At 51.0% G+C, this 285,313-nt stretch overlaps 5 protein-coding genes and 1 long non-coding RNA gene across 14 annotated transcripts; 4 read left to right on the top strand and 2 right to left on the bottom strand.

Annotated features, from left to right (window-relative positions):
* The first annotated feature begins 9,415 nt into the window (after positions 1 to 9,415).
* Positions 9,416 to 10,369, top strand: LOC149875594 (olfactory receptor 52M1-like). The gene has a single exon (XM_090056940.1). The coding sequence runs from the start codon at positions 9,416 to 9,418 to the stop codon at positions 10,367 to 10,369; it is 954 nt and encodes a 317-aa protein (XP_089913066.1).
* A 12,191-nt stretch (positions 10,370 to 22,560) lies between these two features.
* Positions 22,561 to 49,330, top strand: LOC149875593 (olfactory receptor 52K1-like). The gene is made up of 5 exons (XM_090056813.1): positions 22,561 to 22,712; positions 28,535 to 28,638; positions 41,589 to 41,756; positions 45,268 to 45,430; positions 48,298 to 49,330. Exons 1-5 carry the CDS (start codon positions 22,561 to 22,563, stop codon positions 49,328 to 49,330), a joined length of 1,620 nt encoding a protein of 539 aa, XP_089912939.1.
* Positions 49,331 to 62,784: 13,454 nt separating this feature from the next.
* RRM1 (ribonucleotide reductase catalytic subunit M1) lies at positions 62,785 to 86,852 on the bottom strand. The gene is made up of 19 exons (XM_090030995.1): positions 86,698 to 86,852; positions 85,671 to 85,759; positions 83,449 to 83,626; positions 82,406 to 82,506; positions 81,591 to 81,650; positions 79,990 to 80,029; positions 78,993 to 79,155; positions 77,871 to 78,012; positions 77,154 to 77,237; positions 76,283 to 76,444; positions 75,774 to 75,853; positions 75,067 to 75,268; positions 73,839 to 73,988; positions 72,611 to 72,832; positions 71,922 to 71,998; positions 66,941 to 67,076; positions 66,224 to 66,319; positions 65,314 to 65,502; positions 62,785 to 63,905 (listed from the first exon to the last, which is right to left on the bottom strand). The coding sequence occupies exons 1-19, from the start codon at positions 86,840 to 86,842 to the stop codon at positions 63,717 to 63,719; spliced, it is 2,505 nt and encodes an 834-aa protein (XP_089887121.1). The 5' UTR covers positions 86,843 to 86,852; the 3' UTR covers positions 62,785 to 63,716.
* Positions 86,853 to 87,602: 750 nt separating this feature from the next.
* On the top strand, positions 87,603 to 98,111 carry LOC149875591 (uncharacterized). 4 transcript variants are annotated; one of them, XR_016439707.1, is made up of 4 exons: positions 87,603 to 87,916; positions 88,003 to 90,795; positions 92,900 to 93,034; positions 93,266 to 98,111. It is a non-coding gene; the product is annotated as an uncharacterized LOC149875591 (long non-coding RNA). The 4 variants fall into 4 exon arrangements; XR_016439706.1 differs by having other exon boundaries at positions 92,897 to 93,034; positions 93,154 to 98,111; XR_016439705.1 differs by having other exon boundaries at positions 88,006 to 90,795; positions 92,897 to 93,034; positions 93,266 to 98,110.
* Positions 98,112 to 98,824: 713 nt separating this feature from the next.
* STIM1 (stromal interaction molecule 1) lies at positions 98,825 to 240,630 on the bottom strand. 6 transcript variants are annotated; one of them, XM_090030989.1, is made up of 14 exons: positions 240,513 to 240,630; positions 239,977 to 240,265; positions 172,300 to 172,430; positions 157,845 to 157,959; positions 151,945 to 152,056; positions 150,133 to 150,248; positions 128,335 to 128,512; positions 122,226 to 122,403; positions 117,664 to 117,831; positions 116,233 to 116,333; positions 115,401 to 115,636; positions 114,633 to 114,713; positions 110,816 to 111,215; positions 98,825 to 100,580 (listed from the first exon to the last, which is right to left on the bottom strand). In XM_090030989.1, exons 2-14 carry the CDS (start codon positions 240,083 to 240,085, stop codon positions 100,052 to 100,054), a joined length of 2,454 nt encoding a protein of 817 aa, XP_089887115.1. In that variant the 5' UTR covers positions 240,086 to 240,265; positions 240,513 to 240,630; the 3' UTR covers positions 98,825 to 100,051. The 6 variants fall into 6 exon arrangements, with proteins under 6 accessions (XP_089887115.1, XP_089887114.1, XP_089887119.1 ...); XM_090030988.1 differs by lacking the exon at positions 240,513 to 240,630 and having other exon boundaries at positions 239,977 to 240,506; XM_090030993.1 differs by lacking the exon at positions 240,513 to 240,630 and having other exon boundaries at positions 111,149 to 111,215; positions 239,977 to 240,506.
* Positions 240,631 to 257,354: 16,724 nt separating this feature from the next.
* Positions 257,355 to 284,524, top strand: RHOG (ras homolog family member G). Its single transcript, XM_090030987.1, has 2 exons — positions 257,355 to 257,520; positions 282,645 to 284,524. The coding sequence occupies exon 2, from the start codon at positions 282,683 to 282,685 to the stop codon at positions 283,256 to 283,258; it is 576 nt and encodes a 191-aa protein (XP_089887113.1). The 5' UTR covers positions 257,355 to 257,520; positions 282,645 to 282,682; the 3' UTR covers positions 283,259 to 284,524.
* The last annotated feature ends 789 nt before the right edge of the window (positions 284,525 to 285,313 follow it).

The following is a 285,313-nucleotide window of genomic DNA, read 5'->3' as shown; positions in this document are numbered from 1 at the left end:
AGGGGTCCAACATTGCCTTGCTTTTCCTCCGGTTCCCCACATAGCTGAAAAAGGACTTTTTGTTGTCCTTGATGCCTGAAGCTACTTGGAGTTCAGCTGCAGCCTTGGCTTTCCTGGTTTGGTCCCTGCAGGACCAGACCAGCGCGGAGTAATCCTCCTTGGAGGTGAATCCCGTCCTCCATCCTTTGTAGGCTTTCCTTTTTAGCCACAGTAGGTCCGCTAGGTCTCTGGAGAGCCAGGGGGCCTGCTGTGCCTTCTTGCTGCCTTTCCTCCGTGTTGGAATATATTTACTTGTGCACTGAGGATCGCTTCCTTGAGAAGCAACCACTCTTCTTGAACTCCCAACTCCCTGGGGTCATGGTCCCTGAGGGCCTGACCAACTACCCTCTTGAGCTTATCAAAGTTGGCTTTTCTGAAGTCAAGGACTTCTGTGTTGCTGCCTGACTTGCCAGCTTTACGGCGGATGGTGAAGGTGATCAGCTCGTGGTCGCTGTCACCCAACTTCCCATCAATCACTAGGTCGCCGATTAGGTCGTCCCCCGTAGCCAGTACCAGGTCGAGCAGCGCTTTGCCTCTCGTTGGCCCATAGACTTCTTGAGTCAGGTAAAGGTCATCCACGCATGAGAGAAAGCTTTGCGCCCGCTCAGATTTAGCTGAGTGATCTTCCCACGAGATGTCCGGGTAATTGAAGTCACCCATGACAACCAAGGTCCTGGAGCGAGCGGCCTCAGTCAGTTCCCGGGCGAACTCCTGGTCAAGCTCAGGACTTTGAGTGGGAGGTCTGTAGTAGACTCCCACCGTTGTGTCCCCTGTGCCGAATTCCCCATGAATTTTTACCCAGAGGGTCTCTACCCGTCCACGCCGGTCGCCAACATCAGCTTGCAGGGACATGTAGCTTTCCTTCACAGAGAGAGCTACACCCCCGCCCCTTTTGTCAACACGATCCCTCCTTTATAGGGTATAGCCCTCTATACCCGTGGTCCAGTCATGGGTGGAGTCCCACCAGGTCTCCGTTATCCCAATGACATCGTATTTCTTTGCACTGAGCAGGAGGACGAGCTCGTCCTGCTTGTTGCCCAGGCTCCTGGCATTAGCGTACAGGCAGGCAAGTGTGCCCTTGGGGGCTTTTGGCTTTGCCCACAGATTGTGCCAGGGCTGGGGCAGGGGTGGGGTCCCTTAAGTGCCCCCTTAAGTGCCTTGGTCCGCTGGCTTTGCAAGGGCCGTTCAGCGGGCCAGCAGGGGCAGTAGTCCCCCCATCCCCCAGCGGGCTTAGTTTAAAGCCCGGTGGAGCAGGTCAGCCAGCCTGGCTGAGAAGAGCCTCCTCCCCAGGGGGAGAGGTGGAGGCCATCTCTTCCCAGCAGCTCGCTGCCTCTCTCGCCAAAGAGTGGGCTGTGGTCATGGAAGCCAAAGCCTTCCCGGTAACACCAGCGCCGCAGTCTTTGGTTCACCGCGTGGATCCTCCTCTCCCTCCTCAGCCCATAGCCTGAGACTGGGAGGATCGACGAAAACACCACCTGAGCTCCCAGACCCCTAAGCCCCACTCCCAACTCCCTGTAGCGCCTCATGACCTGGCTGGGGGTGCTCCGAGCCGTGTCATTGGTGCCCACGTGAATAAGGAGCATGGGGTAGTGGCCTGTGGGCCAGAGGAGCTGCGGGATCCTCTCCGCAATGTCTTGGACGCGGGCCCCCAGGAAGCAGCAGACTTCCCGGGCTAAGGGGTCGGGGCGGCAGATTGCCCCCTCAGTGCCCGCAGTATGGAGTCTCCCACAACAAACACCTTACGCTTTGTCTTGGGGAGAGCGGGGCCAGTAGCTGCGGTCGAGCCTGGGTTGCCTGCGGGAGCCGGCAACTGCGTGGGCTCTGCTGGGGCTGCAAGAGGTGCGAACCTGTTGCTAAGCTCCGGCGGGGCAGGGGCCTTGGTGCGACGGGCCTTGGGGCCCTTGACCATGCCCATGACTGGGCAGAGCTGGAGGTCCCAGAGTCCTCCTTAGTCACGGAGGGGGACGGAGCTCTCCCGTGTGGCTCCCGGGGGAGAAGGGCCTGGCAGTAGGAGTCTATCTCCTGCTCACAGTCCCTGATGGCACGCAGTCCCTGGACTGTGGCCTGGAGCTCCTCCAGCTGGCACACCAGAGACCCCAGGAGGGAGCAGACCCCACAACGGGAGGTGGCCATGCTCCCAGGCCCCAGAGCCTGAAAAAGGGACAGGCAGCTTCTTCAGCCAAGAGCCAGGGGCTCCGTCTGCGTGGAGCCCGGGACCGTGGGCTCCGTCTGGGCGGCCGTCTCTGAGGTGCCCAATGGAGGGGGGCCGCAGAGCCCGAGGGGACCCTCGGGGTGTGGCGCGTGCCCATCCGTGTCATGCCTCTGGTAGGCTGGCTACGGCTGGGGCTGGCTATGGCTGTGGGGGTCGCAGGCAGGGTCTCGTGCCCTCCCGCGCCCTCCCCTGCGTGAACTCTGCGCTAACTCAAGCGCCTGTTTACGCAGTCTGTTCGCGCGGCTCCGGTCACGTGGCTCCCTGGGGGGCTGCGCCAGGTGGGGGCTTGACCCAGCCTGGCTCCATGTAGCCGCCTCCTTCCAGGGAGCGAGGCGTTGACCCCTTCCCACCACGAGCCCGCTTACCTCCGGCTGTGCTCAGGGTCGGCAGGGGGCTCGGCGTCTGCTGAGGGGGTGTCTTGGGGGCTTCAGGGCAGTGGGGGCGCAGGAGGCTTCACCCGCATGTCTCTCACCGCTCCAGAGCCTACCTGAGTGTGTTTTGGTTTTTTTTTTCCCCCCTGTTTGGTGGGCCCTTTTAAACTACGCGCATGCGCAGTGGGCCTGCCGTCGGGGAACGACGACACCAAACTTTGGGGCAAAGCATCCACGCCAGAAGACAGGTGGGTGATCCAGGCTGACCTGGACAAGCTCAGCAAATGTGCGGACGAGAACCTGATGGTGTTTAATACCGAAAAATGCAAGGTGCTCCACCTTGGGAGGAAAAACCTGCAGCATCCCAATAGACTCGGCAGTGCTACGCTGGCTAGCATTACAGAAGAATGAGACTTGGGGGTCATCATTGACCACAAGATGAACATGACCCTGCAATGCGATGCTGCAGCTAGTAAAGTGACCAAAACGCTGGCATGCATCCATAGATGCTTCTCGAGCAAATCCCCGGACGTCATTCTCCCCTTGTACTCGGCCTTGGTGAGGCCGCAGCTGGAGTACTGCGTCCAGTTTTGGGCTCCACAATTCCAAAAGGATGTGGAGAAGCTTGAGAGAGTCCAGAGGAGAGCCACGCGCATGATCAGAGGTCAGGAAAACAGACCTTATGACAACAGGCTGAGAGCCATGGGGCTCTTTAGCCTGGGAAAATGCAGGCTCAGGGGTGATGTGATGGCCACCTATAAGTTTATCAGGGGGGACCACCAGGATCTGGGGGAACGTTTGTTCACCAGAGCGTCCCAAGGGATGACGAGGTCAAACAGTCATAAGCTACTACAAGACCGGTTCAGGCTGGACATAAGGAAGAATTTCTTTACTGTCTGAGCCCCCAAGGTCTGGGACAGTCTTCCAGCGGAGGTGGTTCAAGCACCTACACTGAACACCTCCAAGAGCAAATTGGATGCTTATCTTGCTGGGAACCTATGACCCCAGCTGACTTTCTGCCCTTGGGTAGGGGCTGGACTCGATGATCTCCCGAGGTCCCTTCCAGCCCTAATGGCTATGAAATCTATGAAATCTTTTTCTGCCTCTGCACTGATGAGAAGGGAGTTCCCCAGCCTGTAGGTATGGTGCTGGTTCTTCCGCCCCAGGAGCAGCACCTTGCACTTGTATTGAAACCCATCCTATTCTTATCCACCCACCTTTGTAACCTGTCCAGATCTAGTTGTAGGACCCACTTCTCTCCACATCTTAGTGTCATCCGCAAACTTGAACAAGGTGCTTTTCACCCCCTCGTCCAAGTCGCTAATAAAGAAATTGAACAGTACAAGCTCAAGGACCGAACCCTGTGGGACCCTAGTGCCCACATCCATCCAGGTAAAAAATGACCCATCCACCACCACTCTCTGGGTATGGCCCTCCAGCCAATTTGCGACCCATCTGGCTGTGTAGGCACTGATGCCACAGTTGCCTAATTTTTTAATGAGAATGGGGTGAGAGAGTGTCGAAGGCCTTCCTGAAGTCCAGAAAGACTACATCCACCGCTATACCTGCGTCCAAGGCTTTTGTGACCTGGTCATAGAAGGCCACCAGGTTGGTCTGACAGGATCTTCCCCTGATGAACCTGTGTTGGTTGCTTCTAAACGTAATCTCCCCTGCTGGTCCCTTGCAGATGTGCTCCTGGATAATTTTCTCAAAGACCTTCCCCAGGACCAAGGTAAGACGAACGGGCCTGTAGTTTCCTGGGTCCTCCTTCCTCGCTTTTTTGAAAATGGGGACCACATTGGCTCTTTTCCTGTCATCAGGAACCTCACCAGAGCACCATGAGTGCTTGTAAAGCTGTGCCAGGGGTCCAGCAATGGCCTCTGCCAATTCCCTCAGCACCCTTGGGTAGAGATCATCTGGACCTGCTGATGTAAACATGTCCAGTCCACCAGAAGTTCCCTGACCAGGTCCTTTCTGATCCTGGGCCTGGCTGTGCCTCTCCTGAGTTCATCCGGGATCCCGGTGGGGGAGATGTCCTAGTCTTGCTCAGAAATATGGAGGCAAAGAATTTGTTAAAGAGGTCAGTGTTATCATCTGGTGCAACCATCAAATTGCCAAGCGTGTCCTACAGAGGCCCCATGTTACCCAGTGCCTTCTTTTTACTCCCTATGTATTTAAAAAAGGACTTCTTGTTGTCTTTGATCTGGGTCACTAGTCCTAGTTCTTTGTCCACCTTAGCCTTCCTTACAGCCTCCCTACAGTCTTGAGCAATGGAGGTATAGTCCTCCTTGGTGATGGCCCCTCCCTTCCATCAGGTGTATGCTCCCCTTTTTAGCTTTCAGACATTCCTGAATGCCTTTGGTGAGCCAGGGAAGCTTTTGAGCACTCTTGCCCCCTTTGATCTGCGTTTGAAGGGCTGTCACCCTTTGGGCTTGTAGGATCATCTCCTTAAGGAACGACCACTCTTCTTGGACACCTGGCTCCCCTCCCCTCGGGGCTGGACCTCAGTGCTTCCCCAACTATTCTCCTTAGATCATTGAAGTCCGCCCTCCCCTGAAGTCCAGGGCTGCTGCCTTGCTGTAGGCCTTTGCCACCTTGTGCTGGATGGTGAATCCCAGCAGGCGATGATCGCTGTCGCCCAGATGGTCGAGCACCCGCAGACCCCTTACCAGGTTGTTGCCTGTGACTAGGATCAGGTCCAGGAGGGCATTCCCCCTGGTGGGACTGTGCACCTCCTGGGTTAAGTGGAGGTCCTGTATCTCAGCTAAGAACCTACGTGAGCGGTCAGACCTGGCTGACTGCTCTTCCCAGCAGATGTCCAGGTAGTTTAGGTCACCCATGATGACCACGTCCCTTGACCTAATTGCCTCCACAAACTCACCTGAGAATTCCCGGTCTAGCTCTTCCCCTTGGTTGGATGGTTTGTAGTAGACCCCCACCATTAGGTCCCTTTCCCCCCAACCCCCTTGTATTCTGACCCAGAGCACTTCAGTCTGCCCCCCCTCTGACCCCGTGCTGTTTGCTGAGGACGTGTATTGCTCTTTGACGTAGAGCGCCACACCCCCGCCTTGCCTCCCCATTCTATCTTTTCCTAATATATAACTTCATCTTCCCTTGCTGCAAGTTGAGCCCATTGTTTCTTGTCCTGTCATCTGCCCCCACTGAGACCAGTCCAGCTTCATCCTCTTTGCAGCCCCCCTGCAGGGAGGTGAAAGCTGCTATCAAATCCCTCCTCCGTCTTCTCTTCTGCAGACTAAATCAGCCCAGCTCCCTCAGCCTCTCCACACCAGTCCTGTCCCCAGCCCCACAACCATTTTTATTGTCCTCCCCTGGACAGCAGCTATTTCAGGTATAAAAGTATTCAGCAGGAATTACACTGCATGAGCTCGCCCAATGTCGTTCTCCTCCCTGCATTTCTCTGATGCCAGGGGCTAATGTGCATTTGTGGACAGAGAACAGCGCAGCAGAAAGGAAAGCCTACAGAGTTAATTTTCAGTGTGGGATTTTCAACATTTTGAAGTTTCTCCTGGTGGGGAAAGGGAAAAGTGAGGTTTCTCCCAGCTGACTGAAGTGTCCCAGGAGACCAGGCATTAAAACAGCTATAAATACAGCTGTGCCCTGGCTTTTGTGGGAAGACAGAGTCCATGAAGCGACTGCTGAATCATGCTGACGATATGATTGAGTGCTCTGGTAGCTCCAGCCTCCCTACCCACATGGATACTACAGTCACGTCTGAAGAGTGAGTAGGACTTAAAGGAACAGCAACGGGTTTCCCATGGACTGGGGATGTTTGGTGTGACCTAGCTCAGCTGAGCTAAGCGGAGAAAGAGCATTATGTGTCTGTCTGCAGCTTCCAGCTGTGTCTGACTTGCCTCCTGATCTTTCACCTTCCTCTTGTGAGGGACAGCTGTGTTATTCACCCCACTATATGGATGGGAAACTGAGTCACAGAGAGACAGAGTTGCCCCTGATCACACAGTAAGCCTTATGAGTCTCAGATGAGTGTCCTAACCACTGCATCATCCTCTTTGATCCTTACTGCATATCTTAAAAAGCGGGGAGGTATGCAGCCAGCACCAGAGTCACAAATTATACCATCAGCCCAATGCAAACAGCCAGGCATCCGGTGCCTTGGTTTCACTGACCAGGAAGCAGGGAGAGCTGGGGATGTGTGGGGCTACCTCAAAGCAAGATGAGTAGGAGCTTCCTCTGCTCCTGGCAGTCACGGGGCCATGCTGCCCTCACATCCACTTACTTCAAGCCCTGGCAGAAAGGTTGGGGAGGGCCGAAACAGAGCAAAAGCTATGCTCCATCCCAGATGCTGAACCAAAAGGAGCATTCTTCCAATTCATTGTCATTTGTTCATTTAATTGGACTTAAAGTATGGTACTTTGATCATCCCCAGAGCATGTATCTGCGTCTAATGTCTGGTAGCCAACAAGACATTTTCCCCTATGGTCAATGGCCCAGGTTTTGCCTCCCCTTAGCGTGGGACATGGTCCTTTTCCAGCTTCTTCTGAGTATGTACTCTGTTACTTGTGCTATGGTATTAGCAGTGTATTAGCAGGTGGTATTAGCAGGTATGCTAATTAGCAGGTGTGCAGTGGTATTACCAGTGGTATTAGCTGTAGTATTATCAGGGCATTAGCAATGTCTCCTCCCTTTATCTATGTTATATTATAAATGTTATTTTGGGTGTTTCAGGTATTATGGCTGGTAGTTGTGGGAGGGTCTGAAGTGGCAATTTTGGCTTAAGTGATCATCTTGAGAGTACCTGGACCTGGACTGTTCTCAGCGGTAATAGATGATAGAACAAGGAGCAATGGGCTCAAGCTGCAGCAAGGGAAGTCAAGGTTGGATATTAGGAAAAGCTTTCTCACTAAGAGGGTGGTGAAGCACTGGGACAGGTTACCTAGAGAGGTGGTGGAGTCTCCATCCTTGGAGGCTTTTAAGACTCAGCTTGACAACTGGGTTACCAACCCTCTAGGATTGCCTTGGAGTCTCCAGGAATTAGATATAAATCCCCAGGAGACTGCTGAGAGTCACCTGGGAGAGAAATGATAGGTCATTCATTAAAATAAATATTAAATGTTGAAACCAATTTATACAGGAGTCCAGTGGGTTTTTAAAATGTAATCATAATGTGCATTTTCCTTCCCGATGTAAAGTCTATGCACCGTAATCAGTAATTGATATACGCAAGCACACAGGCACGTTATTGTCATTATGTCATGTGATGGAATAGATAAAATAGATAAAATGTCATTATGTCATGTCATGTCACGTCATTATATCATGTCATGTCATATGTTGTTATGTCACGTGATGACATAGATAGATAGAAGTGCATGGGCACATTAATGTCATTATGTCATGTGATGAAACTTCCCAGAATAGATTCAAATAGAGTTGGCAACCCTACTTGACAAAGCCTTAGCTGGGATGATGTAGTTGGAGCTAGTCCTGCCTTGAGCAGGGGGTTGGACTAGATGCGATATCCCAAGGTCCCTTCAACGCTCAGTTTCTATGCATCTTTGAATAGTTTGGAAAAGGGTCCTTCCAGTCCCACTTTCCTGTATCTGTATAGAGCATATACTGCTTCTATATATTAGACAAATAAAAAGATCCATATGGGAATAGATAGATCAGTGATTCTCAGCCTGGGTGCAGTGGCAATGTTAGCACTGCTAAATGTGCAAGCAACTCACAAGATAAACCCAGAGATGTCAACTAGGAAGCCAGTGTTTAAACCCATTCTGACATGCTATGGGCTTTCTAAGTTCTTTGCCAAAAAAAAGTTACTCCATTGTTTTCTGTAATAAAAAATAAAGTGAAAACTAAGAACTGGCCTTTTATGATGGATGTCTTGGGTCTAATGAGGACTGTCTTGAGCCTAAAAAGACTGAGAACCACTGAGATAGACAGATAGATAGATAGATAGATAGATAGATATCACACGTGGTTCAGTAATTTTACTGTCTTACCAAATCGAGATGTTTATGTTTGCTTTCTTAGAAAATCTAGCAACATTTTTCCCACTGTTTCTTTCACATTAGTTGATGAATTTCTGAGTTTGGGTATTCAATATCACCACTTTTCTCAGAGGCATTTGTGAAAGCATTGTCTCAATGCAGTTTAAAATTTAAGAGACTTGATGTTTTCTTTGCTTGGTACTAAGACACTGGAAAGCAGTAATAAGCATTGGGATGGGAGGGTAAATTTAGACCAAGAGATACAGCAATTAAATGAAAGGCTCCTCTATTAATGCCACACAAGCCATGATTTTTCCACCTGTAGACAATTCAATCTGTTCAAAGCTTAGGTACTGCCAAAGATCATAACTCAGCCATCCTCAGCATGTGATATGCAGATTGCACCCTCTATCATTTTTACTTAATCTCACATTCCTGCATGGGGTCATCTTATTCATAAAAATATCCAAAAGGAAAATACTATCCAAAAACTATAGTCCCAATCCAGATCCACTGCTATAAATGCACCCACCTCTTAGATCCCTGGAGGTACTGGAGCAGGGCTTAATTAAACCATAGTCTCAAAGACTTTAGGGCCAGAAGGAGCCAGTGTGACTGTCTCCTTTGACTTCCATCCAGAGAAACTCACTAATTAGTAAATGACCTGTTAAGCACACCCAGCATGGTCAGATTAGTAGGGCAGTTTCTACCCCATGTTGAGGCTCTTTGGAGAGCAATGCAGTCACTGGTAACCAGCAGACATTGCCTCTCGTTGCAGGGAAGGAAACACCTCCTGAAACACCTTCCAAAGATGAGCATACATGATGCCACCCTTCAATGGCTCCTGCTTCAGTCCCACAACGTTCCTCCTCATCGGCATCCCTGGACTTGAACCCTTGCACATGTGGATCTCTGTCACCTTCTGCTCCATGTATGTCATTGCCTTCCTGGGGAACTGCACCATCCTCTTCATCATCAAGACAGAACAGAGCCTGCATGAGCCCATGTACATTTTCCTCTCTATGTTGGCTGTCATTGACCTGATCCTCTCCGCCTCCACCATCCCCAAGTTGCTGAGCATCTTCTGGTTTAATACCCGGGAAATCAGCTTCAGCGCCTGCTTCCTCCAGATGTTTGTCATTCACTCCTTTTCCACCATAGAGTCTGGGATCTTCGTGGCTATGGCCTGTGACCGGTATATAGCCATCTGCAAGCCCTTGAGACACAAAACCATCCTAACCAATGCAATCATCATGGCTATTGGGCTGGCAGCCGTGACCCGGGGAGTACTGTACATCCTCCCTCTGCCCCTGCTCACCACACAATACACGTACTACCGGACCAATGTCATTGCCCACTCCTACTGCGAGCACATGGCTGTGGTGATGCTGGTTTGTGAAGACATCACCATCAGCAACCTCTATGGCTTGGCAATTGGCTTCCTAGTGCTGGTCATGGACTCACTCGTCATCCTCCTGTCCTACGTCATGATCCTGCGAGCCGTCCTCCGGCTTGCCTCCATGGATGCCCGCCTCAAGACTTTCAGCACTTGCATCTCCCACCTCTGTGCCATCTTGGCTTTCTACACACCCATTGTGGCATCATCCATGACGCACCGCTTTGGGCAGCATGTGTCTCCTCACATTCACATCCTGCTAGCCAACTTCTACCTCCTTGTGCCGCCCATGCTTAACCCCATTGTGTACGGTGCCAGGACCAAGAAGATACGGCATAGGGTGCTCAAGATGTTGTGTCCCAGGAAACACTTCCTCTGAACACCAGAAAGCAAGCACCTTCTTTGAGAAATTGCTTCAGCATGTCTTTATCTACTGCAGTCTCTGGAAAGACCAAGATCCACAGCTAAAACACAGTCATCATCTCTACTCTCCACTACGGATGTGAAACATGGGTGATCAACCATTGTCATCTCAAGAGTCTGGAGTGGTATCATCAATGATGCCTTCCAAAAATCCTCCACATCCAGTGGAGGAGATCTCTCCAGAAATGCAAGTGTCATTGTTGAAGCCAATGTTACCAGCATTGAGTTGGTGATCTTCAAGCACCAACTTTGCTGGACCAGCTATTGTATGCCTGTCTCTTGCCTCCCAAAACAAGAGCTCTACTCCCAACTTAGTAAGAGCAAGAGATCTCATGGAGGCCAGAGGAAATGCTACAAGGAGACAGTGAAGACACCTCTCAAGAAAAGGGATGCTGACATCAAGAATTGGGAAGAGCTTGTTGCTGACCAATTCCAGTGGTGCCACAACCTCAACCAAGCAACAGCCCATTTTGGGATAATGTGTCTTGCTGACAAAGCAGAGAAAAGAGAGTAGAGGAAGGAAAAGGAAAGGCATCGCATCCTGCAACCTACTCTCCCCTGTGGAAAGACCTGCAACTTCTGTGGACAGATCTGTGGCTCAAGGACTGGACTCTTCAGTCACCTCCAGACCCATCGGTAAGCCATGGTAGAGATCATCCTCAAATTGAGGGATTGCTGATGACAATGACCTGTGAATGCTGCTTCTGCCCAGTTCTGCACTGAAGGGCAGTGGACAAAGGGGCAGGTCTACGCACAAGAATGGTGGGTTGGTTGCATTGCTGGCATGCCACGGCATGGTGAACCCAGCAAGCACAGGGCACAATAGCTGTGGAGACACAGTGGCATGGACTTTATAACCACAATACCAAGTCCAAAGGACTTCTGTGTAGGTACTCCGGTAGCTAGCACCTGATGGAGTCTTCCTGGCTGCATCTTCACTGCTCTAGTGATCCATCCAGGCTCACACAGGGATGTTATACATCACAATCACACCTTCATCCTGCAATGTCAACATACCTGTGTCTCGTACACATGGGGTGTTTGATTAACCTTGGGGATTAAGTGCTGGTGAGGGAAAGAGGGGAGCCAGGTTCAGTTCCCAACTCTGCCACACTTCCCCAGTGTCCCTTGGTCAAGTCATTTCACCCAATTTGTGTCTATCACTGACATGTGAGTGACCAGACTCTCCTACTTGCTGGGGTGTGGTGCAGCTAAAGGATAGGGTCACTGGAAGTCAGTGAAATTTAAGCAGAAATCTCCTTTGTAAATTTGCATTTGCAAGGTGCTCCGATGCCATGGTGAGTGGCCTGATATAAGGACCTAGCACTTGGATGCTTATCTTGTTGGGGTGATCTGACCCCAGCTGACTTCCTGCCCCTTGTGCAGGGGGCTGGACCCGATGATTTCGCAAGGTCCCTTCCAGTCCTAATGTCTATGAATCTGTGAAAGCATGTTGAGTTTGTTGAGTTTAGGTGAAGATGGATGTGAAGAAATACGTGGTATATCTTGTACTTGCTTGGTGGCAGCAGCCTTCACAGAGAACCTGCGCCCATGACAGTCCCTCCGGGCAAGCGTATTTTTGTAATTAAGCACCCTGGGATGAAAAACCTTCTGTGGGACCGCCAGGAACTCGTGCTGTCTCTCAAGCCTCTTCATGTGGTTTTGGTTTGAGCAGAGATGAATTTTCTCTAATAAAGTCTCCAGTTGCCTTCACAATGTGCCTCTCTGATTATCTGATATTGCCCTCCCCCCCGCTCCAAAGGCAATGGGAACATCCTAGGGAAGAAGAAAGAGGCAGAGGAGGGTGCTATGAGGTGGTGCAACGTGGTGGCTTTGGGTCTAAAAATCAGGGGAGCGAGGCTGATGTCAGGGGAGGGCATGAGGCATGTGCAAAGGAGGGGAAAGGAGCAATGCACCAAATAGAGAAGCTGGCCTGCCCACAGGTACAGCTATCCCAGGGCCCAGGCTGATGCATGAAGCTGAAATACTCTAGATATGGCCTATTCCTTGAGCCCTAAAGCCATCCCTTTCTGCCCACAGTTTGGGACACAGACATGAAGCCTTGTAGAGAATTGATGTCCACCACCCACAACCACCATCCCTCAATGCAGGTGCTTCAGCTACCAAAAGGAGCCCCCATCACCCTTGACCCATCATTTCCTTTCCCCATCCATGCACTTTCCTAACCAAAACTACCACATCTGCCTTCTCACTCTCCTTCCCTCAACCCTCCAGAAACTGGTCTTCCAGCCCTCCAGCCTCTACACACCCAGCCCCTTTCTCCCTCCTGTCATAACTACTGGGCCTGGCCTGCCTGGGGCCCAGACAAGGGATGGGTTGGAGGCTTACAGACTGAGTGACTGTTGCCATGAAATTTAGCCCAAAATCAAGCTAATAAGAGCCAGGCACACACCGGGAGCTTTGTCTGGAGGAGCCCTTCTGACTTACTTTAAGACAGGCAGGGGTTTGGGCTCTTCACGAGATCATAAGAAAGTCAAGCTGGAAGAGACTTTACGAGGTTATATCCAGTCCATCCCCCTGCTCAAGGCAGGGTTAGCCCTGACTAAACCATCCCAGAAAAGTGTCTGTCTATCCTAGACTTGAAAATTTCCAGGGATGGAGAGTCCACAACTTTTCTAGGTGCTTGTTACAATGCCTGATGGCCCTCAGAGTTATAAAGTGCCGCCTCGTCTCCAACCTTTGCTGCATTTTGAGGCCATTGCTCCTAGTTCTGTCCCCGATGGCCACAGAAAAAAAAATTATCTCCATTATTTTTATAATTTCCCTTCAGGTATCTGAAGACTGTTATCAAACCCCGCTTCAGCCTTCTTTTCCCCAAACTAAACAACCCTCAATTCAATTCAATTTATTATTAAGGATTCTGGCTAAATGCTGTGCTCCCAAAGACACCATAACATATATACACCCATACTCAACAACCCTAGTTCATTCAGTCTTTTTTCCTGCATCTTGCCTCCATGTTTTCTGTGGATGAAAGAAGTCTAAAACCCTGCCGTGTAGGGAAGAATTGGTGGGGGGAAGTAATGTGTTGGCTTTTTTTGGTGGTGTTATTTTGTTTGCTCTTCCTTCCTTGCTTTGCATTCATTTCCACTCCCAGCTTTGGGCCTAATGGATGAACATCAGACCAGGGGGATACTTGGATTTAAGAGGGAGTTATGAATAGCTCTAGGCTGAATCTTCACCCAACATTGGTTCTTCTGCAGGAAACTCCATGCAGCAGCTGCATCTCAGCTCCCATCCAGCCATCCAACCTGATTTGGACAGGACAGACTACCAAGTAAGGAGATCCTTGCATAGGTGGGAAGCCAATTCATCTTTCCCATTGCCCTGTGAAAGGGATCCTATATAGGGATTGAGTCCTGCATTCATTTCTCCTCTTCATTCCTGTTGCCTTTTTGATCTGTACCTGTCTTGAAGAGGCTTTGGCAACACTTATAGCAAGGTGAGGAGACAGAGGAGGGTGTGTCGACACCCCCATTAGCTTTTCCAGGGTTTGAGGAAAAGCTGTTCTCAGTGGTGGCAGATGACAGAGCAAGGAGCAATGGGCTCAAGCTGCAGCAAGGGAAGTTGAGTTTGGATATTAGGAAACACTTTATCACTAGGAGGGTGGTGAAGCACTGGAACAGGCTCCCCAGAGAGGTGGTGGACTCTCCATCCTTGAAGGTGTTGAAGACCCGGGTAGACAAAGCCTTGACTGGGATGATGCAGTTGGGGCTGGTCCTGCTTGGAGCAGGGGGTTGGACTACATGTGGCCTCCTGAGGTCCCTCCCAACCCTCATTTTCTATGTGATCCTTAGGAAAGGGGACAGAAAGATGCAACTGCTTTTCTAACTCAGCATTGTTCCTGCCAGACCCGCCGCTGTTGTAAATCACTGTAGCTCTGTTGGCTTCACCACACCACCACTGATTTACCCCAGGTGCACAACTGGCCTCAGAGCTATTGACAATACAGAAGACCTCCTAGGTATTACACAGGGCATAGACACCTAATTAAACAGAGCACAGACACCTAATTAACCCATGGACCAGGACACTTCTTCCTTCCCCCATTCTGGCTATTTCCATTCACTTCGTTCCCCTCCTATCCATCTCCCACCATCTCTACTTCACTGCAGTGGCTCTCACTAAGGTCTCTGGTGACCACAGCCAGGGCTTGGGACAAAATTCAGTCCTCCGTGTAGTAAAAGCAGACAACCCACCTAAGGAAGCATTCCCAAAGGGTTTCTGGAGCTGGCCCAAGGCATGTTGGTGACAGCAGTGGTCATAGCATCGTATCATCATAGAAAATGAGGGTTGCAGGAACCTCAGGAGGTCACATCTAGTCGAATCCCCTACTCCAAGCAGGACCAGCCCCAACCACATCATCCCAGACAAGGCTTTGTCTATCCTGGTCTTCAAACCCTCCAAGGATGCAGATCCCACCACCTCTCTGGGTAACCTGTTTCAGTGTTTTACTACGCTCCTCATGAGAAAACTTTTTCTAACATCCAACCTCAACTTCCCTTGCTGCAGCTTGAGCCCATTGTTCCTTGTCCTGTCGTCTGCCCCCACTGAGACCAGCCCAGCTCCGTCCTCTTTGCAGCCCCACTGCGGGGAGGTGAAGGCTGCTATTCAACCCCCCTCAGTCTTCTCTTCACCAGACTCAATCAACCCATTCCCTTAGTTTCTCCTCACCAGTCATGTCCCCCAGCCCCAAAACATTTTCATTGCCCTCCTCCGGACTCTCTCTAATTTCTTCCACATCCTTTCTGTAGTGGGGGCCCACAACTGGACACAGGACTCCAGGTGTGGCCTCCCCAGTGCCGAATAGAGGGGAAGAGCTTGGGCTTGTGAGGAAAAGCTCGTTAGTTGCTCAGTAATATGGGCCCAAAGCACAAAGTTCAGACCTGGGTTCCCTGAAATTTCAGGGATGTTCTGAGAACCAGTGCCGGCCCATTGCTAGTAACTGGTATCAGAATAACCAAGTGGTTCAAGGTATCACAAGGGACCTTTCCACCTCCCCAGACAGCATTGTGGAATAACCCAGGTGTGTTTTTTTAAGTCCATAAGAAATACCAGACTGGGTCAGACCAATGGTCCATCGAGTTCAGTAGCCTGTCCAGGACAGTGGCCGAAGCGGATGCTATACAGAGAGAGCATTGAACTGGATTTCTCTAGAGAGATCTATCCCCAGTCCAATACCTGCCCTAGCATCCACCATGCATTGGATTAGAGATGCCAAAGGGAACCTCTCCAGCCATTCTGCACAATTGCCATGAACAGATCTATCATCCAGGAATTGATCCAGACCCTCGTTGAACCTGGCTCTGCTCTCTGCCTCCACCACCGCCTGCAGCAATGAGTCCCACGAGTGATGAATGCCTTTCTTTGAACCACCTTGCATTGGCCACTCTTGGGGGAAGGACCCAGAGGGAGCAAGGGTCGGGGAGTTGGTTCTCACAACACGTTTTCCACAACTCCTGACTTCTGTGGAGGGAAAGAGTGAAGATTTCCGTGCAGCCGTGTGCGAGGAATCGCCCACACTTTTTGCCGGGGTTGCTGTGAGCACGGAGATAGATACTCATCTAGCAGCCAGTGAACAGCAATCCATGCAGAGATGTGCATCTTGCATGCACGGGTGCGGGGGAGTCCCAGACACCCCTCACTTCACCCCTTTTCGCCATGCTGCGTGTTTCATGGCATGCCTCCTCTGGGATCCTCTGATCCCAGAAGCAGCTCAGTCTGAATCACAACGATGAGTGGATGAGAGCAGTGGAGGGTGAGGGACAGTTACGAGGGAGTTGAGATGCACAGGCCAGCGATCAGATCACAACCTGTGCTAATAAGAACAATGGTCGCAGGTCATGACCCGGTTTCCCTGCTCCCTACCCCTTATCTCAGAGAAACTGGCAGGGATACAGAAATTTGAACCTGAACTGTATCAAACTCCTCCACACAAAGGCTGGGAGTCTGGCACCTTCTGCCACCCCTGAGGACAGATACTGAAGGTAGTGTGTCTGCGTATCCTCCGCTGTACGGAGCAGCTCTTGGTCACGTTGCCTGATTGATGATATCCCAATAAACAGGGATATAGTTTGAAGGAACTTTCTTTGGCTTCTTTTGTACTTCTCCGGATAAAATAAGAGCCCCCCGAGTCATCATGGGCGTAAGGTTAGCTCATCATCACATCCAGTCCCCTACTATACCACAAACAGCCACACCATACAGTGCCTTTCATAAACTGATCAGGATACACCTTAAAACAAGCCAGGGTTTCAGCCCCAAATGCTCTGAGAAGCTGTATCAGAGGCTTATTCCTTTAACAGATGATTGAATCATAGAAAGTGAGGGTTGCAGGGACCTTGGGAGGTCACATCTAGTCCAACCCCCTGCTCCAAGCAGGACCAGCCCTAACTCCATCATCCCAGCCAAGGCTGTGTCTAACCGGGTCTTCAAAACCTTGAAGGATGGAGACTCCACCACCTCTCTGGTTCTCTCTTCTTCTGATTTCTATCCTAAATGTATTCATGGCCAGTTTAGACCCATTGGTTCTGTAATAACTGCCCCTGCTATATATCGATGGAAATGTTATCCCCTTCTAGCCTTTATTTTGCAAGCCACAGTCTTCTCTCTCTTCTCTTCCCCTTCTCAGCCCTTCTCGGTAGCTGGCCCAAGCTAAATTCCTCTTTCCTGAGCATGAATGACCCACCCTGCTCACAGCACTGCAGATGAGAGCTTTGGACCAGGACCTTAGCACTTCCTCTATGCACTGGATGAACCTCTTCTGATACATCTGAGATCACATGAGCCCTTCTTCACAACCACAGCGCCCTGCGATCAAGGGATATGCCCAAGCTTTGCTGTTTCCAGACAAGGATCTCCCAGCTTACAGCAGAAGCTCTTCTTGGGGGTCCTGCATTCATGACCCTGCACTTACTGCATCTCCCCCCATCTCTGTCACTGCAGTCCACAAAGCCACCCCATTCTTCTCCTAATCCGTATCTTCTCCATCCTAATCCCGTATGGTACCCCAACAAATGTTTAACTGAAGTCCAGGTAGCTGAGATTTAGCAATTTCCCTATGTCTAGACCAGTGGTCTCCAAAGTGGGGTGCATGCACCCCAGGGGGTGCGCAAGTCGATCCATTGGGGTGTGAGAAGAAAATATTAGAACTTCTATTTATATTTATATAAATATACATATATTGGGTGAGCATGCTCAAATTTTCTTTACTGATAGGGGCGCGCGATCAAAAAAGTTTAGAGACCACTAGTCTAGATAGTCAGATCTCTTACTGAAGAAAGCTACCTGATTCATCTGATATGATCCACCTAGGGTAAACCTAAATTGCATTTTATCTTCCTTTTCCTTTGTATCCACATCCTTAAATATTCTTTCCTCTCCCCCCCCCCCAAAAAAGCTCTGTACACTTTCTTTCCTTTCTTAAATAAAGGTCCTACATTTGCTATTCTTCCTACTTTTCTCCCCCACCCTTGCCTTGACTATACATTTCAGATCTCTTTAAGTCAAAGAGTTTTAATCTCTTTGACTTAAAAAATCCCAAACCTCCTCTCCAGTCAAGTCCCTCTGCCCCTGACCCCCCTCAGTCCAGTTGACTTATTTAAAGGGTTTCTTTCATTTAAGAACAGTTGCCCTTTTGACACCCAAAGCCCTTTAGCTCAGACCTCTCATTGACTCTGAAGCCTAATTCAAGCTGATTCTGAGCTTAATGCTCACTTGAGCCACGGCTGATTTCTGTGACCAGCTCTTCAGAGCTGTCCTCGTTGCTTAACAAAAGCACAGAAAAGCAGTACAGACGAACAAAAAGGATGTTTTGGTGAGGGGTTTTCTCTTCCCCCTTGCTCCTGTTACACCCCCAGGGTGGCACCAGGGAGCTCCTGTGCTAATGTTTTGTTTCTAGAGACTCGAGACTCCTTGAACTATCGAACGACCGCTGCTGTGCTAGAGGCTCTGCAGTGAAAGAGGCCTTTGCCCCAGGGCTGTCTACCTGAATATCCACAGCACTCATCTCTTACACTGGCATTTTCACCCTTAAAAATCAAAGCACTTTACAATGCAGAAGGATATAGGATTGCCATTAGATTCAGTCCTCTGCTATTGCAGGAAGCGTGCCATTGTTTCCATTTTACAGGTGGAAAAACTGAGACAGCAGGGCAGCTGGGGTCACACAGCAGGGTGGTGGCAGTGCTGGGAAGGAGCCCAGGTCTCCTGTGCAGTGGTCTCCCCACTAGACCACGCTGCCTCCAGTGAAATCAAAGGGAATGGACTAGCAAAGGGGCAGAAAGGTGGATCTCAGCCAAGCCAGCTTCAAAATAGATCTGGCATTCACACTGGGCCTGATACTGGTTCCTCCTGACATCCCATGACTCCAACCAAAACCGGGCTGGATCCTAAACAGGGAATATTTTATATCCCTGGTAGAGCAATGATTACAATGGCCTGAAGCACAGCACATGATTGTTATTCGACTGTTGTTGTTGGTGAATCATTGAGTCCCTGTGACTGGGAGGTGAAGTTTATAGGAATCTTTCCAAGAAGAAAAAAAGGCACACTAATAAGAATAATAATATTAATAATAAAGATAATAATAATAGTAGTAATAGTGATAGTGGAAGTGGTGTTAGCAATGCCCTAAAATTATCATTATTGTTATTATTGCAGTTGCTGTTAATGACAATTAATTATTATTAATTATAATAGTGTTTAGTGTGGGTTGTGTTAGTGTTAGTAGTATTTTTATTATCATTATCATTACTACTACTACTACTATTTTAGGGCATTGCTAACACCGCTACCAATAATAATAATAATGATGATGATGATGATGATACTGTTTGTTGTTGTTGTTATTTTAGGGCATTGCTAACACCACTACCCCTACCAATAATAACAATTATTATTATTACTACTACTACTACTATTTTAGGGCATTGCTAACACCACCACTAGTACTACTACTAATAATAACGATATTGGGTTTTTTGGTGTTAATAATGCTTTGAAACGATGACAATGATGACAATGCCTTGCATTTCATGCCTTTTCTCCCCAAATGATGGCCTGCACCATGTGGCTGGGTTCACATCAGGCCATGGGACAGCTCAGTGCCTGGTACTGCCTGCCTGGAAGGAGGGGTGAAAGCATGGGCTGGTGGTGGCTGGTGCTGGGAAAGGCTCCTGGGCTTCTCCTGCCTGTCCCTTCCTGGGCTTACAGCTCGGCCTGGGGAGAAGCCGGCAGCACAGCCCTGCGCTAGCTGCTGGAGCCTCTTGTGCTGACCAAAGGGTCCATCGTGTGGCCTGAGCCTCGCATTGCAGGAGACCAGCAACACAGCTTGAGTTAGAAAACAGAGACCAGAAAAGCTGAAAGTGTCTCCACTGACCACCATGCAATGAGTCTGCATTTACAGCGGTGCAATGAGACCCACTGGTCCGAATACCCACAGGACCCCCCCACCCCTGTCTTTGGCAGACTCAATCCAATACACCCCGTTCCACGGTGCCCCAAGCTAGGGTCACAAATGAGGCGGGGGTCGGTTCAGGGGGACATAGGATTGGACACATTTCTGCACAGGCACATTTAATAGGAAGCATTGATTCATTTCTGATTGATGGGTTATTTCTCAGGCTCCTATTCCAAGCCAGGGCTGCAGGCCCTTTCAGTTCCTTATTTGCTTGTTTTTGCATCTGTCGGTCCTGTGTACCTGCACATTTCTGGCACCGTCGCTGAGGCCAGGGTCACGGGGGACCCCAGAGTTTGGCCATCATTTAGTAAGTGGACCCCACGGAAAAAACACAGCTCTCCCTTGTTGACACGGCGGCCTGAATAGCACTGGGCCTCGTTAGCGCTAGGCAGCCGGTCACTGAGGAAAGCACTGCAGCCAGATAATGAACCCCCTGATGCCTCTTCTCATTAGCCAGCCTCTTGCTTTCTAATTTCTAATCTAGCCCTTGGGTCAAGTGTCCAAAGGCAAATAACAGCTTAACCCTGAGGCTGCCAGACAAGCTGACGGTGATGTTTTTGTTCATGTAAATGTGCATTGACATAAGACATCAGCCACATTTGACAGGCACTTACAGTGCTGGATCACAGGGAAAGCCTTCAGGAGATGTCATGAAGCAAGGGCAGACTCTGGCCTCAGTCCTGCCTTACCTCTGCCCTGCTTCTCTTGTGGCCTAATGGGGCAATGCTGATACCCCTCACATCTGGGCAGTGTCGCCACCACCTAATCCGAGAGGCACCTATGAGCTGGTGTGTACCTCTCCATGGGAGGGATGCCTGTTCATGTTAGCATAGGCCTGGAGTGTCCCTTAGCCAAGGAGCACAGATACTGCAGAGACTAGGGACAGAGAGATGGAGCAAAGGTTTTAGGAGACACCTAAGCTAGCTATGAGGCTGAGCTCACCCAAAAGTCATCTCACTTGTAGCCTAGCCCATACCAAAAGCCAAGAGAAAGGCCGCCATGTGCTAGCTACCTCCCCCACTACGCACCAGCCTATCCTTATGCTGGCTGAGATAAAGTTTCTAGCCTAACAAAGAGCAAAGCAGAAAACTTCCCAGGGATCCTTGGGGGAAGACACTTCCACGTCTGGATGCAGAGTCAAGCTTTGAAGGGACCTTCTGGCCTAGCCAATTAGGACTGATGATGTTATCGAAACAGGTCTCCCTCTGGTACCTCCAGGCTCTAGCCCCAGGGCTGCACAGGCCTCTGGGAAGCAAAAGCCAGCCCAGATTTCATGAACTTCATGGAAGTTTAGACATGGCTTTTCCTTTTGCCAGATGGGCCATGCTGCTGGCCCTGGGGAGAGAGCACTGGCCTGTAATGCTCGAAGCAGCGGGAACATCGGGGTGATGCAAAGTGCAGAGTAAATGATGCCATCCTTGCACATCAGCCGGGCGTATCCTGCTGTCCGCCAGACTGGTGTGAATCAGGAGTAATGCCTCTGCAGGATTGGGGCCGAGGTGAGGGTGGCACGAAGGCATCGCAAGTTGGATTGGGGTTATGATCTGCAATGGTCCCTCGAGGCTACAGTGAGCAACCCCCCTGCACGCACCAGGTCAGCTCCATGAGAAGCGTCTGCCCAGCAGCTGCGTGGCGCGTCAGGATCCCACAGTTCACAGCACACGCCGCGGCACAAGCATCGCATGACACCAACAACATGTCAGCCAGGCGGCAGGCTGCCCACAGCCCCTCAGACCCTGGCACGGATGGGAGCTCTGCTCTGCCCAGTTTCAAAACTTGGCTTTTGTTTCAAGTCAAAAAGACAGATAAAAATGTGGAAATTCCCCAAACAAGCTCAAAACTCTCCTTGGCCTGACAGACTCATCTAATTCTGACAAGGGCTATTTTTGTTTTTCATCTAAATTCTGCCTTGTACCATAAGACAGCGTTTTTAAGCCACAAACAAAATGTTGCATTTCAGACATTGCATTGCGTTATAATGCAACATTATAGTTGCAAAAGTATAACTGTATATAAAAGCACATAATGTTTGCAACATTATAGCTGCCACAGTAACTTCAGAACATTATAATGCAACATACATAATACACATTATAATAAATCTAGGGTCATGCAGTACACAAGGTACGGCATATTTTATATACATCAGTGGTTTTCAACATTTTTTCCTTTGCGGACCCCTACCCCAAAATGTCAAATGGAGGTGCATACTCCTTTGAAGGGAATACACGTGCTTTTGATTGATTGTAGCCATCTTTTGTGGACCCTTTAGGTATAGTCTGCAGCCCCCAGGTTGAAAACCACTGGCCCAGATCACACAGATCTAACGTGCTATCAGATGCACTGAAAAGAAAAGTGACCTCAGCAGGAAAAGGTGCCACACTGGGTTGTGAAAATGTCAAAGGAGGGGGTTTCTGCCTTGTCAGGGCTAATTCTGGGCGGGACTGACTCTCGTGACTTAATTTCTCCTACCGTTTCAGCATGGACAGGACCACGCGCTCCAACAGACCACGCTTCTGGCGCTATTCCTCAGCAGATGGACACGTCCGCCCTCCTAAGCCAGCAGGACACAGCTGTGACCCTGCAACCTCTCCAGCCCTGGCCACGTGACACGGGGACAAATGAGCCTCATGCCACAACATGTGATGCAGGAAGATGCCACGAGCATGAATGTGAGGCTGCGGCAGGGCCGCGCCGCAGCTCACAACCCTGGCACAAAGGTGTGGGCTGCAAATGGCACTGGGGACTCCGTGGCCGTGAGTGAGTGGGATGCTGGGATGGAGGCCGAGGTGCAGGCGGCCGTAGTGTGGGTGGTTTGGTATGACTGGCAATAGCCACACGGGATGCCTATGAAGTGCCAGACTGGGTCAGAGCTGTGGTCCGTCTAGCCCAGCAGTGGCAGAAGTGGATGCTACATGGAGAGAGCATCGAACTGGATAACTTGAGAGCGGTCCATCCCCCCCCGGCACCTGCTGTTTGTTGCATTGGAGACGCCAGAGGAAACATCTCCAGCCACTCTGTTCAATAGGCAGTAACAGATCTATCATCCAGGATTTATCCACTCCCTTGTTGAACGTGGCTCTGCTCTTGGCCTCCACCACCTCCTGCAGCAGTGAGTTCCACAAGTTAACAATGAGTTGCATTAAAAAAATCCTTTCTCTTGTTAGTTTTAAACCTGTTACCTATTCATTTCAGTGGGTACCCCTTTGTTCTAGTTGTCTGGGACTCGGGGAGCAACACTTCCCTGTTAGCTTGGTCCATGTTCTTCGTTGTTGTATAAACTTCTATCCTCTCCCCCTTCAGCTTTCTCCTTCCTGAACTGAAAAGTCCCTGCCTTTTTAGTCTCTCCGGGTCTGGCAACTTGTCCAGGCCCCTGATCACGTTGGTGTCTAATCTCTGGACCTTTTCTACTCCTACTGCATCCTTTTGGAGAGGCGGAGACCAGAACTGAACATAGTATTCGGGCTATGGGTGCCCCATGGATTTGACTAGTGGCAGGATGATGTGATTACAATTCCCTTCCTGTCGTGGCTTCAGGTCAGGGATGGATGATGGGTGTTTTGGGGCTGCTACAGTCAAGACAAGGGCTTCTGGGGCTTGCCTGCACATACCAATAGAAACAGAGATGCAAGGGACTGGCTGATTTTGGAGTCGGGAGGAACAGTTAACACAGACGGCATGACCAAGCCTGTTCAGACCAAGGTCCCAGCACAAGTTGCCAGCAGCTGCTAGACTTTTGGAGAGCCCCAAGCCAGTCCTGGCCCCATAACAAACCTCCCAGCATGGGCCTCTGCTCTGTGCTCACAGGCCTAGTCCTGCCTTGCCGAACAAAGCTACGTCAGCGGCATCTGCCCCCGGGAGCTCCCGGCTCTGAACTTGTTGTTGGTTTCTCCAAGTGGAAACTGATGCAAGTGCCCCCCACGGGGCTGACCACTGTTACAACAAGCCGCTAATTGGGCCACCTGCATCCAGCCAGGGGGACTGCCCTCGCCAGGGCTAATCAATCCTACTGTGGCCTGGTGCCATGATTACCGTCCAGCTCGTTAAAGCTAATTATCCTGAGCAGCACCCCAGGGAAGGGAGCTGGCTGGGAGAAGAAGAAAAAATACAATAATAGCCTTTGGTTGCTTTTAACTTTGTCTTGCTTATAGAGCCGGGAAAGCGGCCTGTGGTTGGGGTGCCCCAGGCCTTTCAGAGGAGGGGGGCAATAGCCGAATTTGGCCAGCCAGGGCGGGTAGGTCTGGCCCCCCAGTGAAATCTGCACATACCCAGAGACAGATCCAGGGTGCAGCTCCCATGCTCCAAATTCATCCCTGACCTCACCCCAGGGGCTGAACGGTCCATGGGCCCATTGCTAGCTGCCACCACCAAGGCCTGAACGGTGACTGGCCGCACGGCCTGGACAGGGTCAGAGCCCGCTGCTTGCTAAATTTCCCATGTCTGAGCGCCGGACAACCTCAGACATCTGTTGTGGACACGATTTTTGTGCCCGTGTGTCTGCTCTGGGCCCAGTCTTCTTTAGGGTTGAAATCAGGATGGTTTCCAGCGGCAGACAAGTGAAGCTGCTGGCTTCAATGGCCTTGATCTAGACCGGTGCTACCAGGATCAGAATCAGTGCCCGTGCATCAGGTCCCCCGTGGGAGCCCACGTTTACCCCAAAACAGGCCCTGAGGCCTGCAATGCACACAACACACAGGTCAAATCTCTGCAAGTATCAGATCAGGATTTGAGGAGCAGACGCAAGGCTGCGGGGATAACAACCCTGGCTCAGCTGGGCTGGTGGGCTTTGCTGGATGGGCAACTTCCCACCCGCTGCAAGAGAAACTCAGCCTGGGCACAGCCTCTGCAACCCCCGGAGCCTGCTCCAGCCATGAATTCAATTGCAGGGGGTCCCTGCACCGTCCTGCCATCTCCTGACTCAGGGGAAGGGTCAAGGACAGCCCCCACAGGCAACATGTCCAGGCTCACACAAATGTTCCTATCAGAGTTGGCAACCGAGCAAAAGTGGCAACCAGAGACTGTAATTCGAGGCTCAGACTCGTTGCCACCGAATGTGGTGGCAGCTGAGAGTTTATCCAGATTCACCGAGGGGTGGACGCATCCTCGGAGGAAAGGGGCATCGGGCGCTATTCAGACAAATCCTGGAGAAGCGGGGCTGGAAGGGAGCTGCAGAGGTCACCTCGAGTCCGAGCCCTGCCTGAGGCAGGATCAGCCCTGTGCAAACCAACCCAGACACAGCCATCATCTAAACACTTTGCAAAGCTACTGTCATGCCTGAAGCAGCACCAGACATCACGCCCAAGCCTGCCACAGCTAAAGCAGGGGCATTGAGGTATATTAAAAGGTTGTTAATATACAGTCAAGAGGCCATGCGCCCCAGCTACAAAGAAAGGCAAATCCCCTCCTCCCCCCAAGTCCATATCAATCTGACAATAGGGAAAAATTCCTTCCTGACCCCAAATCTGGTGTTGGGTTGACCCTAAGCAGAGGGGCGAGACCCTCCAGCCAGGACCCTCCAGGTTTGGTCGCAGCAGGAGCATCACACCTGAACCTGTCACAGGGAGACCACGCCATGGCATCCCACGTCCTGCTCTGTAAAGGTTGATAATATATGCTCAAGAGGTCACAGAATCAGAGAGAAGCAGGGCGGGAAGGGAGGTCACATCTAGACCAGCCCCGGGCCTCAGGCAGGATCAGCTCAGTCCAAACCATCCCAGACGCATCCAGACGCATCCTGCCTAGAGCAGGCGGGCTGGACCCGATGACCTGCAAGGTCCCTTCCAGCCCCTGACAATCGATGAATCTATGAATCATCTAAACTCGTCATAAAACTACTATCAACCCTAACACAGCACCAGGCATCGCCCCTGAACCTGCCACTGCGACAGCCAGGGGACCACGGCGGCCATAACAAATTGTTAATAGACGCTCAAGAGATCCCAGGTAGAGGTCGTGCCCCCAATACAGAGGACAGCAACCCCCCAGTCTGTACCAGTGTGACCAGGGGGGAAAGTCCCTTCCTGACCCCATTGCAATATCTGTCTGCCCCAGAGCAAGATCCTCTAGCCAAGACCCTCCTGGGTTTGGTCCCAGCAGGAGCATTGGCACTGCCCAGTCCCCATCTTGCACCCAAGCCCCAAGCGCCTCTGGGGGAGGCTTAAAACCGCACCAACACATGTAGATCTTACTACCCCACTCCTCAACCCGGAGGCACATAGCTCCGAACAAGTGACACACGCTCTTGCACTATTGTCTTTAAGGTTTTTTTTAATCAGAAAGCTTTTAAAAAGGCACGCACATCTTTTCACCTAGTAGCCAAAGCACTTGCCTAGGGAGTGGGGAAACCCAGATTCCCGGCTCCGAACCTGCATCTCAGCCAAGCCACAGGCTTTGTCTGGGACTGCAAAGCATTGCCAAAGAAAAGCCCCATTGCTGCTCTTACTCCAGTTACTGTGATTCATTGCTGGTTACTCCTGACGTTATGATTTATGGCTCGTTAAGTTCGGGGGGGGGGGGGGGAAGAAACACATTTGGGTTTCTCTGTTTGATTTTGTGCAACAGCCCCTGAAATGAGAAGAATCCCGGTGGGGGGAGGAAAAAGCAAGGTGAAGACATCACGTATTGCTCATGTGGCCTAAGGGTGCTGAGCTGAGCTGCATGCACAGAGATCAGCAGAGGGGGGTATCTTAGGGTGACATCTGTTATGGCACAGCTGGGATAGCGTGAGACCAGCTGTCAAATGCAAGGCTTTCCTTGCTAGGAAAAGCCATCTGCGCTGCAATGGCTAGTCCCGGCACAGAGCGCTGGGGTCATCTAGTGGGCACGGAGCAGAATTTCATCTTTATCCTAATACCCAGGCTTTTCCTGCAGTCTCAGCCTGGCAGCTGTGAGATTTTGGGGCCTAAAACCGCCGAAATCGCTGGCCTCCTCCACCCCAGGATGGTGCCACGACCCTGTGCAGAGAGGCACTGGTTATGAAGAGCCTCGTTCCAGCTCCCGGTATGGCCTGCTGCATTTTGCATTGAGTAAAACTCGTGGAAAGCGTTCGGATGAGAGGCCAGGGCCCAGCCCCGCTGCTCTCGCAGGGCTGGGCCTGCTCTGCTGAGCCACAGCATCTCCCACAGTCCCTGGGAAAGCAGGTGGAGGCTGCCGTATTGATTCACAGCGATGGGGAAGGGGGCTTGCACTTCGCTTGTCCACTTCAGACAACATGCAACGGGCACCATGAAGAAATGGAGACACAACACTGACTGCCGCTGCCCAGGGCAGGGAAGAGGCAGTGGGTTTGGGCTGCAGCAAGGCCAACTGAGATCAAATCTCAGGGAAAAAGCTTCCCGGTGGTGTAGGACAAGTGGTTGACTCTCCCTCCCAGGCGGGTCCAAGCAGAGGCTGGATACTCGGGTGCCTGGGATGCAAGACAGCATCTCCGGGTCTCCACAAAGGCCTAGACTAGATGGCCCTCGAGGTCCCTGGGAGGCTGAGATCCTACTTAGTGATGAGTCTGGTGTGTCAGGCCTCGGCTCTGTCTGGAAGAAAGAGAGTCCGGGTGTGGGACCGCTTTCTGCACTCACCGACATCGCGGTAAATATGGAGCAAGTCCGCTAGCTCCACTGAAGCTACTCTTCTTTGGACCTAGGAGCAACATCTAGCCTTGGCTACCCATTTGCAGGGGAATTCTGCACACTGGGGAGGCCCCTATAGACCCCAGCACCCGCTCCCTGAGCCCCTCTCCCAGCACCCCTCTGGGTGAAGGTAGGGCTAGGATCCCGTTAGAAAGGGGAAGAGTGAAACACAGAGGAACCAGGGTCCAGGTCAGGATGCTGAGCACTGCAGTGCCTGTCTTTTCAGGTGCCTGGGCCCAGTAGGGTAATCCTCTGCTGTGTGTCAGGTGTCTGGGCTTTTTGGTAGCAAGGAGACCTAAATCCACCCCCAAAATGGGATTCATAGGATCACATGGGGCTGCCAGGGACCTGCTGAGGTCACCTCTAGTCCAACCCTGTGCCCTGTCCAAACCACCCCAGTAGCCGACACCCAGAGCACCCGCAGCCCTCCCAGAGGGGATGCTGTAGACAAGGGTGTGCCCAACATTTCACCCGGATTGAGACCCTGTACTCCAGGCTGCAGCCACACAGCTACGGCCCACCAGAGCCCTCCTCTGTGGGGAGATGCTGCTATCACCCCTTCCAGAACAGGCAGCTGGGGTCACATCCCTTTGAGGGACAAGCTCAGAGGGACCAAAGCATCTCCCACCAGTCACCAGGCCATGACAATAGTCCCCAGGCCTGCTCAAAGGATAAGTAAAGGGATACACAGTAAACGTGGCCTTTGCTCCCCTGGTTCCAGGAGCAGCTGCTCATGCTTTGCAGGCAGCTCAAGATGCCCCGGGGCAGAGGGGAGCAGGAGTGAGCAGGGCACAGTGGTTAAACACTTGCTTGAAAAAGGGTGGGGAAGTCCAGCTTCTGGTCCCAGATAGGGCTCCCTATACCTTCCCCATTCAGCGCCTGCAGAAACAGCCCTGAAAGCTGTCCTAGCTTTAGCCTGGTGATTGCCCAAGTCCTGTTTCTTTACAATACGGCTGGCTGCTGCCACTGCCGCCTTGGACTCCGGTTAATCCTGGTTAACCTTGTCCCTGTCTCCCAGCCTCGATCACCTCCTTTGCTCTGAGCATGAGTTTGTCTTACCTCAGCTTAGGAGCTGGAAACCTGGACCCGGACATGGTTTTGGCCTGCGGTACTTGCACTCAGGTAAGCCCCTGCCCCTGGTCACAGCGTGAACCACTAGGTCTGACTGCCGATGCCTCTGTCAACCCTAACCCTGCAAGTCTGTCCTACTTAGGGGCACAGCTTTTTCAGTAGGCGGTGGGGAATGCTTCCTGCTCCAGGACGGCCTGTGGTCTGGGGCTAGGGCCTTCTCCACGGAGGCAGGCGACATGAGTTTGAACCCCTGCCAAGTGAGGAGGGGTTTGGACCTGGGTCTCCCCTTCCTGAGAGAGTGAGTGGCCTGCTAGGCTATTCTGTGACAGGCTCCCACCCCTCACTGAGGAATGGGTACAGGTCTGACCTTTGGAAAAGAAGTTGAGAGATATACAGAGAATGTGGCCCTTGCTCCCCCAGTTCCAGCAGCAGATGCTCATGCTTTTAGCTCTAGCCAGTCTAGGTTCAAACCAAACTGATTTGCCCCAGGTGGGATCATTTCCACTCCACCTCCTGCCTCTGAACTTGAACTTCAAGTGCTGTAAGATCCCAGGGGGCAGGGCCTGTGGGTTCCTTCATGTCTTTAGCATAGTGCAGGGCCCAAATTGTCTGGGGTTTCTGGGGATGGCTGCAATGGAAAAGCCACGAGTTTTCACTGGGGAGTTTCTCCCTGTCAATGACCATGAAGCCCCGGTGCATTTTTGATCCACCCTCCATACAAAATGCACGCAGAGGCTGCCCAGCATACAGCGTGTGATTTAACTCGGCAAGTATTTTGGCGCGGCGCTATGCCGCCATGCAGCAGAGTGACACACGGGGAGTAAATGGCACATGCTCAGCTTCCAAGCGAATGCAGAGACCTCCCGGAGTGAAACGCCTCTCCCAGAAAATGGAACTGCCTGTGTTAGCAATGCCAGGGATTTGGACCACGCCTGCAGTGCATCCTTCTGCAGACAAGTTCAAGTGTGCCCTGCCGTGGCTTTGAGAGGCTTTGGACCATGCCAGCAGTGCATCCCTGTACAGACAAGTTCAAGTGTGCCCTGCTGTGGCTTTGAGAGGCTTTGGACCATGCCAGCAGTGCATCCCTGTACAGACAAGTTCAAGTGTGCCCTGCCGTGGCTTTGAGAGGCTTTGGACCATGCCAGCAGTGCATCCCTGTGCAGAGAAGTTCAAGTGTGCCCTGCTGTGGCTTTGAGAGGCTTTGGACCATGCCAGCAGTGCATCCCTGTACAGACAAGTTCAAGTGTGCCCTGCCGTGGCTTTGAGAGGCTTTGGACCATGCCAGCAGTGCATCCCTGTGCAGAGAAGTTCAAGTGTGCCCTGCTGTGGCTTTGAGTGGGTTTGAACCATGCCAGCAGTGCATCCCTGTACAGACAAGTTCAAGTGTGCCCTGCCATGGCTTTGAATGGGTTGGACCACATCAATGGAGCATCCCTGTGCAGAGAAGTTCAAGTGTGTCCTGCCGTGGCTTTGAGAGGCTTTGGACCATGCCAGCAGTGCATCCCTGTACAGACAAGTTCAAGTGTGCCCTGCCATGGCTTTGAGTGGGTTTGAACCATGCCAGCAGTGCATCCCCAGGGTACAGGCATATTCAAGCGTACCCTGCCCATGTGCTTCACTTACACACCCATCCCAGGAACACACCAGCCAGGTGGCTCCATGGACATCCTCTGGAGCTGTTCTCAAGCTCACCAGAGACCCATGTCCTGAGGGCAGCTGAAGAAAGACACTCAGAGCAGCCTTTATGACATATTTCCAGATCAGAAGGATGCAACTGGGAGCGGGCAGGAGGGGTATTTTCAGATCCATCCATGCAGACTGCCACAGGGCAGCCGTAACCTTTATGGGCTTCTCCCACTGGGGAGACCCTGGTGACACAATGACCATCCTCATTCTTAGCATTTATGGAGCTTTTTTCATCACCCTCCTGCCATTGGTGATTCATCCCCTCTGTTCGGCACTGGGGAGGACACATCTGGAGTCCTGTGTCCAGTTGTGCCCCCTTCTCCCCCCCCACTACAGAAAGGATGTGGACAAATTGGAGACAGTCCAATGGAAGGCAATGGAAATGGTTTGGGATAACTTGTGTGGTGGCAACCATGAAATGATAGGGTTTGTGGAAGGAAGAAAAGAGAGTAGAAGAATAAAAACACTGGATTTCAGTAAACAACAAACTGAGGGAACTGGTGGGTAGGACCCCGTGGGAGGCACGTCTACAGGGAAAAGGAGACCAGGAGAGCTGGCTGTACCTTAAGGAGGCCTTATGAAAGGCCCAGAAGCAAGCCATCCCAATGTGAAGAAGGAATAGGATAATGCAGCGGGAGGTAGGACTGGCTAAACAGCGAACTCTGCAGTGCACTAAAACTTGGAAAGGCATACAACAAAAAGCAGAAACTTGGCTTTGTACTAGAGGACAGTATAAGAGTATTGCATGAGCATGCAGAGAGAAAAACAGGAAGGCCAAGGCATAATCTGTAGTAAGGGATGTAAAAAGCAATCTAAAAGGATTCTCCAAGTGCATCAGAAAAGGGGGACTCAGGAAAATATAGGTTCCTTCCCAAATGCGGGAGACAACCTAGTTACGAATGGTATGGAGAAGGGTGACATGGTTTAATGCCTTTTTTACTTCAATCTTGACAAGTAAGGTTGGCTACCAGCTGCAAATGTAATTGGCAATGAGGACAGGGGAAGAGATAAGCAGCCTGCAGTAATGGAAGAGCAGATTAGGGATTAATTAAAGATGCTGGATGTTTTCAAGTCATCAGGGCCCAGCAGGATGTACCTTCAAATACTGAAAGAACGGCTGGAAGTAATTTCAAAGCCATTGGCTCTCATCTTTGAGAAATTATAGAAGATGGCTGAGGTCCCAGATGACTAGAAAAAGCCAAATATAGTGCCCATCTTTAAAAAAAAAGGAAAGGAGGAGGATCTGGGGGATTACAGGCCCATCTATTGGACCTCAGTACCAGGAAAGAGCATGGATCCAGTCATCAAGAAATCTGTTTCTAAGTACCTGGAAGAGAAGAGGGTGATCAGAAACAGCCAGCTTGGATCCACCAAGAGCAAGGCCTGCCTCTTCAACGTAATTTCCTTCTATGACAAGGTCACAGGCTCCGTGAATGCAGGAACAGCCATGGATGTGATATACCTTGACTTTACTGAGACTTTGGACAGTGTTTCTCATAGCATTATCGTTCATAAAATAAGGAATTACAGATTAGGCGAAACTACTGTAGGAGTGGATGCACAATGGATGGGAACATCATTCTCAATGAAAAATCATCGATGGCTCGATGTCCAGTTTGGAAGAGGTAGCAAATGGAGTTCACCCAGGGGTCTGTTTTGGGTCTGGTGTTGTTTAACTTCTTCAGGGAAGATTTGGAGGATGGGGCTGAGTGCACAAGTGGAGGTTGTGCTTAGGATGCTTCCTCTTACCCTTCCATAGCCACTTAACAAACCGTCGGTACTGCAATGTTCCTGCTTACAATGTTGTGGATGTTATTATTCTATATTCGAATTTTTTGCTGTCGCTAGTTGGGAGGGTGGTTCTGTCAAAAATATATATATTTTTTTTGTTCATTCTTATTAGGTCTCTATTAGAGTTTCCTGGGCACTATGGGTAAGTTATCTTGCTCACTTCTCCGCGCTCAACAGTATAGATAATCACAGTCCGGTTTAAATTAAAACTTGTCTTTATTTTTAACTTCTGTTACTCTGTACAACCTTCCTTTACTTTCAGGCAGAAGCTGTCTCTCTTTCTTTTTTTTTTTAACAACATCAACTTGGTAATTCTACTCATCTAATACTTTTATGTTATAGCTATTCCCTTGTCTGAGTGGAACTTAGTATTAACAAACAAAGTCTCTTTCTTTTTTGTCTATCTGTGTTTCTATTCCTGTTACGGGGTTTTATCTTTGAAAACCGCTATATGCACTCTCTTTATCTTGTTGGCATATGAGTCTATCTTTTATCCTGTGTGAGACTGATGCCTAGGATCCTCTTGAGGTGATAATACTGTGTCTTATTTACTCTCTTCTTTTTTTGTTGTTGTTTTCGTTTTAGGTCGGTCGCGTAGGACGCATCCCATGGCATTAGTCTCTTCAGGGGTCTGCCCCTTGCCTGCTTCAGAGAAGTCAACCTGCAGCTCAGGAGTTGGCGTCATACTGCAGGATTTGGTTTCCTGGACCATGACCCACACTTCCTGGAAAGGGACTTCATGGGGCGCGGTGGACTTCACCTCTCAACGAAAGGTAAAAGTCCAACAGGTTGACTGATCTCCTATGTTGGGCTTTAAATTAGCTCAGACAGGGGATGGAGAGGCAGAAGAAGGAGATCATCAGGAACCTGCATGCCATGGGACGTCCAGCAGTACAGCACAGGTAAGGTTTCATAGATTTCATAGACATCAGGGCTGGAAGGGACCTCAGAAGATCACTGAGTCCAGCCCCCTGCCCAAAGGGCAGGAAGTCAGCTGGGGTCATAGGATCCCAGCAAGATAAGCATCCAATTTACTCTTGAAGGTGTTCAATGTAGGTGCTTGAACCACCTCTGCTGGCAGACTGTTCCAGACCTTGGGGGCTCGGACAGTAAAGAAATTCTTCCTTATGTGCAGCCTGAAATGGTCTTGCAGGAGTTTGTGACCGTTTGACCTCGTCATCCCTTGGGGTGCTCTGGTGAACAGACGTTCCCCCAGATCCTGGTGGTCACCCCTGAGAAACTTATAGGTGGCCACCAGATCACCCCAAGCCTGCGCTTTTCCAGGCTAAAGAGTCCCATGGCTCTCAGCCTGTCATCGTAAGGTCTGTTATCCTGACCTGTGATCATGCGCGTGGCTCTCCTCTGGACTCTCTCAAGCTTCTCCACATCCTTTTTGAATTGTGGAGCCCAAAACTGGACGCAGTACTCCAGCTGCGGCCTCACCAATGCCTAGTACAGGGGGAGAAGAACGCCCTGGGATTTGCTTGAGAAGTGTCTGTGGATGCAAGCCAGGGTTTTGGTCGCTTTACTAGCAGCTGCATCCAATTGCAGGCTCATGTTCATCTTGTGGTCAATGATGACCCCCAAGTCTCTTTCTTCCGTAGTGCTATCCAGCGTAGCACTGCCAAGCCTATAAGGGTGCTGCAGGTTTTTCCACCCAAGGTGGAGAACCTTGCATTTTTCAGTGTTAAACACCATCAGGTTCTCGTCTGCCCATTTGCTGAGCATGTCCAGGTCAGCCTGGATCATCCGCCTATCTTCTGGCGTGGATGCTTTGCCCCAAAGTTTGGTGTCACTTGGCCAGGCCGCTCCTGACTCCAATGTCCACACTTACAGGTTGGGGAACTCTCCTCTTGCCAGCACGGAGACGGAAAAGGATCTTGGAGTCGTCATTGACTCCACGATGAACATGGGCCGGCAGTGTGGGGAGGCAGTCAAGAAGGCCAATCGTACCCTATCATGCATCCACAGATGCATCTCGAGCAGGTCCAGGGAGGTGATCCTCCCCCTCTATGCGGCACTGGTCAGGCCGCAGCTGGAGTACTGCGTCCAGTTCTGGGCGCCACACTTCAAGAGGGACGTGGACAATATGGAAAGAGTTCAGAGGAGGGCCACTCGTATGATCAGGGGTCAGCAGGGCAGGCCTTATGAGGATAGGCTACGGGACCTGAACCTGTTTAGCCTCCACAAGAGAAGGCTAAGGGGGGACCTTGTGGCCTGCTACAAACTGGTCAGGGGGGATCAGCAGGTATTGGGGGAGTCCCTGTTCCCCCGTGCGCTGCCAGGAGTGACCAGGAATAACGGTCACAAACTGGCGGAGGGTAAGTTTAGATTAGATATTAGGAGGCGCTACTTCACAGTCAGGGTGGCTAGGGCCTGGAACCGGCTTCCAGGGGAAGTGGTGCAGGCTCCTAGCCTGGGGATTTTTAAAAGGAAGTTAGATGAGCACCTTGCTGGGGTCATCTGACCCCGGTGCTCTTTCCTGCTAAGGCAGGGGGTCGGACTAGATGATCTACCTAGGTCCCTTCCGACTCTAGCTACTATGAAACTATGAAACTATGAAACATTAATGAAGATGTTGAACAGGAGGGGTCCAAGGGCAGAGCCTTGGGGGACCCCACTGGTCACAGAACACCATGACAATTGACTTCCATCAATTACTACCCTCTGGGTCCGACCACGGAGCCAATTTCCCAGCCAGTGGATCGTGGTGGATCCAAGGCCACAACTGACCAGTTTGACCAAGAGGTGATCATGGGATAGCAGATTGAAGGCTTTTTTGAAGTCAAGATATATGACAACAATCTCTTCTCCCTTGTCCAGGTGATAGGTCACCTGGTCATAGAAGAAATGAGATTGGTCAAGCAAGACCTACACGCAACAAACCCATGCTGGCTGTCCCTTAGCATGTTGGCATTGGCCAGTCCATTAAGGATGGCCTCTTTAATAAACTTTTCTAAGATCTTCCCCAGGATAGAAGTCAGGCTGATGGGCCTGTAGTTAGCCGGATCCACTCTCCTCCCTTTCTTGAAGATCGGCACCACATTGGCCTTCTTCCAGTCTTCAGGCACTACACCAGAGCACCAGGAGCTCTCGAAGACCCGTGCCAGGGGCTGGGCTATGACGCTCGCCAGCTCCTTGAGTACCCTGGGGTGCAGATTGTCAGGGCCGGCTGACTTGAAGGTATCCAGCTTCTCAAGGTGTTCCTTCACGAGGTCAGCATTGATGGAGGGCAGGGGATCTCCCTCACCCGGACCTCCCTGTCCCATAGCAGGCATGGGCATCCCATGGGACTGATGAAAGACTGACGCAAAGTACCCATTTAATAGGTTGGCTTTTTCCTGGCATCAGTTGTCAGTTGCCCCATCTGGTTCAAAAGGGGTCCAATGTTGCCCTTGCTTTTCCTCCAGCTCCCCACATATCTGAAAAAGGACTTTTTATTGTCTTTGATGCTCAAAGCTAGTTGAAGTTCAGTCTCAGCCTTGGCTTTCCTGGTTTTCTCCCTGTAGGGCCCAACCAGTGCAGGATAATCCTCCTTGGAGGTGACTCCCATCATCCATCCTTTGTAGGCTTTTCTTTTCAGCCTCAGGAGGTCTGCTAGGTCCCTGGAGAGCCAGGGGGGCTGCTGTACCTTCTTGCTGCCTTTCCTCTGAGATGGAATAGACTTAGCTTGTGCATTGAGGATCGCTCTCTTGAGGAGCAACCACTCTTCTTGAATTCCCCTCTCCCTGGGGTCATGGTCCCTTAGGGACTCACTGACCAGCCTCCAAACTTGTCCAAGTTGGCTTTCGTGAAGTCAAGGACTGCCATGCTGCTGACTGACTTGCCAGCTTTCTGGAGGATGGTGAAGGTGATCAATTTGTGGTTGCTGTCACCCAGCTTCCCATCGATCACTAGGTCACCGATTAGGTCATCCCCAATAAGTAGGTAAATAGTAAGGGGCCCATTGGGCAACAGAGCTGGGGAACAACAAAGGCTCCAGTCACAGGGCTCAAGTGTCTATACAGTAATGGTAGGAGCATAGGGAGCAAGCAGGATGAACTGGCACTGCTGCTTGCAGAAAACACTTATGACTTAATGGGGTTAACAGAAACCTGGTGGGACTCTACCCGCAACTGGGCAGTACACATTGATGGCTATAAGCTATACAGAAAGGATAGGGTAGGGAAGAGAGGGGGAGGGGTTGAGCTCTATGTCAAGGAGCGTTATACATCGACCCTTATCAAAATGGAATCAGAGGAGGAGAAAGTAGAAGGATTATGGGTTAGGATACATGGAGGTCAAGGAGAAAGGGATTTGGTGGTAGGGGTCTGCTACAGACCCCCACACCAAGGGGAAGAACTAGATTTGGAAGTCCTGAGGCAGCTTTCAGAGACCATAAAGACTAGGGAGGCGGTAGTCATGGGGGACCTAAACTCCCCTGACATCTGCTAGAAGATGCAGACAGCAAACTTCCCACAGTTCACACAGGTTCCTATCCTGTGTCCAGGACCTCCACGTGACACAGGAGGTACATGGTCCCACTAGGGAGAAAGCCTTACTGGACCTGGTATTGATAATGGGGGAAGACATGGTAGGGGACCTACAGATCAGTGGTCACCTGGGGGACAGTGACCACCAAATAATAGAATTCATCATAAGGAGTCGAGTGGGTAAGGTAACTAGCAGGGTGGAAGTGCTAGACTTCAGGAAGGCCAACTTCAGCGAGCTCAGGCATTTAGTCAATGATGCACTGCAGAGTAGGAGATTTGGTGAGATGGGAGCCCAGGAAGGGTGCTGTGCCTCAAGGAAATGATCCTTCGGGCACAGAGGGAGACGATCCCAATGCAGGGGGAAAGGGGGAAAGGGGCCAAGAGGCTTCCTTGGCTGACCAGAGAAATCCAGAGCATCCTAAGGGCAAAAAGGGGGGCATCTAAACAGTGGAAATGGGAAGAGATTACTAAAGAGGTGTATGCCTCCTCAGCTTGCAGTGTAGGGAGGCAGTTAGAAAGGCCAAAGCTACCATGGAGCTAAGGATGGCATCCCAAGTTAAGGATAACAAAAAATTATTTTTCAGATATACAGGGAGTAAAAGGAAGGCCCAGGGTGGAATAGGACAACTACTGAATGGGCAAAAACAATTGGTGACAGACAGGGGGACAAGGCTGAACTCCTCAATGAGTTCTTTGCCTCAGTCTTCCTAAACGAGGGGCAAGACAAGTCTCACCCTGGGATTGGAGAGAGGCAACAGCGGGGTGCCAGACCACCAAGCATTGACCCTGTGATGTTGCAGAGTTGCTTGGAACGACTGGATGTGTTTAAGTCGGCAGGCCCGGACGAGCTCCATCCGAGGGTACTCAAGGCACTGGCCGATGTCATTGCACAGCCACTGGCAAGAATATTTGAGCACTTGTGGCGCATGGGCCAGGTCCTGGAGGACTGGAAAAGCGCCAGTGTGGTCCCTATTTTCAAGAAGGGGAGGAAGGAGGATCCAGGCAACTATAAGCCAGTCAGTCTCACCTCTATCCTTGATAAAATCTTTGAAAAGATTATTCAGGTTCATATATGTGAGAGCCCAGCAGGAAAAATTATGCTGAGGGGAAACCAGCACGGGTTCATAGCAGGTAGCTCATGCCTGACTAATCTAGTCTCTTTTTATGACCAGGTTACAAAACACCTGGACGCAGGAGTAGGGGTTGACATCATTTAGGTAGACTTCAGGAAGGCCTTCGATGCGGTATCCCACCCCATACTGGTGAACAAGTTAAGAGGCTGGGACTTGGATGATTACACAGTCCAGTGGGTGGCAAATTGGCTAGAAGGTCATACCGAGAGAGCGGTGGTGGATGGGTCGGTATCGACCTGGAAGGACGTGAGCAGTGGGGTCCCGCAGGGCTTGGTCCTTGGACCAATACTCTTCAAAGTCTTCATCAGTGACTTGGACGAGGGGGTGAAGTGTACTCTGTCCAAGTTTGCGGATGATACACAGCTGTGGGGAGAAGTGGACACACCGGAGGGCAGGGCACAACTACAGGCAGACTTGGACAGGTTGGACAAATGGGCAGAAAACAATAGGATGCGATTTAAGAAGGAGAAATGCAAAGTGCTGCACCCGGGGAGGAGAAATGTTCAGCACACCTACCGCCAGGAAACGACCTGCTCGGCAGCACGGAAGCGGAAGAGGATCTCGGCGTCGTAGTGGGCTCCAGGATGAGCGCGAGTCGTCAGTGTGACAAGTCATCGGCAAAGCTAACGGCACTTGATCGTGCATCAGCAGGTGCCCCACGAACAGAACCAAGGAGGTGATACTTCCCCTCTCTCGGGCGCTGGTCAGGCCGCAGTTGGAGTACTGCATCCAGTTTTGGGCACCACACTTCAAGAGGGACGTGGATAACCTGGAGAGGGCCCAGAGAAGGGCCACTCGTATGGTTAAGGGCTTGCAGGCCAAGCCCTACAAGAAGAAACTAGGGCACCTGGACCTCTTCAGCCTCCGCAAGAGAAGGGTGAGAGGCGACCTTGTGACTGCCTATAAATTCATCCTGGGGACGCAGAAGAGAACTGGTGAGGCTCTACTCACCAAGGCGCCCCTGGGGGTCACAAGAAATAATGGCCATAACCTAGCAGAGAGCAGGTTTAGACTGGACATTAGGAGGAACTTCCTCACAGTTAGTGGCCAAAATCTGGAATGGGCTCCCAAGGGAGGTGGTGCTCTCCCCTAGCCTGGGGGTCTTGAAGAGGAGGTTGCATGGGCATCTGGCTGGGGTCATCTGAACCCAGCACTTTCCTGCCCAGGGGAGGGGGTCAGACTCAACGGTCTATTGACATCCCTTCCAACCCTAACATCTATGAATCTCGGAGCTCCGTTTTTTCCCCAGCGCTGCAAGAAGTCTTCAGGTAAGTTTCTGCTCCCCCCAGAGATCCTCTTTCTTCCCCTTTTTCCCCTCTTTTTCTGCTTTTCCCCCCACTGGAGCTCCCACCTCACTGCCTTGCTCCCATCTTGGAGCTTGTATCTTAATATGGTGGCGGCTTCAGGAGCGGCATTCCCCAGGTCTCCTCGCTGCAGCCACGCTTACTCCCGCAGCTGCGCTCGCTCCTTCACAGTGCAAATCAATGGACATGACTCTTGCTATAGTCAGCACCTGTGAGGCCTTACCTGAAGTACTGTGGCCACGTTTGGGCCCTGCCCTTCCAGAAAGAAGTTAGGAAGAGTCCACTGGAGATTGATAAGAATAATTATGGGCCTGTGAGGAGAGGCTGAAAGAATTGGGATTATTAAATCTAGAGAAGGAAGTGTGTGGGGGGGGGAACTTGGTAACTGCTGTTGACATTCTCCCGATGCCATTGCTTACAGAAGACCCTAGCACCTGTTTGCAAACCCACCTGCCTGCCTGCCTTGGACTCAAGGTGGGTCATTTTGACCCATGGCCAGAAAAAGGTTACCTACTCCTGAGACAGACTATTCTCTGCAGCTGCAAGGTACAGGGTCAGGAGAAATGGTCTGAAATTGTAGCAAGGAAAAGTTAGATTGGAAATTCAAAACAACTCTCTCAGCGTGAAGAGGGTTAAGGACTGGAGACAAGTTGTGGGATCTCCATCCTTGGATAGTTTCAAGAGCAAGTGGGATAGATCCTTGGTCAGGGACAGCCCTACCTGAGCAGGATGTTGGACTTGATTTGGCATCCTGAGGACACTTCCAATCCTCTTGTTCAGTTATGGAGATTTGCCCCTGACTATAACTCACAAAGTACAGTCTTGTTTCCTGGAAAGGTGCAAGGCGCTGGAACAAACCATGTCATCTTTGTACTTGAGGACAATAGCTACAAGCAAGGACTGTGCCTCATGTATTTATAGAAGGCCCCACCTTAGGACATTCCCCACAAATCAGGGTTTGATGAGACTAATGCAAAAGCATCTGCATTAAGGTATGGAGCAGTGGCATGAAGGTCAAAGTGGTTCTACCCTAAGGCCTTTCTCCTCTGTCCCCTTCTCTTTAGCATGCAAAGGACTTATTACCAACATTAGAACTGGGTTCAGGTTCACAATCATTTGTGTTAGAGATCTGCAAATAAACTCTATTTGCAGCCAAAATGCGACTGTGTCAGGGATTGGTCAAATGCATCTTGTCTTGACATATTTATAACCTAACGAAAAGGGGAACGAGGACAAAGAGAGGTGAGGTGACTTTGCTTTGGCCACAGATGAGGTCAGATCTCCCATGTTCTGCCTTTACCCCCCTAGTCCACAACTTACCTGTCCCCGTCAAGCATGCACCAAAGGGATCAGCTCTGCTCTGCTCTGCTCTGCTCTGGGCAGTCCTGCGCGGTAGCCAAGCCACTCTCTGCAAGTACCGGAAATGTTATTCAAGGAACAAACACCAGTAGTGAGAGCTGGCTGAAGGAGGGGAGCAAGCCAGAGGGAAGGGGAGTCAGTGAGATGGGCACAGGCTTAGCAGGGTGGTGGGGCTGGGTCTCGGCCCTAGACCCTGCTGTCCCCTGCATGCTTAGAAGGTCAAAGTGAACCACACAGGAAGGAGGTCAAGGTGAACTGTGCAAGAAGGAAGTCACTGCCCACTGCACTGAGCACAAGGGCTTAAATAAGGAACCAGCTTTTTGGCTGTCAGCTGACCTGCTGGGACCAACCCTGGCACTGTACTTGGGCCTACTGGGGAATAGTGGGATCTACTGGGAGATACTGGGAGGCACAGGGGTAATAGGGGACCCTGGGAGGGTACTGGGAGCCACTGCTTGTTACTGGTATGCACTGGGGGGGCACCAGAGGTAATGGGGGATCCTGAGAGGGTAGTGGTATGCAGGGAGTACTGGGAGGTGCTCTAGGGAATACAGAATCCTACAAGGGTACGGGGATGTACCAAAAGATAGTGGGAGGCACGGGGAGGGGGAGCACTGGGGGTAATGGGAGATCCTGGGAGAGTTTGGGGCACTTATTGGGTAATACTGGGGGGCGCTGGGGAATACTGGGAGGGTACTGGGAGACACTGGAGTGGGGGAACTGGAGATAATGCAGGATCCTGGCATGGTACTGGGATGTCCTGAGGGATACCAGGAGGCACTGGGGGTAATGGGAGATCTTGGGAGGGTATTGGGAGATTTGGGGGATACTGGGAGGCACTGGGGTGGTCACTGGGGTAATGAGGAATCCTGGGAGGGTACTGGGGGGAGGGCACTGGGGGTAATAGAAGATCCTGGGAGGGTACTGGGAGATACTGGGGGATACTGGGAGGCACTGGGGGTAATGGGAGATCCTAGGAGGCTACTGGGAGACACTGGGGAATACTTGGAGGTACTGGAGGATACTGGGAGGCGCTGCAGTAGTGTAATGTGGTAATGGGGAATCCTAGGAGTGTGCTGGGAGGCACTGGGGGATACTGGGATAATAGTGGATCCTGGGAGGGTGCTGGGAGGTCTGGGTTCCCTGGGCGGCTGGTGGGTGCAAGAAGGGGGCTGGCAGCCTGGACGCCTGGGCTCTCTGGGCGTTGGGGTGTCCAGGTGCCCGGTCCCCATGACAGCCCTTCTCCCCGGGCGCAGCTGTCCCGCCGGGTGCTGCTGGCCGTCGTGCTGACTGCCCCAGTGCCCCCCGCCCCTTGGCCCCTGAGATGGACCCCGTGGTGGTGGCAGTTCTGGGGCACGAGCTGGGCCTGCGGCTGTCTCAGAGCCGGGAGAGCTGCGACCCCAGAAACACGGTACTGTTCCCCAGTAGCGCTGCCCTGCCCTGAGCCCTGCAGCCCACAGCCCAGGGGCACAGCCCTACCCCAGTCCTGGACTTGGCCCCTGCAGGAGGTGCCACCAGGACCCAGGATCATGGGTGGAGGCGGCACAGGGCAGGGCACAGCCTGGATCGGTGGGGGTGACATGCATAGCCAGGAGTGGGGCAGAGTCCAGACCTGCTCCTACCTGGCCCTGCTTTGGGTGTGCGGCGGGGGCGCCTAGGCAGGGGGTCGTGGGGGAACGGGGGGGCTGTGCCTTCCAGTAACCCCAGTGCCTCTCAGTATCATCCCCAACTACATCATCGCAGACAAGGCTTTGTCCAGCCGGGTCTTCAAAACCTCCAAGGATGGAGACTCCACCACCTCCCTGGGGAGCCTGCTCCAATGCTTCACCACCATCCTTGGGAGAGAGTTTTGCCTAATATTCAACCACAACTTACCTTGCTGCAGCTGGAGCCCATTGCTCCTTGTCCTGCCATCTGCCTCCACTGAGAACAGCCCAGCTCCATCCTCTTTGCAACCCCCCTGCAGGGAGGTGGAGGCTGCTATTCAATCCTCCTCCGTCTTTTCTTCTCCAGACTCAGTCAGCCCAGTTCATGAATGATGCATGCCCCCGGAGGCTGGAGTGGCACAGCAACTGCCTGCAGATGGTGGCAGTGATGGCAGTGGGGGTGTGGTGGCAGCAAGGGCTGAGCACCTCTTTCAGGGCGCACACTGCCAATCTGAGGGGGTGCACATGCACCGGTGTGTCCCCTCTCTGCATTGCCAATGGTCCAGCTCCCTCCGCCTCTTCTCACCGGTCCTGTCCCCCAGCCCCTCAACCATTTTCTTTGCCCTCCGCTGGACTCTCTCCAATGTGTCCACATCCTTTCTGTACTCGGGTGGGGGGCACAACTGGACACAGGACTCCAGATGTGGCCTCCCCAGAGCTGAACAGAGGGGAAGAATCACTGCCCTCCATCTGCCGGCGACGCTCCTACCAATGCAGCCATTAGCTTTTTTGGCAACAAGAGCATACTGCTCCCTCCCATTCAGCTTCTTGTCCACTGTTCCCAGAGGTCCTTTTCTGCAGGGCTGCTGCCCAGTCAGTCACCCCCCACCTGCACCAGTGCAGGGGATTGTCCTGTCCTCGGCGCAGGAGTTTGCACTTGCCCTTGTTGAACCTCATGAGATTACTTTTGACCCAATCTTCCGATGTCTCTCTGAATCCTAACCGAACCCTCCAGTGTATCCACTACTACCCCAGCTTGGTGTCATCTGTAAACTTCCTGACAGTGTGTTAGGAAATAGCAGGAGGGCACTGGGACATACTGGGAGATCTCAAGGGGCACTGGGAGATAGTGGGAGGGCTCTGAAAGATACTGAGGGCACTGGGAGATATTCATAGATTCATAGTAGGTAGGGTCAGAAGGGACCTTGTAGATCTTCTAGTCTGACCCTCTGCCCTGGGCAGGCAAGAAAACTGGACTCAGATGACCCCAGCAAGGTATTCATCCAGCCTCCTCTTAAAGACCCCCAGGGTAGAAGCCAGCATCACTTCTCTTGGAAGTTGGTCCCAGTTGCTCCCTAACTAGTGAGGAACTAGTTAGGGAACTTCTGGAGGGACTGGATGTATTCAAGTCAGCCGGTCCGAACGATCTCCACCCCCGAGTGCTGAGGGAATTGGCCGAGGTCATTGCAGGACCCCTGGCATGGCTTTATGAGCACTCGTGGTGCTCTGGTGTGGTGCCAGAGAACTGGAAGAGGGCCAACGTGGTTCCCATCTTCAAAAAGGGTAAGAAGGAGGACCCGGGAAACTATAGGCCGGTTAGTCTTACCTCAATCCTAGGCAAGCTGTTCGAGAAAATTATGCTGGCACACATCCAGGAGGGGCCAGCGGGGGACTGCATGCTTAGGGGCAACCAACACGGGTTCATCAGTGGCAGGTCCTGTCAGACCAACCTGGCGGCCTTTTACGATCAGATCACCAGATCATTAGACGCAGGGGGAGCAGTGGACATCGTCTTCCTGGACTTCCGGAAGGCATTCGACACTGTCTCTCACCCCATTCTCATTAAGAAACTGGGGGGCTGTGGTGTAGACACCCACACAGTCAGATGGGTCGCCGACTGGCTGGAGGGCCGCACCCAGAGAGTGGTGGGGGATGGGTCATTTTCGACCTGGAGGGACGTGGGCAGCAGGGTCCCCAGGGCTCGGTCCTCGGGCCCGCACTGCTCAGCATCTTCATCAGTGACTTGGACGAGGGGGTAGAAAGCACCTGTTCAAATTTCCTGATGACACTAAGATGTGGGGGGACGTGGGCACAATAGAAGGGAGGAATAGGCTGCAATTGGATCTAGACAGGTTACAGGGGTGGGTGGATGAGAACAGGATGGGATTCAACACCGACAAGTGCAAGGTGCTGCACCTGCGGAGGAACAACCGGCGCCATACCTACAGGCTGGGGAACTCCCTTCTCGTCAGTACAGAGGCAGAAAAGGATCTTGGGGTCATCATTGATGCCAAGATGAACACAGGCCGGCAGTGTGGGGACGCGGTCAGGAAGGCCAACCGTACCTTGTCCTGCATCCACAGATGCATCTCGAGCAGGTCCACGGAGGTGATCCTCCCCCTCTATGCAGCGCTGGTCAGGCCGCAGCTGGAGTACTGCGTCCAGCTCTGGGCACCGCACTTCAAGAGGGATGTGGACACCATGGAGAGGGTCCAGAGGAGGCCACTCGCATGGTCAGGGGACAGCAGGGCAGGCCCTACGAGGAGAGGCGACAGGACCTGACCCTGTTCAGCCTCCACAAGAGAAGGCTTAGGGGGATCTTGTGGCCTGTTACAAACTAGTCGGGGGGACCAGCAGGCACTGGGGGAGTCCCTGTTCCCCCGAGCACTGCCAGGAGTGACCAGGAATAACGGTCACAAGCTGGCAGAGGGGAGATTTAGGCTAGACATCAGGAGGCCCAGCCCTTGTCCCCCACGTTGGAGCCCCCAGGCGCATGCATGCAGGGAATCCCTGTGTGCCCCATGGTGGGGGGAAATGCTGTTCTCTGTCCTGCCATGGGTCTGCACACAGCTCCTCAGCCCTGGGGCTGTGACCCGGACCAGGGCCTGGATCTGCGTGTTTCAAGGTCTCACACGCTCCAGTTCATGTACGGCTCTGCGTCCAGGTCTTGCTGCCCCGTGGGGAAGCTGCCCAGCACCGCGCTGCTCCTGCACGGAGAAGCACCACTCTGCTTTCCAGGCTGGACTCATCCTGGCCGATTTCACCTGCCCCTTCCTCCCCTTCCAGGGGCTGTTTTCACCCTGCTCCCCAGCCCTGGGCTCCTGCATTCCCAGGGCGTGCGGGGGCCACACTTATGTCCTCTCAGCCTTGTTCTCTGTGACTGGAGCCCTTGAGCTGTCCTGTGCTGCCCCTCCCATGAGGTCAGCTCTGCCCCTGCCCAGGATGGCAGCCCTGGGTGGCACCTGCTCCCTGGGACTGTGTCCCGACCAGGGCTGGATCTGTGTTTCAGGGTCTCACATGCTCCAGCTCACGTATGGCTGTGAGCTGCACGAAGACGGCAGCACTGGAGGCCACATGCAGTTGGGATACAATGAGGGAGACTTCATCAGCTACGACCTGGGAACGCGCACCTGGGTAGCAGCCCCGACACAGGCCCGGGTCACCCAGCGCGGGTGCAGGGAGGATAAGGCCATTCTTTAGCATGCAGGAGCCGACCTGGAGGAGACCTGCGTGGCGTGGCTGCAGCGGTATCTGCAGCGTGGGGAGGCAGCGCTGAAAAGCAGTGAGTCACGGTGTCACCGCCCAGGGCAGCACTGATGCAGATCCCAGGCCAGCCCCCCGGCAGCTGGCACCTGGTCCCCGTGGCTGCAGGGCAGGGTCAGTGCCAAGGGCTCCTGGCCTCGCTGCCAGCAGCTCCTGTCTCCTTGGCTCTCCTGTGGTCCGGGGCGCCGAGGGGGCCAAGTGCCAGGAGAAGTGCATGGCTTGGTCTTATAACTGATAACTCAAGAACAGATGGTCCTGTCTCCTCCAAATGTCCAAAATCAGAGAATACCTCCTGACGGGATGATGTATTTGGGGCTGGTCCTGGGTTACACTAGATGTGACCTCCTGAGATCCCCTCCAACCCTCATTTTCAATGCATCTGTGACTCAGTTTGGTCCCTACCAGGTCCAGCGCTGGCTGTGGGGATAACAGTGGTTAGTTACTATTTGAAGAGGTTCAGAAGGGCCCTGGACTTCCAACCCAAGCAGGAGCATGCACCTTGGACCTGATTACTTTGCTACGGCAGGGTCCAATTCTGCACACAGCTGTCCATGGGATTCACCCCAGGCAGGCTCGAGTTCTCTGTGAATCATAGAATCACAGAAGTCGGGTCGAAGGGACCTTGTAGATCTTCAAGTCCGACCCCCGCCTGGGTGGGAGAAAAAGACTGGACTCAAATGAGTCCAGCCAGGTAGTCATCAAGCCTCTTCTTAAAGACCCCCAGGGCAGGAGCCAGCACCGCTTCCCTAGGAAGTTGGTTCCAGCTCCTAGCCGCCCTGACTGTGAAGTCGTTCTTGCAGATGTCTAAACTAAACCTCCTCTCCAAAAATTTGTGTCCATTGTTCCTTGTCATGCCAGGGGGCGCTCGGGGAAACAGTGTCTCCCCCAAACCCTTCTGGTCCCCCCCAGTGAGTTTATAGACAGTCACCAGGTCCCCCCTCAGCCTTCTCTTGTGAAGGCTGAACAGGTTCAGGTCCCGCAGTCTTTCAATGTAGGGCCTGCCCTGCTGTCCCCAGATCCTGCCAGTGGCCTCCTCTGGACCCTCTCCATGCTGTCCACATCCCTCCTGAAGTGCAGCACCCAGAACTGGACGCAGTCCTCCAGCTGTGGCCTGACCAGTAGAGGGGGAGGATCACCTCCTTGGACCTGCTCGAGATGCAGCTGTGGATGCACGACAAGGTGCGGTTAGCCCTGCCAACCGTGACCTCGCATTGTCAGCCCATGTTCATCTTGGAGTCAGTAATGACCCCATGATCCCTTTCCGCCTCCGTGCTCTCAAGAAGGAGTTTCCCATTCTATAAGTGTGCTGCTGGTTTCTACTGCCCACGTGCAGCACCCTACACTTGTCACTATTGAAACACATCCTGTTTATGTTATCCCACCCCTGTAACCTATCCAGGTCTTGCTGCAGTCTTTCCCTCCCTACTAGTGTGCTCACCTCACCCCAAATTTTGGTATCATCAGCGAATTTAAACAGGTTGCTTTTCACCCCATCATCCAAATTGTTGATGAAGAAATTGAACAACACGGGCCCAAGGACCAAGCCCTGGGGGACTCCGCTGCCCACTTCCCCACAGGTTGAATATGACCCATCCACCATGGGTGAGCTTCCTTGAAAAATCCTTTGGGCTTCCTCCTTCTGCTGTTGGGGGAAATACCCTAGAAAAATGAATTGGAATTGGTTCTAATATAATCCAGAGGGTCCTGGTCATGGACCAAGACCTCCCCCCCCCACCCAGCACAAGGTGCTGTATGACCATAGAAGCAAAAAGCCAGTCCTTGCCCCCGAGTCCCAAATTGAGACAGCTGGGTGGGAGAAACCCCAGAGAAGACTATTTCAGAGCCGATCACAGACTGAACGGAGGGGGGAGCTGACAGTGCTCCAGAGGGGCTGGATCTAGAGGAGCGCAGACAGTGAGGACCAGAGGCTGATATTGGAGGCCGTGTGGGGGGGAGAGCCAGGGAAGGAGGCTGGGAAAAGGCGGCGGCGAGCTGATCTATCCCTCCTCCTTTGCTGCACCATGGTCCCTGTGCCCAGAGCTGGACAAACACGCCTGGCCATGCTACTGCATGCCACGTGCACAAAGCTCCTGGCCCCACTCTTTGCTGGTCGCAGGAGCCCATTTAGGGCCCCCAGGCCGTGATCAAAACCCCCAGCACAGCAGACCCTTAGTCTCTTCGACCAGAGCTCCCAAAAGAGGCTGGATGAGCTCGCTCCCCCCATTGGATACCAAGAGACCTTGTGCAAACCTCACTTCTCTCTGCCCCAATTGCCCCAATCCTGAGCAGGGTCTGCTCAGCCCAAGCTCCTGGGAGCAAGAGAGGCCAGGGCAGAACAAGTGCAGCAATGTGCTGATTGCAGTGGGCACATCCATGGCATATGGCAATGAACCCGAAGCCCTGTGGGTGCTAGTGTAGTCACACTGACATGCACACATTATGGGTGCAAACGTCAACCCAAGTAGCTGCTGCACAAGTGGACTGGCAGGGAATCGGTGGGCTAGTCAGTCTACAAATGCACATGGGAAGCAGCTGCTGCTTCTACTCCAGGCCTGACATGAGCCAAGTGTCTGCCTTGTGAGCCAGGGCCAGGTATCCTTGCAGCCCACCAGTCATATTGCTTTGGCATGTAGCCCCACCTTTAGGCACAGGGCCCCCCAGAAATGATAGGTTGCATCCAGTGGGCCAGCCCAGCATGGCAAAGAGATCGCTCATGGCCGGGGAAGGTGCTGGCATGAACGGAGAAATAACCCCCACTTGTCTTTTTCACCTCCAGACCAGTCCAGCGCTTAGAGAGGCTGCCGGGCCCCAGGATGCCAGCAGGGGCCCACAATGACTTTGCCAATGTCTCCTATCAAGAGTTTCACCTCCTTGGCTTCCCCGGGCTCCAGGAATCCCGATTCCTGCTCTTCATCCCCTTCTTCTGCCTCTACGTGATGATCGTTGCAGCCAACTCCCTCCTCATCTACACGGTGAAGGTCGAGAGGAGCCTCCACTCCCCCATGTACCTGCTCATTGCTTTGCTCCTTGCCACCAACCTCTGTTGCACGACCACCGTCGTGCGTAGGATGCTCCTGAGCTTCCTGTTCCATGTCAGCCGCATCTCCCTGACGGGCTGCCTGGTGCAGATGTTCTTCCTCTACTTCTTCCTCCTACTGGACTGCACCATCCTGCTCATGATGGCTCTGGACCGGTACATGGCTGTGTGCAACCCCCTGCGCTATGCAGATATCATGACCAACAAACTGCTGATCCAGCTGACTGCTACTGCCCTGGTGAGGAGCATCTTGTTCATCAGCCCCGTGGTGATCCTGGCCTCCCGGGTGCGGTACTGCCGTTGCAACATCATCCGGCACTTTGTGTGTGAGCACATGGCCCTGATGAGCTTGTCGTGTGGGGACATCTCCAGGAACAAGATTGTGGGGTTGACAATGAGGTCCATCACCATCATCTTTGACCTGGGTTTCCTCCTGACGTCCTACAGCCACATAACCCATGCAGCTCTGAAGATGTCCTCTGGGAATATTCGACACAAAGCCTTCCACACCTGTGGCACCCACCTCATGGTCATCCTCATCTCCTATTTTTCCAGGCTCTCCTCCTCTGTCGTGTACCGAGTGGGGAAGTCTGTTTCCCAGGACACGCACAACCTGATAAGCGCGATCTACCTGCTGGTGCCATGTGCCGTGAACCCCGTCATCTACGGCCTGAGGACCAAGGAGGTCAGGCGACACCTCCTGAGGCTGTTCAAGAGAAGAGGGTCTGCCTTCATCCCCTTCAGAAAAGCAGCCCTGAACATGAAGGAGTAACTCCATGTTATTCTTGATCCATTCTCCATGCCCATCCCTAGCACGCCTGGGCTCCTCATTTCTGCTTCTCACTAGGCAAAAAAAGAAAAGCCAGGCCAATGAGAAAATGCGATGAGGCTGAACTGCAAGGGCAGGCCAGCTGCAAACAAAGAAAAGGAGCAAGGAGCGGACGTGGGAGTTAACTGCTCCTGGCTGTGATCGTGATAATACCTTGTATCCTGTCCCTGAATTCAATTCACCCCAGCCCTGGGATGGCTCTTGTTTAAAGGTGGAAAAGAGCAGGACTGATCTTGCCCTGATGGAGAAGATCCCTCCAAGTCAAGCATTGAGGTCAGTTTGAGCAGAGAGAGAGTTTTGTTGAGTCTGTTGGATACCTGGGAGTTGATTCAAATCCCAGCCGAGCTCCATAGGCAGGAGTAGGAAAGTCCCACTGGCCACAGGGAAGTATGAACAACTTCTTCCAAAAAGAGCTACCGGAGAGGACACAGTGTTAGCCTCCCTGTAGGTCACCGCGGGGCTCCCTTTCTGTCTGGGGGTCTCTGCTGCTGCCAATGCCTGGCTGCCTCTCTCTAGCTGGCGGCTCTGCACCGCGATCAGCTCCACTTTGTCTAGTTGCTCCATCTTCCGTAATCCGCTGCAAGCAGGGGCATGGAAATGCAAGCCACCAATGCTGGATATGGGAAGCTGAGCCATGAGCTGAGGTCGGTGCAGGTCTTCTTCTACAAAGTGTCGGGGAAAAAGGGTTGACCAGCTACTGCGTAGCACCCATACACCGAAGGGTGTGCTCATACACCAAAGAGCACTGGCCACATCCTGTCTTTGGGCTCGTTCCTAGCCGCAATCAATTCAGCACAGAACGAGGGAGTGTCAGCATGTGGATTTATTTCTCTGCAGAGGGGCCACCCAGTGTCACAAGGACAGAGAGTTCCCCCAAACTGAGTTTACAGCTTGGTATTTATACATTATGTGTTAACGTTGTTGCGCACGCAGTCGGGTTTTTTCCCTTGCCGTTACAAAGTTACAAAATACACAGAACAAGTTTGAGCTGCTTGAGACCGGTTTTGCAGTTTACACATTTCGCTTACTGTCAGCAAGAGGTGATCTTCAAGCTTAGGGGGAAAAGGTCATCTGCTTTTTTTATGATTGGGTTTTTTTCTCTTACAAAAGCTAGGATCGTAGTCACCTCGGGTGAAGGGCAGACATGTGCCAGAGCCTGCATGGCCAAGCAGGGTAGTGCAGTGAAGGCGTGTAGGTTTCTGGCACGACCAGGCTCCCCGGCCGTAACAACCCATTGCAAAGAAAAAATGGAGGAACTGGGATTACTGAGTCTGGAGAAGAAACAACAAAGATTTCAAAAACATTAGCACTGGAAATCTATGAAATCCTAGCTGTCTCTTCTCAAGGGATTTAATAGAGACAAGGGTCTTCCAGGGCTATCTTTTATTGGATTGACTGGGAGAGACGTTCAAACACAGGGGGTTTGATAACACCCTTCAAATACCTGAAGAGTGGCTATAGAGGGGAACATGGCTCACTATTCACAGGATCACAGAAAATGAGGGTTGGGAGGGACCTCAGGAGGTCACAACTAGTCTAATCCCCTGCTCAAAGCAGGACCTGCCCCAATTTCATCATCCCAGCCAAGGCTTTGTTGAACTGCATCTTAAACACCTCCAAGGATGAAGACTCTACCACGTCTCTGGGGAGCCTGCTCCAGTGCTTCACCACCCTCCTGGTGAGAGAGTCTTTCCTAAAATCCAACCTCAACTTTCCTTGCTGCAGCTTGAGCCCATTTTTCCTTGCTCTGTCATCTGCTCTCCCTGAGAACAGCACAGCTCCATCCTCTTTGCAACCCCCCTGCAGGGAGCTGAAGGCTGCTATTCAATCCCCCTTGGTCTTCTCTTCTGCAGACTAAATAAGACCAATTCCCTCAGCTGCTTCTCACCAGCCCTGTCCCCCAGCCTCCCAACCATTTTCATTACCCTCCACTGGTGTCCAATGTGTCCACATCCTTTCTGTAGTGGGGGCCCACAACTGGACACAAGACTCCAGATGTTGCCTCCCCAGCACCGAATACAGGGGAAGAATCACTGCCCTCCATCCGCTGGCAACGCTCCTGCCAATGCAGCCTGGGATGCCGGTGGCCTTCTTGGCAATTCTGTTCTCCATGGCTGCAGGGGAGAGGACAAGTAGTAATGGTCTTAAATCAAAACAAGGCAAATTTCAGTTGGAAATTAGGAAGAGCTTTGAAATGCTGAATCAGAACTTCCTTGACCTTAAATGCTGGAGACTGCAAGCGGGAGAGGAACAGAGAAGGGAAAAACCTGGTCAGACCCAGTCCACTCCCTTCCAGCCATGGTGACACGGGACTGGGCATGACAGGGCTAGGGTCTGACCCAGTCCATAACATATCAACTCTAGAGGCTGTAGCATCTCCAGCACTAGAAGTGTTTGTGGCTGGGATGGTTTAGGCAGGGCTGAACTTGCCTGGAGCCAGATGTGATCTCCTCATGGCCCTACTAGCCCTGCTTCGCTGTCATTTGGAGCTGGGGTGTCCATGGGGCAGCCCCCAGCACACACCCAGCTCATGCTACTGGATCTGTCGTGAGACGCTTTTGCTGCTCTGCCCTTTTCCATAGAGCAACATGCACCCAAATCCCAAAGTCATATTGCAGGATGGCCATCATGGCAAATAATGGGAGCTATCAACACTCAACGCCCAGGTTTAAGTCCCTAAATATGAACACCTAAATCCCAGTTCAATGTGGTGTCTAAATATTTTGGCCTCTCGGCAGGTGCACATCCATTTAGCCCCACTGCCGTCAGTGCAACTCTGCAGGTCCACTGCAGCTGGACCAATGCCTGTCACAGGATGCTACTTCTACACCAGCCCTGCCCAGTGTATTTCCAGCCTCTCCTTGAAACCCTCCAAAGAAGATCCCGCAGCTCCCCTAGGCAGTCTTCTCCACTGCTCTATGGTCCTAAGAGCCAGGAAGTTTGTCCTGAGCTCTAATCTAAATCTACTTTCCTGCCATTTCAAGCCATGGGCTTTCTGTCCGGTCCTCTGCAGCAAAGGAGAGCCGTTGCTGACCTTCTTCTTTATAGCCACCTTCCAGCTATTTGAAGATCTCTATCAAATCCCCCCCTTAATCACCTCTCCTCTAAACTAAACATACCCAGTGCTCTCAACATTTCCTCCTACAGCTTGCCTTTCTCACATTTGTGAAGATGAGACATGTTACATTAATGCTAAGTATTACGGCAATTAGGCTAACGCAGAATTGCATGGTCAGCAATGGGTCCAGGAAACACGGTGTTGCTAACAAGCACGATTGCACTCTCTGGAGGGCTGTGTTTCAGTTTGCCGGTGGGTTTACATGGGGTGTGTCTGTACATGCAATTAATGCTATTTGGCTTTACTGCACAGTAAATCTACCACCTGCCTATGCATACCACCTGCATATGCAGGTAGTAAATTTACTGTGCAGATTAATATACTGTGCAGTAAATGCTTGCACGTGAGGTGGGGACACTTTGCTGCACAGTAGATTAGTCTACTGCACAGTAAGGTGTCTCGTGTAGACACAGCCCCTGAGTTGGAAATCAAGGAGGCACCATTTGCTTTCCATAGCTCACTGCTCTGTACAGCAACTGCAGCAATGTGCCAAAGATGTGATATAGTTATATCACTCCGCGCAATTTGTCTCCTATGCTCCCTCCTGTGCAAAAATGCTATGTTGATTAAAAAAAACCCTAGTATCTGGTCCTTAGGCTCAGTGTCATGAAGAAAATGACTGCTTATCTGAATGTTTTTTCACTGCAATGCCCAGAGGTCGCAGACAAAGTCAGAGAAACCTAGAGCAGTGGGGCTGGTAAAGACACCCCAATGCAGTGTTGGTCTGACCCTGAGCAGAGGGGCAAGACCCTCTAGCCAGGACCCTGCAGGTTTGAGTCCCAGCAGGAGCACTGGCACAGCCCAGTCTCATCCCCTGCCTGGGCTACAGCCAACACTCTGGGAGATGCTCAAAACCCGCCTGATGCAGAGCAGAAATCCCTTCCTCTCCTGCCCAAACCGACTCTAAAAAATAACATATTAAAAATAGCAGCTCCACTTAGTTGTATCCCCAGCTATCAGCACCTGCCAAAAACATGCAAGGAGATCACAGAGCTGCGGAGCAACAACGGGTGTTTCTGAACAGACACATCAAAGCATTTTCGGGATACCTGAGGAACGGGGACCTGACCGGGTGACATGAGACTGAGAGCTTGGCTCACTTAACCTTGCACGGCAATGATTGCTATCCCAGCCTGGGAGGGAGGAGAGCCCTGTGAGCTGACAGCCAACTCTGGCAGGATGAGCGGGGATAAATACAGGATCATTTCAGGAAAGTTTCCTTCCCAGGTTTGGGCCAGGGATGAATTTAGGCTGGAAATTAGGAGCAGGGGCCCAGCTGGGTCCAAACCCACCTGGCTAAGCCCGAGCTGCGTCCCACTGTGGCAGGGGGGATGCAGGGCTGTCTGGGGGAGAAGGGGCCATGGATCTAATCACAGTCCCCCCGGATGGCCAGGGTCATCCAGTCCAGCTGCCAGCATGATGCCAGATGTGCTGCTCCCGACCTTCCCCAGGCAGATGCCCATCTGGCTACTCCTGTCAGAGCAATGCCACTGCTGGCCTAGGCAGCTTGTCCCATCGTCTGGCTGCTCTGAGCTGGGAAGCCTTCCTCAAAAACAGCCATGCTGCCTTTTCAACGCATCCTGCCCCTTGCAGCAAAGCAGAGCGGATGCTCCCCCTCTTCATGGCAACATTTCAAATCTTCGAATGCTCCCTTCATCTCCTGACTAAGCATGCCTCACATTCCTGCCACCTGCCCTCCTATGGCTGAGCACCCGTCACCTGCCTCGGGGCCCTCTCCAGCTCTTCTCCATCTTCCTGCAATGCAGAGCGCACACGTGCATGCTGGGCTTCAGCTGAGACTTTGGTGGTGCCGAGTGGTGGCACTGTGTCCCTCCTGTGTCTTGGGTACTAGACTCATGTTAATGCCACCCAACGTTGCATTTGCTTTCTTTTTTGGCATCGTGTTGATTCAGTGATCCACCGTGTTACCTGGACTATGGGTCACCTCGCAGCTCGGAGACCAATAAGAGGCAGAAACAGGCCCGCTGGCCAAGCTTTTAACCGCTTCCTTTTAAAGAACAAAAGCAAACACTTATCTCAAAGTCTATCTGGCTTCCCAGCACATTGCTTCTCCCCTACCCCAGCTGGGGAGACTCAAGATGAGTGAAGACTGGCAGCAGGTCTTCTTCAAACTGCTGAGTTCTCCAAATTTCCCTCTAGCCTATGCCCCATAGAAATACATGGCTATCTTTTTTATTGTCCTTATTATTGTATTAATAATATATGGTTATAATACTACTACTATTATATTAATAGTTGCTGGGCAGTCAGCATTAGGGGCTCTAGCCTTTACAGGTGGGATAGAGAAGGAAGGAAAGGTGGAGGCGTGGTGCTCTATGTCATCACCAAGAAGGACTATGTTACAGTCGCCCGAGGATGTAGGGGGGCAGTCAGGAGGGCCAAGGCAGAGTTGGAGATAGGACTAGCTTCCCGGATTAAGGACAATAAGAAGTCCTTCTTCAAATACATAGGGGGTAAAAAGAGGGTCCCGGGTAATGTGGGGCCCCTGCAGGACACGATGGGCAACTTAGTCATCACGCCAGATGACAAAGCTAACATATTTAACGATTTCTTTGCCTCTGTCTTCCTAAGTAGGGACCAGTTCAGCCACCTCCCTGCTGGGCCCCCCTCGGGCCCCGGGAGAGACACGCCTGGGCCAAGGGTTAGCGAGGAGTTAGTTAGGGTACTTCTGGAGAGGCTGGACGTGTTCAAGTCCGCTGGTCCGGACGATCTTCACCCTAGGGTTCTACAGGAACTGGCCGAGGTCATTGCGGGACCCCTGGCGCGGCTCTATGAGCACTCGTGGTGCTCTGGCGAGGTGCCGGAGGACTGGAAGAGGGCCAATGTGGTCCCTATCTTCAAAAAGGGAAAAAAAGAGGACCCGGGAAATTACAGGCCAGTTAGTCTTACCTCAATCCCAGGTAAGCTCTTTGAAAAAATTATCCTGGCACACATCCAGGAGGGCCTTGCGGGGGAATGCATGCTCAGGGGCAACCAACATGGGTTCATCAGTGGCAGGTCTTGTCAGACCAACCTGGTGGCCTTTTACGATCAGGTCACCAAATCATTAGACGCAGGGGTTGCTGTGGATGTAGTCTTTCTGGACTTCCGGAAGGCTTTCGACACTGTCTCTCACCCTGTCCTCATCAAAAAGCTGGGAGACTGTGGTGTCGATGCCCACACGGTCAAATGGGTCGCCAACTGGTTGGAGGGCCGCACCCAGAGGGTGGTGGTGGATGGGTTCTTCTCGACCTGGAAGGACGTGGGCAGTGGGGTCCCCCAGGGCTCGGTCCTCGGGCCCGCACTGTTCAACATCTTCATCAGTGACTTGGATGAGGGGGTAGAAAGCACCCTGTTCAAGTTTGCTGATGACACTAAGATGTGGGGGGATGTGGGTGCACTAGAAGGGTGCAATAGGCTACAAGCTGACCTTGACAGGTTGCAACGGTGGGCGGATGAGAATAGGATGGGGTTTAACACTGATAAGTGCAAGGTGTTGCACATGGGGAGGAAGAACCGGCACCACACTTACAGGTTGGGGAACTCCCCTCTTGCCAGCACGGAGACGGAAAAGGATCTTGGAGTCGTCATTGACTCCACGATGAACATGGGCCGGCAGTGTGGGGAGGCAGTCAAGAAGGCCAACCGTACCCTGTCATGCATCCACAAATGCATCTCGAGCAGGTCCAGGGAGGTGATCCTCCCCCTCTACGCGGCACTGGTCAGGCCGCAGCTGGAGTACTGCGTCCAGTTCTGGGCACCGCACTTCAAGAGGGACGTGGACGATATGGAAAGAGTCCAGAGGAGGGCCACTCGTATGATCAGGGGTCAGCAGGGCAGGCCTTATGAGGAGAGGCTACGGGACCTGAACCTGTTTAGCCTCCACAAGAGAAGGTTAAGGGGGGACCTTGTGGCCTGCTACAAACTGGTCAGGGGGGATCAGCAGGTATTGGGGGAGTCCCTGTTCCCCCGTGCGCTGCCAGGAGTGACCAGGAACAACGGTCACAAGCTGGCGGAGGGTAGGTTTAGATTAGATATTAGGAGGCGCTACTTCACAGTCAGGGCGGCTAGGGCCTGGAACCAGCTTCCAGGGGAAGTGGTGCAGGCTCCTAGCCTGGGGATTTTTAAAAGGAAGTTAGATGAGCACCTTGCCGGGGTCATCTGACCCCGGTGCTCTTTCCTGCTAAGGCAGGGGGTCGGACTAGATGATCTACCTAGGTCCCTTCCAACTCTAGCTACTATGAAACTATGTCAAGGAGCACTACACATCCTCTGCCAGCAAAATGGGGTCCAGAGGAGGGGCAAGCTGAAGTGCTCTGGGTCAAGATACAAGGGGGCCATGGGGAGAGGGATTTAATGGTGGGGGTCTACTACAGACCCCCCAGCCAAGGGGAGGAGCTGGACTGGGAATTTTCGGGCCAACTTGCAGAGGCACTTAAGGCAAGGGATGTAGTTGTCATGGGTGATATTAATTACCCGGAAATCTGCTGGGAGGAGCAGTCAGCCAGTACGGACCGTTCCAGGAGGTCCCTGGCCAAGATACAGGACCTCCACTTAGTTCAGGAGGTGCACGGTCCCACCAGAGGAAATGCCCTGTGGGACCTGGTCCTGGCCACAGACGACGACCTGGTGAGGGGCCTCCAGGTCCTCGACCACCCGGGCAACAGCGATCATCGCTTGCTGGAGTTCACCATCCAGCGCAGGGTGTCAAGGGCCTGCAGCAAGGCGGCAGCCCTGGACTTCACGGGGCCAACTTCAATGAGTTGAGGAGATTAGTGGGAGAGGTGCTGGGGTTCCCGAGAGCAGGGGAACTCAGTCTCCAGGATGAGTGGTTGTTCCTTAAGGAGATGATACTCAGGGCCCAAGGGGAGTCCATCCCAACAAGAAGCAAGGGGGGCAGGAGTGCCCGAAAGCCCCCCTGGCTCACCAAGGGTGTACAGAAATGCCTGATTGCCAAAAAGGCGGCGTACACCCGGTGGAAGGGGGGTGCTACCTCCAAAGAGGAGTATACCTCCTCTGCTCGGGCCTGTAGGGGGGCTGTCAGGAAAGCTAAGGCGGACATAGAGCTAGGACTAGCGTCCAAGATCAAAGATAATAAAAAGTCCTTTTTCAAATATATACGAAGGATGAAGAAAGCGCCGGGAAATGTGAGGCCCCTGTAAGATCCTCTGGGCAATCTGGTGGTTGCACCAGAGGAGAAAGCAGACCTCTTTAACCAATTCTTCACCTCTGTTTTCTTGTGCAGGGACTGGGACTTCCCCACCGTGATGCCAGACAGACTCAAGGGGAGCACCGCCAGACCTCAGGCTGGGGAGGACCGGGTTGGAGAGCTTCTGGAGGGGCTGGACGTGTTCAAGTCAGCGGGTCCAGATGCTCTCCACCCCAGGGTGTTGAGGGAGCTAGCAGGGGCTATTGCAGGGCCCTTGGCATGGCTTTACAAGTGCTCATGGTGCTCGGGCCAGGTGCCAGATGATTGGAAGGTAACCAACGTGGTCCCCATCTTTAAAAAAGGGAGGAGGGAGGACCCGGGCAACTATAGGCCCGTCAGTCTTACCTCAATCCTAGGGAAACTCTTTGAGAAGATCCTCAGCGAGCACATCTGTGATGGGCCGGCTTCAGGGATGATGCTCAAGGGCAATCAGTATGGTTTCATTAGGGGCAGGTCATGTCAGACCAACCTGATTGCCTTTTATGATCAGGTCACAAAAATATTGGATGCAGGTGTTGCCGTGAACATAGTCTTTCTGGACTTCAGCAAGGCCTTTGACACCGTCTCCCACCCCATCCTCATTAAAAAATTGGGCGACTGTGGCAGTGATGTCTACACAGTCAGATGGATTGCAGATTGGCTGCAGGGTCGTACTCAGAGGGTGGTGGTGGACGGGTCATATTCAACCTGGGGAGAAGTGGGCAGTAGAGTCCCCCAGGGCTCGGTCCTTGGGCCCGCACTGTTCAATTTCTTTATCAGTGATTTAGACGACAGGGTGAAAAGCAACCTGTTTAAATTCACTGATGATACCAAAATTTGGGGTGAGGTGAGCACACTAGTAGGGAGGGAAAGACTGCAGCAAGCTCTGGATAGGTTACAGGGGTGGGCTAGCAAAAACAGGATGCGCTTCAACACTGACAAGTGCAGGGTGCTGCACTTGGGCAGTACTAACCAGCAGCACACTTAAAAGATGGGAAACTCCCTTCTTGAGAGCACGGAGACAGAAAGGGATCTTGGAGTCATTACTGACTCCAAGATGAACATGGGCTGACAATACGAGGTCACGGTTGGCAGGGCCAACCGCACCTTGTCGTGCATCCACAGATGCATCGAGCAGGTCCAAGGAGGTGATCCTCCCCCTCTATGTGGCACTGGTCAGACCACAGCTGGAGAACTGCGTCCAGTTCTGGGCGCCGCACTTCAGGAGGGATGTGGACAGCGTGGAGAGGGTCCAGAGGAGGCCACCCGCATGATCCGGGGACAGCAGGGCAGACCCTACATTGAAAGACTGTGGGACCTGAACCTGTTCAGCCTTCCCAAGAGAAAGCTGAGGGGGGACCTGGTGACTGTCTATAAACTCACTGGGGGGGACCAGAAGGGTTTGGGAGAGAACTTGTTTCCCCTAGCGCCCCCCCCCCCCTCCCCAGCATAACAAGAAATAACGGCCACAAGTTGTTGGTGAGGAGGTTTAGATTAGACACCCGTAAGAACGACTTCACAGTCAGGGCGGCTAGGATCTGGATCCAACTTCCAAGGGAAGTGGTGCTGGCCCCTACCCTGGGGGGCTTTAAGAAGAGGCTTGATGCCTACCTGGCAGGAGTCATCTGAGCTGTTTTTCTCCCGCCCAGGCGGGGGATCGGACTCGAAGATCTACAAGGCCCCTTCCGACCCAACTTCTATGATTCTATGATTAATATACGGTTATACTACTATTGTTATATTAATAATGTATGGTTATAGTATTATTATATTAAAAATACATGGTTATATCATTATTATTGTTATTATTCTAAAAATGTATTCAGATATTCTAATACATGCCCTCTGGTTGGTTTTATTTAAATCCCTTTGTCTCACTGAAACTTTTGGAACCAGTCTGAACCAGTTTTCCTTAAACTGGGATCTATGGGCACATCTACATATGCACTTTAATATGCATTAGCCTATTTTAATGCACATTATAGCATCACTAAAAAAACCTGTGCTATTTAGTTAATGCGCATTAAAATAGGCTGATGCACAATTAAGTGTCACTTAAAAATTGACAAGGTTCTTTGGGTGAATCCGATATCTTTTATTAGACCAACTTAAATAGTTGGGAAAATTCTTCTTAGAAAGCTTTCAGGGACAAATACTCATCAGGCTGAAGAAGCATCTGCAGTTGGTGTGTGCTCTGCCTCGTGCTTTTTAATTAATGCACATGAAGACAGGATAACGCGCATTTTCTTAGTCCCTCACAATGGAGTTACTAGATTTAATGAACACTAACACACCTGTAGACACGGCCTATGTTTCTGTGGGAGTTACATTTTTAGAAGGAAGAAATGTTCATCTCCTTCCTTCCCCATGATAGGATACTGCTTGCCCTGCTCATTTTCTTCTTCCCTAAATAAGGCTGCTTTGTTTTTCCCACTTATCTAAGAATTTTAACAAAAAATATCTACTGTAGCAAAACAGCCTCTAACCCATTTGATTGCATCAATTACCATAAACTAAAACTATGATATAGTATCCTTGGATTAGTTAATGTATGGTCTGCCTTTATAGGGTCTCTTTTCAGGCCTCTTGCTCTGTTAATTCGGATCTCAATACTGGTTTACCTGGACATGTTGATGGCTTTCCTTTGCTGACCAAGCTGGTTGTCACGTCTGCAAAGATTCGCTCTGGTCTTCAGAAACAGATTTTGGGGCCTTCTGCTTAGCCACAGACCTAGTTTGGCCAAGGCCCCTTGCAACTGGCCAGGGCTGGCAACAGCCAGAGCCCCCCAGATCCTTCTCAGCGCGCTACAGCCTAGTTTTCCTCCACCCCAAGGCCTGATCCCCAATGGGGTCTAGTCCTACAGATTGCCTCTATTGCCAGCTCCACAGGAGAGGACTCTGGGGGCAGAGACCTTCACTCCATGTTTGCTGCCTGAGCTTGCTGTAGAGGGAAGGAGGGAACAAAAGCTGGGCACTTGGAAACGGGATTCAGAGCAGCTCACTAACCAGACGAGATATGAGGATGAAATCCACCTGGCTGCCTGAGTTCAGGGCTGGGGTGCAACAGGGCTCCTGGAGGCAGCTGCACAAGGCATCCCTTTGGGGCTGGAAGACTGGCACTTTTCCATGGAAGGAGGGTGGTCTATGCCCCTCCAGGTTGTGGGACTCGCCCAGGAAGCAGGAGGCCCAGATATAACTCATCAGCAGGGGTACTTGGGAGTCCACATCCTGGGAAGGCCCTCAGCACAGCCTGTCGTGGTGCTGGGAGGATAGCATGCTCCATCCCTCCCATCAGGTCTGCAATGCAGGAGGCAAAAGACTAGAAGAGACCTGGGCTATTCACTTGCTAACCAGGGATTAAGGTGCCCCTTTGCAGTGGGCTGGGGGCGCAGGAGGAGCAAGGGTTGGGGCTGGCAGCTCCTCACTTCTCTTCCGAAGTGTGATACACCAGCATCCTCCTCATCCCACAACATCCAGTGACCTCCCCCCAGCAAAGATGTTTCCATCTCCGTCCTCTCCCCAACACCTGGTCCGTGTGAGAGCAAGCAGGGTGAGTGTTCAGCCCCCACACAACCACTGTTGTGGTTCGGGCAAAGGCACCAGATAAACAGGACCTTTTGATTAAGTGTGGAGCAGAGACCATACCCGCCGCCTTCTGCTCCACCGAGAACAAGGGAGTCCAAGCAGAGGGACAGGCATGCACGGACTGCAGGCCTAGCACTGATTGACAAGCCTTGGAAGGGGTCCAGGACACGGAGGAGGCTTATCTGCCCCCAGGGCTACTGCAGCCCGAGAGCTGACCCAGACAATGTTTGAAGGAGATAAGGCTGGACTGCAGCCAAAGCCGAGCTGAGCACAAACAGAGGGCAGCCATCACCTGCAGCCACAAACCTCCACACTGTTCGCAACTCCGTCATGCCTGCCGTCGCTCCTCTGCTCTTGGCCTCCAGCCCGCATCCTCCTCTGTAGCCCAGCTCTGGCTCCCAGACCCCATTTCTCTTTGCAAACACCACGTTTTCCTGTTGCACCAAAGGCTCCAGCTAAGTACTGTGCCCATCTGGAGTCCTGTGTCCAGTTCTGGGCCCCCACTGCAGAAAGGATGTGGACACACTGGAGTCCAGTGGGGGGGGAAAGGAAAATGGTCTGGGGTCCTGGGGGGCAGGACTTGTGAGGAGAAACTGAGGGAACTGGGCTGATTTAGTCTCGAGAAGACCGAGGGGGGATTTGATAGCAGCCTTCAACTCCCTGCACGGGGGTTGCAAAGATGGAGCTGGACTGTTCTCAGTGGGGTCAGACAACAGGACAAGGAGCAATGGGCTCGAGTTGCAGCAAGGGAAGTTGAGGTTGGAGATTAGGAAAAATTCCTTCATTGGGAGCCTGGTGAAGCACTGGAACAGGCTCCCCAGAGAGGCGGTGGCATTTCCACCCTTGGAGGTTTTGAAGACCCGGGCAGACAAAGCCTCGGCGGGGATGGGGTGGTTGGGGCTGGTCCTGCTTGGAGCAGGAGGTTGGACCAGATATGACATCTGTTCCCACCCTCATTTTCTGTGATCCTGCATGAGCTGGCACGCTCTCTGCAGGGCAGGGAAGGAGGTCCTTGGCCAACTGCAGGACAGCACTTTGGAAATCCAGGTTCAGCTCCTACTTCACACATACGTGACCGCCGACTGTTCCCAGCTAGTGACACACACCTAAGTCCCATGTGAGCTTAGGCTGTTCCCATCACACTTGAACTTCCTATCCTCCTCCTCACCCCCAACTTCTCTCTCCTATTCAAGCCCACTCTTCAAAACGATGTCAAAATACAGCCCCCTGCTGAACTCAGCTGGGCTCTCTGCCTGCAAGCATCGGAGATTTGCCACTCAGCTCCACTGCCGGACATGGCTGCACAAGGCATCCCCCTTCAGGGCTGCAGAACTGGCTCTTTGAGACCAAAGCCCAGTCCTGTGCTTCATGTGCATCTCCCAGGCACCATAGGAAATGTCCAGAGCCACATCCTGCCATGCCACCACCATGTGAAGAGGGACCAGACAGATCATTCTTTTGCCTTCCCAACAGTGTATTTTATCCATTAGATGTTGCAGACATTGGGCACCATCCATTTACACTCTAGACTTTATTGTCATCGGCTGGTTGAAAGGGTTAATTGTGTGTGTGATACATGGAGTCAATAAATAGTTGAGAACTGGGAGTCCAGCTATATCAGCAAGAGGAGTTCAGGATACGAGAAGGTAAAAAGGGTTCACAAAAGATAGAGCCACTGTCCTAGGTAGACGGGTTCAGCTCTCGAAGCAGATGGAAGGTGTGGGCCAGAAAGGTTTGAGAGTCCAGAATGCATAAGCCAGTTTCAAGGAAACAGTCCAGTAAAGCTGGCTCTGGATACAGACCCAGACACAAAGTCACAGCTTTGCTGTTTCCTGGTGGGGTTGGGGGGTGACCTCTGCAAGTGCAGAGCTGTCAGGCTGAAAGGGGCTGGTGAAGTCTGCAGGCAGCTCATCCACCTCACCAGTCTGCACCCTGTCTCCCTCCTCCATCCTTCCACAGCCTGACAGAATAACCCTTTCACCAAGGCAGAGAGAGCACCAAGCAGGGAATACATCCAAGCTGGGCTATTTCCCTCGCTGTCCCTTTACAGTATGCAAAGGAAATTCACCCATCAGGATCTGTTCCCCTACCAAAAGCACAGTAATAAGAACTCCAGGCAAACCAGAACGACTGTCTAAAGTCCACAGCATTGACCTAGAAGGGAGTAGGCAGTTTTCTGTCTGCTGTGGACAATCCTAGCTAAAGCGGAAAAGGCGAGCCCATGTAAGAGCACTCGGTATCTGGGATACCCAGCTGCAAAACCAATAGACAAACTTCATAAGTACCCTGCAGGCAGAGGAAAGCAACAGCACACTCCTCCCTGACACCTCCAGCCACAGCTTCAGCAAGATGCTCCACCTCAGAGTAAAGCTAGACCTATCTATCCTAGGAGAAAGTAAGCCAAAGGGAGCAACTTGCTGGCCCCACAGGGCTGGCCTTTTAGGAGCCGCACATCATGCACTCGTCTCGGTTCTCCAGTGAGCACACCATGGCAGCTTTGTTCCTCTCCTTCTCCTCTTCTTCCCTGGAGGTCTTCTCTTTCTCTTTGAGCTTCTCCTTGTTGAGGGTGAACTGGATGGGGTTGGCAGCCGGCTTCGTTCTCAAGTAGTACATGCCGGTCTTCAGGCCCTGCAAAGCAAATGTGTGAGCTGGACCTTTAAAACCTGCTGTGGCCCAAGACATCAGGATGAGGGGTGCACTGATAAAAATGTTTTTGGCTGATACCGATGGACGATTATCAACCAGCCATATCGACCGATCCGATATGCAGCCTGGCAGCTTGGAGAGCAGCGTCTGGCTGGTAACCCCATGGGGGGAAGGGGAGTGGAGGTAGACTGAGGCCCCTGCAGTGAGGCAGGGGTAGGCACTACCCAGCCAAGGCAGTGAATGCAACCCCAGGATGGGGCGCAGGGCTGAGCCATGGGCAGCTCATCCAGGGGGCATGGGGGGCCGTGAAGGGGGGGACAGTGCCCCACTGTTGCGCAGACCACCAGGGGAGGCAAGGGGGCATGTACACCCCAGATGTGTGTGCGGGGCAAGGGTGGGCTATGCACTGTAAGCTCAGGGCCCGGGGCTGTGCTGGCCTGTTCCCAGCAGGGGGGCTGGGCCGGGGCAGGGCAGGCAGCGGTGGCGCTGGGAGAGGTGGCTACGGAGTGAGCTACAGGCACCCCAAAATTTCCTAGAGCCACCACTCCCAGCACTGCAGCCACCCACCCCACTCCCACCTGCCCCAAGCGCAGCCCTGGCCCAGCAGCTCCCCACCTCTGTACGTGGTCAGAAAGAGGCCAGCGCAGCCCCCTTGCCCGGCGCACAAATCTAGCGAGGCACATGCTGCCCATACTTTCTTCAGGGTTCTGTATAGCTCCCTCCTCACCCCATCAGACAAGCTACTTACAGCTCCACTCCGTGCCCCACCGAGGTCGCAGTCACCACCCTGGCTGGGCAGCACCTGCCCTTGCCCAAATCCCCCCACTCATCATGGGGGCCTCAATCTGCACCCCTCCGCCTTCCCTCCAATAGACGTACCAGCTGGACGCTGCTTTCCAAGCTGCCAGGCTGCATTCTTGACCACATGCATGCTGCGGCTGCGCGCATGCACATGGCATTTAAATCGGTGACATTAATGGCGACACCAAAAAACACCGATTGCCAATAATAATTCTCCTTCTATCGGTGCCAGTCCGATACGCAACTAATATATCAGTGCACCTCTAAACAGGATGGAACCAAATTCTGGCTGCAGAGCACTTCCGCTACACCAGGTAACTGTTCTGGTCCATGGGGGCCCAGCACTGCACCTACCCTCATCCCTGGGGGCCCAACACTCTGCACCCACCCCTCAGGACTGGAGAGGATCCACAGAAGGGAACAATGCTAGAAACACACCCAGCTTCTCCCTTCAGAAGCAAAGAGAATCTGTAAAGGAGGAGAAAGGGGTAAGAGACACCTGGTCTCTCTAAATCCAAAAAACCTAGGCGATCCCTGCACTAACCTAGCAAAACCCATGGGTTGGCAGCTGGCAGTGTGCTCCACATACCTGCTTCCAGCCATAGAAGTGCATGCTGGTGAGCTTGCCGTAGTTGGGCTCCGCAATGTGGATGTTGAGGGACTGGCTCTGGTCGATGAATGCTCCGCGGTCGGCTGCCATCTTAAGAATGGTTTTCTGGGAGATTTCCCACACAGTTTTATAGAGCTGCTTCAAGTCCACAGGGATCTCTGGGATATTCTGAAAGGGACAGAAATGTTTAGCAGGCTACAGCCCCTGTAACACCAAGGTACCCTCGCTAGAACCAGTCACAACCAACACTAGCCTAGGTAACCCTTAACAAAAGGCTCCCTTACCAGCTGAAACCAGATTGTTCCCTTTCTGAGCAACTTTTGAGAGAAGGCACTATTTAGCCAGGTCTCAAAGGCAAGAACCCCTGAACCAGTGAAAATAAGGAGGGTGGGCTAGGCAAGATCAGCCAAGCTCAGGGCAAAATGGGAAGATTTCCGTCAACCGTACTCTATAAAAGCAGGTTATGTACATAGAAAGACATTTCCAACAACACTCAGGCCCTGCAGTTCCCTCCACCAGAGGAGCAGGCTCTTGCTTGATAGCCGCTCGGGGCGCAGGTTTCCCCCTGCATACTCTGAGATCAGCAGAGCCCCAAGCATGCTCTGGCACTGCACAGGAGAGGAACGTCACCTTCTACCTCCCACCCCTCTTATTTGTAACTGGTGAAAACGTGTCTGATAGAAGTCTCCATTATACACGTTCACAAAACACACCAGCTGGCAGAGGCCAGAATCCTTTCATGTTCCTCACTGCAGCTCTTCCTTCTGCAGAGAAGCTGAGAAATGCACCCCAGGGCCAAGGATGGTCATGCTGTCCTCCCCCAGTTTATGCACAGGCTGCTGGGAGATGCCTGCCTTGCTGCTCACACAACTGAAGTCCTCTGGCCTACCTGAATGGAGCCGTTGTGAGCAATGATTTGGTTTTTCATCTCCTCGTTCCAGAGGCCCCTCTCTGTCAGGTCTTTTAGCAAGTGTGGATTCACAATCTGCAAGAGTCCAGGCCACAAGACTTAAATGGAAGGGCAGGACTAGGCCTTCATTTTGCCCACTCTCCCAAACAGCAGGCACCACTCCCCATGCAAGAGACAGACCCACCCATGCAGTCCCTGGCTCCAGACAGTGATGGTACCTTAACATGCCATGGAACTAGCCTATCCCGCTCCTTGCTTGGTCACTGTCCCACCTCTTCACCATGACACGTGTATGCTGATCACATCACCCTTTGCTATGTTTTGATCAACTCTGCACAGAAGGGAACCTCACTCATGGCACTTCCATTCTTCATACCAGCCCTGCAGCCACTAAACTGCCCCCCAAACTGGGGTGTTCTTCCTTCGTACTCTATTTAACCATCAACCCCACAGTGATACTGATTAGTCTTCTCCCACAGAACTGGCACTCCTTGTACTTGTAATTACTACAAATTCAGCCTAGTCCAGGACAGGCACAAGTTCCCAGCTACAGCTCTGTACAGACACTTCTTGGCCATGTATCTTCCATTTTGCAGGGCAAGAGGATATATAATACCTTTAACACCACAATGCAAAACCACCAGTCCTTTTGACCAAACACCAAATCATTTACCACCCCCATCCCAGCCTCCTCACCTGAAACTCTCCTGAGAGGACTCGGCGTGTGTAGATGTTACTGGTATAGGGCTCGATGGATTCATTATTGCCCAAAATCTGAGCCGTGGAAGCAGTTGGCATTGGAGAAAGGAGCAAGCTGTTCCTAACACCGTACCTGACAAAGACAGGGAAGAACAGTCAAGGGTCAGAGCCTAGCCATACCAGAGACAGTCACCAGGATCAGAGAGAGACATTCCCCTTGGAAAGGGGCACTGAGGGCTCAAAATCAGGAGCTGCAGGGAGTCTTTTAAACCGCCACCGAGTCATGCTGAAGTCTCACCTCCCTGAGTCCCCAACTGCCTGACCCGAAACATCTCATATTGCCTAGACAGAAAAGAGCTCAACAGACACAGAAGTGCTCTCTCCAGAGATGGCATAACATCATGTATTTAGAGTCATGCACTGCATGAAAAGATGGCTTCATAGATTCATAGACATTTGGGCTGGAAGGGACCCCAGAGGATCACTGAGTCCAGCCCCCTGCCCCATGGGCAGGAAGTCAGCTGGGGTCATAGGATCCCAGCAAGATAAGCATCCAAATGTGTCCTGAAGGAGTTCAAAGTGGGTGCTTGAACTGCCTCCAGCGGCAGTCCATTCCAAACCTTGGGGGCTCAGACAGTAAAGAAGTTCTTCCTTATGTCCAGCCTGAATCGGTTGCGGTGGAGTTTGTGACCATTCGATCTTGTCATCCCTTGGGGCGCTCTGGTGACCAAATGTTCCCCCAGATCCTGATGAGCACCCCAATAAACTTATAGGCGGCCACCAGATCACCCCTGAGCCTGCGCTTTTCTAGGCTGAAGAGCCCCATGGCTCTCAGCCTCTAATCATAAAGTCTGTTTTCCTGACCTCTGATCATGCGTGTGGCTCTTCTCTGCACCCTCTCAAGCTTCTCCACATCCCTGAATTGTGAAGCCCAAAACTGGACGCAGTACTCCAGCTGCAGCCGCATCAAGGCCAAGTACAACAGGAGAATGACGTCCCAGGATTCACTTGAGAAGCATCTATGGATGCAGGCCAGGTTTTTGCTCGCTTTACTAGCCACAGCATCACACTGAAGGCTCGTGTTCATCTTGTGGTCAATCATGACCACCAAGTCCCTTTCATCTCTAGTGCTAACCACCATAGCACTGCCAAGCCTATAAGCATGCTGCAGGTTTTTCCTCCCAAGGTGGAGATCCTTGTATTTTTTGGTGTTAAACACCATCACGTTCTCATCCACCCATTTCATGAGCCTGTCCAGATCTGCCTGGATCACCCTCCTGTCCTCAGGTGTGGACACTTTACCCCAGAGTTTGATATCACTGGTGAACTTAGCCAGTCAGCTTCTGACACCAATGTCCACATCACTGATGAAGATGTTAAATAGTATAGGCCCTAGGACAGAGCCTAGAGGGACCCCACTGGTGACTGTGCACCAAGACAATTGGCTTCCATCACCCACGACCCTCTGGGTCCTGCCACAGAGCCAATTCCCCAGCCAGCGGACCATGGTGAGGTTAACAACGCATTTAGCCAAGAGGTAATCATGGGATACCAGATCGAAGGCTTTTTTGAAGTCAAGATATATGACATCAATCTCTTCCCCCTTGTCCAGGTGATAAGTCACCTGGCTGTAAAAGGAACTGAGATTGGTCAAGCAAGACCTACCTGCAACAAACCCATGCTAGGTATCAGGATATTCCCATCAGCTAGTCTGTTAAGAATGACCTCTTTGACAATCTTTTCTAAGATCTTCCCCGGGATAGAGGTCAGGCTGATGGGCTTATAGTTTTCCAGATCCACTTTCCTCCCTTTCTTGAAGATAGGCACCACATTGGCCTTCTTCCAATCTTCGGGCACTTCACCAGAGGACCAGGAGTTCTCAAAGATCCGTGCCCGGGACTGAGCTATGATCCTAAAAAAGGGGCAAGACAAGTCTCACCCTGGGATTGGAGAGAGGCAACAGCGGGGTGCCAGACTACCAAGCATTGACCCTGCGATGTTGCAGAGTCACTTGGAAAGACTGGATGTGTTTAAGTCGGCAGGCCCGGATGAGCTCCATCCGAGGGTACTCAAGGCACTGGCTGATGTCATTGCACAGCCACTGGCAAGAATATTTGAGCACTCGTGGCGCACGGGCTAGGTCCCGGAGGACTGGAAAAGCGCCAGTGTAGTCCCTATTTTCAAGAAAGGGAGGAAGGAGGATCCAGGCAACTATAAGCCAGTCAGCCTCACCTCTATCCTTGGTAAAGTCTTTGAAAAGATTATTAAGGCTCATATATGTGAGAGCCTAGCAGGAAAAATTATGCTGAGGGGAAACCAGCATGGGTTCATAGCAGGTAGATCATGCCAGACTAATCTAGTCTCTTTTTATGACCAGGTTACAAAACACCTGGACGCAGGAGTAGGGGTTGACATCGTTTCCTTAGACTTCAGGAAGGCCTTCAATACGGTATCCCACCCCATACTGGTGAACAAGTTAAGAGGCTGGGACTTGGATGACTACACTGTCCAGTGGGTGGCAAATTGGCTACAGGGTCGTACCCAGAAAGTGGTGGTGGATGGGTCGGTGTCGACCTGGAAGGGCGTGGGCAGTGGGTTCCCGCAGGGCTCAGTCCTTGGACTGATGCTCTTCAATGTCTTCATCAGTGACTTGGACGAGGGAGTGAAGTGTACTCTGTCCAAGTTTGCGGATGACACAAAACTGCAGGGAGAAGTGGACACACCGGAGGGCAGAGAACAACTACAGGCAGACTTGGACACATTGGACAAATGGGCAGAAAACAATAGGATGCTATTTAACAAGGAGAAATGTGAAGTGCTGCACCTAGGGAGGAAAAATGTCTAGCACACTTATTGCCTAGGAAATGACCTGCTTGGTAGCACGGAAGCAGAAAGGGATCTTGGAGTCCTAGTGAACGCCAAGATGAACATAAGTCGTCAGTGTGACGAAGTCATCGGCAAAGCTAACGGCACTTTATCGTGCATCAGCAGATGCCTCATGAACAGAAACAAGGAGGTGATACTTCCCCTCTATTGGGCGCTGGTCAGACCGCAGTTGGAGTACTGCATCCAGTTTTGGGCACCACACTTCAAGAGGGACATGGATAACCTGGAGAGGGTCCAGAGAAGGGCCACTCATATGGTTAAGGGCTTGCAGGCCAAGCCCTACAAGGAGAGACTAGGGCACCTGGACCTCTTCAGCCTCCATGAGAGAAGGTTGAGAGGCAACCTTGTGACTGCCTATAAATTCATCATGGGGGTGCAGAAGGAAATTGGTGAGGTTCTGCTCACTAAGGCGCTCCTGGAGGTCACAAGAAATAATGGCCATAACCTAGTAGAGAGTAGGTTTAGACTGGACATTAGGAGGAACCTCTTTTACAGTTAGAGTGGCCAAAATCTGAAATGGGCTCCCAAGGGAGGTGGTGCTCTCCCCTAGCCTGGGGGTCTTCAAGAGGAGGTTAGATAGGCATCTGGCTGGGGTCATCTAAACCCAGCACTCTTTCCTGCCTATGCAGGGGGTCGGACTCGATGATCTACTGAGGTCCCTTCCAACACTAACATCTATGAATCTATGCTTGCCAGCTCCTTGAGAACCCTTGGGTGTAAACCATCAGGGCCAGCTGACTTGAAGGTCTGCAGCCTGTCAAGGTGTTCCTTCAGGAGGTCAGCTTCTATGGAGGGCAAGGATTCTCCCTCATCCTTCCTCATTGTCGGTGCACATGGAAAATTATTCCCATTGTTCACTGGCTCCGGGATAACTAGGACAGACACTGTCCAAAAATATGTAGCCCCCTGACAACCAATAAGTGCCTAGTGCAATGAAGTACTAAGTGGAAAGATTCACTGAGGACAAACCTAGATATTAAACCCCTTCTAATGGCATTTAAAAAAAACAGAAAGCATCACACTGCTTCTCTATGACATTGCTACTCACAATGCTCACAGCTTAGCTGTTAAAATCGTGGCGAATAAGAGTTGGAAGGGAGCTCAGGAGATCACATCTAGTTCAACCCTCTGCTCAAAGCAGAACCAGCCCCAACTACATCATCCCAGCCAAGGCTTTGTCTACCCAGGTCTTAAACACCTCCAAGGATGGAGATGCCACCACCTCTCTGGGGAGCCTGTTCCAGTGCTTCACCACCCTCCTTGTGAGAAAGTTTTTTCTAATATCCAACCTAAACCTCCCCTGCTGCAGCTGGAGCCCATTGCTCCTTGTTCATCTGCCACCACTGAGAACAGTCCAGCTCCATCCTCTCTGGAAAAACCCTGCAGGGAGTTGACGGCTGCTGTTCTTTCTGAATAATCAGCCCAGTGAACCCTGTCTCCACTCCTGCACTCAGCCTAGGCAACTTCTGCTGGGTGTGTTACCATGTATCCAGAAATGTAAGTGACTGAAACCTGAACAATTCAGCTGGTGACCCAGCATCAACATCCAGGTCACTTTGCTGCTTCTGACTCTGCATGGCAAGCAAGAGTAAAAGACAGCAAAAATGAGTCATTAAGCACAGATCTCTTAAGTTGGCTAAATTTTTATACAGCCATTTTCTTAAAGGGGGGGCACACTGGCACTATCAGATGTAGAATCATAGAGAAGTGGGGCTGGAGGGGACCTCTGGAGGCCATCCAGTCACTCCCCCTACCTGAAGCAAGATCAGTCCTGTCCAAACCATTCCAGACAAACCATAAACTAACCTTTTCATCAAATTACTGTCAACCTTGACACAGCACCTGAACCTGCCACAGGTGAAGCTGGGGAATGACAGCAGCCAATGTCCTGCTTCATTAATATTTGCTCAAGATCCCAGGTACGGGGCCATGGACCGCACTACAGAGGAAGGCAAACCGCCCCCTCAGTCCATACTAATCTGACCATGGGGTAAAATTCCTTCCTGACCCCAAAGCTGGTGGTCGGTCTGACCTCAAGTGGAGCGTCAACCAACAGAGCAATGTCCCCTGGGGATGGGGGCACTTGACTCACTTGGCAATCTTCTCCTTCAGGGACTTCCAGTCCCACAGGTCGGTAGGGATGACGTTCCACATGTCGTACTGTAGGATCTGAAGAACAGAGACATGACCCCATTTAGACTAAGGGTTATTTAGGGTAAAAGCAGCCTTTCCTTTGCCCTTTGGAGGCCTCAGTGCAAACAAGTAAACACAAAGTGATGCTTTTGCTTCACTGCTGCTCACCCGCAGGCAACTGATGAAACACTGAGCTATGTGAAGGCCAGTACACCCACTCTCAAATGAGGGACACTGGGCATGGACTTCTGACATACAGGCTCAGAGGGCCCAGCACGGCTTACATAAAAACACCTTAACTTTAAGATCTTGCACCCCTTACCTCCCAGTCCAAACACCCAGCCCCAGAGCTATCAAGCAAGTAGATAAAAATATCTGCCACGTGACCACTGCCACGAAGCGACCCATGCCCAGCCAGAAACAGCCATAGGCAACCTTGAACTCATGCCATCTGCCCTTGAACTCAGTCCTGTTTATGTTTGGCAACAGCAGAGCTGTAAAAAGAGCCAGATTGCTGGAAGAAACCAGCAAACTTTGTGAAGCTAGTAGGTTAGCTTGTTTTCGCTGCTCCCAGACCACAGGCAGTCACTGTCAGGGCCCTGACACCCATGCTGCTCTGGAGGGCAGGTACCTGGCCCTGGTACTTACTCCTTTGCTGACGGGACAGCCCTCATACGTCTCATACGGCCCTTGTTCTTTGGCGAGCTCGCAGCTGGCCTCCAAAGCGCCGTAGTAAATAGTCTCAAAGATCTGCTGGTTCAGGAGCTGGGCCTCAGGACTCTCAAAGGGGTATCTCATCAGAATGAAGGCGTCTGCCAGGCCTTGCACACCGATGCCGATGGGGCGGTGGCGCATATTGGAGCGCTCGGCCTGTGTGGCATTGGTGTGGGAAGGAAAGGGAAATCGGTCACTGGAGCAAAGGGGACCCTGAGAACACCGGCACCCCAGCCTCATGACATGCAGCTCCCCACCTTCACCTTTCTCACTGGTCCAACCAGGCACAGCAGCTCTTCTTTTAATCCTCCTCCCCTTTGCTTCCTGTCACCTGCTCTTACAGAGGGCCTCGAAGGCAAGCTCAAGGGCCAAGGTTTTCAAAAGCAGCAGGTGATTTTGCAAAAATGCTTTGCATTCATCTCACAGGTGCAGGTTTTGAAAAGGCAGGTGCTCAGCACTTCCTCTAAGTCAGGCCCTTCTGAAGGAGTCTGAAGACAGGCACTCAAAATCACCATTCCCTTTGAAAGCTTTGGCCTTTTGCCTTCAAATTCTGCCCCTTGGACACAACCTCCTTCAACCTCACCCCTTGAGGAGGCAGGGCCACAGGTTCTCCACCATCTCCCCGCCATCCTCATTCCTCTCTGCTAAGCTACACCCATCTCTACCTCCCACTTCCCTGAACTCTTCTATGATGCTGAAAGAAAGAGCTTCAGCAAAAAAGCAAATCACAACACCAAAGGCTTCATTTCTAAGTCCAATTCCTTCAGGCCTTTCCAACAGTCTGACTGGTCTGTGCCTGCCTTGCTCTCTGCCCTGCTGAATGTCACATGCACAAAACAGGACTCTACAGCAACTGCCACCGAAACCTGCTTCAAAGATCCCTTCAGAGCTCAGACTGACAAAGGTCCAGGACGTTATGTAAGTCTACTACTGAGTTAGGCCACAGGCCTGCTGGAGGACGGTACACACAGGGGTTTTGTTGATGATTGTGTCTGCAGAAACCAACAGTCAGATTCAAACCTCCACCTAGTTTTATAGTACTCGTGGTTGGAGGAATTCTGCTTCAGCCTTACCCTAGACAACTTAACTCAGCAGCTTCTTTGCTCCCAGACTCCTAACACACCCCGTCAGCCCCCCTGGCCTCTCAGTGCTCCCCACATACCTCCGGCACAGGGTAGTAGTTGAGGTCGATGATTTTGTTCAAGTTCCGGACAATGACTTTAGTGACCTCGGCCAGCTTCTTGAAGTCATAGGTATGCTCCGGGGTGACATACATGTTCAGGGCTATGGAGGCCAAGTTACAAACTGCAACCTGGAACAGCAAGGATAGAAATAGCCAGTGCTGGCAAGAACAAAATATGCAGGCAGCTCAGCTCTCGGAGCATGCTCACTGCCCTAAGGAGATGGGACACAGGTAAAATGTGCAGGACTGTGCAGGCCACAAGGATGAGAGCATGTTCGTCTCATCCAAGCTAATCTAGGTTGTGTCATGTGAGGACAAAGGTATCCAGGGACGGAGAATGCCCTGGATGAAGCACAGCCCTGACTCTTCTAGTCTCCAACAGGGATCAAAAGCAGGTGTCTGACTCTGACTGAGACCTGACTTCAGCAGGGCGCAAGGAAAACCTGACCCCATTACTGCTGGAACAGTTATATGGTCTGCCTTTCCTGCCTCGTTTGTCCATATTATCCCCTTTTCTAGCCCACGCTTGTCTTCCCTAGAGGCTGCAGCACACACATGCAGACTTATGAATGAGCTACCAAAGGCATCCTCCATAGCTTGGACAGAAGAGGCTCATGCTTTTTAGAGCTAGATATTACCAAACAGGATCCCCCTGCGACTAATTACACACCCCAGGGCATCATGTTCCACAATCAATAGCCAAAACCTGCTCATTACTTCTCTCCTCCCCTTCCCTCTGTGAGACCCTGTTCCAGCAGGGTACAAAGCAGGATGCCTATAGCACAGAAAGCACTTTTGGTTATAACACAGCCTGCTTCAGCCCCATGCGTTTTTCTCTAGGACTCGGGTGTTGATAATCGCTGCCTGTTGACTTTAAAGCAAACAGGACACATAGAAATGACTGAAATGCTGATGTGAGCCCTACCCTTCCTTACAGAGACCCCTCATAGGTAGGTGCAAACAAAGCAGGGCATTTCCCCACTAAGCTGGCAGGGATTTGCACCAGACTCTTGAATGGAGAAGATAAGCAAAGCTTCCCAAAGTCAACATGCCGTGAAAGTACCTTAGCCACCTGCCCTGAAGTGCCCTGGCTATATGATGCCCAGCCTCACCTGGCTCAGGGGCAGATCTACGTTCTGAACATCCATGCCAGGCACAAGCACAGCTTCCTACAGAGCATCTCCAATGAGCCCCAGGCCCCACCCACCTCATCTTTGCTGGTGTACTCCACTATTTCCGTGCACAGGTTGCTGCACTTGATGGTGCCCAGGTTCTGCTGGTTGCTCTTCCGGTTACAAGAGTCCTTGTACAGCATATAAGGGGTACCGGTCTCAGTCTGGGACTCAATGATGGCATACCAGAGCTGCTGGGCTTTCACCACCCTGCGCACGCGGTTCTCCTTCTCATAGCTGCAATACAAAGTAAGCGCACCTTGCTACATGCTCATGTCCCCTGGCTTAGCTTCTTACCCTAACCTAGTCAAATGTTTGCATGATGGTCAGATCTCTCCTGCTTGCAATCCAAGCCAAATTTGAAGAGGAGAGTCAGGCTGTTCAGTATTAGGATACTGGGCCCACCCCCGCCCTGCTGGAGGCAGGAAGCTGTTCAGTACATCCTTAATGTAACATCTGGCCTAGTGGTCCACAGACAAGTCTGAAACCACTGAGATGTCTATCTGCTTGTGTACAGTAAGCTGAGATCAGCACTCACACAGAATTTCACAAGCTGGGGCAAACGAGCAGACATCTCCTCTTTCTATCTGCACTAATGTCTGGAAAGTGATCAGACTATAAGTGACATGACATGGGACTGGGTTTCTGAGGTTTGGCCCCCAATTACCAGGCAGCAATGGTAACTTGATAAGGGGGAGGTATAAGGACCACCAGTGCCCACAGATCTGCCCACCCTGCATACCTCTCATACAGTTTCTCAAACTCCTCTCCCCAGACCTCGTCCAAGCCAGGGCACTCGTTGGGACACATCAGAGACCAATCCTGTGGAGAAGAGAAAAAACACGCCCCCCCACCGAGGCTTGTCATCTCCACCAAAAGAAATACCCCCCATTAGCTGACTTATCTCCCCTAGGTGCTCCCTGCCCCAGCAGGGGATATAGAAGGGTGAACAGACGGTTTTTTTTCACCCTGGAAAATATGGCACTATCAGTTGAGAGGAGAAAAGGGTTATGGCAAATAAGAAATATTTAGTAAGAAATTATTCATGTGAATTTAGACCTCATCTTACATTAATATAAAAGCTGAACATTCAGTCCTGAATGACTCCTCCAAATGCAACTTGCATTGGACATGTGCATGCCACACTGAGGGGATTGGTTTACTTGAGGAGTTCAACAGGTTCAATCCGTTTATCCTGGAATATTGTTATCATTTCATTAACAGACCATGTTGCACCAACCCAGCCCTTACCTGGTTGGTCTCAACCCGTTTCATGAAGAGATCAGGAATCCAGAGGGCAAAGAAGAGGTCCCTAGCTCGCTGCTCCTCCTTCCCGGTGTTCTTCTTCAAATCGAGAAACTCAAAGATATCCAAGTGCCACGGCTCCAGGTAAATGGCAAAAGCCCCGGGTCTCTGTCAGACACAACACAGCCAAGGTCAGAACAGAAAGGGCAGGTAAGTACAGGGGAATGCCATCAACGGCTGCACTGCTTGTGTAACACAAGTACCAACTGTGCACTATTAGACCAGGCACCGCTTGGGACACAACGATGTGAAGGAGCATCTCTCCTTGTAATCCCAAATTGGTACAGCATGGAGGGTCACTTGTTTTCCATTCCAGGGACCAAGCTGTCTGGAGCCAACAACTTGGCTTTGAAATTGAGGTAACAGATTCAAGGGGCTACCAAAAAACCAGAGGGAGAGGCTGCTATAAAATAAGTATCCCTGTAAGACCAAAAGATTTGCATCCTTTTGAAAGACAGTAAAAACATATTTATTTTGTTCCTGAAGTTTCTAAGAGTAGGTTAGTCGAAAGCTTGTCTGGGGTAGTTTAGACATGGATGATTCTGTCCTGAGCAAGGGGCTGGACTAGATGCGACTTCCTCAGGGTCCTGCCAGCCCTTTTTTCTAAGATTAGCACCACGGAGTTTGTGATGAAAGGAGGAAAGAAAAGTACTCATGAGAGGGAAACAGGATACTACTTTTTAGCACACGTCGCCTATGATCATCCCTCCAGTTCATGCATGCTAATAGTCCATCTTTAACCAACCACAGCTGGTTTATTCAGATCCAAGTTCTGGTTTCCCTCCTCAGCTTGCTCCCTTATGGGAAAGCAACATACCTTGTTACCACCTTGATCCACATAGCGGGCAGTGTTGTTGTAGACTCTCAGCATCGGGACCAGCCCATTGGAATTCCCATTGGTCTGCAAAGACATGGGACAGTCATCAGACTCTGGAAGCCAGCAAAAGAGGTACTGCAGCCAGCTTTCCTTTGGCCAGTTTTTCATGTTTTATGTACAAAATGCAATTACCAATGGCTGTCAGATAACAAGGGCTCTAGTTAGCATTCTACTTATTATAATCCACATTTTGCTTGTGCTGCACTAGAGGTTTGCCATCAAAGCACTGTGCAGAATTATCAAGTCTCTTTCAGGAGATCCTATTGCACAGGTTCAAATGGGTAAAAACTTGTTTCCTAATAAAACGAAACATGGAAACACAGCATAAGAAAGGGCAGCCTAACATGGGGAAGTCTCCATTTCTGAATCCTGAAGCATCTACTCTGAGCCATTGATTTGGGAAGGAAGACACCAGAATCATCAGATCACATACTAGAGAATCCTCTAGCCTTTCTTTTTGAAAGCATATCTGTTTGCAACGAAAACCAGGGGAAAGGTGACCGTCTGGCTTCATAACATAAAGAGGAGGCGAGTGACTGGGTTAGACCCTTTAATTCCTGTGCTGCTTTGCCCTGGATTTGGTGATTTAGTTTAAGTACAGAAATTCCCCAGGATAGGAAGGCTGACTTTGGCAGGATATGCCAGCTGCACACTTACCCCCGCAATGTAGCTGCCAGTGGCACGGATGCAGCTCACTGCCAGGCCAATTCCCCCTGCAGACTTGGAAATCAGCGCGCAATGCTTCAAGGTGTCATAGATTCCCTCAATACTGTCATCCTTCATGCACAGCAGAAAGCAGCTGAATGGAGACACCAGAAGATTAAAACACAGACTAAATAAGGCCCTATGCAGCAGACAGATGCTTTGCAATCTTTAATATTTCAATGACAGGGTAAGTGAGGCAAAGAACACTATGCAACTTGCATAGTAAAACAAAGCCCACACTTTAGGGAAGTTACACACTTCCAATAGGGTAACTATTTTTTTTCTTAAAGTAAAGCTGATTTTTTTTACCTGCACTCCTCATGACTTGGATTATTAAAATAAGACATTTTTTAAATCACACCTATTTCTCATCACGTGTGTTTGTCACTTGAGCGTCATAGCTTGGACAATGGATAGCTAAGAGCCAGAATGAATTTCATTTTTGTTTCAGGTCAGTTTCATTTTCAGGTTCTCATACATTGCAAAAATAGAGGTGCATAAACCACAGCTCTGGAATTAAGGGAATGAATTGCAAAAACACATCTATTGGCCTTAGGCTTTGATAGCAGCTAGCCTTTTTAAAAGGCTACATTTGGAACCCAATTAGACTAGACAGCGTGCTTTGAAAAATTCTTTACTGCACAAGTTACATATTAATTACGCACTGCCGAAATGCAGCTGCCCATATTAAAAACGATGACAGAACCTCACTTGAGCAGAACATGCTTCCCTGCACACACATTTCTCATTCTTCAGAATACTTTATAAGACAGGGAAGTCAAAGAGAGCCCATGGGCCATGGATATGGCCTGCAGAGCCCTATCATTTGGCCCACACAGCTCCAAAAGGGGCCAGAAATTTGGACACAGGGCCTGCTGCTCAATTCTGCTATACAAAGCATCACTGGGATCACATGTTGGCAGAAGGGTGAGCAATAGCTGTGTTAACCTCTATGACTCCTTGATGCTGCTCGCTTTGCTGCTGTCACTGCTCACTCACTCAGAGGCCAGTCCAGATCCAGCTCAAAGGGCTAATGGTATTTGACATCCCTAGTATAAGGCAAGTTGGAGGTACCTGGAGAGCTGAGGCCGGTTGGTGCCCGCGTTGAATAAAGTGGGAGAGGCATGGGTAAACCACTTTTCAGACAAGAGATTGTATGTTTCAATTGAAGCATCAATGTCATTTTTGTGGATGCCCACAGAGACCCTCATCAGCATGTGCTGGGGACGCTCTGCGACTAGAAAGTAGAAGGGGAGAAAAAGAGATATAACAGGGTGTCATTTAAAGCCACCTGGACATGCATGGGTTATGTCAAAGGAGTAAGTGACTTACACTACCAAGGCAAGGTTCCTTTGAGTAGATATGATATCTTATTAGACCAACTGAGTAGTTGGAAAAAGTTCTTGGCAAGCTGGATCACTAGCTGTATGTTTAAAAGTTTTTCGTAATCTATATTAGACGTGTCCAGACTCCAAGGCTAGGCACTATTCTAGATTCTACATATAATAAACTTCTCACTACTTTGATGCCAAAGGAATTTGCAGCATAAGATGGTGCAGTAGCCATGTCAATTAAAAAATTTCCCACATATCAAGTGGTGAGTCGCTATCAGCCCACTAGAACAGATCCTTGTGTACCCTAAGATCTCAAGCATGGCATGGCAATGGGGCCCAAATGCTGCATCAGTGACGTGTCCCTCACTGACACCCCATGGACATTACTTAAAACAAAATAAGCCAAACTCAAGTGGTTTTAGCGGCTGGTAACAGTGCTGCATTCTTAGTACAGTTGCAAGTATCATTACAGTTATGAAAAAAGAGATTCTACCTGATTTTACCAACAGATACTCAGGAAAGATATGTGCATGGGCAAAGCAAGGAGGGAAGGGCAAACCTTTATAATGCTGACAAGGTAACTATAAGGGTGCTGTCTGGGTGCCACCTTTAAAAGCCAACAAACATACAGCTGAGTATTCAGCAAGCAGCAAGAACGTAGCCTGACCCCACTGTTCACCACCTGCTCTGATCCCGCTCTCCACAGAGGGGAGATTGGAACCACAGGGGGTTCTTACCTTTTGAATTGATTTTCAGCAGATAGGAGCGCTCGAGAGTCTTTATAAAAAAGAAAAAAAAAGAGAAAAACCCTTCAGTAACCAATAGTTCAGGTCCCCATTTAGAAACCTGACTAATACTCATAGTTCTGGGACCAAGCAAACACCTGCAACTCAGCCTTCCTACCCCCAGACTTCAACACCTGCTAGCGCCTACTCTGCTCTTCCATCTTTTACCCAATTCAAAACCCAAGCATAGGAGGTACTTTAAGTGCGAGTCAGCAGATGCCTGCCTAGAGGAGTATCCCCAGCTGAATGCATGTAAAGGAGTGACTGAACAGTGAGCTTTATTGCCTACTTTCAGCCCACAGTTTTGCTACGGGGAAAAGAGTGCTTGGTTCTCCGCTCCACCCCTCCAAGTGATTTTCCCAATACTGTCATTATATTCATCACAGGAATGTTAGCAGTTGGCCAAGTGCTGGGCACTGTCTGAACATGTACAATGCAATGGTGGCACAAATCATGTTAATTGTATAATTAGGAAAGGGAGAAAAAGGCAAGTTCATAAGCTGGAAATAATATAAAATTGGGCCACTCTTAGAAGTGTTTTAGAGAGGTACTTGTTAAAAAAGCTGAAGACAAGGCAGAGTTGGGGTGGGATCCTCCCAGCAGCAGCATGGAAAAAGGCACCGGTGAGTGACAAGGCAGGCAGAGGAGGCTGTGTTGAGCAGTAGAGCATGCTAAGACCTGATCTATTTGGGTTTTGGTTATTTTCTGAGCATTAACATGTGCAAAGCTGTACACAGCCATCTGCTGCCACGATCCTACTGACCACGTCTTACTACCTGTGCCAGCCAGGAGCCAAAAGGGGCTGCAGTCCCAAGTTGGGATCAACTACAGTCACCCCAGCCAAGAGAATTTAATTTCATCATGAAGAACAACTGCATTTTTCCTGTTATAGGAGAGAAGCCATTTGGCAAGCAGGCTCTGGAGTCATCACAAATAGATGCTCAGGGGTGCAATTATCGTCAGCCTGCTGCTCGGTTACATATTCCCCACTAAACCCTCTTCCCCCACATTCCCTCACAGTAGCTTCAGGTTATGCTGGACCTGTCTCGTGCTCCCAATCCCCAGTTAACGCAAACAGAAGTGGTTAATTCACATGCAAGTGCAGCACTGCGGGACAGAAGCAGGACAGAGGGCAGCACACACAAAGAAATGCTGGAAAGCTGAGTTACTGCCCAGAACTCCATTTGACAGCTGCCCACAGCACAGGATAGCAACCACACTCTTGGGTGTACTATGGCAGATGGCTTGCTCCCTCCTGAAATGGTTCTGCTGTCAAACCCTTCTGTCCCCACACTAACTAATCATATACTCAAAGGACTGAGGGGCACCATATTGACTGCATTGAGACTGTAAAGCACAACCAGGAAAAGGGCACAAATCATTCATGTTGGCTACTGCCTTATACAGGACGTTGTCTCTACCATGGTCCCACTGTCTCATCTATCCCAGTGTTGGTGAAGTGATGGTTCTGCGGGGTCTTACTCTTCAGTGGTTATGTGGCTCCAAAACAAACAACAACTTAGCTTCACTCTTGCAAGAAACCTGCTCTTTACCTTAAAGCCAAAGTAGTTGTAGGAGAAATCTCTGTCGTAGATGATAGCAGAGTTCAGGCGCTGGGGAAGAGAGTTTGGAGACAGATTAATCATTTACTCAGGAGATCTGTACCACTCATCATGCCTGCAGTCTCACATTAACGACACCACAGTGCTCTCATTGTTCAGTGCCCCTGGTTTTCCTGCTTCAGGCCTCATGACTGAACAGATATAGGCACCAGGCAGAAAAAAAATTTAGAGAAGTCATTCTTAGCATAAAATCTCAATTTCTTCTGCCAGGCATTAATAACAGTTCTCTAAAGACAAACTACTACCTTCTGGCCCATCTCATCCATACACCTACATTCCAGTTAGATCTCAACTGGATAGTAGGAAATGCAGGGGGTGAGGGAACTGCACCCTAATTCTGACTTCATGGAGTTGGTTAGAGCTGTGCCAGAAGACAGACCAAATGCCATCTCTTTCTTTGAAAGTTCGTTGTATGAAAACATGGAATCTTATTTTATTAAGTTAAAAAGCCATTTTTTGTCCAACTAATTGTAGATCCCACATGCCCCAATCCCAGAGTGATAAGAGCCAAACCAAAGCCACAACAGATATCCTGCTTATAGCAACACTGGAAGCATCCTTCAAGGGCAACTCTAAAGTGGCCTCCCCTATAAACCCTTCAAAATACAGCAGTCATCATGTGTGCTAATTTCTATCAGCATAAAGGGATTTTTGTTCCAGAAATCAACCCAGTTTACTTTGTTTTAAGCCTTCTGAATTAGTTCACTGATTCTTCAGATCTTTAAATTCAATGAAGTGCAACATACATCTTTGTTGGCCAAGACTATATCTAGCGTTTCCTTGGAGATCATTGGGGAGTGCTTGCCATTGTGAGGGTTTATATAGTTGTATAGATCGTCCATCACATCTGCAACGGAAATACAAACAGAGGGTCAAAATAAAGCCAAAAATATGTACAGTCTACAACTAATTACAGGTATTTAATATACAAGGAATAATGGTCTCAAGTTACAGTAGGAAAATTAGGGTAGATATTAGGAAAAAATCTTCTCACTGGGAGAGTGGTGAAGCACTAGAACAGGTTACCCAGAGAGGTGGTGGAGCCTCCATCCTTGGAGGTTTTGAAGACCTGGGTAGACAAAGCCTTGGCTGGATGAAGTAGTTGGAGCTGATCCCGCTTTGAGCAGGGGGGGCTGCACTACATGTGACCTCCTGAGGTCCCTTCCAATCCTCATGGATTTTCTATGATTCTATTTAGCAATCTCCTACCCCCTCCATACACGCATGCATACCATCTAACAGACATCGATCTGGTTATGGTTCTCTGTCTAGTGGCAAGACTATCCAGTTATTCAGAACCTGCTGGTCCCAAAATAATTTACTTTTAATAAAGAAACTCTAGACAAACAAAGTATCCAGTAGTAGTTAGATAGCTCCCTGCTTATCTCAGCCATTACCAGAGAGGGCCAGTCTACAAGTAATATAAATGATTCAAATGTATTTTCTTCTCTCCATTATTTATTTTTGAAAGTGGGGGGAAAAGCCAAAGAAAGTGAAGGCATTCTGATTTTAACACAGGAATGCTTGAATATAATCTTTTCAAAGCAACCCTGCTAACAAGACAAGTACTCCTGACTCTAGGACACGCGCATCTCAGAAGCTGTGTCCTGCGGCTCTGATGCATCACGATCTTGGTTTTGTGGCTAGAAGGGGAGGAAGTCTGGCCATCCCAGGCCCAAACCACTTTAAGGGTTGGTTTGCCATATTTATACTCCCAGCCCATGTCTGACTCCCTCCTCATGAACAGAGAGCACAGGCTGTTTCCAAGCACCCTCGAACATGCACTCACCACTAAACACTTTCTTGGTTTCTTTGTGCAAGTTGGAGACTGCGATCCTTGCTGCCAGGATGGCATAGTCGGGGTGTTTGGTAGTCAGGGTCGCAGCCGTCTCTGCAGCCAGTGTATCCAGCTCTACTGTGGTGACACCGCTGTAAAGACCTTGGATCACTTTCATGGTGATCTGAGCCTGGGGAAAAGAGAAATCTGGAATGTTAACAACAGAAACAAAATCATCTTTACAAAATTGTGTTTTCTTCCAAGACAGCTGGTGGTAGATACTATTCAAGATCAGCATCCTAGACAGGGGGTATTAAGTACAATACTTAAACCTGCAACCCTTTCTCTGAATGCTGGGATCTGAAGGGGGAAGAGGCAGGGGAGAGATCAGTCTGGAAAGAATCAGCCTAAATACCCTTTCCCTTAGCATCCACTCTCAGCCACAGTGAGGCACAGGATAGTGAGCTAGGTGAACCCTGTGGTCTGACCCAGTATGGCACTTTGTCTGTTCTTACAAGACAGGACACAGAATCAGGTCGAATATGAGCGTGATCTAGTGCAGGAATTGTCCTCTGCAGGTCTGAAATGGTCACTTGCCCTGGGTAGGACAGGCTGGCATTTTCAAGCCCTGCATTAGACTGCAGGGTCTTTGAGGCACGGGTATTTTTCTACTGTAATTTGTCCAGAACACAACCTAACGGGATCATGGTTCAGGACAAAGAACTTCAGAGCTACCTCGGAATAAAAAAGTCACAGAAAATTAATCTCGGTATTAACAGTCATATAGATACCAGGCCAGAAGTCAGGAGACTTCGACTCCCTATTCCCAGCTTTGCCAACAAGTTGATGTACGACTGCAATCAAGTCAGCTCAGCTTGGCACACATCTGTTTCCTTGACTGTACAAAGGAGTCAATAAGACCCCATCCTCTTTGCAAAGCTCTTTGTTCAACTGAGCTGAAGAACATTATCCCCCTCACTGCTACTATGATTGGTGTTTTACAGATGCACATAAAGACAAGGCCTCTAAGACCCAAAAAGATTCTGATCTGGGGTCTCCTCATTCTGCAATTTGTTCCATGTGGGTGAGCTCGCATGGTCCCACAGATCTCACAGGTACAGGGCAGAGCACTTTGCCGAATCAGGTCAGTGTCTTTTCAGTGTCATAAACTACTCAGAACAGAGCAGATATCTTAATACAAGGGTGGTTCAGTTCAGGGGAAGAAAAAAGTGTGTGCCTTTTAATAACAAAATTCAAAGGCTTCTCTTCCACATAGTCATGGAGGCAAATGTGGCAGGAGTTTGAGTAACAGATTTGTAAAGATTAATGCACTTGTTACACCATTTTAACAAATGGAAATAAGACATTCGAAATAGAGTGGCAGGGAACTTGTTTTTCTGCTTTTTAGCACCAGAAATGCAGTAACTTCGAGCCACATCTGAGGGACCCACTAGAAGGAATTTATAGCAGACAAACACAGATGTCTCTGTCTCAGACTTTGTACCTATGGAGGAGAACAAGCCAAAATGCAAACATGTGGAAGGATGGGGCTACAAAAGAAAGAAAGGACAGGGTGGCTGCCTTAACCAGGTGACATCTGTCACTGGTACCCTCAGGATGGCATTTTCCAGACCCCTATTTCCATTAGAACAGTTGGCCTTCAACTTTTTCAGACTTGAGTCACCCCTCAGAAAATGGCAGATCTTTGTTTTCCTTTGTCTTTTTTGACTACAGACAAATAATAAGGGCAATTCGCCTGTTGCAAAGAGCTCAGCAAGCCCACAACAGAGCGGGATGTTTTTCACACTATGGATTCCTGCTTTAAATCTCTCGGTTGATTTTGGGAGTCATAGTTGCACATTGAACCATGCTAACCCTGAGTGGCACCCCTGTAAGGATCTCAAGGCACCCCAAGGTACCATGGCCTAGCATCCTGGTTGAGAATCACTGCTTTAGAGATAAATAGTTAGATGTGGCAGACAGGCAAAAGGCAGGGTAAGGTGGCACCACAACAAGCTAACCCAAATCAGGCACAACACCACTGTAGCTTACAAGGTGCCCCTTATGCTGCTTTCCACCCAGTTCCATGGAGGCTAAGCAAGGCAAAGCCAAGGGGCAAACTTCTAACAGCAAATTATGAAACTATAACTATGAAACTATTATCAGCTTGTCTACAGCAACCGTGGTGGAAAAGTGGTGGGGGTGGGAGGGAGGGGCAAGACCAACAGACTTACAGGATCAACAAACTCGGCGTTGAGCCCATAGCAGAGCTTCTGGATGCGGGATGTGATCTTGTCAAACATGACGCGCTCATGGCGGCCATCTGCGCAGCGCCGGGGGAAGAAACAGACACACACATGCAGACGGGCATTAGCACAGACCGCTCTGAATGCTTCACAGCCTGACACCCCCACAACCCCAGGACCCCACTGCCAACCCTGTGGGACCCACCAGTCCCCTGGGACCCACCCCACTGCCCCCCGCAAACCCCATCAGCTATCTGGAGCCAGTCCAATGCCCTGGGGCACCTGGGACCCCACAATTCCCCCCCCGCCCCACCCCAGACACTGCCCCAAATGCCCATCAGCCCCCTGACACCCCCCCCCGCAACCCCATCAGCTACCTGGAGCCAGTCCAATGCCCTGGGGCACCTGGGACCCCACAATTCCCCCCCCGCCCCACCCCAGACACTGCCCCAAATGCCCATCAGCCCCCTGACACCCCCCCCCCCCGCAACCCCATCAGCTACCTGGAACCAGTCCAATGCCCTGGGACGCCACATCTCCCCCCCCCCACCCCAGACATTGCCCCCAAAGCGCCACCAGCCCCCTGGCACACTCCCCCCCAACCCCCAGACCCCATCAGGACACCCCCCAACCCCCATCAGCCCCCTGGCACCAGTCCAATGCCCCGGGACGCCACAACTCCCCCCCCACACATTGCCCCCAGAGAGCCATCAGCCTCCTAGCACACCCCCCCAAGCCCCAGACCCCATCCCCAACCCCCGCCAGCCCCCACAAGACACCCCCCAGGACAACCCCCTGGGACACCCCCCACAGACCCAATCAGGACAACCCACCCCAACCCCCATTAACCCCCCTCAGCCCCCAAGACACCCCCCGACCCCCGTTAACTCCCTGGGACACCCCCCTCAACCCCCATTCACCCCCAGCCCCCCAGGCTGCCCCACTAGCCCCCTGAGGGCCCCCAGCCTCTACCTCCCCCCTCCCCCGAGGGCCCGGCGGGCGGCGGGGGGCGCACCTCGCTTGATGACGTGCATGGCGGTGATTCGGGCCGGGCCGGGGCTGTGGGTCTGAGCGGTTCCCGCTCCCGCCAAGCCGCGCTGACCCCGCCCCCCGCCGTAGCGCGCCCCGCCCCGCCCCTTCCCTGACGCGGCCGCCGCCATCTTGGAAGCGGGCAGCGCCCCCCCCCCCCCCCCTTGCCCCATCCAGCGCTTTCTCCCCGCCTTTCCGCACCCGCGGCCCGCACCTCCCGCAGCTCCCCCGCGTCGCCCCGCCCCGGGGGCAGCCCGGCAGGCCGCGGGGCAGCCGCGTGCCCGCTTCCAAGATGGCGGCCGCGAGCCCGCCTCTGAGGGGAGAGCGGGCCGCGCCTGGGGGCGGGGCCAAGAGGCGAGGAGGGGCCACAGCTGCTGGGGGCTCCATGGTGGGGGGAGGGGTGACGGGGGTGCTCATTTCGGGGGAGAGGGGAGGTTTGTCGGGGGAGGAGGATACTTTGTGGGGGGTGATGGGGGGCAGTTTCTGAGGGCAGGGGAGGCATGGGGGGGTCCCTATGGTGGTAGGAGGGGCAGAAACCTTGAGGGGGGAGGAGCGATGGGGTAGTTTGGGGGCGAGGGGGATTCCCTGAAGGGGGGGTCTTCATGGTGGGGGCAGGGGCAGTGACCTTGAGGGGGAGGGGTGAATGGGGGGGGCTATTTCTGAGGGGGGAGGGGAATGCCATGGGGTTGGGGGGGAGGGGAGGTATGTGGGGGCATTACCTGTAGCTGGGGGGGGGGGTCTCCATGGTGGGGGGAGGGGCAGAGACCCTGAGGGGAGAGGGGAGTGGTGAATGGGGGGGCAATTTCCAGGGGGAAGCAAGGGAGTGGGGGGGTTGTCCCAGTGGAGGAGGGGAGGGGTTCATGGTGGGGGAGGGAGACTCCCATGGCACCGGCCTCGCCCCGCTTTGTCCCCATGTGGGGAGCGCAAAGCTTGGCTCCGCCCCTTTGTTCTGCAAGACCCCCTGCTCGATAATCCCCTGTAATTTAGGTCTCACCCAGCAGCGACAGCAGAAGAGTTACTGGGGCTATCCTGCTGTGCAAACCCCCACCCCGGGGTGGACGAGGGCTCGGGTCACTTTCGAGTCCATCCGTAAAAACATTTGCGCTGAGCACAGCTGACGCAGGACGATGTTCACCCTCCTGGCCGGGACCCAGTCACCTTCCTTTTGCAAAGCGCCATAAACATGCACAGCCCTAAACACACAGGTAGAAAGTCGTAAAGAAGGATTTTTTCTTGCCAGGTGTGAATGAATCCATCGCTCATTTGATTTTTTTTCTTTCCATTTCCCCAGTAGATGGCACCCAAGTACTCGACAGCGTCCATTCAGCAATTTCCCTCCAAAAAAAGTAGCGTCATTATTATATAACTGTTGCTGGTAGCACACAGAGACCACAGAGACGCGTAGGGGCTGAGTGCAGGAAGCACCACACTCCTCTCAGGTGAGAAGTGGTCTTTCTTCTAAAGAGCTTGCTATCAAGACAAAAAGCAGGGGCGGATGCAGCAAACAGAGGCACATGCAACCAAGGAGGTAGCTAACATCGTGCAGTTAGCAGCAGTCGCTGCAATTCAGCTGCCGGAGCATGGTCAAGGCTTTTGTAGATACCGTCACATGGGTGGGTCTAAGAAGAGATTCTGCAGTTGCTCCCAGACAGCTCATAGGCAATGGGGACAATAGACATCTAGTGCAACCCCCTGTTCAAAACAGGACTAGCCCCAGCTACATCATCCCAGGCAATGTGTCAGGGTTTTTTGAGCTTTCCTCACAGGCATTGGGTATCATCTCCAACCCCCTGCTCAAAGTTGGACCACCGCTAAATACATCTTCCCAGCCAAGGCTTTGTCTACCCAGGTGTTAAAAACCTCGAAGGATGGAGATACCTAAGGATATCTACCTCTCTGGGGAGCCTGTTCCAGTACTTCACCACCTTCCTAATGAGAAAGTTTTTCTTCATATGTAAGCGAATCTTCCCTAGCTTAGGTAGCTTGGGAAAACAGTGCAAAGTGACTCGCTGGCAAATATGACAAATAGAGAGTCAGGGCCGAGGTGGATGATGAAGGGGAGGCAAGGATTGCCTCAATAGCTCTGGAGGATTAAGTCAGAGATGGGCCGTGAAAGGCCTTAAAATGGTGGACAAGCGGTTGGGACTGATCTCCGGGAGCCAGTGGTAGACAGGGAAGATGCAATGGAAGGAACCAGTCAGAAGCATGCTTTTTACAGCAGTGACTCTATCGCCATTTAAAACTCACAGCAAGCATGCTGTCTTTGGGGTGCAAAGTGGTATGCATGTCAATGCATCCTTTCGGACATCGGAAAGAGCCTGGTGACCAAAAGCCCTCGGTGTGCCTTCAGGTTTGGCAGTTAGGGAAGACCGATGTGGACGCAGCAAACTGCACGGTGGAAGCCAGCTCGGAAATAACTGTTGAAACATGTTTGTGCAGCCTGCCCTCCACCTCTGAGATGTGAGGTAACGCTGCAGCTCTACAGAGGAAGTTCTTGTCTTTGTTGCTTCATTTCTTTCCAAAATCATCGAGCTCTTTTTGATCTTGACTGTTCTGTTCCGAGCATGGTCGCACCTCAGGAGAGAGGCTAGGTTTCCTCTGCCACGGTTTAACCCGTGAGCTGTAAAATAAAACATCCTCATCTGTTACTGTAAAGACCTTCAAAGAAGACTCTGTGAAACACGGTGCAAAGGAGCTGGAAGGGGGAGATCTACCAGCAGAGTGTGGGCTTCAGCTGGCTGAATACTGTGTTCTTTCCTCTGCAAGCTTAGTGCTCACAGCATTGCAACTACCAGCACCTGAAACCCATTCTGGTTCTAAGAAATCCCCATATCATATTGTAAATTAGTGTGCTGTGAGGCCTACAGTCTCACACCAGGCTTCCTGTTAGTTCTCGCACACTAAACAGGAGTGAGTTGGGGACCTTCAAAGATGCTTGTGGTGCTAGTGAGCCAGGGCTTGGTGGTTTTCAGCTGAATCAGAAACCAACCAACACCCTAACAGGCTGCTAAGGGACATGCTGCTGCTAGTACTTTTCTTTTCCCACAAAGACAGGAACAGAGGACCCAACCACTGGTGCACACTAAGCAGCATACACCCCAGAATCCCAGCCAATGTATACCTAGATCTACTTGATCTAGTGTAGGGGGTTGGACTGGATAATCTCTTGAGGACCTTTCTAGCTCTGCATTTTTGTTGTTGTGTTCTGCTTCCTTGATGTCCCTGCTTTATGCTACCCTCCTTGCTTCCTATCTTATCCTGTTGTATATACTGCTTTTCCTGATCAGGCCGAGCTGCTTTGCAAAAAAGAAATTCCAGATTTCTTGGGCCAGAGAGGAGCAAGGTGGAGATGACTTAAGCCCTGGCACAGGGGAGACGTGGGTTCCCATCCCTGGGTTCTCATACAAACAGTGCTTAGAGGGGACTCAACCACACAGAGATCCCAGTAACGTCTGTGATGGCCAAGAGCTCCTGAACTGACAAAAACACCAAAGCGCATAAAGATAAAGATACGGACCCCATTTTTGTCATACAAAAAATGAAGTCCTTGGAGCAGGGACTGTCCCAGGCCTTTCCCTCTCCAGTGTGAGGGATGAAGAATGGAAGCTATAAGTAACCAGCACTTTGTGAGATCTGGGCAAGAAAGAAATAGAGATGTAGGGTCCAGTATTTTGCCACCTGGTTATTGAGGCCCCGATTCAAGGAAGATTGGGTTCATCTCCCTCCCTGTTCAGCGCAGTGCTTTAGCAGCGCAGTGGGTCTGTTCAGAATGACCTGGTCGCACTGCAGAAATCAGAGCACCTTATCCCTGTGGAAAGTGCATATAAGGCATTATACTCATCTTTGCATCGCTTTGCCCAAGCATAAATGACTTCTCAACGTGTGGGCTGGTACAGGACAATCAGACCCTGACTACTTTTAGGGGTCAGATCCTGCTTGCCTTGATTTTGATCTTGCCTTGATCACTTGAGCAGACCCATGAACCTCAGTGGCACCTACTAGGATTTGGGCCTTGGGTGACCGCAGAACTATCACCGTGCAACAGAAGATGCCATAAAATGGAAGTTACCAGAGTCACTAAAGGGTAAGGTCTCTTTCTACTTCCTTTTTCTCCCACAGAACAGGTTTGTGGGGCCAGCTTCCACTTTTCCCCTTGAGTAGGCAGCCTAGACAGCAGGCCCAGCCTAGTGGAGGAGGTTTATTTCTGCAAGAAAGATGGGGGACACGAAAGCAATTCAGATATGGATGGAGCCCTCTGCTTAGTGGGAGACTTTGTTATGGGAGGAATATGATCTCAGTCTCAAGCAAGACTTTTCAGAGAAGTCTGCCTGTATTAGTTTATGTGTTGATCTGTTTATTTTTCTATATCTTTCACCCTCCTAAGCGAAGCTGCTGAGACTAGACCTTGGTAAGATGGGTACTTTCTGCTTGTTGGGACTTAGATGGGTTGTATGAGGATCTAGATACGAACTCCCACAAAATACTTGCAGAGTTCCTGACATGCCAGAGAAATACACACATGCAAGGCAGAGTGGTTGCCTCAGCTAATTAAATGCATGAATTGCTCTGGATTTAGCCAAGCGCCAAGGGGTGGTGTATTTAAATGGCCGAGGGGTGGATTTAAATGGCCAAGGGGTGGTGTACAGCAGGGAGCCTGGAGCTAAAGAAAGTTCAGATATGGGTATTCCCTGTGAGATTTGCTGGGGAAGCAGAATAAAGCCAGGACAATGGAGATCTGGCCTCAGCAAGGATTGGGAAGGAGCATGGAGCTCACCAACTTGAATGATTAAATCCCTGTTCAAACCCCAACTTGGTTCCAGCAACAGTGGCTCTCTGATGGTTGTGCAGGGCCTTGTGGAAGATGGTAGTGGTCTCAATTAAGTCCCATCCCTGCCGGTTCTGCTCCCCTCAGTCTTTGCCCTAGGAAATGGAGATGCTTCTGGAACTGCTGTTTGCTGCTGCTTGCTTCCCTTCACTGGGGGACTTTGCAGCTTGGAGTGGACAGAGGGATAAATCATGGTTATTTTTCCCCCAAAACTTCTTTATGTTCTTCATTATCACAGTTTTCTGCCCCTCTCCTCCTCCCACCCCCTTTTTTCCCTTTGGGACATTGCCGCAAACATCCCACCTCATAATGTGTTAGCACAGGCTCCACACCCCATACTGGGGAAGGATGATTTGCAACGGATATTTTTTTAGGTTAATACACCAAATGCCCAGCCTGAGATACTTCTAGGATAAGAGAAGCAGCAGCAGAGTGGGGTCTAAAGACCAGGCGTTCAATGCTGGGAGGGATCACAGGTTGAGATCCTGGCACAGGGTTTCAGCCCTCCAACCAAAATGTGCTGCAGGGAGTTTGCTGTGCAAGGCTGCAGTAACTGAGGTCCCATCCTGCTCTGGGTGGAGTGGGCTTGTGTTTCAGAGACACTAGGTGCATCTCCATGTTCATTAATTTGCAGTAGTTACTGCTCATGTAGTTCAGTACTTGCTTAATGAGGTACTAACTAAATGCGCAGTAACTATAGTTACTGCACAGTAATGCTGGTGCAGTTTTTTCATGACACTTACTGCACAGTACCCTAATAACACTACAGTAGCTTATTAGCACAGGTTTTGACCGGCACACTATTGCACAGTGTTATTAGGTTACTGCACAGTAAGCGTCTCGTGTAGACGCACCTACCAAGCACCTGCAAACCTCATGAATATCAGCAGGATCAGCAGTTCTGAGGCTGCAGCCCTCTGCAATGTCCTCAGGAGATAATGTTCTTGTCATGGACCAGAGTGGGCAGGAGATGTCGCTGTTCAAAATAAAAGCAACCAGCAGGTTCATTTTGTGCTGCCTAGTGAGAGCACCAAATTATACCTCAACCAGGCGAACACAAGTCATTTCTGAAAGCTGACAGGATTGAATAGACATAATTTATCCCCCTGCCTCCTCCAAGCTGCAAAGTCCCCCAGTCCACATTGCAGCCCAGCTTGTTGGCTTGGATGAGGAAGCCCTGTCTGCCCCAGGGCAGTTTGCTCCAGCAGTTAATCCTCCACACTGTTGAGAGCACATTCCTTGTTTCTAATTTGTGCACGACAGACACTTGGGGCTGCCGCATCCGCCCAGAGAGACCAGGACCTCCCTGGCCCTGATTCGGAGAAGTATTATGCTGATGTTTCTTTCAATGTTATTGCAGCAGGAGAGAGGAGAGGCTCTGTGTGTGGGTGCGATCTGACCTATTTTGCAGCGGCCTCTTTTATTTTCCCATCCGCCTCCTAGATCAGAGCAGACCTGCCGCTACACAAGTCCAGCGTATGGACTGCAGGCAGACTGGGTAAGTGTGTACCCTACCATGCATACTTTAGACACAGGCACAATCCAGTGCTCCGCAGCTAGTAGGGTCCGGACTTATTTCATGGGGTAATTTAATATGCATGTTATTTTGACTAACAGAATCAGAAAAGCAGCTAAGCAGAAACATGCTTGGGTTAAAGCAAATTATTAACTAAGGTGCAAATGCAAATCTATGAGACTTGTCTGCTGTTATCCCTGCTTTATGGTTCAGAAACAGGGACCACGTACACTACGCATATATGAGGCCAAATGCTAGGTACATCAAGATACATGTGAGATGGATGTTAGGCACATCAAGAGACTGAACAGCTTCTACATGAGATGTCTGTGTAACATCCTGAAAGTAAAGTGGGAAGACAGAATACCAAACACAGAGGTACTGGAGTGCGCAGGACTGACACGCTTAGAAACTGCTATCAAGAAGAGTGGGTCGTGATGGATCAGCCGTATCAGGAGAATGGGAAGAAACCATATCCCCAAGACTATTTTGTGCAGCAAGATTCAAGAGAAAGTGGACTTGCCCTTTGTGGTTGTACCATGACGTACAAAAATGATACGAAGTCTTTCAACATCAACATAGAAAGCTGGGACGATTGTGCAGGATCCCATTTGGTATGGGGGGGAACTTGGGGCACTGGGGGCAGCTCGACAAGCAGCTTTGATCCAGAGGGGGGAAGCAAAGTTTCATAGTTGGTCGGGTTGGAGGGGACCTGAGCAGATCATCTAGTCCGACCCCCTGCCATGGGAGGAAAGAGTACTGGGGTCAAACGACTCCAGCAAAGTGTTCATCTAGCCTCCTCTTAAAGACCCCCAGGGTAGGAGCCAGCACCACTTCTCTCAGAAGTTGGGTCCAGATCCTAGCCGCCCTGACCGTGAAGTCACACCTCCTGATGTCTAGTCTGGATCTCCCCTCTGCCAGCTTGTGACCGTTATTTCTAGTCACTCCTGGTAGCACTCGGGGGAACAGGGACATCCCCAATGCCTGCTGGTCCCCCCTGACTAGTTTGTAACAGGACACTAGATCCCCCTCAGCCTTCTCCTGTGGAGGCCGAACGGGCTCAGGTCCCATAGCCTGTCCTCGTAGGGCCTGCCCTGCTGCCCCCTGATCATGTGGGTGGTCCTCCTCTGGCCCCTCTCCATGTTGTCCACAACCCTCCTGAAGTGCAGTGCCCAGAACAGGACAAAGTACTCCGGCTGCAGCTTGTCCAGCAAGGAAGTAAGGAAGAAGAAAGCAGCAAGCTGTAAACTTGGACTCCAAATCAGACAACACCTGGATCCATTAAACTTATGACAAGCTGTTTCTCTCACATTGGCCTTGCGAAACATCCACAAATGGATTCAGCAGGCCATGCACTTGTCACCAGGATCCACTGGTTTTTAAGTGTGGAGCCCTGCCTCATTCAGGCCACGCCACGTCTCATCCCATGGAGCACTTTCTGTCTTACATGTATAGACACCTCCTGGCCACCTGAATGGTTCGTTCCACTTTCAGTGTATTAGTAACGCTTCTAGTTTCTTTCGAACTGAAGAAAAATGGGTGCCTTCACATGTGATGATGCCCCTCACCATCTACACTCCTCTTCTTAAAATCCTAGATCCGCCCATGTATACAGAGGCTGTGTCAGGATTGTCTGAGCATTCCCTGGGGCAGACAGGAGGGTCTCCCTCCTCCGGACCTTGCGAGGGTGGCCGTGCACGATTTTTCTCCTTTTCTTAGCCACGCACAGGGACACGTGCACCACCCTGGACCATTGCTCTGTTTAACAAGATTTCACAGGCAAGCACTCAGAGGCGAGGCAATCCCAAAAGCCTGACCGACTCTGCCACCTACACACTAGGATACAAATTTCAATCTCATGAATATGTGGTGTTTCCCAGCATACAGTACATCCTGTTTTCTACAGCCTCGTGCAGCGCAGTGGATAGATCAATGTCCGTTTCCAACCACAGCCTCATGTGGGCCGTGAAGAGATGCCTTTGGTGGACTCGTGCAGGAAAACCCATAAGAGGTTCTCCAGTGCAATCACAATGTCCTGCCTCATATCACTTTCTCAAGGAAATTTCTATTTATGTTAAATACTGATGTAAAGGAGAAGTATGCTATGCAGTGGGCAAACTACAGCTCTGTGCCATAGCCTTACTGTGTCACTCTGAGTCACTTGTCTTCTCCCTGCCTTGGTTTTCCCACCTGTAATGTGGAATCTCTAATGGGCTTCAATAGTCAATATCATAGAATCATAGAAAATGACGGTTGAAGGGAGCTCAGGAGGTCACATCTAGTCCAACCCCCTGCTCAAAGCAGGACCAGCCCCAACTACATCATCCCAGCCAGGGCTTGGTCTAGCCAGGGCTTAAAAATTGCCAAGGATGGAGAGTCCACCACCTCTCTGGGTAACCTGTTCCAGTGCTTCACCACCCTCCTAGCGAGAAAGTTTTTCTTAATATCCAACCTCAACTTCCTTTGCTGCAACTTGAGCCCATTGCTCCAGAGGTAACATGTCTCTTTTGTTTCACAGCCCTGCAAGCCATCTTCAGCTCTACCTAAAACCTTCACTCAGGTGTGGTCATATTAACTTAGGTGTAAAAATGACTGGCAGCGAAGTATTAGAGGCACTGTCCAGATGCTCAAGAAGGTTAGATTTTGTTTATGAATCTAAATAAGAGACATGCATTTACTATAACGGCTACAGGACTCATGAGACAAAATCTTTGGACTATTCTGACCATTTTTTTGCCTAGTTTGTTATGGTTTTTAAAACTTGGTAGATCTAATCTGGCAAATCAGTGCACATACCAATAGTCAAATTTGTTTTTACTCTGATTAAATTGGGGGTCTTTAAGAGGAGGCTAGACATGCACCTTGCTGGGGGGGGGTGACCCCGGTGCTCTTTCCTGCCCAGGCCAGGGGATTGGACTCGATGATCTGCTATGGGCCCTTCCGACCCAAACATCTATGAATCTATGAATAATATGGCACTAACCCTCTAGCACTTTAGTAAAGCTTCTAGTTTCTCTTTCACTGGAGAATACATGCTGTGCCATATGTGGTGATGATGCACCACACCATCTAGACCCCCCTTTTTAAAATCCTAGATCCACTCATGGTCAGACAAAGCTAGCAGTGGGGAGAGCTTGAAGCTGTGTGAAGGCTTAAGGTTAAGGATCTCCTAGTAGCTGATATAACTCCATTATCAGAGCACCAGAGCAACACATGCTGCCCTTTATGTCTTTATCAGCACAGCCCCCCTGTCAGGGCAGGGACTTGCCAGTATCCCCACTGTAAACTCCCCCCTCTCTACCACACTTCAGCCCTGATCTCCCACCCTGAGCCAAGCACCTGTGAGAGATGGGGGCACTGCTGCCCCAATCTGGAGAATCCCAAAGGATTTAGACACCAAAATATTTGGTTTGCTGAGTGGGTTGGGGGGTTGCCCTGAGCTGCACAGCCCCAAGCATGTTTTCACTCGGGTGCTTCAGTGGGTTTTACTGCTGACTTGGATTTTGCACCTGATGTATAATGAGGGCACCTTGTTTCCCCCCCGCCCCCGCAGGGACTTGACCAAGGCAGCACAAGAAGTCCATGGTGGAGAAGTGCCTGGTGGACTATCCATCCTTTCCAGTAGGATTTGAACCTGCCCCCAGTGGCAAAGTGCAATACTCATCACCACCCTATCAATGAGGGGATGAAGCAGGAGAGAAGGAAGGGGCTGGTACGGGGTCAGAGACCCTCTATGGGCTCTGAGTTTCTTCCCCATGTTGAACCTGACTCTTTGCAACCCACCAACTCATGGGATGTGACTGGGGGGTAATTAACACCCTGAGAGCACTTGCCAAACTGTGGAAATACTCATCAATTAATGAATCCCACAGCTAATTAACCAGCTGGGCTCCTAGCACCTGCTGGAGATCAGAGCTGTTGACAAATCGGCATGCTTCGCAGAGCATGGACCCTGCCTGCAGCCCCCTGGCCTGTTTCAAGGGTTTGCAGATGTGAACCAGGGAAACAGCCTGAAGCTGAACCTCCCTCGCTGCTGCATGCTCAGAAATGGACAGTGTCTCCTTTATGCATTGGAAGCTGTGCCAGGGTGGATTGAAGGTGAGTCCCAGGTGACCAGCTGGGCTGGGTCCAGGCCTCACCTTGCATCCATGCGAGTGAAGGCCGGGCATCAGTCCTCTCCTGCCAGCCTCGCACCCTTCCCCAGCTTTGGGTGTTGTAAATTCCTCACAGGCAATTCCTTTCATTCACCCACGGTCTCCACAGGGCATGATGCCCCTACATGGTCCCTGGGCAGTGGAGGGGGCACTGATGGGTGACTCCCCCCAGCAGGAAATGCTGCAGGGGTTGCTATCCTGGTGGCTGCTGTCTGGCTTGGTTCCCCAGTGCCCTGAGTGGGTGGGACCATGCTAGTGCTCTGTGGGAGCCTGGGCAAGTACTGTCCACCTCAGCCTCTACTACCCAGTGGGCAGAAAGGAGCCATTCATGCTCTCTTCCTCCTGAGACTTTTCCACCTGGTGTAAGCTGGGATGAGAGGAGGGTTTCCCCCTCCAGCCAGGCAGCTCAGAGCTGCAAGGACAGGGGCACTTGAATCCTCTATCACATCCTGTGGTGCCAGGGGTGAGTGCAGCAGTCCTGCAATGTTGAATTCACTGGCTGGCTGGTGACAGGTGGCCCCAGGGCAGTGGCCCAGCATCCGAACGCAAGGGGCAGAGTGCGAGATGTCTCCACAAGCAGCCGCGATCAGAGACCGAGCTCCGTGCTGGGTTTGGGGAGGTCCCTGGAGGACCTGTGTGTGCCTGCCTCATCTTAAGCTCTGACCCCATGCACTGAATTCAGGATGCAGGGGTTCATCTGGATAGCTGCTAATTGGGGGTGTGCAGTGCTTAGTGATGGCGTTTCCTCCACTTCCTTGTATGCTCCTTGTTCTGTGTTAATCAGTGCAGAACTGATCGTGGTAATTTTCCTGTCCCATGACTAGGGCTGAGTAATAGCTCCGTGTTGTAAAGCACAGTGATGCCCGTGTGCTACTATGAGGATTTCCCAGGCTTCTGGGCTCTGCTGGTTGCTGCTGTCCCCTTGCTGCGACATGTCAGAGGGTTTTTAAGCCTCCCCCCCCAAGGTGCTGGCTACAGCCCAGGCTGGGCCACCCATGTAGGGCTGAGCCAGGGCCTGGGAGATGCTGTAGGCAGTGTCCCGAGCTGACAGCACCTCCTTGAAGAGCGCAGCACTAGGCCGGGGCAGCCAGCAGGGGCTGTTTGCCTCCCAAAGGGGCCGCAGTCTGGGGGGTCCCAGCCACTGCAATCAAGGTGCTTGGTACTTGCCAGCCTCTGCTCCTTCCTATCTCCACCAAGCTGCAGCACCCTGGCATACAGGCCTGGACCCTGGACACAGCTGGCCTCGGTCTCTCCCACTGCTGGGGGACATGGGGTCAAAAGGGCCACGTGGCTTTTCTTTCCCAATACCCGTTGCCCCCCAGGGTGTCCTGTGGGCATAATTAATGCCCCAGCCCAGCACCTGCTCCCCTGGGGTGTCTCTGCTCTGGAGCCTGGCCCAGCAGCAAGGCCCAAAGAACAAGCCGCAAAGCCTGATGCGGTGCTGGATAGTCCTCAGGATCGCTGCAGCAGCCAGATCTCAGCAGCACTGCAGGCTCCAAACTGGGACCTCAGGGCTGCTCCTTGCCCTGCCGGGCAGTGGTGTCCCCAGTTCAGGGCTGGGGGCAGGAGGGAGCTGTGTGCTGGCTGAGCCTGGTGGGAAGGAGCAAGGGCTAAGACAGCAGGTAAAATCCCCGACATGCTTTATTAGCTTAAAAGTCTCACGGCATGACAAACACCGCCGATGGGGAAGGGGCTGCCGCGGGCGCGCAGAGCTGCCTTGGGGCGAGTCTGCAGGCACGAGGCCGGCACTGGGTCCTGCATCACAAGGCAGGAGGCTCCCCCAGGCCCTGGGGCCCCCAGCTCCCTTGCTGACTGTGCCCATCCTGTGCCCTGGCATCTCTCTCCCTCCTGTGGGCATGGGCAGTGCAGGCACTTGGTCGAGGTGCCGGTTCCTGGCGCGCACAAAGCAGCGGCTGATGCCTCTTGCTCCGTCCTGCGCGCTGGCCCACGCGCCCCTTTGCAAGGTGCCTCGTGCCCTCACTGAGCGCGGCCCGGTGTGCTGGGAAGAGCGGGGAGGCCGCTGAAAGGCTTGGGACCAGGGGTGTGGGAGCTAGCGGCCCCCCAGGAATAGCAGCGGGTGCCTGAGCCCTAGAGCAAGGACGGGCTGTCCCCCTGCCTCACTGTTTCCTTCCCATCATTCTAGCAGGGCAGTGCAGCCCAGCTGCCCGGGTGCAAGGCCAGAGGCCCGGGCGGGTGGGAGGGGAAGTTGGCATCTTGCCCCCACGGCCAGCACTGCCACGGCCCCTTTCTCCGCCAGGCAGGCATGGGAGCAGCTGGGAACCAGAGGGGGCTGGCGTGGGCTGACACTCGCCCTGTGCCAGCAGGCTCCTGCTCCTTCCTCAGGCCACGTGGGTGGGGGGGCTCTGCAAGGCATCAAGCGTCAGAAGCAGCCACCGCGAGGGGGCTGAGAGCCCTGTACGCAGGACGCTCCCGCCTCACCACACAGGCCGTCTCGTCTCCCAAGGGAGGCAGGGGCTGGCACGAGTGGCGCGGGTCCCCAAGAGCCCCCTCCGTGCGCACCCGGGGTCTCATGCTGATGCAGAGTCCAGAAAAAGGCAGCTAGGGAAAAAAAAAAAAAAAAAAGAACCAAAAATATACCACCCCCACCCCCGCTGAGCTGAAGCCCCTGCACCACGAGGCTGCGTGAGGACGGAGCAGCCAGAAGCCATGCACAGAGAAGCGAAGGGCTGGGCCCGCGGAGGGGCTGGCTGGCTTCCCGGCGCCCGGGAAATAAATAGGGTGAAGCCGGTCCTCCCCGCGGGGGCAGCGAGCGGCAGGGCTGTCCCTTGGCGCGGCGCCGGGCCAGGCCATGGCGGGGGTCCACCTCCTCCTCTCCCTCGGCTTCCTACTTCTTGGGCTTCTTGAAGATCTTTAGAGGGAACTTCTTCTTGCCCTGGCTGGAGTCAGTCTCCTCGCCCGTAGAGCCGCTGTCATCCTCCCCGGGGCTCTTCTTGGCGGCCAGCTGCGGGATGCGGGTGGTCTTGGCATTGCCGGGCCGGGAGTCAGAGGTGGGGGACGGGGTGTCGGGCTCGGTGGAGCTGGGGCTGTGGGAGTGGGAAGAATCCGAGTGGCTGTGCTTGCTGCCTGCCGCCTGGCCCATCTCGCCCAGGCTGCAGGACTTCTCCAAGCCGTGGTTCACCGCCATCACCTTGTTCCTCACCCGGGGGCTCTCGGCCAGCCGCTCCGGGGCGAAGGCCTCGGCGTGCCGGCTGCCGCCGTTGGAGGTGGGGCCGCACAGGGCGGCAGCCGCCTCCTCCGCGCTCCGGCCCAGCAGGTTGGGCCTGGCCACCAGCAGCTTGGAGGCAGGGCTGCAGACACGCTGGTGGTCGCTCATGTGCGGGATAGAGGGGTCGGACTCGGAGCGAGTGAGGTCTCTGCAGCGGACGGGGGGAGAAGACGACAGCACGTTAGAACCGGGGCCTGGCACCCCCACACGCATGCACGCTCCCATGCACACGGATGCAGCGGCAAGGCCCGGGTGGGCGACGCAGCGGAACGCCCCTGGGGCCGGGGAGTCCGGCACAGCCCAGCTCTGCCATGGGGGTCCCGATGGGCAGCCCCCCAGGGCAGACGGCCTGGCCCCACCGGAGGCATTAGCTGCAACCAGGCCAGCTCCCGACGCAGGGACGCGAGCAAGGGGTGACTGGCAGCGTGCCACCCACCAAGGCCTGGAGCCACGAGCTTCTCCGGGAGCTCTTGTTGAGGCTGCACCCTCCTAGCATCAATTTCCCCCCCCGCCCCCACATGGCGCTCCCGGTGGCCGCGGGGAACTCGGAGCTGGGGGAGCAGGGCCGGGGGCCCGGACTCAGAGCAGAGTTCCACTGCGTTTCCCCGCCTTGCGTCTGCATGCCCGTCCCCCTCCGCCCACAACAGCCCCGTGGCGGATCCCCGCTCGGAGACGGACAGCGTCAGCCGGGCTGCTGCCCCCGGCCCCGCTTGAGGGGCCGGGGGGGACGGCTCCCACTCTGTTCCCCCAGCGTCGCAGTTAGAGGGGGGGCCTCCCCACACAAAGCCATGCCCAAAGGGGTACTCGACACACGGCTGCCCTGGGAGCTGCTTGCAAGCCATCTGCCGCTGCACAGGGGTTTGCGCCCTCCCCGATCCACCCGCCTATCGCCTGGTCTTGGCTGAGGGAGGCGGGAAGCACGGAGCAGTCCAGTCCTGCCACTATCCTAAGTCCTTCCAGGAGCCTGGAGAGCCAGATATGGCCTCAGCCCCCACCAGCCCTCGGGGTGGGGTAGGTCTGATTAAGATCGGTACAGCCACGAGGCCCAGCACCCATCCCGCCGCACTAGAAGCAGGGTAAGCAAGTCCTGCTAGACAGCTACCAGGACCCAAGCTGGCCACTTTAAGGCTAGCTCCAGCCCCTCCATACTACTACTGCTACTGTGGAGTTTGCTGCTACGTGCCCATCTTATTGGTACTTTGTAGTAGCTGGAGCCAACAGTTCAGAAGGAGGAAATGAGAGACATGGCGGAAGGAAGGGGAAGAGTGGAAGGATGAGGATGCAGGGGAAGCTGGGGAACTGGCAGCACCTGGAGCCCTTTGAGATGTGCTCTCCTCCTCGGGGACGTGCCGCGCAGGTTGTGCGTGCGCTCTGCGTGCCCGTGGTCCCAGGGTCTGCCCGATAATAATGCTGCTAAGGTGAGGAGGGTTAGAAAGGCCATAGCAGAGCTGGATGCACCCCAAGGTGCACTTTGAGTGAAAACTCCCATTCTCTCCGTGAAGGATAAAAATATCCCAGGGTGTTTCCTGAATAGTTTAATTTTGGGTAAGTCAAAAGGCCAAGGCCCTTCTCAGTCATAAGGGTCAAGGCTTCAAAAAGATTCTCAAGACTCTTGGAAGTACCAGGAGGGATGAAGAGCCAAGCTGAGTCAAGGCATCCCCCAATAAGCCTCCAATTCAGGGCGTTTCCGAAAGAAAACCCATTGTGTTTCTCCTTCACGCTGGTTGGGAATAAGCTACCCGATGGGTGATGCCTGCACTTAAATGCCCTGGGACGCAGCAGGCAAAGCACGACTGCGCTGGAGACCAAGGACTGCATTTCGGCTGGGGGGTCGTGGTGAGTGGGATCTGGGATCTCTTAGCTTTGACTCTTGCCAGTTCCCGAATCCCTTTGGTACGTCAGAGTGACCTGGGTCTGACCGGGGTCTTTTCCACGTTCCTCTCTGCCCCTGCAGCCTCCAGCACTGCAGGTGCAAGATGACCTCGGAGAACCCTCTGTGCTAGTGAAAGGCTGAAAGGGGGCACCTTGCGGCTGGCAATCACGCGGGCTCGTCAGGGACCTGCAGGTGCATGCTGGCAGCAAAAGGAGGCATCCTTCATGCGGAAAGAGCTGCAAACCAACTCTCCCGCTCTCGTGACGGGATCAAGGAATTGGCTGTTCTATAACCCAATATTGCGGATGACGGCGTTTTGCTTTCCGTGGTCCACAATGGGTCTTTATCCACCTGCCCTTGTGGGGCCCAGCAAGGACGAGGAATACAAACTATTCCTTTTAGTCTGGGAAAGCACAAGTTTGATCCACCCCAGCTGGAAGACAGCACCACTTCCTTCTCATGTAAGCCGTTGCGAGGTGGGGGGCGGCTCTGCAGGGAGGATGGGTCGCGGAACCAGACTGCGGAGCCCAGTAAATAGTTTTCAGCATCTCTGCCCCTCATCATGTTTTTAATGAAGCTATGAACTGGCAGGTGCTCTCGATATGGAGTAGAGGGATGGGGAGGGTGGGCGGATATAGCAATAAATGAAGAACTGACCTCAAAGGTCCCATCAAAGTGTGTGCTTAGCTGATGCTGGAGGCACCACGAAGCAGGCCCCTTCTCACCTGTCGACATTTTTGTGGTTGTTCACCTAAACATTAGTACCAAAATCACCCGGGAGTATATCTGCATTTAAGGTAAATCTGTAGTGGGCTGGCTTTGGTTATAGATACACATTCCCCAGGGATAAAAAGTGTGGTGTGCATCTTGCAACGTATGGGGGGATTCCTTTGCCTTCTTGCTAGATAATGTGTTGCCATAAAATGGAAGGTCTTCCACCATCACCCATGCCTCCTCTGCAGCGGCCAAATTCCTAAAATACCACTAACATCACGGTGATCACTCTGCAGCCTCCAGCATCATTGCTCGAGCAGCCCTTGTTGCAGACTTGCCTTCACTAATGCAGGCCACAAAGCGGCCCCCACACGCCGCTGGAAGTTTCTTAGCAAACTGTGCTCGTTTGTTACCGTTAACAAAATCAAAGCGCTGCCATTACTGGCTGGTGGCTCGTTAATCAAAAAGCAGTCACACAGAGGTACGTTCTCTCTCAAGTCGCTGACACATTTTGGCTGTATCCGTCCGCTTCTCTCAACTGCTGTGACCGCAAGGGAAGTCGGTGCAGAAGGAGCACTGCCTCACCAATGAGAAATGTTTTCTCTCTGCTTTTACCCATCTGCGGAGTAACAGCAGGAGCCTGCCATACGGTGTTGGCTGCCTGTAATGGAGACCTATGGATGGGGAGACGGCTCCAGTTGGCTTTGTGGTGGGAGGAGTGTCTGAGATTTTTTATGAACAGTTTCTCAAGGAATCTGAAGTCTTGGATGTGCCAAAGGTGCTTCCACTTGATCCACTTGTAAATGGGCACTTGGTATCAAAGACGGCCAGACGTGATGGCAATTGGCCGTAGACTGATGCAGGCACGTGCAGATTGGTGCATAAGGACGGTCACAGCAGACGGGTCAATCGCTGCTGAAATCCATTGTCTCTAGGGTCCAGAGCACATTGTTCCCTTCTGTGCTGGCTACAGGAAATGGTAGGTCTTAAGCACACTAGCCCCATGGGAAGCTATGACTTGATCTGACGGTTTTAAAGCACCACAGGAACAACAGGGAATCTAGCATCACCGTGTCACATGGTGATGAAGTAGAAATGCTCTTTCTGGTTGGTGCTGAAGACAAAGGGATGTGTGGTGCCACGCTGGTGCAAACTGCAGGCCTCACGGACCCAGGGGTGAGCTCACAGGGGCCTGGGGGATCCCTCTTGCCTCGGCTGCTGAAATATTGGGCTTGGTATGGACGCCCCTTGCCTCCTCCCAGACACTCGTCCTTTCCCTTCTGAACCTTCCTTCGAGACAAAGCCTTGCAGGAAGGATCTCCGAGAGCGCCTGAAGCTGTCACTGAGGGGCTTCTGGGCCCAGGTTGGCTTCATACCTCCCCAGACTTCTTGAGTTTGCAGAAGAGCATGAAAATACTGCCCCTGAGGGTGCCCATGTCTTCAAAATGAAGACTAAAAGAGTGGTAGGGAAGGAATTGGGAGAGGAAACTAAAGACAGATGTCTCCCTGGATGCCCCAAAGACACTTAATTATGCTAAATCAGGCTGGAAGAGATGCCAGACAAGCTCTCACCCCTCTGAGCTATGCGACTGGTCCAATTAAAGGGATCCCCAAATGAACCTTGCAACTTGCATGTTCTGTGGACCATCAGGGCTTCACCACAACAGCACGGCTAAATCACACGAGCACCATTAATGAACCCTGCTCACTCCAGCAGAGCTGAAGCAAGCTCTGCTAGCTGCCGGCGTTGGTGCTGCTCCTTAGATCGCGAGTGGTAGAGAAGGGACTGGAGCAAAGGCTGGCTTCGCACTGATTTATAGCCTCCAGCTGGGGCAGAAGGACAAACTGCTCCTTACAAAGCCCCCGTCTGGGGTTTGCTGAGCACGTGCACGTGCACAGCTGTAAGAGGACTTGACACTGGGCACTGCTGCGGTGTTCTAGTGCAGCTCCTTGACCAGCCAATTCGTGATGAAATTACCCCAATTAAAGTCAACACACCAATGCATTCAGAAATAAGCACTGACTAACTCCTTGTTTTGGCAACTGGGCTGGTGGCCCGATTTCAGAAAGGCCGAGCAGCCAGCAGTCCCTACTGAGTGACACACATAGGGCTGGGAGGGACCTGGAGAGGGTGTGTAGCTCAATCCCCCTTCACCAAGGCAGGGTGAAGACAGCTAGGCTATTCTCAGCTAGCCAGGCTTGCTTTGGCATGGCAATCCTGAATTTCAAAGGCCTGGAGCAACCAAGAAGCCCGTGGGATGTGTACTTAAGTCCCCCGGGGCTTTCAGAAAATCCCCACCACCAGGTCACAGGGAGCTGCCAGATGTTCAGCACTTTTGAAGAGCAGGAGACTATCCCAAGTGCCAGAGCAAGGACTCAGGACACTTAGCTCCAGGCACCTACTTTGGGAAACATCAGCCTCCCTGCTATAGTATCTGCTGGGTTTTCTTCAGGTGGCCAAACGTGTTCCCAGCCCGTGAAGGTAAGAGATCGATAGAAGGGGCCAAGCACCAGCTTCGTAGATCGCTGTGCAATCCTATCCAACCCTGCTCTTCCTATGTCACAACTGCGGGCGTCCAGGATGATCGAGGGGATGGACAAGGGGCGTAGGAATGGGTCGGCATGAATAGAGAGAAGCAAACGCCCAAAGAGAAAAGAATGGATAAGAAACCAGCATGGGGAAGGCAGAAGAACGGCAAAGGGGAGAAAAAAGGGGGTGGGTCCTTGTCTGCTGCTGTCTCATCTCCCACATCAGAAAGGACCTGCGCCGAGTCACTCCAGAGCTCTCTATGTTGGTGGAAGGAGCCGATGTGAGGCCACTTCCCTGCCTTTACAGCTAGCGGCTGTAACCATACGACTACGCCCCCGGCCCATGGTACCAGTGAGCTACAGGCTCCCTGACAGCGGAGGTATCCCGGCCATGCTGCTCAGCCATGCTGCTCTCCTCTGCACAGTGTAACGGGGTCCTGAAGAGAGGTAACCCCGTCGTTAATCCCCCAACCCACAAAAACAGCTGTGGGTAGGACCAGATCGGTCGTGGCTCCCTGCAGCTGCCTGCTCTATGGGCTCCTTCTCCACCTCCAGGCTGGCTGCCTCCCTCTCTCCACCTGGCTGAAATCACTGGTGCTATTTGAAAGCAGGCGCTGGGAAGCAGAAACCTCTGTGCACAGAGCATCCGCCCCTGCCCACCCTTCCCCCCAGCAGGCTGTCCAGCCCCGTCATCCACAACTGACACTGAACGACACACACCAGCCTTCGAAATCAGAACAACTCTGACCTTATTTGTGCTGGATCCTCTGAAGCCAATTGCAAAAGAGAAGCAAACAGTGAGGCGTTTATGCAAGTCTGATCTGCTGGCCAGGTGTGGGCCTGGTCTTTCAAGAAGATGCCTGTCAACTGTTCATTGCAAATAGGTTTTAACCCCATGAATGTATTTGGGCAGTGCGTGCAGGACACAGGAGGTGGGGGGTGAAAAAAAAAAAACACATCTCTAAGTACTTGCCAGTTCTCCAAAGTGACACAAACTTTTCCCCCCTGAGGTCCATCCTGAGGGGGACCGAGGGGGCAATCTGTCGCCCCGACCCCTTAGCCCGGGAAGTCTGCCGCTTACTGGGGGCCCGCATCCGCGACACTGCGGAGAAGATCCCTAAGCTCCTCCAGCCCACAGACCACTACCCCATGCTCCTTATTCACGTGGGCACCAATGACACGGCTCGGAGCCCCCCAGCCAGGTCATGAGGCGCTACAGGGATTTGGGAGTGGGGCTAAAGGGTCTGGGGGGCGCAGGTGGTGTTTTCGTCAATCCTCCCAGGCTCGGGCTATGGGCTGAGGAGGGAGAGGAGGATCCACGCGGTGAACCAAAGACTGCGGCGCTGGTGTCATCGGGAAGGCTTTGGATTCAATGACCACAGCCCGCTCTTTGGCGAGAGAGGCAGTGAGCTGCTGGGAAGAGATGGCCTCCACCTCTCCCCCCTGGGGAGGAGGCTCTTCTCAGCCAGGCTGGCTGACCTGCTCCACCGGGCTTTAAGCCCGCTGGGGAACAGGGGGACTATCGCCACTGCTGGCCCGCTGAGCAACCCTTGCAAAGCCAGCAGACCAAGGCACTTAAGGGAGCCCACCCCTGCCCCAGCCCTGGCACAATCTGTAGGCAAGGCAAGAGCCCCCAAGGGCACACTTGCCTGCGTGTACACTAATGCCAGGAGCCTGGGCAACAAGCAGGACGAGCTCGTCCTCCTGCTCAGTGCAAAGAAATATGACGTCATTGGGATGACGGAGACCTGGTGGGACTCCACCCATGACTGGACCACGGGGATAGAGGGCTATACCCTGTACAGGAGGGATCGTGTAGATAAAAGGGGTGGGGGTGTAGCTCTCTATGTGAAGGAAAGCTACATGTCCCTGCAAGCTGATCTTGGCGACCAGGGTGGACGACTGGAGACCCTCTGGGTTAAAATCCGTGGGGAACACAGCACAGGGGACAACAGTGGGAGTCTACTACAGACCTCCCACCCAAAGTCCTGAGCTTGACCAGGAGTTCACCCAGGACCTGGCTAGGGCCACATGCTCCAGGACCTTGGTTGTCATGGGTGACTTCAATTACCCGGACATCTCGTGGGAAGATCACTCAGCTAAATCTGAGCGGGCGCAAAGCTTTCTCTCGTGCGTGGATGACCTCTACCTGACTCAAGAAGTCTGTGGGCCGACGAGAGGCAAAGTGCTGCTCGACCTGGTACTGGCTACGGGGGATGACCTAATCAGCGACCTAGTGATCGATGGGAAGCTGGGTGACAGCAACCACGAGCTGATCACCTTCACCATCCGCCGTAAAGCTGGCAAGTCAGTCAGCAACACAGAAGTCCTTGACTTCAGAAAAGCCGACTTTGACAAGCTCAAGAGGCTAGTCGGTCAGGCCCTCGGGGACCATGACCCCAGGGAGAGGGGAGTTCAAGAAAAGTGGTTGCTCCTCAAGGAAGCGATCCTCAATGCACAAGCTAAGTCTATTCCATCTCGGAGGAAAGGCAGCAAGAGGGCACAGCAGCCCCCCTGGCTCTCCAGGGACCTAGCAGACCTCCTAAGGCTAAAAAGAAAGGCCTACAAAGGATGGAGGACGGGATTCACCTCCAAGGAGGATTACTCCGCGCTAGTCCGGTCCTGCAGGGAGCAAACCAGGAAAGCCAAGGCTGCAACTGAACTCCAACTATCTTCAAGCATCAAGGACAATGCTTCTCAAGCAAATCCCGGGACCTCATTCTCCCCTTGTACTCAGCCTTGGTGAGGCGGCAGCTGGAGTCCTGCGTCCAGTTTTGGGCTCCGCAATTCAAAAAGGATGTGGAGAAGCTTGAGAGAGTCCAGAGGAGAGCCACACACAAGATCAGAGGTCAGGAAAACAGATCTTACGGTGACAGGCTGAGAGCCACGGGACTCTTTAGCTTGGAAAAGCGCAGCTCAGGGGTTATCTGATGGCCACCTATAAGTTTATCGGGCTGACCACCAGGATCTGGGGGGGCGCTCTGGTGAACAGACGTTCCAAGGGATGACGAGGTCGAACGGTCACAAACTCCTGCAAGACCATTTCAGGCTGGACATAAGGAAGAATTTCTTTCCTGTCCAAGCCCCCAAGGTCTGGAACAGTCTGCCAGCGGAGGTGGTTCAAGCACCTACACTGAACACCTTCAAGAGCAAATTGGATGTGTATCTTGTTGGGATCCTATGACCCCAGATGACTTCCCGCCCTTTGGGTGGGGGGCTGGACTCAGTGATCTCCCGAGGTCCCTTCCAGCCCTGATGTCTATGAAATCTATGAATCCCCACAGTAGCACACAGGCATTGCTACGCCTAGATCATCCCCGACCAGTACCTGTCCAGCCTCTCCAACTCCTCCAGTGATGGAGAGTCCGCAACTCCCCTGGGTATCTATTCCACTGCTTCCCTGCTCTAACTGTGAAGGTTCTCCCCAAAATCCAATGCACATGGCCACCATGCAGGATTTGCTCCTGTTCATATACTTTGCAAGCGCTGATGCCCATAAGCCTGGCAGTTGCTTTGGTCCATCAGGAATTTCTTTAACCCACAGTACCTGCCTCAGGGCCCATGGTCAGTCAGGGAGTGAGTCTGCGTAGGGCCACTGCACTGAACATCTTGTGCGAGTATCTACAAACAGGGGGACTAATAATGGGCCATGTTGTGAAACAGATGTAGTGGTGGGGGGGGGAAGTAAATGCAACATGGAGGCTCTGCACTTCCTGGAAGGGCTCATTCCTACAAGAACCTGACCGCATGCTCCAGCTCGGGGAGAAAGATGTCCAATGCGACAAGGGAGGAATTGGAGGATCGGAGAACCGAGGGGCTTGCCCGGGGTCACCCAGTCTGTAGGAGGAAGAGAACCCACAGGCCCAGACTCCCAGTCCCAGGCTCTAGCACTGGACCATGGCTACATGCCTCAGCAGCAGTCACTCTGCCGTACCCCGCTGTGAACTCGGGTCCCCATCTAGCGCCTGCTGCTATTAAACCCAATTTGTAGGTTTTACACCCAACACCTTTAATCCTACAACCCAAAAGATGCTCTTCAGTGAGACCTGCCCATATGAGAGGCTGCCTGAGGGCACAGACAGACATACCAATCGTTTCGCTGTCAAATATTGTAACTACCAACTGCTGCAGTGTAACCTGTAGAGCCTATAACGATAGAAGTATAGCAAAACCACGTTAACTTTAAATCTTGTTTCAGGTAGAATTAAAGTTGCAACAGTTTTGCTCTGCTTGTATCATCAAAAGGAACATGCAGAGGTAACACTTGCACCGCAGCAGCTGGTATGCGCTATCCAGGGCAGCTCACCCTGCCCTTCGAAAGCAGGTGAAGGTTATGTCTGTTCATCTTCCAGGTGTAAATTGAACATTAGAGGGCAGCGCAAGCCTCAGTTTCATCTGCACAGTTACAAGTGTGAGCCATGGAGCACAGGCTTCCCTGCCCTGCCCTGTCCTGCCCTGCCGGGGGCTTCTGCTACCACAGAAAAGGGAATCCAGTTTCCAGGGGCCATTCAGTGCTCACCAGCCCTGCTGACTGCCCATAGCCATGCCAATCAGATACGGGGTGGTGGGTCTGTCATTTCAGACAGGCCTTCGAGTAGCCACCACAGGCCTTAAAGGAGCAGAGGGAGGCCTGTTGACTTAGCACCAAGAGGCTAACTGCTGTTGCTCAGACCCCCGTTTCCTCCTTCCCTTCCAACGGGGCTGTGCAAGGAGAATCCCTCTTCGCTCTAAACTTCCACAGACGCTGCTGGGTGCGCAGTACCCGAAGGCTGCAGGACGCTGTAATGTCACTATGACCATTAACGTGGTCCAGCGACTATACCCAGTAATTAACTATTTCCATTCCTTATATTTCCTTTGCAATTTTCTTGCGAAGACCCACAGGTAAGACAAGGCTTCAAATAAGGTCAGTGTTTGTTTGATTAGTTATGTTACCTTTGATCACGTAGGCACATCGCCCCAATAAAACTAATTTACATAGAGACAGATGTGCCGAGGCACTCCCACCTACAGCTAAGACCACAGTGCCACCTCGGTTTGTTGCCCTTGGGCTGGTAGATGCGACACCTGGGCCACACTCAGAACCAGTGGCAATCCTAAGAGGGTCCACATACATGGAAGAGAGGTTAAAGAAGCAAAAGCCTGAACAAACTACGACATGATTAAAGCCCAAAGGAACAAGGGATCTAGGAGGAAGAGTATCAGAGCAAGCACTGGTCCTGAGCCACAGCAGGCAGGTGTGGGCTAGAAAAGAAAGAGCGATATACCCAAAGCTCTCAGTGCGACAGCGGATCCCAGAGGTGACATCAGGAGGGGGCAGGTCGGGGATGGAGTCCATCTGGAGGAAATAAGAGGAGGTGGTGTGATGGTAATAGATAGGGTGAGCATGGCAAGCAGGAACAGATGCAGTGGTGGTGGAGGCAGAAGAGCAAGAGGAGGAAGAGGTGGTGGTGGCTGATGATGGGCTGGTTCCGTGCAGGTCGGAACTGAGAGACTGTCCACCGGTGAGGCTGTGCATTCGACGGAGAGACACGCGGCCTGCCAGGTAATGAATAGGCTGGCCCAAGTCATTCTGGCCTTGCACGTAACTCTCTACCAACCTCTGAGATCCAAGGGCGTGCTGGGGGTCCACGAGGCGCTGGCGGACACCGCTTGGCAAAACAGGGGCTGTAAGGAGAGAGAGAAGAAGGCTGAGTGCAGTGGGGGAAGCCCCTGCACACCAAATCAGCCAGGCGGCATGGGCCAGTAACACTGGTCGTGGCTATCAAACCATCTCAACGGGGCACAGCTCTCGCCCTTTTGGCCGCCGCATCAGCTGGGCTGTGTTAGACACTGTGAAAGCGTAAGTCTTGGCTCCGGTTTGATGTGCTAGATTAATGACCTTGCCCGTGGGGAGTGAGGCTTGATGTTCTTGCCAGAAGTCAACTGCTTCTGATTCTGCCCTGACTTAACACATACTCCTACCAGAGATGAGACTGGAGCGGGGACTCAGAATCGGACCTCACTCACAGGACTTTTACCCCTGCCCTGTTGGCTCCATGGGACCACACCAGGCGTATCCCACAACATACCCTGGAGTGCCTTGATGGTGAAGTACTTCCCCCTAGGACTCGAGCATGGGGAAAGCTTCAATTAAGATGCAGGCATTTGGTGATTTTGTTTGCCACGTACCTTTGTCTGCAGGACTGGAGGGTTGGGAAGACCAGTGCAGATGCATAAGTTGGTTCAGCCAAGGTTAGTAGGGACGGTTACCAGTTTTCACCATCTTATACATCTACAGTGTTCCGAGAAATGAACACATTTGCTGGTTTTCCAATAAACTGCCTGACCCAAAAGTGCTCAGCTTGTGGTGGTTAATTGCAAATTACTCCTGGGATCTGAGGGCCAAGCTCAGTTCTCTCGCTCTTGAGCATTGTCACTGGTGGGTTCACAGATCAGGCTAGAGAACTGCAATGAGTCTAGCAGGTCAAAGCACCTCAGCCAGCAACCTCTGCTTGACCCGAGCACATTCTTCAGAGAGGAGCCAGATGTGTTTTGCAGAGTCTAAAAGCATCTGCAAAGCTGCTCAGACCACATTCATCAGGATGTGCTGGGACCTGCGGGTTCCACCACCTGGGTCCCCACACTGCAGACAAAGGCGACCATGGCTACACTCAGGACCCAATCCAGTTTGGTCTCAAAGGCATCCCCTTGCCTATAGTCTAAGCACCTAGAGGGGATCCATTTGCCTGGGTCCTAGTGTCCCAGATCCCTATACAGTAGGCAGGGAGAGAGCGAGAGGCAGCATGCCTCTGCAGCCTCATGTTACCACCTGGGGCTGGATCAGGTGGCCCCTGAGGTCCCTCCTCTGTGAAGGAGGCCTGGGTTTGAGTCTATGCTGTGCAAGTTGCATGATATAGTCACTGGCTGGAAAACAGAAATAACCCAGGGAACAGGACCAGGAACCCAGGAGATCTCCCAGGGCAGTGCTGACACTGCAGGGCTGTACTCCCTTGCACCCAAGAGTAAGAGCCAGGGGAACTCTTCAGCCCAAGCGGCGGTGGCTGCATGGATGTTGGTGGTTTGTGGAGCAGGGTCGTTCTTTGAAATGGGGGCTCCTCAGTGCCACCCAGCTCCATTCAGACACCTCTGAGACCAAGCTGGGTTGGGGCCCCCTGTCCCGGAGCCACATTTTGGATGCAAGACACCAATTCAGGACAACCCCCCACCCCCCCCAGCAGTGGGTGCAGCTGCGGATACATACAAGTCATGTAACACGGTTAAAGAAGAGCAGAGAGAAAAGGTCAGAAATGGATTCCAGGGAGAGCTCTTTCGGGAAGTGAAGAACCAGAGCAGTATTGCTGTGAAAAACCCCTGCCCAGGGGAAAGGGCCTCACACAGCTAAGGGATGCATCACATGGCAGGAAAACGCAGGGCAGGAATAATCCAAGCAAGCTGCTGTCTTCACAGTGCCAGGGTCAACTACGCAGCATCCTCCAGGGGCTTCCCCTCGCTCCTCTCCCGCTGATCTCTGTCAGCAACAGCCCTTCTACGGGACCGCTTTATAGCATAAAGAATTTCTTCCCTGCTGAACCCTGAGTGGAAAGAAAAGCAACGCAGTGAAGTCGTGCGGAGCTGACATGAAGATAAATCTGCAACTCCTGTCAGGCCAGCGAGACTGCCAAAAGCTCCCCTGGACAGGGGCTGGAGAAGGGAGTCTGAATGCCAGAGCAAGGGCCCATTCGGGCCATCGGCCCCAAGCTTCTCCAAAGGGGGCTATGCTGACATTCAGCAATGGCCTCAAAGGCACTCGTCCCACAACCCGACGGGCAGTGGGACAAGAGGGCTGCGTGTATGGGGCAAGAGGGATGCCAGAGATCTCCAAAGGACCTGGGGGGACTGTGGGCCTTTCTCCGTGGAGGCATTTCCCAGCCTCCATGGGGCAACCACCCCCTTCATACGCCAGCTCGGTACCTGCACAATGCAATGTTTCAGGCACTGTTTACCAATCTCTTATTAGGAGCACAGGGCTTGGATGTTAACACCCCAGAGGTCAAGCCTCCCCCTCTTGTTGCTACATGGCCTTGGAGGAGTTGTAGCTCTGGTGCAACCTCATCGCCTTGCAAAAGCGTTTTGTAAATTCCAGCTGAACATCCCTACCACAGGCCTTGATGTGAAGCACCAACTCCTGCTGCATGAATCCCCCTGACTGCTGCATTAACCCCTTTTCACCCCCATAGTCCAGCACTGAAGCCATGGGAGTAAATCACTGTAACGGGCAAAGAAACGCAGTAGTCAACGAGGCCCCGGATGCTTTGCATCTTGCCTATTTTGCGGGCAGGCAGGAGCAGGTGGGCTATTTTGAGAGCTCTCCCTCTGCAATATTAGTCTGTACCCTTCCTGCCTCCCCTAGACGGGGTCTTGTATTGAAACCACGCTCTCGCTAAGGGAAACAGAGCCAGCGACAACTGGAGATGAGTGCTGCCCTTCGGAGCTGCCTGCACCATCTCCGCCGATGGAGTCTCAGGGACAAGGAGACTGTGTACCAGAGGCAGCAAAGCCATGCAGGAGTTCAATCCATGCCGACCACCGCCGGCCTGGCCCCTGGGAGGAACTGCCCCGAAAGAGGGGGTACTGCTGCTGCTGATGCCCTTCCTCAGCTTTCCTCCACAGTCAAGGAGACGGGGAGGATTATTTTCAAGGCAGAGGTCCACAGGAGCCAGGGGATGGGGGAGGGATGGGGACAGGCTAGCGAGGTGACCTGTGTGTTAGGAACTGAATGTGGAAGGAATTTCTCTTTGGCTGATCAAAGCCCCTGATTTCTGCCACGGGGATCCACAGAAGCTCTTGGCTGGGTGGAACGAGGGACTCGGACCTTAGCCTTGACCAAAACTTGGCATAAACCTCAGCGTGAGGTGTCCAAGGCCAACGGGTGATTCTTCTCTGTCCCAGCAGACTCTGCCCAGAGGTTAGTATGGATGATGCTGACTCAGAGGCAAGGAGCACGTGAATTAGTTTTGTGTGCCGGAAAGTTGGAAAACGTGGGCATGTGATTTTAGTTCGAAGGGTGGGACGAGGAGAGAAAGAAAACCAAGAGAACCAAACCAGGGTATTTCCAGAGGGACTGGTCCTCCAAGGAGAGAGACGAGCGGTCGCTGAACCTGCGCCCCAAGAGCCAGGCTGCGTCTGGGGTTAGCCAATCAGGGTCCAGAGGAAGAGAGAAAAGGTTGATTGACAAGGGGAATCATCACTGGCACCCGACAGCACTTTCATCATGAGCCGGAGAGGAAGCGATCTGCCAGTGCATGGTGCTCCCCTCTGGAGCAGGATCGTGCCCACAGAAAACGGAAGCCAGCTGAGGGGCCGTGGTAGGGATAAACCAGGGGTGGGCAAGGTCTGGTTCGTGGCAGACTGCATTTCCCAGCAGCCTCTTCACGGCAGCTCCTTCTGGCTGCCACTACCAGACTGCCCGGGCACCCTACAGCCATGGCCCCGCCACTCCTAGGGTTTCCATGGAGACAGGCAGGGGCTGCTGGGAAATGGAGTCCAGCCGCCAGCCAGATTGGCTGTTCTGCTCACCCCTGGGCTACAGGCATGCTGACTGAGGAGTCCAGCAGGAGTTCATAATTCACAGATGCTAGGGCTACCTGGGCAACGGGGCTGGGTACCTCTCTTGGCAATGTAAACCATCCAACCCGGGGGCAAGTGAGCTGAGCTACTCAGACCTACCCCAGCTTCCCTACGAGGTGCTGTTGAGCTAGACCGTTCCCCTCCAGCTGCCCCTGCCTGTCTCCCTACCACATCCCAGAGTGCCCAAGGCAGCAGTACACCAAAGGGTTTCCTGGTGACCATCGCCCGGCGAGGCATACATACACTGCATGGACATAGGAGAAACGATCTCTTCATCCAAATCATCCACGTCATCGGTCATGATGAAGTGTGTCTGGGCAGGCCGGGGCGTGCCCATCCAGCTGGGGTCGATGTTCAGGGCTGCACTCAGCGTATGGATGCCGGGGTTGCTGACGATCTGGAAGCCGCAGAGCACCTCGATCTGCTGCCAGCGATGCAGGCGCTCCCGCAGGGCGGCTGTCACCTCGCTCAAGGCCTGCCTGAAAGCAAGATTCAAAGAGGGGATAAAATGGAAAAAAAAAATACAAGGACCAGTAGAATTACAAGAGATAAGGGATGTCCAGGCTCTGAAACAGGGAGTCAGGAGGTTTGACCCACACTTTTCCCTGAGCTGCTTTCAGACCACTTGCAGGGATATGGCTGATGGTAACGAGCTGCAGCCATCTACAACTGATGCCTCACTGAATGCTTCAGTGTCCTCTTGAGAGCTTGAGCAGCTCCAAGTGGCTGGGACTGAAGCTCTGCACTGTGAGGACACAAGAGGTCACCAGCTAGCTTTTGTACGCACATCCCCCCCCAGTCTGTCAAAGGGGAAGTATAGAACTGTCTCAAATAAAGCATCACATTGCACCGAGGCCAGGAAAAGCCAGAGACCAAGGGCAGTTAGAGTGGAACATGTGCTACTTAATGATTTCTTTTGGGATCCAGGCTCTGTACAGCTACGTTCCCTCTCCGCCTCGCCTCCAAGAGCTGAGCAAAATGAAACTCACACTGGATACACGCATGTGTTGCACCTTCCCGCACGTGGGGGAAAGGAAAAGAGGAGCTGGCAGGAAGATACACAGCAGACACTCACTTCGCAGTTAAGATTTTGTGATCCACATCATCAAGGGACGAGCTGTGAGCCACGTGAAATGTGCCGAACAAAGTGTTCCGCTTCTTTTTGATTTTTTCAGCCTGGAAACATGAACAGAGAAAAGAGCGTTGGAAGAATCAGCCCGGGTGTTTCCTTCAGGGCAGCCGTATTCTGGACGGGGCGAGACAGAAATAGCCTTGCAGCTGTTTGCACATACGCACAGGGCTTGAACAGTCGCTTTCTTTTCTGCATGTTATGGCCGTGGTGCCAGCCAGCAGGATCTGGAGTGCCTCCTGGGTCCCACAGCCCTCCTTGGCCCCTTCATTGGGTCGCCAGAGTTCAACAGTCTGTGGTGCAAAGCAGCAGCCATGCCAGAAGGGATAATGACTCCCATCTCGGATATAAAGCCTTATTGGTATGAGTTTATCCAAGAGAAGGAGGCTGGGGGCCTACTGGAAACTAGTCTTTCCCTCAAAAAGGCGGCTGGGACCTTATTGGAAACTAGTCTCTCCATGCAAAACTTCCATCTGCCTGGTCTACCGCATTTGCCCACAAGGTCCATAATGCAAGCCAGAGCAGTGAACACGGCAGCTGACGCAGCACGGGGGAAAGTGCTAAAAGGCTGAAGTGCTCCTGACAAGAGCTGTTGTAAGACAGATAAATTCCTATTTATCCTGTCATCTAGCGGCTGTACCGCACCCCCTGAGCCTAGCACATTCGCTGCACCGCTGCACTTGTTCCCTGCAGCCGCCTGCTCTCACTTGGCTCAGGAGATTTCAAACAGCTGGAAACAGAGCAGTGACTCACGGCAGCAAAAGACGCAAGCCCTCCCCCGCCAAATGCTGTGCCCCTTACACCCGTGACACCCGGAGCAGGAAAGGCTTCCAAAACCAGAAAGAGCTTCTATCCCCAGTAGATTTACCCTGTAGCACGTGACAGCCCAAGTCTGGGTGCCAGCACGTCTGGCCCTGTCCAGTACAGAGCAAATGTAGCCTAGTCATGCATGCACGGGGCTTGCAGCCAGAAACCCTGCAGTACTAATCCCCGCTCTGGCCCAAGTTTGCTGCACTGGAAAAGTCCTGTCACCTCCTCGTGACTCACTGCCCCCATTTGCACAGAGCAAAAAACAACAGATCTGCTCTTCCTCGGTGCTGAAAACCTTAACTGGGGGCTGTGCTTTGACAGAGGGCTGTCGTCACAGGCTCCATCAAGATGTGATACGAGGTCTTGCCCAAACACAGCTCCACATCTGTAACATTAACATTATGCTACGGCCCACCAGGTGGAAGGCAGCAGGAAGAGGAGGACGCAGAGATGGCGAGGAGAGAACAGCAAAGACAGACCGGTTCCCAGTCCACGGGGCCATCAAGACCTGCGGACGTCCTCACCTGGCTCCTTCCCCAACTCTACAGAAAGAAGATCAGGGCTCACCCCTTCCTTGGCCACCAGCAGCTGCTTCTCTGCATTCTGCTTCTTGATGTTGTAGTACTGGACCTCCACCTCGTGTGTCAGCTGCAACCACTTCTGCAAGGCATCGGGGGCAGACCACCTGCTGTGCGACTCAAGCTCCTTCTCCGCGTTCCTCAGCGCCATCCGAACCTGGGAGGGTAGCAGTCACAGCGGCAGCATTACAGGAGGCAGCAGGAAGGGATCTCTCATTCCCACAATGGCTCTTTCAGGGGCCAGCTGATCATGGCCCCAGCATAGGTAAGGCATCAGAAAGGGAACCCTACGTGTCCAGCAAACCTAGCCTTAGAGTCACAGAAAATGAGGGCTGGAAGGGAGCTCAGGAGGTCACATCTAGTCCAACCCCCTGCCCAAGCAGGACCAGCCCCAACTACATCATCCCAGTCAAGGCTTTGTCTACCCAGGTCTTAAACACCTCCAAGAATGGTGATTGCACCACCTCTCTGGGTAACCTGTTCCAGTGCTTCACCACCCTCCTCATGAGAAAGATTTTCCTAATATCCAACTTCAACTTCCCTTGCTGCAACTTGAGCCCATTGCTCCTTGTTCTGTCACCTGCCCCAACTGAGAACAGTCTGTATCCTCTTTAAACCCCCCCTGCAGGGAGTTAGAGGCTGCTATTCAATCCCCACTCAGCCTTCTCCCTGACAACGGCTTGTGGGCAGTTTGGGAGGCAGCCCCCTGATATCCTGAGCCAAGGGGGACAACAGGGCTAACCAGGGGAGCAAGGCAGCACCATTTTCTTTTTCTTGCTAGATCATCTTGCCTAGGAAGAGCTGCCGTGCAAGCAGTGAGAGCGACCAGCCTCCCCCTCCTTCCAGAGGCTGTGGCCCTTTTGGTTTCTTTTCCCATCAGGAATTGGGAGGCTTTTGACTCTTATTGCTTCAGCTGCCACCCAATCAAGCAGAGTGTTTAAACAGAGCAGATCTCATCCATCTCGCCCAGTTTTGCTAAGATGTAAGAACACAAGACCTGCCATTGACTCAGTCAGACCATAGGTCCACCTCGCCTGGTCTCCTGTGCGACAAAGCAGCAGAGAGTAGATGCTGGAAGGGAGTGGACTGGGTCTGACCAAGGTTTTTTCCCCCCTCCCTGCTCCCCTCTCACTTGCAGCCTCCAGCATTTAAGCATCAGTAGCATCACAGGCTCTGTCTGCTGTCACAGCACACATCTCAGGGAGACTTTCTCCAGCCCAGACCACAACCTCATCTTGTGAGGATCCTGCAAGTCACTTTGGAATGAAAAAGGAGGAGAGGCTGAACCCGCTGAGGACATCAAACCTTCAAGATTTGCAAGCGGTGACTGAGGACTTGCAGTCACATCCAGAGAGTTTTCTCAGTGCTTAACGAATGTTATGATCTCTCCAAGGCATTAGGCCTTGCTTTACAAACAGTGAAACAGAGGCAGAGTGTGAAGTGACCGATTCAGCAGCATCCCCAGGAACATGACAGCAGAGACCTCATCCCAGCACGGGTCTGTCCCCCAGTGATGGCCCTGCATATTACGTGGGAAACGCACGTGGTTTTACCCTGAGTAAGAACCAGTTTGTGAGGACTAAAAGGTATGCTTCTTTTTAAACATCAGCCTCAGACACAGAAACCACTGAGAAGTCCGGCTGCAAGGGACCTCCAGAGGTCACATCTAGTTCAACCCCCCTGCCCGAGGCAGGATCAGCCCTGTCCAAACCAGCCCAGACATCCACTGTCCAACCTCTTAGCAAAATGACAGCCACCCCAATGCAGCATGGGACATTACACCCCACCCTGCCACAGGGAAGGTTGGGGGGCCGCAGTAGCCAATGTCCTGCTTCTGTAAAAGGTTGCTAACATACAGTGGAGAGACCCCAGGTAGAGGCCATGCCCCCGCTACCCGCTACAGAGGAAGACAAACCCCCCCAGGCTGTATCAGTCTCATCAGGGGGAAAATTTCTTCCCGACTCCAAATGCCAGTCTCACCCTGAACGGAGGCGCAAGACCCTCTCGCCAGGACCCTGTGGGCTGGTCCCAGCAGAAGTGCTGGCACAGCCCAGTCCCAATCCCTAGCCTGGGCTGCAGCCAGCACCTCCAAGGGAGGCTTAAAACCATGTCAGAGAAAGGGGGGAGGGTGCAGGGGCAACCAGGAAAGCCCGGCCTCCCGAGACCTCAACTCCCAGCCTCACCTGTGCTCCAGCTATGCTACAAATGTTCGCGAGAGAGAGGATCCCATTCCAGCATGCTGCCCCATTTGCACTATAACCACTCAAGTTTGCAGTATGAGCAGAACCTGCAACTGGCATGACATCTCCAATGTTAGCACACAAGAGGCCTTTCTGTTTTTTCAGTTCACTGTGACCTTGATGCAAAGCTGCAAGAGGTCAGTGGGAATCCTTCCAGTGACTTGCCTGGGTTTTGAATAAGCCCATGCTAACAAGATGTATGCCTGCTTCCTGCCAGCCAAGCACTAATAAGAAAGAAGCCTTTGTCCAGGATAGACAGCTGCACACGGGCCCAAGAATGTAAATGTTTAAAGGATCTCTCCACACGCCCAGATCCTTTTCCTTTTCCGTGTGAACTCACTCCATCGCATTTTAATTGCTTTTGGCTTGGGCTTTATTTCTCTTTCAAGTTATCATCAAGTTATGCTCAGGCCCTGGAAACTTCACTATTCCACCCCGAGCACATTTGCCTAACCTAGCCAGGAAGCTGTCACCAGCCATGTGCTGGATGCAACTTCCCACCATGCTTGGACTACCTGCACCCTGAATCATATTGTGTGTCATAATTGGTCTAGACTGTTCTCGTAAAACAAGACCAGAACTGTAATTCTGGTGAGGGACTAAATGCTCCTCAGAGACTTCAGCTCTACTGAATTGATCTCATGATGCACTGGGCTCTGTTTCCTCTCATCCCTCTGGGCTCTCCTATCACACCCACCACGGTAGTATCCGTGCTCCGGAGCTGTGAGGCTGGAGAAGGAGCACCCGAGCGGAGAGGGGTCGAGGTGTTCTCTGAGCGCTCATGGAATCAGAACTAGCTTGTCTGGGAAATGCAAGGGGAGGGTTGAAGTGTAAAACAACAGCCAGGGGACCGGGACACATGGGAGAAGTGTGCTCCTGGAAGACCAAAGTGTGTGCTGGGTGGGATTTCTCAGAAGAGTGGGTTAGCGGGAGAACACATGGACAGATGCCCCATCTCACCATGGCAGAGCTGCCTCTGATCCCCAGTGCTCCAGTACGCCTTTAAACCCTGCCTATGAAAACCAGGAAGCAAGAACTGGTGCGAAAGGGAGCTCCCATTTCAGGAGGTGCCGAGACACAAACGCATCTCAGGAATCTGGGTTGCACGCTCAGTGGGAGTGGCTGGTTAAATCATACCAGTGGTCTCTAGCTCATTGAACAGTGGTTGTGTTACAGCACACGGTGAGGCTAGTGGATAAAGCCATTACTCACGCTTTCAATGAATCCCCCAAGGAGGCCCCTATAACAGAGTGGGTAAGTCATCACCAGCTTCTTGGATTCCAGTGACAATGCAAAGGAGAGGGGAAGGGGGGAATATAGGAGCAACTCCACCTTTCTCTGGAAGCCAGCAGTAGGATCGGGTCATGGGGCACAAGAGGAGGAGAGAAAGGTTGCATATACTTCCGAGACCAGCCATAAGGCTGGTAGGGCAGCTGGCACTCATATGCCCAGAAATATCTGTGTGACTGTTTATGCTGCCTGGAGGTATATTTTCACATTGGCCTAAATGAAAAACTAGCATTTTGGAAATGCTGTGCGAGAGCCAAACTCTGGCTGAGGGACTGGAGACAGATAGCGGCTGGGTGACCCCTGAAAGGAGTATGGCACCAAAGCACCCATAATGCAGGAGAAGATCACTGTGTCTTTCCCGAAACGTGGATACATAAAACGCAATGTACAGAAGAAGAAAGGGGCAAGCCCTGCGGTGCAGCCCCAGCGCAAAATGCTTTCACAGAGATTATCAGAGCCGTGGATCCAGTTTAGCGTCTGCCCTTTGGAGACAGCAGGGGCTGGCAGAATCATGAGGGAAGCACATCCAGCCCTTCTGACCACCACGTAGATCAGCATGGAGGGACCCCAGGAAAGGGAACCGATATGGAAAGCATAACCGAGAGGATAGGGAGACACTGGATCTGCTCCGTCTCCAAGGCCGACTGGGAAAAGGAAGGTGTAAGAGTGTAGCTGGGCTTTGCCAGGAGAGGAAAGCAGTGACCACACAGCACAAGGCCATCCAACCCCCCCGCCCCAGCCCCTCCTGCTTATATACATGGGGCCAGATGCTACTCGGGCACCCGAGTGTGATCCTATCCACCCTCCTCGAGTCCTTCAAAGCCAGTTACTGCCAAAAGCATAAGACACGAAGGCCCCTTTGTGCACCTCTGTCTTAAGGCCAGCAGGAGGTTCACTGCAAGAGTAGGTGCATTAATGGCTTGTCAAGGGCTCGAGCAGGGCAGAGCAGGAGCACACTGGATCTGCGGGGTAGGATACAGCCGCAGCATGAAGGAGTGGCATGCCTGGCCAAGGCCCCTACCTGCTCCAGCTCCTGCTCCGCGTACTTCTGTCTGCTCAGCTCATTCTCAGTGCCCTCGCGCAGCTCCCGGAGCCGGTGGGCCTCCTGCTTGGCAATGCTGATCTCATCCTGCAGCTTCTGCTCCAGCGTCACTTTCTCCACCTCCACCGTGCGGTGTTCCTCCTGAGCCTTGTGCAGCCTAAGGCAAGGAGGAGACACAGGGAGTCAGGAGGGCCAGAAGAGCTGGCGTGTGCTTGGCTGAAGGAGACGACTCGCCCAGAGCAAATCGCTGCATTCCAGTATGCCTAGGTATGCGTGCGAGCATGTACAATGTGTGGTCAAAGCCAGCTCTGCTTCTGTTTATGCTGAAAGCAAGGGAATTACGCTGCCATAAATTCAGAGGGAGAGAAAATCCGACTACAGACCATGGCACTGAAACTCCCCTGTTAGGAGAAACTCTGGGGAAGCTTCACTGTGCATGGGAAGAAACTAAATAATCCACTTCTGTTTCTTGGCCGTGTTTACTTTCTGACATCCCAGAAGGGCACAAGCCACGGGCTCATTAAATAAGATGCAAATGTCTTTCATTCTTCTCCTTATTCACAGAAATCTAGAACAGCCTGTCATTAATCAGTGCTAATCTCCTTCAAGGCAGTAATGCCTTTGGTTTAACCAGTCTTGGAATATGCATGTGTGTATATGCAAGCGAGACATGCTTTCTTACTCCATTTCTCACTTTCTAACAACCAACTCGCTGTTAAGGAAAGCCGTGATTTTGAAACACGTGTTCAGTTGTTGCCTCTGTCCCAGGGATACATGTCATCATGAAGACTGTGAAAAACCATAGAGCCAAGATACTGCCAGGAAGAGACCATACCAAATGGAAAAGGCCTCTTGAATCAAGCAGAGATGAGCAGAAAAAGAACTAATGGCTGGACGGTGAAATAAGACTATTAGAAATGTTTCTTGCCTCCACAGCAGCAGGATTTACCGCTGGCGCTGTTACAAGGGCAATGGTGGACTCTGTCTCAGGGGGCCTTGAGCTCCGGATGAAATGCTTTCCTACAAGCCAGGCTTTAGCAAAAGGGGCAGCTCTCAGGCCTGGGTCCTGCCAGAAATGGACTAAATGATCCAGTGGTCCTTCTGGACCATAAATCGATGAGTTCCTTTCCAAAGCTGGAGGATCAACAGCTGCTGGGCCCAAGAGCAGTGTTTAAACAGCTAAGCGAGGCACCTCTGGGCAGTCCTGTGCCTTGATGGCGTAGGGCAGGTTCTGCTCCCAGCTTAAACAGCCCTTTCTATTCATCCCCTGTGTTCTGGCCAGGTAGTTTCCTCTTTCGATTTGGCAGGAGTGTTACGGTAACTCCAGGCATTACACTAACAGCTTTGTGAGGTTAGGTGTGCTAAGCTCAGCTGTTCAAACCCTTACTGGGCTGAAGCACAGAGATTCAAGTAAGCCACCCTGCACCCCCAGAGCATCCAGGGAGGGGTGCTCTCGACACACCCCATCCACCTGCCAATACTGCGGTGAAGCCTCTTTGGGGGTGTTGGTCTCGAGACCCATCTCTGGTGTGACAGAGTGACTACAAGGGACAGCCCCCTATAAGTGGCTTCACCGCTCTGTTTCCAGGTCCGGCACGTGGGTGCAGGCATTGACAGGAGAGGTGTGCTATGGGGTGGCCACCTCTGGACATGCTGGGGACACATTTTTGGCAGGAGCTAGGTGGGAAGATGCCACAGAAATGGACTGCAGCAGAACTTTTAAAAAACCCAACCACAATCAATCAGCCCAAAAGGAAACAGGAGCATTTCCAGGAACTGTCTCTGCTCATTCAGGGGAGCCAAGGCCAGTAGCCTAGTCCTGGCTTATGGCTATTTAACAGTGATTCCAAGGGGAGAAGTGATGGGGAGGTATCTGCGGCATCACATCTTTGAGATGGCTTGGGCTAAACTAAAATCAGAAGCAAGGGTATGTGCCCCAGCTCCTAGCAACCTTTCCTGGAAGGGGGTTCCAGTAAGTAATGGACTTCCAAGGGTGAGAGGAAGCAAAGCAGATGCTTATCACAGTATTTAGCACACGCACCTAACTATCCATCTCCACAGCTCTACCCAAGGGTAAAGTATTGTTTGCCTTGTGCCTGCTCCAGAGAGGAGATCTCACAAAAAGCCCACGTGAGGAACTGGGCCTAGAAACTATTAAAATCATTCTGAAATGTTACTATGAACAAACCAGCCCGTTCTTCAGACAGGTGTTGGAGGGCAGCAGTGCAATCAAGAGACACCCCTACGACAAAACTGGTTCCCGAGGGTTCAGCCATGGCCCTGCCACATGGATCTGGATGGGTCGGACTTTCTTCAACCCTTTTGCGGCTGTGTGGCTGGACAAGAGTCAATTTGCAATTTACAGTTCTGCCGAGACGCAGAAATGTTTTCATTCCTAATTAGGAAAGGATCCTGCCGAGACATTCCAAGTGTGGAGACAAACCCACGCTCTCTGCCCTCCGGGGCTCATCACTCCATGTCTTCTGCGCTGGGTTATCAATACCATATGTGTATCCGAATGCCCCACTTGAAGGGGACATTCCTCTGCAGAGGGGTGCTTGTGTCACTGGGGAAAGCGGGTGGGGGGCAAGCCTTAGTATCTCTCTGAGCCAGATCAGGTATCAAGCCTTAATATTTCTCTGAGCTAGGAGTCCTACAGCTTTCACCCCCCACCCCACCCTTTCATTACTCCTGGGTCTTTAAAATACAAGCATCATTTCCTCTGATGCCTATGGGGGTGCAAACAAACTCCCCCACATATTCGCATCAGCGAATTCAATGCCGTTTCACTCCAGGGTGTTTCCACTGAGTTCAGCAAAGTTTCTCTGGATCTGTCTTAGCACAAGTGCAGGGAACCCAAGCCTGGTATCTGCAGAGGTACCTCACGTGCTCTGGTAGGAGACTGCACTGTGATGTGCGCCTTTGTAAGCAAACATGTTGCCCTTTTTTTGTCTCTGCTAAGGGGTATGGACAACTGACTGGAAACAGTCCTTGTGAAAGGATCTCCCTTCAAAGGCCTTACAGGAGAACAGAGCTTGGCTTTCTTGCTTGCGTGATCGTAAAGGCCTTTACAGGGTTTTCAATTGTGTAAGTGTGGAATGAGGAAAGAGTCTTAAACATGAAAACAGGCACATGGAGAACGCGAGTCAGCCATGCTCTGGAGGGAGCCATGGGGGGGGCTGCTCCCACCAGCCGGTGAGAGAAAGCAGCGTTAACCCCTTTGAAAACTGGATCTACTCTGTGAGAAAGTGACGTGCCAAAAACAATACAAGCAAGACACTGGCCGAGCCAGGAGCCGAACCTTCATCTGTCAACTCCTAGGTTCAGCTCCTGGCTCGGCCAGAGCCTTGCTCATATAGTTAAGTCCCAGGAGCTGAACCTTCATCTGCTTCCCCACCAGACAGTCCTTCCTGCCCAAGTACTGCAGACACGTCACTGGCAGTGCTCTCAAGATCTCAGCTATGCCTGGCATGCATGACTTCCAGTTTCTTCCTGCCTGGCTTCAGGTAACAGAAGCGAGGGGGCCCAGGCACATCTGCTTATTTACGTCATCCAGTTCGCAGGGACAGATCCAAGGTCACCTTGGAGATGGTGTGAATGGGATGGTCTTCAGCTTACAGGATGGCTTACTTTTTTTTTGAAGTAAACAAGGGAAGTCAGCAGTTCCTCAAGTTCTGGATTCAGAGGGATTTTCTAGAGCAGGGCTATCACCCTCACTGAACCTTCATAAGTGGCATGGGTCCACAGACCAGCTCCGTGGACCAGATCTAGCACGTGGCCCTGGATGCCACATACAGCACGTGCTCCAGATCAACTGCAAACATCGGTCCAGGGCATGCAGTGTGCAGGTTCGGTCCAAGACACAGGCAGCACCACATGCCAGATGGCAGCTCCGCGAGCCAGCTGCATCTCCGGCACCCCTGCCCTTGAGCGACTGTTTCAGTAGGCAGCCAAGCTTTTACGCAGGAATCCCCATTGCCTTCTGGCTGGAGAGAAATCTCTTTCTGTTGGGAAATCGCCAACCTAGCGGTGGTAAAATTATACAGGGCTTTTGAGAGGTGATTTGCTGAGCTGAACTGGCGGCCTTTCAGACACATAGGAAACGTAGTTTTTCTTATCTATCTGTTTCAGGAACAAAGCCGGTCATATGTCTGCATCACCCGTAAGGGAACGTGAAGAGTTTTGCACCATCATCCCAATACCCTGTCAGCTCTTTCCTTCCCAGTGAGATCATTGTACTCAAAAACTACTTGACAAAAGAAGGCTCTCAGCACGACACCATGAGCAGGGTTATTCTTGGACGCCTGTCATGAGAAGATAGGCAAGAGAGCAGGCTCCAGGACTAAACATGTTTATGGCACTCTTTCCAAGGGCTGAAGTGTTTGCAAAAATCTTCACTGCAGGTTTACATTCCTGAGATGCTGGGACAAGTGCCGGCACCCCTCCACACCACTCCTCAGCAGCTAGCGCAGGCAACGGGGGCCTGACTGCCCACAATGAAGTGGTTGGGAATGTAGCCATCTGCTTCTGTGGCAGCTGGATTGGCTCTTTAGCTTTGGAAATGATATTCCAGACACAAGTGAAAACGATGAAAACTGCAGTCTGCAAGACTCTTTAAAGAAATGACAAAATGCGGTGTCAAAAAGTAAACAAGGAGATTGTCACTGGTAACACTCTGGATGACCTTACTCCCCAAAAAAAGCTGTGCCCATACAGACCCTGATCTGGCAAGCTTTTCTCACGTAACACTGCTGGAATCAACGTCTTTGCATTTTGCCAAAAAGAACAAATGAAACATTTCTGTGATGAACAAGAGACCGAGTTCAACTATTCCTGTTCAACAGTCCAGCACTGGGAGGGCTTCATATTTTTAACTCTTCCCAGGAAACCCTATCTGGGATTTGGTTATCGTTGTGCTGTCAGGGAAGGGGGAGCTACTTAGGAAGAGAGATGTCCAAATCTCATTTCTACCAGATTGATGCACTTCCTCCCACCAGCCAAGAGAGGTATGATATAACCCGAGTCCGTCCTTCCAAAAGAGGCTGATTATGTTTTATTCTTTTCTAAGCCTCTTCCTTTTTGTAGGAGCAGAGCTATTCAGTCATTTTGAAACAAAAGGAGAAGAACCTGCTTTCTCTCCTTTGTGCTGACAGAGGGAAGCCAGAGATGATCAGCAGCTTCGCTGCTGAAGCACAGGAAAGTGTGGTGCAACAGCAGCAAAATTCCCACTTAAAAATGGAGTTGCTTACATGCAGAGGTGATAACCGGTGATAAACAGGGAGCCCTCCATCATTCTAGCTATGATCTGGAGTGCTAGCAGTTGTTTTAATTCCCAAATCACCAAAGCTCCCATTGAGAATATTTTTAGGACTTATTTTTTATTGTTAGACACCCCAAAGCTTTTTGAGGAGCAACTAACCAACCAACCTACATAAATTAAATCTGGGAGTAACCAGAGGGCTTGGTGAGAGAAACAGGCTTTTTACAACTAAAAAGCTGAAAGGCATGGTAAGCCGACTGAAACATCCCCAAAATTAATTCCTTGGAGATGGGTGGGAAATTATACCACATCTGGAATTCAGAAAGCAACACAGACCTCAACATGATGAGTGGAAGATAAGGTGAGAGGCATCATCATTTAGGCTTAGTTACACCTGAGCGTAACTCTGCTGTTATAATACATCAGACACTTGCACCCAGTGTTTCCAGTTCAGCAAAGTAGCTTCACGTGACTCCATAATGTGAATGAGGCTGGATCCAGAAGCACATTTGGCACAGCCCCCGTATAAGTGACTAGTGCATTTCCTGCAGGAGCTGGGAAGGCTGGGATAAGCCCAAAGCTGACCTGATGAACGCGGTGCTAGGCTCACTCAGTGACTACGCAAGCATGCCAGCCGCCCTGACTGGCTAGCAGGTTTATCACGGTGACCCAAGAAGGCCATGGCTGATATCCAGCAGGGATCAAGTGATATATGTGAAGCACAAGAGCTGGAGAGAGCACGCATGCTTTGTTGAGGAAATATGGCTACAAACCCAAACTTCCAGAGGAGACCCACAGTTGGTGGCTGAGTGGACAGGGAAGACTCACCTCTCTTGCAGGTCATGGAGACTTTGCTCTGCTCTCTGAAGCCCCTCCAGGTCTTTCATCATCTTCTTCATGTGCTCCTTTGAGTAGCGATTCTGGATGAAGGCAAACCAGCATCCACCCACTCCAATGACGATGGAAATCACCAGCAAGAAATCCTTTAGGTGGTTATGACGAGTTACTGGTGGGGGAGAGGGAAAAAAAAAGTAACAGGATATTGTTTAATTCCAAGAGGGAAAGATGAAGATCTTCTTTTCAATCATTTCTTTGCACAATGGGAGAAAGGAGAGGTAATTAAAAACAGCGTAAGAAAGAACCGCGGCTCTAGAAACTTGGAAGTCAGGGAGGACTGAGATCAATCCACACCTATCGGCCTCTTGAAACTAGCAGACAACTGCTACCTGACCTAAACAGATGAGCCCAAAGCAATGCCGGATATAAAGGTGAAATCCCACCAGTTTCTCTGACTACATGTCCAGTGATCATGATGGCAGGATGCAAAAATCTTTAATTTAATGGAGGATGACCCAGCAACATGAAAGACTCTACATACATAGCCATATCCATATGCATATGCAAAGTCATCAAAACAGCTGTTCTCCTCTGAGGAAAAACAGATTGTAAATCAAGAGGAAGGCGGGGAGACAATATTCTCTGCTAAGATCTGGATACGAAACAAACTTCCGCAGGATTTTAGGAAATCCAGTTTCTGCCTTGAAATGCTCAAAGTACTCAGATACTATAGTGACAAGGAGTTATATGCAATTAAGATAGATAAAGAGGTCTTCATTAGATTGGACACTAATTCACCAACTCTTAGCTGGATCTCACAGCTTAAACCTTTGCTATGTGAGCACAGATCATCATCACAGTGCAGCATCCAGCCACACACAGGGTCAGGGGCTGTTTTCATACACATTTTAAAAAGATCCTAGAGAGATTCTTGTGAGGGTTTCCAGAGACAGAGATTTTAGACTTTGATCAAATGGGGTGGGGTGACCACCAAACATTATTTCAGTTTCCTGTTGTGCCTGTGCATGCACCACTTTTTGGACCTTCAGAGCAATTTGTACTGAGACATCTGAAAGGAAAGGGAAAGATTTGGGGAAGTTTGCTGCTGAACCATTGCTTTTCTTTCCTCACCACAACAACAGATCAGTCCTGTCCATACTGATCCAGTTTTGCTGTCTGAATGACAGAGTAGCATGAGCCAGATATCACATCACAGGGGAACTTGGGATCAGGGCTACCTGAACAGGACTCTCTTTCCCCTCTGTTGGCTCTGTTATTATGTGTATGAGTGATATGCAGTTCAATCCTAGTTATAAAGGCAGTGAGCGTTTTCTAGCAGCAAAACAAACCAAAGAGCCTGGGACCAGGACTTCTGCAAGAGACCAAGGAAGGACTTTAGTGCCCCAAACAGTGCAGGGGAGCAGCAGAAGTCCCTCATCTGAGGAATGCAGGCGCTGTTCCCTTTGTACCCCTGGGCTGTAAAATTGCCTCAAGGGCAAGAAAAGGCAGGAGGACCATGTCCCCGTCTCCTCAAAACAGGAATGAGCTGCGTCCAGTGGTTATGGTCGGCCAAGTTGTACGAGTAGAAAGTTACAATCTCTTTTTAAAAGCTTGCTTAGGAAGGAAGACATGGATAAAAGAAGAGGGGAGTCATTTGTATCAACACCATCACTCCCTGTTGTAGATTTATGGATAATTCAGAACTGCAGGATCTTGAATGACTACGGACAAACGTACTAACAAAGTGGAGGGGGAGAGGTATCAAAGACCACTGAACGCAACCAAAGTAGCAATCCATCCTGTTCCCGAAAGCATGTCTAATATAGAGAAGGATGTTTTCTTCTGTTGTGGGGGCCCCGACTTTGAGAGACATACAGTTTCTCAAAGGCTGTAAACACGTACAAGTCCCACGCACCCATTAGTAGCTAATGACGCCGAAACCTCTAAAACTTAGAGAAGGAAAATTATCCAACCCAAAGAGACTGCACCCAAGACAAGCCAACCCTATTCTGGACTGATCATGATGAATAAAGGTCAATTAATCACTACACAGAAAGCTGATGGTTGCTTAGAAACTAATGACCATGGGTGATGACTTTTCATATAGGCAAATAAAGGATGGTCTGAGCCAACAGCATAGATATAAACACTTTGTGTTTCTAAAAGATTAAATTTCCTCGAACCGAGAAAAACCATATGCAAACCCTGACCATGGAAAAAAAAATAAGACAGGAAAACATGAAGTACACCTGGAAGTTCTTTGTAAAGAGTTGGCGAAAACCAATCACTCCCCAATCCAGAAAAATGACAAGTTTGGTTACAACCCGCCCTGGTTCAACGGCAAACTGAAGGCAGGAATCCTACTTTAAAAAAAAAAGCAACATGCAACAAACACAAAAAAGGAAACTAAACACCAATTTCCCACAGCTCCTAACTTCTAAGTTATACCATTTTCTAAGAAAAGCTAAAGATATCATGGGAAAAACATCTGTGGTTGGCAGGGCTAAGGACAATCAAGAATTTGGGGGTTTTATTCATTCACTTATTTGATACATATTTGGGACAAAAAAGAAAGTCCTGGCAGTAGTGCAGGCCCATTACCAGACAGGGCTTGCAATTATATATGATCATTGTAATTGTATAGGAAAGGCAAAAGTATTCAGTAAATACATCTGTTCCTGCTTTTTTTTTTCCACATGCAGATAGATCATAGGGTTGTATCACATGAGGATAAGAAATATGTTCCAATCCATTATTAATCAGGGAGAACCGCTTCTTTTTCTCATTCTGGGCCACTGCAGTTAATAGATTTTCCAGCATCAGACACAACGTGGCCTGGGCCATAGTCCTAGAGAGGACTTCTGGGGTGCCCTGTTCCTATAGGAGCTGGCAGACCCACAAATGCGGGGGTCTAGTTGGGGCTGGTCCTGCTTGGAGCAGGGGGTTGGACAAGATGTGACCTCCTGCAGTCCCTTCCCACCCTCATTCTCTATGACATCTTTGCATCTCTGTGAAGCCTATTGACGGCACCAAGCAGAAAGCAAAAGAAACATCTCAGAAACAGGAATTCAGAGGAGCATCTCGCTTCACCTAAAGCAGTGAGATTCCTGTGAGAAATCTCTACAACTTCACCACCCTGGAGAGCATAATTACCTCTGAGAAGGCAGTTTCCAAAGTACTTGAAGCAATCAGACCAGTTCTGGATTCAGAGATTTACGGGGACAGGGATCCAAAGAGCCTTAAGTGGGCTGCACAGAAGGAAAGGTCTGTTCTTAGAGAGATTAGCAATCAGGTTCTGCAGTGCAGTCACACAGGTACCTTATGCAGAAGTAGTCAGAGCAGGGGTCACTTCTGGGTTAGATGATGCTCTCTGCTCTTCCTCCCCACTGAAAAAAATCCTCACCTCAGGTGCAAGAAAAGCGGAGACTCCCAAAGCAGTGCTTGCTTTCCCAGTACAAATAAATGTTGGACTATATACCCACTGGTCACTCAGTTAGGCTGGGAACAGGAGGAGGGGAGAAGGAGGAGGTGCGATTTCACTTGCTGTGGTCCATTACATCTAAATATTTATTGGAAATAGCTGCTTAAAACACACAGCAGGCCTTCTCAAGTAAGCATGCAACTCCTTGCAAGCACAGTACGTGGGAAAGAGCTTGTTGAGGTGAAGCTGGTATTTATGAGATGGGAGTTTAAATGTTATGGATCTGATTGCTAGGCCTATACATCAAGGTGCCTAGAAAAAAAAAGGAAACTTTCTAGTCTGGGGAAGAGAAGTTTAAGGAGGGATGTGATAACCATCTTCAAAGACAAAAAGGTTATTTATAGAGAGGAGGGAGATGGGCTTTTTCCTGTGGCTGCAGGGGGCAGGACTAGGAGCAAAAGCTTTAGACTGCAGCAGAGGAAATTTAGACTGGACACGAGGAGGAATTTTCCAACTCTCAGGGCAGTCAAGCATTGGAACAGGCTGCCTGGAGAGCTGGGGAATCTCCACCCCAGGAAACATTTCAAGGGTAAGTTGGACAGACACATGGCTGGGATGGTTTAGTTGGGGACTGCTCTGTCCTGAACAGGGGGCTGGACTAGACAACCTCTGGACGTCCCTTCCAACCCTATGATCCAACTAACGTAAATCATTTCTCAGAAACAACATCCAGCAGCTAAGGAACTTCAACCAAGTTTAGAGACATCAATCAAGCCTCATAACCCCCCGCTTCCTCCCAGGAGACAGGTCAATATTTGAGACCTTCTACAGACAGGTAAACTTCATTTGATCACATTCGATTTGATCTTCCAATTTGTGTGCACAGGTGATTTGGGCATCGCCATGTTGGCCAAGCTATAACCGGCCCTTTTGGATGGTCCTGCTAGGGCTCCAGGTCCGTTTCAGAGCACTTGATTACACATAAGCTCTTTCCATAACTTCAGTTGTGACCCGTCAGCCACCACATCCAATGGAGCAACACTGATCACAAAACCGTTGCATTTTAAGCCACTGAGTTACTTTTGTGCAACGCACAGAGTAGAAAGCCAAAAAGAAAGATCACAGCAGATGGAAGACCTCAGGCATCTACCTTTTTTCTGGTGTCAGGTGGTGCCATGCCAGCCAGTAAGTACAGGCTCTCTCCTTTGGTGTTGGCTTCACATCCTGTTACTATTTCACAGCCGCTGTCGTTTAGAACTAGGCCCATTTTCTTAGCACGAACTGATCGTTCCCATACTGGACGTACATACTTTGCAGTAGAGTAACACAAGGCAATAGCAGTGGTTCATAATGTAGCTGGGTTGACTCCCCGCTTTGAGGTAACCAACTTTCAAAAAGCATAAGCTGAAAGCTGGCATTTTCTGAGGGGTGCCTTGAGTGTATGGGGTTTAAACACCTCCAAGCATGGAGAATCCAGCACCACTCTGGGTAACCTGTTCCAGTGAGAAGGTTTTTTCCCCCAGTATCTAACCTCAACTTCCCTTGAGGCAACCTAAGCCCATTGCTCCTTGTTCCATCATCTGTCCCCACCGAGAACAGCCCAGCTCCATCCCCTTTGCAGCCCCCCTGCAGGGAGGTGAAGGCTGCTATTCAATCCCCCTCGGTCTTCTCTTCTTCAGACTAAATCAACCCAGTTCACTCAGCCTTTCCTCACCAGTCACCCCCAACTGGACGCTCTCCAGTTTGTCCACATCCTTTCTGTAGTGGGGGGCCCAAAACTGGACACAAGACTCCAGATCTGGCCTCCCCAGTGCCGAATAGAGGGGAAGGATTACTCCCCTACTCTCTCCTGTGTAAGGAGGGGAGAGCGCGTGGCTGGACCATCACACCTCCCTCTCAACTTCCTTTCTAAAGCTCCCTGTCACAATAAATCCCAATGGGGTCCCCATGAACATGACATCCAAGTTCAGCTTGGGCCCAAGTTGAAAGCACGTGAGACTGAAATGAACCTAGATCTTCTGCGATCCAGACCAGAGCTTTAATCCACACCACCAGCCTTGCTACCCTATTACAATAAGACCAGTGCGGTATCATCGGAGATGAAGGATCCAACAGCATGAAGGGGACCTGATGAATTGCAATCCAAGTTACAGCTTTGATGATTTCTTTTCAGTGCAACTGAAGAGATAGGAAACACAGCTTAAGATTTTTGCCAAAAAGCTACAGGATACAATATTTTTTCAGTCCTTAGGTTCTAGCATCAGGCTTTAACGGTGCCAAGTCAAAAACACAAGCAGTATAAATCCAAGCTGCCTTTTTCAACTGTTCACAATTTTTTCCATCAGACATTTGGTATCAGCTTATCACCTTAACAGTCAAGGCTGTAAAAAATGTGCTACAAGGTACAGTATATCTGGCAGGATATACAGGCAATGGAAGCAGAAAGAGTGGGGTACCCAACATGATGAACCCTCTGAATGAGAGGACCAACCATTGGACAAGAGGATCTAACAGGAGACTAGCACATTGCATTAGCAACCAAAACATGCCTCCCATATCCCCCCTGGAGACAGCACCCGTGCACTTGGTGGATTTTACATCTCTAGGTGCATCATGAACACAAAAGTTATACGGCAGAGACACTATCCTCCTTTCCCCATGAAACCCTCTGACCAGGGCAAGCCTGGGAGATTTTACACGGTGACACATATTGTCTTCAAGGTGGTTTTTGTGCTATTAAAATCAGCAGCGGCAAGACAAAAAGGAAGCGCTCGACCAAGCCCTTAAGAAAAAGAACCAGCAGTTGCTCTAATCAGCATTTGCACGAAATCAGGAGAGCAACGCCTGTACAACACAATGCTGGGCTTTGAAAGGGGTGAGGCAGAAACAATATTTGCTGTTTAACATGCCTTTGTAGTCTTACTGAAATCCAGTACCACCAATGGACTTTCACTTCTATTCATTTCGCAGGCACTCCCAACAAGGCTGTGATTTCTGGGCCCACATTATACAGAGGATGGAACCGAAAGTTCTGCAAAGCCACGGGCAGACTAGTTGTTGAACCAATACCTGAGCTGCTGCAGAGAGAAAGTGGAGGAAGAGCTCATCGATGAGTCCTAACACACAGAAAGACATTCCTGGTGCATTTCTCAATGTATTCCCAAGCGCACAGTTCCCTAGAAAGTCCCAGCTCAGTTCCTGAGGATTCAGCAACCATTAAAAGCCCCAGTAATCTCTGTGCTGGGCACTGACTTCCCCTCAGTTGCACAAGAAAGAGACATCAATGGTTTAAATTACAAAACTACAGCACTTCAGAGAGACCAAGGCCTCACTGCAAGGACAGACAGCAACGTACTAGGGTACCACAGACCACACTGAGCTCCAGTGCCAGCTGCTACGGAAATCCCGGCTCCACCTCACCCTGGGCCATCCGAGCCTGGGAAGCACAAAGCAGAGCACCCTGCAGCGAGGATGCAGCAGGGCTTGAGTGGCAGTCCCCAGCTGGGGGACTCATGGGATGTCCAAGATAGTGAAAGCTTGCAAGAGTCTGTGAATCAAGGGGAAAAGCTTCCCTGCGGGACAACCGCTATATCCTGGCAGAAATGGAGAAAGTAAAATGAAGGCGACTGGGGCATGGCGAGGCTCAGCAGACAAGGTGGGTGAAGCACTAGGTATCGCCGAATCTCTGCCAGCTGTAGAGGAAAGAACGGACAGTGGAGCAAAAAGGACCCATAAGGGAGAGGCATGGCCTTGCTAGCTGAAGTGTGAAGGAGAAGCATGGGACCGTGCCATGCAAGATGGAGAGGCAGAACAAGATGCACAGGACAAGAAGCAGTATTCAGCCTTTGAGCTATAAAATGTACCCATGTCCCCAAACAAGCACTGGGACTTTCATCTCACTTTCCTTTCTTGTTGAGCTGAAGAATTGCTGGTGTTCAGCCTAATGGGACAATTGGGGAAGAAGGGGATATAAAACACAGTGCCCTGGCCACCTGCTGTAGTTCTGCACACACTTTGCACTCTGGCTCAAAATCGCTCAGTCTTTTATATAGGATCATGGGATCCCAGGACAGTAGGGCTGGAAGCGACTTCCAAGGTCATTTAGTCCAGCCTCCTGCTCAAGGCAGGACCAGGCCCGACTAAACCATCCCAGCCAAGTGTCTGTCCAAGTTGCTTTTGAAAACTCGCAAGGATGGAGATGCCCCAGCTTCTCTAGGTGGCCTGACTGCCCTCAGAGTCAGAAAGTTCCTCCTCGTCGCCAGCCTCAAATTCCCCTGCTGAAGCTTGAGACCATTGCTTCAGCAGGGGGTTTAGTTTGGAGACGTGCTGTAACGTGGATGAGCTTTGGCTCCCAGTGGCCGTGACCAGATTCTCCTAAGGTGCAGGTGTTAGCAGTACTCCCCCTTTTTGGAAGCAGAGCCGCATTAACCTGTCAGGATTGTCCTTATTAGCAAGAGTGATGATTTCTGGAGCAACTCAAATGAGCTGCTGAAGTTCATGTTCAGCTGGATTCCACTGGAAAGAAATCAAAGGGGAAAATATATGCAAAATGGGACAAGAGGTAGGTGTAGAGAAAATGTCCTAGGCTTATACTTAGCAGCATGGGATGGAGCCACCCCACTGAGGTTACCTAGTGCTGGCTTGGTAGGACATTATCACGACCCCAACAACTGAAGATCGTAGTATCATAAAAAATTGAAGTGGGAAGGGACCTCAGGAGGTCACATCTAGTCCAACCCCCTGCTCCAAGCAGGACCAGCCCCAACTGCATCATCCCAGCCAAGGCTTTGTCTACCTAGGCCTCGAAGGATGGAGACTCCACCACCTCTCTGTGCAGCCTGTTTCAGTGCTTCACTACCCTCCTTGGGAGAATGTTTTTCATAATATCCAAACTCAACTTCCCTTGCTGCAACTTGAGCCCACCTCCTTGTCCTGTCATCTACCACTGAGAACAGTCCAGCTCCATCCTCTTTGCAATCCCCCTGCAGGGAGTTGAAGGCTGCTATCAAATCCCCCCTCAGTCTTCTCTTCTCCAGACTAAATCAACCCAGCCCCTCAGCTCCTGAACCATTTCTGTTGCCCTCCACTGGACCCTCTCCAGTGTGTCCACATCCCTTCTATAGAGGGGGAGGGAGGGAGGAATAAAACTATAAATGAATCCAACAGAGCCCATGGAAGTGCAGGAAAGATAAGCATCGCTCCCTTCTGCAAGCAAGAGGAAGGCTGAACCATCAAGGGTGGGTAGCCAGCTGTTTTCCATGAGATCTTTCCACACCCTTGGTACAGCAAACCTTGAAGAAGGCTCCTGTGGTTCTGTTTCTAGCATGGGGGAAGCTGGCGGGGAGACGACAGACATCCCAGGCATTTGTCACAAAGAAACAGAAACTGGTGAATCAGGATATAAACAGACTCCTTCCATTATATATGACTGATGGCTCCGGGTGAACCCGAGCTCAGAATGATGCGGCCGGCCCGTCTTCCGCATGCGAAATAGAGATTGCAGCTGCGAGGAGAGATGCCACTACGCAGTTATGAGCAGATCAACTCGACCCACTGTGTGACAGTTTTGGAGGTTTAGATGTTACTCCAGCACTTTGCAAATGTTTCTGGTCAGAGCGTCTCGCCAAGACAGCTTGGCTTATGGCACGTTCTACTAGGATGCTGCACAGTGCCTATACCGCCCTGGCTTTGCTGTAAGGCGTTTCCCGACTCTGTCTGGCTCTGCTCCGTCTCTTTTCACTCCTCTTTCTCTGTGCTAACTCTGGGGGAAGTGTGACTGGGCTGCGTGCCACGGGAGCAAAGAGAGGCTTGCACTGCAAGCCACTGGCTGAGCCTGCAGCTGTGAACACACGAGCTGTCCCTGCAGCCAGCTGTGCCAAAGGGCACTGCAGGAGGTGGGAGTGAAGACAGGCTACTTGCTGGATATTTTAACCACAGGAACAGAAATATGTTTAGCCATGGAGGGCTAGACAGGCACTCTCCAACCAATCCAGTGTCCGTGACACGGAAAAAGAATCGCCTATTGCTTTTCAGACTAGAATAAGATAACTGCAGCCTTCACAGAAAGCGAATAAGGGGGGAAAGAGTAACCCAAAACACCATGGAAACATCCAGACAAGGATACTAAAGCCAATTATTCACCTAGCAAAATTTCACCTAGCAAATTAAACAAAACCAGTTGTTTTATGCCAGAACCATTTCGCCGCTGCAATTTTAAACAATTAATGCTATTTGTTAACTAATGCTACTGGACAATAACCAACTCTATCTGCCACATGCTAAGCTTTTAAGGAATTTGTAGAACAGCAAATCCTAGCTATTGCTTCTCTCAGTCCATTCACTCACTCTCTTCATTAAATGCATCTGAAGCTAAGCTGTAAACAGGCTATGCAAGGCTGTTATCTAAATTCAGAGAGGAGGACAGGGTCTTCTGTAGAAGGGCCTGTATGTGATACGGATGGTTTTGGGCACTGCTGAAGCACAAATACTGCAGACATCGGTGCAAGGAGGATATTTTCACACCTATGGCAAGGAGAAAGATTCAGGCCATAAACATTCAAATGCCTTTCAAATGCTGGTCAGTGCTAATGGGAAAAATCAAGGTCCTCCAGCCAGCTAATGCAGATGGACACATTTCCGTATGGCACGGCAGTGACTTGTGACCACAACACAGGCCCTTCTCCTCTGAGGCAAGCATCTCACTGTATCAAGAGTCAGCCCAAAAGAAGGGTCCTCATTACACACCACCCCTCACTAGCTTCTCACTAGAGGATGAATGGCCTGCACAGCAGCAAACTAATTCTGACTGCAAGCCTCTTTCTGATTTCAGGCTCCTCTCAAGACAAGACCAGGGTGAAGCAGGCCCATAAACTCAGTTCAATCTACTGCATCCTCATCGCTCATCTCATGACTAATTCTATTTTAGCCATTGCAGTTTCCATCATTGCAGACTGAAGATTCCCTAGCAATACCTAACTGCAGCTTGATCCCTGCAAGTGGCTACAACCGATCAAGAGAACCAGCCACTTCCATCCTTTTCCAATAACATTTACTACAACAGTGTATTATAATTCTCCATGGAGGAGTGTAATCGGCCTCAAAGAGTTTATTCCTCCACTTTACACATTCAACTCCAAAGCTGGACACTCTGGAGGCAGGAAAAAAACCCAGATGAACTCTGATCAGATGAACTAGGATGTCCCTCCAGGACAGGTCATTACAACATCCTTTTCCCAAGAAGTACAATGTACTAGACTCGGGCAAATGTTGTGTCTAGTTTCTAATCCTTTTTGTTCAGTGTTCTTGAGAACTGCAAGCAGAATTGTATCACCCGCCATACCCAGCTATTCAGCCCTTCCTCTCCCCTCTGCAGTCCCCCTTCTCCATACCTACAAGCCTAGCAATTTTCCAACACGGTTTAGACTCTCCTTAGCTTAAGGCTGTACACCTTACACCTACAACGCATCTAACTCACCCACTCCACCCTGATGTAAAAGATATCCTAATTCTACCTGCCAAGAGCCCCAAACTAAACTATCCAGTGCCTACCTAGGACTACAGCACAGGTCCTGCTTTCTTAGTTGTACCTCTGCCAAAAGAAGCCACAAGGAAAATTCACAGGTAGCAAAAGTTTTTCTAATTTGGGGTTTCTTTACTCTCTTCTCTGTGCCTATAGTTGAGAGGCTGCCAATCTGATCTCCCTGCCTATTTCCTGAGAAGAAGCATGGATATGAGTCACTGCTTTCCATGGTAGTATCTCAAAGGAGCACAGATAACAGACTGCACCCAGTCGAAACCCATCAATTAATTTACCTGCCTGCCTGTGCTCGCACACAAAGCAGTGTCTGTGTTCATGTTTGTGCTTGCGTCCATGCCTGTGGGGAACCCCAGTAATACTGAGGTTAAGTCTTAACTCTGTGTGCAAGAGAGCCTGGGTGTAAGAGCAGCACGCTGGACTCCCCAGATGAAAAACTGCAGCTATCAAATACCAACATAACAAATGATCCTCAGTATTTAATGCGATTCTTTTGTAATTTACCCCAAATGGTAAATCATATTTGTCTGCCATTAATTTAATTAAATGCTCTCGAAAGCCATTTTAACATCCTCGTTCTTTTAGTGATACACAGCTTCACTCCCATCCCATCCTAGGAAAAATGTCCTTCAATCAGAAATGAAGAGCTCCTGAATTTTTCAGCTGTATTATCATTCAGATTCAGAACCACACATCTGGTCACAACCCATGCGGGTATTTTAGTGGCCATCACACAGCTGTTTCAAACTGTGGCTTGATGCAGCTTGGAAGAAACACTGCAAGAGCAGTAACAGGGTGCATCCGTCTTCCTTGTGTCTGTTATAATGAATCCAGGTTCAGAGCTGGGTGCAATTGGCCTCCTTCCATAGAATCACAGAAAATGAGGGCTGCAAGGGACTTCAGGTTACATCTAGTCCAAACCTCTGCTAAAACAGGACCAGCCACAACTACATCATTCCAACCATTTCTATACATAATATTTCAGACCTCTGTAGCAGTCTCCACACAAATTGCATAGGTTAATGAATTAAAAATCACCATTATTATAGTGATAGCCATGTAATGGATTGGGAAAGTGAGACACACAAAATAAGTAATATAAAATAGTCACACGCACACAAGGCTGCGGGCACAGTCAGGATTACAACTGCAATGAACAGAAGCCCTGGGCTACTACACCCCTATGTTAACAGAAGTCTATCTGTGCAGCGGCAGTATGCATGTGCAATAGGAGATGGGTGTGCGGGTGCTTCTCCAGACATGAGAATCAGTTCCCTGTTCCTGGGAACTCTATCAGCCCAGAGGTACATGCAGCACTTCCAAACGCCAGGATAGGCAATACACCCCCAAAATATTTATAATAAACAAATGAAGACAAAATATGCATATACTAATATGTCACTTCAGGTGTAAACAGATGTCACATTTCTCCCTGGGGTGTTGGTTGTAGCTATGTTGGTCTAAGAATATAATCAGACGAGGCTCTTGGGGAAGACCAACCAAATGGTTGCAAAAATTGTTCTTTGCAAGCTTTTGGACACAAACACCTGCTGTTGTGTGTTCTCCTGGATGGAACAGAAGCCAATATGCAAAATACAGGTCTATGAAAATGTCAGCGTGTGGCAGTGAGGTTGTCCCTGGACTTTTGTCCTGGGATCCTACAGATACAAGTCCACTGTCCCACTTTAAGGACCTGCAAAAGACATGAGGCAAAAATGCACTAACACTTCTTCCTGGACAATGCCGTATCTGTAAATGAATCGCAGGGCACTCAAGTTAACTGCCATTCACTCTGGGGACAAGCCTGTTAGGGGCAGTAATACAACTGGTGGAAGGGGCTGTCCTCTATTGTTCCAGGGTTTGACTTAAATGGATTAGGCCCATTTCAAATGAGGCATCTGTTTACAGCTTTAGAGTGAACCTGACAACAATAAGCTCTCTCAGAGTAGCTGTTCTGGGAGAAAAAAAAAAGTCATGCTGTTCCAGAATAATTATTTACCTTGCAAATGCACTAATTACTCTGGAATAAAGTGACTCAAATATGGAGCTAGCAAAGAACAGATTATACTATAATGACTTTTCTGGTCCTTTTAGACCAGACAGGCCCTAAGAAACATAGCGTGGGTGTGGGTACTAATAACCCCCCATAAAGCAGAGCAGCTTCCAGTGTCCCTGGTATTACCTGAAAAACTGTTAATGCAGCAGGCTGGGGAAGAGCTGCCCCGTCATGTCTGCAACTCCCTGCCAGTCTCAGTCTGGGCTAGGACATGATCAGATCACTCTCTCTCATGAGAACTGGCAGCTATCCACTGACTGCTAGCCAAGGCTTGTATTTACTCTCGCGCACTCCGACAAGCAGTGCTATTAAGGTGATTCCTTGGCGTGTTGTATGGCAGCACAGGGGCATAATCTTCCTAGTCTCAGTTTCCACACTTCTCCAGCTCCATGCACCACAACTCGAGCTAATCTGCACCTGTAAGAAGCAGGCAGACTCAGAAAGCTCCCTCTGCAGATTGTGCCTCTGGAGCTCAGCGCTTTGCTTTTTTCATCCCAGTTCACTGCAACTCAGCTCAGATTGGGTTTTGCCTTCCTTTCCAAGGCAAAGACCAACACAGTACGCCTTGTTCTGTGCTGCCATAGCGTGGCTCTTCTTCCTCTCTGCTTCTCTGCCCTCCAGGTCAGGAGAGCTACTGTTAAACCCCTCCAAAACCAATTCCAAAAGGAAGCAACTTCTGTTTGTTGAAACTAAACACGTGGCCTAAGTTTGAATGGTGTCAAGATGTGGTGGTGTCCAGCTACGAGGAATCGCGAAGTTCCCCCGCCTCTTTCTTCTGACAGTTCTGCTAAGGCATTGCACAGCTGATCAGAGAGACTTCTAGCTTCAGCTTTAATAGGTCAGCTCAGGAACTCTCTTCCAAATTTAAGGAAACAAACTAATGATTCCTTATTTCATACCTCATTGTGGTGCTCTCTACATCTGCACAAAAACATCTGCTGCTGGGGTAAAATCTGATGTGATCTGTTGTGAGAAGAGACATCGACACTTGGGTCAGTCTGGATACTAGCAGAAGATTAACAGGAGCCGTACGTCCCATGTGTGGCTTTCAAAATGCTGCTCCAAAACACCACAATGGCTTCATGTCCCAAACCTTGAATGTGAGAACCAGAGGACCAAGGAGGCAGATCCTCAATGGCACTAACTGGAGCTCTTGCCAGAGGCTGCAGCTGACAAACTTTACCCTCCAGATCCCTGGAGCTCTTCAGGACTCGTTAGTAGGGACCTACTTAAAATCACAGTTTTGCGATTTTCACAGAAACTGTGAAAACCAACGATCTCTGCAAAAAATGGTATTGGCTGTGATTTCCCATGGAATCAATCCCCCACAAAATGCTTACCAGAATACAAAGATAGATGTAGACTTAATACTTAGATTCATAATAATACGGTCATTTATACAGTATTTCCATAGAATTTGCTATTTAATTAGGTGGTTTTTGCCTCTCGGGAAATCAGCAGCGAGGGATGGGGCTGCTGGGACCTCACCCCCAATCAATGTCAAGGGGCAGAACCATCATTAAATGCCTGCAAAAATCAGCTCAGCAAAACCTTTGGTCTTGCCCTGATTTTCAGAGATTCACAGATGTAGGGTTAGAAGGGACCTAAGTAGATCATCAAGTCCGACCCCCAGTTTAAGTAGGTCCCTCCTTATTAGGCACCAATCACAATTCAGAGCAACCTGAAGACTGCTCTAATTCATGCTCACTTATGAACAGCTGTTTAGGTGCTGTGATCCTGGTGAAAGATTAGTGGACGGAGAGAGAATAGTACAGAGATGCTTAAGCTTCTTGCTGGCCCAAGGATTTCCTTATGCCAGATGAACCCTGAAATGCTCAATGGGGGAAGCTTTTTGGACACGTGGCTCCTAATGTTAATAGTCACCCACTTGATGTGCTCCTGCTAAACTGCAGCCACCTTTGGAATTAAGGTTTGAAGCAGGATGAGATGCTGAATTGAAATGCAAAACCACCTATGTTTTGCAGCAGGGAAATAAGGAGTTATTTAGCTCCCTATTCTGGTTTTCTAATCCAACTTCTGCTTTTTTTTGTGGTTAAAGCAGTAAGAATGCCTAGTACAAACGAAATCAAGTGTATGACATAATCAGAGGGTTCCAGCGATACAATGGACAAGTGCTGGCTCTGTTCGGAAATTGCATCAATCTGCAGACTGTGCAGATGCAATCCAAGGCTTCACAAAACAAATCACCTTTGCAGAACAGAAATGGGACTGGGATATTACACTCCTAAAATCAGCAGAACCTAATATAGGCAGTGATAACACCTCGAAGGTAAGAATAGCATGTGCTAAAAGTTATAGTGACTGCTGAATACAAAAGCGGAGTCATTTAGTAGCAGAACACAGCTCATGAGAGGAAAGAAATGAGATGAGATATAATGCACTTTCCTGAGAGCAGCGCTGGACATGTGCTGATAACTAAGCCACAGAGAGATCTGACTGGTACACGGCCAGCACTGGACTATGGCGGCCCCATGACGTCTGGTCTGTCCTGCTCGACAGCAGGGACTTCTGGTGTGGTCTGGGGACAGTGGAAGCACGCCCAGATCATACAGTTCTGAAACAGTCTATTCTCTTGGGGCCTGTCAGAGGCCCAGAGACACGAGGATTCATAACCCACTGTTTAAAAAAAGACAAAACCAAACCAAACCAAACAACCCTAACTTTTAACTATCTTTGGATGTAGGTGTAAACATTCTCACCGTCTTAGCAAATTCCCAGGCCTCTTGGGCATACACATCAGCTCTTGATGACACCTTCTGGCAGAGAGATCCAAAGGATAAGGAGTTGCTGTAAAGACATACTTCCTTCATTCGTGTCAGTGGTGCTTGCTTTTGATTTTAACAAACATCCTCTTGTCCTTGTGTTATGTGAACTGGGGTCAAGGCATTGTTGGCCAGGGAGATCTGGCTAAAGACCAGACTTCCAGAGGAGATCAGGCACATTCATGCCGTGTCCATCTGCACTCCTTTTCAATGTGGCCTTTCTACCACAAGCGGGACGCTGAAAACATCGACACGTTCCAATCTGGCCAGAAAAAAGTCCCAAGCAACCAACCCTTCCTCCAACAAAAACAGCCCCAAACAAAATTTGAAACAAATCAAGTAAAAGAAAAAAAAAAGAAGAAACCTGCAATAAAAAGCAAATTATTTTATTTTATAACATCCTACATCAAAAAATAGAGTTTATTCCAAAAAAGGAGCAATGTCAAAGACCCTTAAAGTCCACAAAGATCTTTGCTACTGCAATCGATATGATGTAGAAGACTATCAGTTACTACAGTGAGGGGCAGTAATACATGTCTCTAAGAGAGACACGATAGCCGGGTCCAGACGAATGCAGTAGTGTGGTATGTGGTACCGCAGACATGTCTGCAGCGCCACCCACTGCACGTGCAGCTGTTCTCCCTGCTGCAAGGGGGCAGTGCGGGGAGGTAGGCCGACCCCTGGATATCCATGGGTCACAAAAACCTGAAAAAAAAAAAGAGTGGTGCATGTAGGGTAAGCATGCCTCTCAAGACCAGAGCCTGGCCAGCCAGAGCCATGCTCCACTGCCGGCCAGGCTCCATGAAGAAGGATCACCGCTGCTGCAGCCCCGGGAGGCCCCCAGGTAAGGCTGCTGGGCCTCCCCTACCCCACCCAGGGTAACTTGCCATGCGCCAGAGCACATGTGGCATGGGCATTCCCCAGGGACAGCGGTGGCACAAGGTGCACCGCCACTACTTGTCCCCGGGGAGCCAAACATCCATTAATGTGTGGATGTGGCCTATGAAGTTAGGTGAACACGGGTACCGGATGCACCTTCTCTGCGCCACTCATTATTTCTTACCTCCAGAGCACCTCGCCTTTTCTTCTGAAGACCAAAAACACACTATATACTGATCCCTTTCTGCGAGAGGAGGGCACTGTAGTACTGATCACAATGCTCTCCTACTCCCTTCATCACCCTCCATTTGTAGTTGCTTCTCCTTGGAAATCATTTCATGTGACAGGTTATTTTAGCACAGTTGCTGTCATGGACAATGACAAAACTATACAATCAAGCTAACAGATCTCTAAGCAGCAAAGTCATTTATGAGACTCTCCACTGGGCCTCAGCTCAAAGCTGCTGTTCAGCGTGGTGCGGGTAATCTAAACACAACTCACTTGACTCTAAATATTTAAAGTGGATGGTAAATCTCAGAACGATAATGAATTTGATATTTAGTCACTAGGTTCTATTGGTTTAAGCAAACAGTAATCCAGCAGGCATCAGACAACTTGTCAAATGAGCTTTTAATTATTACAGGAAAAAAACAGCCACACTGGAATTCATACCAAAGGAAATCTGGATCATCCATCTCGACAGCATGACACTAACGGAATAAACATTTAATGAAAAGGAAGAAAATCCTGCCACTCTAACACTCCCAGGTGCCATATCCCATTTAGAAACCTTGTCCTTTTATGGGTAGACAGGACCTCTGATTAGCTTAGGCAAGCAGCGTTTGCATTTCTGTTGGTCTGAGCCTGAGGCTTTTTGTGGTTTGGTTTTGGTTTTTTTATTGGACCAACTGCATAGTTGGGGGAGATGTTAGACAAGTTCTCAGGCACAGAGAAGGGCATTTGATGCCTGAAAGCTTGTCTAATATCTCTCCTAGCTGTCCAGCTAGTTTAATAAAAAAAACTCAAAAAACCCCAAACCCTTGCATATTTCTTGCTTATTTGCAAGGCAGTCTTGCAAAATTCTTGCATATTTCCTGGACCATCGCAGCTATAACAGCACTCTAGCCCTCGTAACAGACTCATACAGCTGCCTGACTAAAGCAAAAAGATACTGTCCACCTTCGATTCCCAGAGAGGATAATTGGAGCTGAGAGCAGCACTGGAACAAGACGCCCGTCTTAATGCCACTCCCCCCAGATCTACTTTGGGTCCCAAAGCTAGACCTGGAACCAGAGCGTTTTGAGAAGCACTCGCTCTTCACGAGATCCACTCCTCCTAACAACTCCCCCAAGTCAGCGTGTGCATCGATGTGGTAGTGAAGAGGCCTGTGGGGCTTAGCTGACAGCCCGGCACACCTTACGTATTTTTGCAGTTGCTCGAACCGAATGACACGAGGTGCCCATCTGCCCTGGCAAAGGGAATCCGAGAGGCACCTATACCAATTACATCTCCAAAAATCCCAGGAGCTATGGGAGGTCGGCCTTGCTGATGCTGGATAGACCACCCTAAGACTGGTGAGTTGGGGGGCAGTCTTTCTCTGAGGTCACTGCTGGTCAACAGCACCCTGTGCTTCAAAGGCATCAAGGGAAGAGACAAATTCAATTTTTTAATTGCTGGTGGTGATTAAAACTCCTACAGCCCGTGTAACAAGAGCTGGGCTGCGGCCATTAGTGGCAAAGATAGCATTCTCACTTGGGTAATTACACACTGCTGCCCTAAATTCCCAGGCTGCATCACTTGAACACAGCATTTTTTTTATGCCCTATCAATCCCTGGGGCAAGGGCGATTTTCAGCCCTGATGATGATGATGATACACAGGTTAGCAAATTAAATGAGATCGTTGGCACCTGCTGTATTCCACTCCAGAGGCGGCTAAAGTGGCCCCAAGTGTTTTGTGGCCCTTTGGGATGAAGGGTGGGATGTAGGAAACGGAAGCTCGGGTGCCGGGTCTTCCTCTTACACGTCCAAACCACTGCATCTTTCTTCTTCTTAAGCTTTCAAGAAGTCTTCTGAAGCACCACTTTCAAAGGTCTCAAACTTGCTTTTCCAGTGCTCTAGTGAGTGTCCAGGTCTCGCAGCCATACAAAGTTGTTGAAATGACAACAGCATATAGTACGTGGAGTTCTGTTTTCAGTGTGATACTGCTGTTTTGGCTAGAGCATGATGCTAACAACGCCAAGGCTGCAGGTTTGATCCCTGTAAAGGACACTGAGGGAACTAAGCTGATTTAGTCTGGAGAAGAGGAGACTGAGTAGCAGCCTTCAACTCCCTGCAGGGGGGTTCGAAAGAGGATGGAGCTGGGCTGTTCTCAGTGGTGGCGGATGACAGAACAAGGAGCAGTGGGCTCAAGCTGCAGCAAGGGAAGTTGAGGTTGGATATTAGGGAAAACTCTCTCACGAGGAGGACAGTAAAGCACTGGAACGGGCTCCCAGAGAGGTGGTGGAGTCTCTACCCTTGGAGGCTTTAAGACCCCGCTAGACAAATTCTTGGCTGGGATGATGTAGTTGGGACTGGTCCTACTTTAAGCAGGGGGCTGGACTAGTTGTGACCTCCTGAGCTCCCTTCAAGCTTCATTTTCTATGACTGTAGAACACAAGACCTCTCTCAGGCAGGGGGTTGGACTTGATCCCCTGAGGTCCCTTCCAGCCCTACCTATGATTTTTTTATGTTTAAGGGTTTCCCTTTTCTCCCTTGTTTCTCAACCTGAAGTACAAGGCCTTTATTTACAGCAGCAGGAGGGCAAATTAGTTTTGAAAACCTGAGTCCTGTACTCAGGAGGGGGTTGGTTCATGGTTTGATGCACAGCTTGTCTGTGCCTTTAACAACAGAGTAGGCAAGCACGTGTCTAGGATGGCTTTCTATGATTCTCTGAAGAACTTCAGTCCCCACAAAATCCTAAAAGCTCTACCCAACATCCCGCATGTTAGACAAGAGATGTAGGTGACCACACGCCTACTGGAGCTATGCATCAGATCTCAGAGTTTCACTAGTGAACAAACATCTGGCTTCACATCCAGCCAAGGATGTCCTGTCTTGCGAGCAAGCAAAATATTCCCTCTGCATGTATGCTGTGATCTCTACTTGCAGGATCAGGATTTTATCTACCATTTCTGATGGCTTTGCCGTGGATGACTGGACAGTGTGCCTTTTACAGTCCATCTGTTTTGAAACCGTCCAAATCACCAGCTATCCTGGGCCTCAGCAAGTAAAAGCAAGAGTCTTGCACCTCTGGGCTGCAGTCTATCAGCCAACAGTTTAACGTACCCAATGGGATACACCTGTCAAGAGAGGACGCTTTCACTTGATCAAAATTCGTTTCAACTCTCTCTATCCAGAAGTAAGCAGCTTAAAAGGAGACCAAGGACTTCCTGAGTGTGGCTAAGAATGGCCAGCTGTTCAAGGCACCCTGCAGTTTTGTAATCCATTCCATCAGGATCTAATTCTGCATGAAGAGCTCTCTGACAATTCAAGAGTTAAATGAAGACAACCCCCTGAATCAGCTAATCAAGGCGCAAATATTAGGCTGAAGAACAGGGTTAGTCCTTTACAGCAATTATTAATAATTCATTGGGTGTTTACCCAGTGGCCATCCACCATCACAAGTTCTGTACCGCAGGCTTTCAGACCATATCCCATTCAGTTCCTAGTCTTGGCTGCGTTTCCACTTGTGCTGTCACAACAGAAAGAGCTCAGATTTAAAAGCTTTAAGAAAATGCTGCTACAGTCATCATAATGGGATGGGGTATCACTGCTGATGAAGACAAACTTTAATGCTTACAGGAAGAGCAGCTTTTCCTTTGTGCTTAAGGTTGTCTGATGAAAGCTGCGTTTTCTCCACTGGATGACGGAACCCTTTGGCACCCAGTACCTTTCTCTGAGATAGTAACATGCCCTGTATTCAACTTGCCTCTACAGCTTCTTTTCAATAAACAAAAAGGACTGAGTTCTTCAAGCCTTTCACTGTGAGGCATATTTTCAGCCTTCGATCAAGAGCCCCAGAATTATTCAGAGCTCCGCATCTCTTACAGTGGGGATGCCACAACGATCACATGGATGCAGCTAAACACCATCCCTCCCCCAGTACCGTCATACAGAGGTCAAACCACCTCCATAACCTTTCCATGTAGGCATCCAAGAATCACGAGTCTCTCTTGCTACAGCATTGCACAAGGGGCTGATGTGTTGCTTGGTGGCATCCACCAAAGCCTTTTTTGGAGTCCCTTGTTTCCAGGATGCAGTCCCTTATTTCGTAGGTGTGACCCTGAGCAAGATGCACCCAGAGATGTGCTGGTAGGGAGTAGAACAAAGATTAAAGAACTGTCCTCTATCCTACATTAGCCCACTGCCCAGGGAAGCAGCTGGCTAGGTGCTACTAGATGCATGAAAAAGAAAAGAAATACAAAAAAAGGGAAAACAAACTGGAAGGGAGAGACAAGAGAGAAAATGTGACAGCTACCACACAACCTCACCAGATTTACCTTCCTTCATTCAAAACACAGCTCCCAGAGCCCCACCAGCAGCGCTGAGGAGGTAGGACAAGGCAGGGGCCCCCACCCAGACCCCATTAGGCAGTGCTCTGCGAGGAGGACTCAGTTCCTGGTTTCCATTCAGTCTAACAGGTCTTCTCAACCAGCCTGCCCTGCTCTGTTCCTCATGGAAGATCAGTCTAATTTGCACCTGTCCCATAGACGAGAGAGCTGGGTCAACTAGAGAACATCTCCCCTGCCCAGTCACAGGACAGCTCCGTTCCACAAGGGAGAAAATAACCAATTTGCTTTGAGGCTACAGACTGACCTCAGTGTTGTGCCCTGTGGACTGTGCTGTTGTTCCAACTAGTAGAAAGGTGGGACTACACACCTGGACATGCCTTTGGGAGCTGCACCTACATATTCAACAGGATGGCATCTCTTAATGCCTGCCTGTTTTGTGCAACTTACCTCAGTGACCCTTGGTAGGGTCAGGTATGGGTTCACCTATGCACATCTCAGCTCTGCATCTGCACTGAGTGCATTTCCCCTCCCCCTTACAGGGCAGGGGATCTTCAGCATTACTCACAGAGAGGAGGCCCAAACAGCACCGTGTCCAGAGCCTTCAGCTGCAGCTTCTGCCTGTGGCTCCGGTCAGTCATCTTCAGTACTGTTCCCATCATGGTGGCGTTGTTGATTGCTAGCCTGCAGGGAAGAAAAGGCAAGCAGTTACATACTGGTTTGGAAAAGGTAACTCTAGAGCGAGAGCTCTGTGGGGAGAAACAGCAAACCAAGCCAGGGCACTGTCCCCTCAGATGTCACTGAACAGAAGGCCACTACAAGACTCGATGCCTTTGAGGCAGAACGGGTATTGAAAAATAGCTTTCTGGGCATCCAGGAGGACACTGATTCAAGCGGCAGAGAAATACAAATGAAGTTTTCATTCCATTTAACCTGGAAACCAAAGGTCACCTCCCCCGATGCACCCATCTCTCCCCATGGGGCTGCACTGTCCATCAGTTGCTTTCTCGGACCCACGTGGCTGTTCTTTGACCCCTGTCCAGTGCACTGCCCAGAAAGAGCACATCACCCAGAGGGGGGAAACCATCATCAGGCCAGGGCGCGCAGGCCTGGAGAGCAGTGGTTCCAGGTAAAACTTATCTTGCCACAAAAGCCTTGTTTTATTGCTGGTTACGCCTCCTCCTCCTCCAAGCCCCTTGTCAGAGAAAACAACAAATTCGGGCCAAAGGGCAGCACTGAGCTCCTGCCAAGCTGCTAGGGCCTCCCCAAATTAAAAGAGTAAGCCATCCTGTTATGCAAAGAGATTCAGCCACTCTTGCTTATTATTAGGGTTATCACAGAAATCGTAGAGCAGTTGGACTGGAAGGGACTTGCAGAGGTCATCTCTACTCCAATCCCTGCCTGAGGTAGGATCAGCCCTGTCCAAACCAGCCCAGATGCATCTACAGTTTAATCTCTTAGCAACACTACACAGTTCACCCTGACACTACACCAGACATCACATCTGAACCTGCTAAAAGGAAAGCAGGAGGACCACAGCAGATAATATCCCGCTTCTGTAAAGGGTTGGCAATAGGTGCTCAAAAGATCCCAGGTAGATCGTTACATAGAAACCCACAGCAGGATCAGGGTGTACTTCTGCAGATCACTGAAGATGCACATGATGGCAGATCATCCTTGCCTAGAAGAGCTTACACTTTAAAAGCAGTGGCGCTTAATCGTTTTAGACTTAAGGCCCCCCACCCCTCAGAAAATGCAAACTCTTAGTTTTCACTTGTTTTTTTTTGACTGCCAAAAAATAACAGCGATTCTTCTGCTGCAAAGATCTCAGAAAGACCACAACAGGGCAGAATGTTTTTCACACTATGAATTTCTATTTGAAATCTCTGAGTTTAACCTTTTGAATCACGTTTGCAAACCAAATGGAGCTAATGCTGCGTGACATGGAACAGCACCCTTCAAAGGATCTCAGTGCACCCCAGGGTGCTGCGGTACTGTGTGTGAGAATTGCTGCTCTAAAGGGACTGGGCCAGAGAACAGTTGGGGGAGGCTACGGGAGGATTATACACATGTGACAGCTGGGGAGCCAACAGACTCAGGGACTAGCCCATAGTCAAGGAGGTGGCAGGTCAGGAACTGGACCCAAGCCAGCTTGGTCCTAACCCAGGGCTGTATCCACAAGACTGCACTTTCGGCGTGCATAGAGATGCATCCCCTAAGCCCATGCAACAGGGTTCAAATGGTAGCTAAGCAAGGCAAGGCTTGTGTTGGCCCTCTGCAGAGAGGCAAACAACCAACCCCAGCATGAAATCCTGCGACGTCCATTGCTCCCATGCACATACAGCCAACAGGGAAGTAAGAAAACGGAGCTGGCACTGACCTGGGCATGGCGTGTCCACTAAGCTGCAGCTTCCTGAAGGTATCTTCGTACTGCGGTAGCTCTACATAAGTGATAAGCCATTGCACCACCTCGTCGACCGTCCAGTTATACACTGTAGGGAGGTCAAAGACAAGCTGCTTAATGCTTTTAGTGTACAACAGGCCTCCAATCTGCTGGAAGCCCTGGCGCATCAACTGGCATCACACCAGATGCACCCCTGCCTTCTGCCCTTAGTGAAGATAAAGTCTCTGCAGGGTTAAAACCCCCAGTGCTAAATGGCTGCACACATCAGGCCCCTCTGGGAAGATGCCAGCTCTGAGCTTTCACTTTTTTTTTTCCCCACTATGGAAAAATATTAGAGCAATTCTTCTGTTGCACAGCCCACAGCTGGGCTGAATATTTCCCTGTGGATTCCTTCTGGAAATCTCTGGGTGAATCACATGTAGGCATTTGTGCTAATATTGTGACTCCTGTGTCACCCTTAAAAGGATCTTGCAACACCCTGGTTGAGAATCACCACACAAAGCAGACCCGTTCTCTGGAAGACACGTGGCAAATCTGGTAGCTTTTCCAGGAGAGAGAAGTGACCAGATAAAAGCCGGGAGAATGTCATGTAGGGAGTCATCCTGACTAGGTGACTGCAGGTGTTTTCTTCAATCTCTAACTTCTTTGATGGTGTGAGAGCTGTGCATCGTCTGTCCGGCGTATATCACGAAGCACAAACAGGCAAGTAGCACCTTTCCCAAAAATTACCTCAGGCAAGACCTCTCTGGGACGGATGACTTTGCATGGCAATAGCACCATACAGGAAGACTACAATGCTGGCATCACAGAAGCTTGCAGAAAAAGCCTTGTGAGAATTCGCTCCCTGCCTCTCCGAAACCACATCCCTGCAATCCCTCACTTTCCAGCAAGACACAACTGCTCCTGCTATGTGCCTGAAACACAGACGGGTGTCACTCCATGAGACTCAGGGACCCCTCCAGGGCAGAAGAGCTCCAGAGACAGCGGCAATCCCTATATACCCTGCTGTCACCTCGGCGCAGCAATTCACTCATGCAGACTGGTGCACAAGCACAGTGGAGCACAGGGACAGAAACCGTTTTCTTCAGAAATGGCAAGAAAGTGACCCAGGAACAGATTTTCTGTAATGAAACAAAAGAGTGCTTTTCTCCATGCTGCCCTGGGATACCCTGCATGGGTTTGAGGGAATCCTTTGGGGCCCACATTTAAGAACATCTCCTACTTTCAGGCACCTAAAGAAGAAACGAGGTTTCCATCTTGCCCCTAATTTTCGCTTGACTGCAGCAATGTGGCTAAAATATCTAAAAAATTTCTTAAGCAATAAGGCCATTCATGGGAATGGGGGTTTTCTGTCATGCTCTGATGGCTACAAATAGATACCGCAATTGCCCATCTGTGTCCGCTGTCTCAGGATGAATCCTAAAAGGTTCACAGAATAAGAAGTGCTAACAGCTTATCCCAGGACACAGCAAAATGCATCTGCACAGGCATCTCAGGACCAGCAGCGTATTCAGCTGCTCACTAACCCTCAATTATAGAAGGGAGATGCGTGTACACACAAATCCCGGATCATTTTTTTCTGGGACAAACAGGCACAATGTGAACCAAGGACAAATGCAACACTGTTCCTAGCCAACATACCTGTCGTCACCTGTGCCAGATGTGTGGGGCATAACTCTACCTCTCCAAGCAGCATTCAAGAAAACCAGAGCACACTCTGTTGAAGTGCACAGCCTGGGGATGAAAAAGGGGCTTAACTAGAATATGCGCTTGTCCAAACTTGGTGCAAACAGTGCCAATTAACTACAGGAACAGCCTCTGCTGAGCTTGTGACTCAATAAAGCTGGTTTCTTTGTTTCTCAGACTATTTTATTTCTCTACTTGCAGTTTACAAATTGGGAGATGCCATTTTAGATCAAGACTGCTTTAAAACAGTGAAACGGGACAATTAGATTACTACACAAAATAGACAATGGGGCCTAAACATTCCTAGTGCTGCAGTGGTTTATGCCTCTAGTCTAACCAACACGCAGATAACCAGAGTCTCTTATGAGCAACAGGCAAAAATTAGGAGCAGTGGCATGTTATGCAGGTGGACAAGTTATGCATATACCCAATACACACTGTACAGATCATTTAAACAAGGCCTTCTATTTGATGTCCAGCCGTTTGCTTGGTTGCAACTACTGCACAATCCAGGACACCTCTCAGATGCGCACACTGTGCTTTTAGATATTCCTCTGGATGTCAAAATCAGTCATCACTGCTTTAAAAAAGGGAATTTGATAGATTTGCCCTTGCTAACATCAGCTATCAACTGCACCCCAGCTCCCCGATTTAGCATAGATGCATGAGAATATGAGAGCATCGTCCACGCTTTCTAGATGAATTCCCCTACGTGGGCAGAAGTTGTGGTGTGGTAGGAGCTGGTTGTCTGACAGAAGTTAGCAGAGGAGTGTTGGATATAAGGAGAGTGTAATCTCCTAGGCCAGAAAAAACACACTGGTCAGAGGTAACCCTTTCTGGCATTAAACTGGATGAAACTCCACATGACAGAAGCCAGGGCGTGGCCATAAAGCCTCCCCTTCACATCTGGCAAGCATCAAATGAGAACGTACCTATAGGACTTGGACATCACACTCGGCTCTTCCAAACCTAGGTGTTAAACACCAAAACGGCTTCTCACCCCTGCCAACAAACACTTCAAGGGCTGGGTGGAGGTGATAAAGTCCACTGAAACTTTCTTTGTAAAACACCTCGAGTTAAAGCCCACGAGGCTGAAGTGAGCTCTGTTCTCAAAGAGTTACAAGCAAAATCCATTCCAATTTCCAGCTCTTATTTGTGCACTACTTCAATGCGTGAGCCCGTCGGGAACAAGCATCTCTTGTCATCCAAGGAAAGGAACTGTGGCCCGGAGGACTTAAAGCCAGCCTTGCTTACAGAGGGCCTTACAACAGGTGCCCCTGCCAACTCCTGGGTCTATGCCCAGCTGAAAAGCCCTTGCTCTCAATCTGGAGATATCCAGGGAGTGTGGCAACTGCTCAAAGGCAAGGGCCAAGGACACGAAATGTGCCCCACAGACAGTGACCATCAATTTATCTAGCTGAGGAGGGCTTCCCTCTGCCTTCACGTCCCAGGCTGCTAACGGCTGCCTGTCCGGTGCATGTTTGCATGCGGGTTTCCTCAGAAGCAGCCTGCCTTTGTCTTTCCTCGTAGCATTAAGGACTGGGAAGTTTCTTTGATAAATAGCCTGACTGCCTCCAGAAATACTGGAGCGTGACAGGGAACTCACGCTGACCAGCTGCCCGGTATGTGCACGCTGCTTAGGGGAGAAGGCGGAGCAAGGGTTTGCACAGCAAGCCCAGGTCAGGTTTTCCTACTGGAGCGGTGGCAGCATAAAACTGCAGCTTTTACTCCAAAAGCCTGTTCTGTGATTCTTATTTTATTGACAGACACAGTCTTTCCTCTGGCCAGTTCTGCAGAGACGTAGTTAGCCACGGTTGCCTGAAGTCAAGTAGAAGGCAGGGCAGATCTGCACTTTACGGACTAACCAAGTAGTAGATACAGCGCGAGCTTTCCTGAGCTGAAACATCTGATGAAGGGAGCTTCAGCTGACGAAAGCTTGTTTTATATACACATCTATTTGGGTTAGTCTGTAAGGTGCAAATCTATCCTGGCTTCTAGTTCAAAACGGCCAACACCATTCTGGGATACTGAACAAGAGCCTGCCCATCAACACCAAGAACAAACATCCCAATGACAAGCCTTCATTTTCGGTGACAATCTGAGGAACAGAAAACACAGTAATTTCAGCCTCTGAGGCAGTAACTATGGGGATGGTAAACAGAAAAAATGTATTTCACTCACAAACCGAGCAGCCTGTCACTGACTGACACCTAAGGCAGGCTCCCACAGTGCCATTTCAAGTCCCTTTTTGGGTGACAACTGCAGCAGGAAAGCACCGCCTCCTCTCCGCCCCTAATTCTGCTAAGTCTTCCATGAATGCACCACTGAATTCAGCTGGAGTCCGTGCTCGGAGAGATTAGACTCTGTCTGCACGCTAATCATATAACATGTTATTAAGTAAGGCACTTGGAATGGAGAGGCAGAAAAAACAAAGCGCTTGCTAAGCGATGTGGAAACAACACATCAAGTGGAAAAATCCTGTAGCAGAAGCGTATGAAGAAATGTTCCTTAGATGTGCTCCAGGAACAGCAAGCAAGCAAAGCAACCAAGCAATTAATGGACCTCTAAATGTCTCGGGATGCCCATAATGGCTCTAGGGCTTATCTAATGGACATTAGATGGACTTTAGGCAATGCTGTTTGTAAACACTTGTACAACAGAATAAATATTTCCAACATCGGGCTTTCCTCGAATGCACACAAGACAAAACAGGACCCATCAGCGTCCTTCCAGCTTTAAAGTGGTTTGGAAAAGTTTAAGCCATGCAATTTTACGTGGTTGCAAGTCTAATCCTGGAAAAAAGGGATTGCAGAATCTGGCATGATATCACTTAATTTTTAAATAGACACATAGTCAGCTGCTCTCTTATTTAGTCCTGCTTTTTCTGTTTACTGGCACTGATCAGAAACTAGATTTTTCACTGACTTTTGAAAAAAATTTAAATGGCCTAAAACTTCCCACACAAGCAGGGATTCCTAAGTTTTGGGTAGAAGAATAAGCAAGGTGGCATTTAGCTTTAACCCCTTCTAAATGTCTGCAGCTCCCCAAGCTTCCTGGATGAAGTCTGGAAGCCACGGGCAGAGAAGCCAGGGAAACATCAGGAACCCACTCAGTTTCTGCTGAAAGTTCAATCAAATGCTTCAGGATCTGCTGATGGAGGCACCCTCCACCGGAAAATTCCCCAATACCACTGGTATTTTTGATTCACATCACTGCCTCGTAGCACTTCTCAGGGAAAACAAGAGTGTAGGGAATAGGTAAGGATTCTGGCCCCACTGAAGACACTGTGAGAGGCCATAACAAACGGTAACAAATCCCAGAGCTATGTCGGAACAGGAGTCAGAGGAACTTGCCGAGGGCAGTAGAGGCAGCGCTTGATCGTTTTCCAGCTGACACTATCAGGATTGTTTGCAAGCTGGAAGTGTTTTCAAAATCTCCGAGTTGAAGGAATATGAGCTGTTAGTGGCAAGCAAAAATGCCTTCTGCATTTATAGTATATCTGAAGATGGTGGCCAACCTTCTGCTGTGAACCTCACCACAGACATCCATCCGTGCCTTTGGGACCACTCAGCTGGACTGCTATAAAAGGAGCACCATACAGAAGTTTCACCTCCTGCAAAAGGAACTGTCTGCTTACTTAATGCCATCAGCCTGGGGAACATATAATGCATCCATATAGTCCAGAAGCAGTACTGGCTTCCTACTGGTGTATATGAAAGCATATTCTACAAGGAGATGGTATTATTTATGCAGTTCAATGTGAAGTGTTTCAGCAATGCGGTATTAACACTCCCCTTGAGAACCTACTCCACCACCTAATACTGTTCGTATTTAGATGATTTCTTTCGGGTTCCTCTCAAAGCTATAACTGTCATGTTATTTGTCCTCTGGGACAGTTACTACAGTGCTGAATGCAACTGTGCTGCTATTCTGTTTATCAACTTCATTTTCAACTTGACCATTTAATTAGCAAATGCTTTAAAGTAGAATAATTTAAACTGGAATATAAAATTTTCCTAGTCGACTATTCCAGACATTTTATGTACAGGTGGAACACAGTCCTCCTCCTATTACCCTTCTGGTAAAGAGCAAGTCCAAGTCCATGCAAAAAGTGGAACTGATGCTCATCTTTTCGGCTAAAATGGTAAAACAAGACAGAGACTTGTGTGTTTAGGTAAGGAAATATTTACCTTCAGATGTCTTCCAGGACTTCCAGAGATCTTCCACGCTAATGAGTTTGTCCTCTCCATGGAAGGTGCTGTGCTTAACTGTCGGGTCATGATAATTTAAGTCTTCCCTCAGGAACTATAAGAAGAACAGAGAAAGAGTTATTCACAGATCCATAGATATTAAGCAGAGAGAGGCAGATATTAAGGTAAGTGTGGATCATTTTAATCCTCTGGTTTGACCTCTTGCTTAACATGGGCCATAGATCAGCATCTGGGGCATCCCTATAGCTTCCAGTGTCGACTGAAAAAAACTTCAAGTGATGGAGACTCCACCACATCCTTATGCACGTTGTTCCAAAAGTTAATTCCCTTCAGTGTTAAAAATAAGATTTTTATTTCCAGTTTGAATTTGTCTAGCTTCAGGTTTACAATCACAGCATCATTTTTAGCTTTTCCTGAGACTTCTACCATTAAAAAAAACCTCTTCCTGATGTATGTACCTGTAGGCAGCGATGGAGTTCTCTCACGACCCTACGTCTCTCGCTAGACATAGTTTGCAGACTTCAAATCATTCTTGTAAGCTCTTTTCTGAATCCTCTCCCATTTGCAAGCCTTCCTTTTAAAAGGGTGGACATCAGAACTGGAACCAGCATCTAGCAAGTCTCCCCAACACTGAATAGAGTTAATATCTCCTCCTTGATCCTACTCAATATTTCCCTGCTTGTATACATTCAAGAAATGCATGAGGTCTCTAATTATAGCATGGCATGAGGAATTTCACATTCAACAAAGTATCCCATTTATTATCAACAAATCATAGGAAGTGAGGGTGGAAAGGGACCTCAGGAGGTCACATCTAGTCCAACCCCCTGCTGCAAGCAGGACCAGCCCCACCTACATCATCCCAGCCAAGGCTTTCTGTAGCTGGGTCTTAAATACCTCCAAGGATGGAGGTTCAGTTTATCTACGTTTTCAAAATAAACCCCCTCCTTTTCTAAATGTGCCCAACCTTGTTTGTGGGACCTTGCAGTTGGCTTTACTAAAATGTGTGTTACTCAAAAAAAAGCCCAACTCGTCCAGATTAGTCTAATTCCCCTCGCTGTTACTAGCAAGTGCTTTGTAACATGTAAATAATGAGCAATTAATTGCTCTACTCATGAACAACATTTAAAAATTGCCTGGTCAACAGAAGAAGCAAAGAAGATTTGATGCCTGTCTTTCCCTTGACATATTCTTTTCTGGTGACCATGGAAAACCTCATCCAGGGAGCAACAATCTGAGAATGAATGAAACCGAACCAAAAGGAGAACTGTGATCTCCAACTGAAAGGATGCCAGGGTGCGTGTTTTGAAGATACCGCTACAGTAGAGTCCTGCATCCAGGCCCACAACAGATTAGGCTACAGGGGCTAAATATGAATATCCTTTGTAATGCATCTGGGGACTTCTTTTTCTGTAAATCAGGAAGTATCTAATAAAACATTGAAGAAAGGATTACAAAACCCAAACAACAACAACCTAATTAGGGCTCTTCAAAATGCAGCCTGTTCTTTCCTTTGGATCATCTTCCCCTAGATAGTCAACTACATGTCACGGTAGGAGACAAACTACTTCACTGCAACAGGACAAAAATATAAAGCAATTGTGACCAGCTTTGACTAAAGTTCTGTGTCCCTTGACCCACGTTCCCTCAGATGCTGCAAAACAGCACTCCGGGATGCCAAGTGCTTCACTACTAAAGCTGGAGGATCAAGTTGCGAGCAGAATTGCAGTTTTCCTCCAGAATGGCTGGTCCCTGGAGCCTCTTCCTAGCTGCATTTAAGAGTTCACATGGAACAGCTGGAAAACTTCGTCAAAAATGTCTTTGACCGCATGGGTAAAACTGGAAACCGAGGGCCCAAGTGGGCACAGGCACAAGCATGTGCCCACGCACACTGTCAGCAGGCAGTGCTTGACTGCATGTGCTGTTGTGCCCCCAGCTAACAGCAGAAAAGTAAGCGGTGGGACCGATAGCAACCCATCAATCAAACACATACAAGAAATATTCATATATGTTATCAAGTACTTGCAGCTGGGCAACGTGACTGCTTAAAGCAGAAGCTAGAGCGTGTTTAAGAGGAGTTGGTAATTTTGTTCCTGATCTTCAGGAGTTTCATGTATAGAAAAACTCGCTTATTCTGAATTTAAATTCTGACCTTAACTTTGTTTCATTTTTCTTCAAATTTCCTTTGCATTTTAATTAAAGGAAACACTGGCACAATAAAAACCTGACAAAAATGCAAGGAAAATAAGTTAACAAGCAACAATACGTAGCTGTGACATAGCATGAACACAAATACAAAAGCAAAGATATATACACTAGACAGCAGTGGTTCAGACACTGTTTGGCCCAACTCATAATGCAGGCAACGTAGATTTGTACGGCACAGACTAACTAAATCAGAGATATATAGAAAGCACAAGCTTTCGCAAGCTGGAGCTTGCTTCATCGGATGCCGTGAAAGGACATGCGCAGAGCAGCATATAAAATAGTGCGGCTTGAATACAAACGGTAGGAAGGGAAAAGAAGTAGGGGAAGGGGGCTGTGCTGGGAGCAGCATATAAAGACCTATAGGAACGAAGGAGTCACAAAAGCCAACCTAGATGCAAACAAACCAAACTGAACATAACTAGCTTCATATTGTACTTTGGTCCAGGTTTCAAATACTGCACCTGTGCAGATAAGGTCTTTACAAGTCATCCCCAGATCTTTCTCCCCTCTGTCATCCAAAGGGGCTATATACCCTCTTCTTCATCACTGAAAACACAAGAACAAGGAGGGGAAGCAATCTCCTAATCCTTCAAGTCTGGTCCCTCCTACCATAATATTCACTCCCACTCAGGAACTAATTCAGGTCCACCTTGAAAGCAGTCCTGAACAGCCGACCAGCGGGTGGGAACAGGAGTCTTGGTGCTCCAGCCTTCATTCACTCGTGGCCATGTGATCCCCTTTTTTCTGCTTTAGCTTAAATAAGTTGTCTTCCACCCTGGATGAAGCATTTATACAGTGATCAAATGGGCAAAAAAGCTGATAGGAATGCAGAGTGCTGTGCTTTCTCATCAGCACTGCCAAAGGCAACCAGATGCAAAGTATGAGGAGGGCTGGAAGGCAGCGAAGAGCCATAAAGAGAGGAGAAATCCTGTAGAAACAGAAGGAACCAAAAGTCAGCAAAGAAAACCCTTACAAAATGGAAAGACTGCCTGGGGGAGAGACAGAGAAGACTGGGGCACTTGTTTAGACCACGAGGGGAGACGCGAGAGGTGTTCAAAATAACCAGTCCTACAGACGAGGCAGACAGGGCTCTCCTACTGACCGCCTTGCAACACGGGAGGGTAAATGTCAAGCCCCTGGTTATCATTTACATTTATTGAGGACACAGTTCATAATCATAAGACCATTTTAAAGCTGAGAGCTCAGCAGGGACCACAGAAGCAGCAGACATTTATACAAACAAGAAAATACTGTGTTTATATGAGATAAGGATTTTAAAAAAATCCCTGAAGAGATGTAAATCCTATTCATCATTTCCCAGCAACAAGGCAAACACTAACTGCTGGCTTAGGAAGAAGATCCTGGGGGGGGCAGGTTTGATGCAGGCATTCAGGCATCTTTGTCCTAAATGTCCGGGCCTGTTGCTGTTGGCAACAAGACTCTGGACCAGAGAAGCCAGGGGTTTGATCCAGTATGGTAATACCAGCAGTTATTCCCTACACACCTAAGCCTTCGCCCCAAGCCTACAGAGTCAGTGTGGCGAACAGCCTCATCCTGACGCTAGGAGGCAAAACTCATGCTGGCCTCAATAGACAGGTCAATACTTTAAGGACACCTCAATGCAGGATGCTCCTCAGTGGACCCACAACAACGGAGACACGCAGAAATAAGAGGGGACAATTGATCTTTCTGAACAACTTGCAGACAAAGCAGCCAACCCAGCCAAAACATGTCCAACAGCATGGTCTTCCTTTACCCCTGCTCCACCATACGTCACTCATCCTCAAATCTACACTTCGATTTCCTTTGCACTTCTGCATGAAGTTCAGGCTCCTCTTTTCGCCTTCCAAGCGGGCAACATCCACCGACATTTTTGTCGCGGCCTATTCCAAAACGCCATTTCTCCCTCTGACGCTCCAGAGGATGGCTTTTCAGCCACTCCATCTCCTCTGCCCATGTATATCTCTGAGCGTGTTTTCAGGTAGCTCCACATTGCCAGCAAACTCTTCCCACTCTAATATACCAGGTTTCCTCTTTTCCTCATAAAGAATCACAGTAAGAAAATAGTGGTTCCAAGCAATGACATGGATGGGATGGGAAAAGGCACAGGAGAGGAAGGATGGAGAGGCCTGTGGCTGTTCTTGTTCATTATTTTAATGACTCCTTCTTCCAGCAGTGTTAGGGTCTCTCAACGTGGTTGTGCTTAAGCCCAATTTTGTAAAGAAAAAAAAAAAAGAAAAAAAAAACCAGCTCCAGTTCATGGGCTTAAAGGGCACTGGGGCTCAGAAGGGCTAAGCACCAATGAAGAGCCTTGTTAATGAACACAGGAGCATTATTCAAGGTGTCGCAGCAGGCAGCTTGCATTTTGCACATGCACCTGGCATTTAAGCGTGTCCTTGGTCACACATTTTGGAAAGCAAAATCCCAAATCGCAAACTCCTCAAGGTGACTTAAGTTTCCCTATTTTCTAATGCATCAGGTGCTGATGCTGCAGCTGTAAAAGCAAGCCCGCATCCCCTCTACAACTGCTTAGCAGTACTGCAGGTCATGGCTCTGAAGCACCTCTCCAGCAGCTGCTCAGAAGAGACCAGACAGAGTTTGATCAAGCAGAAGCCGGAAAGTAATAAAAACTGAACACGACCACGTGACATCAGCCCCTTGCTCTCCCATTCTTTCCAGCAGTGCTCTTATGATTATCAATCTCACAGCACCCCAAGCTGCTGGTCTATCCCTGGAGAAATATATGAAGTGAATAAATGGAAAATTGTCCCAAACAAGGGAGCAAAGCAAATTAAAAAAAAATAAAATAAAACCAAAACCACACACACACAAAAACAGGCAAGCTTTGCTACTTCCCTCACCTTTGGCTTGTGACCTACATGGGGTATGGAGCAACGTCAGCTGGAGCTACCACAACCTGCTGCTAAGAGTGGCTGTAAACTCCCACAGCGACGCAGGGGATCAGCTGTTGCGTTGTATATTTAGCTCGGGGAGTATGGAAAGGAAAAGTGATCTTTCAGCTTTCCTTAAACAGTGCTATCCCAACAAACTTCCACTGTCCTCTCAGGAAAGGGCAGTGTTGTGTGGGATATGAACTTCTCCAAAGGAAGCAGAAAGCTGGATGCTTGGTGAGACTATTAGCTCCTCGGAGGAGCTCTCAGTCACCTACTTCCACCCTCCATGAAAAGAAGGGACAACATTCAGGACCGCTTGCAAACAAACCTGCTGTTTGGAGGAGATGAAGGGAAGTTACAGAAAAAGGCAAGTCAGAGTGAAGTTTGTCTTTCTGCAGAAAAAGCCACAGAGTGCAGAACGCATGCTGCAGGCACTGTGTTACAGCTTGCAACAGATTTCAGCTGTTCAATAATCACTCGTATGCCAAGAGCTCATACTTGTTGACACCACACACCATTAAAAAAAATAGCACAATTCCTGCAGCAATAAGCCCCACATGAGCATAGATGCCTGTTCTCCTGAACTAACAGAGTCCATTCCTATCTGTACCAGGATGCAGCATCATGCAGGAAACAGCATCTTTATTACCTATCACAGAATCTCAGAAAATGAGGGTGGAAAGAGACCACAGGAGGTCACATCTAGTCCAACTCCCTGCTCATAGTCCATTCATCCAACCCATATTTCCTCAGCTTGCTTTCAAGAATGCTATGGGACATAGTATCAAAAGCCTTACTATCGGCGCTACATTATTCCTATACGTACCAAGTTACACTCACTGCTGTGGTTCACTGGAAGAATCTGGTCTGCCATGCAAAAGACCTGGGTTCAATTCCTGGATGCCGACATAACTACAGCCAGCGAGACACCCAACACGTGGGCTCCGTCTGGTCTTTGGCCTCTGTCTCAATGACCTCAAGGGGGGATGAAAGGTCTGGGCAGCCTCCCCTCCCCCATACCCCTGCCTAGGCAAATGTGTCAAAGGTCTGGGTGATCTCTCACACATACACCGTGATCTGGAGGGGATCGACGGTTGCCTGCTACCAGGATACAGCATCTTTATTACAGCATACTGCTCAAAAGCACACATGTTTAATAGTAGCCCCTAACATAGGAAACAGATTCTAAATGTTATGACAGCTTTACACTTCTCTTCTTCCTTCACATCACACGTTAGGATTACAACAGGTCACAGATTAATATCTAAATATGAAAACCATTTGACTGCTTCAGGGGTAGCTGCATGGATCAATTTTAGATCACCATTAAATGATCTAATTGGGCAATGGTTCACAATGTGTTGCACCTTCTGAAAAAAATCACACCGCAATCGCAACCCAGACTCTCTTTGATTCTCCACCTATGGAGTAAGCATCCACAGTTTCCATGAAGTGTCCGGATGCGATTCAGGGAGAACCAAATCATTAAATCAGTAGGTCAAATCCTGGCTGGGGACTTGAGGTTTACATTAGTCATCAAAGCTTCAAAATAATCCTGCAGCCCAAGGTAAAAACTGAAAACAGACTGAAAGCAAGATTTCCCACTATAAGAAGTGACCAAGACAAGCAGAAGTGCATCTTGCTAGAAGGCTGTTAACTGTGTCTCTTAAAGATGGCTGGTGTCCAAACCTAGTTTGAAAGAGGACTGTGAGACACAAAGAGAGAGTTGTGGCAAACCATTCAAAACGCCAAACTTGCAACAGGACTTCTCCGTGTACAAGGTACATAGATCCCAGGGCCCAGAAGCAGCACATCTCCTTTTGGAAGCAAACAGGTCTCAGAATGAGCAACTGGAAGATTTTGGCAATTTTAGGGAAATACCCACATCTCTGGAAAACTGGGAGCTCTCTGAACAGCATGAGATTTCTGTAAGGGTTATAAACACAGTGGTCAATCTTATCCAAAAGCATCAAAAACACCCTAAGTCGTTAAGTGGAGGCAAGCAACCCATTTTCCCTGAACTACGGCCCATAGACATTGCTGCAACACTGACAAAAGGAGTTTCCTTTGCAACTGACAGTTTCAGAGACATTTTTTAAAAAGAGAGGCCTTCAGATATTGAAGCACACACAACTACATGGGGCTCTATGAAATATGCACAATGATGAAGCTATTTATAAAATTGCATAGCTTCATTAAACACAGAGCTCTATATTTTAAACAAGCGGGCCGCCAAATCCTATAACAAGCCCATCTACCTCTCCATGAGATCCTCAGCTATCCTGATAATCGAGAAATAATAGAGAAGGAGGGTTGGAAGGGACCTCAGGAGCTCACATCTAGTAAAACTCCCCAGCTCAAAACAGGACAAGCTCCGTCTACATCATCCCAGCCAAGGCTTTGTCTACCCATGTCTTCAAAACCTCCACGGATGCAGATCCCACCACCTCTCTGGGTAACCTGTTTCAGTGCTTCATCACCTGCCTAGTGAGAAAGTTTTTCCTAATATCCAACCTCAACTTTCCTTGCTGCAACTGGAGCCCATTGCTCCTTGTCCTGTCATTTGCCCCCACTGAGAACGGGCCAGCTCCATCCTCTTTGCAACCCCCCTGCAGGGAGTTGAAAGCTGCTATGAAATCCCTCCTCGGTCTTCTCTTTTGCAGACTAAATCATCCCATTTCCCTCAGCCTCTCCTCACAGGTCATGTCCTCCAGCACCCAAATAATTTTTGTTGCCCTCATCTGGACTCTCTCCAATGTGTCCACATCCTTTCTGTAGTGGGGGGCCCAAAACCGGACACAGGACTCCAGATGTGGCCTCCCCAGCACAGAATAGAGGGGAAGAAGTACTTAAGGGATGAAGAATCTTGGTTGGAGGTATTCTTTGGTGAGGACGGACCTGCAGCTGTTTTAGTGCATCGAGCTTGAACAGGAAATGCATCCCACAGGCTGAAACGTGTTCAGTTTAGTCACAAGACAAAGATGGCCTTAAACAAAGCTGGAATCACCTTTTGACTGAACATGAAGATCAGAAATAGGCTGGTAATCAGAGGGATTTTTCCCCGTAGGAAACAGGGTTCTCTCCTTGTAATTGCGGTCATAGATACCATCTTTTAACTTGATAAAAACTCACCTCCACACAAGAAAAGAGCAAAAGCATTCTTTAAAAAAAAAGAAATGGTTTAAGGCTGTCGATAAATGTTCATCCCTGTTAAGTAGATTTTATTTTTTTTATTTATTTATTAAGGATCGGCCCCTTTAATCCCAAACAAAGTGCCCATTACATCTCACAAAGAAGAGCTGCAATCTAAATAAACTCCCAAGGACTAATTCTCAGCCAAGCAAGAGGGCTGGGTTTCACTGGCACTCCCGAGAAAGTGCACGCAGCGGCTGCCTGCTCTTCGTGTGTACATCATTTCAACTCCAGCCTGCTCAGAAATGAAGGAAGCCGAGGAATGATTACACCTGCTGAGCAAAACACCCAGATGGACAAACTCAAGGCCTTAGTTTCATAGTAGCTGGGGTCAGGAGGCACCTGAACAGATCATCTAGCCTGACCCCCTGCCACAGGAAGGAATGAATGCTGGGTTCACAAGACTCTTGCAATACATCTGGTGACAGTATAAATGCTCCCTGAAAATCCAGATACCTGGCTGAGCTCACTTTCTTGGACAATAGAGGTCAAGGTCAGGACAATTGGGAAAGCTAAGGCAGAAAGGCAACCAACTCCCAACAGGGCCTTTCCAGCACCAGGGAAAGTCTGACAGCTGACCGGGAAGTCTCACCATGGCTGGGTAAGGAGTCCAAAAGCACTGACCCAGTCTACTACTCCAGTAACAAGCAGCCACAGCCCACACCTCTAATGGACTCATTCAGATTCACTTTCTAGCCAGCCTAAACAAAACGCAGAGTACACGAACATGACCGAGATAGAGGTTGCAAATAGAAGCTATTCCCAACATGCTCCTGCACGATCTTCAACTTGTTCCCTACAAATCCTACTGAGAGTTTCTGCATTCATCACTCGCGTCAGACACACCATTTCTTGGGTATGGGGAAGAAGCTGCAGAACAGGGTCCCAAGCTTGTGCGGCTGCTTTACTTCACCCATGCGACCACAAACATTACGTTCTCTTCCTGCCACACCGCACAGGACGACACGTCCCCGCAGAGTGTAGCAGACAACTGGACAGCAATTCCAGGCCCTGTTCTTAAGATGAAATGCATCTGGCTGCAGAACAAGGCCGCTTCCTTTAAGCCTCTCTTCAGCACACCCTGCCTTGGGGCAGCCACTCAATCTTTCCCTGGCCTCCACTATTACATTGGCTGTAGCACACGAGCTCCTGCTCCTGTTGCAGATGCTGGATGCTGTTTATGTAGATCACTGTGGCACCCCGGTTCCTTGAGGTGAGCTGCTGACAGTTTTCCAGTTGCCTTCCTGCCAAATGCCAACAGACAGGACTAGACTGGATGACCCAAGTTGTCTTTTCCAGTCCCCTGCATTCACAAACAACTATCTACTAGATATTTTACTGGTCTCAAGTTGCAGCAAGGGAAGATGAGTCACTTTGTCTCCAGCAGGGTAGTGAAGCACTGGAACAAGTTACCTAACGAGGTGGTGGAATCACCATCCTTGGAGGTTTTTAAGGCTCAGCTCGACATGGGGATGATCTTGTTGGGGCTGGTCCTGTTCTGAGCAGAGGGCTAGACTCTGTGCAACCTCCTGAGGTCCCTTCCACCCTCATCTTCTACGATGGTATGGTTCTGTGATTAATGCTCAAATAGTCATCACCACCACCCACACCAGCCCTTCCTACACACCACAAAGTGAGCCCCAGCATCCTATAACAAAGTAGGACGTGGAGTAAAAAGTCCAATGGCCTCTGTAAGGCTCACTGGAGTACTGATTAACATTAATACTGATTAATGCATATACAGCTCACATGAGGGCTTTGCTAGAGCACTGACTAAAGCAGGCCTCTCCAAAGGCTGACCTCACACCACCAGGACACCTGTGAGACTCAACTTGACAAGACAGCGGGGTGTTGAAGGCAGATTGATAAGGGTGATGCTACAGAATCGAGAACACACCTGCTAGTAGCAGGAGGTCTGAGGCTTAGGGTAGTTTGGAAGAGGTGCTGGGGTTTATTATGTAAACCCGCAGACTTGTTTGATCCGTGCGTAAAGGACTGAAATCTTTGCGATTTGTGTTAGGCTTATGGGACGCACGCAATTGTGAGTCGTACCTGTGCTTTACCACAAGCATTGGGGCTAACACCTTATAACCCTTTGGCCAGGTGCATGAGTTGGTGCTTTGTAGGTAATAAACCTGGCTGAGCCTTTGCCAGTGAAACAACCCGTGCCACCAGTGTGTGTAACATCTGAGGACTCTGAAACAACACACACCGGCTACAGCAGCAGCACAGGCAACACCTTGGACAGAGAACTACGCTGACCAGGGGAGGACACAGAGGAACAACAGCCTCAAAACCTACCACGTGCCACAGAGAACAGGAGAAACCAAGGGTATCTGTACCCTTGGAACAGATATCTGGATCCTACTTAGGATCGAACCACGGCCTTTACTCCTGCTGACACGATACAATGGTGGAGAGACACAGTTAGCTATGTCAGTTTGACGTGAAGTAGAAAGCAGCATAGATTTGTATTTTACAGGACTAACCACAGTAGATGTAGCTATATCTATGTGTGCTGTAGACATCTCACAAGCTTGTGAGTTAAAGCACTGGATGAAGTGAGCTTCATCTCATGAAAGCTTGTGCTATATCTCTACTTTGGTTAACCTATGATAAGGTGCATTGACATTGCTTTACTGGACTGTACCCACAATAATTTTTTATCACTTACAGAAACAAGGCATGCTTTGCTATTATGCTCATATTCTTAGAATAACCTCAAAGGCTGGAAGAACAACTGCTCTGTTACTGAGGCTTGAATTTGTAAATTCTTATGATTATTCAACAAACATCTTCAGCTACCAGTGATGAAAACATTACCTTTCATCAACTGTATAAAAAACTCAGAATGATCGTGTAGGCCTGAAAGATGCAGGATAAGTCAACAGGCAACTCTAGCTTTAAGCAGATTAGTAGCGATCACAGGGCTTGCAAGTTTTTCACATAAAAAAAGAGCTACTGACACTGACATTCCCTTGTAGTCTTCTCTGATGACAGTGATTTACGTCACCTACTTAGTTAGGTAAGGCCTGGCATACACTACTGAGTGATAGAGGTAAGTGCTGCAAACAGAGACAGCAGTGTTTTGGCAGAGGCACAGCCATTGTTTTCACAGACAAGTATTTGCATAGAACAACATTTGCGTATACATGCAAATAATGCAAGCTATTCTAAAAGGGCCCCCCAACAAGTTAAACAGACTCAAAACACTGGCTGCCAGAGCAGTTACAAATTCATAGCCTTGATCACAACGTGGGCCCCTGAGCAGATGCTCTGAAAAAGAAAAAGCAATGAATATCTTACTCTGCTTCTATCAGTTTCTGAACCAAAGACGTCAAGACCTAAACACTAACATGGTCTACTCCTTTTCAGAAACGACATCTGAGAGGAACAACCAGAACTAAATTCAGGGACTGACTTAAAAGGAAAGATTAAAAGGAGTTAAATGTACATAGCTTCAGTATGCAATGGACAGGAGTTCAAAACTCACCGTCACTGCCTGGCTCCCAGCTGCTTCTAACAATGCCGAGAGTGCCTCTCTTTCCGATCAGATGCAGAAGGCCGCCCATTACTCAATATCTGTCAGTCACAGATTAGATTCATTCTGCATGGGAAGACCTGCCCGAGAACTCAGCTGTTGCAAGATGCAGCTGTCTGACAACGTACTGGCGACTGACGCAAGAAGTGTCATATTTTTCTCAAATCTTCTTCGTGTTGCACAGAATCCCACTTTGTCTCCGGGTGCAATTTAAAGGGATTGTTTATATGCAACGAGCCTGATAGGGTTAAGCTGTGGATATGAGAGGCACTGCTCTCCATGCTTTACTTCATGTAAGGTCAGCTAGGAAGCCAGAGGTGAGATTTGTGGGTCTGGAAGAGGACCTTCTCAATGAAGGGTGCTAGGGACTCTTTCCCTAGCCCTGATTATGCCGACAAAACCTGTATGTGTACTTTAAGGCTCATCTTTTGCCCCTGGGCCCCATCAGATGACAAAGCTAAGTCTGCATTTGAGTGTGTGCTCTCCCACCTTTTAAAAATACATTGCCAAGTGCTTCCTACAAATGACTCTGGGAAGAGCAGAGTTAGTTACTTTTCTGCTGAAAAAAAAAAAAAAAATCAGCCTTCAGACATGATAACCAACTCATTGCCAGGGCTTCAGGATTTCTGGAGTTCATTAGCAAAGCTTCATCAGAGAAATCATCCCAAGAAGTAAACGAAAGAGACTGACTTATAAACCATCACATCCGAAATGCCTGCATCAGAGAAGAATGCCTGGAAAATACAATCCTTGTGTGGCTTCGGTGAGGAGCAAGGGACCTTTAAACACTATACAATGGTATGGCTCTGCATTGCAAAGACTGACTTTCCACTCTAAACAGCTGCTGAGCAGTCAGTCGCCTTCCTGACATACAAAAAGCCAATGGCCAGGCAATAGGCAGGGACACAGGACTGAAGGAGCCAGACAAACTAAACCAGCATCACTAACAGTCCTTGGCCCACAGAGTGTGAGGGAAGGATTTAGGCTCATATCCAACAGTTGTTGCAGCAGACAGGAATGTGCAACTGGGCCTCAAATTGAGAGCTCACTCAGTGTCTTTGCTGACTCCCGATATCCTCCCCTTTCATCCAGCCAGAGAAAACATGTGACAGCAAAGACAGATTCCTTATGGCAGAAGCTGCTGTGATTACCCAGGAGCTGGACAGTGGAACAGTCGGAGATCTAGAAGAAGAGAAGCCCATGGACTAGATAATGTTGTAGCTTGTCATTTTCTTTTAGCCGAGTTTTAACTCCCAGACAAATTATGGATGGGCATGCAGAAGAGTACCTCCTGACTAGTCAGAAAAGTAGCTCCTGACTAACTGAAGCCCAAAGCGTTTACTGCTTTTAAGTGCAAAATCAATGTTAGGTCAATAAGTAACAAAACCTAATTGTTTATGAGCGGTGTAATAACATGGAGAGACTTTCCTTAATAAGCTAGCAAGCACTATTTTTCAGTATAATCCTTTTCCAATAACCACAGATGTCCATTTCAAGAAGGCTGTCACAAGACTCTAATACAATTTAAGGGAAAATACCACTCAAGATGTGATTCCTGCCCTGAGGAGCTTACGAATTAATATTAGACAGGACAAAGGTAACTGTATGGTAGCTAGCTCAAGGAGGTACAGGGATTGGCTCATTTCTTGTAGGCATAGCCAAAGCAGCCTTTAAGGCAGGACCTCGGAGGAAGATGGCCTTGCAAACGCACTTTGCAAGGTCACTCTATACATAAGGCAGGACAAGGTCCATTGTGGCACTAAAAGACAAAGCCTCGAGACTGGTGTCACTGGAAGAGGAATGCAAAGCAACAAGGTCAGCTAAGCAGGAAGATTCACAGAAAGCCTCAGAAGGTGATAAGCAGCTTGAATTTGCTGCAGGGAAGAAGCAGGAGGTAGTAGAATAACCTGGAGGGAAAGTGTGAGGGGGGCAGGTTAACAAGAAAAGGAGTTTGGTCTTTGCAGCTGCATTCGGATGGACTAAATGGGTTGCAGCAAGGGCCTGTAGAGCAGAGAAGAAGGTTTTATTGATCAAGACGGGAGATGACGGGGACTGGCTGAGATATTTAGGCACCCACATGGAGAGAAAAGGCTGGATATTTGGAGCGTTTTCAAGCTAGATGAGAGCAGTTGTGGTAACTTCAATATCCAGAAGCTGGGAAGTCCTCTTGGAATGCAATATTAGTTGCATCACGGTACTACCTAAAATAGGGGCAAACAATTAGTTCGGCTGGAGGGCCACTCAATGAGTTCTGGTGAAGCATCCAGGCCCATGCAGTGTACAGCAGGGGCAGCCACCGGTGAGGCTGGATATAATTAATTGGTGGGTGCCTGCCTGCAGGCCGGATCCAATCAGCTGACCTAGAAGCTGGAGTGAAGTGATGACACCAATGCAAAAGACAAAAGTTCAGCAGGTTACTGTCACGGAGCATCTGGCCCACACTGGACTGCAGGTTCAGTGCTGCACATAGTCACTCACTGATGCACAACTCCGCTAGAAAGTGTCATTAGTAACCCTGCCTTGTAGCACTGTCCAAAAGAGAATAGCCCATCTCTAGAAGAGCATAAGGAAGAGGGAAAGGAAAAGAGTGGACACTAACCTCATCGCTCTCCTCTACATCTACATTGCCATTGGCGTCATCATCCATCTGCTTGTGGATGCTGCGGACGGCTTCAAAGCTGAGCTGCTCATCTTCATTGTGACACAAGGGCTTATCGATTCGACAGAACTCTGTTAGGAGAGAAAACATGGGCATTAGGCCACCTCAATCTCACTCTCATTAAACATTTATTTGAAGTGGCTGGGGGTAGAGTCCAACTAAGACAATGCTGGGGCACTTCAGTGTCTCATGCACAGAAACATGAAATACAACTGGCAGGTGGCTATGATTACAGCAAAACTTACAAAGTCCCGGGCCTTCACCTTGCAGACCGATGCCTGTACCCCATTCCAACACAGCAACTGAGATCAGAGCAGATGGAAATGCTCATCAGCTTGTGGGATGAGCGCTGGGCTTTCTGCTTCAAGAAGTGCAACTTTGCTCTCCCTAGTAATGTACTTGTCAGTATTCTCTGGCAAGGATGGGACCTCTGGGGTTGTTTCTGCTTATATGTTGGATTTATTTCCCCATGTGGGTTTCCTGTTTGGCATGGAGATCCTATTATTTGTACTACAGTAGCATCCAGGAATAGGATATTTGGGAGTGGGGATTCAGCTCATTTTGATTCATACAAACAATTCAACAGGGAACTGTGCTTTAGTCCATGCAGAACTGGTCACTTAGAACTTGATACTTCTGGTTCAAAACCAGCACCTAAAACTGCGCTGCACATTTACCAGGCAAACAGGGCTGATGCAAAAGCCCAGGTACCATGCTTATAGGAGGCTTTACAAGTTTTTAGAAACAAGCATCTGGGTAGCATAAAGATATTTTCACCTAACAAGTACCTGGACCAAAGTTTCATAGATTTCATAGACATCAGGGCTGGAAGGGACCTCGGGAGATCATTGAGTCCAGCCCCCTGCCCAAAGGGCAGGAAGTCAGCTGGGGTCATAGGATCCCAGCAAGATAAGCATCCAATTTACTCTTGAAGGTGTTCAATGTAGGTGCTTGAACCACCTCTGCTGGCAGGCTGTTCCAGACCTTGGGGGCTCGGACAGGAAAGAAATTCTTCCTTATGTCCAGCCTGAAATGGTCTTGCAGGAGTTTGTGACCATTCGACCTAGTCATCCCTTGGGGCGCTGTTACTCTAGACTGTTAAGGATGTGAAAGGTTTTATCATCTGATTGCTGTTCTGGGGCTTCTATGAAATGAGTCTGATAGGTCTTAGCTCCGTTGCCGATGGACAAGTGTGAACATCATTAAAAAACACCATCACAATTAGCCTCCCTGCTAAAAGTCTCAACAGGAAAGCCAAGGCTCCCCTCCGTCTCGAAGGCGGTTCTTCCAAAGGGAGACAAGAGTATTGACAGGACAGCAAGGGGCCTTTCCCTGCAGCCACCCATGCTGTGAAGTTTTGTGGATTCAAGGGCACAGATAATGCCATCATCACCCTGGTATCCAGAGACCCCGATGAAATGAAGGTATTCATCCCCTTAAAAGTGAAATATATGCTGAATTAAGCAATTAGCTGGATCAGGGCCCAAGTGTGGACACAACAAGGACACGTCACAGTTGTCTACTTAACAGCACTATATTCAACCCAATGCTTCCAACTATTTTGTTCACCCCAAACCCTGCTAGTAAGGTAGAAAAACCCTTGGAGAGGGACAGATCTATAGTCCATAGGGAAAGGCTGTCAGCATACATTTTACCTGGCCTGGGCAGGTTTCAGAAACAAACTGGCTGAGGCGATCTCCAAATTAGATTCACTTTACGGACCTGGCCTGCTACTAGCATGCACACCCAGGCACACACATGAGAGCACAGCAGATGCTATCAGTCTTCAAGAGACACTGTTTTCCAGCAAGTTTCTTGCCTGTGCCTAGTCTCCCTCTCCAGATGTCTGGGAAGCTCCCATGTCTCATTCACCCCAGACTCTCAAAAACATAAGGAAGAGAAAAATTGCAAGGAATTTTCTGAAACTGTGACTCCCCTGCTCAGAGAGTGCAGTGCCTGAACGACAGCTACCGCAGGTAAGTGCTTTAGTCCATCAGATGCCAAATGTCGCAGGCAAGAGGCAGAAATACAAGCATGTAAAACAGTAAAGGAGCACGTGGGATAAAACCTGGATGAATAAGACGAGTGTGACTGATGGTCACTTGCACTTTTCTCCGAACACAGGTGCCTGCGTCAGATAGAAATGGCTCCATGAGTCATGATAAAGCACTGCATGATCACTAAGCGTTTACTGGAAACATCTCTGCAGAAGCGAGAAACAGATGAATGGGTCAACCTGCATCGCCTCTTGTCATTTACAGTAATCTCAGCTGCCAACGTTTCTGAACTTAAGGTGGCTCCAGCCACAAGCCTCACCCATCCCAAAATATCAGCGAAAGCTCAGGGAGAAACTCCAGTGCAACAGCAGGAGAGCAGTGGTTCTCCTTGCGGATGTCCCTTCAACCTGAGATCTGTCAGTTTTGGTTTGTGTCTGCACACACCCGAAATAACAACATAAGACTTGTTCAATTCCTAAAGAAGATGCTGTATCCTTGAAGCTTACTAACCTGGAGGTGAAGAAACAAAAACATTTCAGAATCTGTTATTGGAACGAGTTTCATTTTTATTTACTCTAGTCAAGCAAATATTAAAATTATGCTCTCCAACTCCGGAGTTCACATTAGACAGTTTCCCACTCATGATCCCGTACAAAGAGCATCCACCTGCCAACTCAGTCTTTAGCTCGTGCTCATCTTTTCTAAAGTGAGCTTGACTTGTCTTTTTTTTTTTTTTTTTTAATACGAAACTCAAACGACCAGTGCATTCAAACTCCTGGCAACTACCAGCCCCGAGACAGGTCTTTTCAAACTGACATGGGATTTAAATTACAATATGCTAGTGTCTAATATAAATGCAGATTAGAAGATGGGACGCACCAGTTTCCCTCAGTGCTCCATCAAAGGAAGTCAGTCGTGTGTGCTATGTCTGGCAGATATTAAGAGATTATTCCTACTCAATGCTCCAGAAAAAGGTGAAAATCCCCAAGGCACCTGCTGGAACACCACTAGCAAATTTCTTCCCAAATTAGGAAAGCGGCTCAGCTCTTCATACAGGAGCTGAAATCACCACGATTAATATCCAGTCCTATTTGTGCTCTGAAATAACAGTGGTGCCCACGACAAAGGTAATAGCCAATTTCTCTTGAATTCCCATACACATCGGCCCTTCTGGGAAAGGGATTCTTATCCTCAAAGAAGAGCAAAACCATCTGGGAATTAAAAATATATAGATAGATCCAGATGTATCCTGAAATCCTGGCCTATGCTGAAGAAGCAGACGCCTCAGCAACCCTGCTACACCCTGTAATATCAATATGGGTGTGCAGAGTTAAACTGGCAAAATCCTCTTAGTACAGACAAGGCCTTTGTTAGCTGAACATTTGCCCTGGTCAGACTTGCTGAGAGATGCAAACTGGTGCTTGAAGAAGTTTGTATTCTTCAAGGAAGAAGGTCAGCAGATTTGTTACTATGGGTACTTTAGCCTGTTTGCAGCTTAGGAGTGGATCCAGACCTGTCAGTCCTTGGCAGAAAGAGAATACCCCTGTCCTGAGATGGCCTCCAGTTAAGACAACTGCCAGGGCATGTCCAGATGGGCACGCATGTACAGTCTGCAGCACTGCAGACCCGCCTGCAATGCTACAGACCACACACACCACACATGCATGCATTTGCTGTGCTGCTAGTTTGCAGCATGGCGGGTGTCAAAATAACCCTCAGCAGAAAAAAGTGGGCAGGGCATGTGGCAGCAGCGTGAACCACCCAAAACTGGAGCCTGGCAGGCCGAAGCCATGCCCCAGCTGTCAGCCAAGCGCTGCGTGCCCGGATCACCACTGTGCCTTGGGAGGCCCCTAGGACCCCAGGCACAGCTCGTCACACACCAGAGCGTGTGTGCACAGGTGTTTCCCGAGGACCAGCAGCAGCACCACAACTGTGTACCACTGCTCTCTGTCCCCAGGGAAGCACGTGGCATGCTCATCTGGATGCAGCCCCAGAGTCTCTTAAGTTCCGTATTGTGGGCACCATACATTAAAAGCAAAGCCATAAGTTCTGCTACTCTATAACATGAAGAGACAAATTCCCAGAACAAAACCGTCCTAAATTTTTTTAACGAATTTAGGATGAAACAAAGCTGAATAAAAATAAGCTGAATATGCACCAAGAATGTCCCCTTGTTGCAAAAAAGGCCAGTGGTATACCAGATTATATTATCAGGAGTGTCCCTTGCAGATCAAGGGAAGCGATTCTTCCACTCTATTTGGCACTGATGAGGCCTCATCTATATCTAGTTTTGGGCCCCACACTTCAAGAAGGATGTGGACAGGCTGGAAATGAGTCCAGCAGAGTGACACAAATGATTATAGACCTAGGAAGCAAGACTGATGAGGAAAGGCTGAAAGAACTAGGGTTATTTACTTTGGAGAAGAGAAGATTTGAGAATAATCTTCAAAATACTTGAAGCAGGATTACAGAGAGGCTGGAGATGGGCTTTGCTCCATGACATTAGGAGACAGGACTACAAACAATGGCCTCCAGCCACAGCAGCAGAAAATTAGGCTGGAGATTAGAAGGATCTTGCTGATGTGGAGGGTGGTCAAGCATCGGAACAGGAACCCAAGAGAAGGTGGGGAATCTCCATCCCTGGACACATTTAAGAGCAGGCTAGACAGACACTTGGGATGGTTTCCTTAAAGATGGTCCTGCCTTGAGTAGATGCAGGGGACAACCTCTTACTGCCCCACCAATAATACTGCCTTGAGCAGTTCACACGAGTGGGGGATGAATGCTACGACAGCTGAAGACTACGTCTCTGAAAAGAAGTGCAAGACTAAGCTGCAGCAGAGAAAGATCAAGAGGTTGTCAACCTCCCACCCCGAAGGGGAAACCGTGATGCTAAGAAATTCGGTGTTAGTAAATACAAAGTACAATGACAGCAACCATAAGAGTTATATTGGGATAGTGCTGTTCGGGAATGAGGAACGAGGCTCCAGGATAGACTCCTGGGAATGTAGTTGACCTAAGGGGTCAGTTTAAAAATCAGGGTTTCCACAAAAACTTCCTTTTCCTTGAAAATGCCAGGAATATCCAAGCTCAGAAACTTGATCTTTCAGCTCGGGCGTTTGTAAACCCATGCTAGTGCCCTCCGGAAGAAACACAGGTATATGTTTCACTTGTTTAATGTGATAATTGGATCTTGGGCTTTGCGTCAGCCAGCACAAGATGTTCTACTTGCTGACTTCTTACTAGGCCCCATGAGCAGCCACTGCTTCATCCAATAGCCATTTTGCAACTCCGATGCTAGATGCAGGGGCTGTGTTCATAGCAGGCCTCCTCGGTGAGCAAGATACAAGGCCTGTGAAGCATTAGCTTCTCCTGCTAGTATTATCAGCACACTCTCCTTTCTGCCTTTTCTATGATCCTGAGAAGCAGTGGAAATAATGGGATGGCATACAGCAGAGATCTTGCTCGGCTTTGTGAGGGATCACTTCTCGCCTGGCAACTAGCATCCCAACCCCTGCAGAGACTACAGGGGGGTTGTACTGCCATTTGCAGACACGAAAGACACAAATCACAAGCCCAAACTGAGCCAGGAATACCTTCCAGGTGCAAAGTCCACTGTGCTCAATCCCTCTTCTGCCATGTCACCCTGATGTTCGTCTTTCCTTTGAAAGGAAACACAGAAAGAAACACAGAACATTGCTCTGCTCAGGACAGCAGTCTTCTATGTCAGTTTTCCTACTTAAGAAAAAAAAAAAAAACAGACATGCAAACTGTTAGATCCAGAACACGCTCGTTACCCGTGCAAGGAAAAATGCTCTGAGCCTTCAATAAATCAGTGTGTTCCAACCAGCGGCTGCTCTGCTCTTACATGCATTGAAACGGGACCCGGAGAAGCCCTTTCTACTAATCTTCATCCAACATCTGCCTGCTCCGCTGATCTAAAAAGCGCCTCAAATCTGGTTCCCTGCATTTTACCAACTGGAAGAGCAAAGAATAGATTTTGGAGCCTGGACCTCCACATCTATATAGGGCGGCACACAGAAGGGATCAGAAGAACAGCTGGATGCAGCTTCAGTGAACTGGATCTGGCTCATAGGAAGCATGCCACAGTGAGTCATGTTCTTGAAACAATCACTCTCGTTAGACATCGCTAGGAACTGGATATTTATTCTGTAACACCCGTGCTACTTTCCTGGGCCAGATGTACGTGGAGGAAAGAAGCAAGCTTCCAAAATGGAGGACCAGAAGGTGAGTGAGTGCAAGGTGCCTCCCTCCCTTTCTCCTCCGACATCTCTCCAAAGCCAGCTTCTCCAGGCAGGCGTGATGATGGCAGCCTCTGGGAACAATCTGGAGGGCATGATGACCTGCAGCAGCAGCCAGTGACGACAATCCGGCAGTCAGGGTGTGGAGACCTACAGCAGCAAGCCGGGACACCAGGCCAATATTTCTCCAGCATGGCAGGACACCCCTGTTCCTTCCTTATACCTTCTCAGGGAGCGGACAGAAGCAAAAGTAGGGATGGTTTGCTCAGCGTTGCCTTATCCTTGGCACCATGCAAGAGAGGCATGCCTCAGCGGGTATTTTTACTTCCCTTCTAGCTAGCTCAGTTGGTGCTTGCTTTTAATACGCATTTAGCCCCCTAGCACCAATTTGGGCAGCCGGTCTCTCTCTCCCAGGAAGCAAGAACTCCCTTTCTCTCTACTGCACATGCACGCAGCCATCAGCAGAGATCTCTGGCTTGGCCTCCTCTGTGTCTTATCTGCCGTGCTGGGCTCGGCAAAGCTCTGCAGGAGAACAGGGTGTGCCTTTATTTATATCTCCTTTTGGAGCTTGTCCCTTGCAATCCCACTCCAGAAGGCAGTGAGATTTGGCTCCAATGTTGCTCCTGAGTATTTCCAGTGTCCTTCATGCATTCTCAAGATGGGCCCGGGTTACAGCCTTCTCTGCACACCAGGCACCCTCCAAGTCTTTCCAGAAAAAGGAAGGGGGTTTGAGAAGAGACTCCGAAAAGGCTTCACTGCTTTCAAGCACCTGGGACAGCACAGGCCAGATGGGTCTGCATCTCTCAAGACTCACCTGAGAGACATAGGAACCCCTACAAGGCTCGTTATCCAGGCAGCAGTAGGGAGAATGAACTGGGCCTGCAGGTCCCTTACAGGAAAGGGTCATGTTGGCACTCTGTCTGATATCTTTGGGGTCCAGATGGAGGCAAGGCAAGACAGGAACAGACGAAAAAACTTCACAGGCAGGCAGACAACTGCTGGTACAGACTCTTCAGGACTCGGGTGAGATCTTCCATCTGTCTTCCCAACCAAGGGTGGTGAAGGGAATCTACTTGCTAAAAATCCAGTTCTTCTCCAAAGCCACTAGCATCCTTCCCTGCCCAGGGCAGGAGAGGGAACTGCAGCCTGCCCAAAGAAAAAAACTAAGCTCCTCAATTGGCGCGTCTACATGAGATGTTTACTGCGCATGTCATGGCAAAAGCCGTGCTCATAGCTGACTGCGCAGTGTTATTAAGCTAACACGCAGTAAGTCTCGCTAAATAACTGTGCACCGGCACTACTGTGCAGTAACTCTAGGTACTGCATTTAGTTAGTACTTTATTAAGGAAGTACTAAACTAACTGTGCAGTATCTAAGGTGTATTAATGAAAGTAATAAGCCACTGAATGAGTACAAGGTGATGAAAGCAGAAAACTCTCCTCTCTTGCTTCCTTCTGCCACTGGCTCTCAGTCGAGCTTGCTTCCTGAAGCATGCAGAGAACCAGCTCCCAAATGCCTTAAAGGAAGGAGAAACAGAGCTAAGAGAATACCCCCGCAAAGGATGTGGCTGGGAGTCAGAAGCATTACTGTACCCACAGGTTATCTGCAGATCTGAATGGAAGCTCAAAACTTGTAGCCAACAGGCCAAGGCAAGCACCAGATAGGAGAGAGGCAGAAAACTTGGGGCAGGCTTCTCCTGACGGGGACAGGACTGGGTCTGCCCCCCCAGGGTGGGGAAGAAGGACCCACTGAAACAAGCCTGAGGACCTCACCTTGAGGAAGAAACCAGCTTAAGGGGTTTGGGCCATGAGCTGCAACTTGTAAAGCAGCCAGAAAAATCTACTAATTGCAGCTTCCTTCAACTGAGTGAACATACATGGTGGCTGTCTCCAATGCAGACAACATGCACCACAGACAAGGTGGCAAATGCCTTTACAGGCCCAGAAAGGGCTCAGAAGATACCACAGAGCAGGAAAAAACACTTAGACATGGACCCAGACTTAGGGAATGGGTGGAAGGCGCTCATGGCCTGGGGCCATGTGGCAGCACAGAATGACCTTGCAATCATGACTGAATTTACCTGTGCCCGCCGCCTTTGAGAGAAAGGAGGCATTAGCCCCAGTGAGTAGCTGGGGGACAGGGCAACAAGAAGATTAAGCGATTTGACAAAGGTCATATGGGGAGTTTGTATAGCAGTGCTGGAGGTTGAAACCAGGTGCACTGAATCTATATGGTCTTTCAGCACAAAGCCACCCTGGTCTGAGAGTTCAGCAGTACCCAAGCATCGGTGCTCAGGTGTGGGAGGGTGATGGTTACTGGTTACACGCACTCAACTTACAGTTCTGCAGTACATACTAAGGCCTGCTACACAAAGGAGGTGTGCCAACTATTAGCAGCATCAAAATATTGCAGTACAAATCTTACATAGCTTATCCCTTGGGGGAAAGGAGTGTCCAAGGGGGATTCTTGCCAGTGGCTATTCAACTGCAGGTTCTCACCAGATTTTCTTCCGTGAGTTCCCATCATCTCTAATGATGCTTGAAAAGCTCCCTTAATACCAGTAGAGTCAGTCATCCCCAGCCACACTTAATATTAGAATAAAAGCCTCCATTGGGATAGGATTAGATGGCAGCTTAGTTTACTTTTAGGAGTTGTGATTTATACAAAAAGCTTATTAAAAAAAACTGGAGCCACAGTCAGGAAAGAAACTGATCTTGGGGGGCGGGGGAGGGGGGAAAGACTTTCAGAAGCTGGCTGGGCCCAGCAAAAGGCACATCTCTTGGGTGGTCCCCCACCAACGTAGGGAGCGGACAGTTTTCAGCAGAGGATCTCCAAGCCATTCACACACATTATCAAAGCCTCCTACCAGGCCCGGAAGGATGGGAAGAGGGCATCATTATTCTTGCTGGAAGGATAAAGTGAGGTAGAGTGTTATCTATTAGCAAAGCAATGACAGAGGGAGCAAGAAGCACCCGAGTTTTAGCTATCGAAAAATACACCCTTGAAAGGTGGTGACGGTACAAATACTGCTCTCAGTCATTCTGACCTCTGTGAAATACTATTCGAGTTACAGCCTTGCATGCCACAGCTGGGCATAGCTTGTTGAAGAGGAGGCGACTAGCCTTTAAAGGTAACGCCCCTATGTGTAAGAGATGTCATAAAAGGGACTTGAAAACATATGATGCTATAGATCTAAGGGGTGAGGTCCCTGAATGGACAAGGGAAAGGGCATTTGAGCACATGGCTCATGCAAACACAGAGGAGGATATATCTGACGGGAAATTAAAGCAAGACCCACAACATTTTCACTCACAGGATGTGATGGTACATCCACCACAGCCCAACCCTGGGGCACACAGGCCTCCTTTTGTCTCTACAAAAGAGATCACTTTTCCCTATATTTGTTGAGGAGGAAAAAAGGGAAGTTTTCCATATTCTTATTTGACTGATCTTAATGGCAATGTACCCTGCATTAGGCATGGTGAAGGGGTCTGGGGTCCCACCAATTCTGTTGGGAGTGCAGACAGACCACATGTCCATTCAGCATGAGTGATATGGGTAGGTCAAGAAGAAAGTCCATAAAATTCGCTCCTAACACACAAAAACTAAGAGCAGCACAGCAAGGCTCCAAAATAAGCTACAACTATGAAACTCTCCGAGCCTGAACTATCTAATCTGCATATAAACCCAAATCCATTTCCTTCCACCACTTGAATGAAATGTTGGTGACAGAGTAAACTTATCTCCAAGATAACATGAATGACAACAGGGGACCACTTCAGAAAAAATAAACTCAGACTTTTAAAACTTTTATTTTCCAGCAGAAACTCACTCTGGGTCAAATGGCCTCTGGCGGAAAGCAACTTCCACAAAACCTCCAGCCAAGAATGCTCTTGGAAAGAAAACTACCCCTGGTTTGGTCTTCGGTGTCCCAAACCCCTCCATTGTTCTGTCATTTTCTACTTATATATAATTTCAAGGCAAAGATGTTTTAAAGCACAGTTGCTCAGCAGGGCACCTAAATGAAAGCTGAACGATGCAGCCTGCAAGCTGCTAAGTATCTTCAGGGCATGCAGACTACCAAACCAAACGATCCTAAAGACCTTGCAAAAATAGGTTCTCTTCTTAGGCGTAACTGCTAATATGCATTTCCTACAAACCTTGAGAAAAAACCCTCTCCTGACTCATTTTTCACTAGCATTTCTCTCTGCATTCATCTGTCTCTCTCATTCTTCAGGAAATGGAAAAAGAATTAAGATCGCGTTCTCGAAGTGCTGAAGATGACCAGGCTTAGGGTTGCTGCCAGGCAGACGAGAGAAATGCTCCTCCAGCCCCTGGCTCCTTGAGAAGTTGGTAACTGGAGTCCGACCTCGCACGGCAGGAACCAGGCTCGGGAAGCGTCACGCATAAGAACATTCTATAAAGCATTAGATCACAGCAGCTGGCAATGTGCTAAGATCGCTGCTCTATCGAGATGCATTTCAGCCAGACAGACCATGCCTTTTTTCTTCCTTCAAGAGACTGTCAGACTGTGGAAAAACACCAAATGAATCAGCTCCCAGTCTGAGACTCTAATTTGCTCAACAAAGAGCCAAGGAATGAGGCAAGGCAGTTTGCTCCCACATAGCCCTGTCAGTGGGCCATGAGGATCTACTAGATCCCACTCCAAGTTTGCTCCATCTCCACGCCCTGTGCAGCCCTGAGACAGTGGCACTCAACCTTTTAGTCCTGAGAGCCAAGTAAATGGCATGGGGTTGGTCCACAAGTCGGATCCAGTGTGGGGTTGGTGCTTGAGGTTGGTCCACAGGTGCAATCCAGTGCACCAGTCTGACGCCACATGCCAGATACGGCCTCAAGAGTGACCCTGCGGGCCAGTGCGGCAACCCTATACACCAGCCCAACCCAGGGCTTCAATTAACACTGCCACAACAATGGGCACCTCTGCTCTGGGACTCAACTCCCAGATCATTCTGCATGTCCCACTGGAAGCTAATCTAATCTAGGTCACTAGTGACCAGTGATCTAGAAATGAAAGGCTTGGCATTCCCCAAGCAATTACGGCCCCATGACTGATCTGTTTTTAAGTTCCTGCTGTGCCTTTAATCCTGCCAGTTCCTTCCTTTAAAGGTACTGTCACAGCCCTTGGTGGGGTGCAGCTATTCTGGCTCAGGAAGGTTCATTTCGAAAGCAAGGGCGCAACAGTTCAAATTTTGGCCCATGACGTTACACAGCCAAAGCCAAGCTTGCTGCGACAGTGAAACTACAGAAGTCACTTCCCCCCTTCTGGGAACTCACATTGCACAGTTTTCAGTGAAGTGTTACTAAGTGATCTGTAGTGGCAAAGGATGCCAAAAGCAGCAAAAAACGCAGAAACGAGGGAAAAGCCCCTGAAGTATAGCAACCCAATATAAAATACTGACAACTGCCAAATATCAGCATTCAGGATCAGCTGACAACACAGAGCATCAACCTCCATTAAAAAGGGACTCGAGCATGAATACTGCCTGGACAATTAGGTGAGCACGTTCTTGATCCACTGCACTGATTGTCTCTGCTGCAGCCTGGACTGCTGCAAATCTTATAAACGGGAATTCACTGCAGTTGTTCTGTTCGCATATCCCCTGGCTACCCTACAAATCATTTTAGGGGTCTGGACCATATATGTTCCTCACCTGAACACAACCACTGCTATGCCAGATTAAAACCTACAGGAGACTGTTCTCTTTCTGTCAGAAACAGCCACCCGCATACGCAGGAGATATTGGTCCTGTTCTCTCTTTCAACCTTCCTGGAGCACATTCATCGGTGAGGCAGAAGCAGCAGGAGTCCCAGGACCATTTTTGAAAGAGGTATTTAAACATCAGCACTGCATGTAAATCAAAAACTTTTATTTCTAGGCAGATGCCCCAAGACATTTGGGTATGATCAACAGCCACCTGCTTGCGCTTCAGACTTATTTGGCCACCTGCATTTTTGTTCTTAGCTTTTCTACTCCCTGGCACACTTATTACTCAGGACAATTCCTCACCTATGACAAATCATAGAAAATGAGGGTTGGGAGGGACCTCAGGAGATCACATCTAGTCCAACCCCCTGCTCAAAGCAGGACCAGCCCCAACTACGTCATCCCAGCCAAAGCGGTCTACTTGGGTCTTAACCTTTCTAGGTAACCCATTCCAGTGCTTTACTACCCTCCTTGTGAGTAAGTAGCACAGGGCCCTGAAAAAGTTGTATGGCTGGGCCTCTAACCACTTCCTCGCAATGGACAGGAAACCTCAATTTGAAAAGAGCCGTGGAAAGGAATGACAAATGCTCGTGGTGCTGTGCAGCATGACATCCGCTCTCCCTCCACTTCTGCCCTCCCCTTATCTCGTCCAAACACGCCCTTCATGCCTGCTGTAGCCAACAGTGAGGTTTGCCCTCCGGTTCATCTACCCAACTGCTAGCTTTCCCAACTCCTGCACTCTTCCCAATTCCCCTCTCAGTACAAACACACCGGAGTTACTGCCCATCCTCAAAAAGAAAAAGCCTGCCTAACATCCCCACTGCAACCTCTCTCTCTTTATACTGTCCTCCTCCAACACCCAACCCATTGACACAGCACTGTTCAGCCCCCCCATCTTGAGCTCCTTCCCTTCAGCTAAAAAACTGGAGTCCCAGCCTGGCTTCTGCTCAGTCCACAGAGCAGGGAACTATGAGGTTTAGGGGCAGCCTTCTCCAGTCCCTGTCACCAAGCCAGTCTGGGTGACATAATATTTGTATTTCATCACAATTAAGAAAAGTTTCCTGCAACAAAACCCAGCATTACGCCAAAGGGATGTCATTTGTTTTCAAGATCTGAATGTTTTTCTTCTCTGAGAGGAGGGAATTAGCAGTTGCGACTGCAGAAGCAGAACAGCAATGGATAGAGAAGAGGCTGGATGGAGAGGGATCATATTAGCAGCTATGCTGTCAGGAACAGACAGTTGCACACAGCTGGGCACTAGGACAATGCTCAAAGAAACTGTGTCCCCTCACCCCAGTGGGGGAGGGACCCAGGGACACTTGCCACAGGAAGGGACCCAGGAAGGCCAGTAAATATTTTGGAGGGGTGGGGGACTTACTTGTTTTTTACTGGCTCTAGAAAGACCTCAAGTTACAAAGTAGTGGCCCAATAAAACCTATTGTTGGGGTTCAAGCTTCAGTTGACTAAAAACAGATCAGGTACTGCCTTGTAATACTTATTTCATCAAAATTAACGTGCAATGCACTAATGCTTGATGCCTCTGGCTCCGAGCAGATTAGACTCAGTGTCCCCAGGGATGCCTCATCATCATGGACAGCTTAACCCCTAGCAAGCAATCTTCTCACACACAACGCAGTGTTTGGGGACTGAAAAGAACAGCATTTTCACAAAGGAAAAGGTCAAAATGCATCTAAAGATAAACCAGTTTATATGGATATTTCTGTTTGCAAAAGACCAGAGGTTCAAGGGGCGATCGGACTGGCAGGAGGCCACAGTAGAAGAATAAATCAAATAAGACCTACATAGTCCCCACCCTGTGAAGCGCTGGGCTCTTGTTATTTTCTTTTTTCTTATATTCTTATGTTGACTAGGGTCTTTCTAGAAAAAGAAGGGGCTAAGGAGAAGGGGAGAGTTGTATGAGCTTTTTTATGAAACTCCATGGAGGCAGATTGCCCAGACGACTCAACTAACAACATATTTTGATAATGTGGCCCTGATTTTCTGGATGAAACGGCAGACTTCATTTGGACCATGGGGCTTGCTTGGCTTCTCTGCTCTTGCACTTCCAAATTGGGTTAAAACCCAGGGGAGTTAACGGGAAATTCCTCCACCTAGCATAAAGCTAACAAGTGGAGGAGCTAACATACTTCTATGTTCATTTGTTGAAATAGGGCATCCTTGGTAGAAGTAGGGTCACTAATGAAGGGTCATGATTTCATGTGTGAACCTCAACAAGGAAGCAACTAATCAGTGGCTTAATGAGTGGGAAATTCTGATCAGGAGTTGATAGAGAGAGGGCCATCACCTGACAAATGGGAGTGGAGGCCATGCTAAAATACGTCCCTTGTCAGTTTTTTAAAAAAGAGAGAGAAGGGGAAAGGCAAAACCAGACTCCTTGTTCCAGCCAAGAAGCCACATGCAGCAGGGCTTGGAGAAGAGGAAAAATCAACAACCACTGCCCCAAATCTCAGCCAGTTTCCCCTCCCTTAGCTACCTCATGCTCTGGAAATGCTAGAGGCATTCTGTTTGCCTTGATCTATATACAGGCATACCTCGAGGAGATGACTACTCTTGGCTTTAAAGAAGGGAACCTCCAGCTCTACAAGGAGAGGCTGAAAGAGCAGCAATTGAATGGTTGGGCCCTTGACTACAGCGACAGCGGTGAAATCAAAGCAGCCCTAGGCATGAGCGTTGGAGAATGGACTCTCTTCAGCATGTACTTCCTAGGAGTCCTCCCCCAGGCCAGCCCATCTGGGGTGGTTGTGTCCTCAGTCCCACAGTGCACGAGGCAGGCCGTCCAGAAGGACATTCACAGCTCCAGAGGCAGCTGGCTGTCTTTGACCCTCTCCCGAGAGGATCTGCTGGAGGGGAGATGAATCTGCAACCCGGGCAGTCGGACAGGGTGGTGGATGGGTGGGTGGCTGTTCCCGTCTGGCTCTGGGGAGGTTTGCTTTTCCTCCCAGAGTGAAGTCCTGGAAGGTTTTAGTGCGGGTCTATCCACGGATGAAAAATCCACAAGATCCCTTTACGGCAGTGCTGGAGTGATGCTGTAGCTGTGATGGTTCAGGAATGAGCAAGAGGCCAGGATTTTGGTAGGCAATATCTTTTACTGGAGTAGCTGTATGGTAGGGATGAAGTTGGGTGAGCTGTCACAATGAAGAGCGAAGAATGCCTTGGGTTTGAAAGCTCGTCTGACTTTGTCCTAGAGAGACGTACTTTGCTGTGTTAGTCTGAAGTTAAGCAGAAGGCAGGGTAGATTTGCACCTTATAGGCTAACCTTGAGTAGATCAATTTGATCTCTCTCTCGGTATCTCTTTTTTTCTATAGCACACACTTTTCATCCAAACTTTATCCAGACCATCCAATTGGTCAGATTAAAAGATATTGCCCCCAAACATCCTCGTCTCTTGCACGAGACCCTTCATGGTTAAGAGGAGGTTTTTAAGAGGAGGCTGGATGAACACCTTGCTGGGGTCGTTTGACCCCAGTACTCTTTCCTGCCATGGCAGGGGGTCGGACTAGATGATCTGCTCAGGTCCCTTCCAACTCTAGAAACTATGAAACTATGAAATACTGCAGGTTCGGTTCCAGACCACCGCAATAAAGCGAGTCACACGAATTTTTTGGTTTCCCAGTGCATATAAAAGTTACGTTTACACTATACTGTAGTCTATTAAGTGTGCAATAGCATTATGTCTAAAAAAAACAATGCACATACCTTAATTAAAAAAATACTTTATTGCTAAAAAATGCTAACCATCATCTGAGCCTTCAGCGAGTCGTAATCTTTTTGCTGGTGGAGGGTCACTTGAACACTTAGAGGCCATTGTAGGGTTATTAACTGGCCTAATTTCAATATTGTTATGTCTCAGTGAATAGGGAGGCCCGAGGAGAGGGAGAGAGACGGGGGAACGGCCGGTCGGTGGAGCAGTCAGAACATACACAACATTTATCGATTAAGTTTGCCATCTTATATGGGCGCGGTTCGTGGCGCCCCAAAACAATTACAATAGTAACATCAAAGATCACAGATCACCATAACAAATATAATAATAATAAAAAAGTCTGAAATATTGCGAGAATTACCAAAATGCGGCACAGAGACATGAAGTGAGCAAATGCTGTTGGAAAAATGGCGCCGATAGACTTGCTCAACGCAGGGTTGCCACAAACCTTCAATTTGTAAAAAACACAATATCTGTGAAGCGCAATAAAGAGAAGCGCAATAAAATGAGGTATGCCTGTAATTTCTGTTCTGTTGCTTGTCTAGATCTGCACCATTTCTTGGTACAGAGCAGTAGATTGAGGAGCCTAGGCACTACATCCTATGGTTAACACTTCTGAAGGGGTATGTTGCAGGGCAGGATGCCCACGAGTCCCAGACAGGAGCTCTCACAAAAGGTTTGCTTCCATTTCTGGCAAGGGCCCTAGAACCACATGATATCAACTTTCTGAAGGAGGTGGCGAGATGGGATCTCCACCACAAGGACGTGATCAGAGACCCAAAGCCTGTGGCAGAGGCTGGACTCTCCACTGCCAAAGACAGCTTCAAAGCAAACGGGTCTAATCTGTAGCAGACCTGCGAGCCGAGCCCAGTCTAGGAACTTCAGCACTCGGAGCTGCAGGGACCACAGCCACTATCCAGAAACACTGCACAGAATTCCTGTGTTGCTTATTCCAGTTTTATAATGGTCAGAGTCTGCTGGTTTTAGGGGTATATTCCTGATTTATACCAGCATGAGGAAGAAATGGGTTGCTTCTCTTAAGGCACCATGAAATCTGGGGCTGTTGGGGTTGTGCAAGAACAACCCTTTTGCATTAACAAAATCCAAACCTGGTCTTAACTTCATGGCCAATGGGCACCCACAAGCTGTTAGGCCAGTTGTCCTGCATAAGCAGTGAAGCTTCTGCCACACACAGGAATAATGAAAGCACTGTTATTCAGAAGCAACAAGCAGTACCATAGCTTGGGGAGGATTGGCAGGACACAAGCCCTGGCCACCAAAAGGACAGCTGCCCACTGCTGCTGGAAGAGGTGATGGGGTGGCCAGCAACTCCAGGGATAACAGGGCAGCTGCCCCTTCCTATTGCAGCCATGGAGGTTTTTCAACACCACATTTACTTTTTCCAAAAGCAGCTCGTGACATCAGTCAACAGGGCGGCTGCAGTAGGGGCACGCTAACACCCAAGCTAGCACTCCTGTGACATCTCCCCCCACAGGAGGGCAGAAACCTGAGCACTTACACCTGTGGCAACTGGCCAAAGAGGCGCTAACCTTTCCCACGAGAAAATAAACAAATAATAACAATGGGTATGATCAGGTCAAGTGTTTTCAGAGGAAGCGAGGAAGCCACCACTAAGCAATGCTTTGTTCCAACTCCCATAGAGCAAGCCGACAAGGAACTTGGAGACAACCAGGGGGAAGGGTGTGCGTGGACATGACAAAGCAGGATAATCATTTTTAGATAGCAACTTGTTTCCTATCTGGGTTTTCACACTCCCCATCTTACTATTCATAGCACAGAGCTGGCAGGAGGAAGGCATGCCAGGCTCCTCCACCAGCTGAGTTTGCAAAGTCCATGCACAGTAGTTTATATAAATGAGGAGGGGCGTTTGTTTATAGTAAACACAGCGCTCATTTAATGAAGGGCAACCATCTCGTTTGTATTCAGAGCCCGGACACACACACACGCACGACACAGCAACCATGTCACCGTGTGTCACAGTTAGAGATAGTGTCTCTTTTCCCCCCCTGGCCAATCCCCCCCGTTGCTCCGCTCTGCCGCTTTTCCACTTCAGGGACAACCAGGAATGGTTTCAGCCAGGGATGGCCAACTTGAGGCACACAGCTGATCCAGGAGGGAAGCAGGGGACGTGGCAGCAGGCAGAGAGCAGAGCAGCAAAGAGGGCAGGGGAAAGGGGACCGGGATGGCGCTCAGGGGGGGTTCTTGTACACATGCCAAAAACAGTGTCCATCCCTCCCACTGGTTTAGGCCACCAGAGGCAGAGATCGCAGCTTCAGAGTTACTAGAAGAAAAACAGGCTTGGGACAAGAAAAGAATTCCTTCCCCCCCCACAAAAAAATTAACCATACAAAAATAAAATACAGCGATGGTAGAAATAATACAGCAAACTTGAAAAGAAGGCTGCTGCTCTTCACCACAAAGCGAGATCTGCCGCCCTTTTTCAGACCATCAGTTACACCCTTTGCAGATAACTTCTCATATCTCGCACCTTTTACTTGATTTCCCTAGTGGCCTCTATTGCTCTGAGCTCACTTGAATGTATGTGCAAGCTGCAGCAGCCTGGTCATTACATGGGAGGACAACAAACACCCCTGGTCATTAGATGTGGCATTTCCCTCCAGGACTCCATTTCCCCAGGCCAAGCAATCAAATTGCATTCCTGACAGGTTATATTTGCAGTTCAAGGGGAGGTGTAAAGCCTCAACGCTCCCCACCCAGGATTCTTTTAGTAACAACAGTATTTTCATTCATACTCTCATATACACGGTTCCTTAAACATGCAAGGGAAAAAACAAGAATCAGGACAGCACTCTGGGAAAAAACATAAGCCATGAATCTGCTTCAGCAACCCTAATGAGGTACAAACTGTCTGGCCTTCAAGGCAAACAGCTCTTGCTGTACTTGTTCTGCACATAATTGTGCCTGTATTAAATTACAGTATTCCAACTCAACCCACACGTTCTAAACGGGGGGTTAATCTGCCTCACTGAAACAACTGATTCTCAACCATGGTGCCCTGAGATGCTTGCAGGGGTGCTGCAGCATGCTACACGAATGTCTGCACTGTTAGATTTACAAACCTGATTCACAAAATAAGCAGAGATTTCCAATGGAAATCCATAACTGTGGTCTTTCCGAGTTCTTTGCAACAGAAAGACTGTTCTGTTATTTTTTCGCTAAGCCAAAAAAGTGTAAAAACGAAGAGCTAGCATTTCCCAGGGGTGCTACCCAACTCTATCCATGGGTGCAAGTCTAAAAAGGTTGAGAATGGCTGCACTAGCCAGTACAACGCACTTACTTTTTTTTCTGCAATGGCTATAGTAACTGGCAGCTAAAGTTATGAACTGCTTCATAGTGACCTTTTGTGTTTAAAATGCATTTCCCCCAAGTATTTGTCTTTCACTTCACAAGTGCACATGGATTGGTGTTTACACAGATTTGTTTCAGGTCTAAATACAGTTGATGTTTACTTCAGCATTTCAAGAACAATTCTCTTTCCAGGGTTCAGAGCAATAATGCCCTGCTCTATCCCTTAACAAATCCCCAATGGCTTTTAAGAGATAAGAGACATGTCTCACCACCTTCTCAGGCCAAGGAATCAACCCTCTTCCAAAAGGGTCTGCAGTGAGCATGACCAGCCTTAAAAAAGGGACCGGGCTAAGATCCAAGTGCCAGAGTTAAGTGAAGAAGCCACTAGGCATGTTGCCCAGCTGACAGACATGGTCCCTCCTCATGACAAAGGACTACAGGAGTGTAAGCATGCCTTCTCTGTAGTGTGGACAATTTTTAAGTGGCTGCAGGACCTGCCCCGGCTCATCTGGATGTAGTAACTACCCTGGAAGCAGCAAAGCTGCCATTCAGTATTCAACGGGGAGCAAGACCCACCCTAGTATCGGGCTGGCAGCTGCAGGTTTGGGCTTGAATTTCTGCTTGCTTGGAAAAGGAGGAGTTAGTGCTCCAAGCTGTGTGGCTGTGAGGTGCCATGTGCTACATGAGTCTTGGCTTTGTATCAGCATCCTGACCCTCCAGGGCTTGTGTGGACAGGATACTGTTCAGAAGGGAGTTAGGTAAAAACAATGAAGGGTATGAATGTATTGCCCCAGAGCACCCCCATCTCAATGGGATACTGGAGACTGGTTTAGATTTTGGAGTCTCCGAAATGAAGGAATTCTTAACCCAACTGGGAGGAGGAAGGGGGGCTTGTATAAGGGAAAGGGAGTTTCATGTTTTTCCCCTTTGTTGCACCACCCCTCCCCTCCCCTCCGAATGAAGCACCACGTCCTTCCATCAGCAAGGTCTCACGTACACACAGGAGCTGCTATGCACGCTCGCTCCTCACACACAGCTTTTTCACCGCTTCAAATTGCACCCGCTCAGGCCATTTGTTCTTGTGGACTGGCCTCCCTGAAGTCCATCTAAGAGTCCTCATGCCCTTTCCCCATCCCAGCCCTACCTCACAGACTGACACCCATCTCCTTCCCTTCCAGCCCAATCCCAGCCTTCAACTGGCTCTCCCCTCTTCTCCTGAGAAGACAGCAGCAACACCCAGGCTTGCTCCTCATCACAGACCAAAGCACGTACACAGGGTAGGGCACGGCAATCACTTGGCCTTTCCAGCACCTGTAGTACAAAGTCTGCTTCATGGTGGGGGTAGCTTCACTGCGGGCACTCAAGTATTCAATATACCATAGTGGAATGAGACAGCGCTTAGGATCCAAATCAAAAGAACAGCTAACAACCTATATTCCCCGTCTCAGAGCCCAAGTCAATAAATTGCTCAGAGCCTCCCTGCTCCCAGCCTACACACCTCGACCTGAGGAGTCGGCTTTTCAGCAACACCAAACACCTGCAGCTTGCACCGATGTCAGGTGGGTCTGCAGGGCTCTCAGCACTCAGGGAGCTCTATTTTTGGGTCCCGAGTTTTCAGACCCTTTACAGGTGCAAACCGATGCAGCTCCGTTGTCTTCAGCAGGGCTACATCAGTTCACATGAGCTTAAGATACAATCCTAAAAATATAACCGTGAACAACTTTCACTCACCCAGGAGGCACCCTGCACTCAGGCAGTCTTTCTTTATGAGCAATACGGGGGAAGCGGACACACCTACCACAGAAACGCAGCCAACTCATCGAGAATGCATCCGCTGGGAGGATGCAACTGGTTTGGGACAGGAAGGGATGAAAAACACCACATCTAGAGGGAATTGAAGACGACAAATGTAATATATTGCCATTGGATCATGGCCCAGACACCAGGGTCAACACCCCTGTTCTGAGAACTACCTAGAGATCTTTAACAACTGAAAGTGGCTTTACAGCTGCTTGAGAAGATGCATAAAACAGAAGTCAGTGGAGGAGGAAACACCAGGGCAGGCTCCAAACGTTAACAGACATGAGTCAACTGCTTCCATCAGCCGCAGCCCACGATATATGCTGTTTTAAATGCCAAGCTGCTGTATGTTAACCAGGCAAAACTAATAATTATTTTAAAAAGGTAAAAGAAAAAAACTGCTAAGAGCCAGGAAACCACATAATGGAAGTTGGTGAGTCATTCTTGCCTACAGCACTTACAAAGGCCCCAAGAAACCTGCAAAGAAAAAAAACCCTGCTAAATTAGTGGGGTTTCTGCCTCCTGCTCTTTGCGGAAACATGCAGATCATCCCTGTAACAGTGTTCAATCAACAGCGAGAGTTTTCAGACCTCAGTCACAGGATATCTGGGGAGAAGGCAGATGGTAAGAAGCTGCTATTGCGAACAAGGATTCAGGAAAGCATAAATCCTGTTCAAACCACGTCAACAGCAAATTTACGTGAAACAGAAAGGTACTGCACACTGAAGCAAAAAGTGATAGAACTTGTCACGCTAGGGAAAAAAGAGGACCAAAGCCATATTTTTCTTTAAAATAGCTAGAATCGTACTTAGCCCAAATAAAAAGATACTGCGTATTGCAATAGATACCATGTAGCAGGGAAATGAAATTATACTGGCCAAGATCAGAACATAGTCATGTGCATAAAAACTGCAGAGCAAGCAAAAAAAATAGCACAAACAATATTCAAAAAAGCTGCCCTCCAGCTTAGAAAAGAAAGCCTCTTCAAAAGGCAGCCTGGCATCACAGGCAATAAAACCGCACCTTAGGCACAGAAGCAAGTTTCCCCTCTTGAGCAATAACACTATTTCTGCTGCCCCAGGTGAGTGTTGCTAGTGTGATAAACTGGGAAAACATCTGGGTTATCTTTTCTGATTAGGCATAGCTCCATTTCCCTGTTTGGTTTTGTACTGCTGCCTGCCTGAATGCACAGAACAGGAGTTAAAGGCAGCTATAACTGGTCTGTTAAAAAAAATATAGCAAGAAAAGGGAAAAGAATGATAGATAATAAGGCAGAAAACAGGCCAGAGTATCACCTTATAAACTAACTTGTTCAGAGAGGCATGAGCTTTCTTAGGCCACTTGGTCAGATGCTAATCAAATGCCAAGTAGCACCTGAAGAAGTAGACTGCAACTTATGGAAGTTCATACCCCTCTGAGTGATTTAGTCCATGAGGTGCCACACTGCCCTGTTTATTTGCCTAATTTCTGCCTAACACAGTTAACCACATCTCTCCTTTCACTGACCAGGGGAGGACAAAGAGCAATGGCCATAAACTGTTAGAGCCTGGCTGGGCTGCCAATACAGATGTGTAAGCTGTGGTAAGGAGGCTGGCTGCAATACTATTCAAATCTGTGCCCTGCAAAGGTTGTACGTGTAGGCAAAAGAACCAATGGTGCTTTATGCCAAAGAGGTAGCTTGAGTCATTTTCACTGAGGCCAGTCTCAGGCTCCCAGAGGGCTGCCCCCTCCCACTCTGAGGGGTCCATGACCGGTTAGTTCTGCTGAAACCATGAGAGGCAATGTCATTTTTAAGCTGACCCATTAAAAACTGCATTTTTTACACCGTGCACAAAGGGATGCTTGTGGCAAGTGAGCTAGCTGCACTGCTGGCCCTTCCTGAGGTTTCCCCAGAGTATACCCCATGGATGTTGGGCTTTGGGCCTTTACCTCTCCTGCATGTAATTCTGTCATTGGCCCAGTGTGATGCCAGCCTACTGGACTGCATTCAGTATTAAAGGCATAATTAAGATAGAGAGGGGGCCTGTAACAGCCCTGTAGCATGGAGCTATTTATTCCCATTCCCTGGCTCTCTTGATCTGGCCTCTGGGTCAATTGTTTTAATTCAGACTGCATCCCTTTAAATGAGAGAAGTGGTGTTGGCAAAATAGCAATTATGCAGCATGCTCAAGTTTGTCTTCAGGCCCCATCTCTTTTCCTCAGGGGCTTCCTTCTTGCATCAAGCTTTCTTGCTCCTCAAACTTGCTTCAGCAATGTCCCGGCTCTGGCATCTACATAATAAACTAGGTGAAGCAACAGAAGTCGGCTCTTCGCCCAGCTCCCTCCTCTGCAAGGACCCGCAGCACTACAACTGGATCATTTCACTTACTGAACTGTCAAGGGTGCCATAAAGGGCTAACCTAAAAACAGCGGGAACTGGCAAGAGACTGCTTATTTGTGGACTCCCTAACGCCCTCGTTCCTTGATACCACACCTGGAGTCACTGGCAGATGGCTAGCTTGAGAATAACAGGTGGACACTGCTGTTTGCTATGCCGTATCAGAGCTCCTCCTAAAAAGCCAGCTTTGCTGGGTCCCTTGCTATGAGGTGTTTGCAAATGCTGAAATATTGTAATGACAACAGCAGAGGATCTGTTACAGATCTCGCCCTCCAATGTTTTCAGAGCAATGCACGAGCCAGTTAGCTGGAAGAGGGTTTGCTCACCTGTGGAGTAACAAGTGCACCGCGCTAGTGAACTGCTGTTTATAGCCAGTCATGGGGGAAGCAGGGTTTTGTTCCCATAGTTCAGAACATTCTGTCTTGATTTATCAAACAGAAAAAAAATTACATTGAATAGAAGACAATGCCTTCCCTTCAAGACCTTATTAGAGGGTGGGGAACTGAGTTTACAAGCTACGTTTGCACTCTTACAATTTCCATTTTGCTTTGCCTGCGCTTCCCGGTTCTCAGGCTCCAGCACAAAGGAGCCATCTGAGAGCAACAGGCTCACCGTGCAGCAGGAAAGCCGTGACACCTCCCCACACTGTAGAAAGAGTGCCATCTCCTCCTTTTTTATTACCAGGGTGTAGAGAGAGACCAGCAATACCACCAAAGATGCAGGCAATGCTGACAGGCAGTTATGCTTTTTCTCCCCTTCTCTGGTTGAAACACCTAAGTAGACTGGCATCAGCACCCTTCCTTACAAAGCTGGAAGCATGAGTAGGCATCAAAGTCAAGTTGGCCACAGAGTTCAAAGCCATGCAGCTTTGCTGGCCATGCTGCCAGAAAAGAAGCAGAAGCAAGGATAAAAGAAAGTTAATGACCAGCTTGTTAATGGAGGGATCTTACAGGGGGATTCCAAAACCCAGTTCGAGTCTCGTCTACCTAATCCCTGCTCATTGGGGTGCCTATGCTTCCACACTGCATTCATCTGCTCTCGCAGTGCATTATTCAATCGCAGAATACAGCGCCCTGGTATGGGCTCGTTTATCGCACAGCAAACTAGCGGACACCCAACAGCACACTACAATACTTCTCACATCAGGCGCATTGCACCCCACTCCACTTCCGCAGTTACCCATCCTCATAACGTTGGTCCCTCACATCTGCACCGCACAAATGCCGAAGTAAACTTCCTAGCCAGACTCTGGGATAATCTTATGGTGCAAATGCACTGGGACATATTCTACCCACCTCAAGATGCCCAGTACAGTGCAACAAAACCCTCCAACTCCTTACTTACTCAATGGCATGAAAAATGGTCAGCAGAAGCACCAATCAGATCACCCCATCATTTCTGACCCTACAGTCAGTCAACCAGGACTTAACTGGCCATACCATTATTGGGCACTTCTGAACCATTTTCGAACCAGACAGGGTTTCTGTGCCTCAAAACTTATAGCAACGGGGCCTTTGCAATGATGATAAATGCTCTTGCAGACAAGTTCAGACCATGACCCACATTGTTTCATAGATTTCACAGACTTCATAGATTGATCACAAAATGAATATGAGCCACCAATGTGATGCTGCAGCTCGCAAAGCAAGCAAAACTCTGCTTGCATCCATAGCTGCTTCGCGAGCAAATCCCAGGATGTCATCCTCCCGCAGTTTTTCTCCACAGTTGGGCAGTTTTGTTGACTTGTGTCCTCTTTCCAAGGGGAAAGATTTTGGTCCATAACTGCGCCCCACACAACAAAAGACAATGTCAAGGACAGTCAAGTCAGAAAGGAGCTTCCTCCAGAGAACTCCCACTCCCCCTACACTTGAAGGGGCTGGCATGTCCCTTAACAGACAAGCTGACTTATTGACCACCAGGCAAAGGTGATGACCTGTAATTTCATACCTTGGCTAAGAACCTGCAAGTCTAATAAAGACTAAAAATAAGACCTAGCCTTTCACCTAAGTTTCCATATCACCGCCAAAGCGCAGGCTGATTGGACAACTTGGCCCCACGCTGCCCTTCGAGAGCTGGTATGTAGCTCAGTGTTTACATTCCCTGAAAACTGAATCAGGGAATCGGCCACTGCTTACAAATAAAACTAAAAATGGGGAAGACTGCTCGCATCTGGGATGTGGTAGGGCAGGAGTGTAGTTGTAGCTGTGGTGGTCCAGGAAACGGACCAGCGGCAAAGGGGTTCGTTCTCTCTCTCTCTTTTTTATTTTTTTATTTATTTATTTATTTTTAGGTGATCTGATCTCTTATCTGGGATGCCTCATTTGGTGGGCAAGCACATCCTACATGTTAGCTGCCCTGGAGGGATCACCTCAAAAGATGCTCTCAGCTTGCATTTACTCTAATCACACCAAGCAAAGAAAAAGTCCATAATAGGAAAAGGGCGGGGGGAGGGGGGGGGAAGGGGAGGGGTGGAAAACAGTGCACCACCCTTAACGAACAGAGCCCAGATGGTAGGCCACAGATCCTGCCCTGTGTAACATGGCTCACAGCCAGAAGCCAGCAAGAAACTTCCATGCTGCATTTATTGAGAGACTAATAGATTTCTATGAACAGTAAATGTGTGGGGGTGGGGCCTCCCACTAGAACAGGGGCAAGAAGTCTGTTATTTGCATGTCTGTCACATGGGACAGCCCAGGATGCTGGCAAACCCTTGCCGAGGAATGGCTAAATCTGCCCCCAGAGATGGTCTCAGGGTGATCAGACCCTCACAGCCAAATTTGGGCTCAGACATTTATTACAAGAAGTCATTAGAGCACCAGACCAGGGTTACTGTGGACAGTCACTTTTATTTATTGTATCACAGTAATACTGTAGGGCCCAGGACAAGAACAAGGTCCCTCCATGTGCTGGCACTATAAAAATCTTCTCCCGAACAGCTCATCACTCAAGCTCCTGCCAAGACTCACAACAGATGGCAGGGGGCAAGTTAAGAGCAAAACTGACCTGTTTTGCATAATAAACTATAGCTGTAACCTGCCACCTACCTGGACATAACTGAGTCACGGTACACAAAACACTGCAATACTGCAAGAGATGCAATGCATGGCAAGTGAGAAAATTCTCTTTGCTCAATATAAGGAAGACTTGTTCAGATTTTGTAATTAGCAAACCATGGTAATTTTGCTCAGAGCTGATGCAACCTGAAATAACACTCACTTGAGTAACTTCTCCATCAAACTCTAGCAACATCCTAACGTGATGGAAGTGAGAAGGGACCCACTGCTCTGAACTAACACCCTGACAGAATACTGCTGGGTACCTTCGGGCGAGTAGGAAGACGGCAATCGGACAGGAGATGAGCTTGGATTTCAGGGCAGAGATTTAAATAAGTCAGACTGTATTTCATCCCATTAAAAACAGGTCACCCTGCCCAGGGAAACAGAACCCCAACCAAAACTGAAATTATGTTATCTCTGCAAATCACACTCTCATTCTAGAGTCAACTGCCTTCATAGTTACACAGGACTTCCAAAGGTGTTGCAAATCTAAAGAACGGTGTTTGCACCTGAAAGTTTGCAAAGATGAATTTTTCCAACTGTTTTAGTTGGTCTTATAAAAGATACTGGGGATTTACCCAAAAATTCTTGTTTGCAAATGTAGGCTTTCCTTCTCCTTAATGCCTACAGCCTTGCTAAACAGACTTGAACAAATCGCCAACTCTGGGCTTTAACGTCACCTTCTGCATAACAGAAACCTCCCTTCTAGGAGACATTATGAGCATTCATGTCTACACGGTGCTGAAGACAAACACGTATTATTAGATTTGTGAAGGGATCACCAAAAGCAAGACAGAGGATTTTGCAGAAGGCAGCAGCTGACTTCACCTGTTTGACACGAACACCCAAAACTGGCAGATTTCTTGCATCAGGAGAATGCTGGTACCCCCAACTAGGGTAAGAGTAATGCCCAATGCAATGATGTGCAAGCTCATGGTTATCTATGCTACCAACACCACACTTGGACTTTATAAAATCAAGGGAGTTTGCAAAAGGTCACGTCTCCTGACCAAAGGTCATGTCTCCTGGTCATGTTTTGCTGACCAAAATCCCAAGCCTGCAAATGGCTGTGAGCAATCACTCTTCTGGGAGGTCCTGTCAGTAGCCTTCTCCCAGAGGTCACTCCTTGCAGTACTGGGACCTAATTGGTACACACAGGAAGAGGCAGAAGCACAAGAAGTTGTCCTAAATGCAAAATCATGGCAATTTCCTACAATTCTCCTATCTACCCAAGACTGTCCATAACAGACAAGAAAGAAATGACGGTTGGCCTGAGCAAAAAATCCTCTTTTTCCTCTCAGGTACATCTCAGGCACTTATACAACCCTCATTTACTGGTACCTGAGCACTTCAGGTTTTTTGTTTGGGTTTTTTTTTAAATGCATTTATCCTTGTACCATCCATGATGAAAGGGTTCTTAGCTCCACCTATACAGGTAGAGGAAATGAGGGACAGAAAAAAGTTGAGTGATTTGCCCAGGGCTACAGAGAGACCTCTTATCTCATGTCCTAAGACACTACCCATCCTTCCTCCCCATCAGGAAGGAGCCTGCTGTCTGCCCATTAGTGGCAATGTGCTCATACCATCTAAAATCACTTGGCGGGGGGGTGTATGGAAATGAAAGCAAGAAAAGCTGCCGTCACAGTACCAAGCACAGAAAGGAATACAGAAAAGACAAACTCCAACTTACGGGCCCCTTTGATAGCAAACATCCTTCTGGAATGCACCAAATTCGCTGATTAACAATCAGAGCCTATCAGCTGATCTCAAAGCACTTTCAAGCTTATTCCTGAAACTGTAGGCTGTCCATATTCGGGCAGAAGCAGAAGCAGAAGCAGAAGCATTAGCTAATTCACCCTCCCCAGCGCCTCTGTAATGGAAGGCTAGGCTATCCTGCTTTACAGAAGGAACCAAGACATTAAGACTTTGATTCTGTCTCAAAGTTAAAAGGTAGCTTTTGTCAGCTGCTGTTTGGCTCAAGGTCTTGTTCAGGCCTGTGGCATATCTAGGATTTGAGTAATTGTAAAGACTGATGCCTTTGCCCTACACATACACCTAGACCTTTTGCCTATCCCCTCACCTTTCCGTTAAAGTTGCACATCCGCTCTCTGAAAGCAAAGGGAGGTTAAGTAAACTGCACTAAATAACTAGCAAAGGTATGAAGAGATGCCACGAGCCAAGTTAGCTACCCTGTACTCTCCAATCCCTTGTCCACGCACTTCCCCCCTCCCCTTTCCTTTCAATTTCCCTTCTTCACTGACAATATATGCATTTAATGAAAAAAATCTGCCAGGTACCAACAGAACCAGGCAGACACGAACCCCACCAGCCATGTGCCAAGCTTGTGCTCCACTGCTTCACTTTATTCATGCCGTTTCCTTGCTACGTGTCTTGACAAAACCTATTTGGATTGTATACTCCCTCGGGCAGGTTTTCCTTTTTCACCTCCTGGCAATGACGGCTTTGTGGGATGGTGAACCCTGGTGCTCAAAGACAGCTGTACTCAGCACCACTGCCGTGTAATCATTTCCACCTTTCCCATTTTTCTCCCCTGCTGCCTGGGTTTGCTATACAGTTGTGAGATCCAAGTTCTTTGGGGCAGGGTCTTATCTTTTTCTGTCACACAGGTGCAGCAGGTAATACAGGAGGTCCTCACTCCCCATTTGAGTCAACTGAGTATGTCAGATGCTACCACAACACAAATTAAGACAATCATAAATGATTATACTCTGAAAAGAAAGAAGAAAAAAAAAATCACTGTTGGGATTTCTGAATGTTGCCATAACACAATTATAGGGACTTATTTCCAAGGAAAAGGTGGGAAACAACTCCGAGAGCTGGATCTCACATGGGTCCTTCCATCAGCAAGGTCCATTACAGAGGTTAAAGCTTTGGTTCAAATGTACTGTGCATATTTTTAATGCACAGAATCCGATGCTCAGTTACAACTTCTTGATGTGCTTTCAAAACGGCTTTCAGCTGCTACACGTACCGCGCAGCAATGCTGAGCAAGCAGTATGTATTCCCCGGCCTGCAGCTCAAGAGAGGCAGGAGAAAAATCCCAGCCCATTTTCACAGTGCAGTGCAGGCTGAGGCACCTTCTGGCAATGTCCCAATACTTCCAAGGGATCAGCAATTAGTCTCGCTTGCAAAGAGTTTGATTCTTGCCTTCCAAAACTCTGGGCTCAGGGTCCCAAAGAGAAGAGCTAAACACTTCAGAACAAAAAGGGAAAATGAAAGGGATCTCCTCAGCCAACCCTGAGGCCATTTCTAAACCCAGAAACCTGCCTATACTCTCCTCCCTTGGCAAAGGGGGCATAGGAGCAAAAAGGATTGGTCTGCCCCAGCCAAGGATCTCAAATGTGTATGCACTTGAAAGCTTTGCTAGCAAAATTGCGTGGACCAAACTGAAAAGATACGGGTCTCTCCTCTTCCACCACATCTGCAACTGAACCAAATCACACTGGACTCCCAAGTAGGGAGGGGAGCTCCGAGATTCCTTTGCACAAGCTCATTATTCAGGGTTCTCTCCCAGCTTTGAAAGGATTTGGAAGCATTTCTTTTCACCTGTGAACGTTCAGAGATGGGACTTCTCTCCTGTATGCCTAGAAGGAAATGACTACAAATGGGGCCCTTATGAAGCCCAATCTGCCATTGCATGCAGGTATTACATAATAACAGTGAACCACGGCTTTACAGAACTGCTTTCGTTAGGAGGAGAAAGGGATGGCGAGAGGTGAGCTTCTTCTATGGCGCAATCCTCTTTGCTTGCAAAGGGTTTCCTGAGCAGAGGAGAAACAAAGAGCAGGCATTTGCCCTGCTTGCAATTGCTAAGTCTGTCTCCAAAAGAGCACCCTGTACCCTGCAAAAAGCTGCACCTCTGCCTCAGGGCCACGTTCTTGGCTACTGACCCCTCTCTATGTTTTTGCTTTAACTACACAGCTTGCCAAGCAATCCTTCACTATTGAGAATCCCTCAACCTACACAACTTAGCTGTAAACAGACACCAGAAACCAAGGCAGCGCCCCAGCTGAGAAGCTAATTCACCACACGTGCTTAATTGCTCTTTCCATTTAGCCTGAACAAGCTCATCCACTGGCTTTAACTGGGGCAGCAACTGTCTGCAGCTAGCTCTAAATGAGTGCCAATAACTCTTCCTAACAGAATAAGAATGATTTGGGAAATGCTCAAGAACCATCTCTTTTTCAATTGCCTTAAGCCCTTTTCAGGACTACTTGCTGTGAGCGCAAAGTTACTCTAAAAAAGGCAAACCGACAGAGCTCACTTGGCACTGAGCTTTTCATTTTCTGTGTGCGTGGAACAGTGTCATTGTGCTGCAATTTACTTGAACGCTCAGTAACTTGCAGCAAAACACACTGAACAGAAAAGAGCATGCCAACTTGAGCCCTGCTTCAGAGCCATTATCAGAGTGATGACTGTTCGAGCAGTTTTAGTCAAGTGAGAAGCAGCATTCATTTGGCTCAGGACTCCCAGGGCTATCATATTTGTTTATGTCCTTCCTCTTTGGCCCTTCATCTCATTTTCTGGCTCCGAAAACGGTTGAAAATGAGGCCGGTTCTCGTATGTCATAGAAGCGTAGGGAAGTCAGCTGGAAGCCACTTTGAGGTCATCTAGCCCAACCCGCTGCTCAAGGCTCCATCCAAACCATCCCATACAAACCCTTCTCTGATCTTTGCCCGAAACAACATAATCAGCCTTGTGAACCAACTACGAGGTCCCTTGCCCAAAGATAATAAAAGCACCTGGCCCAGCCTCAGGAAAAGCAGGGGAGCAAATGTTCAGTGTCCCATCACAGCAAGGGATGTTAAAATGCACTGGAGAGATGCAAGGCAGAGAGCCACAGTCCCAGCTAGAGGAAGACAACCCGTCCCTAGAGTCCACACCAATCTGACCATGGTGAAAAATTCCCTCCTGACCCCAAATTTGGCACTGGTTTGACCCCAAGCAGAGCGACAAGATCCTCTAGCCAGGAACCTCTGGGGTTGAGTCCCAGCAGGAGCACTGGCACAGCCCAGCCCCATCCCGGGCTGCAGCAGCACCCAGCGTCTCTGAGCAAGGTGAAAAATCCCCCTGACCCCTAGAGCAACAAGGGAAAAAAATTCCTTCCCTGCCCCATGTGGCAACCAAATCCCATCAGCCTGGGAAACACCAAACACCATGGCATCTGCTCTGCAACTGGGAAACAGCAAGCAGGACTTCACACACTGCACTCTCTGACCGGCAGCCAGAGCTCCCTTCTCCGTATCCCCTCCATAAACCTCATCCCAGCTCCTTTCATTTTGTTTCATAACAAAGCCAAGATACCTGAAGGCTGCTATCATGTCCCCTCCTAAGCATCTTTTCGACAAGCTGAACATGGTTATTTCTTTCAGCTTCTCCTTGCATGACCTGCCCTCCAAACCCTTTATCATTTCTGTCACCTGCCTCTGGACTCACTAACATTTCCATGTCCTTTTTAAAATGCAGAGTCCAAAAACTGCATGCAACTGTACAGGAAGCCTAACCAGTGTCGCCTAAAAAAAGCACCATCACAAACAAGCCAACTTTCCCGTGCACTTGCAGTCTGCCAGGTTATATCTTGCAGCTTCTTGACAAACAGCATACAACATTCACATGGAATTCTTTTTTTTTTTCTTTATTATATGTATTTGTTGCTTAATTTTGCAAATTGGCTCATCAGAACGGTAACGGATAAAACCTCAATCAGCTGCCACACCAGGACTGATGCAGCTAGAGTCTGCTCTCTGTGGCTGAACACTGAAGTCTGAGAGAATGGCTCAAGTTCATTCGTGGCCAAACTCCAACACCGGAGCCAGTTTTGGCCCAGTTTGTTATTCCAGCTGAACAAACAGCAGATTCCTCCTAGGTGCATATATTTTTATAACGTGCCAGCACTACATGGTTTCAGTGAGAAGCATAAATCTTGACGGGCTGGAGAAGTGCACCTGCACTGAGAAACAAATGAGATTAGTGCCTTGAAGTCACCACTCCAGGTAACTGGATGTGCTCCACAGCACAAGTACTGTGAAAAATTAAGCAGGAACAATGTCGCTCTATTCCCTATAAATCCTCCCCAAACAAGGGTTTACAATTCAGGTATGATTAGCATGCAGGGCCCTATCACATTAGAAATCCCTGCACTTCCGTGGACTAGCTAACCAGTCTCTGGCCTGAAATAATTCCCAGAAGGGCTTTTATATTTGGCTTGGGATAATGGAAATTACTTCCCCCCCCTCTCTGCCCAATGCCTCCCCACACATGCGTGGGAGAGTATGGCAGAGTTTACAACTGGAACTCCACTGAATCAGATGTTAGAAATGGAAAAGACCTATTAGATCATCTTGTCCAACTCGCTGCCAGTGCAAGGATGTTCCCTGCAGCAATGCAGTTGCTTCTCTGGAGAACTGACATTTTCTTCTTCTTGCAACTCTGCCACAGACAGCGGTCACTCCAAAGCTCTGCAGCCAATCGAGCGCTCAGTTATTACTATTAGGAAGTGTTTCTATAACCACAATAGCACCTGGAGCTATAGAGCCTAACTCCTAAAAATGGTACATTAGAAATTAACAAAACCTGATGACATCTGAAAACATGCCGTTACAGATCCCACAGCCAGCACTCACCAACTTTAGTGACCCTCATTCCCCTCTCCTACAGAGGACGCACATGATTCGTGTCTCAGTTCGTAAGAGACAGAGCTCCAGCAACAGAAGCCACCACCTGTCAGAAAGCAGCGACCTGTCCTCCTTTAGCAGGCCCAACAATCCAGAAAGCACTTAATGGAAAAGCACTTAAATAGCCTCTTAAAGATTTTTTTTTTCTTTTTAAGGATTATTTGTGTGTGGCCCTGGGCATTGTTAAAACCAACAATATCAAGCAATTGGTGAAAACAAGGTATTGATGCATGAGATTTTTAAAACATCTTCCAAACTCTAGCTGTTTTCAGTTAATCCTGACACTAATTTTAGATAGCTTAAAGAACTTCGCTTCAGGGCAGTAGCTCTCAACCTTTTCAACCTCCTGGCACCCCTCCACCACTTCCCTGAATGTCACAGGCTCCCCAGTTGAGAGCCACTGATGTAAGTAGAGCAAAACAGTGGTTCTTAATCAGGAACTGCTGCTTCCAGGTAAAACTGTGGCCTGTGCACACGATCCTCTTGGATTAGGGCACTCCAATAACCCCAAAGCAGGAAGGAGAGCCAGCTTGGGCTGCAGCCCTTCCTAGTCTGAGCCTGCAAGGCATCTCCTGGAAACAGAGGTACATGGGACAGGTTGAACTGTCCCACGGACCTGTTTCCAGGAGGGGCATGAGGGGCCACCAGACTACATACATCATCTGCTTCTCCCGCCTGCTTTAGGGTTACCAGAGAGCCCTAATGCAGGAGAAGCATCCGTGTTGCAGCTCTGTGCATGGGGTAGTTGTATCCAGCTGCCATCATCGTAGCACTTGCAAAACGACAAATCTGGAGAGGGTCTCACGGGACCCCAGGGTACAGTGGCACCCTGGATGAGAACCACTGCTCTGGGTCCTTAAGCTAAATCCTAATTGAAACCCATCACCTGCTGTCTTTCTGAGAGAGAGAGACAGGAAGAGTGAAGTGGCCACAAAGTTGCAAACAGAAGCAGAGAGAGAGAACCAGAGGATTGAGAGGGAAGATTTTATAAGTACTCCGGGCACACACTGCTGGACCATTTACTGGGAAGGTTCATCCACTCCCTTCAAAAAGCTGCACAAGAGCAATGCACACAGGATGCATGGGAAAAGGGGGTCCTGGCCCTGTTACAATAGATAAGGCATTCCAGCTTCGTCAGCCACAAAATTTCCCCTGCAGAGCATCAAAAATGCATGAAATCCAAATGCTTACTTAGGTCCAGGCAGCCTGCAGAGGGCTGGTGCTTCAGAAAGCGGCTCTGCTCAGCCTCCCCACAATTTCTGAACAGCCTACAGGGAGGACTGCCTCAGCTTTGCCGCAGTGCAAAGGCTGCCTGCCTGCTCTGTGCATTCCCAATTGATACCAGACTGTCATGCCATCCAGGCAGTACCTACAGGTCTCCAAACAGCCAGGGAAACTGCTCTGGCAAAAAACCAAACCTTGCCGCTGTTCCAAAGTGCTTAGCAAAGGGCTATTGATTGATGCTAAGGTGGTCCTCCAAGCAAAACCCATTTCCTGATGGTTGGAGGGAAATTTCTGCTAATCATCTGACATTTCTGTTTGAATGAGAACCGTGCCCCTGGCAGCCACTCTCTCTGCTTCCTCCTGAAATGAAGTCACAAGCATTTGCATTGGAGCAGATTCACGTGCGCACAAAATGATGGAGCTGATATCATCCGTACTGAGGTGGGGGGAGAGTGGAGGGAGTTTCATTTCTCAGGTTTTTGGCTCTTATTCCAGTCAGCCACCTTCATCTGCTTAGGAGGAAAAGCAAACCCACAGCAGTAAGCTGCTGTATTAGGGAGATTTACCTATCTTACCCTTTCCTCAGCAGCTTTCTGCATATTTCTCCTCTTCTCTCTCCTTGGGGCTTGCTTTTCTCTCTCTCTCAAATCCCAATTTTTCCCTTGCTTTCTTCTCAGCCTCCCAGTCAAAAGTTGGGGGGGGGGGGGGGGGGGAGAAAGGAGAGAATGAGGTCCAGACACCATTCATAATCTTCTTTCAGATCAACTAAATCACTAGACACCTAAGTGGCATTCACTCTTCAAGAGCTGAACATCCAGTCTCTGCAGCATTTCTACCCCCTGCCAGGCCGGAGAGCCAGGTGTCCAAGTTTAGCTATTCCTAGGCTACCAATAAATCTCCCTTGAAACTCCCCTTCCCCTTCCAGGACTATGCCTGGAAGGCTGCTGATAAATCAGCAGCATGAGCAGAGTGGAGCTATTACAGTCCTAGTGTATTTTATTCTGTCGGTCCTGCATTAAGACGTAGCAGTAAGCAGCAAAGTTACAGGCGTACCTTCAGAGGCACCACCCCAGACTGTACAGCATCCACCTTCAATAGGTTACAGAAGGACTTCAGTATATACCGAGCAGTCATTTTCATGGATTTCATAGACATTAAGGCTGGAAAGGACCTCCTAAGGTCATCAAGTCCAGCCCCCCACCTGAACAGCAAGAAGTCAGCTGGGGTCATAGGATCCCAGCAAGATAAGCATCCAATTTACTCTTGAAGGTGTTCAGCATAGGTGCTTGAACCACCTCCGCTGGCAGACTGTTCCAGACCTTGGGGGCTCGGACAGGAAAGAAATTCTTCCTTATGTCCAGCCTGAAACGGTCTTGCAGCAGTTTGTGACCGTTCGACCTCGTCATCCCTTGGGGCGCTCTGGTGAACAGACGTTCCCCCCGATCCTGGTGGTCACCCCTGATAAACTTCTAGGTGGCCATCAGATCACCCCGAGCCTGCGCTTTTCCAGGCTAAAGAGCCCCATGGCTCTCAGCCTGTCGTCGTAAGGTCTGTTTTCTTGACCTCTGATCATGCGCATGGCTCTCCTCTGGCCTCTCTCAAGCTTCTCCACATCCTTTTTGAATTGTGGAGCCCAAAACTGGACGCAGTACTGAAGCTGCGGCCTCACCAAGGCCGAGTACAGCGGGAGAAGGACATCCTGGGATTTGCTCAAGAAGCATCTATGGATGCAAGCCAGTATTTTGGTCACTTTACTAGCCGCAGCATCGCATTGCAGGCTCATGTTCATCTTGTGGTCAATGATGACCCCCAAGTCTCTTTCTTCCGTAGTGCTAGCCAGTGTAGCACTGCCGAGCCTATAAGGATGCTGCAGGTTTTTTTCCCCCCACCCCAAGGTGGAGAACCTTGCATTTTTCGGTGTTAAACACCATCAGGTTCTCGTCCGCCCATTTGCTGAGCCTGTCCAGGTCAGCCTGGATCACTCACCTGTCTTCTGGCGTGGATGCTTTACTCCGAAGTTTGGTGTCATCGGCGAACTTGGCCAGTCCACTCCTGACTCCAATGTCCACACCATCAATGAAGATGTTGAACAATATGGGTCCAAGGACAGAGACTTGGGGGACACCACTGGTCACAGGACACCACGGTAAGTGACTGCCATCAATTACTACCCTCTGGGTCCGACCACGGAGCAAATTCCACAGCCAGTGGATCCTGATGGACCTAAAGCCACAACTGGCCAGTTTCGCCAAGAGGTGATCATGGGATACCAAATCGAAGGCTTTTTTGAAGTCAAGATATATGACATCAATCTCTTCTCTCTTGTCCAGGTGGTAGGTCACCTGGTTATAGAAGAAAATGAGATTGGTCAAGCAAGACCTACCTGCAACAAACCCGTGCTGGCTATCCCTTAGGATGTTGGCGTCGGCCAGCCCATTAAGGATGACCTCTTTAATAAACTTTTCTAAGATTTTCCCCGGGATAGAAGTCAGGCTGATGGGCCTATAGTTAGCCAGATCCACTTTCCTCCCTTTCTTGAAGATCGGCACCACATTGGCCTTCTTCCAGTCTTCGGGCACTACACCAGAGCACCAGGAGTTTTCAAAGACCCGTGCCAGGGGCTGGGCTATGACGCTCGCCAGCTCCTTGAGTACCCTGGGGTGCAGACTGTCAGGGCCGGCTGACTTGACGGTATCCAGCTTCTCAAGGTGTTCCTTCACGAGGTCAGCATTGATGGAGGGTAGGGGATCCCCCTCACCCAGATTTCCCTGTCCCATAGCAGGCATGGACATCCCATGGGACTGATGAAAGACTGACGCAAAGCACCCATTTAATAGGTTGGCTTTTTCTTGGGCATCAGTTGCCCCATCTGGTTCAGCAGGGGTCCAATGTTGCCCTTGCTTTTCCTCCGGCTCCCCACATATCTGAAAAAGGACTTTTTATTGTCCTTGATGCTTGAAGCTAGCTGGAGTTCAGTTGCAGCCTTGGCTTTCCTGGTTTGCTCCCTGCAGGACCGGACCAGTGCAGAATAATCCTCCTTGGAGGTGACTCCCATCCTCCTTCCTTTGTAGGCTTTTCTTTTTAGCCTTAGGAGGTCTGCTAGGTCCCTGGAGAGCCAGGGGGCTGCTGTGCCCTCTTGCTGCTTTTCCTCCGAAATGGAATAGACTTAGCTTGTGCATTGAGGATTGCTCCCTTGAGGAGCAACCACTCTTCTTGAACTTCCCTCCCTCTGGGGTCATGGTCCCTTAGGGCCTGACTGACAAGCCTCCTGAGCTTGTCGAGTTGGCTTTTCTGAAGTCAAGGACTTCCGTGTTGCTGACTAACTTGCCAGCTTTACGGCGGATGGTGAAGGTGATCAGCTCGTGGTCACTGTCACCCAACTTCCCATCAATCACTAGGTCTCCCATTAGGTCATCCCCAGTAGCCAGTACCAGGTCGAACAGCACTTTGCCTCTTGTCGGCCCACAGACTTCGAGTCAGGTAGAGGTCATCCATGCATGAGAGGAAGCTTTGCGACCACTCAGATTTTGCTGAGTAATCCTCCCATGTGATGTCTGGGTAATTGAAGTCATCCATGACAACTATGGTCCTGGAGCATATCCTGCTGAGACTTTAGGATATGAAACAATTTCTTTAGTCTTGTCACAATGCGTTTCTACATAGCTCCTTCCAGTCTAAAACGGTCTTTAAACTGGATAAGACTAAAGGGTGGACACTTTGCTCACAGAAAGGCTGGGGTTAGAGCTGTTTTATTACTCCGGACAGAGCTTTATGCATTAAAAAGCAGAGGATTGGCGCTTATAAAAGGGAAATTTACCCATAGCATTTACTCAAACAGCAGTTAATATCGGTTATCAAATTGGTATCGGCTGATGTGGCTGGTTAATAATCAACTATTGGTATCAGCCAACAAAACCTTTATTGGTGCACCCCTATTAAAAAGGATATGTTCTTCTGCAGAAGCTGAAGTCCATAACCAATTGGTGCCAATTCTGATACAGATCATTCTCTAATCCTTTTAACCATTCACAAATGCAGAAGGGCTCCCCCTCCACCTCCCTTTCAACAGAGATGAAAGAGAAGGCTTTCCTAACAACTTGTCTCCAAAGTATTTGAGCAGGGCCCTTAACTAACCTGAAAACAAGATTTCAATGTCTAAGGCAAAAAAGGAAGATAAGATGTCTAGCTACTGCATATCAGACCCGTCATCTAGTGGCATATTAACATGAGACCAGGTGCAAGTGAAACAAAATACAAAGTTATGCTCTGGCTCCTATCTGCCCCCATCAGAAGCTTTATTTTAGAAGAAAGAGAATTCACCAGCTCATCTGCAGATACTAAAAAGCGGCTGCAAGATCACAGCTATGCTGGGGAAGCCACAAGGGCCACGAGAGATGACTCGCTTTCAAGTTAAAAGTGACCTAAGAAAAATACATTGGACTGTAAATGCAGTCTGAAGGGCTCCCCCCTTTTTCTTTAAGAAAAAGAAAATTTGAATAGGGAAAGAAGAGTTAAATGTGATCTATTCTGCCTGGAGGCTGTAACCACCAAAGAACCAGTTTACAGATCTCAGAGTCAAGAGATGAATCATGAGCAAGTGAAATGGGAATGGGTCTTCAGTCAGACACTTTAAAAATCTGGGGCATATTTGTTTTGTTGAACAGAAATTAAGCACCGTTTAACCTCAAGGTTCATTAAAGCTTTGGATAAGGGATAGGGGAGGTTGAGCCACACTTCCAAATAAGATCTTCCAACAAAACTCTAGTTTAAAAAAAAATGCAGAAGGCACCAAACAAAGGAAGAAAAAGCCTGATAGCTTTTCTTCTTGGTTAGGGCTTTCTGATTTATGTTCTCCCAGCCTCCTCTTACCCATGCAAATACAGACTCCCTTTGCTTGCAGTGTGGGCAAGAGATAGTGCTCCTGCCCAGATTTGGACACTGCCCAACACAACAAGGTCCCTGGGTGCTCCTGCTCCAGACACTAATAGGAGTCCAAGTCATTTTACTTTGGTTGGTTTCTTATAAACCAAAAAGGAGCTGCTGGAAGAGGAAGGAGCTGTGGGTAACAGACTCAGACAGGACCTGGGGCTGCAGAAAAGATTTTCCCTGAGATGGGGATGAACTCAATGAATCACAAGACCTTGAGATCCTTCCCTTCAGATCCATTTTTTCTGTCTTCTGCTGATGCAAAGAAGGTGAAAGACTCTGCCCCGATTCTCCAGTGACACCAGTTCTGTGCTGGTGCAACTCCACTGAAACCATGCAGCTGATGTAAAAATCGCGGTTCGTTTCTCGGGAGGCGAAAAAAACTCTCAGTCACAGACACACTCTATTAGCAACACAAAAGGTATATATTTGCAAATAGGGTCAGAGAGAGAGACAAAAGATCAAACACTCTGCTGCCCCCGAGGGAAACTGCCCAGCTGGCTTTATCCCCTCTCTCCTGACCACGTGTGCAGAAGGAGGAACTTTTACAACTCATTTCCGATTCATACAAACATGTATGTGAATACGTCAAATCATGCGTCGCATGTGTATTATAATTAACTACTTAAGTATGCGGGGCGGATAGGCTTATATGTATTAATTCATTGCGCATGGGTAGAAAGTATTTGAGGTTACAAGAGTTTGAATTTTCCTTGCTTCAAGGCTAGAATTGCAATTTACTCTTATCTGCATGAGAAAAGCTGAGGAGTATATGCTTTAGTGTAACAAAGAGATAGTAACTTTGCAAAACAAAGAGAGAGTGATACCTTAATACAAAGAGCTCTCAGTAGCTCTCCCAGTTCTCTCACCAGGGAGGGCTGACAGCTGCGCTGTTTTAACAAGACTTATTGATAATGCATTTTTAATAATATTTCTAACACAGCTCTGTGCACAACACAGACATGGTTCAAGTCTGCCCAAAAGGTGCAAATCCTGAGTGCTTCCTGCCATTCACAGCAGAGAGTTTACCCCAGACATTATCCAGAGGTGCACTACATGTAGCCCATCAAGGGGCCTGCCATTATTAAAGCCACCGTATTAAAAACGCAACAGGACCCAAAAAGCAGAGCAGCAAGTCCCGCGTCCTCACTGCACAGCAATTCACCTTGCAAGGGGTGCTCAGTGTAGCAGAAGTCATGGACTCCTTCTTCGCCTACCTAGGAAAGACTTCAGCTCCGTGACAACCTACAAATGCGGCAGCGACAGCAGGAGCTTCCAGCCAACTCTGCCTGGCACAAGCAACGGCAAACAGCTTGAGACATCTTGGAGACTAAAACGAATTGGTGGAATTTGAGAAGGGAAGGGATGAGCAGCCCTTTGATTAAAATTCCTTGGATACTGTTTCAGGTCCTTACTGGGATTAATAATAGAACTGCCTAACCGTCCAGCTGATTCCAGGGAGCCAGCCTAACAAAGAGCGCTTGGACAAGCTCCTTGGAATCCACTCTCCATTCTGGTTGCAGCCCAAATTGAGAAGGAAACATTTTTCCATAATAGCGGCCAGTAAGCAATGAATTAAAACAAGGTGAGCCAGCCTGATTGACCAAATTAACCACAAGGGAGGACTTTTGGAAGCCTTGCTTGCAATTCAAATACATAGAAGACTTCTGGACTAATTAGAGGAGGAAAGGTTAGGTAGGTTCATCAGACAGCAGGGAGCTGGATTCCCCTTGCTATTGTATCCAAACAGCAGAAACACATGCCTTAGTAGGATGCCACATAGAAATCTGATCTAACAGTGACCTTCAATGCACACTATGCAGAGAAAGCGGGCAGGAAAGGGTTTTACCTAAAAAACAAGGCTGCTAGCTTTGCACAGCTCCGGCATGCTGCATCGCAGACTCTGATCAAGCTCACTTTCAAGATCTTCTGAAGGTCAAAGATGGGGAGAAGGAAGTGAGAGGATGTCTGCTTCCCCTGATCTATCTAAGAGTCACCACACTGGAGAGTAAAATTCCTTCCCCAAATAAGAAGAGGGTTTGTGGAAGCCAAGATGAGACAAAAGGAGCTGCTCACAGATTCCTGGTTAATTGGAAGCTGCTCTGCAAGCAACCGTGACCTTCTCCATGGCTAAAGGACAATATGTGCTTCAAACCAAAGCTTTCCTCTCTCTCAGTTAACAAAGGGATTTGCTGGACTCTATTGTACTCCAGCTGCCTCTTGCTGGCTATCAAGTTTCGGCTGCTGCTTTCGGTTAAAAAAAAGCTAGCATTGCTTGTTACCTCAGCCCAGGTGACAGGGCTGGGACTCCCAACTGGTTAGCAAATGAATCCAGGGAAATATACAGCAAAATTGCACCCTGTCCTCTCCTGCCCCAGGTATTGCCAGCTAGCTCTACTAAGTGTTGTCCCCCTGGAAAGAGCTGCCTATTCAGAAGGCTACGCGTGGTTGCCTTCACAGCAGCAAAGGAAGAGGGAAGCCCTTGCAAAATCAGCTGTCCCATCCTGGCTGGTGAAGGGGCTGAGTTTACATCACAAAAGAGGGGCAGCTTCCTATGGAAAGAAGAGCTTAGAAAGAAAAGGTTCATGCAGAAACCACGGCCTGTGCTCAAGTCCCTGCTTGGCCACAGGCTTCCAGGCCAACCTTTGTGCCCCCAAATTCCCCAGTGGTACAAACAGATGCCAGTCCTCTCTTTGCAGGGGTGTTGGGGTAAACGAGTGAAAGACCACTAGCCCACCCAGGAGAGCACACAAACACCTCCCCATGCCAAAAGACAGGTGTTTGCATCCAAAAGCATGTAAAGAACATTTTTGCAGGCCATTTAGTTGTTAAAGAACAATTTTTCAAACCAACTATTAATAAAAGATATCCAATTTACCCAAAGAACTTTGTCTGCTTATGTCCTTAGACCAGGGGTTCTCAACCTTTTTTCCATTAATGAGCACTGCGATGACTTAGCCCTTTTCTAGGAGTATTAAAAGAAAAGCAAACAGATATCATCATCATCAGTCATGCTTTTCAGTGCAATTCTTGACGTGATTGAGACTGCTTTTGAGCACTGCTTTTGAACTTGTTGGAAAGCACTTTATAGTTGCAAGAGTACTGTGGTGCTCACAAGCACCAGGTGGAGAAAACCGTGTTGGTCTAAGGCAGGCAATAACCCCCTTAAAGACCACAGGGCACCCAGCTACCATGGCAAATGGGAGGCCATAAGTACTTCAGATAAAAGACAGTCTGCACTAAGGGGCTGGCACGCTGACAGCATGCCCAGAGTGAAGGCAAGCCTTCTGTGTAGTGGAGACCTGGGAATGCCTACACCAAGAAGAGCTACTCCTTTTGCCTACAGCCAGAAGATCAAAGAGAAAAGATTTGGGAGTGAGGGAAGAATGTGTGGCAAAAGCTCTTTGCTGTGGGAGTTAGGGACTGCAGGGATTTTCCTGGCATTTAGCAACCTGCGAGCTGAGTTACAAACACAAGTTGCCAATCTGAGTCTGAAGACGAGCAGACTTCGGTTCACTCCCCATATTTAGGGCTTCCATCTTCTAAAGCCCCATCAAGGAGGCAGATACCTTCCAGTGCAAAGGAAAGAGAAAGCTCATATGCATCCAAGTAATGGTGAAGCTGTATTGCTGCTGGGGCTCCTTGGAGATCCAGTAAGATCCAGCAAACTGCTATTAACTTAATTCCAACTGAAGAGCTGGGTCGTTTCCCAGGATCTCCCACACACACCTAACCACAGCAGAGCATTTTAATCAAGTGCTTTCACACTGACTCAATTTAACAGAGCCTGCACAGACACTAAAAAGATAATTGGAGAAACAGCTTTGCACAGAGCACTGAAAAAGTAGCCAGAGGCTAGTAAGCAATGCAAAAGGCTGAGGTAAAGTTTCCCACTGCGGGGCATGCGTGACCCAGAGCAGTGCTTCCTTACAGCACAGTCACAGGGAACAGAAAAGCATCTCAGACATTTCACCTTGTTAGGCCGGGTGGCTGAAAATAGCCACAAGATGAAAAACAAACCAGTTGGACAACTTATCCCGGCTGCCCTGCAAAAGCAAACACTGAACAGAGAGCTAGAGGCAGGCTGCCTGACCAGGGCTGAACTATCTGCCGACTTGAGCGCTCTGGATAGGGAGCTGCAGGGGGGTTTAGCACCAAATGCCACCTGTTGTCACGTCCTGACAAAGGCACACAAAGTCACGGCTCTTGCGTTTCTACTGCTCTCTTAAGAGAAGGGGAGGTGGAGCAAGGTGGGAGATGGAAAAAGGGCAAGGGAGAAAGGGACAATGGAGCACTACCCCTCACAGCTCAAACTTCTTCCAGGTCCCATCGCTCCCAGACAGTCAATTCTGGAACAAACCCCAACCTGCTAAAAGACAGAGGGGGAGAGACCGCCCCTAATTATCTCCTTCCAGATCCCCTGTATCCCATGCACTTTTCCAAAAGAGCAGATTAAAGATCACCTGTCTGTGCACAAAATGCAAACGCACAAAAAAATCCCTTGTACTACAAGAGACAGCAAGAGGCCTCAGGTACTCCTTCGCCCTGTCATACCTGTGGTGCTCCATGGATCACCTGCCAGAAGTGGTCCACGCTAGTGCCCAACACCTGTGGTGCTGCAGCTACGGCCACCTCTTCCTTCCCCTGCGATCGAGAGGAGGAACCAGCTAAGCAGCAGCTCTGCAGAAAAGGACCTGGGGGAGACAGGGGCAAGAAGCTGAACAGGAGCCGGCAGTGTGCCCTTGTTGCCAAGAAAGCTAACGGCATCCTGGGCTGCATTGGTAGGAGTGTTGCCAGCAGTTGAAGAGCAGTGATTCTTCCCCTCTGTTCAGCACTAGGAAGGCCACATCTTGAGTCCTGTGTCCAGTTTTGGGCTCCCACTACAGAAAGGATGTGGACACACTGGAGCGAGTCCAGTCAAGGGCAATGAAAATGGTTGGTGGGCTAAGGAACAGGACTGGTGAGGAGAGGCTGAGGGAACTGGGATGATTTAATCTGCAGAAGACGAGACTGAGGTGGGATTTGATAAAAACCTTCAACTCCCTGCCCGGGGGTTGCAAAGAGGATGGAGCTGGGCTCTTCTCAGTGGGAGCAGATGACAAGACAAGGAGCAATGGGCTCAAGTTGCAGCAAGGGAAGTTTAGGTTAGATATTAGGAAGAAAACCTCTCACGAGGAGGGTGGTGAAACACCGGAACAGGCTACCCAGAGTCTCCATCCTTGGAGGTTTTTACGCTCCGGCTAGACAAAGCCTTGGCTGGGTGCTGTAGTCAGGGATGGTCCTACTTTACGCAGGGTGTTGGACTAGATGTGACCTCCTGAGGTCCCTCCCAACCCTAATTCTCTAGGATTCCAACTATTCAACTTGCACTTGTCTGTTTATTTGATTTATATGAATTAATTAGTTTATATAAATTAGATTTAGAACTGGAACCTGGAAACTTTTCATTGTCAGCACAGCTGTGGGAAGTGTTGTGACCCAGCCAATACTTTCCAGAGCTTTGGCTAGTGATAATGAACCACTGCACTCCCATATTGAAAGGACCATCTGAACATGGTACCACCATGCACATGAGACACCCTTGAGGTAACACGCCCATGTTCTTCTCCTTGTGCATCATTGCTAAGCCCTTTGAATCCATTACCAAGCTCAGAAGGACTAGGGACACTGCTCTGGTGTCTGACACAATCAACAGAAAGAGATACCACTGACAGTCACATCAGGTGATAGGGTGACCAACTTACCTGGGTTTCCCCCAGTCAGCTGGTCAACTCACTGGGCTTTCAGTCAAGAGACCCCATTAATCCTCCTTTCCCAGTTTCCTTTCAACTTTGCCATCAGCTAAGAAATTCCTTGATCTGTGGGCTTCTCTACCCTGCTACCATTTCATTTTGTTGCCATCAAAGTACATCTGTCCACTGCACTAGTTGTATCCAGTGAAGGATTGGGCTCAAATCTCATGCAGCTCTAGATCCCCCCTTTCTGCAAGAACAGCTGTGAATGTTTTCCCAAGCTTACCTCACTTCTCTTCAGGATGTAGGAGACCTTCCCAAATAAAACAGCATTCCCCGGAGGATGCCAGACTACTCCTTCTGTAGCGAATACATCACATCACACACAAATACTCCTACAAGGCTGCTGGAGAATACATTGAAGAAACTATGTCAGCAGCTGAAAGGATCCAGATCTGGAAGTCTTTTGACTAATTACCCCATGCTGACAGGACGGCACAACCCGTAACTCCCAGAACCGAATGCAGAAGAGGTCACCGAAGCAATTGTTTTTCGCAGGAACCACTGTGTGTCAGTGCCTTACAGAAGCAGCCACCTCCCCTTATGGAATATATACAGCAAGGACTTGTATGTGAATGGGCAGAGTATTTCTGAACACGCGAATGAGCCTTAATAGAACTGATTGAATGTAGAGACGAAGCTAATCACGCACACAAGGGGTTGCGTTAGCCCCATCATTTAAAGGGCTGCAGTCATAGTATTTGTACAGTGGCTGTCAAACCTGCAAAGGAAGACAGCACTAGGTCAGTACCAGACCAGGCAACCTTTAAAGGACAGGAAGGCTATGATGTTAAGATGCTGATGGTACTGCTAAAGGTGTCAAATTGTACCTGGCAAACAAAAGGCCTGTCAAACTGCTCATTTGACACTTTTCTGTAACAATAAGGATCTGAACCCAGGTTTTCTAGGCAAATTCTGTTTCAATTATATTCTGCACCTTCAGGTCTGCCTCCTCTTTCTACTGGCTGAAAAGTTTTTTTGCCAGCTCTCCTAAGTTGTTATGCATCATTTAAACCTGTTGCCTTCGTCCCAGAGGGCAGCATTTCAGGGTGCTTACACACGAGCACCGAGGCTGCTCCAACACACTAATTACAGGGTGATTAATCGAGTCTGCTGGAGCGTGGCAATTACAGGCATACCTCATTTTATTGCGCTTCGCTTTATTGCACTTTGCAGATATTGCGTTTTTTACAAATTGAAGGTTTGTGGCAACCCTGCATCGAGCAAGTCCATTGGCACCATTTTTCCAACAGCATTTGCTAACTTAGTGTCTCTGTGTCACATTTTGGTAATTCTCGCAATATTTCAAACTTTTTCATTATTATTATATTTGTTATGGTGATCTGTGATCTTTGATGTTACTATTGTAATTGTTTTGGGGTGCCACGAACCGCGCCCATAAGACAGCAAACTTAATCGATAAATGTTGTGTGTGTTCTGACTGCTCCGCTGACCGGCCGTTCCCCCGTCTCTCTCCCTCTCCTCGGGCCTCCCGATTCCCTGAGACACAACAATATTGAAATTAGGCCAATTAATAACCCTACAATGGCCTCTAAGTGTTCAAGTGAAAGGAAGAGTCGCACGTCTCTCACTTTAAATCAAAAGCTAGAAATGATTAAGCTTAGTGAGGAAGGCATGTTGAAAGCCGAGATAGGCCAAAAGCTAGGCCTCTTGCGCCAAACAGTTAGCCAAGCCGTGAATGCAAAGGAAAAGTTACGACTCGCTGAAGGCTCAGATGATGGTTAGCATTTTTTAGCAATAAAGTATTTTTTAATTAATGTATGTACATTGTTTTTTTAGACATAATGCTATTGCACACTTAATAGACTACAGTATAGCGTAAACATAACTTTTATATGCACTGGGAAACCAAAAAAGTCGTGTGACTCGCTTTATTGCGATATTCGCTTTATTGCGGTGGTCTGGAACCGAACCCGCGATATCTCCGAGGTATGCCTGTACCACGCTCCAGCAGACTTCAGCATCTTGTTTATCAGCATCCCTGCGCTGAAAGAAAAAAAAAAGATGGTGCTCGCTCAACGAGCTTCGGTTAAAGTGTCCCCAGTGCCATTTTTCAGCACAGGGATGCTGTGATACAAGATGCTCTGGGCGCTTTAATTAGAGCAGCTCTTGGAGCCGCTGTAATTAAGGCACCCCCCTCCCTGAGCAGACGTACAAATGCCCTTAGTGATTAGTGAAGCAATGCATGCATATTCTGATACAGAAAGAGAAGAATTTGTTTGTGCCCAGAAAGTGTTTTGAAACCCTACGATTAAATACAAGGAGGAAAAATTAAAACCTGCTCCTCAGATCCCTCCAGAATAAAAGCAAAATAGAAGTGCCCACAACTTATTTCATCTTTTTCCCCAGTGAAACAACAGCTTAAATAACTAACGATACATCATTGCCATCTTCAAATCAGGATGGCAAGGGGTAAATGCAAAATGGTGTTGCACAAATCCCAAATTCCCTACACCATTTACAGCCTCTTACAGGTTTATTTCTAAAGGTATGGTCTCAGTCACAAATTCAACATGAGCATAAGATAACAGTTCACATGTGACGAGCCATAAAGAAATGCTGCACGTTCAAAAGCACAGGAACCCCTAGGAGGTGGCGATGGATCCAGCAATTTCCTGTGATGCACGGGGCCAAAAGATCACGCTTGCACGCTTAGTTGAGTGGAACTATTTAAAAAGGCAAAGGAGAGCAGGATCTGACCCCATTATAAAAGACAGCAAAAAAGCAGAGCAAGTGCAAGGAAGATGATGATCAGCACTAGTGCCTCCTGCACCTGCATGGGTTTTGAACAGGCTCGCAGCTGAACGGCAGGCTCAAAAAACTACTCCAGGAGTCTGGATGAAAGAGAGAAAGCCCTGACACACTCACTAATAGAGTCAGAAGCCTAGTTAACCTAAGGGGGGGCAGACAGCTTGAATCCAGGTGCTAGCTGGAATTTAGGTTGCTTCTATGTTTGCAGTGAAGCCTTCGCTCAATGTACATTTCCCATAGATGTACAGGGACAAACAAGTGCACATTTGGCAGAAACACAGTATTGCTGATGCACTTTCACCTGAAAGGCTTTGTCAAATCCCTCCCATAAAGCCCTAGTTCTCATGCTGTGGTCCATGGAGCACTTGCCAGTCACGTGGGGCTGCCTCCTCCTTGTTTACATTTTTCAAAGCACTAAAGCATGCCAGCTATTTTTCTAATATTACTTTTCTCTGTAAGCAATTGCTGGTGGCGCCTCAGGGCTGTTTCCTCATTGTGAATGGAAGAGAGGTGCCCCCCACACAGCTACTAACAAAAAGGAAAGGACCCACAAGATGATTTCTCTCACGGCATGGCTCGCAGTAGGAAAGCGCACGAAAACCTTAACGTTAGCTCCTGCACTGAAAGCCCTGCACATTTATCCCCGTTTAGATTGAGAGACATATAACTTCTAAGGTTTACCAGTAAGTCACAGTCCTATAATACTTCCAATAGGGACTCGCACAGTCGAGGAGACTCCATGTCGCCTCTACACTTCTGTATTTAGAAAGCTTTCACACAGTTGTTTCCTAAGCTTCAAAAAGGTGAATGGGTTGGGAGAGAAAATGGTATTATTTCCACATCCCCCTGCAACTTGCAGACACCACTCAGTAGTCCATGCAGCGTGAGACTAATGTGAGACTAATGTGACTGCCTTCCTTGCATACTTCTAGCATCAGTGAAATAGTTCAGAAGAAAGGATTATCATCAAATTATAGAAAATGAAGGTTGGAAGGGACCTCAGGAGATCACATCTAGTCCAACCCCCTGCTCAAAGCAGGACTAGCCCCAACTACATCATCCCAGCCAAAGCTTTGTCAAAGGATGGCGATTGCACCACCTCTCTAGGTAACCTGCTCCAGTGCTTCACCACCCCACAGTGAGAAAGTTTTTCTTAATATGCAACCTAAACCTCCCCCGCTGCAACTTGAGACTGCTGCTCTTTGTTCCGTCTCCTTATCCTGAGATCTTAGTAATAAGATGAATAGGGTCAGCTCATTCGGGTAACAAGAACAAACTGCATCTGGTTCAGATTTCAAAAGTTATCTTCACAGCTGCGAGGGCTACAGGCAGGTCATGTTTCTGAAAACCAGAGATGCCCCCTCCAGGAGAAAAGCAAGCCTCAGCACCCAACCTATCACCAGAAGACCAGATGGGCTTGTACCCCAAAGTGTAAAGTCACTAAGAAGAGCGGTGTTTGGAAAGGAAATAATGCTGGCTGCTAACTGGGCAACGATGTTTTGGGGAACCCTTCATTAGTGCCAACACTCTTCTGCATCTACCCGCCGTTGGAGGAAGGCAGCCCAGGTCCTTCTGCTGAGTCACAGATTAGTTCTGCACTGGCACTGCTACAAACACACTCATTGCCTAGCAGCTATAATCCTGAATTATTTCTCCTTCTCCTGCAATACAAAGCTTCACTTGACAAGAAAACCAGCAGGCTGTTCAAACAAGCAGGCAGCTCATTTTTAATTCAAGCGCTGAACATTCTTCAAGTTCTTGCATTTCTTATGCCCCTATCTATGGAGAGTTTCACAATTTCAGGCCCTGGAGTTTGAAACCAGAAATAACGAATTCAGCTGATCTTCTCAGAAACACATCCCCTTCAGGAAGTGGTGGGAGGGACTTGCATGTCTCTTTTAATTTAACATACAGGGTGTAGATCTGCACTTCTATGGTTCCCTATTAGGTTGCCATGATAGTGCTTGCAAGCACAGCAGACTGGCTGGAATCAATACGATCTGCTGCAAATTTCAAACCTGAGCCACAGTGACGGGAAGCAGATTTAGGCACACAGATTTATCCCCTTGGGGAAGCAGTTCTTACAAAAGGGCACTATGTCTGCGGTAGTTCAGGCAGGCAGCTTTCAGTAGCCAAGCTCAAATACATAAACATTTGGTAAATGTATAAAGAAGCCTGTAGAGCACTGACAAAGCAGCTTTAAGACACCCCAGCAGTATATGAAGTGAGCCAGACTGCAATGCAGATGTCACCATGACAAACCAATCTATTTGCCATGGTGGAAAAGTGGGTTCCCCAAAGACCAGACCCCAAACCCAAGAGACACCACCTTTTGCCCTTTGTCATAAATGTAGAAATACCCAGTTGCAGATGACTGATGTGCAAATAGAGACACAACACAATCTTCTCAACAACGGGCTCCACCTTCTCTGCAGATTTTTCTGCCTAGTCATCTGCAGATTTTTCCCTCTGCAGAGGGAAAAAGTGCCTTAAGGCTCTGGCCATCTTGCCCCCGCTGTTCCAAAACCATTCAGCACCTGGATCTGTTCAGCTACAGGTGTATCCTTGCCCTGACACCCCAAGGTACTGGACAGATACAGCATTTCTTGGAATTCATGGCAGATCTCTTTTTTTTGAGACTCAAAAAGCAGCAGAGTGAGTTAGAGAAGCCTCCTGGCATCACATTCCTACTCAAGCAACCAAGGTTCAGCCCCTAAAGAAAGCTTAAACAGTATCAGGTGTGCTCTGCTTGCCATAAAGGCCCCAGGCTTCACACACAACACAGGCAAGTGAGCTAGACAGGATTGGGGTAGGGAGAAAGAAGACCAAGAGTGAGAAGACTCCCCAGGTGCCCTGGAGCTCATCCAGGAGTGCTTCAGTAAACAGCTCTGCGCAACATCCCCAATTCCAAGCTAGGTCTACACAAGGATTTATTTCTCCAGCATCTAGCTTTATTTTTATAGTAAACCTAAGTAATGAAGTAATTCATGGGGTTTTTCAGTAGAGATAAACACGAGCTGCAATTTTAGAAGCTCCACTCAAAAAAGATCAGCTCTGCCTAGGCTGCAACCAGAGCAGCTACCAGAAGCAGAAGGGTAACTAACCTCCATACTAGATCTGGGCCTGAAGTGCTATACAGGGGATAAGTGCTAGGGTTGTGCAAAGCTTCAGTTGCTGATTCGATTCAGAGCAGATTTGGCTGCTGAATCTCCAAATATGAATCAAATTAGGGGGCCCATTAATCTCTCCAAATTGAATCAGAAGCCTCCAATTCGATTCGGAGAGAATCGACAATTTGGCCACAGACACAGCTTTATATGTTATTTTCTACGTACCCACCTCAAGGTATGTAGAAAAAATATATAAAAAACTGTGTCTATGGCCGAATCAGAATCAAATCTTCAGATCGAGATTCAGCCAAATCGTGATCTGAATCAGAGAATTGAACTGCTGTCCCTCAAAACCAGGCCGAATCCCAATTGAATACTGCTCACTTCGCATACCCCTAATAAGTGCCATTGCCAACAACATTTTAATTAGTGCAGCCTCCAAAGTTTAATAAGCAGGAGAGGAATTATGGGAGACACAAAAATGGCTTTAAGGTAGAGCTACTGCCCTTCAGACAGCCGTCCCTGCTCAAATGGCCTTATTTCAACACAGAAATCCAGCTGGACTGACACCATGACATTCTGCCCTTTCCATTTTTTGCAGGAAATTTGTTTGCATCAGGAAGATCTTGAAGCTAAACAGTTTAAACCACCTGCCAGCAGAGACTGTAGTTACTACTGTTCCTGTAATCTTTGCCCAGGTATCCACAGGCTCAGAAACAGATTGCTCACCTACACAGACTAAGCAGCTATGCTCAGGAAGGAATAAAACACATTATAATACCAATTCTTTTTATGTACCTTGCAATCAACACTCAATGCAAATGGGCAAGAGCAGGGCGTAAAACTAAGGTGTGGTAGTGCAAGACACAGGACCTTGCACCTCTCCCACACAACACGTTAGCAGCAGTCCATGCCATGTTGCCTATTTTATTCTGGTTAAGTGGCTGGTCCGAGAGGAAGTTAAAAAACTAGCAAATTATCCAGTCGTGACCAATGATCTGGAGTTGATGTTGTGTGTGGGTGGGAGATGACAGCTCTTTCGTATCATATCAGATATCGGTTTGCAAATCTATGAGCCACCCCCCAGTATTATTGCTCAACATGCTTATCCCATCTACCCCACCTGAACAATTACAGAGACGGCAGCTTTTGATTAGGAGCTGTGCTGCTAGCTGGACACCACATTCACACCGGGGCTGTCCAGGACCGTCATGTTGTGAACCGTTGTTTTGAAGTGGCTGTGTCCAATTCTCAGTCTGTTCAGCTTGAGCCACGCTTCTCTGTCAGGGCCGTGCCCAATGAGGAATTCATTTGGTGTTGCTGTAAGACACTGTAGGAATAGGTCTGACCTTTCCCAGCAGCGGGCCCACTCTGTTGCAGCACACTGGAGATGCTGAGCCAAACCTCTCTCTTTCAGGAGCTTGGGGGCTTCATGTACAAATGTTTTACATCTCTTAAGCCTCCATCTGTTTGGGTCTTCAGTTAACAGTTGATAAAACAGGTGATTTTCATCATCTCTTGCCTCTAGTGCCAGTAATGATGTTAGGGTCTGTCTCCTTATATCACTTGGTCTAATGGCTGAGAGCACAGGGAGTACATGCATGCACAGGTTGTGCAAACTGTTGCAAGTCTCAATGCACTGTTTATGTAGTGTGACAACTTCTGCACCACACAGGAACACAGTATTCTGCTGGAGTATACACCATTGCAAGTGTGCTAGTTTTGGAGATGGTAAATAAAACCATAGGGGCAAATTCTCCCATAGGCGAGTTGCCTTGAGCCGACAGCAGGAGCCTGTATCATGCTCATCACAGCCGTGAGCACCTTCCAGGAAGGCATTAACATTGGCCATGTTGGTTCTCTCATCCTGTCCCCAAGTGGGTGCAGTGGGGGTTTCTGCTTCAGCTTCTGTTATGAGACATACACAGATGTGCCTTTGCTGTATCTTTCCATCTGCTCAGGCAAGGCCAGGGAAGTGTGCCTTGTACCTCGACTGGAAGGTGGAGAGATCTGTGACGGTCATTAGTTTCCATGGGAGTTCCTTCCATGGTCTGGGACAGGGTTTGGCACCATGGAACCATTTTATCCAGCCCAGAGAGCCCAGGCGCTCCTGCAGCCTTTGGGCAGCCAAGCACAGAGAAAAGGTGAGGCAGTGACACTACAGACAAGAGCAGTGACTGAGGCTGGAGTCACAGTGGCACAGGACAGGTTGAAAGCAGCCCACGCTCAAAATGATGCTTCATCAAAGCATTCTCCTCCAGCAAGATGTCCCAGACCAGGGGTCGGCAACATTTAGGGGAGTTTGGTTTGCTCCTTTATCTTCATGGCATGTGACACCCTGGCGCTTCCCAGTCATAGCCTAGTCTGAAAACTGAAGAGGTGCTCGAAGGAACAGTCCTGCCCTAGCCAAGAGCTGGACTCGATGATGTGAGAGCACATCATGGAGCAATAGCTCTCAACCAGCAGGCCATGGCAGGGGAGGGAATCAATCATCTCCATGCTCAAAATGCTCTGGACAGAGTCAGGCTGAGCACCAGGCTACTTATGCATAAAGCAACAGGTGGGCTAATTAGCTCTGCCAAGCAGCAGAATTAATTAAACTAGATATTCCTGAAAGCAGCTCTGCTTCTCTCATTCCAGAACCAGCTAGGGTGTCCCTGAACCATCGGGAAGCCAAGCCATAAGGGAAGGAGGTGGTAGGATCATGGAGGCCGAGAACCTCTGGCCCATGGAAAAGATGATTTGGGGTTTAAGGCACCGCCAAAGGACTCAAGGCAGCTGGCGGGGGGAAAGAGACGCACCTCACTCCCAATTTACAGCCCCTCAAGAAGAGGACATGTCCAGGAAAACCAGATGTACAGTAACCCTAGTAATAACCCCCAGCAGACTGGCCCTGCTGATACAGCAGCAGCAGGAGTTACCATCACCACTGCTCATCCCACCCCAGAACAGCCAGCCCCATGGGACACAATTCAGCCACTCATGGGCCACCAATTGGACAGCCCTGTACAACAGGAATGGGAACAAGAAGCACTTAGGAGAAGCAAATAGCTCCTCCTTACCTGGCAGGCTTTGGGGAGGGAAAGTCCAAAAATAAATTGGGAAGGCCTCAGACACCATGGATCCAGAGACCATACAGGTACCTGAGTGGACTTTAGCTCCACGTCTCTACAGTAGTGGTTTCCAACCTGTGGTCAATGGACCCCTGGGGGTCCACAGACTATGTCTAAGGGGTTTGTGAAAGATGAGTATGATCAGTCAAAAGTATGTGAATGCCCACACTTACCATTCAAAGAGGTCCACACTTCCATGTGAATTTTTTTTTTAGAGGCCCACTAATGAAAAAAGGTTGAAAACAGTACAGTACTCAATGTCACTGGCAACAGAGAAGGCTGGAAGGTAAATAGAGTAATAGTCACCAGAAATTGGCTTACAAGGCACTGCTAGAACTGCAGTGACAGCATCAGTTATACACAAAGTAAAGAGCATGTTAGATGTCAGGACAAGAGCGTATTCTAGCCAGCTGGGTCACTTGAGTTAACCTCGCAGTCAGAGCTCTAGGCATTTCCTAATACTGTCAGCACTACAACCTTGGTAGATAGCTGAAGGGTCAAACAAATCAAAGAAAATCTCCCCGCCAGCCCCTCCACCTTTCACAGAGGCTCCTACCAGCATGTACAGCTAATGCCCCTGATGCAGCTGCCAGTCTAGCAAATGATTTAATATGGCTGGAGCTGAGTGTAGCTGTAAGTGGGAGGCATGGTGTCAAAACTCTTCTGGGTGCAGAAGAAAAACTGAACAGCAGCTTGGTAGAGTTAAATGAAATAAAAGGGAAAGGTCAGCATAGAATGGGTGTTCCCCCAGGGCTGCGACAAAGAAGAGGCTTAAAAAAAAAAAAAAAATTGCTATCCAGGGCTGCAGTGAGGATGGGTCCAGGGAACAAGGACAGGCCAAGAGCCTGAGAGCTCTGCAAGAACCTGATTGGTATCCCCAGGTCCTGTGGCACTCTGCTTGCTATACCAGCCAAATTCTGCAGCCACCTCATTACATTTAATCGCCGCTGGGGAGGTTAACACGTATGAAAAAAATAATAATCAAAACACCACCACAGGATTTCAGGGTCTAGTTTTCACCTTCACTCAACTAAATTTTCTACCAGGCCTATATTCTTCATATGTATTGGCACCATGGCACATTTACATGCTAGGAGGGAGAAAACTGGAGATTTTAGCAGCTGGGAGGAGAGGAGGGTGCTTCTGGCATTGAGAGAAATGGAAGGATGCTTCAGGATTGCAGAACAGTAGAAAAAACCCCGGTGAAACCCAGATCACTCTCCCTTTTGGCATCCGCAGTCTGCCGCGGTAAGACTAGGCAAGATGGACCTATGGTCCGACCCAGTGAGTGACAGGTCTTATGCAGAACATGTGCATTAGTCAGAAGTATTAATTAAACAGCTAGCACTGTTGATGTTTAGGTGTCAAGAGTAAACAACCCGCTCAGATCCTCTCCCTCCCCAAGGTTTCATCTCAGGCTTTCTGCAGACACATTTGCACTGATCTGCATTCTCAGCACATTTTCAAGATGTCCTTTGTCCTAATGTCCTAAAAACATTTCTACTCTTCTCCTCCTCCTCCTCCCCCCACCAAGTCAAGTTTCTAGAATATAATTCTAGGGCAAGAGACAAATTCACCACACTCAGCATCATAAAATACACTATCCCCTACCTATGGTGCTTTTCATATAACATATGGAAGTCCATTTTATCCTTCTGGTCATAAAGTGTCACTGAAAACTTGGATTCATACATCTTGGGGCCCCAGGCACACAGGGAAATTGGTCATCTTGTTAGACAGATGCTTCTTAAATTTTATACAGCATTTCAGTTGCAAATGATTTAGAAATATTTAGCAGTCTCAAGAGCATGTTTAAGTGTCCTTTGGGTATCCTCTTCCTCTTTACTATTTGAATTCCAAAAGTATCTGGGAGCCACTTATCGATGATCATGGTGAGTCCCTGAAAAATTTTTAAAAAACCCTCCAGTGTGCGACTGCGGTCACCCAGAACAGACCAGAGAATGAATAACGACTCAATGCCCAGTCCATAAATATGGAGGAGGTATCACAGCGATACGCTCTGCTGCTCCTGACACAACTGTCTGGTTCAGTCACCTAAATGTAAAACTATAGTTGCTGTTCTGTATATAAATCCGCCATACGACAGAAGACTGTGCTAGATACTCCAGAGAAAAGCAACAGATAACAGTTCCCAACTAGAGGTCCCAGTCTGGGTGCCAGTGGGCAAAAGCAAATTATATAATAAGGAGAGACAGATTAAAAAAAAGGGAGGTGACAAGATAGAGTTTATCCAGAAAAACAGGATTCTCAGCTCACAACCAGCTTACTGATGGACAGATTTTTACTACAGCTCGTGGAAGAGAGTTAAAATGGAAGCACATGAAAAAGAGGACTTAGGATCTGAAGGAGGATCCTGATAAAATATATTTTATGCTGGTGGGTGACTCCTACAAGAGTCACTCTTGGTGCTCTATTGAAGCCGCAGAAGTAGAAGAGGACTCTTATCAAGTGTTCAGTGAAAAAAAACACAACAGATCAGGACTCAAGGGAATGAAACATCATAACTGCTGTGGTGTGTAAGAAACCCCGGGGCAACATTCACCACATACCACAAAAAGCCTGACCCTGTGGTCCAACCCTCTGCTCTTCCCCTTCAGCACACACCTCGTGGAGGAAGAGTACTTCTGAGCTGGGGATCAAATCATTTCCTAATACTTTTCAGGAATATTAAAGTGAAAAGGAGGGAGCATAAACTGCAAGTCAGCAGCTACTCAGAGAGCGATAGTCTCAGCAGCAGGTAGGAACGCTCTGAACGCCGTCTCGTCAGCTTTAAGGTCAGAAAGTATCATGATATCATCTGGCCTGACCTTCTGCCTGTCACAGGCCACACTACATTTCACCTATACAGCATACATAATCCCACAGACTTTCACTAAACTAAAACATTTCAATTCTCAGGGATGCAAGTCATCGTGCACCACAGCTAGAGAACAGGAAAAACCAACGGTGCCCCAATGCCCAAGGCCTTGGCAATGGCAGGGAATTTAATGACAGATGGCAGAGTTTCCGTTTGTGGGGGTTTTGAAGACCCAGCTAGACGATCACCCCTTGGCTGGGGTGATCTAATTGAGGCTGGTCCTGCTTTGCATAGGGGTTGGACCAGATGTCTGTCCTGAGGTCTCTTCCAAACCTCATTTTCTGATTAACAGATGAGATATATCCATATCATCCAGTCAGCAAACAACACGCCAAGCTATAAACCCCTACGGGTCCTTGCTGATCTGACTGGGAGTGAAATTTCTCCCCAGCCCCAGATATGGGGGCACGGGGCTCCCAGCTCTGACCCTAAGCAGGGCGGGAGGGGCTGTGGAAACTGCTCCCAGGGCGGGCAGGTCCCAGCTGCACCCAGTGTTTCTGGCTGCAGCCCTGCCCCAGGTGTTGGGAGCAGCAAGCCCTGCCTGGGGCAGGCAGGAAAGCCTAGCTCCACTCCCTGAGGCAGGCGCTGCACACGACCACTCTGCATGGGCCCACAGGACTGGAGTCACTGCCCGGGTCAAGTCCTCCTCATGTCCACATCCGGCTGCATGCCACTCCCCTTCTCCCAAGTCCCAAGGCAGCCCAGCAGCAGGCTGCTGCAATACGGAGGATGGGTGCAGTGCAACCCATCAGCCGCTCCCAGGGCTGCAGCAGGGGAAGCCGCCAGTGGGTGTGGGGCTTGGGGGGGTGCAGCTTTTGCTGCTATGCGCCCCCTGCAAGGGCTGTGGGGCTGCACCAGGCTCTTTCCAGGGGACAAGTGCCCCCGGATCTGCGTGCGGGAAGAGAGCAGGCAGTTGCTGCTGGCTGGGGCCAATGGTGGCACCACCAGGCTCTTCCCAGTGCTCAGGGCAGGCAGCAGCCTGCTCCTGTTCTGCGTACAGATCCAGGCTGCAGCCCTCCCAGGGGACACGTAGCAGCAAGAGCTACCACCCATCCCACACCACACACCCACCAACAGTTCCCCCCGCTTTGCTCCCTGCTTCAGCCCCAGGAGCGGCCGATGGGCTGCAGCACACTCCTTCGCTAGTCCCATCCTTACTCCAGTCCCTCCCTCACCGCCACGGGAACGTATTATTTTCCCTGATTTAAACCGATTTTTTTCTTTCCTTCCTTTTATCCCAATTTCAGCCTAGTTTTGGTGTTTGGAAAACAAACCCTGAAAAATTCCCAGAACACTACACATTAGCATTGAAGAGGATCTTGCCTGCTACTTCACAAAGCAGATCCTCCCCATCTGTGGCCAATCATACATGGGTGGTGAGGGTGCGGGGTAATCCTTCCTGCCCCCTGCAATGACTGGCTGAAGCCCTGAAGCATGAGATTTGATTACAGACACAGCCTTGATGCAGGTGCTCTGAATATATTGAGGGCAATGCAGGTAATCCAGGTCCCACAGGGCCAAGAAGAAAGAAAATGAATTGACTTAGACTTAAGGATCCCAAAGCCAGAAAGGACCACCACGGTCCTCTAATCCAAGCCCCCTGCTCATAGTGGCTGCCAAATTTCTCCCAGGGGTTGACTGCACTCTCTCAAGCAATCCAGGCTCTATGACAACTGTTAACAAGGGGTATCCCAAAAGTAATAAGAGCCGTACAGACAGGAGGAAGGATTGCTACTTCATTTGGACCATGCCGCAATAAAGGAGCAAAAACAATTCTATCCCTACAAGACATCCCACCAAAATCTGAGATCTCTTTGAACAGGAGCAGAGCATCAGAAGCATTTCCTCATGCACTGTATGGCTACAAGTCAGAATAAAGGACAGGCATATAATTTTATAAGGAGAGAAGCTGGGGATAGGTGGCCAGGCCATTTATTTTTCCTTTTACATCCTACAGTGCAGTTGAAAGGTGTTGCAACTGCAGGACAGGAGAACAGGGCCAGCTTCTCAAACCTTCCTCCAGCAATAGGCATCAAGGCCTCCTCTCTACAGCACCCACATACACTCAGCACTGCACTAGGAACCAAATACAAGTACAGAAAGACTGACAAGATGCAGCCAGCAAAGAATTAGGGGAAAGCAGAAGAAGTAGTACCAAACAACAAGGCTCTGTGGAAAACAAATATTGTCAGACAAACTCGATACTGCTTTTGACAGTATCACAAGCATAGTTAACGACAGTAATTGTACTGACATAATAGACTTGAGACTCCAGCAAGAGTGCAGGGCTGAGACAAAAGCACAACAGTCAGAGAGGATAATAGCACTTTACAGCAATCAAATGTAGCCCACACTAAATGGATTAAAAACTGGGTTAAACTGACACACTGCAAAAAGCAACACATCATCTAGTGGGAAAGTTTCCAGGGGTGTCCTGTAAAGACCTGGTCTGGACCCAGTTCAGTTCAATATCTTTACTGATGACTGAAAGAAAGGCAATAATTTGCAGATGATTGAAAAACTAGAGGAACAGTGCATGATAAACTGACTTGTCCTGATCATACTAACTCATCTGGATTGCTTGGCAAAACTGTGCCCAGTTGAACAACAGGCACCAAATACAACTAAAATGAGGACTGACATCTGAGAACAAAGAACAAGGGCACTGATGAGGTGTGGGACTGTATCCTAAAACACAGAGACACTGAAAAGGATTTTGAGGTAGTAAACCAGTTAAATAAGCTCCTGCTGCAGTACTGGATGCTAAGGGCTGTGCGGCTGAAGTACTGAGTCCAGTTTTGGGCACCACACTTCAAGAGGGATTTAGATAACCTGGAAAGGGTTCAGAGGAGGGTCACCCATCTGGTTAAAGGCCTACAGGAAAAACCTTATGAGGACAGATTGAGGGACCTGAATCTCTTCAGCCTCTGCAAGAGAAGGCTGAGAGGTGATCTTGTGACTGTCTACAAACTCATCGGGGGGGAGGGGAAGGGGGGAACAGCAGGAAAGAGAGGATATATTTACCAGGGCGCCCATTGGGGTAACTAGAAACAATGGCCACAAACTGAAGGACAGCAAATTTAGATTGGACATCAGGAAAAAAATTCTTTACAGTGAGGGTTGCCAAAATATGGAATATGCTTCCAAGGGAGGTGGTGCTACCCCCTTCCTTGGAGATATTTAAGAGGAGATTGGACAAACATCTGGCTGGGGTCATTTGACCCCAGCACTCTTTCCTGCCCAGGGCAGGCGGTTGGACTCAATGATCTAATAAGTCAGTTCCAACCCTAACACCTATGAAATCTATAAATACCAAGTAGGGGTAGGGATGTAGATCAGCTCCACATATAGCATTAGCAGGACCATTACAGGAACACAGTGAACACTTCTGACGTCCACACTACAAAAAGGGTTTTCAGAAATTGGCAGGTAGGGGGTGCTTAAAAGAGTAGTAGGAGAATGACTTGAAGTTAAGAATACACGTCATATAACAAGGCTCAATCCTGTAACTCAATCTATTTAATTTATCCAACAAAAGAAGAAGTCATCCAGGATGACCCGCACAACAAAAAGCTTCAGATAGCCGAGCACTCTTAGATCTAGCAGAAAAAACCCTAATGAGACCCAGTGGCTGCAGAGACTGGATGCACATCTAGAAGATCTGCTCTAGCTTATGCTCAGACAGAAGCAAGAGTCTTGACATGGAAATTACTGGGTGGGGTTCTTCCGCCTATGTTAAGCAGGAACTCAGAGTAGAAGCTCCTGGTTCCTTTTGGCTTTAAATAAAATCTATGGGGGCACCAACCCATTTCACATACGTGATCAGAATAACTTCTCTGTCACTACCAGCCTTTGCTAAACTTCACGCAGACATCTAGGTATGAACACACAATTCGAAACAACAGATGTTCATGAAGATGACCATTGAAAAGCTGCATGCAGCATAAAGCAGGGCTTTCTCCAGAGCCTACTGACCAAATGCAGTTCTCTCCCATGCAGATACAAAACTACCAGTTGCAAGCTTGGCATGACCAGCTTAGAAGCCATCAACTCACGCTGATATTCAGTATGAATCATCATTTTTCCTGAGCATGCATAGACTTCTGGAGCTCCAGGGGCCAAATGACTCTATTGTGCAAAATGTGTTCAAACTCGCACATCTCTGCTTTCTGAATCAACACATGTCGATGCATAACGGATTGATTCACCCAGAAGGTCAATAATTTATGGTACTTAAATACTCTGTATAGATTTCTTTGCTAGATAATTGTTGAAGGTTTTGTTGTGCACCACCCCATGTAAATGAAACAGGCAGTGTGATTCTTGCAATGAACCACTGCCATCCCTCCCTTCTGACACTGAAATCAGACCAAATCTAAGAAAAATCAGCTGTGCTTCACTTTAAGCCGTCCGGCCACCCAGACAGAGCCCATGGTTCCGGGCTCCACGCAGACGGAGCCCCTGGCTCTTGGCTGCGGGGGCTGCCTGTCCCTTTTTCAGGCTCTGGGGCCCGGGAGCATGGCCACCTCCCCGTGCGGGGTCTGCTCCCTACTGGGCTTTCTGGCGCGCCAGCGGGAGGAGCTCCAAGCCACAGTCCAGAGACTACGTGCCATCACGGACTGTGAGCAGGAGATTGACTCCTACTGCCAGGCCCTTCTCCCCCGGGAGCCACAGGGGAGAGCTCCGTCTCCCTCCGCGACTAAGGAGGACTCTGGGACCTCCCGCTCTGCCCAGTCAGGGGCATGGACCGAGGCGGGCAAGGGCCTCAAGGCCCGCCGCACCAAGGCCCCTGCCCCGCCGGAGCTTAGCAACAGGTTCGCACCTCTTGCAGCCCCACCAGAGCCCACGCAGTTCCCGGCTCCCGCAGGCAGCCCAGGCTCGACCGCAGCTACTGGCCCCGCTCTCCCCAGGACAAAGCGAAAGGTGTCTGTTGTGGGAGACTCCATCCTACGGCCACTGAGGGGGCAATCTGCCGCCCCGACCCCTTAGCACGGGAAGTCTGCTGCTTCCCGGGGGCCTGCATCCGAGACACTGCGGAGAGGATCCCACAGCTCCTCCGGCCCACAGACCACTACCCCATGCTCCTTATTCACGTGGGCACCAATGACACGGCTCGGAGCACCCCCAGCCAGGTCATGAGGCGCTACAGGGAGTTGGGAGCGGGGCTTAGGGGTCTGGGAGCTCAGGTGGTGTTTTCCTCGATCCTCCCAGTCTCGGGCTATGGGCTGAGGAGGGAGAGGAGGATCCACGCGGTGAACCAAAGACTGCGGCGCTGGTGTTACCGGGAAGGCTTTGGCTTCCATGACCACAGCCCGCTCTTTGGCGAGAGAGGCAGCGAGCTGCTGGGAAGAGATGGCCTCCACCTCTCTCCCCTGTGGAGGAGGCTCTTCTCAGCCGGGCTGGCTGACCTGCTCCACCGGGCTTTAAACTAAGCCCACTGGGGGATGGGGGGACGACTGCCACTGCTGGCCCGCTGAACGGCCCTTGCAAAGCCAGCGGACCAAGGCACTTGAGGGAGCCCACCCCTGCCCCAGCCCTGGCACAATCTGTGGGCAAGGCAAGAGCCCCCAAGGGCACTCTTGCTTGCCTGTACACTAATGCCAGGAGCCTGGGCAACAAGCAGGAGGAGCTCGTCCTCCTGCTCAGTGCAAAGAAATATGATGTTGTTGGGATAAGAGAGACCTGGTGGGACTCCACCCATGACTGGACCACGGGTATAGAGGGCTATACCCTGTACAGGAGGGATCGTGTTGACAAAAGGGGGGGGGGGTGTAGCTCTCGATGTGAAGGAAAGCTACATGTCCCTGCAAGCTGATGTTGGCGACCGGCATGGACAGCTAGAGACCCTCCGGGTAAAAATTCATGGGGAATTCGGCACAGGGGACACGACGGTGGGAGTCTACTACAGACCTCCCACTCAAAGTCCTGAGCTTGACCAGGAGTTCGCCCGGGAACTGACTGAGGCCGCTCGCTCCAGGACCTTGGTTGTCATGGGTGACTTCAATTACCCGGACATCTCGTGGGAAGATCACTCAGCTAAATCTGAGCGGGCGCAAAGCTCTCTCTCGTGCGTGGATGACCTCTACCTGACTCAAGAAGTCTATGGGCCAACGAGAGGCAAAGCGCTGCTCGACCTGGTACTGGCTACGGGGGACGACCTAATCGGCGACCTAGTGATCGATGGGAAGTTGGGTGACAGCGACCACGAGCTGATCACCTTCACCATCCGCCGTAAAGCTGGCAAGTCAGTCAGCAACACAGAAGTCCTTGACTTCAGAAAAGCCAACTTTGATAAGCTCAAGAGGCTTGTCGGTCAGGCCCTCAGGGACCATGACCCCAGGGAGTTGGGAGTTCAAGAAGAGTGGTTGCTTCTCAAGGAAGCGATCCTCAGTGCACAAGCTAAATCTATTCCAGCACGGAGGAAAGGCAGCAAGAAGGCACAGCAGGCCCCCTGGCTCTCCAGGGACCTAGCGGACCTCCTGCGGCTAAAAAAGAAAGCCTACAAAGGATGGAGGATGGGATTCACCTCCAAGGAGGATTACTCCTTGCTGGTCCGGTCCTGCAGGGAGCAAACCAGGAAAGCCAAGGCTGCAACTGAACTCCAACTAGCTTCAGGCATCAAGGACAACAAAAAGTCCTTTTTCAGATATGTGGGGAGCTGGAGGAAAAGCAAGGGCAATGTTGGACACCTGCTAAACCAGATGGGGCAACTGGCAACTGACGCCCAGGAAAAAGCCAACCTATTAAATAGGTACTTTGCATGAGTCTTTCATCAGTCACACGGGATGCCCATGCCTGCTATGGGACAGGGAGATCCGGCTGACGGGGATCCCCTACCCTCCATCAATGCTGACCTCGTGAAGGAACACCTTGAGAAGCTGGATACCGTCAAGTCAGCCGGCCCTGACAGTCTGCACCCCAGGGTACTCAAGGAGCTGGCGAGCATTATAGCCAAGCCCCTGGCACGGATCTTTCAAAACTCCTGGCACTCTGGTGTAGTGCCCGAAGACTGGGAGAAGGCCAATGTGGTGCCAATCTTCAAGGAAGGGGGAGAGTGGATCCGGCTAACTACAGGCCCATTAGCCTGGTTGTGATTGATGGCAGTCACTCATCGTGGTGCCCTGTGACCAGTGGGGTCCCTCAAGGCTCTGTCCTGGGACCCATACTGTTCAACATCTTCATTAACGATGTGGACATTGGAGTCAGGAGTGGACTGGCCAAGTTCGCCGATCACACCAAACTTTGGGGCAAAGCATCCACGCCAGAAGATAGGCGGGTGATCCAAGCTGACCTGGACAAGCTCAGCAAATGGGCAGACGAGAACCTCATGGTGTTTAACACCAAAAAATGCAAGGTTCTCCACCTTGGGAGGAAAAACCTGCAGCACACTTATAGGCTTGGCAGTGCTACGTTGGTTAGCACTACAGAAGAAAAAGACTTGGGGGTCAGAAACCATCAGAAAAGCCAATGGCACTTTATCGTGCATCAGGAGATGCATGACAAATAGGTCCAAGGAGGTGATACTTCCCCTCTATCGGGCGCTGGTCAGACCGCAGCTGGAGTACTGCATGCAATTCTGGGCGCCGCACTTCAAGAAGGATGCGGATAACCTGGAGAGGGTCCAGAGAAGGGCCACTCGTATGGTTAAGGGCCTGCAGGCCAAGCCCTACGAGGAGAGATTAGAGAAACTGGACCTTTTCAGCCTCCGCAAGAGAAGGTTGAGAGGCGACCTGGCGGCTGCCTATAAGTTCGTCAGCGGGGCACAGAAGGGAATTGGTGAGTATTTATTCACCAAGGCGCCCCCGGGGGTTACAAGAAATAATGGCCACAACTAGAAGAGAGCAGATTTAGATTGGATATTAGGAGGAACTTCTTCACAGTTCGAGTGGCCAAGGTCTGGAATGGGCTCCCAAGGGAGGTGGTGCTCTCCCCTACCCTGGGGGTATTCAAGAGAAGGTTGGATGTGTATCTAGCTGGGGTAATGTAGGCCCAGCACTCTTTCCTGCTTATGCAGGGGGTCAGACTCGATGATCTATTGAGGTCCCTTCCGACCCTAGCATCTATGAATCTATGAATCATTGACCACAAGATGAACATGAGCCTGCAATGCGATGCTGCGGCTAGTAAAGCGACCAAAATGCTGCCGTGCATCCATAGATGCTTCTCGAGCAAATCCCGGGACGTCATTCTCCCCTTGTACTTGGCCTTGGTGAGGCCGCAGCTGGAGTCCTGCGTCCAGTTTTGGGCTCCACAAGTCAAAAAGGATGTGGAGAAGCTTGAGAGAGTCCAGAGGAGAGCCACGCACATGATCTGAGGTCAGGAAAACAGATCTTACGATGACAGGCTGAGAGCCACGGGACTCTTTAGCCTGGAAAAGCGCAGGCTCAGGGGTGATCTGATGGCCACCTAGAAGTTTATCGGGGTGACCACCAGGATCGGGGGGAACGTTTGTTCACCAGAGCACCCGAAGGGATGAGGCGGTCAAATGGTCACAAACTCCTGCAAGACCGTTTCAGGCTGGACATAAGGAAGAATTTCTTTACTGTCCGAGCCCCCAAGGTCTGGAACAGTCTGCCAGCGAAGGTGGTTCAAGCACCTACATTGAACACCTTCAAGAGTAAATCGGATGCTTATCTTGCTTGGATCCTATGACCCCAGCTGACTTCCTGCCCTTTGGGCGGGGGCTGGACTCGATGATCTCCCGAGGTCCCTTCCAGCCCTAATGTCTATGAAATTAAAATCTAGAATCTTACACTGATTTGTGTCTATTTAATGATCACGGAAATGAACATTCAAGCATCCAGCTAACAGGATCCCACCCTCTGTTCCCATGAAGCCAAAGGCATATACAAGCCATTTTCTGAACTTCAAGACTAGGCAGCTAAAGAGCAAATGTCAAAAAAAAAAATCTTAGAGACCCTGTTTGCCATTGGCTACATGAACAGTGTGGCATGCACAACAAAACCTTCCAACAAATATCCAACAAGGAAACCTATATAGAGTACTTAAGTGCCATAAATTATTGGCCTCCTGGGTGAATAAATCTATTATGCATCAACATGTGTCAATGCAGCACAGTCAGACCTCATATATAGTTCAGAATCACAGACATGCAGCGAATTGTTGTTCTACCCTTTCTGGATGCCACATGTGGAGGCTTTTTAAAATCCATGCACAGCAGGGACCTGCCTGTTGTTTAGGAGCAAAGAGACAGGGGAACCCACAGGGGAAAGGAAACTTTCAGATGTGGATGCCCTGCAAAGCCTAAGCTTCTCAGCCTGTTCACCTCTGCTGGTCTAAATTACATCTCATTTCAAGATAAGAGTGGAAAAGCAGCAGAACCACCACTGTCACATTTCTGCAGGGCCTCCCAGACAACTCATCTAAATAACCCCTGAAGGAATAAACCCTGCTTCAAAAGGACCACAAAGATGCAGTTCCCTTTCGGAAGCAGACTGGCTGCTACCTGGCTTTAGGGGTAATATCACAAGGAATCTCATATACAGACTATAAGAATCAAAGCTAGCAACCTGCAGAGGTTTAGACTAGCAACCTGCAGAGGATGAACCAATTGCAGCATAAACTAATTTATGGCAAGTCCTAAAAAAGGGGAAAAAATTTTAGAAAAAAAAGAAATCACCACACTGTCAATGGAATAGCATCACAGCTCAAAAAGCAAGCAACAGATTCCTGATCTTTGTCAAAGCTTAAGATTCAAGAGATCTGTCATTAATAGTCACTGGTGAGGACAGGGTGAAATGACTGGTTACTAATGCAAATGAGAGCTACCACATGGGTGCAAAAGCTACAGTACAGGAACCAACAAGAAAGATGCCTCCAACCCTAACAAAAAAGACTCTTAACAAGGCACAGAAGGAGATCTGTGCCTGCAGCAGCCCTTTTAACCCTTGCTCTCCTCACTGAGGCTACTGAGTGCCAACGTAATGTCAATGTTTGCCTTTTGGGAAGCAGACTGCCTGCCAGGTTTGGGGGTATCCGATGGTGAACTTGAGCGCAAGAAATCCAGCTTTCTGCAGCCCCCACTCCCTCCCAAGTCCCTGCCAACACCCATTCAAGCACTCCCTTCTCAAAATACAATAATTAAGGAAACTATGGTGGAAATTATGTCCATGGAACAGGACTATTTTCCCTTTGAAAAGGTATCTGGTTTGTTTTAAAAGCAAAAAATTGAAATTTTCCAAACAAGTTTGCATCCAAAATTAAAAACGAACTGGGAAAAAAAAAAATCTCCAAGCGACGAGAACCTGGCAGCCACTTTGACATGCACAGATTTTGGGGGCTATTTAAACCTCACTCTATAAGCTGTAGGATGATCCTGCAACATGTCCTGTCCTAATTCCTGAAGATTTTTACCCGACTGAAGTGCAAAAAAAATTAAGTTTAAAATTTTTACAGATGGGGACTTTTGACCCCCTTTAAAACTTTCCCTGACCCTGAAAACTTGCAGGAAAAGGATCATTTCTTTGCCATTTCTCCATAATTCACAAAAAAAAGTTCTGGATTTCCAAGAGCATTTTCTTTTTTTTTTTTTTTTTTAAACACTGCTATTTACTATTGACAATTTATTGGGGGGGGGGGGCGGCTATTTAAGACCTTCAATGCCCTCATCCCCTGCCTTTCGTCGGACTTCACGCCTGCCCAAAGTTTCACGGTTGCGAGCGGAGGACGCGGATGAGACAGCGGCGCGAGGGGCGAAAGCCTCACAAATTAAAACTATATCCCCCAAACGCAGGATTGCCCGTCGTCGCCAGCCAGCAAAACCACTCAGATATAAGCCCCTTTCTGGGGTGGGGGGGGGAGAGCCGCTTTCTTACCTGCGATGGCCGTCTCGTCCAGGTGGGACCCGGGGGGCCTGTCCCCCCGGCCGTGGTGCAGCAGGAAGCAGCACAGGACCCAGACGGCAGCTCTGGACGGCGGCTCCATGGCTGGAGGCGCTCAGAGGCTTCCTGTCAGCTCCTCCTCGGCATCCGCGCCCCGATGTCTGAGCGCCGTCTACCCCAGGCACGGCCACACGCACAGGACGGCGGACGGACAGCGGCGCTTTCCCACGACGCAAAGGCCCCCAAAGGCTGTGGTGGAGCCGAGGGGCGCACTGGATGGAGCCTGCGGGCAGTCGCCACAGGAGAGGAAGAGAAAAGCGGGCAGAGAGTCAAGTGTCAGGTGGGCTGAGGGGGGGGATTGACAGCGGCTCCAAATGGGGCAGGTGTGGGGCGGCCTTGCGCTGCACTGCCCCGCGCTGCGGAGCCCCTGGGCCGACACCCCGCGGCAGCAGGACGCGGGACGCACCGCCCGGCCCGACCCGCCCCGACCGCGGCTGCGGCCAGACTGCCAGCGCCACGGCACGGCTTACCTCAGCGCACCGGAGGAGCGAGGCGCCGGCGGGCGCGGGACGGAGCGCCGCACTTCCGGCCCCAGCGCTCCTCCCATTGGCGGGGCGGAGATGCCGCTCTGTGCTGCCGGGCGCCTGCCCTCGCGTGCCCGACACTTCCTGCGCGTGGGTTCAGGGGGTGGGGAGGTTCTTTTTTTTTAATGCATTTCCCGCCCCAGCATCTTTATTTCCTTTTTTATGTTTTTTGTTAGGGAGTGTGATTACTTTAATTATTTATTCCCTAGGTTTTTTGAGGTTTTTTCTATTTTCATAATTTTTTTTGTTAGGGGGGTTGATTTTATTTTCTTTTTTCCTGGGGGTATTGTTTTTTGGTTTTTTTGAGGATTTTCCATTTTTGTTAATGTTTTTTGTTAGGGTGTGATTTTTGTTTTTCCATGATTTATTTCCTGGGTTTAAGGTTTTTTCCTTTTTTTTGTTAGGGGGGTTGACTTTTTTTCTCTTTGTTTCCCGGTTTGTTTGTTTTTTAGGATTTTCCATTTTTTTAATGATTTTTTGTTACGGGAATTGATTTTTGTCTTTATTTCTTGTTTGTTTTGTTTTTAAGGATTTTCCATTTTTTAAAACTTTTTTGCTTGGGGGGGGTGATTTTGTTACAATTATTTATTTCCTGTGGGTTTTTTCCTTTGTTGTTGTTGTTAGGGAGGTTGATTTTTTTCATTATTTCCTGGGGTTTTTTAGTATTTTCCTTTTTTTAAAAAATGTTTTTTGTTAGGGAAGTTGCTTTTTTTAAATGTCTTTTTTTGTTAGAGGCCTTGCTTTTTTTTCTTTATTTCTGGGAGCGGGGAGTTGGTTTTTTTATTTTTTTTTGGGAGGATTTCCATTTTGTTAATGTTTTTTGTTGGGGTGATTTTTAAATATTATTTATTTCCTGGTTTTTGAGGTTTTTCCATTTTTTTTTATTTTTTTGTTAGAGAGTTGATTTTTTTCTCTCTTTATTTCCTGTTTGCCCTATAGCGTCTATCCTCAACATCTTGGTGCATTGGCTGGGAACTCTTGACAGTGGCCTAAATCCATCGGATGGACCTACAATGGACAAAACGAAGGTGCTACAGCAAACATTAAGCCTAATGGTGCAAATACTGCAACATCAGCAGCAGCAAGCCACCCACCAAATAGCCCAAATGAGAAGATTGCCACGTGGCCTCAGGAGGTTCCCTGTTAGTTGAGAAGACAAGGGGAATAGAAGCTCAGGGCAGGAGCAATCTCAGATAGAAATGATGGGTTGTAGTTTGGGTGAAGCTATACGGGACCTTGTGGGAAAAGCCCACAGTATGGGTGAGAGTGGCAGGGAAACAGGTGATTAGGAGCATGCTCAGACCTTGATTAGGGCTCAGATCCTAATTAGGGCTTTGCTTAGACCCTGATTAAGGCTAATCTTTTCCATGCAGAAAAGGTGGGAAGACCTCCCCTGTTAGAATGATTTGTATGTATGGCAGGGCCTCTACATATGAATGTAGGAAGGTCACAGTAACTACTAAGAAGGTGATGTGAGAGATATGCATAGGAGTGGCACCAGAGTTGCCCTATCCCATGGTGTTGCGGAGGGAATGCCCTGACATATGTGATATTCTAGAAATAATGCGTGGCTGAGAAAAATATCAGGCTGGTTTATTAGGAGAAGAAAATACCGAGACAGTTGATAAGGAGGAAGAAGCCCATTTCAACCTGGAGGAGTTAACCAGTGGTGCCCAATTTAGGGAGGCACAAAGGCAAGAACCAACTTTCCAAGCTATCTGGGAGATTGAAACTGCAAAAAAAGACCAACAGGTAATGAGACCAGAGTTGCGTGGGAGGGTGCCTCCATGTGAGGTGAAGAATGAGCTACAATGCCAGATGAGGAAGGGCCAGGGAAAAGGGGAAGAGGTAGTCCAGATGTTGGTCCCACAACCCTTCCAGGCCCCATTATTGCTAACCCTCAGGGTGGCCATGTGGGGAAGGGGAAAATGGAAGCTCACTTAACAAGCTGGTTCTTCTGGTCCCATTTGGATGAGGAGGTAGAAACCTTTTGGCACCTGGCACAAAATTGGAATCGGAAAAAGCCTCCTAAAGTACCGCTGCCTGTTGTTGCAGAACCATTTTCTCAGGTTGCTGTTGTTGTCATCAGGCCACTACCTAAGAGCTCTAGCGGGCATCAATTCATATTCCTGTTTATTGACTATGCCACCTAGTACCCAGAAGCTATTCCCATCTGGACGATTACAGGAACTTATAAAGTGGGATGCCTTGGATGGGGATACCCAAGGAGATTGTTACAGACTGAGGGACTAATTTTATGTCCTTAGGAGCGCATGTCAAGTGATGAGAATTCAATACCTTAAGACCTTGGTTTACCATCCCCAAACTAATGGGTTAGTAGAACATTTTAATGGAACTCTGAAAGGGGTGCTCGGACGATGCACCTAGGAAGACCCAAGGAGATGGGATCTCTTTCCACTTGTTGTTGTTTGCAGTTTGAGAGGACCCCTCAAACTTCTCTGGGCTATGCACTGTTTGAGTTAAGGTTCAGTGGCACACCCCCCCACTTCCCTCCTCCGCAGTTTGCTTGATGCCATTGCTGAAAGCTGGGAGAAGATGGGACCAATTCTACTAGGTTTGTAACTGCTTTGAGAGAGACTTCAGTCAGCCAGTAGGTTACTGGTATGAACTTGCAGAGTGTGCGGCGTCCGGAGAAGGCACAGTACAATAAGTGGGCTACGGAGCAAGAGTTCCAGGTAGGGTGGCGAGTCTTAGTGCTGCTGCCCAGTTCCACCAGTACATTCCTTAATTGCTGGCAGGACCCTTTCGTAATTGCATGGCAAGTGGGCTCTGTAAAGTATGAAGTCCTGGATATAAAGAAGAGAAATTTATCGTGTCCATTTGTTAAAGTTATGCGTGGAAAGTAGGTTTATGAATTACCCCGTTATCTGAGAGGAGTTTCGTCACAACAGAGAGGGATGTTGGGACTATACTAGTGGAAGACAGGGTAACTAACCGAAGGAAGATGGCTCTTAGAAGGGCAACATGGACAGCTAAAAGGCCTTATTAGAGTTTTCTGATGTCTTTAGTGAAGCTCTGGGGAGAACTCGGGAAGTAATACATAAGATCCTGACTCCAGAAGGGAACGTAAGGAAAAATGGCATTGGATCCGGTACCATAAGTATCAGCCCATCGAGGAGGAATTGCATAAGACGTTGCAGCAGGGAGTCATTACTACATCCCTCAGTCCCTGGCTAAGGCCTCTGATAGCGGCTCCTAAACCTGGTGAGACAATCCGTTAGTGGACTTTAGGAAGTTAAACCTTATTACAGGATTCAATGCCTTCCCCATGTCCCAGGTGGGGGGCCTCTTAGAATGAATAGGAAGGGCCAAGTTTATCTCCATGTTTAATCTGGCCAAAGGTCATTGGCAAATTTCATTGAGGGCATTTGATTCAATCGAGGAAAGTCAGCCTTTGGAACCCCTTGGGGCTCGTATGAATTTAAAAGGATGCCCTTTGGGCTGAATGGAGTGGCAGACACTTTTCAACAGTTTATGGATTGGATATTGGCCCCTCACCAGGATTATGCTGCAACATATATTGACAATATCATGGTTTATGCAGAGGGATGGGAACAACACGTACTGTTGATAAGAGCTGTACTGCAGGAGCTACGGCAGGCAGGATTAACAGCTAACACCAAGAAATGTGCTCTGGGCCAGGACGAAACACAATATTTAGGATTCGTGGTGGGACAGGGCCGGATAAAACCACTGGCAGATAAAATAGAGGTTATAAGGAACTACCTTCCTCTGCAAAGTAAGCAACAAAATGAGAGCATTCCTGGGACTGGCCAGTTATTACCATCGGTTTATTCTACGTATTGCAGAGATCACAAAACCCCTCATTGATACCATGCAGAGAAGAGGGAATGGCTCCATAACAATGGACATAAAACATCAAGAAGTCTTTGATGCAGTAAAGGTGCCTTTATGTTGGGATGTGTTGCAAACACCTGGTTTTTCACATCCTTTCATTCTCCAGGTAGATGCATCAGGAAAGGCTATTGGGGCAGTCCTCTCACAGGCAATAGCTGGGCTCAAAAGACCAGTGGCTTATGTGAGTAGAAAGTTGAATGACCATAAAAAAGGTATGCTACCATTGAACACGAATGTTTGGCTGTTAAATGGGGCATCGAATATTTTGGGTACTACCTGCTGGGTAGAGAATTTCAATTATTTGCGGATCATGCCCCATTGAAGTGGCTCCAATCAACTAAAACGGACAATTTCTGCATCATGATGTGTGCCTCGGCCCTGCAGCCATTCCAGTTTTCTATTAAATACAATTAGATTGATCCAGGACGAGCTGTGCCACGTACTTTGGTTTGGTAAGGTGCAGCCCGGGGGAGAGCCAAGCATCATGGAAGGAGAGGTACTGGGGAACTCCCCTCTCCGTGCATGTCTGCAGCGAGCGGAGCCGGAGAAAAGTGTTGGAGCAAAGGGGGTTGGAGGACCTTTGTCAGTGGAGGTCCTGCGGCAGGAGCCTGGAGCAATGAGGTCCTGAAATGGGGGAGCCAGCAAGATCAGCCCTCAGAAGGCAGGACAGCACTTTGGGAGCTAAGAGAGAGTGTCTGATTTTATTTTTATGTCCTGGGTTTTTGTTTTTTTGGTTTTGTTGGGGGTTTTTTGAGGATTTCCCTTTTCTTTACCTCAGCTGACAGCATATGTTTTTGTTTGGGGGTCTGTAACTGAACTTCCCAGCCTAACCTCAGTGGGGCTACCTGGAGAACTGGGATCCAGCACCTTGGGTCTGGCAGAGCACCTGCTGACCTAGAGCAGCTTCTGGCAGCAAGGCTTGAGCACAGCCTGCAAGCTCAGCAGGTTTTTGGTGGGTTGGGGCTTGGATGGGAGACTGGATGGGAAGACCTAAGGACAAGCTGCTAGCTTTGATGCATGTGGCTGGAGGGGTCTTCACCCCAGCACGGGGCATGGCTTTGTGGCCATGAGGCCACCAGTGCCAGTTCAGTCTCAGGCACCAGCAAACCAGGATGGGACAGCCTCAACCTAGCCTATGCAGTGGGGAAGGAAGACTCGCCCCAAAGCTGTAATGATGTAGTTGGCTGGTCCTGCTTTGAGCAGGGGGTTGGACTAGATGTGACCTCCTGTGATCCCTTCCAGCCCTCATTTTCCAGGGTCCTAAGGCTTATCCAGTGGTAAGTGCCAGGTAGCAAAGAAGAGGAAGAGACCTGATTAATCACTGAAATTCCAGTGCATTGGAGCAGACTTGATTAATGAAGTCTTGATTAATCAAGTCTGCTGGAGCATGGCAATTGCCATGCTCCAGCAGCCTCTTACGCTTTGTGTGTCAGCGTCCCTGCGCTGAAAAATGGCAGGGGGGTGCTTAAGCTAAAGCTCTTGAAGACACGCTAATTAAAATGCCGCCTCCCTGCACCAGTCACCGGAGCATGTGTAAAAGTGCCCTGAAGCATGGAGAAGTCCCCAGAGGTACTAGATTTAATGTGCATTAACTAAAGCACATTAATGAACATGTAGAGACCCAATATAAACTAGCCTGATTCCTGCTAAAATCTTCATTCTGCAGATGTTAATGCCCATCTCCTTTAAAATGGTCTTCTTGTTCTGCTAATCAGACTAGCCTTTCTTCTGCATTTCTGTTTGTTACCTACTCCTGGAAGGCTGTCTTTAACTCTACCTGAAACCATTCACTCAGGTGTGGTAATAACTTTCAGTGTAGCACTAGATACTCAGGAGGACTAGATTTATTTTACGAATCTAGTCCATTTAATACTAATGAAGCCACATCTTTCAGTTTTTGCCTTGTTTGTGGGGTTGGGTTTTTTTATACATAATAGATGATATAGCAACATCTTTTATTTTTTGCCTTGTTTGTGTGTGTGTGGGGGGGGGGCGGTGATTTATACATTATAGATGATATAGCTAATTATTGTACATTCCAATACGTTTATATTTGTGTTTGTTCCTATCTTAAACTGAATGGTATAACCCTAGGCCAATAGCCTACATTAAAGCTTCCAGTTGCTGTTTAGCTTGATAAAAACAGGTGTTGCGTTATGTGCAATAATGCACTGCACCACCTGCACCCCCGTTTCAAATCCTAGATCCTCCCACAGACCGTGAAAACAGGCGGGGATAGCCCCCAAACCTCCAAATATGCTTCTTGAAGAAGAGGTGCCAAGGGAGAATACACCCCGTTACCTCGATAGGGCACAGCCTTAACCAAACATATAGACCATAAGCAGGATTACACCCATAAGGATGCTGCCCAGGCTGTGATGAGCAAGTCAGGGCCATGCATGCTGGGTATGGGCCCATAGATAAGACAGACAGAGCTCAACCTGCAAGCCTGATGGGATGCAAATGGGAAGTGCAAGGTGGAGGCTGAAAACTGGGCATGGTGGGGAAATGGGAGAGGCTCCAGGTAGTTCTCCCGAGGGGAGGAGAAATCTGGGGAACCAAAAGCCTGGGAGCTAGCATCTGAGCTGCTGCTTCATGAACTTCTAGCAGCCCTGGGACCAGGAGAGGTGCCCCTTCTTGCTTGCAGATGGTGTACATGAGAAGGGAAGGACTGCAGGGATTTCTTCTGGTGTTTCTAAAGTACACTTTTAACGAGTCTAAACTCACCATCTGCTCTGCATATCGGTGTACCCCCTCTCTGGGTCTGGAGTCCCTCCCTGGGAAAACCCATGGCCCATGCTCCAGCAGCACTGCATGGGGAGAGATGGCTGGATGGGACCAGAAATTAGCCTTGAACACTAAGGCCACAGGCTGGGAGCCTGGGACTTGGATCCCTGCAGGGATGCTGGGTCCTTGGCACAGCAACCTACTGCATTCCCCTCGCCACGTGTGCCCCAGCAATCCCATCTATGGGGTGTTTGGGCCCAAATCAGCGTTCAAATGTAGGGAGACTCCTGTTGCCCCATCAGAGCCATGCAGTGGCCTGACCTATGGGGCAGAGGGGGTGTCCTTTGGGACACGGGGGCTCGAGGCACAAGGTCCGATACAGAGCTTAATACCAGAGGCTGCAAGGAAGAAAGGGACAGGGGAAACCCTGGCAGACCCAGTTCACACTCCCTATCTGTGGCTGCTCCCTACCCCTGTGTGGCCCAGGTCTTTTAACATGTCAAAGGGAAACATAGGCCTAGGCCCACCAAGTTAACTCGAAGCCCCTTTGGTCACTAATGAGATCCCTGATGGCTTGTGAAGAATACAGACTTATCCACCAGGGTCTTTCGCCCTTGCCCTGGTTATCCGACCATGTTGTCAGGGCGGGATGCAAGGGCAGGATGCAGAGCATGAGCAGGTAGAGCTGGCAGCGGCAGGTAGTTTGAAACAGGAGACTGGGCAAGATGGTCTCACCCAGTGCCTGGCAGTTCATATAATCTTGTATGCTGGCACAGACACTGGCTGAAACTCCACTGGTGCGTGTAGTGACAAGTGCAAATGTCTTGAACACCCCCAACTCCTGGGGGGACGGCACGAGGGGCCACTGCCAGACCCGCCCAGGTGATTTGGGGATGGTACCCCTCCTCCTCGCGCTGGACCACCTGGAAGAGCCCAGATTCGCCCCATGACAGCTCCCTGCACCTCTACTCCAGGCCTGGGCCTTGAGGGACATCCCGCAGTGACTTCTGTCCTACTCCGTCCCCATGCCAGTGATGATGACTGCGCAGGTCCCACGCTCCCCACTTCTCGCCTCCAGGCCAAAGGCTGATGGGCAACGAGGGAGGAAGCCTGCGGTTTAGCCCCAGTGTCTCTGGAGACCCTGGCTTTGCTGCTGCCTGTTGCTGAGAGCTCTCTGGGAACGGGCCGCCGTCGTTTTTTGGCCAGCCTTCTCAGGGATCGAGTTGTGGATCGGGGTTTGTGTGTCTACTGCGAGCAGCAAAGAGCAGCTGAGTGTAACACGGGGAGACCCAGACAGCCCCGAGGTGCACCAGGAGCAAAAAACACCCCAAAACCAGTGCTGAGCTGGATGGAGTCCGAGCTTTGGAGCCCCGAGAGCCACAGAGGTGAGGTTCCCCGTGCAGCACGTTCAACGCTCTGCATTTGCCTGCAGCACGAAGGGCTGGGGAGCGGGCACTCATACAGGAAGCCTGTGGCGGAGGCCTCTGGCTGCTAGCAATGCAGGTGTTCCCAGTGTCCAGAAGTGCTTCTGCAGCTGGCTCTGGGCCTCGCTCCCCACCTTGGGATGTGAATTTATAAAAGCCCAAGTCCTTTTCGGCAGCAGAGTCTTTCCATTCAGGCTGTTCTTAATTACCCCCTTGCAGCTGTCTGCTGGCAGCAGCAAGGGGAGCTTCCCCAGCTGTGTGCAGAGCACGTGGGAGCCCTGGCAGGGAATAGGGTACAGCAGAGAAAGCTGCCTGGTGAGCTGCTAGAGAGGCACTGGGTCTGAGGCAGTGTGTCTGCTCCCTTAAGCTGCCCCTCCTCTGCCACAGACTCGCTGCATGGCCTTGGGCAAGCCCTTCATGTCCCAAACATGAGGATAGTTGGAGAAGCGCTGAGGTCCCGGGCCGGAGGGGAGCCAGGTGTCCAAGGAGAGTGGTCGCTCCTTAAGGAGACGATCCTCCAAGCCCAAAGGATTTCATAGATTTCATAGACATAAGGGCTGGAAGGGACCTCGGGAGATCATCGAGTCCAGCCCCCTGCCCAAAGGGCAGGAAGTCAGCTGGGGTCATAGGATCCCAGCAAGATAAGCATCCAATTTGCTCTTGAAGGTGTTCAATGTAGGTGCTTGAACCACCTCCGCTGGCAGGCTGTTCCAGACCTTGGGGGCTCGGACAGGAAAGAAATTCTTCCTTATGTCCAGCCTGAAACGGTCTCGCAGGAGTTTGTGACCGTTCGACCTCGTCATCCCTTGGGGCGCTCTGGTGAACAGACGTCCCCCCAGATCCTGGTGGTCACCCCTGATAAACTTGTAGGTGGCCACCAGATCACCCCGAGCCTGCGCTTTTCCAGGCTAAAGAGTCCCGTGGCTCTCAGCCTGTCATCGTAAGGTCTGTTTTCCTGACCTCTGATCCTGCGCGTGGCTCTCCTCTGGACTCTCTCAAGCTTCTCCACATCCTTTTTGAATTGTGGAGCCCAAAACTGGACGCAGTACTCCAGCTGCGGCCTCACCAAGGCCGAGTACAAGGCGAGAATGACGTCCCGGGATTTGCTCGAGAAGCATCTATGGATGCACGCCAGCATTTTGGTCGCTTTACTAGCCGCAGCATCGCATTGCAGGCTCATGTTCATCTTGTGGTCAATGATGACCCCCAAGTCTTTTTCTTCTGTAGTGCTAACCAACGTAGCACTGCCGAGCCTATAAGGGTGCTGCAGGTTTTTCCTCCCAAGGTGGAGAACCTTGCATTTTTCGGTGTTAAACACCATGAGGTTCTCGGCTGCCCATTTGCTGAGCTTGTCCAGGTCAGCCTGGATCACCCGCCTATCTTCTGGTGTGGATGCTTTGCCCCAAAGTTTGGTGTCATCGGCGAACTTGGCCAGTCCACTCCTGACTCCACTGTCCACATCGTTAATGAAGAAGTTGAACAGGATGGGTCCCAGGACAGAGCCTTGAGGGACCCCACTGGTCACAGGGCACCACGATGAGTGACTGCCATCAATCACAACCCTCTGGGTCCGATCACAAAGCCAATTTCCCAGCCAGCGGATCGTGGTGGAGCCAAGGCCACAACTGGGCAGTTTGGCCAAGAGGTGATCATGGGATACCAGATCAAAAGCTTTTTTGAAGTCAAGATATATGACTTCAATCTCTTCTCCCTTGTCCAGGTGATAGGTCACCTGGTCATAGAAGGAAATGAGATTGGTCAAACAAGACCTACCCGCAACAAACTCGTGCTGGCTGTCCCTTAGGATGTTAGCCTGGGCCAGTCCCTCAAGGATGGCCTCCTTCATAAACTTTTCTAAGATCTTCCCCAGGATAGAAGTTCAGGCGAATGGGCCTGTAGTTAGCCGGATCCACTCTCCTCCCTTTCTTGAAGATCGGCACCACATTGGCCTTCTTCCAGTCTTCGGGCACTTCACCAGAGCACCAGGAGTTTTCAAAGACCCGTGCCAGGGGCTGGGCTATCACGCTCGCCAGCTCCTTGAGTACCCTGGGGTGCAGGTTGTCAGGGCCGGCTGACTTGAAGGTATCCAGCTTCTCAAGGTGTTCCTTCACGAGGTCAGCATTGATGGAGGGTAGGGGATCCCCGTCAGCCGGATCTCCCTGTCCCATAGCAGGCATGTGCATCCCGTGGGACTGATGAAAGACTGATGCAAAGTACCTATTTAATAGGTTGGCTTTTTCCTGGGCGTCAGTTGTCAGTTGCCCCATCTGGTTTAGCAGGGGTCCAACATTGCCCTTGCTTTTCCTCCGGCTCCCCACATATCTGAAAAAGGACTTTTTGTTGTCCTTGAAGGAAGGTAATCCCAACGAGGATCAAAGGGAGCAGGAGAGCACACAAGCCTCCGTGACTCACCAAAAGTATCCGGGAATGTCTCCTAGCTAAAAAGGAGGCTTACACCCAATGGAAGGAAGGGGTCATCACCAGGGAGGGCTATTCTGTAGTTGCTCGGGGATGTAGGGGGGCAGTCAGGAAGGCCAAGGCAGAGATGGAACTGGGACTGGCTTCCCAGATTAAGGACAATAAGAAGTCTTTTTTTTAATACATAGGGGGTAAAAAGCAGGTCCCAGGTAATGTGGCGCCCTTGCAGCACGCCATGGGAAACTTGGTCGTCACACCAGACAGCAAAGCTAACATGTTTAACGATTTCTTTGCCTCCGTCTTCCTAAGTAGGTACCAGAACAGCCACCTCCCTGCTGGGCCCCCCTCGGGCCCCGGGGGAGGCACACCTGGGCCACGGGTTAGCAAGGATTTAGTTAGGGGGCTTCTGGAGGGGTTGGACGTATTCAGGTCAGCCGGCTCGGATGATCTCCACCCTAGAGTACTAAAGGAACTGGCCGAGGTCATTGCAGGTCCCCTGGCACAGCTGTACGAGCACTCGTGGTGCTCTGGAGAGGTACCGGAGGACTGGAGGGGGGCCAACGTGGTCCCCATCTTCAAAGCAGCCAGGAAGGAGGGCCCGGTTAGTCTCACCTCGATCCTAGGCAAGCTGTTCGAGAAAATTATGCTGGCACACATCCACGATGGGCCAGCAGGAGACTGCATGCTTAGGGGCAACCAGCACGGGTTCATCAGTGGCAGGTCCTGTCAGACCAACCTGGTGGCCTTTTATGATCAGGTCACCAGATCATTAGACGCAGGGGTAGCAGTGGACATCGTCTTCCTGGACTTTCGGAGGCCTTCGACACCCTCTCTCACCCCGTTCTCATTAAGAACCTGGAGGCTGTGGTGTAGACACCCACACAGTCAAATGTGTCGCCAACTGGCGGGAGGGCCGCACCCAGAGGGTGGTAGTAGATGGGTTCTTCTCAACCTGGAAGGACGTGGGCAGTGGGGTCCGCAGGGCTCGGTCCTCGGGCCCGCACTGTTCAACATCTTCATCAGCGATTTGGACGAGGGGGTAAAAAGCACTTGTTCAAATTTGCTGATGACACTAAGATGTGGGGGGACGTGGGCACACTGGAAGGATGCAACATGTTGCAATCAGACCTAGACAGGTTACAGGGGTGGGCGGACGAGAATAGGATGGGTTTCAACACAGACAAGTGCAAGGTGCTACACCTGGGAAGGACCAACCGGCACCATACCTACAAGTTAGGGAACTCCCCTCTTGTCAGCACAGAGGTGGAGAGGGATCTGGGGGTCATCATTGACTCCAAGATGAACATGGGCCGGCGGCGTGGGGACGCGGTCAGGAAGGCCGACCACACCTTGTCCTGCATCCACAGATGCATCTCGAGCAGGTCCAGGGAGGTGACCCTCCCCCTCGATGTGGCACTGGTCAGGCCGCAGCTGGAGTATTGCATCCAATTCTGGGCGCCGCACTGCAGGAGGGATGTGGACAGCATGCAGAGGGGCCAGAGGAGGCCACCCACATGGTTGGGGGCAGCAGGGCAGGTCCTACGAGGAGAGGCGACGGGACCTGAACCTGTTCAGCCTGCACAAGAGAGGGCTGAGGGGGATCTAGTGGCCTGTTACAAACTACTCAGGGGGGACCAGCAGGCATTGAGGGAGTCCCTGTTCCCCCAAGCACCGCCAGGACTGACCAGGAATAACAGTCACAAGCTGGCAGAGGGCAGATTTAGGTTAGACATCAGGAGGCGTGACTTCACGGTCAGGGCGGCTAGGGTCTGGGACCAACTTCCAGGAGAAGTGGTGCCGGCTCCTACCCTGGGGGTGTTTAAGAGGAAGCTGGATGAACACCTTGCTGGGGTCGTTTGACCCCAGTACTCTTTCCTGCCATGGCGGGGGGGTCAGACTAGATGATCTGCTCAGATCCCTGCCGACCCTAGAAACTATGAAACTATGAAACACCCAACGGTCTGACACCAGTGCAGCCGGGCTGTACGCTAGAAGCCAGGAGCAGATGCGCATGGTGTTGCTTTACACCGGTTTCACTGACTAGGCTACGGGGTGGAGTTGTCCTCAGAAAGACGGGCAGCAGAGCGCCCCGGGTGTCAGAGCTGGAGGGATGGATGTGCCTCAACCAGGACCCAAACCCAGATCTTTCAGGCTGTCCTGCCACCCCATGGCAAGACACTGTACTAGCACCTGACAGCTGGCCACCTGTCCTCCCTGGACACGGGTCCTTGACATGTGTGTTGGAAACCCGTGTGAGTTAGGCCGGTGACATCCAGGCTTGCAGACTGTGCCTCGGTTTCCCATCAACGCATGGGGAATAGCTGCGCTGCCCTGCCTCACGGCGGGGCGGGGCTGCGACTCTCAGGGTCTCAAAGTGAATCTAAACCGGATCGCCCGGCTGCCCCCTCCGTGCCTGAGAGCGGCTCCTGAAGGGGGAACCTCAGTCCCCAGCCAGGGGGTCTCCCCCAAAGGCAAATGCCCCTTGGCAGGAGCTGCTCCTCTATCCCCCACCCATGTCTGTCTGGCAGGGGGCAGAGAAGGAAGGGTCAGGAGCTCGCCCCCCCCTTGTCTGAGTCCCCCTTCACCCCATTGCCCCCATCACACTTCAGCCAGGCCCAAGGGGACGGCCGTCCCCCAGAGATGGACGTCGTCCAGCTCCAGCAGCAGCTGAGCTTTGCAGGGCCTGGGCAAGACCTGAGCGAGGTGGAGGAAAGAGGCCAAGGAGGGGCTCGGGGAAGGAGGACGAGCGTGGCCCCTGCACCCTGGAGGGGCCAGGCCTGGAGTCTGGGGAGAAGAGGGGCAGCCTCACCCCGGTCCTGTGCTAGGGCGGTTCCCACCCGCAGTGCCAGGCTGCAGCCCCCGCACCACCCCCTCCAGCACCTCGTGCTGAGGTCCTGGCTGCATTTCTCTCCTCGCCTCTTTATTTATGCACTCCCCGTCCACAGCCCCACTAAGGCCCAGGACCTCCCGGTCAGCGTCCTCCTGGCCCTGGCTAAGCGTGTGATGTATCTCACCAGGAAGGAGGCTGTGGCTGGGCGGGTTCCCGGGGGACGGCGGGACAACCCCGTCTCCAGCCAGACCGTCACTGGGGCAGTGCCCACTGGCTCCTTGGACTCGTTTGAGGGCCACTGTCCAGTGTGCTTTGCTTGGTGAGCAGAAGGGAGAATTACAGATAGTCCTGAAATGAAGGGAGAATAATCCGACGTAGTGGAGAGAGGACAGAAACCTGAGGCTACCGAAACACAAGTAATCAAAGGGCCAACTCTGGGGGTGCCACTGGTAAGCCAGGCATGGCCCCACCGTGCTCCCTGCCACCAGGCTGGCGCTGGACTGACACACAGCCCAGCTGCCACTGGAAGCAGCAGGCAGGAGTGAAATACCTGAAGGGCTCATAAAGAAGGGGGAAAGCACCTTTTCTCTCTTGCCGCAGAGAGGAGGGCTTGAATCTGCAGCAAAGTCCATTTAAATTGGCTCCCCGGAAAAAAGAAAGCCTCGCTGTCAGAGCAGGGAAGCAGGGGGCAGGTGCCCAGGGGAGCAGTGGGCTCTCCATCGCTGGAGGTGTTCAAGAGGAGGCTGGGCAACCACTGCTTGGGGGTGATTTGGGTGTAGTGATGCCTATTTTCTTCCATGGGGATTTCCCAGGCTTCTGGGCTTTGCTGATTGCTTCCTCCCATCTTTTTTTTCTGCTATACATGTCAGGGGGGTTTTAAGCCTCCCCAAAGTCATTGGGTGTTGGCTGCAGCTAAGCCTGTGGACTTAAACTGGGGTGTGACTACTCTCCTATTAGGAGCAAAGCCATTACTAGCTAGAGGGTCTTGCCCCTCCACTCAGGGTCAGTCCAATGCTGCATTTGGGGTCAGGAAGAAATTTTACCCCCTGGTCAAATTGGTATGGATTTGGGGGGAAGAGGGGAGCCTTCCTCTGTAGCAGGGGCTGTGGCCCTCTACCCGGGACCTCTTGAGTGTATATGGACATTGGCTGCCCTGCTTTGCCTGCAGCAGGTTTGGGTGTGAAGTCTGTGTCGTGTCAGGGTTGAGGGCAGTTTTACGTCGAGTTTAGATGATGGATGTGTCAGGGCTGGTTTGGACAGGGCTGATCCTGCCTCAGGCAGGGCTTAGACTAGAGGTGACCTCTGCAGCTCCCTTCCAGCCCCGCTTCTCTAGGAGGCAACCACAGAGGCGATTTTCTCCTGGAGGCTATAAAAGCAGCTGAGAACGGTGCATCGCCCATTGCAGAAGGAGGGTGGAGGCTGCCCTCAAATCGGGCAGCACGCCGCAGCTCGGACCTATCGGGGGTGAAGCAGGCAGGGCGGCATCCGGCCCAAAGGGAAGGGCTGCGGAGGGTCCCAGAGCACGGAGCAGCCGGCAGCATTGCACAGGGTAGGATTTCAGGGACCACAGATCCACCCAAAGGTCCCTCAGATGGAGAAACAGCTGCACAGATCCCCGCCCCCTGCGCCAAGGGGGTGTTTCATGCCCCGGGGGAATATCTGGGTCCATGGAGCAGCTCCTCCATGGAGCAGGGTGCTGGGGTCTAGGGAGTGGAAGGGCACTGGCCCTCCCCGGGGGTCACGGGGAAGGGGTGGCAGTGACAAGCCTGCTGGGCCCTATCCTGTGTAGCTCCACGCCCCTTGCAAAGGGCTACAGCAGCCCATGCATACGGCTGCCCACACCTACCCCCAGCTCCCCTCGGCCTCCCAGCTGACCTGAACTGCCCCAGCAATAGGCACCTAGCAGAGCAAACTACCCCAGGGGTGCGCTCTTGCTCGGCTTTGCCGTGACACCAGCTCACCTCCGGGTGGCGCCAGGTCCCTACGCTCAGATGGGGCACCCGGCCTGAAGACCCCTGGGCCCGCTCCAGTCCTCCCAGGGACCCCGTGGCCTCGCATCAGGGATGCGTCTGTCCCTGGGCTGTCTGCAGGACGTTCGGGCCCTCTGCCCCCCGGAAAAGGTGCGCGGTGGGGAACGCCTCTGGACAGAGGCAGGTGGCAGCCGCTCTGGACCTGGGATTGCAGGGACCGGTGGCCCACTTTTGGCTTGGCGTCCCATCCGCTCCAGCCCTGCGATGTCGCCGGCGTTGGGTTGCCAGGGGGTGACATCGCGAGGTGACACGGGTTGCGTCAGCCGTGCCCCTGGCTCCCCAGCGGCTCATGTACCAGCTTCTCGGGCATCTGCGCAGTGACGCCTGGTCTCCTATGGGGAGTTTCCAGGCGCCTGGGCCTTGCTGGTTGCTCTCCCCTCTTTCTGCCCCGTGTGCCCGGGGGGTTTCAGCCTCCCCCAGAGACGCTGGCTGCGGGTGGGGACCGGGCTGTGCCAATGCTCCTTCGGGCACCAACCCCACAGGGTCCTGGGTAGAGGGTCTTGCCCCTCTGCCCAGGGTTGGACTGATGTTGCATTCGGAGGCAGGAAGAGATTTCCCCCCCGGTCAGATCGGGGTTGCCTCCCTCTGTAGCAGGGGCACGACCTCTGCTTGGGGGGGTCTCTTGAGAGTCTGCGAACAACCTTTTGTAGCAGCGGGATGTTGGCTGCCATGGTGCCCCCGGGGCTCGTCGGGGTGCGAGGTCTGCACGGTGCCAGGGTTGATGGTAGGTAGTTTTATGCTGAGTTTAGACTATGGATGTGTGTAGGATGGTTTGGATAGGGATCGGGTCCTAGAGAAGCGGGGCTGGCAGGGACCTCCGGCGGTCAGGGCTAGTCCAAGCCTCCGCCCGCAGCAGAACCGGCCCCCCAAATCATCCCTAACCACGCCTCAGGCAGGGATTCGGGCTAGAGACCTGGAAAAGGTGATTTCTGAGGAGAAGCAGAGGGGACTGCGTCTGTTTAGTCTGGAGCAGACGGAGGGGGATTTGACAGCAGCCTTCAACTCCCTACCCAGCACCCGTGCCACCTGGGTAGCTCCCCTGCCACTTCTGGGTTAAAACTAAACGGGGTTTGCTCCAGAGCCGGACGCTTTGATGCCACACGCTATAAACTGGGCTTTAAAGGACAGTGCAACGTGCGTGTGCGGGCAAGCCCGGGGGATAAATCCGCCCATGAATGATGGGTAAGGCGACACGAAGCTGAGGAGAGACCTCCCCGCGGGGGCAGACGGCAGGACAGGGCGCAATGGGCTCGGGCTGCAGCGGGGGAAGCTGAGGCTGGGGGTGGGGGGCAGCTCTCTCCCTAGCGGGGTGCTGAAGCGCCGGAGAGGAGCCCCCCCGGAGGTGCTCACGCCCGGCCGGGCCGCTGGGGCTGGGGCTGGGGCTGGGGCTGGGGCTGGCCCCGCTCGGGGGGCGAGCTCCTGGGCGGGCCGAGCGGCAGGAGAGGGTCCCGGGCAGGGCGGCGGCGGCCGTCGAGGCGAGGCGGGGCCGGGCCGGGCCGGGCCGGGCCGCGCGGGGAGGAAGTGGAGGGGGGAAAACTTGGTGTCTCGCAGGAGGCTGCGGGGGAAGTCGGCGCAGAAGCCGCCTCGCCCGCTCGCAGCCGCCTCGCCCCTCCTGCAGCGCCTGCACCCCCGAGATATGAGCGCGGGTGAGTGCCCGGGCCTGGGCGTGCAGTGCGCCCCGCCAGCGGGCTGCTGGGGGCTGGGGGCGTGCAGTCCACACTGGAAGGGGACTGCTGGGGGCTGGGGGCATGCAGTGTGCCCCGCAAGGGGGCTGCTGGGGGCTCGGAGCATGCAGTGTGCCCCGGAGAGGGATCTGGTGGGAGCTGGCTGTGTGCAGTGCGCCCCGCAAGGGGGCTGCTGGGGCTGGGGGCGTGCAGTGTGCCCCGGAGAGGGGTCTGGTGGGAGCTGGCTGTGTGCAGTGCGCCCCGCAAGGGGGCTGCTGGGGGCTGGGTGTGTGCAGTACACACTGGAAGGGGGACTGCTGGGGGCTTGGTGTGTGCAGTGCACCCCGAAGAGGGATCTGCTGGGGGCTGGGTGTGTGCAGTTCACACTGGAAGGGGGGCTGCTGGGGGCTGGGTGTGTGCAGTGCACCCCGAAGAGGGATCTGCTGGGGGCTGGGAGTGTGCAGTGCGCCCCGGAGAGGGATCTGCTGGGGGCTGGGTGTGTGCAGTTCACACTGGAAGGGGGGCTGCTGGGGGCTGGGTGTGTGCAGTGCGCCCTGCATGGGGGGCTGCTGGGGGCTGGGTGTGTGCAGTGCACCCTGCATGGGGGGCTGCTGGGAGCTGGCTGTGTGCAGTGCGCCCCGGAGAGGGGAGCTGGCTGTGCAGTTTACCATGGAAAGGGGATCTGCTGGGAGCTGGGTATGCAGTGCATCCTGTAGTGGTGGGGTCCCATTGAGCAGGATGGGTGCAGTGTTGGAAAGGGGCTCAGGACCCCACCCCGCTCCCCAGGGAAAGCCAGGGAGGATGCTTGGGTGGGAAGGAGAGGAGAACTTTTTACCTGGGGTACCAGTGGCTGGGCCTAGGGAAGGAGCTGGGCCGGGCCGGGCCGGGCCTTGTCGGGATGCTCGGGATGTGCCTGCTTCTGGGGCTCCTGGGTTGGGAGCTCCTTGTTGTGCCCCTAGCCCTTAGCACCGGCTCCCTCCCCAGGGCTCAGCTCTTCGCCTCTCCCCTGCTCCAGCGGCGTTGGGATTTGCCTGGTGCTGGGCTGAACCAGGCCCCCACGCTGTTCTGGGTGCAGCCGAGCCTGCTTGACCTGAGCTGGGCTGAGGGCGGCCAGGCCGGGTGGGTCAGCGCCAGGCGGCAGGGAGCCCTGCAGAGACAGGCTCTGCTCCGTGTCCGGCCTCGAGAGCTGGGGCATGGGATTCCTCTGTTTTGGTTACTGGGGCCGCTCCCCTGTGCCCAGAAGGGCTGCGTCAGGCTGGCCCCGGGCCTGGCTTCGCTCTGGGTGTGGAGGGAGGAGGGAAGGGAAGCTGCTCTCTGCAGCTGCGCTTGCACCCCTCGGCGTGGTCCCCACCCCAGCCCTTCTGCTTGATTTCAGAGCAGGGGATTTCTTGGGAAAGGGGGGTTTCAGCCCGTGTCTCCCTTGGGCCCCAAACCGCTTTTTTTTTTTTTTTTTTTTCCTTCTGTTTTTTTGCACCGGTCCTGGAAGCACTGCAATACCAGGTCAATGCATGGAGTGGATGGAGGCCCCAAACCGCACTGGGATGCTGTCCCGGGGCAGCAGCAGGGACCCTAACAGCCCGAGAGCTGAGCTCACTGCAGGGACAGCGGGGCAGCTCTACCCATCAGGGAGACCTTAAGCCTCTTCCTCCCGAGCTAAACGAGAACTGACCATCTCCTGGTGCAGTACAGGGCATATGACACAGTGTAGAGGTTCTGATTCTCTCCATCAGAGGGCAGTGGGGTGTGTGTCACACATCCGTGTGTGCGCGCCCGCGTGCACGGAGGACTGAGATGCACTGCGATATGATTTATGCATGTGTATCTACCCATGCACGTGGCATCACAAGCTTTTTAAGACCCGGTGCAGGGTTTTTTCAGGCACGTCGAACCCTGTCAAGTGCATTTTTTAGAAGTTGAAGTTAAGTTTTTAACGTGGGGGGGGGGAAGCAAGAAATGAAGCCAGACCAATTCTCACGGGTCTGGGTGAGTAACTGGCTTTGCAAGCCTTTCCTCCCTGGTTTACATCCAGCAGGGATGGGTGTGAAGGGCTAGGGGTGATCAGAAGAGTGCTGGAGGCAGGCCAGAGGGAGGAGAGTGCCTTTCTGTCAGCTGAAAATGTGGTGAATGCAGCTGAAGGGGAAAAAAAAATGAGGCCAGTCCCTTTCTCACCTCCTAAACCCCCACCCCATCCCACAAACAGCTGGTCTGTTTTGTTGCTGAGCCTGGTTGGTTGTTAAAGAGGGTGGTCACAGGATGTTGTCTGTGGGGTAGACAGCAATGAGATGGTTTCCACCGTAGGATCATTTCATGTCTCTCTGTGTGGTGCGGGGCCAGTCCTGCCTCCATCCTCTCCCTCCCTTTCCCACAGGGAGCAAGGACTTGGTGTGTCATAATCAGAGCAATGTGTAATGTTTAAACAGTCAGAAACAAACCCCTGGTACAGCTAATGAGATGTCACACATCTGGGCTCAGCGCTGCGCATACACATCCCGGGCTCAGGAAATCAATCATAAGATGCATCTCTCTGCACCGGGCCTCTCACCTGCCATTTACCTTTCCTAGAATCGTAGATCTTCCTTTCCAAGCATGCAGGGGTTAAATTGTGACGGATCAAGAGCTGGGTAAAAAAAGGCGGAAACTAGTGAATTCGAGTGACACCTAGTAAATTGTTTCAGCTGGGAAAAAAAAAAAAAATCCCAGGGGCAGAAAACACCCAGAAATGTCCAAACAGGCCGTCATGGCATTTCCAAAGTGAAAGTGCAGTAGGTTCGCAAGAAGGCTTGGGCATCATTCACAGGACTGCAGAAGCGGTGCCTCCTCCACAGCTAGTCGTTGAGGCACTTTCCGGGGATGGGGGATGCCGGGTTGCAGTCCCTCTTCTGCTGGACAAGCAGCCAGCAGCGCCCTGCAGTGGGTTTCCCTTCATCTCCCCTGCTGTCAAGTTTCCCACTTCGCATGTGTATAAATGTTGTCTGAGGCTGGGCAACCCAGGTGAGCGCCATAACCAGCAAACTCGTTCCCTGGCTCCAGGAAAGGAGAATTTTTCATACACAGTGGACAACCTCCAGCTGGAGGGGTTGAGAGAAACCTCCCCCAGCGCCTGCTGGTAGGGAAAAGCCAAGTTCAGGTCCTTGAGTAGGGATTTGAACATCGTTCACTCCAAAATGTTCTGGTTTTTATCCTTAGGCTGTTGTGTTTCAGCTCGATCCTCTCCAAACTCACGTCTTTTTAACCACATCCCTTTTTTTGGGGCACGTCTACATGAGGCACTTACTGCGCATTAGCCTAATAACACTGAGCAGTAGCATGTCATGGCAAAAACCGGGCTCATAGCCGACTGCGCAGTGTTATTAGGCTAATGCACAGTAAACGTCACTAAATAACCGTGCACCGGTGCTACTGCGCATTAACTCCAGGTACTGCGCATTTAGCTAGTACTTTATTCAGGAAGTACTAAACTAAATGATTAGTATCTAAGGCACATCAATGAATGTGTAGACGTGCCCTTTGTAACGTTTTCTTCCTGAGCTTTTTCACCCAAGTGCTCGTCGTCTGGCCACGGATTGGGGTTGCACTCTAGCTTTGTTATGCTTTCATGAAAATGGCATAACTGGCTTATTGATGAGAAGACCGAGAGGTGTTTTAATTGTTTTGTCTCAGTCCTGGCACACGTGGAAGAGATCTGCTGATGTGGGGAGGGGGCAAGGGCTTTCAGTCTTGCTGGCAGAGGCGTAGCGAGATCCAGTGGCTGGAAGATGAAGTGAGGCTGATTCAGGCTGGCTAATAAGATGCAGTTTCATGCAGTCATAGACAAGGAGGAAAAGGGAGCTCAGGAGGTCACATCTAGTCCCACCACCTGCTCCAAGCAGGACCAGCCCCAGCTCCATCATCCCAGCCAAGGCTTTGTCTACCTGGGTCTTCAAAACCTCCAAGGATGGGGACTCCTCCACTCCTCTGCGTAACCTGTCCCAGTGTTTCACCACCCTCCTGGTGAGAAAGTTTGTCCTAATATCCAACCTCAACTTCCCTTGCTGCAACTTGAGCCCATTGCCCCAGCAGACTTCCTGCCTGTGGCATGGGCACTGGACTCAATGATCTTGCAAGGTCCCTTCCAGCCCCTGATGTCTATGAATCTATGACTCTGCCCCCGCTGAGACCAGCCCAGCTCCATCCTCTTTGCAGCCCCCCGGCAGGGAGGTGACAGCTGCTATTCAATCCCCCTCGGTCTTCTCTTCTCCAGACTAAATCAGCCCATTTCCCTCAGCCTCTCCTCACCAGTCCTGTCCCCCAGCCCCACAACTGTTTTCATTGCCCTCCGCTGGACTCTTTGCAATGTGTCTACATCTGTTCTATAGTGGGGGGGCGGCCACAACTGGACACAGGACTCCAGATGTGGCCTCCCCAGTGCTGAATAGAGGGAAGAATCACTTCCCTTTATTTGCTGGCAACGCTCCTGCCAATGCAGCCCAGGATGCCATTCGCCTCATTCCCTAGCGCTGAGGGCAATGGAAGAACAGCAGGGCAGGGGAAGTGGCAAACTCACCATAGCTTATAGACATTAAGGCAGAAGCTTACATTACTTTCCAGAGGACAGGCTTTTTTCCAGCTTCTGGGAAAAGTCCTACAGCCTGTGGGGAGGGCCGGGTGTCAGGCAAGCTACTTGGGGTGGTCTCCTCTGGCCTTGGGGTCCGTGGCCCTTTCAATCCCCCTGTTCAGTCGTGGGCCACAGCATGCTCAGGACGCTTGCAGTGCTGCATTAAGGCAATGGCTGTAACCCAGTCTCATCCTTCAGGGCTTCAGCCTGTCCCCCGCAGGGGTCAGGAAGGACATTTTTGTCCTACCGATGCACAGTTGGCCAGATCAATGCATGTTGGGTTTTCTTTTGCTTTTCTCTGAAAGATTAGAAACGTTGGCTTCTCCTGCCTACTAGGGTGTGATCCATCTCTCCCCTAATCGATGCCCAGGCATGGCTGGGCCTTTGCATTTGTCTTCTCCACCTTTGTGTCACCACCTTTTAGCCTCCCAAGGTCTGAAATGCTTTAATCCACCCCGAGCTACGGTGCTCAGTGGAGGGAGCAGTGGTGGGGAGAGTCAGGCTTGGCAAACTGATGGGCTCTTCTAAACATAAACGGGAGATCTCAAGCCTAGTCTCACCCACAGATATTGGAAGTGATTTGTCTCACCTATCGCTAAATCTCACTGTGGCTTTGGTCTGCTTTTAACCTTTTGTCTGCCCTTTTCCAAGTGTGTTTGTAACGTGTCTCCCTGTCCAGAAGACGGGTGGCTGGGAACATGGGGACGGTGGGAGCAGGTGGCGACTGGCTTCTGGGACCCCCCCCCCCCCGCCAAGTAGCACATCTTGTCCGACTTCTAGTAAGCACGGGGGGGAAGCCTGCGCTCGGTGCCCTGGTTGATGGCAGCGATGTGGAGGAGGCGTAAGTGAGAGTTCCTGGAAGTGACATGTAGGTCACCGGGCTGGATGCCGGGTGCAGCGCAGGCAGGGCGGCCGTCTCGGCTACAGAGCTCCTTGTGCAGCACCAGCTGGATGGGGAATAATGTCGGGGCTTGAAGCCTGGATAAAACGAATTGGGGGGTGGGGCGGAGCAGGGGAGCGCATGCATTTTGAGGGACGGAGGGTTTGTGCAGAAGGGAGAGGCTCCACTTGACCCTCAGCAGGTCTAGGCTGCCAGCACTGAAGAGCACCTTAGCTCAGGTGGGTCTGGCTGTGGGAGAAGAGAGGAGCCAGCAGGTCTCTGGTAGTGATACCAGTGGAAGGAAGGTGCTTCTGTATCTGTCCAGTGAAGGTAGGAGAGAAATCTGTCTGCATCTCTCTTATCTGTCCAGTGAAGGTAGGAGAGAGAGCAGGCTGAGAGTGGGGTGATTTCCAGGGCAGCAATAGAGAACCCAACTCAGGATGCGTCGTCATCATCGTTGTTGTTGTTAACAACAACAGCAACAACAACAATACCACCATCTTTCTTACTGTTCTTACTATTATTATTATTGCTAGTGTGGTTACTATTATTTGTATTATTGTTTTTATTATGGCTTTTCTTTACGGGGGGGCAGCTGACGGCCTCGGCAGAGTTCAGAGCCTGGGAGTGCTTAGGGTCTGTCGTCTAGCTGAAGAAGCATGACGGGAGGAGAAACAGAGGCACAGTGAGGGAAAGCGACTTGCCCATGGCGGTGCACTCACTCAGTGGCAGGACCAGGAAGAGAAGCTGCTTGTCCTAAGTCCCGGTCTGGTTTCCCAAATTACCAGATCACCCTGCCTCTGCAGCTGTCTCATTCCTTAAGTGGGAAGCTTAAGACCAGACATTAATCCCAGCGGTGGGAGAGGAGATCGGCCTAGCAGCAGCACAGATATCCGGGCGGGTTATTGCACCAGACTCCAGATCAGGACGCAGACAGCACGGGCACAGATTAAACACGATCCCAGCCTAGCACAGCGGTCTGACGGCTCCCGTAGAAAGTGACCCAGCGTCACAAGAGGACGAGGTTTGCAGAACCGCCTGCGTCTGGGACGAGCCCGGCAGACCTGGGCCTCAGTAACGCCCGGGAGACGCTCGCGAAAGTACTCTAGCAAAGCCGTTAAGTAACAGAGACCACAACAGAATTAAAGTCGACATCGTCTGTGTGGGGAGAGGTGACAAAAATAAAACGAGGAAGTTAGTCACAAAGCCCCTGCCGTTGAAACTGAGGAAAATTGAAATCCCAAGGCTCGGTGCAGAAGTTATTTTAGCAGTGAGGACAGCGTCCCAGGGGGCCTGCATGCCCCAGAGCATGAAAGGAAGCAGCGGGGCAAGAACAGGAGCCCAGGTGGCTTAACGAAATGCTCGGAGAAGTTACTGAAACGGCTGCGGCATCCTTCAGAAAATGGCAGTCCTTTCCATGGGACCCGGGAGGGTGGGAGGAAAAGCTGGGACGTATGACAGGTTAGGTGGGATAAGAGGAAAAAAGAACGCAAGAGGCAGAAATAGATCTCCAGGCGTTTTTTGAATTAGTCAGAAGCAGGAAGCACGTGAGAAAACCAGTGAGCCTGCCGGGGGTAATCGCCGGCGCGGCTGGATGGTATCTGTGTGTCTGCTGTCCACGCAAAACCAACAGCCGCGGAGCTGCTCAGAGACCATCCCTTGTGTCAGTGGTTAAAACATCTGTGCCTCGGTTTTCTTCTTGCGCCTTCTTACATCCTCCCTTTCATTCTCGGTGGGCAGGCGCTGAAGGAGCGTCGGCATCGCGAGCCTTGTCCCCTGGCTAGAAAAGCCTTTTCAAAGAGGAGGAAAGCTTTGAAACGTTTCCCGACCGGGGTGGGGGGCCGTCTCTGAAGTTCACTCCACGTCCGGACCTCCTTGTCCGTGGACGCTTTCTCCGCAGCGCTTCGTGATCCGCCTTGTCCCAGAGGAGCGCTGCGGTCACCAAAACGGGGGTCTTCCTAGCTGCGGCTTGCGTCGTTCGCTGGTTTGAAAGTTGGGCCCGAGTTTCAGAAGCTGTGCGGGGACGAGAGCAAAGGCCTGAGGGGCTCCCAGCAGCTGGCGTCACGGGGAAGACAGGCAGGTCTATTTTGGGCCGGCGGCACGTTCCCATTCGGCTCTCGATGCAGCGAGCCCTGGCAACCCAGCCGTTCGCGGGGGCCGAGTCCTCGTCCAGCAAAAGTTTCATCCCGAGCTGGGATTGGGAGGAACCAGCGCTGCTTAATGAGGACCCCGAACAAGAGGACAGGCTGTTTGCCTTCAGTGCAGACAATGTCCAAGCTTTCCTTGCTTCTGACCAGCACCTGGGTACAGCATGAGCCAGCTGCTTGTCAGCCAAAGACCTGAGCCATCCCGACATATAGCAGGGCTAGCATCAGCCGGAGAAGGAGGTGGACAGGGCAGTGCTAGCAGCAGGCTGTTGTCAGCTGGGCGTCCCCCATGTCCCCCTTCCACCCCCCACAATCTCAGGTAGATATTGTGGAGAAACAGGGATAGTCCAGATGCCCGTGGGACCCCTCGGGTGAGGGCTTTTGGAGCAGAGGAGCAGGTACCCTTCACTAATCTGAGCTATGCTGGCGTGAAGCAATTAGAGGCATTGCAGCACCGGCCCATCTATGCCTCTGTCCCACGCAGGCAGCTTCGCAGGACATGCGGGCTACTGTAAAAGGCAGCAGAGATGTCTGGTGTATAAACACAGCAATCTTGATGGACTCGTAGTACTGCCAGACCAGCCTCTGTGCTGCACCCAGATCCCACCCCTGACGGCAGGAGGCTGGCTGACATCACGTGTTGCAGGGCTGGGGTGGTTGCGCCTTGGCTGTAAGTGGGGGGCCAGAGGCAGGTTGGGCTTCAGGGGTGGGTGTTGGCATTGTGTTGTTCAAGGAGGCATGCATCGGAAGGGGCATTGGTGTTCCTTACTGGGTTTCGCACTTGCTGGTTGTACTGGGCTGGAGACAGCAATGCTCTGGGCCTGCGCGAGCATCCTTCTTCATGAGCTGGGACGAAGCTCAGGTTCCCCATCCTCTTTTCCGACTGCAACATGCTCCCTCCCAGTGCCTGTCACAGACTTTACTAGTCCTAACTACCAGTCCCCCCTTTTGAGCCATGAGACAACCCGCGTGGAGAAAGAAGCGGCTTATAGCCATCACAGGCTGCAACTGGCCTGCATGCAGCAGACATGTGGCACCCAGCACAGAGGTCCTGATCTTCAAAGCAGGGCCTTGCAATGCTGCTGCAGTTGCAATATTATTATTATTAGTATTAGTATTAATATCATTGTTATTATTCATACGAGTATTATTAGTACTATCAGTATTATTATTAGATGAGTAGTAGTCATGATAATAGGAATGATGACAATGGAGTATTGATATCATTATTATTATTTATTGTTATCTCTTCTCAGCCTCTTGAAGGCTCAAATCAAGTTATTATTAGCATTATTATTATTATGTAAATAGTAGTAGTCGTGATGATAGGAATGATGAGGACGCGGCGGGGGAGGTCTAACACCTCTCGTCCTGGTCTGATGGGTATCCATCCGGGCAGATGTTCGTGTTCCTGGTATCCTTTGCAAAAAGCTTTCCGTGCCCTCCAGGCAATGAGGGCTTTTGCCTGGTCTTGTCAGCAACATGGGGTGGGTTTTGGTCCTGGCTTTGACACAGAGGGGACCCCCATCAAAACATGAAAAGCGACGTGCTCTGCAGCTGGCAGCGCTGTCCCCTCCCGGGGGTCCCGCCGGGCTTTCATGCTCCCTCGGAAGTGAGACCTCTCGGGGTTTATCGGGCTGAGCGCTGCACCCACATCCAGCCCCCGGCAGGCCCAACAGGTGCTCGGTTGTTGCCAGTCTGTTGTTTGCTGGTGACGTGCCAGCACCGAACAGCTGGTATCTAACTTTCCCCCTCTCCCCAGTGGAAAAACCCTGCTGGAAAGGGGTGTTTTGGGGTTGGGGGGGGCGGTTTCTGTGCGTGAGAGACAGAGGGAAGGTTTTGCTTCCCTTTTCGGGTGACAGGGAGATGAATCGTTGTCCCTTCTCCGGGGGTGAGGGGCAATTATGAATCATCTGCCAGCCAGGCCCGTGATGTCCCACTCAAGCTTCCTCTTGCTGAAGCAGCAGTGCCGGGCGAGAACCGCTGTTGCACGGACCCGGGGGGGGCCCCTGCGTGTGCCAGTCAGGGATGTGGGGTGGGGGATGCCCTGCCCCGAGATGGATACCTGTCCCAGCGACTGTTTGGCCCAGCACAACTGTGTGGGTGTTGCGTGCATGTGTTTGTGCAAGGGGCGCGTGCGAGATGTGGGGTAGTGCAGTGCACAGGGAGTTAGCAGGGCACTTGTGACGGGATGCTGGAGCGGGTGGTGGGTTTCGTGGGAAGGGGCTGGGAGAGGGGATAGCCATGGGGCTGGGGGTGAGGAGGGGCGCAGTATGGGGGTGTGTGTGTGTGTGTGTGTGTGTGTGTGTGTGTGTGGAGGGCAGGGTGCTGGGAGCTGGGCCTGGGCGCCACGTGGTGGGAGGTTGTGTGGGACTCTGGGGGTGACCAGAGCAGGGTGTGTTGTGAGGGAAGGGGCTGTGTGTGTGTGTCAGGAGATGGCTGTGCACGGTGTCAACGCCTGTCGGTGACAAGGGCAGTGTGTGTTGTGCAGGGTGGGTGCTATTTGTGTGTGTGTGTGCAAGGGGAAGGCAGTGCACAGTGTGGATGGCTGTGAGAGATGGCGGCAGTCTGTGTTGTGGGGAGAAAAGCGGGTGTGTGCATGCATGTGTGTGTGTGCAAGGGGAAGGCAGTGCACAGTGTGGATGGCTGCGAGAGATGGCGGCAGTCTGTGTTGTGGGGAGAAAAGCGGGTGTGTGCATGCATGTGTGTGTGTGCAAGGGGAAGGCAGTGCACAGTGTGGATGGCTGCGAGAGATGGCGGCAGTCTGTGTTGTGGGGAGAAAAGCGGGTGTGTGCATGCGTGTGTGTGTGTGCAAGGGGAAGGCAGTGCACAGTGTGGATGGCTGTGAAGGATGGCGGCAGTGTGTGTTGTCAGAGAAAAGTGGGTGTGGGCACGCGTGCATATGTGCGTGTGCGAGGGGAAGGCCGTGCGAGGTGGGGCCGCCAGCGTGGTGGTGCAGGGAGCTGCATCGGGGCCGGCGGGTGCAGGGAAGGAGGGGCAGGATGCATCCCTGGGGCTCGGTTTCTTCGCTTCCTGTCGCTGTCTCAGGCCTTGCAGATGCCGTTCCCCTCGAGGCCCGTACGACGCAGCCCTTCCTGATCTCTGCGGGTCTGGCGGCTTTCTTCCTTTGAGGGACTTAAGCCGGAAGGATCTTCCTTGAAACACTGTGGAGCCGATGGCTAGCGATCCCCCACTCCCTTCGCCTGGGGAAATGGGCCGGCGAGGGGCCGAGACGATCAGGGCAGAAGCAAAGCAAAGCAGTGCACGGGAGTCCCGGGGGCTTGACACGTCCTTCCTTTGGAGAAGTTTATTCTGAACAAACCAGGGGGGTCTAGAAGGTTTCTCATCTCCATCACGCTCCTGCCCAACTAATCCTATCAAGTCCCAGGTCTCTAGCCTGCTTTGCAGCATCAGCTGGGGAAGGTCTTAGCTCATTTGGAGAAGCAGGGTCAATTAGTAAAGCTAGCGTGCAGGTGGGCATACAATTTCCAATACCTGAGCTAGCTCAAGTTTCTCTACATGCCACTAGGTTATACCATACAGACATAACAGTAGTAGTAGTATTACTATTCTTATATCTGCATTTCTATCCTGGCCTCTGCAGAAAGGCTCAGAGTAGCTCCCAGTGAATGACAGGAATCCCACAGATAAGAAACTGCAACCCCAAATTTAGCTCTTTTTTAATACAACCTGAGTCTTAGACTGTGTCTGAAGTAGTGCATTTTTTATGGGAAGTTCACTAAAATAATAAAGTCAAGGCTGTATCCCTAACTACAGATAAACCGAACAATATGCATCTGGCTAGCCGTAGCACTTCTTATATAGTCCCTGATGCTGCAGCATGGCAGCACCACAGCCAGCAGCATCCTTGCCCTCCCTCCATCCGGGATGCAGGGCTCTGTTGTTGTCGCCATAGCACAGGCAGGAGCTGAGACCGAGAGCTCGAGGTACTCGCCCAGTGTGGCCCAAGGTCTCCCAAGCCCAAGCACCGGTTTGACCCTCTGCACCATGAGCTATATCTCCCGGTGAGCCACTTCCACGCCTGCCCTTTCCCATCAGGCTGGTGAATCTCACTCAGGAGGCAACACGAAGGGCTTGCACTTTCCACCCGGTTGTGAGACTGCCGCTGGCCATGGTGAAGCCCACTCTTGCTTTTCACAAACAGACCCCCTATGCCTATCCTAAAGTGAGGCAAGCGGGCCCATGCCATCCCTGCCCCACTGTAGTGTCAGTGCCAACAAGAGCAGGGAGTATATAGGGTGCCCCAAACTAGGCGTGGAGCTGTATAGAGCGGCCTGAAGAGTCCCAATGCGGGACCCGGGGATGAGAGCGTGCAAGAGTAACTTCAGGAAGCGTTTCCTGGTGCAGACATCCATCGAGCTGTGGTCTTGCTTCCCGGGGGACAGGCTAGAAACTTTGCTGCCAGAGTAGTTGGTCAGGGTCAGACTCCTTAAATCCCGGAGGACTGACTCGGAGGGCACGACGTGATTGCAGGAGGGGCATGGTTTGGCACCTCTGATCCATGCAGAATACACCGGGACCCTGGAGAGGCTTGTTTGCGTTCCCCAAAGCACCCACCTGCCCCTAGTCCCTCTGGCTGGGTCAGGGGGTCTTTACCTGCGAGGGGAAGACAACAGGGAAATGGGCCTGGCAGCTCTTTCCAGGGTCAGGCAGGGACGAAAGAGCTCTTGTGATGCAAGGGATCGCTACTCATACCCAGAGCATCTCACTGCCTCCGTCCCCTCGCACTGCAGTGTGCAGGAGCATGGGGGAAGTCTGCTTTAGGCCAGACTGGCTAACACGAGGAAGAAGGCAGGGTAGATATGCACCTCTGTAGACTAACTAAAGGTATACAGATAAAGAGAGAAAGAGATAGCACAAGCTTTTATGAAGCCAAGGTTGCTTCAGTGCTGTGCAAGGATGTGCAAAAAGCTGAGTGTGAGAGAGAAATTAGAATATGAAACGCAAGGGAGGAGGGGAAAGAGAGACTAACGTGACTGACTACCTCTCTCTGCTCATGAATAGCACCTAGGAGGCTGAGCGAGCCTAGGCACTATCTTTTATTAGACCAGCTAAATAAAAAACATTTCTTCCGTTGCTGCAGAGTGGGCAAGGCGCTCACGGTCTTGGGCAGGTTCCCGGGGACTCATTGCTGCATCCCTACCTCTTCCTAACCAGACGGTTCTCTGCCCAAGAAGACCTCCCCTAGCACCACCCGCATGGTTTAGGGGGTGGCAGGCAGCCTCTCCCCACCCCAGCCCGTGGCATTTACAGTAACAGGAGCATCTGGGCGTGCTCATTGTGGACAGCCGCTGGATTTTGAGCTCGGGGTGGAGGGGGCCGCTGCGGAGTCACGGTTGCAACAGCTCTCCCTGGCTGTCGCTGCAACGAGGCCACGAACACCCTTGCGCAGCGCTGAGCAGGGTTTCCCCCATCCTGCCTGCCTGCAAGGAGAGAGACCTGCCCTGCCTCCCGCACCCCTCCTCGCGCTGCTGCCAGGGCCCCTCCGCAAGCGCCTCCCGGGCAAGCAGCCGCCCCTGCAGCAGGGCTCGGAGACCGGGAGGGCGGGCGGCTTGGTTACGGGGCAGAGAGATCCTTGCCATCCCAAAGGTGGCCCTTAGCAGCCTTGCTTCTGGTGCCCTGCATGCTCGGGGCTGTGCCGATGCTCCTGCTGGGACTCAAACCCCCAGGGTCTTGCCTCGCCACTCAGGGTCAGACCGATCGCCAGATTTGGGGTCAGGAGGGAATTTTGCCCAGTGGCCAGACCCTGGGCTGGTTTGGACAGAGACGGTCCCATCTCAGGCAGGGTTGGATGGACTAGACCTCCAAAGGTCCCTCCCATCTGGACTTCTCCGGGATTGTGGTGCATGCCACCTACGTACCCTGTACCAGTGTGAACAGAGGTCTCCCATTACTGTGGTCTCCCAGTGCCTCCCAGCCTGCAGTGGGTTTACCCTCCCAGCACTCTTCCCTGGGAGGAGAGCTTCTCCGTCTCAGTTTTGCAGGCAGGGAAGTGAAGAACAGGGAGATTAAGTGACTATCCACCATGCTCCGACCGCTCTCCAGGCCGAGACGCCCGACCCCAGCATGCAGCGTAGCCGGCGTTTGCAACTCTCTGCCCTTCTGCATTTGCTCTCCAGCGTTTCCAGCTCATAGCAACACCCTATCTAGGGAGAGGGGTTGGGTTTAACCCCTGTGCCGTGGACCTGGGCATGACTACCCCTTTAATAACTGGAGTGAGTTAGCAGAACAAAGCCTATCTAATCACCAGGTTGTCTGCAGATTTCCACACGATGAGGAAGGAGCCTGGCCTTGGACTGATATTTTCTGCTGGAAATCGTTTCCGATTTTCTTTGTCTGGTGTGGCTTAGGCAGAATTAACTTATCAGAGCTTAGTCAGGCCAGGATGCGTACTGTCTGCAATTTGCATTGCTCCTCATTTAGGGGGCTGGTCAGTCAACAGTAATAAACAACGGTTTATGACTTCTGGTGGGGCAAGTATGCTGAAGCCTATCAGAAACCAAGATCTAGATGCAAATCTCCTCAGTAGGAAGAGACAGTCCTTGGACAATACAGCCGATAGAAACAGAGTTGTTTCTACCTCGAAAGTTTTTGCATAATGGCTTATAACTTGGGTCTCTGACAGAGGTAGGATGTGAACCACAATAGCCAGACCTCACGCCAGAAGGCAAGCCCTGGGAACAGCTGCTGTGCTCTCATTTCGAGCAGGAAGTCAGCAAAACTATCGGTCAGCTCTGCTAGGGAACTGGTTGTCTCATGTCGGCTAAGTCCCCGCACCCCGGGGGTCCCAGTTTCTCCGTTTCTGTGTTGAGGATAGCGACCCTGAGATCTTCCCTTAAAGTCCTTGGCCCTAATTCTGCAGAGAGTCCCCTGCGCAGCCTCGGTGGCAGCCCTGGGCGAGTACCTGGGGTAATCTCTACGAGGCGTTATCACTCGAGGGTGGGCACGGGTGCTTGCAAGGCTGTCTGGACCCTTTGTCAGCCCCGATGCACGGAGATGACAAGGACAATGCAAGGCAACGAGCAGTGCTCCACTCCCAGAGTGCAAATAACCGCCTCGCCTCCCCCATGGGAAGGGCGGATTCGGGCCAAGCAGTCCTGGTGAATTCACGGGGGTGATTCCCGCTGTCCCAGCATCCCAAAAGCCCCCGCCAGGCCGCGTTCAGGCGGCTTTCCCAGTTGTGGGCAGGAGGAAATCGGTGCTGGGTGACTTGCCAAAGCGTGTCAGCTTCCTCCCGCCCCGGGAATTGTGTCCGCACACGCGCGTGTGCGTGCCTGTGCGTGTGTGTCAGCTCTCCCAGGTTCCTCCTCCGGCCACCCTGGCCGATAGCCTCGTGTTTTCCGACGTGGGGCTCCCCGGCCGCGGCTCTGTCATCCCCGCCTGGAGCGTGCTCCTGCTGCCGGCCCAGCCAGCGCTGCGCGGGGACGCCTCGGCCCCTCTGCCCCTGCGACATCGCTCCGGGCAGCCCAAGAGCCTCGATAACCTGCCCGGCGCCGCCTTCGAGACGCGCGTGGAAGGGCCGGTACCGCTGCGAGGGGGTCGAATCCCGATTTGGGAGTTCAGTGTGACGTTTCACGGGCTTGGGACGAAGGCCGTTAACCCGCCTCTCCTTAAAAAGGGTGATAACACTCATCTTCCCCGCTTGGCAGTACCCTCAGGGCTGGCTGTGGGCACTGCAGGAGGGAGCTGAGCTAACAGACCAACAAGCCCCTTCGTCCTGAGTCTCTCCGAGCGCCTGAGAGGTATCAGCGAGCGAAACCCCTCTACGGCCGCAAGCCGTGCCCCCGTCGCGGTCTTGGGGATGGCTTCGGGGCAGACTCTCCCTATGCCTGAAGAAGGGCGTTTGTGCCCAAAAGCTTGCGAAGAACACTTTTTCCCCCAACTGTTTCGTTGGTCTAAGACGAGATATCACATTTACCCAATGAACCTCGTCTGCCTTCTGGCAGGGGGGACGCCGCTGTCCCCGGGGCAGCGCTCGTGGCGCTGGGCTTTGCAGATCTCCCCCAGCGGCTCACAAGCAGCAGCCCCCGCGCGCCGCCTGTCCTCTGGCATGTCCCCTCCGCCACTGCCGTGCGCCCTGGAGCCTGCCGGTTTGGAGGGAGGCTCCTACGGCCTGCCTTTGGCCCCGGGCCCTGGCCTCAGCCTGCTGGCAGACGGGAAGGAGAGTGTCGCTCTGCTCCACGCTGGCCCGGTGCCTTCCCCAGCGCCGCAGCGTCAGGGCTGGTCATGCGCCGGGCTGTCGGGAAGCAGGAGGGGCCAAGGCAGAAACTGAAGCAAGCTCTTGTTTACTGCACAGGGCTGGCTTCCTGCATCTGGGCCAGCGCGGGAGACGGGAGAGCGAGCTCTTCGCCGGCCTGGGCGCTGCCCCGGCAGGGGTGGCTTTAGACCCGGACCTGTCGAAGTCTGCTGAAACCTGACTTATTGCTCTCTGTCTTGGGCTTGGTCGAAATAAAAGGCGCAAGCCAGGCCTTTAAAGCTGGCCTAGGTCTGGAGGTGGTATAAGTGTCTGCAGAACTGCGCTGGTGCATCCCTGTGATGTGGACCAGTAGCATAACTGGGAAGCGGTGGCGGGAAGTGGGACACCAGTCCTGGGCATTGACGATGAGGGGATTCGAGAAGTCTTTACCATGGCAGGGGAGGTGTAGGAGCCAGGCAGCATAGCCATGCACCTTGTGGGGCATCTGCAGTGCAGGCGGGTGGGCAAGTGCAACGATGCTCCCGCTCCCACTCAGGTTTTTATCGCAGAAGCCACAGCCCGGTAGTATATCTGGGTTGACGAAGAGCAAATGGGATGCCAGGGGCAGCTCTCAGGGAGCCCACGCCACGGGGCTACTGCTGCCGGACTCCGCCGCTTCTGCCCAGGCGCTGAATAATCTTGATCCACCGACGGTGTGGACACAAGTGGGGAATGAGCCCCTGGGTAATCATAAAAGCATTGCCCTGGAAAGGACTGGTGCTGACCTCGGTAATGCAAAGATCAGTCTGCTCTGTTGGGGTATTGTGGGGGGGCTCCCAAAAGTCCTGGCTCGGCGTGTTTCCTGGGGGACGTCTTTGGTCAGGGACCTCGAAGGGATGTTGCCAAGAGCTCTCCCACGGGTTTTGGGGGAGAAGCAATATCTTTGAGCTCCGTATCGGAGACCTCCATGGCTCGGACCTGCCACGCGGCTGCCATTTCTGCTGGAAAGTTTCATTCTTGCCACCTTAAAAACCAGGGGCACTAATGGCAGCTTGGCCTCGTTCCTCTGTTACCCCTCTTGGTTACCCCTCCGGTGCTGTGGCCTGCGGCAGAGACCTCAGTGCTGCCCCCCTGGGCCGGGCAAGCTGGCAGCACGCGGCAGGGCTGCGCTCGGCCCGCTCGGTTTGTTCGGTGGCCAGTGCGTGCAATGCTAAGCAGGCATAGACTTGGCTGTTCCTTGGATGGGAGACCCCTGGGGCTGTAGGCTCCAGGCTAGGAGCTGTGGGTGAAACTTGGTGGAGGCCGAGTGAGTGTGAATTCAACCTTGCTGATGGGACTAGCATTGGAGGGGACCTCAGGAGGTCGCATCTAGTCCAACCTCCTGCTGCAAGCAGGACTAGCCCCAACTATATCACCCCAGACAAGGCTTTGTCTTAAAAATCTCTGAGGATGGAGACTCCACCACCTCCTCGGGTAACTTGTTCAGTGCTTCGCTACCCTCCTAGGGAGGAAGTTTTTCCCAATATCCAACCCAGACCCCCCTTGTTGCAACTTGAGAGCATTGCTCCTGACTCTGCCTTGCTCTTTGCTCTGTTGGCTAAATGCAGCTCGGTGCCCGTGAGATCCTGGGGGGAGGTGGGGCTCTGTAGACAGACCAGGTAGTGCCCCTTCCACGTGCAGCCCAGCCTGACACCTGCACCCCAAGGGGAGAAGGCAGACCTAGGAGCATGACCCAAGCATCACCCCAGGGACGGGGGGATCAGTCTCGCAGAGCGGGTATAACCAGGAGGGGTTTGACGGCAGCTACAGCAGGTCTGGGCTGCCTTCCTACCTGCTGCATCAGCACTGGCCCCGCACTGCCAGCGTGACCCGGGAGGAGCCGGGCTGGGATGGACCACGAGAAGCCGGGCAGTGCCCTGGGAGAGGGAGAGGCCCCCCACCCCCTGAGAAACAGGAAGCGCTGTAGCGGAAGCTGGAAGTTGCTTGTGACAGGGGAAGGGACTTCCTCTTCCCTGCCCTGCGCCCGGCCCTCTCGGTGCAGCCAGGGTGCAGGAGCTTGCCCTGCACTTTCCCCCCGGGCAGCCTGGCCTGCGCTGCTGTCCTGACCGGAGCCCGGCAGAGAAACTCCTCCTGAAGCTGCGCTGTGTGGCCCCGAGCCACCCTTTTCCCCACCCTGGGGCCTCGGTTTCCCCACCTGTGTCCAGTTTTGTCCGCAGAAAGGATGTGTGCACGTTGGAGAGGGGCTAGTGGAGAGCAATGCAAATGGTTGGGGGGCACGACTTGTGAGGAGAGGCTGAGGGAAATGGGCTGATTTAGACTGCAGAAAAGAAGACCGAGGGGGGATTTGATAGCAGCTTTCGACCCTCTGCAGAGGGGTTGCAAAGAGGACGGCGCTGGGCTGTTCTCAGACGACAGGACGAGGAGCAATGGGCTCCAGCTGCGGCAAGGGAAGTTGAGGTTGGATATTAGGAAAAACTTTCTCACGAGGAGGGTGGTGAAGCACTGGAGCAGGCTCCCCAGAGAGGTGGTGGGGTCTCCATCCTGGGAGGTTTTGAAGACCGGATAGACAAAGCCTTGTCTGGGATGATGCAGCTGGGGCTGGCCCTGCTTGGAGCAGGGGGTTGGACTAGATGTGACCTCCTGAGCTCCCTTCAACCCTCACGTCCTGTGAGTCTGTGATTGCGTGCGACTCAGTAGTGCGCTTGCTGTAGTGTGCACCGCTCCCCCGTGCTGGGTGGGAGCAGGCCTGCTCAGCCACGGGCCATGGACCCTCTGCGGCTGCTAGGTGCCCCTTCAGCTTCAGGGATTGGGGCCTGCTTTTGGGCTGAAAGGGTCCCATAATAGACCCTTCTGTCTCACACCCAGACAGCTTCTCTCTCCTGTGCATCTCCCCATACCCCGAGCTATGTCTCCTACAAGCTGGAAAGGCTTCTGGACTTTATTTCTGGGCGGGCAGACACTGGCACCCCGTGGCGCTGGGTGCCACGAACCCCCAGTTGTCCAGGAGTTTGCCCCGGCGTTCACGTAGGGTGTGTCACGTGCGTAGCGCTGTACGAACCCCCGGTGCAGGGCGCCCCCAAAGTTGACGTGAGCCAGCATTGCTCTTATCTACACGTGGGGAAACTGAGGCACGGCGAAGTGGAGGAGGGGAGGCCATGTCAAGCGCGCATCCAGTGAGCCCCCAAACAAGGGCCCCGATTCAGAGGAGTGGAGCATTTGGCGGGGTAGGAGGGCTGCGGACACCCGAGATGGCACAGGGCCTGGTAACGCGTGCCCGGGTCGGTCCCGCGTAAACAAGCCGGGTTGCATCTCGCCGTGGCAGAGCGGTCCTGCGCGCGTTTCTCTTGAAGCAAGCGGTAGGACTTCCTCACCAGATCCTATCTGCCTTCAAACGCGGGAGCCGCCATGTTGCGCGCGCCAGCATCGGCGCGGGGCTTCCTGGCTCGCTGACTCCAGTGGCCTGCTGCTCCCAGGCACCTCGTCCAAAAAGCCCCCTCGCGCGCCGGTCGCGCGCCGTTGACAGCCGGCCCCGGCTGCTTCTAGGGGCAGCTTCTCCCGCACCCGCGTGGCTCTGGGGTTAGACACTTCCCTCTCGTTTCCAGGCGGGTTTAGCCCCGTTTGTTCTCATGCGAAGCTCGTCTTGCAGCTGAAACAGCTCCTCTCCCTCCCTGGGGAGCGCAGCCTCGATGTATTTATAGGCAGCCTCGGACCCCCTCTCAGGCTTCCTTTTCCCAGGCGAAACAAGCCCGGCGTCCTGCCTCCTCTCCGCCGTGCCCTGGCCGTCCCGGCAGCCCTCGTCTGCACCTGCTAAATTCAGATTCACCCTCGCTCCAATGCGGACAGCCAGGCCTGGACACGCCGCTTTGCTTAAGGCCTCGCATACGGGCACGGATGCTTTGACACTGGAAATACTTCGCCTCTGAAGACAGCCTCTGCCTTTTTGGAAGAGGCATCCTCTTTTTGGCCCCCCGTCATGTTGGGATCAGCTGTTGCAGCAAGGTCTTTCCCCCATACTCTGGTTCCCAGCTGATAAGCCTCTAGCTCTTGGCAGACATCCGGGGTAGGAGGCCTGAAGTTATGGACAAGAGCTGCTGGCAAGTGCTGCTGGATCCTGGGGGGGCAGCCCCGGGACCTGCTGTCCCTCGCTTTGTGCTGACTTTCCCCTCTGGCACCCTGGTCCAGCTAAGGCTTTGCAGATTATGCATGCCAAAGGGAGCTGGGGTCTGTCTGGAGCAGGGAGAGGGGCTGGGAAGAGCTGGGACACCCTGGGGAAATGGGAAATCTGCAGCCCCCACGCAGGGTGGGCAGCCCAGGGGCCGTACGCAGTGCTCGGGTTCACGAGGGGCCCCCGGGCAGCGCCTGCTGCAGCAGATCTGGGATTTTGCAACGCGGGCATGAAGAGGGAGGATGCGTGCGTGGGGGGGGGGGTGATTTACCAGTAGGCAAATGCCAAACCTTATGCAAATTAGGGTTATGCAAATCAAGGGGGGCATTTATGAAAGGCTGCGGATTGCACAAGATCCAGCGCCTCGCGCCAGCGCTGAGCTGCGGCTCCCATCCCTCCTACCCCGCCGCTCGGGGCAGCTCGTTGGGCCGCGTCTGCTCCTGTTCGCACCGGTGACAGACGTCCGCTGGCCTTGGGAGGAGTGGAGGGGAGCCGTTGCCCCTCGGTGCCCACCCACAGGGGATGCTTCTGCCATCGCCAGCCCCACCGGGGTCTTTGCCCTGTCCCCTTGTCTCCACCCCGGCGCCTTTCTGCTTCCTGCCTTCCCCGGGACGCCTTGCTCCCGTCTCCTGAGGAGAGCTGAGGCGGGGGGACTTGCCCATGGCCACTCAGGGGAGTTAGTGGCGGAGCCTCATAGCCCAGGTCCCAGCCCAGAGCCGGGGTGACGGAGCCGCCCTCTGCCCGCAGCTTCCTGGTGGCCCTGGGACGCCGGGCCCCCGCTCTGCAGGGCGCTGCCGCAGGCTGGTGGCAAGTCACAGAGGAAGCGTTTGGCGGGAGAGTATTTTTAAATGTGCGCTGCTCGCAAAGGAAACCGGCGCTCCCCTCCGCCCTTCCCCCCCGCTTCGCTGAGCCCCGCGAGCTCGCTACGCCTCCTGCGTGCTCAGGCCCCCTTCCCACCGCAGCCCAGCAGCGTCTGCCTCCCTCGGAGCGGGCTCCCGCCCTCTGCTTCCTGCCCCGAATCACGCAGGTGGGCTGGGGCTGCGGCTTCCCCTCCGGCAGCTTTCACTGCAGGGCCTTGCAGGCCCCCTCGCCCTGCCTGCTTGTCCCGCGCCCGGCAGGACACGATCCCGGGGAAACCCTCTGCAGCGCCGGGGCATCGAGGCAGGGCTGCAGGCCCTGCATTCGGGCCCTCGCTCCCGGCTGGTTTGCAGCGGAGCCTGCTCGAGTCTCGGCCTTGCTCCCCACGCCGCCTGGGTGGCCCCCGGGCCGGCGAGGTGCCTGGGCAGAGGTCGTGGGAGACGTCCGCAGCCAGAGACGGAAAGTTTCGGGGGCTCTTCTTCTCGGAGGGGAGATGGACCAAAGGGGACGTCCTTAGAGGCAGCCCTAAAGGGACAGGAAATGCCACGCTCTCCCTCCGATATAGTTTCCCCCTCGAAGGGATGCCGCTTTAGCGTGAAAAAATAAACATCCGGTTGAAAGCCCAAGGTTGTCCCTTCTCGGCTGCCCCGCATCCAAGCCCCCCGTTGCCTTGAGGCCTACACGGTCAGCCTGTGCCAGCATTGCCTTGGCCTTTCCCGTGCATCTGCAGCTCCCCAGGGCTTGTTCGTAGCCCTGTATGAACCCCCGGCGCAGGGCACCCCCAAAGTTGATGCGAGCTGGCATCGCTCTTGGTCTGCAGGTGGGGAAACTGAGGCACGGCACAGCGGGGAGGGGAGGCCGGATCAAGCGTGCATCCAGTGAGCCTCCAAACAAGCGCCCTGATCCAGGAGAGCAGAGCTGCTTCGGGGCAGGGACCAGGTCTTTGTGCTCTGTGTTGGTACAGCGCCTGGCACCGTGGGCCCCCGCTCCCTGCCTGGGACTTCTTCTAATTGCGGCCATCCAGATTAAAAGCGCTAAAAAGCTAGGGAGAAAAGAGCTGTCAATAGCTAGCAATCGCCGCTTCGATGGGAAAGGCAATGGAAGCAAAAAGTATTTAGACAATCGTCTTTCGAGCCAGAATAAATGAATATGAAGGACGAAAGCGCAAGGCAGGTTGATTGGGGTCACTTCCTCACTCGGTCTCTTAACAGAAGGGACAAGGAGCTGCTCAAATGGGGGGAAAAATCAGCTCTGATCAAATAGATCTGTGTGGGACCCGTGGAACTCCTTGCTGCAGGAAACGACCTGGGCTTAGCAGGATTTCGAGGTCTGATCGCTTTATGTGTCCATCGAAGGTGTCCGGAGCGAACAGGGCAGATCGGGCTTCGGATAGGGCAGTGGTTTTCACCCTCCTTAGACTCGGCGAACCCCTGGGTGGGCTCGCAGCCGCCCTCGGAAGATGCCGGCTCTTTGTTTTCACTCTTGGGTTGACTCCTTGAGAAACAGTAGAGCAGATTTTGCGCTGCAAAATGCTCGGGGAGACCCGAAATCTCTGGGTAGCGAATCCTGTTTACGAACCTAACGTTGCGGGGCAACCTGGCTGAGAATCACTCGGGTCCTTACCCAGGAGGAATCGGTCCTCCTGGTTCAGGCATAAGCCAATTATTGGAGATTAGAAGGAGATTCCCCACGAACTTCACGCACGTTCCCGGCCCCAGTGGGTGACGGGACGCAGGGATGGTGGGTCGCAGCCGGGCGGCTCCTCCTCCTCCTCCCTGCAAACGCTAGGCTCGCATGAGCCCGCATCCACGGGCGCCGAGGGCAGACCCTGACATCGGTTCGTGGGAACTTCCCTCCTGGGAGCTCTTCCCCAAAGTGGCATGAGGCAGAAGTGTTGCAAGCGCTGGCTTTCACGGGGAATTCCTGGTCTCGACGTGCCAGGAGAAGGAGTTTGCTCGGACCTGGCGCGGGCAGAAGCGTGAGAAACGAGCCTGCATCCTAAGATCCCAGGCGCAGGGCCCTCGGGTCTTTTGGCCCTGCTTTTGTCCAGCACCTGGCACCCTGGGGTGCTGCCCTGGGACGGAGATTGCAGACGACAAGAGAAAATAACCAGGAAAGAGGCCCCCCGGCGACCGCCCGCCCAGGCTCTCGGCGGCTGCGAGTAGGACTCTGACCGTCGGCCACGCAGCCAGGCTCGGACGTGAGCCGGGGGTCCCGGGGCTGGGAGAGATGGGGGAAAGGGTGGCGAGTGCATCGGGGGCCCCCAGCTTCCCCGGGACACGCCGGGGGTGCCCCGGAGAAACAGGGCCGGGCAGCAGAGGACGTGACCACGTCCTCCTGGAGGCAGCGCTGAGCGGATGTGGACGCGTTTCCTGGCCACGTGGGGTGGGGCCCTTCCCAGCCACATCTGTCACGGCGGTGGGTCTCGTGAGCTCAGCGCGGCTGGGCGGGGAGGGAGAGAGGCCTTCGTGGCGCGGCATCCAGCTGCAGGGGCTGCCTGTCGCATGCCGTCACCTGGAGGCCCAGCGCCGTCTGCAAGGGCGGAGGGGCGAGGCCCCAGGTCCCTGCTGGTCCAGTTCGGCGTGCTCTGTGCCTCAGTTTCCCTGCCTAGAAGATGGGCTGGGTGGCACTGGGAGGGTTGTGCGGACACGGTCAGCAGACGTGGGTGGGATTTCCGGGAGCCATCGCGTGTGCCCAGCTCCCGGGCCCGTGAGAAACCGCAGGCCACCGAGGACGCTTGGCACCCTGCGTGCCCAGGCTGCGTGCCTGGAAGGCGCCTGCCCCGGCTCAGTGCAGGGGAGCGGGTGACGTGCTGGGTGAGCCGTCGAGGGAGGGTCCCTGCTAGCTGTGAGCCCCTGATCCCTGTTTATCCGCCGGGTCACCCCAAGCCCTCCCGGGAAAGGAAAAAGGCCCTGGTTGAACTTGCAGGGCTTAGGAGTGAGTTCCCCCCGTGCCGGCGGGTCGCTGGAGCGGGGCAGGGAGCTGCCGGGCCCTCCTCGTCTTCTGTGCTCATACAGCGCCGAGCACGGGGATGTCCTCGCCTGGCACGTGGGCTCCGAGGGGCTGCACCTGGAGCGGTGGCATGGACCCCGCCGGGGTGGGGCTGTTTGCCCCCGCGTGGCAGGGTGGCGCGGGGTCACGGTGCGCCCGGCGGATGCCGCTGCGGGGGCCCACGATGGCGCACGCGGCCAAATCACCTCCGGCTTCTCCCAGCCCAGGGGTGGGGGCCAGGTTGTGTCAGCCTGGTAAGAGGCCCGTCGCCCGCCCCTGCAGCTCCCGGGGGAGTTTTGCTCGTGCCCTCCGTATCGCCCCGGCGAGAGGCATGTGACGGAGGGCGAGATCCCCCGCCCCAACAGCACGATAAGCCTTATCAGCACCAGCAAGCACAGGCTCTCCTGATAACGCTGCGTTTCCCGGGCGCAGCGTGGAGCCGGAGATGCAGCCGCTGCCTGTGCTTTCCCCCGCCGTGGGCTCCTGTCCCAGGAGTGTCTTGGCACCTACGCTGTCCCGTCTGGCCCTGGTGCAGAGGTGCTGAGGCCCGTGGGGGCTGAGCTTCCTGCCTGGGGGTTACCTTGGCCTGTATTATTATAATTAGTATGCACATTTATCTCCACCAATGCACCCTTGGATCCCCTGGGCTCAGCGGGGACAGGAGCTGCGCGCGGCGATGCCTCCTCCTGGCTCTGCAGGGGAAAGCTGGGGAGAGGGCAGGGGGCAGAGGAGGTGGAAGTAAAACAGCATCATCGTAGTGGTGGGCACAGCCTTAGCGCGTGGGGGCTTACGGAGGGGTCGGGCGGAGCAAACGGGGGCAGCAGGCGGGGAGTCCCCTGGTGACGCTGCCTGGGGCCGGCTCGCCCTTTGCAGAACCGGAGCCGTGGGGCTGGCAGGGAGCTGCCGAGGTCACATCTAGTCCGTGTCAGCCCTGCCCAAACCAGCCCGGACAAACCCACCGTCCAACCTCTGAGCAAACCCGCCGTCACCCCCGACACGGCACCAGGCATCGCACCCCAACCCTGCCGCAGGGAAAACGGGGACCGCGGCCACCAATGTCCTGCTGCTGCCAAAGGCAAAACCCCGCAGTCCGCACCCGTCTGGGTAGGGGGGAAATCCCTTCCTGACCCCAAACGCAGCATCCGAGGGGCCCGACCCTCTGGGTTTGGTCCCAGCCCAGTCCCCATCCTCAGCCTGTGGGAGGCTTAAAACCCCCCGGCACCTGGAAGTTTTTGCCGAGGTCTGGTGTAAACCCTTGTCCGTCTTGTCCGCAGGCCGCTGAGACGGAAGCGAGGGACGCCGAGCCGCCAAGATGCAGAGCATCAAGTGCGTGGTGGTGGGCGACGGAGCGGTGGGCAAGACCTGCCTGCTGATCTGCTACACGACCAACGCCTTCCCCAAGGAGTACATCCCCACCGTGTTCGACAACTACAGCGCCCAGAACACGGTGGATGGCAGGACTATTAACCTCAACCTGTGGGACACGGCCGGCCAGGAGGAGTACGACCGCCTCCGGACGCTGTCCTACCCCCAGACCAACGTCTTCATCATCTGCTTCTCCATCGCCAGCCCGCCCTCCTACGAGAACGTGAAGCACAAGTGGTACCCGGAGGTGTGCCACCACTGCCCCAACGTGCCCGTCCTGCTCGTGGGCACCAAGAAGGATCTGAGGAACAACCCCGAGACCATGAAGAAGCTGAAGGAGCAGAACCAGGCGCCCGTCACCACCCAGCAGGGCATCACCCTCTCCAAGCAGATCCACGCCGTCAAGTACCTGGAGTGCTCCGCTCTCAACCAGGAAGGCATCAAGGACGTCTTCACGGAGGCCGTGCGGGCCGTCCTCAACCCCGCCCCGGCCAAGCCCAAAAAGTCCTGCGTCCTCTTGTGAAGGGGGAGACTTGGGGGGTGGGGGGTGGGATCGGAGAGACACCTGAGCAACCTCGTCTCGGCCCCGCCGCCCCCCGCGACGCCAGAATGTACAGCCCCGAGCGCAGGGCGCGGCCAGGACTGCCCGCCTCCCCCGTCCCCATCCGCCCCCCGCCGTGCGGCCTTCCCGTTCAGGAGCAGCTCCCCGCCCGGGTACCACGGGCCCGCGGCTGTTAGCGATAATAATAAAGCCCACGTTTGCACTGATGCCGAAGTTGTCTCAGGTCCCGTTTCTCGGGGGTCCCGTCCCCCCGGCTCCCCCCCGCCTCTGGGGCGAAGCCCAGGACACGCCCGCGTGCCCGGCCAGAAGGAAGCCAGCGCCCTACGACCCCGCGGCCCTGCGAAGGCAGCCCTCGAGCCACCTGAGACCACCCGCCCCGCGCCCCTCGCCGGATCGGGACCGCAGGAGAGCCCGCCGCCCGGACGAGCCCTGCCCCGGCAGCACCGGTCGGAGAGCGACGGCTCTCGGGCACCTCGGTCCTCGCCGCGTCGGAAAGGCCTTCTCCGAGCGCCGTCTCGGGCTCTTTTCCCCGCACGTGGCTTCTCTTCCGCGGCGCCGAAGCGGCCCCTTCCCGGGACACGAGGGCTGGGGCCTGGCCAGCGACCTGTTGCTCGCCGCACCCCGGCGCGTCCGGGCTCGCGCGCGGAGACCCTGGCCGAGCGCCCGCCACGGACCCTGCAGCTGGGGCACGGCCGCCCGAAGACCGCCGCGCGCCGCCGGCTTCCCCGGCCCCCCGCGCCGCGCGCCCGCTTTAAGGGGTCCCCGGTGCCAGGCGCAGCACGCAGCAGGATGAGGCTCCCGGAGCGGTGTTAGCCCCCCGATACAGGAGGGAAAGGCCTGGTGAGGCGCCCTCGGCTTCATCGGAGGGGTTGGCAGCAGGAGGAGGGAAGCGGTCGCGGCTCCGGCCCCAGGCCCTTCGCGTCCATCCCGGCCTGGCGACCGAGGGGGCTGCCTTCCCTGTGAGGCCCGCTCGCGGCGGGGCGGGGCGGAGGGGGCAGCAGGGCGCTGGGGCGCTGAGAAGCCGCGCGCGGCGCCCGTGGGCCCGGCCGGCCCCGGGGCGGGGCAGTGGGGGCGATGACCAGGAGCTCCCTGTCCCCGTGCCGAGGACGTGACCGGAGCAGTCGCTCGGGCAGGAGCGACGCGTGCGGCTCCCGGTCTCCTCGGGGGGAGCTCGCGAGATCGGGGCCCTCCACTTTGCTTGTCCTTAATAAACGGATTTGCTCGGTGTCTCCGTGCCCGGTGGCTCCTTGCTCCTCTCCCCGGACCGCGGCGCATCAGCAAAGCCCCACGCCCAGCCCTGGGTACGAGCCCGGGGCCCGGTCCTGCGCGGCGCTGAGCAAACCCCCCTCCGTGCCCACCCGTCCCTGGGCCGGATGGGGCAGCTTTGGCTCCCGGGGCTCCCGGAGAACCGGGTGGGTGTCGAGACACCCCGCACCCACGTGGCCTCTGCTACTGCCTGGCTGAACAGCCCTGGCCAGCTCCCTTTGCTTGCGGACTGCAGCCCTGGGAGCGGGGGGGTTAACTGGTGTCGGAGGAGGCCAGGGCAGCAGCCTTGACCCGCTGGGTTTCCACACACAGGAATTTAATCTGTCTGGGGCTTGGCACCGCGCCCTGCCGCCCACGGCACGGAGGGGTCGCACCCCAGCCTGGCCGAGGACGGCGAGCTGTGGAGACCCGGCCGGCCCCCCGGGCTCGCCTCGCCCCTGGGGCTGAGCTCAGCTTTGCAGGGCCAGACGGGGAGACCGGAGCGTGGCAGCCTCCCCAGGAAGGGACCTCACGCTCCCCAGCTCTGCCACCGACCCGGCGGATGCCCCCGGGTGAGTCACCTCGCCCTGCTTCCCCGTGCTGGGGGCTGGGCTCCGGCCCTTCCTGGACGGTCGGAGAGACAGCTGAGACGGTCCAGCAGCCGTCTCCTGCCCGCGGGCGGGAGGCGCGTGCTGGCTTGGCCTGGCCCCGAGCCAGCCGGGCCCCGCATGGCAGGGCCCGGCTCCGTCCCGCCCCTGCTCGGCGATGCAA

The sequence above is a fragment of the Crocodylus siamensis genome, chromosome 1, assembly GCF_052110815.1.
Source record: "Crocodylus siamensis isolate JL-2025a chromosome 1, ASM5211081v1, whole genome shotgun sequence".
NCBI lineage: Eukaryota > Metazoa > Chordata > Crocodylia > Crocodylidae > Crocodylus > Crocodylus siamensis.
The sequence above is the reverse complement of the archived record's forward strand: the minus strand, read 5'-3'. Positions and strand labels throughout refer to the sequence as shown.

What these genes read in the sequence shown, in the direction of transcription:
- LOC149875594 (XM_090056940.1), top strand. Translation starts at nt 9,416, where the DNA reads ATGATGCCACCCTTCAATGGCTCCTGCTTCAGTCCCACAACGTTCCTC.
- LOC149875593 (XM_090056813.1), top strand. Translation starts at nt 22,561, where the DNA reads ATGAATGTGAGGCTGCGGCAGGGCCGCGCCGCAGCTCACAACCCTGGC. An exon ending in CCTGCGGTACTTGCACTCAG is followed by an intron (nt 28,639 to 41,588) that starts GTAAGCCCCTGC and finishes CCCCGGGCGCAG; the next exon opens with CTGTCCCGCCGGGTGCTGCT. An exon ending in GCCCGGGTCACCCAGCGCGG is followed by an intron (nt 45,431 to 48,297) that starts GTGCAGGGAGGA and finishes TTTCACCTCCAG; the next exon opens with ACCAGTCCAGCGCTTAGAGA.
- RRM1 (XM_090030995.1), bottom strand. Translation starts at nt 86,842, where the DNA reads ATGGCGGCGGCCGCGTCAGGGAAGGGGCGGGGCGGGGCGCGCTACGGC. An exon ending in TAGTCTTGGCCAACAAAGAT is followed by an intron (nt 81,651 to 82,405) that starts GTATGTTGCACT and finishes TCTCTTCCCCAG; the next exon opens with CGCCTGAACTCTGCTATCAT. An exon ending in AACGGGTTGAGACCAACCAG is followed by an intron (nt 75,854 to 76,282) that starts GTAAGGGCTGGG and finishes TCTTCTCCACAG; the next exon opens with GATTGGTCTCTGATGTGTCC.
- STIM1 (XM_090030989.1), bottom strand. Translation starts at nt 240,085, where the DNA reads ATGGAGCCGCCGTCCAGAGCTGCCGTCTGGGTCCTGTGCTGCTTCCTG. An exon ending in GGACGAGACGGCCATCGCAG is followed by an intron (nt 172,431 to 239,976) that starts GTAAGAAAGCGG and finishes CTCTCCTAACAG; the next exon opens with AGTTCTGTCGAATCGATAAG. An exon ending in CGGAGCAGGAGCTGGAGCAG is followed by an intron (nt 117,832 to 122,225) that starts GTAGGGGCCTTG and finishes CTACCCTCCCAG; the next exon opens with GTTCGGATGGCGCTGAGGAA.
- RHOG (XM_090030987.1), top strand. Translation starts at nt 282,683, where the DNA reads ATGCAGAGCATCAAGTGCGTGGTGGTGGGCGACGGAGCGGTGGGCAAG.